The sequence below is a fragment of the Artemia franciscana genome, chromosome 12 (genome assembly GCF_032884065.1).
Source record: "Artemia franciscana chromosome 12, ASM3288406v1, whole genome shotgun sequence".
Lineage (NCBI taxonomy): Eukaryota > Metazoa > Arthropoda > Branchiopoda > Anostraca > Artemiidae > Artemia > Artemia franciscana.
The window spans coordinates 4073702-4317494 of NC_088874.1; the positions used below are offsets into that span (position 1 = coordinate 4073702).

General features: G+C 35.6%; 3 protein-coding genes across 6 annotated transcripts in view; 2 read left to right on the top strand and 1 right to left on the bottom strand.

Annotated features, from left to right (window-relative positions):
- LOC136033593 (neurocalcin homolog) overlaps window positions 1–93753 on the top strand; it is a gene marked incomplete in the record, with an annotated part of 320318 nt that extends 226565 nt beyond the window's left edge. The window contains 3 exon segments of the mRNA XM_065714366.1: window positions 23373–23491; window positions 47829–48017; window positions 87329–93753. Coding sequence (XP_065570438.1) covers window positions 23373–23491; window positions 47829–48017; window positions 87329–87526 — 506 coding nt within the window.
- Window positions 93754–98507: 4754 nt separating this feature from the next.
- On the bottom strand, window positions 98508–241403 carry LOC136033596 (elongator complex protein 4-like). 2 transcript variants are annotated; one of them, XM_065714374.1, is made up of 5 exons: window positions 241287–241403; window positions 115304–115455; window positions 107593–107800; window positions 104768–104985; window positions 98508–98857 (listed from the first exon to the last, which is right to left on the bottom strand). In XM_065714374.1, exons 1-5 carry the CDS (start codon window positions 241363–241365, stop codon window positions 98582–98584), a joined length of 933 nt encoding a protein of 310 aa, XP_065570446.1. In that variant the 5' UTR covers window positions 241366–241403; the 3' UTR covers window positions 98508–98581. The 2 variants fall into 2 exon arrangements, with proteins under 2 accessions (XP_065570446.1, XP_065570445.1); XM_065714373.1 differs by lacking the exon at window positions 241287–241403 and adding an exon at window positions 120804–121206.
- On the top strand, window positions 137154–219223 carry LOC136033597 (carbonic anhydrase-like). 3 transcript variants are annotated; one of them, XM_065714375.1, is made up of 9 exons: window positions 137154–137280; window positions 143701–143786; window positions 159364–159454; window positions 168427–168477; window positions 171081–171245; window positions 190617–190755; window positions 207093–207198; window positions 212562–212792; window positions 218549–219223. In XM_065714375.1, exons 3-9 carry the CDS (start codon window positions 159403–159405, stop codon window positions 218732–218734), a joined length of 930 nt encoding a protein of 309 aa, XP_065570447.1. In that variant the 5' UTR covers window positions 137154–137280; window positions 143701–143786; window positions 159364–159402; the 3' UTR covers window positions 218735–219223. The 3 variants fall into 3 exon arrangements, with proteins under 3 accessions (XP_065570447.1, XP_065570449.1, XP_065570448.1); XM_065714377.1 differs by lacking the exon at window positions 143701–143786 and having other exon boundaries at window positions 137237–137280; XM_065714376.1 differs by lacking the exons at window positions 137154–137280; window positions 143701–143786 and adding an exon at window positions 155310–155365.
- Window positions 241404–243793: the final 2390 nt, after the last annotated feature.

Sequence of the window (243793 nt, forward strand, 5' to 3'; positions counted from 1 at the left end):
AGCCTATGTAACAAAGTTCTGTATTCTCACGTTTTTATTACATATATGAGGGGGTTCACCCCCTCGTCCGTACCTCGCTCTTTACACTAAAGCTTAAATTTTGTCCCAATTCATTAACAACGACCCCTGAATCACAAAAGCCGTAGAATAAATAGTTGAAATTACTAAAAATACTTTAGCGTAAAGAGCGAGGTATTAGGAGGAGGTGAGCCCCTCATATGCGTAATAATTTCTGTTCGTTTAAGTTTTAATGCTGCTCCTTACTTCCAGTTGAAAAAACTTTTCATATCAATTTTTTCATTGTTTTTTTTTAAATAATGCTAGAAAATTCTGCGCTCCCTTCATGGAAATTCTCTTCCCCAATGACAAATTCCTCGATGGAAAGTTCGTCCAACATACCCCCCTCTTCTCAACCCCTCCCCCCAACCAAAAAATTCCCCTGAAAACGTCTGTACACTTCTCAATAACCATTACTATATGTAAGCACTGGTCAAACTTTGTAACTTGTAGCCCCTCCCACGGGGACTGTGGGGGAGTAAGTCATCCCCAAAGACATAGTTATAAGGTTTTTCGACGACGCTGAATAAAATGGCTATCTAAGAATTTTGATCCGTTGACTTTGGGAAAATAATTAGCGAGGGAGGGGGCCAAGGTGCCCTCTAATTTTTTGGTCACTTAAAAAGGGCACTAGAACTTTTCATTTCCGTTAGAATGAACCCTTTTGCAACATTTTAGGACAACTTGGTCGATACGATCATCCCTGGGGGAAAAAAAAAACAACAAATAAACACGCATCCGTGATCTGCCTTCTGGCAAAAAGAAAAACAAAATTCCACATTTTTGTAGATAGGAGCTTGAAACTTCTACAATAGGGTTCTCTGATACGCTGAATCTGATGGTGTGATTTTCGTTACGATTCTTTCGATTTTCGTTACGATTCTGGTGTGATTTTCGTTACGATTCGTTACCACGAACTGTTTGATAACTGATTGCGTTCTTGTTTGAGCATACCGTTTTAAAAACTTCGATAGGCTGACAACTTCATCATTTTACCGATAGTGAAGAAACAAGCACAAACAAGAATGTAAAACAATGAGATAGTTTCGTAATAATTAAGAGAATGTGTTCTATGGTATTTTGATCCTGAAAAGTTAGCGATAGCTTTATAATACCAACTAGATTATATAAGATATTATTCCAAGTTTTCATCCGTCACGATTTCTACGATTGAAAAGGATAAAGTTCAACTGGCTGCAAAGTCAATTTAGCCCCTTCTTTCGATACCATTTTGTTGTTGCTTTTTCAACGCTGAGGAATAGCCTTTGATCATGTGATTGCAATATTCTTGCCAATTTTAATCTGATTATGACATTGCCGATTGTGTTAAAAAGTTAAGACGACGGTGGCATTGCCCTATGAATTAAGCAATCTTAATCAAGCATAACTAAAGGATGATTCGCCTGAGCATTTACGAATTTGAGAAGAGCACGGAGATATAAGCATTAGCTTTTCAATGGGCCCTTAAACAGCTCTGTACGATGTTTCATTAGCCATCAAACGGTTTGTGGTAACGAACTATTCTTGAGGAGCGTCTCGGCTCAATAGTAACCGAAACTCTAAAAAACGAAACCAATATACATATCAAAAGAATTGGCTTATTACGCTGATTTCAAATGTATAAGTTCATTAAGTTTAGTCTTACCCCTTAAAGGCTGCGAGCCTGAGAAAATTTGCCTGATTTTTGAAAAAAGGGGAAAACACCCCCTAAAAGTCACACCATCAGATTTAGCGTTTTGGGAAACCCTACTGTGGTGGTTTCAAGCTCCCATCTGCAAAAATGTGGAATTTTGTATTTTTCGGCAAAAGAAAAATTACGGATGCGTGTTTATTTGCTTGTTTGTTTTATTTCAGGGGTAATTGTTCCGAGACAGTGATTCTAAAATATCTTGAGAAGGCTCATTCGAACGGAAGTTAAAAGTTCTAGTGCCGTTTTAAGTTGCCAAAACGATTGGATTGCAACTAGACCCCCTCCACTGCCCCCTTTTCCCCGAAATCGTCCGATAAAAAATTTCAGATAGCGATTTTGTTCGTCTCAATAGGCTCAATAGATTTGCCTTTGAAAATAACATGACTTCCCCCCACAGCCCCTGAGGAAAGGTTTTTAAGTTATAAAATTTACTCATTGCTTACGCGTTGTATTTGTTATTGAGAAGTATGTATACATTTTTAAGTGGGGGGAGGGGACGAATTTTCTGCAGGGTTTTTTCACGGGGGAACTTTTCATGGGGAGGGAAGTTTCCAGGGGGTGAACTTGTCACGGGAAATTATTCACTGGGGGAATTTGCCAGAAATCCTAAACAAAATTCTTTTTCTATGTCTTGCTTTCTCTTTTCGTCTCAATTTTACGCATGGAGTTGTTAAGAGTAATTGTCCGGGATGAATTTTTACTGGTATTGGATTATCTGGAGCAAGGCTTCTCAAACTATGGGTCGTGACCCCATTTGGGGTCGCGTAGCAAAATTATGGGGTCGCGAGTGATAAAAATACAATTTAATAAAAAATGTTTCTTAACTTGTAAAATTATTGTTATAAAGAAAAATAACAATCATCGTAGATAAATATATCATAAAGTCTTCTGGTTCGGAAAGACTGTTTATACCAGCATTTCTATTCCGATCATTATAATATCTTGTATAAATTTACTATGAATCAGAAGTTGTTATAGAAATTAAAAAAAATGTAGATTTATTTTTGTCAATCTCTTAAAACCGAAATAATCCTGATGAATATTATCAAAAAAATTTCTAAGTGTTATTTCGAAGAAACTATATAAACATTTCGTGTCATTTTCATTTAGCCATTGTATGATTGTGAACCAGGTGCATATTATTCCGAATTAGTCAGTTTAACCCTTTCGCGACCGACGGGACCTTACAGTCCCGACATGTAAAAATCCAATTCAAACCAATCAACCAATTATCAAGGCCAATCCTACTGAAGGAAACTACTGTATATTTGTTCCAATGGCTAAGAAACCTAAGATAACTTTGCTGGTGGCTGGTTAGATGAAGCACAAGGGGCTCCGCAAAATATATGCCGTCTGCAGGACTGTTTCCAGGATTCTGTTCTGGAGGAGGGAGGTGTTACGCAAAAACAAACTTTAGAATACATTAAAAGTTTACTTATATGCATTTTTGTTACATTTTTACGAGTCCAGACAAAAATTGGTGAGGGGGGGTCAACTCCTCCCCTGGATACGGCCTTTGCTGTCTAGTAGTTAATGCATCCGATACGTGTTTGAACTGCAAAATTGTGTTATAAATATTTGTAGAAAAAGGTTTTGTTATTAAATTAGAAATGAAGGCTCGTAAGTGTACCCCTACTTACCTACTACTTACCACTACTTACCTACTTACCCCTACTTACCATGCTTGCTATTTCTTATTTCGTTTTTCTCTACTACGATATTGTATCTAGTTTGCTTGGATACCAACATGGTGCCAAGAGCTGCACTAAATGGCAGATAATTTTTTTTCTTCTAAAATTTCGATTCTAAGCTACTTTCGTATAATCTTTATTCAGATCTTTTAATTATGGACGGTTTCCTGTCTTCCCTATCTCTTCGGGAACACGCTTTTCTTAGAGAAATAATTATTCTTAGGAATTAGGCCTTTATTTATAGGAATTTACAAAATAAATACAAGAAAATGACATAATGGACCTTTTGAATGCCTCCGTTGTCACGGATACACTGATGGGGGAAAATCCAACATTCTAAAGATCCATTGAAAAGCCCAAAATCCATTGAAACATCCAAAGATCCATTCAAATCTATTTTGTTATTTAATTATAATCTATTTAATTATTTAAAAATAATTTAAGAAACTGAACGGTGTAGTTTGAGATTTTGAGATTTTACCAACCACTTGCCGTTAATTGCTTGAAAAGAACTTAGGTTGATCGAAAAGGGTGCACTTTTAAGCTCTTGAACATAGAATTTGATGAGTTGCAATAAGTTTTTCTTCAGATTTTCATCAATATCGATATTATTGAATTTGGTTATCTAAAACTGAATTTTAACGCCTTCAGACTCTGTAATTATAAAGAGTAAAGAATTTTCGAAGTGGTTTCAGGAATCGGTACTAAGATTATGGAAATCAAATAAGAATTTCTAGTGCTGGGCCTTACTGAGAAAGGCCGTAAGTGTTGAATTTTACTGAATAGTATCGATATCTTTAATTTAATTTTGAATACCAATAAACAATCTATCGGACGGCTTTATGCTTCATAACTATAAAAAAAATTTAAGCTTTTTCAAAATGAACAACTACATCAATACAATCACTGCTGGTAAAAAATTAATAATACTAAATAAAAAAGACACGCATCCGTTCTTGGGGAAAATACGAAATTAAAACTTTCTTATTATAGAAGATTCAGATATCAGCTCGTGGGTATTCAGACACGCTGAACTTGACGGTGTATTTTTATCGGGGTTTTTTAAGTTGCTTTCCTTCTTTTTTTATAATCATGTGAACTTTCTTGCGTACTAGCAACTTGGGATATTTAACTTCAAACTCCAAACAAGTACATATTTGGAATCGCCGTAAAAAGCTAATTCTTTGATTCAATTGCTAGATTTTATATTCATTATTTCTAAAGACCACTATTTACTTACCTTTCGTTACCATAAAAAATTAGTTTGTTTCTCCAGCCTAATCATATAGAACAATTTTTTGTGGAAAAACTGGAAAGGGGTCGTTCAGTCGATTCCGTTCAGAACTCTTATTGTTCCCATTAAAGGTCAAAACTTATCGGTAGGCAGTCAACCATGGGTTCGCACAATTTTTTTTTAAGTTTCTATTGTTCCGTGATTTTCCCCCACTCTGCTCTCTTTCCTTTGATTTCCTCGTAATCACTTTATTTCCCCCGACCACCAGGGGCCATGGCCCCCGCTTGCCCTCACCCGCGGCTACCCATGGGCCTCTTTATACAACATTCCTCAGCTTTTCTTTTGGCACCAGATGGATTGGATAGGCGATTTTGGCAACCTATCATCCTTCCAGGCTGTATCCAGGATTTCTTCGGAGGGGTGGGTAACAAAAAACTTCAGAAACGCATCAAAAATTTGTTTATATTCATTTTGCTGCGTTTTTTTTAGTCGGAAAAACATTTCGGGGAGGGATGGGTCAAACCCCCTAACCCCCTGGATACGGCCTTTCATCTTTCATCCGTAAAAAAGTGCTTTCCATTATGTCCTTGAATTGTAAGTTATGCCCTTTTCAGTTACTGTACCCAAAATTACTTATAAATGTTTGCAGTATTATCCTCTTCCAGTAATACTTTCAAAATGCAAACAGACCTGTACGAGCGTAAATAGTGGAAAGTATGTTAGCTATTTCCCTGTTTCCTTTTTATTGTCATTGGTTATTCCGCTTGTTTCATCTCTATTCTTCTGTAAAGTAAATGGCTCATTAGGTTCTTGTGGAAAATCGTTGGTTTCCTAACTGAGTTTTGGAATACCGACCATCAATCAGGTTTTTGACGATTTTAAACGGTAAACTATTTTAAATAATAAAAATATATTCAAACGAAAGATGAGAGTATTAAAAACAGACGTAGGTATTTTTCTGGCTTGTCCCTAGCAATGAAGATTATCCGTATGGGATGGTAACATCTTGATGGGGAAAAGGGGTGACGAATAGTTATACGGCAAACTAATTAGTTAGACGGCAAACTATTTTAAATAATAAATATTTAGTAAAATGGAAGATGGAAATACTAAAAATAGACGTAGGTAATGAGTTTAAACTTTTTACAAAGTCAGCGTTATTGCGTCTACTATAGTTACAAAAGACGAAGCGCATAGTCTTAAAAAAGAAAAAAGAAAAAAAGGCTTAACTGTGGTGATGAAGTCAGTTCCGATAATTCAAAAAGTGTCAATCACGTATCTAGGACTTGTGCTTATTCTTCCAATCAAGTTTCGTCCCGATCTCTCCAGTCTAAACGTTTTCCAAGATTTTCGGTTTCCAAGATTTCTGTTTCCCTGTCCGACCCCCCCCCCCCCCCTCCAATGTCCCCGGATCCAATTGGAATTGAAAATGCAGCATCTGAGACATGAGATTTTTCTATGTATCAAGTTTCATTAAGATCCGATCTCCCGTTCGTAAGTTCTGGGATTGCCCGAACTAGCAAAAAAGGGACCAACAGACCGACGGACAGAAATTGCGATCGCTATATGGACCTTGGCCGATGGAAAAGTGCCATAAAAAAAATAAAGGCATAATTGGGGTAATGAAATTAATTCCGATAATTCAAAAAACATTACTTTACACGACATACAATAAAATTTGGCAGTTTCGTCTGTTATCAACGACCAATTTTTTATCAACGACCGAGACCTCACTGAAAATAAAACTCCCACCTTGGGTCCCGTCCTGTCCAGGGATGGTGCACTTCTCTCTGACGAAGGTTCTTGTCTTGAGCGGTGGAAGGACCACTTTTGTTCGCTCCTCAACAATACTGGTCCGTCTGCGCCTCCTAATGATAGTCCCAGCCAACCTTGCAGTCAAAGACCTGGAACAGATGTTCCTCCAGATGAGCCTTTCAGCCCCTCAGAAATTGGACATGCAGTAAAAAGACTCAAGAATAATAAAGCTGCGGGTATCTGTGGCTTAAACTCATTGCTGCTAAAATATGGAGGTCCTGCAATGCTCCTGTTTCTTCACACCCTGTTCTCTACAATCTGGCAAACAGAGATAATTCCTGAGGATTGGCGGAAGGGTGTCATCATTCCCTTATGGAAGAGAAAAGGCTCGAGAAGTGACTGCTCCAACTACCGGGGAATAACCCTACTGTCAGTCCCTGGCAAACTGTTTTCAATGGTCCTGCTGGATCGATGTCGGAGCATCATTCGAAAAATTCGGCGACCGGAGCAAGCTGGTTTTATGTCGGATCGTTCAACCATCGAGCAGATTTTCACGATTCGACAAATAGTAGAGAAGACCACAGAGTTCCGACAGAAAGCATTTATTGCCTTCGTTGACTTCCGTGCTGCATTTGACTCAGTCGATCGAAAAGCTCTTTGGCGGATCCTAGAGTTGACTGGCCTACCCGAGAAATATTTCAGACTTCTCAAGGCGCTGCACCATGGGACGGAGAGCTGTGTACAAGTAAATGGTCGGCGCAGCCCGTTCTTTCAAATCACGACAGGGGTGCGCCAAGGATGTGCAGTGGCCCCAGACCTCTTCAATGTCATCATAGATTACGTTATGACAAAAACCACTTCACGTCTCAGCTTTGAGCTCAAATTCGGAGATCATACCATCACAGATGTCGATTTTGCCGATGACTTGGCCATTCTGGCGGACTCCATGGAGCAGCTGCAGGAAGCGCTCCGAATTCTGCGAAAAGAGGCTGCCAAAGTAGGACTGCATATAAACTGGAACAAAACTAAAATTATGGCCATAGACCCGTCTACTCCTGCTGTTAACTCTCCAGTTAGCCTGGACAGCACCACTAGCATCGAGGTTGTTAAAGACTTCACCTACCTGGGCTCCGTAATTTCTTCAAATGGCTCACTTCTCCCCGAGCTGCAGGCAAGATTATCTAAAGCGTCTTCTGTCATGGGTAGACTGAATCGTCACCTCTGGCGAAAACCAAATATCAGTCGCACAACGAAACTGCGGATCTTCAACGCTCTAGTCGGTTCTGTGATGCTTTACGGAGCTGAGACATGGCAAGCATCAGCTGCAACCCTCAAGAAAATAGACGTATTTCATGCAAAGAGCCTGAGGAGGATTGAGGGCCTACGATGGTCTGACTTTGTCAGCAATGAAAAGCTTCTGCAGCTCACAAAGCAGTCTTGGTTTTCGACTCAAGCAGCCGAGCGAACCTTACGATGGTTCGGGCATGTGCTTCGAATGCCACCACATCTACCCGCAAAGATGATCTATGACTTCGACCCTATCAAAGTTGGTTGGAAGCGACCTCGAGGCCGACCGAAGAAACGTTGGTCCGACAGCCTGTCCGAGTTCTTGGCGATGGCAAACATCAGACAGGGCGAAGAGCAAATACTCGCCATGGACCGAAGTGGGTGGAGGAGGCAGACGTCACTCTCTACGCCGAGCAGTGCCCGGCAGGAGACTTAAGTAAGTAAGTTCCAGGAACGGAAAAAATCAATACAAAAAAAAGTTTCCAACTACAGTCGATTCTTGCTAACTCGAAATTCATGGGGCCAAGATTTTTCTTTGACTTGCGTATAGTTCGACGTATGCATAGTTCGAGTTACTGAGGTCATTCTACACAAAATTTGACTTGTAAAGGTAACCAGTTATAGAGGTAAGCAGGATGAAAGCCGGAGTTACAGAGGTATAAAATTGTTTAATTAATCCCCACGGCCACTAGAAAGTTAAGAACAACTTTACTAGTGTATTATAAACTTGAAAAATCAAGACTTGACTTTCAAATGTCAATAATAAATTTAGTTTTCTAGGAAATAGACACCTGAACATTAACAGAATCTGATACAAAAATATGTTTGACAAAAATAATGAAGTTTACACATTCCAACCATTCTGTATACCGGGGTCTCGACTAACAGAGGTCCGTTGAAAAAAATTCGAGACACAGAGGTAAACTTTGGCTTGTGGAGGTAAAGTGAATATTAAATGACGACTCATCTACTGAATTGCCAGTTATAGAAGTAATTTTCAGGTTGCTTCGACTTACATACGTAAATATAACCGCAAAATTATTTCGAGACATCGAGGATTTCGAGCTATCGAGGTATCGATAGTCGACTGTACTATGTAAGCGAGAAAGGGAAACAGAACTTGTCTGGAAAACCATGACCTTTTATATTTGTTTACAAACGAATAAGATTTAGGAAAACAGTTGGCTTATGTTGACAGAGTTTATCATTTCATAAAAAAGCTTTGTATGGTGATAAAACATGTTATGGTCATTCAAAAGTCGTTTTCTTACTCGGCATAAATTGTATACGAGAGCAGGACAATCTATCTCAGGTATTGTGTCTTTTATCAACGACCGATTGTTTACGTAGAGATTTTAAGACTTTCAGAATGTGTTCTACAATGAAAGAAAGGCTAAGATGGCTTTGCATGTTTTATGGATGATATATTGCCGAAGATTTTGCTTTTCCCCATCCATCTAGGGCTAGACGAGAAGCAGATGGGAACAAGTCATGAGAAGGGATATAAAAGAAAATGAAAATTCATGGCAGGGGGGTAAAGAATGAAGATTTGAGTAAATTGGGGGGGGGGGGTTGGAGGTGGAGTGTGTGCAGCTGTATTGGCCTCAGGTAGCTTGGTACCGTAACGAGTTGTTAGCAGTAGTTTCGGAATATTTAAAGAATCGACATGAAAAATTCATATATCTAATTAATATATAAGTATTTCCTGTGTATGGATGAGAAACAGAAAAAGAGATTTGATTAATCTCTCTAATTGAATTACTTTAACAAAATGAGCTATGGATCATTTGCCTTTTAATCGACTGTGAACAAATATCTTTTTCTTTTTATGTACAAGAAAGTTTGTATCTGATGTTGGAGATAATAAAGAAATATTTGAAAAATAACGGAATTATGGATGAAGAATGATTGGATGCCAATAACCATGGGTTCAGACATCTATCTATGGCCGTGATTCCCAACCTGGGCTGTAGGCCCCAACAGTGGGGCAGCGCAATATTTTGGTTGGTAATGAGCAGGATCTGCACCTTTTGACTTTTAATTTTGAAAAAAGAATAATTTGAATGACGCCACATTCAAATGCATTTAAGGAGCAAATAGGAACTTGATAATATTGCAATTACATCATGCATTGTATAAAATGTGTTTTATACAGACAATATTTTTCATTAGCATGAAATATGTCAAGAGGATGATTCAAAAAAATACCAAGTTAATGGCTTTTTAAGTTTTCTTCAAGTGAATACATGTAAAATTTCGAATAAAATAGCTTATATATCACGAGGGTGGTGGAAGGGGGGCATCAGGATTTCAGAAGTTCATAGGTGTGGCACGACCCGAAAGCGGTTGGTACCTATAAAAAGTGGGACCTCCTCAAATTGGTGGAAGAGGTCATAAGATAAGATAAGATAAGATAAGATTTATTTGCAAAAGAACTATCACAAGCTCTAAAGAGCCGAATTCGCTTTATATGTCACTAAAAGCTAAGAAAAAAATCAAAATAGTACATTAAGTCAAACACTTAAAATTAAAAGGAATTAAAAAAGTAAAATCATCAAAGATAAACTTAACAATTAAATTACAAAAACATTGCAGTAAAAAGGGGAATTTGGCAATTACATGATCACGAATTATTATTAAGGTGTTTCAGAATAAATGGTATAAAACTTTTGCGAAACCTTTCTGTAACAGCATGAATCGGAGAGTAAGTTGGGATTGCTAAGGAGGCTGACCGGGGGAGTCGGAGTCTAATGGGATTGTGAAAATCAGGGAGTAAGTCCTCAGTGCGGGGATTGGAAATGACTGATTTAGCGAAAAGCAGGCAAATTTTTTCCCTCCTTTCTTTTAAGGTGGTAATGCGCGCAGCTTTAAGGAGGAAGGAGTATGGAATTTTGCCTTCTTTGTAAATGATCCTGAGCGAACGCTTTTGGACCGACTCGATTTTGTCACTAAGTTCATTTGAAAGTTGCGAATGCCAGACCGGACATGCATATTCCAATAACGGTCTGATAAAGGATAAGTAAACACGGAGGGAATGTATCTTAGGACAATTAAATTTGTTTAGTAGCTTAAAAATGGATAGTGAAACATTTGCTTGTTTAACAATGTTGGATACATGTGTTTCCCACTTAAGATCATTAGAAATTGTGACACCAAGAAGCTTAACATGTTTCACTAGCATTTCGCTTGGGATCGGATCGCAAAAAGCAGGAGTAGATTTCAAGAAGTTTATTGTCATTATCTGTGATTTAGTGGGATTTACTGTCATATTTAGATTCTTGGATTCATCCGAACATTGGGTTAGGATTTCAACGGGGTCACTTTTAATATTCCTATGACATACTTCAAGGATCGACAAGTCATCAACATATTTCCATCGTTGGGGGAACTCCTTGCCAATTTCGTTAATCATGACAAGAAATAATAGTGGTCCCAATAAGGTTCCTTGAGGTATTCCACAGTACCTAGGGAGGGGGTTAGAGAAGGTATTTTTGTATTTTACAACTTGTGATCTGTCTGAAAGGAACGATATAACAATATTTACTAAGAGTGGGTCAATTTCAAAGTTATCATGTAGTAAACGAATTAGGATAGTGTGGTCAACTAAGTCAAACGCTTTTTGGAAATCGACTAAAACCAGGTTTAGCCAAACATTTGGTTTCTCTAGTTCACTTAGGATCGTGTGAATCAAGTGTACAAGGTAATGGGTGGTGGAGGTTTTTCTTAAATTACCAAACTGTCGGATGTCAATGAAACTTGACGGGTGTAATGAATGAGGCTTCGGACAAATCAGAGGGTATGAGAAGCATCCGAAGCTGTTTTGGCTTCCGGTGGAGGCTGCAGTGACTTGCTAGTTTGGGTAGTAGATATGCTGCATAGCAAACATTTTGATGAGATCGAAAACCCTGAGATATACGTCTGAGTTGTCGGTTGTTATTAACGACCAGTTTGCAGTCAAAGGGAAGTTTTTATCTGACCTACCAGAGAAGATGAACACAATTCGAAATAGATTTCTCAGACTTCCTACTAAGTCTGAATCGGGTGCAGCAGCGCAACCTTGCCGAACACTATTTTTAATTTGAAAACTTGATGAGATCTGGCAATTTACAATGACAGTGCTTTTGGTCTTATTGTATAATTCTTTGAAGATAATGACAATTTTCTTAGGTACACCAGTAGATTGAAGGATCAGCCACTGCGACTGTCTGTCGACAGTGTCGAAAGCGGATCGAAAATTGACGAAGGAAATATATGCCTTCCTCTTATATTCTAGAGTTTACTCTATCAATTGTCTAATTGTATGGATTTGCTCAGTAATGGACCGACCCTGCATGAACCCAGCTTGGTGTAGGTCAGTAAGAGGATGGAGGTGCTTTATTTCCCGCTTGAGCAGCACCATGGTGAAGAGTTTTCCGGGTACCGATAGCAGAGTTATGCCACGATAGTTATTACATTCTGCTTTGCTTCCTTTCCTCTTGTAGACTGGCACAATTAAGCATGTCTTTCAGTCTGATTGAATCATTTCAGAGTGTCACACAATACAAAATAGGTCACGGACGAATCACCATTTTTCAGGAGTTCTGATGTCTGGCCATATACTCCCGGTGCTTTATTCTTCAGCTTTCGGATCGCAGCTTTAATTTCTTCTGTTGTAAATTCAATGCCATCGGGGGAAGGGGTAACATTTGCTGCAGTAGCAGTAATACGGTCGTCAATTTGGTCGCTTGGCTCTGAGTTTAGTAGCTTGTTGAAGTGGTGTCCCTACTGGCGGAGGCACTGTGATTGATCATACATATTTTTACCACCGGCGTTTCGGAGATACGCTATAGTCTGAGTGTATTAACCTGATTTTATATGTGGCTCCAAAATTCTCTCTTGCTGGCCTCTTGAAGCTCGCGTGCCTTTTTGTTGATAAAGATCTTAAGGTCTTTGAGCAGTATGATTTTACGCTCCTTATTCAACTGCCTATATTCTGTCCTATCCCTCTGAAGGTGGGCTTCCCGTTTTCTCTCAACAATGGTGAGGGACTCGTTGCCGATCCAATCTTTTTTTCTTCCGCTGCTTCATTCCAGCAACGCTAGTTGCAGCTGCAAGAGCATTCTCTATTAAGAGTTTCCTTACACCTTCGCTAGCATCGCAATGCGCAAGGACCGCGAATCTAAAATATATTTTGGCCTATTACTACTCAGTCAAAGGGGAGTCATGCTAAATACGATAGATTTCAATTTTCCGAGATGTCCGGCTGGTTTGTGTAGCTTTTATGCGAAGCCTGATTTTTGCTGCAAAAAGACGATGGTCGGTGTTCCTCAGTTCGGCGTCTTGGTAGGTGCGACAATTCTGCACAGACAACAGCCATCGCTGGTGTATGATGATGTAGTCGAGCATCTTCTTCGTCGATCCAGCACTGCTATACCAGGTATCCCTGGCTATGTTGGGTCTCTGGAACCACGTGTATGCAATGGTAATATTGTGGGCGAGACATCAGTTATGCATTCTCTCTCCATTGTCATTTAGGCTATCCACTGTTACGGTCCACTGCGAAATCCCACATGCCAGACTCATTTAAAATGGACGGTATAGTCATGGGGAGGAACTGACGAGAGCCCGGAACTCAAAAGCGTATAGAAGTTAACCTTATCTTCTTCCTCGGCTTCATTTGTAGGGGCATAACAGGTGACGATGGTTATTTTTCTATGTTTCCTATCGAGCCTTGCTCTCGGGAGTGTTGTTGTTTCTAATACGAAGGACAGGAGGGCCTTGCATGCAGCACTGTTCAGCACTAGGCCAATATCTCCTCGTTTCTGGCTGTTACCAGACCAGAGCAGTGTACGACCTTCACCAATATAGTCCTCACCATTTTCAGATAGACGTGTCTCAGTGATTCCAGCAATTCTAAGTTTATATTTTTTTAACTCTTTGACTAATAGAAGCTTTGAACCGGGTTGGTTCAATGTCGGGTCATTCTAGGTGGCCACATTAATACCACCTTGGACAGCGATGTTCAGAAGTAAGCTTCCTCTGGCGGTCTGGGTCGAGAAGGGGTTCAAGATGATATAGTTGAGGCGGAATTTCTGGTTCCATTCATAGCAATAAAATTTTTAGGATGAAGGCCGCCAATTAAACCGTCCCTAGGAGCATTCAGTACTCCGGTGGCTAGCCATATATCCAGAGGAATGTGTAGATCGTTCTTCATGCGCCAATTTGTTTGAGTAGAACCAGTAAGAATTAAATAAGACAAAAAAAAAGGAATAACGGTCGGCCAAACTATCATAATAAATAAATTGAGACATAACTCACTATTGGCGCATATAAAATTAGGAATACATGACATCAACTAGCGATTTGCTAAGAAATAATAAATAGTAGACATGATGCTTCCTTATCTGTCGATCTGAGTTTAACTAAACGTTAATCTGGGTAATTTTTCTCTGTTGACTGAAAAGTTGTTTCTATTGCATGAAAAAATGGATGTAGTAGGCCACATATTAGAAAAAAAAACGGAATTTTAGAACCAGGTAACATAAGAGATCATTTGTTGTGTAGCTGCATGGCAGCTACACATGAGGTAAGCTGCATGGCCTCAGCCAAAAAAAATGTCTCAAAACCCCTGTTGAATCACTGCAGTCAAATTATATGTTAAGGAGTGAATGTCTTCTGAGACTTGAATGTCATCTTCAAAAGGAAGGTATTGCAGTTGGATTTTGCATAGGTGGGTTACCTGGCGGGATATGTACTGTTATACTGTTCCACCGATCCTATTGTGTCTGGTGTTAGATCTCTCTTGGAATCAGTAAACGCGGACGGCAGAGTGAGACTTGGTAGTTGTCTCGAGAAGAATGATGTGCAGTCGAGGTGGTACCTTGAGAATCTTGTGCGCTAAGCTAATTGCTGCCTTATGGACCAGTCGACATCGGAAGGCCCCACTATATAAGTTATATACACTGTGAGCATTTGAAACAATGCATTATCAAGGTTCGCAAATCTCATAGAACAAAGCTAGAAAATAATTCTCCAATCCAGACCCAGCAGAGTTTTCCATATTGCTATATGAATAATTTTCCAGCATCTGAAACTGTTGAATAGACAAAACTTTCGTCTATTCATATATACGAAACTGTTGAATAGACAAAATAGACAAAACAAAACTGTTGAAATCCAACATTGAATAAACAAATGAATTTGTTTAGCAGTCTAATGCTACTCAAAACTGCTGTAATTTGAAAAACAATTATTTAAGTCACTGTATTTAAGCCGTAACTGACAAAGCGTGTATCTCATTATGTTAGAAAACATAATGTGGTGGGATATATTGATATGTACTGAATGGTTCTAGAAAGATCCCCCCTCACACGTAAAATTAAGCAGCCAATGGGAAGATAAGACAAATAAAAAGAATGAAGAGAAACAGGGATTTTAAAATATTCAACCAGTATTCCAAAATAAAAGTAAAATATTTGCTGTAGAACATCCAATACTATCTATTTTTTTGTTCTTATTTCTTTTAAGTTTTTTCTTTGTTTTTTGGAGGTTCAGTTTTCTTAACAGGGTAAGATAAAAATTAAACAAAAAGTTGGAAACACGAAATTAGGGGCGAATTTGTAGGGGGTACCCTATGACGGAAGTGCTGAGATACAGGCTTGGATTAAGCCCATGGACTCTGTCAGGCACGGGCTTCTTTAGCATATAATACCAATTTATCCCTTGCGATCGACATCATATGCGCTAGGTGTAAATCACTAAGTTTTCCCGTCTGAATTACCTCTTAAAGAGCGTTTTTTTCTTCCTTTTTTTAAAATGATATGCAGTGTAATTTGTGTCAGAACCGTGTAACCTTGCAAGTTTAAAATTGACGTCACTCCTTATCTATCTTCTATATATATAAAAATAAGTTGTTTGCCTGTTGACTGACGTCATGTTTGTGTGTCGACTGACGTCATGTTTGTCGACTGACGAAATTACAGACTGGGACATCGGGACACTAATGACGACCGGGACACTCAAAGAGAAATTACAGACTGGGACACCGGGACACAAATAACGACCGGGACACAGGGAATATAAATGACAACCGGGACACAGGGACACAACTACAACGGGGACGCCAGGGGGCACAGGGGGGATATATAAATGACGACCGGGACACAGGGAATGTTCGATTAGCAATCACCATCAACAAAGCTCAAGGGCAATCATAATAATAATGAGGTATAGATCTGAATACGGATTGTTTTCCCCATGGACAATTATATGTTGCATGTTCAAGAGTCGGTAAACCTGACAATCTATTTATATGCACAGACAATGGGACAGCGAAGAATGTTGTATATTCGCAGGTTTTACAAACATATATATATATCTATCTATATTCACAGGTGGGACACAGGGACACAACTACAATGGCGCGTAACTAATATGGCGCGAAAAAAGCTAAAAAAAGAGAAAAAACTTAAAAAGAAAAAAACTTAAAAAAGGAAAAAAATAAAAAAGGTAAAAAACTAAAAAGAAAAAAACACCGGGACACAAATGACCACCGGAACACAGGGAATATAAATGACGACCGGGACACAGGGACACAACTACAACGAGGACGCCGGGGGGCACAGGGGAATATATAAATGACGACGGGGACACAGGAAATGTTCGATTAGCAATCAACAAAGCTCAAGGGCAATCATTAGAATAATGAGGTATAGATCTGAATACGGATTGTTTTTCCCATGGACAATTATATATTGCATTTTCAAGAGTTGGTAAACCCGACAATCTATTTATATGCACAGACAATGGGACAGCGAAGAATGTTGTATATTCGCAATTTTTACGTAGTTAAAAACATATATATATATATATATATATATATATATATATATATATATATATATATATATATATATATATATATATATATATATATATATACTAGCTGTTGGGGTGGCGCTTCGCGCCACCCCAACACCTAGTTGGTGGGGGCGCTTCGCGCCCCCCCAAGCCCCGCCGCGCGCGTAAGTCGTTACGCGCCATATTAGTTACGCGCCATTGTAGTTGTGTCCCTATGTCCCACCTGTGAATATATATATATATATATATATATATATATATATATATATATATATGTTTTTAACTACGTAAAACTTGCGAATATACAACATTCTTTGCTGTCCCATCGTCTGTGCATATAAATAGATTGTCAGGTTTACCGACTCTTGAACATGCAACGCATAATGGTCCATGGGAAAACAATCCGTATTCAGATCTATACCTCATGATTCTATTGATTGCCCTTGAGCTTTGTCGATGGTGATTGCTAATCGACCATTTCCTTTGTTGCCGTCGTCATTTATATATCCCCCTGTGCCCCCCGGCGTCCCCGTTGTAGTTGTGTCCCTGTGTCCGGGTCGTCATTTATATTCCCTGTGTCCCCGTCGTCATTTGTGTCCCGGTGTCCCAGTCTGTGATTTCTATTTGAGTGTCCCGGGCGTCATTTAGATTCGTCAGGATATTGTAGGGCATCGTAGCATCGATGAGTTTAAGCAATTCTTGTCAAGTGATTGTTTCGCCTATAAAGAATATTATCTCGAGGTAAGAACTGATCACCGACCACAACGATTGCCACTTTGTTGATAGTTGCGTATCAGGAGGCATCAATTCGATTGCTGTTTTTAAGCAGAAGCACTAAATTATTGTTTTTGTGGAAAAGATGATATATATAAATATATATATATATATTTTCTTTTTAGTTTTTTTGTAGTTTTTACCTTTTTTAGTTTTTTTCTTCTTTTGTATTAATGCTAAAGCCAAGGTTCAAACCTGGAGCGTCTCGGACCTAGAACCTGAAACATAACGCTTTACCAACTCAGCTACTTCGGCAAGCCGTCCTGGCCGAGTGGGTTGGTGCGCTGGATTCGGGATCCCTTGTCTGAGAGGACGCGGGTTCGAATCCCAGTGTACCCAATTCTTCAGTTTGGGACGGGGGTCAGTGGCGTGACTCTGTAAGCTTAGCCAGAGTCGACCCAGCTCTAAATGGGTACCTGGAGAAATCTGGGGAAGGTAAACAGGAAGGGTGTGCGAAAGCAAAGGATGGCTGGCCCCCAACCCCCCATTGCACTTCCTGGCTGAAGGGCCAAGAAACGGAGATCAGCACCGCCGGTACGGACTGTAAAGTCTAATGCCTAATCCTTTACCTTTACTTCGGCATGAATACATTCGTTTTGAGCAGCTTCCTCGGGTGTTGCCATTGTAGGTTCTTCAGTCATTTTACAATTAGAAATTTCTCTTTCAACGGTCTTCTTACAATTAAAAATTTGTCTTTGAACGATATTCTTAAATACCTGTGTCCTGGTCGTCATTTATATTGCCTGTGTCCCGGTCGTCATTTGTGTCCCGGTATCCCAGTATGTAATTTCTCCTTGAGTGTCCCGGTCGTTATTTATATTCCCTCTGTCCCGGTCGTCATTTGTGTCCCGGTCTGTAATTTCTCTTTGAGTGTTTTTTCTTTTTAGTATTTTTTAGTTTTTTACATTTTTTCTTTTTTCAGTTTTCTTTTTCTTCTTTATTTTTCAGCTTCACTATGAAATACATATCGCCGAACCTTTGTTTTTTTAACTAAAATCTGGTAGGCATTGATGACCTTATCCAAGTCAAGATCCCAAACCCAATCATGATCGCTATCATTTTCAGTTTTGATATGTTTTGACTCTCGCTGTCCAGGTGGATCTTCATCTAACTGCGCGGTTTTGCGTTCTTTAGCCTCAAGCCTGTTTCCTTGCTGTTCTTTTGATTCCTCGGCACGCTTTCTTTTCTGACTTTCTCTATCAGCAGCAAGTTTTTTGGCATAGACTCTTTGAGCATCTTCATCGGCTTTTGCCATTGTAAGTTCATCAGTCATTTTAAACTTAAACATTAATAGATTTCTACGTGAACATATATGTCTTAAATATCTTTAATGACGTCACGGTCATAGCAAAAATGACGACAACTAACTTCATGACGCCAGTCGACACAGAAACATGACGTCACCTGATCCACAGAAAGACAACTTATTTTTATATATATAGATAGATATAATTCTAAAATTGTCAGTTAATTTTCTATTTTGAAATAAAAACTAAAAATTATTGCTCAGACAACATAAATATTTTTGATATTTACATAATAGCTTTAGTGGTTTTGGACTGAAAACTAAATATGCTAATCAAATTGGGAACTGCAATCTTTTAGGTTGAAAAGGCAGATCCATTGGAATCATGAGAATGCGTGGAATAAGAAAAGCCTCACCCTCAAAAGGCCCTGTCAAGATTGTTGCCTCTATTACGTTATAACAGACATAACACGTCATTTGTGTCCCGGTGTCCCGGTCTGTAGTTTCGTTAGTCGACAAACATGACGTCAGACGACAAACAACTTCATGACGACATACAGCTCAATCCTTATAATGACGTCAGTCGACAAACATGACGTCAGTCGACACACAAACATGACGTCAGTCGACAGACAGACAAACAACTTATTTTTATATATATAGAAGATATATATATATATCTATATATATATATATATATATATATATATAAATAAGTTGTCTGTGTGTGTGTGGGTCTGTCTGTCGGGTGACGTCATGTTTGTGTGTCGACTGACGTCATGTTTTCAACTGACGAAATTACGGACCGGGACATCGGGACACAAATGACGACCGGTACACCGGCACATAGGGAATATAAATGACGACACTCAAAGAGAAAGCGACCGGGACAAAAGGAATGTTCGATTAGCAATCACCATCAACAAAGCACCGGGATACAAATGACGACCGGGACACAGGGAGTATAAATGAAGACCAGGACATAAGTAAAAAAAAACTAAAAAAAACTAAAAAAAGGTAAAAACAACAAAAAACTAAAAACAAAAAAAAACTAAAAACTAATAAAAAAAAACTAAAAAAGCTAAAAAACTGAAAAAACTAAAAAAGAAAAAAAATAAAAAAGGAAAAAAAATGAAAAATAAAGGAGAAAAACAAAACTAAAAAACGAATGTATATACAGACCGGGACACCGGGATACAAATGACGACCGGGACACAGGGAATATAAATGACGACCGGGACACAGGGAATATAAATGACGACCGGGACACAGGGACACAACTACAACGGGGACGCCGGGGGGCACAGGGGGATATAAATGACGACCGGGACACAAGGAATATAAATGACGCCCGGGACACTCAAAGAGAAATCACAGACTGGGACACCGGGACACAAATGACGACCGGGACACAGGGAATATAAATGACGACCGGGACGCAGGGACACAACTACAAAGGGGACACCGGGGGGCACAGGGGGATATATAAATGACGACGGTGACACAGGGAATGGTCGATTAGCAATCACCATCAACAAAGCTCAAGGGCAATCATTAGAATCATGAGGTATAGATCTGTATACGGATTGTTTTCCCATGGACCATTATATGTTGCATGTTCAAGAGTCGGTAAACCTGACAATCTATTTGTATGCACAGAAAATGGGACAGCAAAGAATGTTGTATATTCGCAAGTTTTACGTAGTTAAAATATGGGGGCGAAGCGCCCCCACCAACTAGGTGTTGGGGTGGCGCGAAGCGCCACCCCAACAGCTAGTATATATACATATATATATATATATATATATATATATATATATATATATATATAGATATATATATATATATATATATATATATATATATATATATATATATATATATATATATATATATATATATATATATATATATATATATATATATATATATATATATATATTCACAGGTGGGACACAGGGACAAAACTGCAATGGCGCGTAACTAATATGGAGCTTAACGTCTTACGCGCGCGGAAGGCTTGGGGGGCGCGAAATGCCCCCACCAACTAGGTGTTGGGGTGGCGCGAAGTGCCACCCCAACAGCTAGCTTCAAATAAGGATTGCCTTATTTCGTATAAGGTGCTGTTATACCCCCTCAGAAACCGCTGTTTACGGTCTATTATTATTATTATTTTTTTTTAATAGCAATGCTTTGAGGATGATAATCCTGCCTGAAAAGTTGCAACACTAAAATTTTTCTTGAAGGGGAGGGATCTGAAATGCCAAAGTAATTTTAGAATCGCAAATTCTACACTTTCATAGGATTCTTTCGACAATTTGTTTTGTTAGGGTAAAATCCTCCCCCCCCCGTCTCTTCGCTACTGGTAAGGATATTAGCATAATCTTTTAAGATTCATTAGGAATGTTTCTGCTATGTTTCAGAAGACCAATCACCCACCCATAGCATCCACTTTGGAGGTATCCACTAGCATATACTTAGCCTACCGTTAATTTGTAAGTCAAATATGTCAGCTAATCCAAAAATTAAAAAAAAACAAGTTTTTTTAACTGCAAGTAAGGAGCGACATTAAAACTTAAAAGGAGCATAAATTATTCCGTATATGAAAGGGGTTGTCCCCTCCTCGACGCCTCGCTCTTTACGTTAAAGTTTTTTATTGTTTAAAAAAAGTAGAACTGTGACAAAGAGTCAAACTATCAATCAGGTGAACCCCCCATATGCGTAATAATTTCTGTTCGTTTTAAGTCTTAATGCTGCTCCTTACTTTTAGTTAATAAAAACTTTTTCATATTTATTTTTCATTGTTTTTTTTAATAATACTAGAAAATCCCGCCCCCTTCACGGAATTCTCTTCCCCCATGTTAAATTCCTCCAAGGAAAGAATCTTCGACATAGCTTCCTCCCCTCAACCTCCCCTCCACCCAACAAAAAATCTCCCTGAAAACGTCTGTACACTTCCCAGTAACCATTACTGTATGTAAATATTGGTCAAAGTTTCTAACTTGCACCCCCTCCCTCGGGAACTGTGGAGCAGTGATTCGTCCCCAAAGACATAGTCATTATGTTTTTCGACTATGCTGAACAAAATGGCTATCTCAAAATTTTGATCCGTTCACTTTTGGGAAAAAATGAGTGTGGGAGGGGGCCTAGGTGCTCCATTTTTTGGTCACTTAAAAATGGCACTAGAACTTTTAATTTCCATTTGAATGAGCCCTCTGGCGACATTCTAGGACCACCGGGTCGATACGATCACCCCTGAGAAAAAAAAACAAAAACAGACAAACCAACAAATAAACACGTACCTGTGATCGGTCTTCTGGCAAAAAATACGAAGTTCCATATTTTTGTAGATAGGAGCTGGAAACTTCTACGGTGGGATTCTCTGATACGCTGAATGCGATGGTGTCGTCAAGATTCTATGACTCTTAGGGGTTGTTTTCTTCTATTTTCCAAAATAAGGCGAATTTTCTCAGGCTCGTTTCTTTTGATGGGTAAGACTAAATTTGATAAAACTTATATATTGAAAATCAGCATAAAAATCCTATTCTTTTGATGAATCTATTAGTATCAAAACTCCGTTTTAGACTTTCGTTTACTATTGAGCGTGGTCGCTCCTTACTACAGTTCGTTACCACGAACTGTTTGATATGGATGGATGATATATGGATGCATGGGAGAATTCGTAAGAAAAGCCGTTTCGTAGCTTTCCTTTAAGAGTGCATTGATACGCTAAACTGTTCATACTCAGTAGGAACTAGTTTGAGATTTTGTAATACATTCCAGTTAAAGTTTATATTTTTATCGATTTCGCTTTAGAGTCGAAAAGGTTCGCTTTAGTGTGTTTTTTAGTTACTCTACCCTACACCTGTATCTACGCCTACAAAATAGGAGGACTATAGCTCGGCAAGTTGGCACTTGTAGGAGATTGGGTCGCCAATAAACTTACTGCTCATTTTATATACCTCCCCCTCAAGTATTTTTCTTTCGTAGAATTCAATGTTGAATTATATGAAAGAAACAGTATATGTACATAATTGTACGATTTAGCAGCATTTTTCGAACTTCTGACAGTTAATAGTGATTAGCCGTAAGATATACCGTTAAACCTAGGATTTACCAGTTTATGAGCTTTTGCATTAAGAAATAGGTTGTTAATTGTCATAAAATATTTGTCTTGAAAACTTAAATTTTCAAGTTATTCTAAAAAAAGGAGGTAAGCATAAGGAGGTACAATATTTATAAAAAATGCCAAATTCGAAAAAATTATGAAGCTTCTCTGGGAAATATGAAAATTTTTCTAACTTTGCCTTCAAAACCTTTAAGTCTTATGTTTGTCTTCCTATAGAATTACCAAAATGGTAGATGCCCCCGTTTGGGTTTAGAGCAACATGATCTATAAATCAGAATAAGAAATTTCTGGCCTAATTTTGGCCTAATTCTAGCCTAAATTTGTGGCACTGTTCTGTTGCACCAGGTCTGATGTGATGTGGAGCAACAATTCACGGAAATGCAGGGAGGGGAAGATGTTTTTTTTCAATTTGTCTTAAATGAAGATACAAAAGAAGGTATTATTCAAAATCTTGGGGAGGGCTTTTTTTTGGGGGGGGGGGTATTTTTCTAATGAAAACACTAAAAGTAATTTTTGAAAATACTAGAGGGGAGATGGGGTCAAATACTTTTCCCCTTCACCTAATTTTTGCCCCTGCTACCAAAAGGTATGTTTTGCAATTTTGGCATTTTTCATGTCTGCAATTTTTGTATTCATTTATGTCCTAATTGGTTTGCTGTTTGTAATTTCAGATGCCGAGATCCAGGAATGGTACAAAGGTTTTTTGAAAGACTGTCCAAGTGGTCATTTAAGCGTCGAAGAATTTAAGAAGATTTATGGGAACTTTTTCCCCTATGGAGACGCATCAAAGGTAATTACTGCGCTTAGGAACAATAATAATAAGGGGGCTTTTTATACATATTACAATCGGACAAAGTTTTACATGAGACAAAGAAAAAAAAAAACCCTAAAGATAAAATTAATTAGAAACTTAGCCGTTCTCATAGGATCAGTTTAGTCTCACAGTAAATATCAAACATCTTGTGCTATAGTTTTGTATACTCTAGACCGGAATCAAGAGCACTGCTGTTAAATTTTCGTACGGAGGGGGGGGGGGGGTCAGTACCACCAGGACTTGAATTTTTCAGGATTTTAGTTGGAGTATTTCTGATTTTTTCTCGTTTGATACATTTTCAAATGTGTATTTGTTTCCCAGGAGGAGCCATCGCCCTCTGACCTCTTGCTTTCGGTGCCCGAGACCGGATTGCTAAATTTGTCTGATCTTTTTTTCTCCAAAAGCATCCAACCTACTAAAATATTAATTCAAGCAATGTTTTAATTTATCTATCGCGAGTTTTTGTTACAAAACACACCTTAAAAAGAGAACTCTTAATATAGCTAAAAAATCTTCATGAGGTCGTAGCTATCAAGGGCAATACCTCAGGGGGGGGGGGTACAACTGCCCACTTTGATTCTGATAAATACAGTTTTTGGTATTTTCAAAAAAAATGAAAAGAATGGAAATCCCCCCTCCACCTGGATTTTGGGAAATAAATTTTGTGTATCTTCAAAAAGAAACTGAAAAAATCCATGCCCCTCCCCCTGCATTTTCGTGAATAGTCGCCTTTGTTCAAGTTTTTGAATGATATTTTTATAGCTTATTTTTCAATTCGAGGTTATTTTGGGTTGGATTATTTCTGCATAATTTTATTATGTTGATGTCTGTGTTTGAATAGCTCACCTGACTAATAACTTTTAACCCCTTGACAAATGTTTCTTGGGAAAACAGCAGTATTTCTGTGACAAAATTTGTTTCCAGCCAAGGGTTAAGTTCAATTAATTGAATGATTGCCGTCAATTCTATTTAGGTTAAGTTTCTATCGAGTTGTAGTCACTTCGTAATTAACAATTATTGTAATTAATCACTAATTGCATAAAATTTCAAAAACTGCAGCCCAGGATTAACCTTCATGTGAAGAATTTAAAAAATCCCAAGGATATTGCTGAGTTTAATTTATTTATTATTAATATATTCTTTTATTATTATTATTATTATTATATATTATTTTATTACTTAATATATTTAATATATTATTTAATTTATTTGAAATAATTGAGTTTAATTTAATTTATTTTCTTATCTAGTGAACCCGTCTACAAAAGCATGAGAAGATAGGGCATAAATGGAGGAACTAAGCCAAAACCTGGAAAAAACGAATATTTACACTAATAAAACAACAACAAAAGCAATAAATTGTAGCCCAAAGCTAAGTTTTGGACAGAGCTCGACAAAAATTACCTGTGAAAAATATAGTTCGCGGGGTAAGACGGAAATTGCTTGGCAATTCTTCCTGAAGGCAATTTTTTTGCTTTAATAATTTCAGATGTAATTGAAGGATATGTATTATATTATGAATAGTTTATTGGCCAGAAATAAGCGTTCAACATATACTGATATAAACAGATGAAACAGGGGATTTTCAGCAAATAGCTTATAATATTTTTTTCGTTTATTTGTTAAGAGCTAGGCTACTCGTTTCAAAGATTGAACAAATACCAAACCCATTTCTACCTGAGTCATCAAGTGTTTTTGCCACCTCCCTCCATGTATTTTCTTTTATTTCTAGGTTCTTGTATTCTTTCCAGCGTATATCATAAAATACAGGATATAATCTAATGCTTGCTATTAATTTTCCGACGCCTATTCCCTTTTTTTCAAAAAATATCGCCTCACCATACGTTTTTTTTCAACTTTAATTTGAAGTGTGGTGAGGTGATTTTTTGATTTTGGAAGGTCTTTTTGTGACTTGGCGAAGCATTTTTCGCCAGGTGAAGTAATATTCGTGCTCTGTCAGAACTAAGCTTTATACAACACGATTTGTCAGTGATATTAATAATCCATAAAATGAAAGCAAAATAATCTGGATTAATTAGTTCATTTTGCCTCCCTGTATATTATTTATTTGACTTTATTTTATTTGAAATAGTTATTTATCATTTAAAATTTACGTTACCACCTTTTAAATGGCCACAGCTGGTATGCTAGCTGGGTGGTCAAGGTGAACATTGGATAGCGCCATCTTTTATAGTGAGATTTCTGACATGGATGAGAGTTTTAAACGAAAACTTCTGAAAATAGCTTCTCAAAAATTTCAATTTGTAATTTAGCTTGGCGCTGACCTTTTAGAAGAAGCGAAAACTTGTAAATTATTCTATAGAAAGAATGGGTTAATTCTTTAGTCTATCTGAGTTCTACCCTTTTTGGATGTTAGACTATCTATTGAAATGAATCCTACACAATTCTGAAAAAGTTATACCAGCTTTGCCTCTCACAGAGACCATCTGTCATGGCCTTACTCTATTTAGCCGTGGCTCCCAAGTTTTTATTTACTTCCACTAAGTTGATTGATAAATGCATACAGAACATTTTTGCAGTACCTGCTAAGACAACCTCTGAGGGCTTGTTGAAAGCATATTGGAGTCTTATATTCTACATATTCTAAAAAAATACTATTTTATATTATTCTGCATGGCTATAATACTCAATTCACCCATATACAAGGACCATCCTACTTACATAAAACTCACGAATAAATGCCATTCTTTTCCAAGGAAAGATCTTATCTCTGTGGACATGAAGGTTACGAGATGACTTGCATTTCGTATTGCAATTGCCTTGTTTCTACTATAAGAGGGTTAATAGGAGGAGTGAGTAATTTTTTCAAATTGTGAAAAGGGGAAATCTACTCTCCGCAATTTATGTATAAGCTTCTTAAGTTTAGTATCCTTATGACCACTCCTGGAACAATGAAGACTTTAGACAGATTAAATTCTTCCTCTAGCAATCAGCCGCCCGCCTGATGCAATATCTTTTGACGGCTGATGCAACAAGATCAGAAGTGTTTTTAGGGGGAGAGGAGGGGCATTAGCCCCGGTCGCTGAAATTTTAGGGGCGTGAAATTTCAAATAAATAATGTAGCGGTTATAATCATTTTGTAATTTTTGAAATTTCATTTTTATTAAAATAAAATAGAGAGTGCAGTTGGTAGTAAGTATAATCAAATTGAATCTGATATTTTCATTTTTCTCATATCTTAATTACCATTCCTTGAAAATAAAAGTAAGTAGGCCGAATTTAGCTAATTTTTAATGTTGTTTGAACTAATTGTGTCATACGGTTATGAAAGGGTCTTCGCAAATGTAAGAGTTGTCTATCAAGTATTATTAGATAGATAGAAAAAAAAGATGTAGTATATTATAACGAGTTGTCGGTGTCGGTGGCCAGTAATGAGCGGCCGTTTAGAAAACTTAAATGACATTAACGTACCTCAGATCGAATATCGGCCAAGAGCGACAAATTGATTTAGCCCTAATGAACATAGAACGCAAAAAATTAGAAGCAATCAATTTGGAAAAAATGATCAAAAATTTCACAGAGGCTGAAAATAGAAATGTCAGATTTAAATAAATGAAAAATTTAGTTACGAAATGAAGATTTGGCCTGAAAATTCCTGGAAGACAAGGGGGGGGGCAATCAAAAGCCGCGGGTTCAGGAGAGGTAAAAATTGCCACTGAGCAGGATCGGAGTCATAATTGGACCGGGATATTTTCAAATTATAAAATAGACTTGCATTTTCTTTTTGATGGATCTACCAGACAATTGGGCTTTTCTTTCTTATGTTTATTTTAGGAAGTCCTATCCTATAAATAAAGGAGCTTTGGAATACCACAGATTAATTGATGAATGATGAAAGAAGCAGCGAGAAAAAAAATGACAGGGCATATCACTCTAAAATTTAAATTATTTGGTTCGGCCAAAATTTTGTCAAAGTTTGGTGAATAATTGTAGCTAGTCTCGTGGTTGTCTCCAATTATATACGAAGAGATTACACCTCCTTCTTGAATACAAATCAAGTTTATTGTAGAGTTAACGAAAAAGTATTTTGTAATAAATATAATGAGTCGTGTTAGCTTAAAATGAACATGTATTATCCTGAGCAGAAGGAGGGCTGCTGTCCACTCATGACACTAAAATATCATTTTCGGTTCGCTTGAGATGTCAAATGCAATCACAATTTGGGTGAATATCTGGGTCCTTTTTAATGATAAAGTTAAATATTACTTGTGCTCGAGAAGGAGGGTCGGTTAGAGAGTTCGTCTCGTTCCAGGATATGTTAAGTAACTTTGTGCTAAAACGTACTTTTTAGGCCTCAGATCCCATTCGCCGTAGACATAGCCCTTGGGACTTTTTAGGTGGATATAAGTTTTTCCCATTAATATTTTTAAACTTGATTGGGAAGTTATATTCTTGTTCCGATCAATTTGCGTAGCTCTTATCATGATGAAGTGTCATTTTCTAATTTTCTCAAGGATTGAATTTCGTTTTCTCGAGGCATTTTTTTTTTACTCTCTGACAATCTTTTAATCAAAGAACTCTCATTTTAAAAATCGCGTACGTTATTTGGCTTTTGGCACGCGTGGTGGAAGCATGTGACGCCTGCAACCCGGCATTGTGGAAGTATAATTTCACGTGAGAAACAAATGACGCTTCGAGAAGTACATCTGATGATTTAGGGTGGGCAGCCCCTCACTTTTGATACTTCAGAGATCTAGTTTATCATTCACCATATCAGAGTCTAGGAATTTTATAGATTTGAAGAGCTCTGCAACTTTTTCATACTTCAGGCTCCAATTTCTTTATCGTTGCTTGTACCTTTAAATCCTAAATCAGTCTTGGTCTATATCCATACCCTAGCCTTTTCACCAATCAACATTCTGTTTCCCTTCTCGGTACATACAAAAGGTAGTAGGCCTGAAAAAAACGTAATTTTTTCAGGAAAAGAAAACTAATTTTAAGATCTTTCTGTGTGCCATGAATATACATAATTTAGAAAGAGGGACTGAAATGAAAATGTCTTCATAATTTAGTATAAAATAAGTATAAAATAAGTATAAAATATAGACTAAGCATAAAGCAAGTATAGAGAATTTGTTGCCTTGAAAATAAGGTAAATTTTATTAATAAAAATAGTTAGACAGGATTTCAACTCTATCCAACGTAGAGCAGAGCTCGATGTGTCAGCTTAATGCATAAGTAACGGAAGACAAACACAAAGTAAGACAAATATCTTCTAGAAAAAATAAAGCATACTAAGAGATCAAGCTGCAAAAGAAAAAAGAAGAAGATGAAAGAACAGAAGCCATATGAGTTGAGTATAAATCAAACGGAAATCAAAATTATACCTATTATTCACAAGTCCCCACATCTCGACAAGGTGTAGTCTTTAAAATACAGAGATAATGATATCGCTCTCACGGGCACATGGCGGGAAGAGGCTGCTACTGTCTTCCAGAGCACTTATATCTCATCACCAACTGTCAAAGGAAAAACAAGATTTTTTTCTTTTTTTGCATAATTAGTTTTTCAACATTGTAGCAGAATTCTTTTTAGCCGAAATAGTTGTATAAAATACCTATTATTCACAAGTCCCCACATCTCGAGAAGGGGTGGTCTTTAAAATACATAGATATTGCTATTGCATCAACGGGTACATGGCGGGAAGAGGCTGCTGCTGTCTTCCAGAGCACTTCTATCTCATCACCAACTGTCAAAGGAAAAACAAGATTTTTTTTCTTTTTTTGCATAATTAGTTTTTCAACATTGTAGCAGAATTCTTTTTAGCCGACATAGTTGTATAAAATACGTATTATTCATAAGTCCCCACATCTCGACAAGGGGTGGTCTTTAAAATACATAGATATTGCTATTGCATCAACGGGTACATGGCGGGAAGAGGCTGCTGCTGTCTTCCAGAGCACTTCTATCTCATCACCAACTGTCAAAGGAAAAACAAGATTTTTTTTCTTTTTTTTGCATAATTAGTTTTTCAACATTGTAGCAGAATTCTTTTTAGCCGAAATAGTTGTATAAAATACCTATTATTCATAAGTCCCCACATCTCGACAAGGGGTGGTCTTTAAAATACATAGATATTGCTATTGCATCAACGGGTACATGGCGGGAAGAGGCTGCTGCTGTCTTCCAGAGCACTTCTATCTCATCACCAACTGTCAAAGGAAAAACAAGATTTTTTTTTCTTTTTTTTGCATAATTAGTTTTTCAACATTGTAGCAGAATTCTTTTTAGCCGAAATAGTTGTATAAAATACGCATTATTCATAAGTCCCCACATCTCGACAAGGGGTGGTCTTTAAAATACATAGATATTGCTATTGCATCAACGGGTACATGGCGGGAAGAGGCTGCTGCTGTCTTCCAGAGCACTTCTTTCTCATCAACAACTGTCAAAGGAAAACACAATTTTTTTTTTTTTTGCTTAATTAGTTTTTCAGCATTGTATTAGCCGAAATAATAGCACAACCTCCCACGGATTCAATCTTTGGGTGTTCCTAGAATTGGATTCGGGGCTGAAAATCAAATTTGAATTCTGCTGATATGTTTTTACTACTTTTTATAAAGATACACCTTAAAGTGCTATAGAAAGTATAGAATTGAACTCATTGACGCCCACGGGCACCATTCAAAAGTTTTATGTTATACTAACTCATGTCTCTTGGTGATATTTATTTGGGTTCTTAACTTTGTCACGTTTTTGGATTATTTTTTCTAGGATGAAGTTTTGAATTCAACTCATTTCTTTCCCGAACTTTCTCAATAAGTTTGAAGTACAATAGTTCTAACATACTTCTATAAGCCCGGATGTTTCCACTTTTAAAAAGTTGAAAGCACCTCATCTGAACGGTTTAAGTTTAGATCCATCTTAGGGGGATGCTTTTATTTGACTTTAAGAATTTTTTCCAAATCTTTTTAGAACTGTCAAGATAAAATATAAAAAACACACTTTCTTTCTCTATTTAATTAGTAACGCCTATAACTGCGAGTTATTGTGCTAACGTGGTGCTAACGTTTTGAAGCGGATTCAGTACATTTTTATGTAGCGCCAATAACATATTTTATAACGCCATTAACTGCGAGTTATTGTCCTAACGTGTTGAAGCGGATTCAGTACATTTTTTTCTCACATCTGTTTACTTCCAGGGGTGCCCAGTGAGAGGGAGAGAATTTTTATCCCCGTAGACTCTAGCTCCCCCTACCAATATTTTGATTTTTTTTTTTTTTTTTTTTTTTTTTTTTTTTTTTTTTTTTTTTTTTTTTTTGGCATTTTCACTAGAAAAATCGAGTTTACAACAAAATTGCCCCTGCTGGTTTTTAAAAAAATAGATTTTTTTTTATATCTACATTGAAAAACTGAAAAAAAAAACTACCTCTACGTTTTTGTAAATTGGTGCCTCTGTTTTCTTTAAGGCTATGTACAAGCTCCCTCCCTCTGACATTAATCGTTTTGCGACATTTTTATTCTATTAAAGCAAAATAGTTACAAAAAAAAACAAACTTCTTTCCTATTAAGCAAAGCTCGTAATTGCGAAAACAAAATATTAACCTCATCAGCAACAGGATTTATAAAAGTAAGAAACAAAGATATATTAAATAAAATTAGCCTGTCTGTTGTCTGAATATAGTTATATGTAGAATCTGACTTTCAACCAACAAACCAAAAAGAAAAATTTCAATAATCACAAAACGTCTTAATTCAAGTCATCGTTGGACTTGATGAAAAATCCCCGAAACAATCCTACCAGAGAGGAGTATACATAAACCTGGAAAGAAGGGTATCCCATATACGGAGGTAAACATTACTTAGGGGGAACAATAAAATGGAAGAAAGGATAAAGAATGACATATTTATTGGCTATCGGGATTTAAACCGGTAATAAAATGAACCAAACATACAAGTTATCAGGTTCTTCCGTTTTTGGTTCAAGCAGGCTTTTTTTTCATGTCATTTTTAAAGTGTGAAATTGAGAAGTATGCGGTATATAACAACTCACAGCAACACCAACCCGCCTGAGACCAACACAGCTGGGTACGTACCTCCTCCATGCCAATATGTTCAAATTTTCCTCTTTAGACCCTCCCAAGAAGTTCCAGTTTCTTTTAAATCCTTCCCTGCGATCTGTTTCTGCCCCATTCTGGTACGATCTGCTGTTTGTTTGGCTCTAGGTGGATGGCTGAAAAGAATGTGAATTACAGTCAGTCAAACGGGTACCCAAATCCATTTGTCGACAATTCCTGTTTCCCTCTGTTTTGCTCTGGAAAACAACTAATAAATCCTCCTCATTCTTCCGAGATTCCAACGTTTAAGAAGTTTCAAAATTTATCTAAAAAAGAATATTTTTCTAAATAGAATAAATATTCTCTTTTGACAGTAGTCCCAAAAATTTACATTTTGTTAAGTTAGAACTTACCACTAAATATGAACTTACAATTAAATTACTTTTTCAAGGAATACTTTTTTCTATAAATGCTTCTACTGTAGGCCTACATTATTTCTAATCGTAAAACCGGTCTAATTACTTAACAAAATTCTATCGTTTTCACTAATTAACTGAAAAGAAAAATGAAATCCATAGTCTCGACGTCAGCACAATAAAACGCGTCTGTTAGAGGTACAAACTCTTTCTTTTTTTAGGAACTAAAAAAGTTAAAAACAGATTTTTTTTTTTTTTTTTTTTTTTTTTTTTTTTTTTTTTTTTTTTTTTTTTTTTTTACTATCGACAATATGATTTTAAAAACACCTAGATTTATTGCACAGTAAGTTACAAAAAACATTTTGCTTTATTTACATTGTAGCAATCAATTTACGGTTGTTTTTTTCTTCTAGACATCCAAGTCAAATTTATTTGATGCAACCTGCCTATAAAAAAGATTTTTTTTTTCAAACAATTTTAAGTTTTTCTTAGAAATTCAGAATACACGAAGTTTAACAAATATTAAATTAAAAAATGTCGGCGCGAAACCTTAGTTGATAGGAAAACTGATTGAGGATTTAAATTCAGCCTAAGAAGGTCTATTTGAACCACATATTTTAGCTCTTAAAGGAATTATTCCTCATTAAACATTTTCTGCTTGCGACTTAAAATAACCCTCCTTTGAAGATTCCTGCGTCTGGTTAAATTGTACTTTAAGCACTAAACGGTCTATAATGGGGATGAGGAGCCCTGTTCCCATGAGGATTTCCTCCATTTGTTGTTGCACTTATTACACCGTATAAAAACACCCTCATAAATAGTCAGCCACCCCTCCTATTTTTTGATGTGTTGCTAAACAGCAATCTAACATCGAAGACCACACTGCCTTTCCATGACGGAAATATAACAGTTCAAAATTGGGTTGAAACCGTTTGATAGACAGTGAAACAAATATAAAATTTTAACTGAATATTTCGGGCACATATACAGTCTCCATCATCAGCATTAAAACTTCACTGCTGATGATGGAGACTGTACATGTGTCCGAAATATTCAGTTGAAATTTTATATTTGTTTCTTTGTCTATCAAACGGTTTCATCCCTATTTTGAACTGTTATATCTTCATAAATAGTAATCATAGTTGCCGCAGTAGCTGCAACCTAGTAAAGAGTGAACCACAGTTCATAGTACCCAAAGATTGGAAACGCGCTTTGAAAAAAAAAACTGCCTTGTTAGAAACCTTTAAAACGGGTCGGATCGAAATAAAAAAGTGCATCGTTGGAATCACCATGATCGAAAATCCTTTAGAGGATAATTACAGTCCTCCACCTTGAACACCAAGGAAAGTCACTTTCCTTTTTGATAGGATAGCACTTATGTATCTCCTTCTCTTCCTTTTTTTCTACCAGGGCTAGCGCATGACCAGAGCTCATAGAGAGATGTTTAATGGCTCATTCGAACGAAATTAAATTTGCTAGTGCCCTTTCTAAGTGACCAAAAAGATAGGAGGGCAGCTAGACTCCCTCCCCCCCCCCCCCAAAGTCGTCCTATAACAATTTTGAGATAATAATTTTGTTCAACATAGTTTAATGGTCCAATAATAATGGTTTTGATGACAATATGACCCCGGAGAGGGTTGTACGTGGTATTGGGGGTATCGGTATCACCCGTATTGGTATCGGACGTGGGTATCGCGTATATCGTATCGGGCATATCAGTATCGGGTGTTTTTTCTCAGTCATGGATTTGTGTCTTCTATTATGGAAGCAGCAGTAGTTGCAATCATGGTTACAGCAGTAGCTGCAACCTAGTAAAGAGTAAATCATAGCCCATACTAACCAAAAGTTGAAAAATGCAATTTGAAAAAAAAACCTGCCTAATGAGAAAAAATTGTCTTTTTACATCGATTCAGAAATGGTATTGGTTTATCTTAAAAGTTAAAGTTTATTGAGAAAACAAATTTTAGATGGTTTTGAAAAAGAGCTTGAAACCCTCGAAAATGGCATCAGGTTAAGATCAAGGTTGCACCATCAGAATCAATACGGTTAAAAAAAATCTTGTATGGGGTAATTTAAGTCCCGTCTTGGACAATGAAGAAAATCACTTTTTTGTATGGTTAGCACTGATGTTTCCTGTCTTTCCTTTTTTTTTAACCAGGGCTAGCGAGCTACCAGAACAGCATAAGGAGATACTTAATAACTTATTCGAACGGAAATTAAAATTGCTAGTGCTCTTTTTAAGCGATCAAAAATGCTGGAGGGCAGCTAGTCCCCCTCTTGAAAGGCCCCCTTTTCTTAAAGGGATCCGATGTGAATTATGAGACGGTAATTTTTCCAGCAATGGATTAAACTAGATGGATAGAGTTCGTAGTTCTGTCAGTAGAACTTGAATTAAAACATCTAGGTTCAAGTCCTTAAACGGTTTTTTTTCAAACATGGTTCTGTGCCATCCATATGATTATGGGGATAACTTACGTCAGTTACGGCAGACTACAGTAATTCTTAACCGATGTTGTTTTTCCTACTGCGCCAAAAAATTACGACTAGCTGCCAAAATTTGAGCGATTGTGAGCTTTTTTTGAAGATTTCTTGATGAAAAAAACTTCACTTTTGTTTTACATTTTCTTTGGTATTTCGGAAAAAAAGTCAAGTTATTCGAATTCGTCAGTTCATTGTTTCTTTTGGTTCCCGTAGTCTTCAAAGGAAGGGCATCATATATAGCCAAAAATTTTTTCATTGGGAACTATTCGGACATTTTCTTGGGTGGTATTTTTGTAGGGGGATTTTCCACGGGGAGAGTTTTCCATGAGAAAGACAGCTTCTGGGGGAACTTTCCAGAAGAAAATTTACAAGAAGGGATGGGAACTTCCTAGTATTATTTGAAAACCGTCACAAATAAAAAAAAATCAAATGGAAGTAAGGATCAACATTAAAACTTAGAACGATCAGAAATTATTCTGTATATGAAAGGGGCCTTCCCCCCCACTTAAAAATAAGACAGGTCATGGCATTGTTTGTTCTACATTTAATTGAAATTAAAGACGAACAAAGTTTAATTTAAGAAAAAAAACAAAGTTTTTTTGAGGGAAGTAAAGAGCGAAGTTGAAACTTAAAACGAACAAAACCTATTGCTTCACAGTCTATCTAACATCCATCGATAAGACTAGTGCAAATAAATAAACTGATAATATTTTCCTATGTTTGAATGATTATAAAAAACTACCGCTTTACTGAAAACATACAAAGTCCCGTATAAAAACAAGAATACTGATCTAGGAGTCAAAACTGAGTACATACAGTACATACACAACAATACACTAATCTATAACATTTTTTATAGTCTTTCACCAACTCTGATATCAGTAATTTCCAGCATACAATTAAAATTATCTTCAAACCTAAGTATGAAAATGAATATTATTTTAATAGCCGCAGAGTCATTGACAGGCACACACAAATAATGGATTAATTTATCAGGGAACATTTTGGTCTCAACAGCTATAACACTAATAGTGAGTAATATATATTTTTAAATTGTAAAAAAAAACAACGCTTTAGTGTTATTCGAAATGAAGAACAAATAAATCGTAATTTGAACTCGGGAAATCCGGTTATTTCTCTGTATACAACGAAATATTTCAAGTTGTGATGAAAATTCAAAAGCTAGTCTGTAGTTCAAATACTATCAAGATGGCTTCACTTCGGACTTGTCTACAAATTAATCATGAAATGTCCTTTTCAGAACCAAAATAAAATTCAATCATTAAACTGAGCTCATTAGTCAGGAGTGATACCAAATTACACACACACAGACAACACAAAAGAAAAAAAGAAGAAAAATAAAGCAACAATCCTGAATTGCTTTTTTTCAAAAAGTGTCCTTAATCGATTTGCTTCTACTGTGCCATAACTCCTGAATTGTTTTATGTTTTCAGCAAAGCGCTAGTCTTCTATAATCAAACAGTTCGATATCAATAGCCACATCAAAAGAGTCGCATTTTAATGACGATTTTAAATATATAATTTCAGTCAAGTTTAGTCTTACCCGTCAAAAGTTACGAGCCTGAGAAACTTTGCCTTATTTTAGAAAATAGTGGGGAAACAACCCCTAAAAGTCATAGAATCTTAACGAAAATCACACCATCAGATTCAGCGTATCAGAGAACCCTATTGTAGAAGTTTCTATCTACTTCTACCTATCTACAAAAATGTGAAATTTTGTATTTTTTTTTTTTTTTGCCAGAATGCAGATCACGGATGCGTGTTTATTTGTTTTTTTTTTTTTTTTTTTTTTTCCCAGGGGTGATCGTATCGACCCAATGGTCCTAGAATCTTGCGAGAGGGCTCATTCAAACGGAAATGAAAAGTTCTAGTGCCTATTTTAAGTGACCAAAAAAATTAGATTGGCACCTAGCCCCCCCCCTCGCTAATTATTTTCCCAAAGTCACCAAATCAAAATTCTGAGATAGCCATTTTATTCAACGTAGTCATAAAACCTTATAACTATGTCCTTAGGGACGACTTACTCCCCCACAGTCCCCGTGGGAGGGGCCACAAGTTACAAACTTTGACCTGTGCTTACATATAGTAATGGTTATTTGGAAGTGGACAGACGTTTTCAAGGAGATTTTTACGTTGGGGGTGGGGTTGATAAGAGGGGTATGTGTTGGGGGAACTTTCCTTGGAGGAATTTTTCATGGGGGGACGAAAATTTTCATGAAGGGAGCGCAAGATTATTTAAAAAAACAATGAAAAAATAAATTTGAAAAAGTTTTTTCAACTAAAAGTTAGGAGAAGCATTAAAACTTAAAACGAACAGAAATTATCACACATATGATGGGCTCACCTCCTCCTAATACCCCGCTCTTTACGCTAAAGTTTTTTTTTTAGTAATTTCAACTATTTATTCTACGGCTTTTGTGATTCAGGGGTCATTCTTAAGGAACTGGGACGCAATTTTAGCTTTAGGGTAAAGATCGAGGTACTACGAGGGGGTGAACCCCTTCATATACGTAATAAAAATATGAGAATACAGAAGTTCGTTACGTAAGCTAATTCGTAAGTTACGTATATCTTTTACTAATAAAAACATTCGTAAAAAATTAAAAGTTCTAGTTATCTTTTTGAGTAACCAAAAAATTGGAGGGCAACTAGGCCTCCTCCCCTGCTCCTTTTTTCTCCAAATCATTCGACCAAAACTGTGAGAAAGCCATTTAGCCAAAACAATAAATATGCAAATTTCGTTATAATTATTCATCTGCGGAGAGCCAAAATCAAAACATCCATTGATTCAAAAACGTTCAGAAATTAAATAAATAAAAAAAAGAAAGTTTTTTTGACGGAAAGTAAGGAGCAACATTAAAACTTAAAACGAACAGAAATTACTTCGTATATGAAAGGGGCTGTTTCCTCATCAACGGCCCGCTCTTTACGCTAAAGTTTGACTCTTTCTCTTAACTCTACTTTTTAAAACAGTAAAAAACTTTAGCGTAAAGAGCGGGGCGTTGATGAGGAAACAGCCCCTTTCATATATGAAGTAACGAAGTAATTTCTGTTGGTTTTAAGTTTTAATGTCGCTTCTTACTTTCCGTTAAATTTTTTTTTTTTTTTCATAGGAGCATCGGGAAATATTATCAGTTGGTTTATTTACACTAGTTATATCGATTTATGTTAGATAGACTGTGAAGCAATAATTATTGTTTGTTTTAAGTTACAACTTCGCTTTTTACATCCCTTAAAAAACTTCTTGTTTTTAATTTTTTCGAGACAAAGGACCTCTGAAGTTTTTAAAGGTTTTCTTAATACAGTTTGCTTGGACGATCACAGCTATGATTTTTATGCAAAGGGCACACAATTAAAATTAATCCACTGTTACGATTATCCCAGGCTAATTTTCTCAGATTCTGCAGGTATTCTAGGTAGGACGAAAATTGCCTGAATTTAACGTCTTTGAGATTATATTAAAAAAAGGGGGGGGTCATCCAGTTGGTCCAAATGCGTAGCCATTTGGGGCAGTTGAGGTAGTAACCATAGATAGTGTGTTTAGTTTAAAACTGTAAAAATACTGAGAATTTAAGATTAAACTGGAGGGCTAATATCTGTGAATAAGAAATCATAATCGAAACTTGCAAATTGTCCATTAAGATTTCAAATATGTATGGTACCTACAATATTAGGATATTAGACTGAAATTCTGACAAATAAAACTAAAGGAATAAAATAATAATAAAGACAATACTGGCTGAACATGGCAAAACGAGGAAAGGTATCGAAAGAAAAAAAGAGGGAAATCAAAGCCAGTAAAAAAAGAGAGGATAAACTATATTTTCAATCCGTTGAGTGACTCCTGCTTAACCGGTCACAGTGCAATTAAAAATTGTAAAAATAAAAATAAAAAAAAAACCTAAAGGACAATATTAACGTTTGAACCTAAAGCAAATTCATCCTAAAGAAAGGGCCAATTTTTCTCGTTGGTTTCTGAAGTTCGTCTTTTTTTTATTGTCCTTTGGACTTTTAGCAATATTTTCTTATAGTCTTAATTCTGCTTTAAGGACGGTTGAGTGGAATTCTTGACCCAAACATTTGCATTGTTCTATTTTTTTCATTCGCTGGGATTTTTTTTTCCTCGCTACCATCTCTCGTTCTTACTGAGAGACTGGTCTAAAAAGTTTTTTTTAGTATGGTCCTAAGGGTCCAAAGATTGGTGCTTATACAGCTGGTGCTAAGGTACTAAGGGTCCAATGATTGGTGTTTATTCAGCTTGTACATTTCTTAGGTAGAATTACTTCATAGAAGGTAGGGACGACTGGTCTTGATTGGAAAGCGAAAGATGCTTGAAACCCTTCAGTGCGAAGCTTTACAGGTTTTTACAGTTGTCAAATGAAGTGAAATGAAATGAAAATTACACTAAATGAAGCCCAATTTGTAAGCCAAAATGAAACCAACAAATTTAGCTAGACCCTGTAAGCCGTTCTCAATTTTTTTTTAACTCAAAAGTTCAAAAAAGATTTCTGGAAGAAAAGTTTCATCAACCTTTTTGTGCCGTCCTGTAATATTATGTGAAGATTAGTTACACTCTTTGGCTTTTATACATTGGTATCTGTTTCAAACTTTTTTGGATAACAGTCCTTAAAAAAGCTTTATAGACCTTGTCTGTGCTATTTCTAGAAAATTGTGGAGAAGTTAGACCCCTATTGGGTTGTAAAAATTGATTAGAAATCTTTTGACTTACGCCTAAAAAAAAAAAAAAAAAAATCTTGAAAAATTATGGAATGGCCTTGCCCATTGGCTTATGCAGAAAAGTTTTTCTGAAAATTTGCCAATTATTTCTTAAAAAATTCTCTAAGGGAAGTTACAAAAGCCTCATTTGTGCTCTGCCAATCCCTTCGTCTCACACCGCTTGGGCCCTCGGGAAGGGTAAAGAGTGCTTCACGGGCCCCGCCAAACTGTTGCTAAGGCAGCAACTACCACAGTGTTAGTAATCTAATGTCATTATTTTTCAGATGGCATGACATATTCATGGAAAATTATGGAAAAGTCAGATCCTTATTGAGTTATACACATTGATTTTTAGAAATATTTTGAATTCTGTCTTAAAAAAGAAGAATAAAATCTTGAAAAATATGGAAAGGCCACTTTTGCCCATTGGCTTGTGCACAATAGTTTTTTTTTTAGGAAATTTTTCAATGATGTCTTAAGTAAATTCTCTAAGGGAAGTTTCAAAAGCCTCATTTATGCTCTATTTGCTAATTATGAAAATTGGCCTGTAGACAGTGATCCGGGAATTTATTTTTCGAATTCTGTCTTTCAAAAAAAAAAAACTTCTTAAGCCGAGTTCCTATCCCTTATTCATGCAACATCAACATTATTATATTGTAGAATCTAATTGTTCGTGGTTTTGATGCAATTTATTGTCTCCTTTACTGTTCTCAAGTTTTACAAATTAACATACCTTAGTTTCACAACATTTCTCTTAGCTTAATAAGTGATTCGCCAGTTGCAACAAATTTGTTTTCAAAGTCCTTCGAACTTTCATTTCCAGGGAAATCAACCAATAGAGCTCACATGAAATTAGAAAGTTTAATTGAATAAAAGCAAAGGATCCCTTTGGACTCAAATGCAATTACATTAAAGTCAGTTTAAAAGCTCCCTAGAATGAGTCATAAAAACTTTGCATGAGTGGAAATTGGAGATTTTATTTGTAATTTATGGGTGTTCTTCACTTATAACTAGTAACAAAATATGCTTTCAAATTATAAATTAAAATTTATCTTTTTTTATTACATTTGTTGTATGCTATCAAAGGCTAAATGGGAATGTAAAAACACGGAATGTTTGAAAAATTCATAACATATGAAAATGGGCGGCACCGAAATTACACCTGTATTCTGTCTCTAGGTAAATATACTTCCCAAACATACAAAAGAAAACAACCTGGGTAGTATACCCCTATACAGGTTAAAGAAACGGATGTATATTTTAAAATAAGTAGTGTAGGAATATATAGCTACAAAAATAGTACAATAGGTATGATACAAAAATGTATCAAAAATATGTGTCTCTACTGTCTTTACGTATATATTAAATAAAAATAAAAAAAAATTAACTGGAAGTAAGGAGTGACATTAAAACTTAAAACGAACAGAAATTATTCCGTATATGAAAGGAATAATTTCCTTTAAGGAACTTAAAACGAACAGAAATTATTCCATATATGAAAGGAGCTTTTCCTCCTCAACGCCCCGCTCTTTACGCTAAAGTTTGCCTCTTTCTTTTAACTCTACTTTTTAAAACAGTAAGCAGCGTACATATATAAAGGTAAAGCAACGGAGTTGAAAAGCTTGGAAAGAAGACAGCGGCTGAAGTGTATCTCATTTGTGACAAAAGGTGTCTGCCTATGTTAGTCCGGCTCTGTGTCCAACGTGAGCTCTTTAACGTTATCGCGTAAGCTTTATCAAAGAACCAATTAGAAAACTAAGATAATTAATGTGATCAGCTGGCTTAATCCTACTGTTCTCAAAAGAATATCCGCTGGCGATACTTGCTTCCATTTAAGAAAGCAACTTCAAACTTTGGGCGTTGAACTCGAGGCAGAGCTTTGTATAGGCTACTCAGATTGCAGTGATGTAAAACCTTTCTAATACGCTGGATAGTACGACTCAAATTCAGAATTTTGTATGCGTAGCAGATGAGGGACAAACTAAGACCGGCAATTATGAAAGACAAGGGAGCAGCTGATTGCCTGTCAAGAATTCCATTGTTGAAGAATGAGTCTCAATGTCAACAAAAATATCAGGATTGGGTTTATGGGAGAAGTAGCGTGAAAAACTTTAGGGCCGTCCGATTTAGGTGAAGATTGGATTGCCAGGCTACCTTTAAGATGAAACATTTCCAAAAGAGCTTTGATATAGGAAGGGTTCACGCCACTTTTTTCAGCATGAAGTGACGTAGCAGACTGAATCAGAGAGTCAAAGTTTTTGCGCATATCGTGACCATATCGTACTATATCGTACATATCGTACTAGCACGGGACTTTCACCAACCGCATCAGCGTCAATCTATGCGTTTGCGGTGGCAGACAAAAAGTGGGAATAGGCGTGACGAGGTTGAAATTCTTACTGAGAGGATGGAGCATAGCACTTCACACCCAGGAGGTCAGTGTAAAAGCTTGTAAAACGTAACAGCAATTGTTATGGAATGGAATTATGAGCTTTGAGTTTGCTTTTCTTTGAAATTTGGATAAGATCACTAATTGATAAGAAAGAAGGCACAACTCCTTGGACAGTAATCATCTGCATGAGAAGAGCGATATGACTTACCAATAGCACACTAATAAAAAGAATGTGAAGAGACCTTACTCTGTCAATTTCAAGACTTGCGTGATAATCATTCGGTCTCCTTATTTTATTTTATTTTTGTTACAAAATTTACTGGGAGGGGTTTTTCGGCTCTTAATGAAACTTTGTGGAAAGTAAGGATTAATGTGGCTGTTGTGCCTATTTGACCCGATCCAACTTTAGGACGAAATTAAGTGTCCTATGTTTGCTATTTGATCGCTCGATCTCAACCTCTGTGCCGGTACTTACTTACGTATCCTGCCGGGCGCTGCTCGATGCAGAGAGCGACGTCTGTTTATGTCCATTGCGAGCGTTTACGCTTCGCTCCGTCTGATGTTTGCCGTCGCCAGGAACTCAGACAGGCTATCGGACCATCGTTTTTTTGGTCAGCCACGAGGTTGCTTTCGATCAGCTTTCATAGGGTTGAAGTTAGGGTTGAAGATCGTCTGTGCTTGTAAGTGCAGGGGCATTCGAAATAGGTGTCCAAACCATCCTTTGGGCACCATTCATGTGGTGCTAGTAGAGGTTTCCTAAATTCTTGAAATAATAAATGTTATCACCCTTGATGGATCTGAAAGAAACTTCTTCAGAAGTAAGAGGTAGTGTTCTAGCTATGCCTTTTGGGGTTTCTGGGCTTAGTCTAAGATGGGGGAGGAAAACTCATGTCATCAGAGCGTTAACCAGAAGAGTTTGTTGGATCCAAGTTTCCTTTTCTGTGTCCATGAGAGCTATTTAAATTGTTTGTACCTACACTTTTATTTTCTGTTAGATGTTAATCTTAGATTTTTTAGATTAATTTTAGATTTCCTCTTTTTTATTTTAATTAGTTATGTCTTTTTATTTCTACTTTTAGAGCTCAAGACGCCTGGTTTCAAATTCTTCGTTATTGTAGTCTTTTCTTTCTACCATTGCCCCCCCTTTGTTTTCTTAAGATTTTTCTCCCTTTTGCTAGTTACTGTAGTCTTACTTGACTTAATGCTCCTGCCGAAATGCTTCCGGCATCGAGAGTGATGCTACATGGTGCCTCCATTTGGACCGGTCTCTTGCAAGGATGTGGACATCCTCCTGAATATTTGCCATGACTAAGAAGGCACCTGTCGTGTCCTTCCATTTGGTTGGGGGACGACCTCTTGGGCGTTTCACGCCGTGCAGTACGGGATCAAAATCAAAAATCGTTCGTGCGGGAGTGTCGGAGGGCATGCGAAGGAGATGTCTGTACCAGCGTAGTGTTCGTTGGGCGAGTTGGACTGAGAAGGGCGTTTGAGCATTTAACGCCAGGAGGTTCTCGTTGCTAACAAAATCGTGCCAGCGTAGTCCTTCAATGTGGCGAAGATGTTTTGTTTGGGCTATATTTACGGTGCTAAGCACAGACTGAGTGGCTGGCCAAGTTTCGGCTCCGTAAAGAAGCACGGATCCCACCGAAGCTGGTTTCCTCCAAAGGGCACTTAGTCTTCCCACTACTGCTGAGGCTTTGGCGATTCGGTGCATTAGATCTTTAAGGATTGATCCGTCGAGAAGATAGAGCCAAGGTATGTAAATTCCTCAACAATCTCAGTTGGTTTGTCACCGACCATTAGGACTGGCGGGGGACGCGGCGAGTTACGGGGTTCAACAAAAATCACTTTTGTCTTCTCCCAATTAATCGACAGCCCTATCTTTAAGGCTTCATCAGCAAGGATTTGTAGGTGTTCTGTGAGCTTCGACGGTGAATCGGAGACAAGAGCAAGGTCATCGACATAGTCAGCGTCTGAAAGTACTCTATCACCGTAATGCAACCCAAACTGGAGGCGGTTTATGGTCCGAGTCATAATGTAGTCGATGACACAATTAAATAGTTCTGGGGCAGCAGTACAACCCTGACGGACTCCAGTATTGATTTCAAAAGATGAGCTGCGTCTGCCATTGACTTGCACGCAGCGCTCAGTCCCTTCGTGGAGCCGCTCGAAAAGATTGCGGTACTTCGCTGGTAGTCCCGTTGTTTTCAGTATGAGCCAGAGTGATTGCCGGTCGATAGAATCGAAAGCAGCCTTGAAATCCACAAAGGCAACATGTGCTTTTTGTTGAAATTCTCGAGTCTTTTCTATCAGCTGCCGCATTGTGAATAAAAACAACAATTGGTTGTAGAAAAATTGCATAAACATTCAGCTCTGAAACACATCAGAGTCCTCGCCCTGTTTTCTTAATCCTATCCCTCCTGAAATTTATGCATCCTCGGTTAAATTACTTGGAGTCACAATTTCGTCAAATTTAAAGTGGGATATCCACGTTAAAGATATCATCCATAAAGCTAATGCGTCTATCGCCCTCCTTAAGCTCCTAAATAAATATAGCGTCCCCCCTTCTCACTCCTTAAGGTTGTACACGTCGTTTGTCCGTCTGCATCTTGAATATGCTTGTCCAGTTTGGCACCCTGGCATCTCCCGTGAAGAATCAGACAAAATCGAGTCAATACAAAAAAGAGCCTTGCGAATAATTTTCAAAGAAGGCAAGGTGCCTTACTCTCTGCTCCTAAAAAAAGCTAGTTTGGAAACCCTTGAGCGAAGGAGGTCGTCGTTGTGCCTCCGTTTTTCAAAAAATGCAATAACGAACCCTCGGACGGCAAGTATTTTCCCCAAACGTCACTCACCATCCAGATTACGACAGCCTCGAGCTGTTTCTGAGCCCATCCCAGTTTTGTCCCCCATTCGTTGCGTTACCTCCAGATATAAAAAAACCTTTGTCCCCTTCATCACAGAAAAAATAAATAAAATAGCCAACTAGTTTCGCCTCCCCCCGTTTTTTTTTCTCTCTTTCATGTGAGGTGCTTTAGGTCGTTGTTCGTTTGATTCGTTTGTTCACACCGATTGTTTATATGTTCTCTTTTAAACCTTTTCAACGCTAATTTTATCTCACCCTTTTAGTTTTGTTTTATGACTTACCTTTTCAACTTTCTGACATATTGCCGTTTAATTTTTTCTTTTTTTTGACAAATGAATGGCTTTGCCTTTCTGATTTAGTTGTTTTTGACATTGTTTAACCAGTTTTTTAGCTGTTGTGCTATTTTTATGATGTGTGTTTATTTTTATGGTTTTATGACTCTGGAATGCGAATTCCGGAATGCGTCCCTCGGGGCTTGTGATAGTTATTTTTTGAAATTAAATATCTTATCTAAGAACATTAATCCCTCACATAGTTGAAATTTTAAATTAATACCCCCCCCTTTTTTTTCTCACTCCACTCTTATCTTGTAGTTTGAGTGTTTATTTTGCAATTGCAAACTTTGTAATTCTTGCTAGCTACATTTTTGTTTAAATTTGTTTTCCCTGTTTTAACTTTACGAGTTTTTATCGTTTGACTTTTTATTGATTGCAATTTATGATGTTGTACTGACGCTGAAGTACGAATTCGGCCCTTTTGGGCTTGTGATAGTCGCTTTGTTGAAATAAATATTATCTTATCTCATATTATCTTATCCTACATACTATAAAGCATTGTGGAGTAATGTCTATTTATTTGAAAAGATAATGTTTGGCTATATTATTGGTCTAATCCTAGATTTTTGTTTTCTTTCCCTAATTTCAACTTGTTAAACACGTGTCTCGAACATCTGACGCCAACACTCAATAGATAAGAGTCTTATCTATTTCTTAATTAACTAAATGAGTGGGAATGTTTCTCTTTTTGGAATAATATATTCCCCTACCTCCCCTTCTCAGTCCTGAATTAGTTGTTCACTAAACCGTTATGAGAAATAATACCTTGATGAAATTTTTCTATAAAAAAAAAACTAAAAAGTACTATTGAAAATAATAATGCATTATAAAAACTTTCATGTCCATTCATTTTTGAATCGAAGATAAATCATTTTTTTCATACCGAAAGAACCTACTTTTACAAGCACTAACCGGTTACTTCCGCCATGAGGCCTAACTTGCTGGTGGCCATACAATGCATTAACGGCAGGCTAAAGATACTATGGACAATGCACTAAATTGTAAAAAAAAAAGACAAATGAGGAATAAACACTAGAAAACAAATTTAAAAAGACTGCACTTAAATTTACTTGTTACAAAGTTACTGTGAAGCTACATTATTTCTTTAGCTACATCCTTTTGATTTTTTTTTTTCAGTTTGCTTGACACATATTTGAAATCTTGGTGGCAGCGGTGACGGCATAATAAATGTTAGAAAATGCGTTTGAGCTTTATTAGTTACTTTATTGATTAAACAACTAAGAAGTTCTTCCTCTCTGGAATAGTATATTCTCCTACTCCCTCCCCTAATTACATTAGTTAGTATTTATAAAATATGTACAGAAGGTTTCTTGCTAGAAAAATGTATTATCGGCTTTAAACTTGTGTTAAAGCTTGCAAAACTAGCTATTTAAAAAAAAAAGATAATTGGATGAGATTTTCCTGGAAAATAAATATTGTTTGTAAATAAAAATAAAAGGAAAACAATAAAAATAATGAATTGATGATAATAATATATTAATGAAAAATAATTGTTTGCTATAAAAAAAAAAAAAAAAAAAAAATTGGAAAACCATTCATTTCTGAATCCCACACTCTAAGACATTGTAAGAGGGAAAATAGGTCTATTCGTTAGGGAAGTCAAGTTATAATGTTCCTTTAGTTGCATTCACTGGGTTTATTTTCTCCTTTTTCCGTTTGCTGGACATTTTTATATGTCCATTTTTATTGTAAATTTTTACGCCAATGGTAACGGCAAAGTAAATGTTAGAAAATGTGTTTGAGCTTTATAGTTACTTTATTAATTAAAAAATATGAAATTTTTCTCCCTGGAATAATATCCTACCCCCCTCCCCCAGTCACACTAATTAATTACTCACTGCATGGTAAATGTATTTTTAAAATATGTATAGAAGGTTTCTTGCTAGAAAACTGCGCTATCAGCTTTAAAATCATGTTAATAGCTCGCAAAACTGAATATTTTGGAAAAAAAATTTTATGTTATTATTTTTTTTGAAAAATAAAATAAAATTGGTAATAAATAAAAATAAGTGATAAATAATAAAAATAATGAATGATGATAATATATAAATGAAAAATAACAGTTAACTGTAAAAGCAAAAATTGCAAAACCACTCACCTCTGAATCCCATACTCTAAGCCATTGGAAGAGTGTAGCTTGGTCTTTTTTTAGAAAAGTTGTTTGTAGTTATGTTATTCTTTTACTTACATTCTTTGGGTTTTTTGTCCTTTTTTTCAGTTTGCTGAACATATATTTGAAATTTTGACTCCAACGATGACGACGCAATAAATGTCGGAAAATGTGTTTGAGCTTTATTAGTTACTTCATTGGTTAAATAATTAAGAATTTTTTCCTCTCTGGAATAACATATCCTCCTACGTTCCTCTACCAATCATATTAATTAGTTATTTGGTGTATGGTCAATGTATCTTTAAAATATGCATAGAATGTTTCTTGATATACAATTGTATTACCAGCTTCAAACTCGTGTCAATAGCTTGCAAAACTGACTATTTTGAAAAAAAAATATTTGATGAGATTTTTCTTGGGAAATAAATGTTTGTAATAAACAAAAATAAGTCACAAATAATTAAAAAAAGGAAAAAAATAATAATATGTAAATGAATAATAACAGTAAACGGAAAAAAAAGTGAAACCATTGGTTTTTGAATCCCATGCTCAAAAAAATAAGTAAGTATATTACCCGAAAATTCAATGGAATTACATCGGAGTACGAATGGAAAAAAAAAATCACACTACGAACATAACCATAAGTATACACACACTATGTACATTAACAAAACTACTGACACATGATCATGATAGCTAGCCACGGGTTCATCCTTCCCTCAGAATTTTCCAGGAAATTCTCTACGACCCGGTTAACGCAAACTGTTGGATCGGACACGCCGTAATTACGCATAATATATGAATTCCTCGTCCACGGAGGAAGTCTCAGAAGGAACTTCGCGAATCAAAAAAACAGTAAGGGTGGAGTTAGGTCTATTTGTTTGAAAAATCATTGTGGAAGTATATTAATTTCTTAGGTACACGTGTTTCTTCTTTTCAGTTTGCTGAACACGTGTTTCGAACATTTGACGCCAACGGGGACGGCACAATAGATTTTCGAGAGTTCCTATGTGCTTTATCAGTTACTTCCCGAGGAAAATTAGAAGCAAAATTAAAATGGGCCTTTTCAATGTATGACCTGGATGGAAATGGTTATATATCTAGGCAAGAAATGTTAGAAATTGTTACTGTAAGTCATTATTTGATTTTTGCTTGAATAATTGTAAAACTTCCTCTTCTTTGTACAAGATGAATTCGGATTAGTCAGTCGAAGCATTGAAGTCTTGATAAACTTGAAAAAAAAAAAAAAAAAAAAAACAAGTTTCATAAAGTTTCACAAGTTTCATTATTTTTTTATTTTATTTTTTTAGTGATACATGTTTTATGGATTACGGGGTATATTTAAATTACGCCTCCTCTCCTGGATCTAAGTCTGAGATGTGTGACTGAATGTGAGGTACATCACTAATTGGAATCTCCAGTGTTTTTTGTAGCAAAAAACGATGATCATAGCTATTCAGATATCTCCTCCCAAATTGGTCATGGTTGTTACAAACGCTAACACTGTAATGGCTTTTTATGTTGATAGATTATTTTATGCCTTGATGAAAATGTCAAAATTAGAAAAAAAACCTCAAATAACACCAGAATATAGAATGAAATTCGCAAAGACTCATCAACAATAACAATGAACTACTTTTTAGTTGCTAAGGATAATATTGTTTGATTATGGCTTACAACTAATTTTAATGATCCAAACTCAAGGGCTGCCTACCCTCTGCCGTATTGTGTACATTTCAAAGCGCTGTTTTTTTATACACTTGACATACTTCCGCCACACCCTCTTGATATACCCTATTGCACACTCAGTGCCACACTTAGAACACTTCTGCCACGAGTGGTGCGCTCTCTGGTGTACACGATTTTGGAAGTGGATGACCTATTGATCCAAACACTTGCTCAAAGACGACCCACGTCGCATATGGTCTATCTGAAGAAAAGACAGTGATGTAAATGTAAAGTTACAAACAAAATGGTAAAATCGCTCCGCAAATACGTGATATTAATTTTCTAACAAGGTTTGAATTAAGGTATTAAGGGGGGAAACAAAGGGGATATTTCGCGAAGTGAAAGAAATAACTTTTCTAAATTTGATTTAGTATTTTTATAAGGATTTTCCAAATGATATTATATATAAATGATTTGGCAGAGCAACAGAGGTGCTGTATCGCTAGAGGAAAATGGTTCACTTGGAGGCCGTCAGCTTCAGAGCCGTCGGCATAGGCCGGCATCCAGAGCCGTCGGCATTCGGAGGCCGTCAGCATACATATCATGGTTGATTTCGATATATGAAGACATCACCGCCTCTTGTGTTGCATGGAACAGTATAAAGACGTTTATTAAAGGGGCAAACGTTTTGCGTGCGTCGTAACCTGCTAGCACTATAATTTTACCTGAAGCATTAGCATCGATGAATGCGGTTGCAATAGAATCAAGACGTGAATGAAATCAGAACTGATATTGTTGAACATAGCGCTTCATATTCAGATCATCAAAGAAAAGTAGTTCAAGGAGCTTACAGAAACTTGTAGCTCCCGTTGTGGGGCGGAATGACGAGCACTGGGTGACAGCATTACCAGACTTTTGGTGGTATATTATGCTGCAGTAAAAGCAAAAATGTCCTATAAGCACCATTTGTCAAGCGAAAATAAGGCAAAAGCAGAATTTTCAAAATCATTCGCGTTGAAAAAGGATCCTATTTGATAAATCCAATGCCCGACCAACATCTTAAAAAAGTGCCCAAATCATGCAAATGCGCTCCTTCGGACACCACTACTGGGTGGCAAGCTTGTATTTTTTTTTTTTTTTTTATTTATTTATTCGATTGAGATCTCTAATTTCTTACCTTACCATCAATTTTTCCTTTTAAGTTCCACACATGTAGCGTTTTGTTTTCCCTCCTCCCCCCAAAAAAACTAAATTTCCTGGATAACGCCCTGGTAATACACCTAGTAACTGGTTCTGCGTGCTTCAAATACCCTATGAATCTTTTTCGGTGGTATGGAAGAAAACAGTGCAAGAAACGCAACAAACTTTATGTTATCTGTAGTCTATTATACATTAGCAGTTCTGTGTTTTCTACCTCGCGAAGCTAAGCTGCGTCTAACTTTTTTTTAGGATAAACGAACCTCCTTTCCCGTATTTCAAATGTGTAACATTCCATTGATTCCATTGTTCCTTGAAATTAGAAGTTGGCCCTTACTGCCCATGAAAGAGGATGTGTAGACCCCTAAAAGCCAAGCTATTATGTCCCCAACCCCCAATCAACCCCTAAAGAAAATGAATTACAAAATACATAGATTTTCGTCAAACGCTTGGTTTCTTAGATATTTTTTGCACATACCTTGGAGTAGGCATCCTCCATGTTCCAACATATAAAACTTTTTTTTTTTCTTCGGTTTTATATTTGTTGTTTTTTTTTCAGTCTTTTTATTTTTTTTTCTTCTTCAGTCTAAGCTAATAAATAATACAGTAATCGTAAGAAATAAAAAGGGAATTCTTAAACAAATAGAAGCAGAAATGCGAATTCCTTGGTAAACAAGTAATTCTGTCCTGGAAGAGGAGAGGTAGGTAGGAAGAGGAGGAGGAGGAGGTAGAAAATGAATTTTTAGTTAACTAACTCCAATTTTTCAAAGCTTAGTGATTTAGTGGAGGATTCTTATTTTCATTGTATGTTTCATGTTTTCCCTATAGTTCACACTGTTTTTCCATTCATTTGAGCCCAAGTTCCCCCACAAATAAATCGCAGCATATGTGCCATTTTCGCATTTCCGTTAGAATGAGCCCTCTTGCAACACTCTAGGACCACTTGGTCAATACGACCAGGGGTCACCCTGGGGAAAAAACAAACAAACAAATAAACACGCATTCGTGATCTGTCTTCTGGCAAAAAATACGGAATTCCACATGTTTGTAGATAGGAGCTTGAAATTTTTGCTACAGGGCTCTCTGATACGCTGAATGCTATGGTGTGATTTTCGTTAAGATTATATGACTTTTAGGGGGTGTTTTCCCCTGTTTTCCAAAATAAGGTAAATTTTCTCAGGCTCGTAACTTTTGATGACAAAGACTAAATTTGATGAAACTTATATATTTAAAATCAGCATGAAAATCTGATTCTTTTGATGTATCTTTTAGCATCAAAATTCCGATTTTTAGAGTTTCGTTTACTATTGAGCCGGGTCGCTCCTTACTACAGTTCGTTACCACGAGCTGTTTGAAAGATAGTAAGCCAACACGTACGATCTTATCATTGTTTTCAGGAAATAGACTGAGTTTTCAGGTCTAAATAATTAAAATTTTGAAGAATTGATGGGTGGGGGGTGATAATTTTTTTCAAGCTATACAAGTGAAATAATAAAGACACAGTGCAAAGGCTGCCTAATAAAAAACGTTGAGTTCTTTTCCCTAAGTCCTGTGACAATTACCTGCATTAATTTGAAATGAACGTGTAATAGAGTGGCTAAATTAGCCATTTAGGCGTGGTCTAATATTAGCCCTCCTCGTGGAGTTTGTTTGCTCTCTCTGAAATTAATAGTTAACAGGTCAGTGTAGGCTGAACAATAAGGGAAGGCAATTAGAGTTCCTCAGCTGTTGCAATCTGGAGATTAAATACAGCACTTGTGTGGGGGAATGAAAGAATTATTTATATTGGAACAATTTAAGAAGGGATTCAGGAGAAAATGGTACTAGAAAAGAAATAATGAAATTTGGCTGCGTTTATTGTTCTCTTTATATTTTTATTTAATTTTGTTCTCTATATTTATTGTTCTCTATATTGTTTTCTATAGGGAATGTAGGCAAGTATACAATTCTTGAAGTAAGGTAAAATTATGTGTAGGGATATTGTATGGGGATCATATTTGCTTAAAAAAAAGTCCCCCGTCCCTTGAAATAAACTGAACTCAATTCTAAGTTATAACCTTGGATTTTAATTTCGATATTTTTCAAGATTTTAGTCAATGGGTATTCTTTTTTCCGGTGAGGGGAGAGGTTTCTTAGGTCCTACCAGGAGCCTCGCTTTGATCGCAATTTAAATGGGATTTTTTCTATTTTTATACTTCTGTATGTCATCTTGTTGGGAAGGGGGATTACAAGTGTCCCCTCCTGCTGGCAACCCTGAGTAAAGTTTTACAAAGACGTGGAAGCTCTCCTGATTTTAGATATGTCAGGGAATACTAGTAAGTTAGTACACATGACTGGAGGTGGTGGTACCTAGTTTAAATCCCTCCTAAAATAAGAAAATCAAACGAAGCGTGGTAATTTTTTAGCAAACGATTGCTAATAAAGATTATTTCTGCACCTCTCTCGCCCCACGAAATATATTAAACTTAACTCTAAATTAGAATCCTGGGTTTGTATTTTCGATATCTTTTTGTATTTTAGTTAATGATAACATGAAAACAACCGAAATCAGGGGTTTCAGCTATATTTCCAACGAATTTTCCAAAATTTTATACGAATTCAAGAAATACTTCTGTGAATAAGCCAAGGCCGTATCCGGAAGGGGGGTGTTCGGAGTTTTAAGCCCTCCTCCGCCTTCCCTGAAATGTTTGTCCAACTCGTAAAAACGTAACACAAATGAATATAAATCAATTTTTGATGCGTTTATAAGGTTTTTTTTGTAAACCCCTCCCCCCTGAAAAAACTGTGGATACGGCCCTGGAATAAGCCCTTGATACAGGATAAACCAACAGTTGAAACTAGTTTTTTTCACGTGAAAGTAAAGAGCAAAATTAAATAAAACAATTTAATAATTTAAGAAATTAAAGAAATTCTTTCCTCTTCTTTACAGGTCAATGAGCCTTTGGAGGAATAATAAAATGTAACTTTGTGTGTGTATGTCATGATGAATAAATCTTTTCTTATCTTAAAACTTAAATTGAGCAGAAATCACCCGATCTAATGGTGCTCTTTTGTTTTGGGTGTTATGAATCTGGGATCCGTTATTGTTTATTTAGAAACTAAGGGATATCTGATTGTTTATTTAGACCCTAAAAAATGTATTCCTTTAAGGTTTTCACTTAGAGTGAAAGGATTTTAAAAATGGAAAGTTTTACACATTGTCCTGAAGATTACACAGGAAATTGCACTGCTGAGTGTACCATCAGTGAAAACCGGTTTCATAGCCACAAAGACTATAACGGGTGACAGAATGCATTTCACTTGTATAATTTGGGCTATTTATTTACACATTAGGGGGTGGGGTAAGGTTAGGTTAAACTACTCCCATACCTCCAATGTGCAAATATGTAGCCTAAATTATATTATTGTATGAACTAAAGTATTATACTTTCACTATATTCTGGTATGGTTAATTAGAATTAAGCTAACTTTACATCCCGAGTGTGTTCTGAATAATATAGGAGTACCGATCAGAGATATATTGTCCCCCTTTTTAGACTAAAAATCGAAATTGCTTTACTCTTCTCTGCCCCCATAGTAATTTCGCTATAAGGGGAGTTCAAATTTCGGGAAGTTCCAAGTCGACCCCCCCTCCCCCGCCGTGTGACGAAAAAATACAGACTTTCTAAAACTGTTACATTGGAGAGGATAATTTACGAAGGAAAAGGACCAACTCCCTCAACCCTTTAGTCAAATTCTGTATCCATCCTTGTGTCAGAAACATTTACTCTGCAAAACTCTAAAGGAGTATATTTTTGCTCAATATTTTGCTTTTTACCGACGCAAATAAAAGCTCAATATCGAGCTTAACTGCGCCACTTCCAGGGACACAGCGCCAGTATTTATATTGGGAGGGGGCAAAAATTTTATTCAAGCGTTACCGAAGATGCTACTTGATTAAATTCAAATTATTAAACGATACATAATAAACAATAATCACACATTAAATAAATATAAAATTAAGCACTGGCCATTAAGCTTTTACTGAAATTATCAGCAATGAAATGCTATCAGCAATGGCCTACGGTGAATTTCATATAACATTCATGCCCCACCAATAATGTTGCAGTACCTGTCCCCCCTCCACTTTCCCAACTTCCAATTCTTGAACAGGAAGCTCAATCTCATAGTTGAACGAGGCACCATTCTAAGAGCCTCGTATACCGTGCCATTTCGTTTCACGCAATTTTCGCTCTGTAACATTAAATTTGTTGTGCTAAACTTTTATTATGTGTGATTTATTAAAATATTATTTATTGCTTTATTACATTGATTTGGAGATAGGTTTGCTGTTTTATATTAATTAATAGCATTGAAATAAGCAGGCTACATAAAGCAAACGCAAAAATACAGGATAACTCCTAGTTTTATTACAGATTCTGTAATATTACATTGTGATATGAATCTTATGATTTTTCAAAATTACTCAAATGAACATTACATGTGAGATTAACATACAATGCACCCTTACCAATACTGCAAGTTGATTTAGAAACGCGTGAATACTTTCATTTTCAACTTTTTTGAAAAAAATAGACTTATTATTCTGACTAAACCATTAAGCAACGTGGGTTGGCTCTCACTGATTATAAGTTAATATAAATTTTTGAGTAATTCAACTTTCTCGTCTTTATTTATTTAACAATTCTCCTCAGTTAAATAAAGATTATTACAAATCCTCCGTAATTAAAGTTGTCCAGAAAAATGTATGCTTTTTGTCCCCTTTTAAGTCCATATTGAAAAAATCTGAAGCTTTGTGTTTTCCTTATCTTAATGAGCTCCGTTGTGAATAAACTCTTGACAGGGATAGAAGTTGTCTGCACAAAGCGAGAAGTAGTCCTATCTTAGATAGCAAGCGACCATGAGGAGGAGAAAAGAAAGGGAAGTGTTTTTATGTTAAGTGGTGTTCACACGAGTGTCTAGTTAGATTTGCATATCTAGACACGTGTCTGTCCAGAATCCAAGCAGTTTCCAACTACATGGGCTGCATCCTTGGTTGCAACAAATTTGAACTAAATATCCAGTTTTAAAGTCTAGAATTCTGTTCTTAAATTCTTCCTATCAGGTAGCTTTTTTTGTCATTACATTTGGAATATCTGCTAGAAGGGGGTGGTTAAGTGCACGGCGCTTAAAAAAAATTCCCCTTGTATCAGATGATTGCCTGATAATATCAAGTAATAATATTTGTTTTCATTGACAAAACCGCTTATATAGCTGATATTTTACAATTCAGGCAAAATATATGGAGAATACCAAAAATCAAGGGATTCAACCCCATTTGGATATAACACGGGGAATGCAAGCCTCTATCTCACAAGGCTGGCTTCCCTAGGCATGGAACAAATTTTAGGCGAGAGTAATAATCCACAGTACGCTTGGGAAACAATAATCAGACGCATTTATGAAAAAAAAAACTTTTATTTGCGAGCACCAAGTAAAGGATATCCAAGAATACCCAAAGATACCCGGTATCCTAGGATATCCAACGATAATAATAGGTATCCAAGGATACCCAAGATTCAAGCTTCAAGCTATAACTCGTAGAGAAATGAATTGACTACAAAAAAAGGAAAGGCTTGCTTAATCGCTTTGGTGATTGTACAAGGGTAGCGGTAATTGACTAGGACCTAGAAGTTGGTTGACTTTAGCCCTTTCCCATTCGCAAACCGAATTGTAAAATCGTGTAAATTTTTCGTTCCACTGATGCTCCAGATTAAGAAAACACTGTCCCATTGACTATCAGGATAATGCGTTCACAAACTGGATTGCGAAATCGAAAATTTTGCTCGAAAAGAAGATTGTAGATTTTTCTCTTTCGAGGTTGGGACTTAAAAAAACTAAAATCGACGATCCAGTTTTATAAACTTCTTTTTCTGTTGGTAATTCTCAATATTGCTAAGAATCTGGTTTTTCAGTGGAAAACCTTTTTTTGTGTCAAACCAATTCAAATTTTAGGTCGAGTAATTCAAATTTATCCCTTACCATTTTCTCATCTGTGTTCATCCGGGATCTGTAACGGAATTTGGTATCAATAGATATACCAAAAGAACCAGGTTGTAGCGCTGATTCCAAATATATGAGATTTAAATGAGATCCCCAATTAATTATATGAGATCCCCATAAAAGGCTACGAGCCTGAGAAAATTTGCCCGAGTTTTGAAAAAGGGGAGAAACACATCCTAAAAATCAAAGGATCTTAGTGAAAACCATCATATTCAGCGTGTCTGAGAACCGTACTTTAGAAGTTTCAAGCTCCTATCTGCAAAAATGTGGACTTTTGTATTTTTCTAGAAGAAAGATCACGGATCCTTGTGTATTTAAATTGAAATTTTTTTTTCAGGAATGATCGTATTGAACCAATGGTCTTAGAACACCGATGGAGGGTTCATTTGAACGAAAATTAAAAGTTTTAGTTCCTTCTTTAAGTGGCCAGAAATGTTGGAGGGCAACTACCCCCCCCCCCCTCTCATCTCTGTTTTTCCCAAATTGTTTGATCGAAATTTGGAGATAGCCATTTTGTTTGGGATAGTTGAAAGATCCTAAAACTATTCTTTTGGGGACAACATGACACTGACAGCCCCTGGGAATAGGTCTTTAGGTTATGAATTTTACCCATGGTTTATTTATAGTATTTATTATTGCGAAATATACAGCCATTTTTTGGAGGGGGGGATTTTGTGCTTTGGCCGGGTTTCTATGGGGATATTTTTCCGTGGATGAACTTTCCTGGGCATTTGCCAGAATTCCTAGGCAAAATCCTTTTTATTTATCTTGCTTTCTCTTTGCCAACTCAATTTTGCATGTTGAGATGATTCGGAGGAAATTTTCAGTGTTTTTTGATCTCCAGGAAATATTTCCATGGAAAAAGGGATTTCCAGAGTGATCGGAAAAACGATTAAAGCTTAAAGTTTTTTTTCAAATGAAACTATGCAAAAGATAATTTTTCAGGCTGAATCGTCTGTAATGCAAACGACCATGAGGAGGAGAAAAGAAAGGGGAAGTCTTTTTATGTTAAGTGGTGTTCACACGAGTGTCTAGTTAGATTTGCATATCTAGACACGTGTCTGTCCAGAATCCAAGCAGTTTCCAACTACATGGGCTGCGTCCTTGGTTGCAACAAATTGGAAATAAATATCCAGTTTTAAAGTCTAGAATTCTGTTCTTAAATTCTTCCTATCATGTAGCTTCTTTTGTCATTACATTTGGAATATCTGCTAGAAAGGGGTGGTTAAGTGCACGGCGCTTAAAAAAAATTCCCCTTGTATCAGATGATTGCCTGATAATATCAAGTAATAATATTTGTTTTCATTGACAAAACCGCTTATATAGCTGATATTTTACAATTCAGGCAAAATATATGGAGAATACCAAAAATCAAGGGATTCAACCCCATTTGGATATAACACGGGGAATGCAAGCCTCTATCTCACAAGGCTGGCTTCCCTAGGCATGGAACAAATTTTAGGCGAGAGTAATAATCCACAGTACGCTTGGGAAACAATAATCAGACGCATTTATGAAAAAAAAAAACTTTTATTTGCGAGCACCAAGTAAAGGATATCCAAGAATACCCAAAGATACCCGGTATCCAAGGATATCCAAGGATAATAATAGGTATCCAAGGATACCCAAGATTCAAGCTTCAAGCTATAACTCGTAGAGAAATGAATTGACTACAAAAAAAAGGAAAGGCTTGCTTAATCGCTTTGGTGATTGTACAAGGGTAGCGGTAATTGACTAGGACCTGGAAGTTGGTTGACTTTAGCCCTTTCCCATTCGCAAACCGAATTGTAAAATCGTGTAAATTTTTCGTTCCACTGATGCTCCAGATTAAGAAAACACTGTCCCATTGACTATCAGGATAATGCGTTCACAAACTGGATTGCGAAATCGAAAATTTTGCTCGAAAAGAAGATTGTAGATTTTTCTCTGTCGAGGTTGGGACTTAAAAAACTAAAATCGACGATCCAGTTTTATAAACTTCTTTTTCTGTTGGTAATTCTCAATATTGCTAAGAATCTAGTTTTTCAGTGGAAAACACCATTTTTTGTGTCAAACCAATTCAAATTTTAGGTCGAGTAATTCAAATTTATCCCTTACCATTTTCTCGTCTGTGTTCATCCGGGATCTGTAACGGAATTTGGTATCAATAGATATACCAAAAGAACCAGGTTGTAGCGCTGATTCCAAATATATGAGATTTAAATGAGATCCCCAATTAATTATATGAGATCCCCATAAAAGGCTACGAGCCTGAGAAAATTTGCCCGAGTTTTGAAAAAGGGGAGAAACACATCCTAAAAATCAAAGGATCTTAGTGAAAACCATCATATTCAGCGTGTCTGAGAACCGTACTTTAGAAGTTTCAAGCTCCTATCTGCAAAAATGTGGACTTTTGTATTTTTCTAGAAGAAAGATCACGGATCCTTGTGTATTTAAATTGAAATTTTTTTTTCAGGAATGATTGTATTGAACCAATGGTCTTAGAACACCGAGGGAGGGTTCATTTGAACGAAAATTAAAAGTTTTAGTTCCTTCTTTAAGTGGCCAAAAATGTTGGAGGGCAACTAGCCCCCCTCTCATCTCTGTTTTTCCCAAATTGTTTGATCGAAATTTGGAGATAGCCATTTTGTTTGGGATAGTTGAAAGATCCTAAGACTATTCTTTTGGGGACAACATGACACTGACAGCCCCTGGGAATAGGTCTTTAGGTTATGAATTTTACCCATGGTTTACTTATAGTATTTATTATTGCGAAGTATACAGCCATTTTGGGGGGGGGATTTTGTACTTTGGCCGGGTTTCTATGGGGATATTTTTCCGTGGATGAACTTTCCTGGGTATTTGCCAGAATTCCTAGGCAAAATCCTTTTTATTTATCTTGCTTTCTCTTTGCCAACTCAATTTTGCATGTTGAGATGATTCGGAGGAAATTTTCAGTGTTTTTTGATCTCCAGGAAATATTTCCATGGAAAAAGGGATTTCCAGAGTGATCGGAAAAACGATTAAAGCTTAAAGTTTTTTTTTCAAATGAAACTATGCAAAAGATAATTTTTCAGGCTGAATCGTCTGTAATGGATTTTATAGAGTTGGGGGAGGGAGAGAGAATTTTCAGTTAGTTTGGAATTGTTCAGAAAGAATTTTAAGTGTGTGTATTTTTCGTGGAAGGAACTTTCCACGGAGAAGTTTCCTGTGAAAGGGGAGTTTTTCATAGAGGCCGAGCCAGATTTACCGATATTATTTGAAAAACAACTAGAAATTTAATAAAAAAAACTGTTTTTTCAACCGAAAGTAAGGAACAACATTCAAACTCAAAACTAATAGATGCTATTCCATATATGAAGGGGTTGCCCCTTCCTCAATACCTTGCTATTTACGCTAAAGTTTCACTGTTTATCCCTATTTTTTAAGAAAGACTCCTGAAAAACAATGGCTGTTTAATTAGAATAGGAATCTTTTTGAAAGTGCTGAAAGCTTTAGCGTGAAGAGCAAGGTAGTGAGGAGGAAGTTGATCCTTTCATATAATTTCTGAATAATTTCTTTCGGAATAATTCCGAAAAAAATAATTTCTGTTAGTTTTGAGTTTTAATGCTGCTCCTTACTTTCAGTTAAAAAAAAAAACTTGTTTTTTTGTTTAATAATAATATTATAGCGGAACAAATCGTTTGTCAGCTAAATGAATGACATAATAGAAGCTTCTTGTATTCAAGTTCAAGTTCAAGGTTCTTTTATTATAACCAATATATACAAAATATTAGGTAACTCAAGGCTGAGAGTATAGCTCGAATGCAATTGAGCTACCTTTAAGAAACACTAAATATGCACAAAAATTAAAATAAATACTTCTCTTAGCCAATCTTGGCAGAAATAAATAAAAAACAAATCCCGTCCCGTACGATACCACTTCCATCCTCCGCGCACCATCCTGAGACACAATTAAATTTACAACTTAAAACCAAGTGAGTCATAAGACATCTGGAGGCCTCATGGGTGAACCCCGGAGACCAACCCAATACTTAAAAAAATAATAAACAACCTTAAAAGAAAAAAAAACATTTTTTCATATTATTTAGATTTATAACTTTCAATCAGCACTCTTTTCAACTTCCATCTTATAGCATCTATGCTTACATTCAAATCAGTCTAATTTTTCAATCTTTCCCAATGTAGAGGAATCAAATACCTCAGGCAAAAACGCGACCTCTCTGTAACTACCTTAGGAGTCCGCAGATTATATTTACCACGGGTTTCAACTTGTGAAGATGAAGGAGAAGAAATAAGACCCATCGATGCAAAATATCTGGGGAGCTTTTCTCGTTCAAGCTTAATCTTAAACATAACACTTAAAAATTGGATACTTTGCCGAACAGGAAGAATATTATGAAGTGAAAAAAGGGTCTCTGTTGTGGATTTTAAGGGGAAGTTTGATGGCGATGGCAGAAAAGGTTTAAGGATACGAGCTGCTTTATTTTGGATAATCTGTAAAGGGGTAACATTACTTTTAAAAGTGTTCAAAAAAATAATAGATGCATAATCAAAATGGGATTGTACAAGGGAAAAGTAAAGGGATTTAAGAGCGCAATATGGAAGAAGGTTTTTCAGTCTGCACATTATACTAACTTCACTGGCAGACTTTGCTCTAACCTGATTAATTTGCTCTTTCCATGACAAATTCTCATCAAACATAACTCACAAATATCTTATCGATACAACCCTTTCAATAACAGACTCAGGTTCATTCGCAGAAAGGGAAACTGATTCTATATCTGGAAACTTGTGACCCGTTCTGCTGTAAACAATAAACTTCGTCTTCTTTCTGTTCAGAAGTAGTCTATTATCAGAGAGCCAAGTAGACAATCTATCGTGTGTGGATGTTAAATTGACCACTAGCTCTTCACGAGATTTACCAGAAACGGTTACTGCAGTGTCGTCAGCAAACTGAGTGTCTATAGAAGAAACTCCAGTAGCTGAACACAAATCATTAATGTAAACTAGGAAAAGCAGAGGTCCTAATATGGATCCCTGGGGAACACCAACCTTATCTGACTGCTGTAAAGAATCAGATCTAACATCATTATATATAAGTATCTGCTGCCTTCCATGAAGATACGATTCAAGTAACCTAAGGCAATTACCACGAATACCAGCATTCGAAAGCTTATACAAAAGAATTTGATGAGAAATGGAATCAAAAGCTTTCTGTATGTCTAAAAATATAGTTGCAGGCGTTTCGCCACGGTCAAGACAATCACTAATATGTTGGACAATAATAGCCATAGGATGATCAGTGCAGTGCTCTTTTCTAAATCCAAACTGAAGTTTAGAAATATAATCAAATTTCTCAAAAAAAGAATAAATTCTGTTATAAAGTGCTCGCTCTACAACCTTCGAAAAAGCAGAGAGTATCGATATAGGACGATAATTAGCAGGAAGCCTCGGGTCATCACCTTTATGTAGGGCCACAATTCTTGCTGATTTAAATGTTGAAGGATAGACACCAGCTACAAATATAAGATTAATAATTTGGCATAACACCGGTGATATAACTGGGAATATTTCTTTGACCAAATTAGTCGAAGATCCATCAAGGGCTTCAGATGAACCATTCTTCATTTTAGATATGATGTGTTTTAGTTCAATTTCAGTGACCGGGGAAAGGAACATGCTTTTATCAGAGGGAGGGGGCATGTGATCTTTAAATAAATCATTATTAATATTATTTGGAGAAACATGTGATGCATTAGCTGTTTTCTCACCGATGCTTACAAAATGAGCATTGAGCAAGTTCACTTGATACAGCATGTAATCAAGCACAGGTAAACAGTAAATCTCCGGGTGAGCCAAAACTGGTTAGTTATTTCACTTTGCAATGCGACTTAGATTGAATAAAATCCAGTCAAACCAGTCCAATTAGTTTTATCCTTTTTAGACTAAATGGTCTTCACACGAACTAGCATGAACTAGTCAAAAGAAATGTTCGGTGTTTCTCCCCCCTTATAAGTCCGTATTCAAAAGGTCTGCGAGTGTGCTGTCTTAATGAGTTCCGTTGTGAAGGAGGCCTTGAAATAGAATGAAGTAGCTTTGCTTTGATAGCAAACAATCACAAGAAGGGGAAAGAGAAAGGTTGAAAGGTCTTGAAAACGCTTTTGAGTCACAAAACCAAAGTACTGGTAGGAATGCTGTTTCCTCTTATGCCACGTATGATCACTGGGGAAATACTCGGGTATGATTATCGCTCGCGAAACATTGTTACACACAAAATTAAACTTGAGCGTGGCAGCGGACCTTAATGGGGGCGGCAGCCCCCTTCCATTTAATAGCCAGTAGCCTTAGTAATGAACTGCAAGTATAAATCCCGGCCCTTGGCAATAGAAAGCAAAGCTCTAGAAACTAACAGGAATTGAATAAAAATAAGCCATTTTTAACGTTAGAAAGTCATGTGATATTTTTTTTTAATACTACTTCAAAAATTAAGGGGATTTACATATTCACATTTGGCTTAAACAACAAAATTTTTTGTTCAAGTATTTTGAGAGTCAGTCGGTGAAATAAACATTTGTAATTGTCGTAGTCTTGCACAAAAAGAATGTGGAGCATTACTATCGTGATAACCTCCTTCCCACCTCATATGTAACTTAAATTCTGTCTATTTTGAGTTTTAATGTTGCTTTTTACTTTTAATTGAACCTGTTCTTTTTTATTCTCTCTGAGATAATCTTACCATAGAGAAACAGAGACTTTACTAGAAAACATTGTAACTCAGGAAATTTTTCTTTTGTTCTGGCTTAATATTTCATACAAAAAAGACGAATAGGTGTTTTTTTTATTTGCTTAAACATGGACATAGCAACAACAGATAAATACAACAACGGTGTATATAGCTCTAGAAAATTCATCAATAAAACAAGGCAGTGGAACTAAATCATACTTTGTAACTCAGAAGCATAGGACACAGTGACGTCTTGGGGGGGGGGCAGTTGCCCCCCTCCCCTCCAATAATTTGGAGAAAAAACGATAATTCATTAAGCAATTTTAAAATTGTTGCTCCTTTTAAGCTTCAAACTCGCTCTTAACTTCGAGCAGATAATTTTTTTAATTAATCCCAGCTCGTTTTTAATATAAGAAACGCAAAAAACAGTTGTTCATTGCGCTTCCTCATTAATACTTATTCAAATATACCGTCTTTGAAGTCTTATTATCAAGGAAACAGGTCATCTACTTACACAAGGTTTGGATGACACCAACCTGGGAGAATTTTTGCGCTTGTTGGCAAGGCTAGTAATTGAAATCAGTGATTTCATTCTAGGAATCTCTCCCCTAAAATGGGGATTTTTGAGGGTTTTTTTTTCTGAAGGACTTAAATAAAAAACAATTTTTTCAACTGGAAGTAAGGAGCAACATTAAAGCTTAAAACGAACAGGAATTATTACGTAAATGAGGGGGTTCGCCCACTCGTCAATACCTCGCTCTTTTCGCGAAAGTTCAAATTTTGTTCTAATTCTTAAAGTTTGACCCTGAATCACAAAGGGTTTAATTAGAATAAATAGCTCTTTTGAAAGTAATAAAAAGAATTTTGCTTAAAGAGCGAGGTATTGACGAGGGGGCTGTTCGTTTAAGCTTTAATGCTGCTTCTTATTTTCAGTTGAAAAAACTTGTTTTTTTTATTTGATTTCTGATCGTTTTTTAAATAATGTAGAGAAATCCAGCGCCCCTTCATGGAAAATTCCCTTCCCCATGGAAATATCCTCTCATGATCTTCTCCCCCCACCCCATCAACCCCCCTTAAAGCGTCTGTAAACTTCCCAATAATAAATACTTTATTTAAACAATGGGCAGATTTCACAACTTCCTACCCTCCCCTGAGGACTATGGGGGATAAGCCATCCTCAAAGACATAGTTATTAGATGTTTCGATTATGTCGAACAAAATGGCTGTCTTAAAATTTTGATTGGGTGACTTAGTGGAAAATGAGCGTGGGACGGGGCCTAGTTGCCCTCCAATTTTTGATCACTTAAAAAGGGCACTAGAACTTTTAATTTCTATTTAAATGAGCTCTCTCACAATGTTCTAGTACCACTGGGTTAATACAATCCCCCCTGGGAAGAAAAAAAAGCAAATAAACCCCCATCCGTGATCTTTCTTCTGGCAAAAAATACAAAATTCCTTATTTTTGCAGATAGAAGCTTGAAACATTTACAGTGGGATTTTCTGTTACGCTGAATCTGATTGTTTGACTTTCATTAAGATTCTATGACTTTTAGTGGGTGTTTTCACCTTTTCTCAAAAATAAGTCAAATATTCTCAGACTCGTAACTTTTAATGGGTAAGACTAAACTTGATGAAACTTATATATTTTAAATCAGCATAAAAATCCAATTCTGTTGATGTATCTACTGGTATCAAAATTCCGTCTTTTAGAGTTTTGGTTACTATTGAGCCGGGTCGCTCCTATATACAGTTCGTTACCACGAACTGTTTGATTTCTAGGGTTTTGGCCCAAGAAAATCCTCTTCCCACCCAAATATGAAAATGTGAGCTGTGCATTGTCAGCTGCTTCACTTCAGTGATTTCAATTAGAAATACGTTCTTTGCCCTTCATATCAAACTATTTTACTATTTTAAAAAGTAGAGTTAAGAGAAAGAGTCAAACTTTAGCGTAAAAAGCGGGAGGAAAAGCCCTTTTCATATACAGAGTAATTTCTGTTCGTTTTAAGTTGTAATGCTGCTCCTTACTTTTAGTTCAAAAAAACTTTTTTTTTAAATTTATTTTCATTGAAAAGTCAACCAAATGTCTTGCAATTTTTGAGACGATTTAGAAGAATTCCAATTCCTTTCATGGGGGAGCCACAACTTTAAAGTCGCTAAGCAACATCAGATCAACTTGTCGCATTGAAGCAGTGCGTGCACTGCTGGACAACTTCGAAGAAACTCTTGGAGCTTTGTTAAATTGTTCAATCACAGCTCAGAATTAGCTAATAAATGTGGTTTTAGAGGTCCTGAATTGCCCCGGAAACGTAAAGTTTCCATGAAATTAAATAGAGGTACAATAGTTCCATATGAGACAGTGCAAGAGCTTTTCAAAAATACAGTGGTGTATCCTGTTATTGACTTTCTAACTACAGAAATTGAAAGTAGGCTTGAAGAGAACAGTTTGGACGTTTTGAACAGCTAGCGTAATGACAGTTGTAAACGAAATGAACAAATACAATGTAAGCTTTGTGTGTCAATGCTACAAACTCGATTTTTAACGCTGAATGTCTGAGCTACAGTGTTTTTGCAGAGTTAAGGATATGTAAACCAAAACATTCTAGAAAGAGCATCTATTTCTGCTGAAAAACGCTTGAAATGTGCCTTTCCCCTAATATGTGATCTATTTAAACTGCACTTCACTATTCCTATGAATTTTGCGTCATGTGAAAGATCTTTTCCTGGCCTTCAATGGTTGAAGACCTACTGCCGCAACACCACAGGGCAAGAAGGATTATCTTTACTTGCAATGTTGGGAATCAAAAAAGAAGTAAAAATTGACTTTGATAAAGTGATAAAGGAATGTAATATAGGAAAACATAGACGACTAAAATTTATGTAACAAGTCTGTGTAATATAGAGCCAAAACATTGACTTTTTTATTCGAGTATTAAGTGTGTATTGTAAATTAATTTCATATGTGCATTTGAGTAATTTTAAAAAATCATGATTCATGTCACATTGTAATATTACAGAATTGGTAATAAAACTAGGAGTCATCCTGTATTTTTGCGTTTGCTTTATTTACCCTGCTTATTTCAATGCTATTTATAAATATAAAGCAGCAAACCCACTACCAAATCAGTTTAATAAAAAGTAATAAATACTATTTCAATAAATCACGCGTAATAAAAGTTTAGAAAAACAAATTTAATTCTTACAGAGTGAAAATTCACAGAGAAATTAATTCTTACAGAGAAATTTAATCTTACAGATTAATAATTTAATTTATTTAATTAATTTAATCAATAATTTAATTCTTACAGAGAAATTTAATCTTACAGAGTGAAAATTGCATGAAACTAAATAGCACGGTATACGAGACTGTTAGATGGTGTTAGAATGTTAGATGGTGGAGACTGTTAGAATGGTGTCTCGTTCATCTATAAGATTGAATATCCTGTTCAGGGACTGGAAGTTGGGGAAGTCGAGGGGGGATAGGTACTGCAACATTTGTGGTGAAGCGTGCTGGAAAAAAGCTGAATGTTATAAGAAATTAGCCCATTGCTGATAGCACCTTAGCCCATTGCTGATAGCATTTCATCGCTAATAATTTCAGTAAAAGCTCAATGACCAGTACTCAATTTATATTTATTTCATGTTTTTTTTTATTGTTTATTATGTATTGTGTAATAGTTTGAATTTGATCAAGTAGCGTCTTCGGTAAATGGTAACTTTTCTTCAGTATTGCTTGAATAAAATTCCCCCCCCAATAGAAATACTGGCGCTACGCCCCTGATAAGACAGTTATGCCTCTTTTTCTGTTTGGTCTTACCGATATACTTTACTAGCTATCGTTTTTATCTATCTTATTAGCTATCGTTGATAATTGTCTTCGTATTCTACAAGCGCAGTCCGTTATATTAAGTGAACAAGCTCTGGTGTTTTCTTTGCTTTTATTCCTCTGTATTGTCTGATCCAAGTTACTCCTTCAAATGCTTAATATTCTGGCCATCCCCTCCCCATACTTTCCTCAGTTTTAAAGTACTGTCATGCTTCAGGACTAATGAGGATACAGTCGTAGCATAGCAAAAAGAGTTTCCCTTTTATGATATAAGCTCACATGCATTCTAATATTCATTTAGTCCGTCATCGTTTCAAAAGCTTTTAGCTTGCAAGTCTCGTCTTCTAACTTTTAACATAAGGTTTTGTGTCTAGTTTTCTGTCGAAGAAACGTATTCTGTTTTGTTTTAAGGTATATGTTCCCTCTAAAACGCGTCATGTTGTGAAAAGCCTGCATCTGTATCATGTATCAAAAGATGTTTATATCATTGGATTCATTAGCCTCAAACCTATTCATTAACCAAGTCAGAATTATGATGTTACTTACGCTCTTTCTTGGGGATGGATTTAAACTTGCTTAAAAAATAGGAAAATTGTCATTTTTTCATCTATTTTCGACAAATTTTCAGCTTATTTTTCGAACAAAACCCTGTTCCCTAATATGTAATTTGGCAGATGGATAGAGCTGAATTTCAGCCGTGGAATGTTATTAAATATGTTGTTGTTGATACATTAAAACCTTAGGAAAGCAGAAAAATAAGACACTAAAAACTGCCCAGGGAACATTACTCTTAACTTGTTCCTTTATTTTTTCTCTTTATTCTTTGTATTTTCTGTATTTTTTAATAGGATTTTTAGTCTGATATTTTATTCAAGGCACATATTGCATTTTCTTTTAGCTCTTTCCTTTATTTTCATTTGTTTTTTGATTTTACATCGTATTTTTTTTAATAGGATTTTTAGTATGATCTTCTGTTGAAGATACCTACTTGACTTTTTCTCTTGAAGTTGAGATCGTAATTTCCTGTGGAAAATATTTTCTTCTATTTGGAATGGGCTTTTTCATCAAAGACTACAAAATCATTCCTTTTAGAAATTATTTTCTATTTTGGGAACGATAATATAAAGCAAGTTGAATATCTACAGCGGGTGTTTTTTTTTCTGCTCATATTCAAATTGAGTTAAAAACCAAAAGTTACACCTCCGTACTGTGTATGAGAGGGTTTGGCCGCAAAAAAACGGAAATTTTTTTAAGTTTTTTTCTAGCGGCTGTGTCTCTCAGTCCTAAACTCCTTTTTTGGGATGGTCTAGAAGAAGGGTTTGATTCAAAAATCAAGCCAAGTTAGTGATCTCAGGTTTACGAACCAGTTCTTAGATGATTAAATAAAAAAAAACAAGTTTTTTTAAATGAAAGTAAGGAGCGACATTAAAACTTATAACGAACAGAAATTACTCCGTATGTGAAAGGGGCTTTTCTTCCTCAACGCCTCCCTCTGTACGCTAAAGTTTGACTCTTTCTCTTAGCTCTACTTTTTGAAAAAAGAAGAAACTTTGGCGTAAAGAGCGGGGCGTTGAGGAAGAAAAGCCCCTTTCATATACGGAGTAATTTCTGTTCGTTTTAAGTTTTAATGTCGCTCCTTACTTTCATTTAAAAAAACTTGTTTTTTTATTTAATTTCTGGACGTTTTTTAATTCATGCATGTTTTGATCTTGGCTCTCAGCACATAAATAATTAAAACGAAATTTGCATATTAATTTTCTCTTTGGCTAAATGGCTTTCTCATAGTTTTAATCGGAAGATTTTGAGAAAAAAGGAGAGAGAGAGGAAGCCTAGCTGCTCTCTAATTTTTTGATTACTTAAAAAGGCAACTAGAACTTTTAATTGTTTTACGAACATTTTCATTATAAAAAATATACGTAATTTACGAATTAACTTACGTAACCAACTTCTATATTCGTATATTTTTATTGCGTATATGAGAGAGTTCACCCCTCGTCGATACCTCGCTCTTTACACTAAAGCTTAAATTCTGTCCCAATTCCTTAAGAATGACCCTTGTGTCACAAAGGCCATAGAATAAATAGTTGAAATTACTAAAAATACTTTCGCGTAAAGAGCTAGGTATTACGAGGAGGTAAACCCCTCCTATGCGCAATAATTTCTCCTCGTTTTAAGTTTTAATGCTGCTTCTCACTTTCAGTAGAAAAAACTTCTCATATTTATTTTTTCCTTGTTTTTTTAAATAATGCAAAAAATTCCTGCGCCCACTTCATTGAAAGCCTCTTCCCCATGAGAAGTTTTTCCATGGAAAGATCCTCCCGCGTAACCCCCCTCCCTCATCAACTCTCCCTCCCAAACCAAAAAAATTCCCCCTGAAAACGTCCGTACACTTCCCAGTAACCATTACTATATGTAAACACAGGTCAAAGGTTGTAACTTGCAACCCCTCCTAGGGAGACTGCGGGGTAGTAAATCGTCCCCAATGACATAATTATTAGGGTTTTTGACTATGGTGAATAAAATGGCTATCTCAGAATTTTGATCCGGTGACTTTTGGGGAAAAATGAGCGTGGGAGGGGGCCTAGGTGCTCTCCAATTTTTTGGTCACTTAAAAAGGGCACTAAAACTTTTAATTTCTGTTAGAATGAGCCCTCCCGCAACATTCTAGGACGACTGGGTCGATAGGGTCACCCCTGGAAAAAAAAAATAAAAAAAATAAACACGCATCCGTGATTTGTCTTCTGGCAAAAAATGCGAAATTCCACATTTTTGTAGGTAGGAGCTTGAAACTTCTACAATAAGGTTCTCTGATACGCTGAATCTGATGGTGTGATTTTCGTTAAGATTGTATGACTTTTAGGGGGTGTTTTCCCCTATTTTCTAAAATGAAGCAAATTTTCTGAGTAAGTTTGTCTGAATGTAAACAGTGAGAAAATTGTTAAATTTGGATTACAATGATTCTCTTGGATTGACTGATACAGTGTATCTGTGGATGCTTAAGTGGGCTAGGTTAAACCTACCTTACTAAGATCTGCCCATAAAGTTGGCATTTGTTTGAAGCTATCTATTGAAATAATTAACTCATTTTTTTTTGGCGTTGACATTATTAGATTATTACTAATTTCAGCTATTATAGATGGCGTTCATTTAGACGTTGAACCGTGAACGGGATACCGTGATCGGGATACCTAGTTTGTTACTCGAAGATGTCCAAAGTAAAATCGTCCCTAGAGACGTCTGATCACGAATCGTTGGAGTCTCTTACTGTCATGAATGAAAAAAGTGTTGCAGTGCTGCTGGATATGTTGAAGGACGTAATAGGGTCATTCAAAGTCCCCGGTGGCAAATTTAATGCCTCCCAAATATGCAGCAGAATCCAATATCTTCACCAACGAACAATCGAAGAGAACATTGAACTCCTCCGAATCGAAAATTCCCGTCTGAATGAAGTTGTGAATCTCCAGAAAGAGCTTGAGCGGATAAAATCGCAAAAAAATGGACAGATTTGTGTACCCGCACCCCAGCAGGCGTCTTATGCCCAAGCGATGAAAGTTATATATTTGAAATCAGCATTAAAATGCGATATTTTTGATGTAGCTATTGGTATCGAAATTCCATTTTTTAGAGTTTTGGTTACTACTGAGCCGGGTCGCTCCTTACTACAGTTCGTTACCACGAACTGTTTGATATCGGGTGACTTGTTGGGATCGTGTCCAGCTTCTTTCAAAAGAGTCGCAGAAATTGCGATTTTCTGTGATTTTTTTTTTTTTTTCAACACTACGAAGCTGCTTGAGCAGTAGAATATTTTCGTCAGTATTGTCACATTGAATAGTAACAATAAATAAGCAAAACTATTTAGCTAAATTTAAAAAGAAGGAAAAAAATTTTAGCATTTAAATTATCCATTGCGGACGGTAAAATCTGATCACTAATATCAGGTAAAAACGGGTTTCGGAGCGGGCTGAATTGCAACCTGCCTAAGACCATAGGTAGGCGCGCCTTGTTTACCTCTCATTCCAGGCAATCCAATGGTCCTAAATTCTTGATCAACCTGCCTGAGGCAGGCGTGAGTGCTAAAAGAGAAACAAACAAATATTAGTCCAATAAGAGAGGCACACTTGCTCCTGCCGTTTACCCTTGCCAAATTAACCGAACACTTGGAGGTTCTATCACTATGTTAGCTCTATGACTATCTACCTTAGTTCTACTGCCCTAGGAATGATGCAAGGACGGATAATAGATAGACATATCTATTAACAACTCAACTAACTTCATTTTTAGACAATCTTAATAAGGGGGGGGGAATTAATGCCAGAATCGCATCTCACTCAATTCGACTGTCTTGCTTGGCTTTTTCTACAATTAGCCGTGACTTGATACCCGCAACTATTCCATTTTATTTCAAAAAGTAAACCTGAGTGTGAATGGACCTTTTAAGGTTTCACATAACCAATCACATATCATTTTCACTATCGTTAGAATTTTAAGGGAGGTGAATTCCTTTAGAGGAAGTAGTAATTCTAATTCTAGTCTCAAGCGTCATTCATTGTCGACTTAAAGTCCCATTTACGTGTGTGGTCTCGAAAAGTATCGATAAGATTGACATAGGACAGGAAGCTTAGGTTCTCAACTTGGTTACAGCAATTCAAAAGTGAGTGTGTTGCAGAACTTGGGCAAAGGCTGAAAAATAGGCAAAGGGCCATAACTGGGCAAAGGCTGAAAAATAGGCAAAGGGGCAAAGGCCCATAACTGGGCAAAGGCTGAAAAATAGGCAAAGGGGCAAAGGGTCATAACTGGGCAAAGGCTGAAAAATAGGCAAAGGGGCAAAGGGCCATAACTGGGCAAAGGCTGAAAAATAGGCAAAGGGGCAAAGTGCCATAACTGGGCAAAGGCTGAAAAATAGGCAAAGGGGCAAAGGGTCATAACTGGGCAAAGGCTGAAAAATAGGCAAAGGGGCAAAGGGCCATAACTGAGCAAAGGCTGAAAAATAGGCAAAGGGGCAAAGGGCCATAACTGGGCAAAGGCTGAAAAATAGGCTGAAAATACGTTTTGGGCTCAACGAACAGTTGCTCGTCCAAAGAATTTTTATATATGGTCTTCAATAATGACTCAATTTCAGGATAAAGCTCACTTCCAACGATTTCTGAATGTAACAGGTTAAGACACAATTCAAATTGATAAAAAATAGAACTTCTATCTGTCCACATAGTATACAGGAAAGCAGAATGGGCCAACCGTTTGAGTCTTTTGTAATGGAGAGAATTATAACGATTTCTGGGAATAAAAATGGTACATAACCCCCTTTCGAATACTTAAGCCGAAACGTCCCCATAATTAACGATAAATTTGCCATTGGTCTGCTTTATTTTTTTTGTGTGTGACACAATTCATAGCACCTGGCTTTTTTTATTTTAGAGCCTGATATGCTTCTAATCAATCAATTACCTATCCCCCCCCCTATAGCTGCCTCCGTTTAACTTCCTTTCAAAGGAATCAACAGATGGATTTCAGGGAAAAAAATCCCTCAGGAGATCATTTCAAATAGGGGTGGAGCGTCTTCAAAATCTATTTTTAGAATACTCGGTGCGGGATATCTCCTCTTGTTGGTAATCTGACTGTAAGGTGACCTTTTTACATTGTTGTCTTACAGACGTTTCAAGGGACAAGCGAAACTTGAGCAGCACTTCATTCTTGTTGGTAATTCCTCTTGTTGGTAATCATTCCTCTTGTTGATAATCTGACTGTAACGTGACCTTTTTACATTGTTGTCTTACAGACGTTTCAGGGGACAAGCGAAACTTGAGCAGCACTTCATTCTTGTTGGTAATTCCTCTTGTTGGTAATCATTCCTCTTGTTGGTAATCTGACTGCAACGTGACCTTTTTACATTGTTGTCTTACAGACGTTTCAGGGGACAAGCGAAACTTGAGCAGCACTTCATTCTTCCTCAAAAATAGCTGCTATCGCTGCTCAATGGATTTGTGCAGGGTGAGTCAAAGCTGACCCGAATTCGAACAAGCTTTATGAATTGGCTCGAACGGCTTATTTGTCTTTGTCGTATTGGGTTGTCAAATGACGATAATTCTAAATCTGCAAAAAAAAACTTAATTATATTGTTAAGGGGGCACGATAAAAAGGTCTGGTGTGTTGAATCCAAAGGCGTGACCATTGCACAAAAAATTACATGAGTGCGGAAAAGCTCAAAATGTGTTCCGTTTTGTTTTGTTTTTACTGTTTTTGGTGGCAGCTAGTTTTTTTTCTTTAAAGAAAGTTTCAGGTCTCCAGACAGAAGTTGATTTGCTTTAAAATTGCTTTAGCCCTCCAAATACAGAAAAAAATATGGTAAAACTTTTAATTATAGTGATTTTTCAAGTAAAAAAAATGATATACAGTTTATTTTGAAGAACCAAGAACTTCCAAACGTCTTTTAGAGCACATGAAACAGAAGAAATCGAGTTAGATCAATAGTTAGCTGAATATAAGGCATTGGCTATGTACCAATTTGAAGAAAGTGTCACACAATGCCTTTTGAATAACTACGACCAAGTATCCTACCATCACAGAACAAACATAAATAGTTATATAGACTCATTTTATCTTTTTGCGAAATATCCTCGTAAATTTATACATTTGCGCTTTCGGGTCTCTTTTGTGTACTAAAAGTTTCTAATTTAAAAAAATTAAGAAAATATTAAGCCTCGCCAATCACAAACAAGGACACAAAAGAAAGTTTATGGTACTCAAACAAATTATCTCCAAAGGTTCTTGCCTACTTCACTACCAAGTGTTTTTTTTTTTTTTATCAGCGAGCCATTCCAGTGAGTTGCAGCTAAACTATTCCAGCTAGAAACGACAAAATCGTTGTAGAATGCTTTTTGAACCATGAGAATGCAAACTAGGCTATAAACGTATGACAAATATAAAATGAAGAAAAAACAAAGCAAAAAAAAAATACAGAAATGCAACGTCATGATAACAAGCACGCGAGGGCAAAGGTCCAAGTTGCCAATTGCAAAGAACGGTGAGAGATGATGTCAGACAATATTGCGAGGGCCGAAGTCTCGAGCGGTGGAGGGAGACCAGCAAAACGCCAGTGAAGTTGGCCTTTTGTTTATATAAATGTATAATTTATTATACATGTATACATTTCATGATCTATTTTCGGTACGGATCAAAAATCGGATTTTGCTTTATTTGAAACCGCCTCTTTAAGACATCGGAGTTAACTAAAAATTCCTGCTGCGTGGAAAAATGAAATTTTTAAAACAAAAAAGATTAATGGGCTTGCGATCTTGACTTGGAAACTCCGTCTCAAATACGTTATGACCATTATTTTTTCTTGTGATTGCATTGGAGACAAGAGTGTTTTGCCAAAAAATGTGCATAGGTGTGACTGTTAGAGTTCCGGAGAGATTTACAATTATTACTAACAATTCTTGCTTGTATAGCTTGACGCCGAGACCACGCCTACATCTTTTTTGTTGGAACTAATAGCCAGGACATGCATTTGAACTTCTGGAGATTGGGTCTCTAAAGATATGGTTCTTCAAATGAAGTGAAAAAATTAAGTTCTCTCAAATGAGAACAAAACAAAGTCGTTTGTGTATTGGTTTTCCAGTGCTGGATTCTTTCCCCCTAAGTGATTTGTCCAAGGCGACAATGCAGCATTTATTGATGTTACTCTGTATTCTTGCCTTTGTCTCGTCCTTTCCTTATTCCAGTTTCTTATTGGGCTCATGACTGGGGATTTTATTATTATGGACAAATAAGACAATTTCAGCAAATAAAGACTTGTTTAAGGCTGTGGAGAGTAAGCCAATATATTCGGACATTCCAGCTATATGGCAAATATCAGTAAAGCCAATGAAGACACAAAACCAAAAAAATGACTCACAATCAAATTTCCTCAATAAAAATAAGATTTTAATTAGAAATTTAGTTATTTAAGCACTCCCTTTATTTAAGAACTAAAAGGAAAAGAAAAATGAGTTTTAGATGAATTTCTATGAAGTAAGTACTAGGGGCAAACACAAGAAGAACAATAGGAAAATATTTTCGTAAGACAGTGGAAATCTAATTTGAATAAATATTTCGCCCCTATGCCCAAGGGCCGTCCTCATCAAAACATAAATATATAGAAGAAGAAAAATTTACAGCAGCATACGACCAATAAAATTAAAATGAACATTTTTTTTAAAACAGTCCCAGCATCCTTACTTCAGCGATGTTCAACCGCGACTGAACTTCCAGGACTAAATCTTCGTTTGGTCCTGGTTGAACTTCGCTGAAGTAAGGATGCTGGGACTGTTTAAAAAAAAAATTTCATTTTAGTTTTATTGGTCGTTTGTTGTTTTAAGTATTTCTTCTTCTATATATTTGTGTTTTGCTGAGGACGGAATGATTGAAATAATCATTCAAATTAGAGTTCCACTGTCTTACGAAAAGATTTCCCTATCATTCTTCTTGTTTTAGATGTTAGTGATGGAAAGGCACTGTGGTCTTCATCGCTATTTAAATACAAGGGCCCTTTTACTTTTTTCATTCATGTCTTTTTGATCGTGAGTTATTTTTACTGTTCAGTTTAGTTCTTCTTCTATTGCACTGAGGGTGGTTATTTGCATATAGGCGAAAAAGCTATTGAGCGAAACTTATTGAGCCAAACCTTGTTAAAGTATAGCTTAGTCTTTGAACCAACGGTAGCAATCTTGGCACTCGTCATGCTGATAGTCTTCTCACGCCTAGTGTCACAGCTAGTATGTGATGTTGCTTTTTCTCTTAAATGCAATATTGTCTGTTGCCAATTTCAAAGGGTGATCATAATTGGTTTCTCTCTTCCTTAGCCTATCCCAAATGTAATTATTTTTATCTAGTGCTATTCCAGGCTTGTATTTCCCTTGAGTGCCAATCAAAGAATGTCCTTAATCCTTGTTTGATCGCTGCCTTAAGTACTGTCTTTGGAATCTTGTGGTTTAAGAGGCCTCTGGCAATAAAAGAAGAAATCTCTTAAGTAGAATTCTTTGAATGCAACGAATAAAAGATTTTTTTATCGCCAACTAAAGGAAATCCTTGCCCTTGTATGCCTGAATACTTCAATGAGCATAATTACGTGGACAAATAAGTAGATGTTGGATTATTTAACAACGGTTTGAAATGTTTTCAAGTCGTTCTCTCTAATTTTCCGACTTATGGTCAAGTATTTATTGGTGTTCCATTAGTCTTGAACTAATACTGCTACTACTCATTGCAGCACCAATCTGAATGGGACGGACTAAATTGTTTACGCTCCTCTGCCACTCAACCTCCCCCAAGTTTCGCTCTTTACTCCCTACCTGTGAATTCCAATTGTTTTGTTAATGTTGAACTAATACGGCTACCACTCATTGTATCACCAATCCGGATGAAACCGACTCAATGGCGTACGCTCCTCAGCCAACCAATATCCCCAAAGCTTCAATCTTAACTCCCTTTTTGTTATCTCTTCCCACCCCAGTTGGGGAAGAAAAAGAGTGACCAGGTGGGGAGTATTGGCGCCATTTTGGCGCTTTTATGAGGCGGTTGTGCAGTGGATTTTTCGAATTGTCGTTTTTTTAGGGCGGATATCATTCATTCGACACATTTTCACCAGGAAAATGGAGCTTTCGCCACATTTTCAATTTTAGGCGGTGCAACTTTAGACCAAACACCTGACAACACTGGTATGAATTATTTTCGTTTAGCTCTAGATGGATGGCCAAAAAGCACGATTTTTTTGCCCAAGCTACCTTCGTATTTCTTTGATTATAGCCTTAGAGAATGCAATGGAGCCATATTTTTCGTACACCTTATTGTTTGACTTGGTCCTGAACTAGTGGCCCATCTTTATTCAAATTTCTACTTAGAGGAAGGACTAAGTCCGTACGTTTTGGGAAATTTGTAAACACCGAAATATTTTCTTCGTTTAAAGTCTTTGATCTGTTTGTTTTTTGTTTCTGAGTGGTCCCATTTTTTTAAGCTTTTTCGGATTCAAAACGAGAAAATCTGCAATATCCTTGGAGTGGCTTTGGGAGTCTAGTTGGAACTTATAAATTTGTAAACACCACGGAAGGGAGATCCTTTTGATAAATTTATTATCATCAAAATTTCATTTTCTCCTAGTTCGGTTAATTTGTATACATATGTTGTTCTTTACTTAAAGTTTGTTATCACGAATTGTCTGACAAATCTGCCTGTTTTGGTCGTAAACATTGTTGCCAAGATTTTTATTCGGGAAGAAGCAAATTCATCATTGTGCAATGCTAAATGGTACATTCTTTCAATTTAAAGAAGGCATTGATTTATTAGTTTTTTTGGGGAGTTTTACTTTTCTTGAGAAGACAGATTGTTTTCCTGTTGGTGTATATAATATTCTTCTTCTTATTTGGATTAGTATAAAGACGCTTATGAATATTCTCGTCACCGGAAACAAAATCCGGCTCCTGTGGCGGGTCGCTGCAGGCGTGACCTGACTATGTGTCTTGTCCTACTGAACAGAGATGAATCATCCATCGCCACCGTAAGAAGTTTACAATCTGAACCTGTTTCTCAAATATTGTATCCGTAGAAGAATAATATAAGACTAGAAGACTAGTCTAGTAACAGTTTCTTTTTCGATGTCGCCAAATCTGAATCCATCATTTGGGATTTTAGAAGCTTATTTTTTGTGTAGAAAAAAACATGCATTACATAGTTGATTAATTCCTTTCCTATTGAATGCACGTAGATATTGTAGACAGTATTGATAGGTTCTGGTGAGTTATCACCAATTCATTTTGGTTCTAGAAGCTGTATAATCTTCCTCTTCTTTTATTAAAGGATAAAAGAGATAATAACCGCTGGAAAAAAATGGATAATTAAACGCTTGGGAAGCGCTGATAATTTACTACTTTTTGCTTAGTTACTTGCTTTGAGTACTTTTAATCACCTTTTTTCTTTTGGGATGGAGGGAGAGGTGTCAAAAGGAGATTCTATACAGAAGCAATATATTATTGTTGTCTCCAGTTTTATGGAGATATGGAAGGGTAATCCCTTATGTATTCAGCCTGAGTAATGAAGATAGCATTGGTTCTTAGGCTCAAGCTGTGCAGCAGAATTTTGCTGTAAGTCCTTATTTTGATCGATCTAAGATTGAAGAACCGCGTTTATTTGGCTGATTTGGTTGATCGATATACGCGTCTGACTAAACGTGTTCGTGTTGTTATAAGGATCAAGCTGTACAGCAGAATTTTGAAGTAAGTCCTCATATTGAGCCATCTACGGTTGACTAAGCGCATTTGTTTGGTTGATCGTTTTACCTGTTTGACTAAACGTGTTCGTGTATTTCTAAGGATCAAGCTGTGCAGCAGAATTTCTCTGCAGATTTACGCGTTTGACTAAACGTGTTCGTGTTGTTATAAGGATCAAGCTGTACAGCAGAATTTTGCCGTAAGTCCTCATTTTGAGCCATCTACGGTTGACTAAGCGCATTTGTTTGATTGGTTTGGTTGATCGATCTACCTGTTTGACTAAACGTGGTTGTGTTGTTCTAAGGATCAAGCTGTGCAGCAGAATTTCACTGTAAGTCCTCATTTTGAGCCATCTACGATTGACTAAGCGCATTTGTTTGGTTGGTTCGGTTGATCGATCTACCTGTTTGATTAAACGTGGTTGTGTTGTTCTAAGGATCAAGCTGTGCAGCAGAATTTCACTGTAATTCCTTATTTTGATCGATCTAAGATTGACTAACCGCGTTTATTTGGTGGGTTTGGTTGATCGATATACGCGTTTGACTAAACGTGTTCGTGTTGTTATAAGGATCAAGCTGTACAGCAGAATTTTGCCGTAAGTCCTCATTTTGAGCCATCTACGGTTGACTAAGCGCATTTGTTTGGTTGATCGATTTACCTGTTTGATTAAACGTGGTTGTGTTGTTCTAAGGATCAAGCTGTGCAGCAGAATTTCGCTGTAATTCCTTATTTTGATCGATCTAAGATTGACTAACCGCGTTTATTTGGCTAGTTTGGTTGATCGATATACGCGTTTGACTAGACGTGTTCGTGTTGTTATAAGGATCAAGCTGTACAGCAGAATTTTGCCGTAAGTCCTCATTTTGAGCCATCTACGGTTGACTAAGGACATTTGTTTGGTTGATCGATTTACCTGTTTGATTAAACGTGGTTGTGTTGTTCTAAGGATCAAGCTGTGCAGCAGAATTTCGCTGTAATTCCTTATTTTGATCGATCTAAGATTGACTAACCGCGTTTATTTGGCTGGTTTGGTTGATCGATATACGCGTTTGACTAAACGTGTTCGTGTTGTTATAAGGATCAAGCTGTACAGCAGAATTTTGCCGTAAGTCCTCATTTTGAGCCATCTACGGTTGACTAAGCGCATTTGTTTGGTTGATCGATTTACCTGTTTGATTAAACGTGGTTGTGTTGTTCTAAGGATCAAGCTGTGCAGCAGAATTTCGCTGTAATTCCTTATTTTGATCGATCTAAGATTGACTAACCGCGTTTATTTGGCTGGTTTGATTGATCGATATACGCGTTTGACTAAACGTGTTCGTGTTGTTATAAGGATCAAGCTGTACAGCAGAATTTTGCCGTAAGTCCTCATTTTGAGCCATCTACGGTTGACTAAGCGCATTTGTTTGGTTGATCGATTTACCTGTTTGATTAAACGTGGTTGTGTTGTTCTAAGGATCAAGCTTTGCAGCAGAATTTCGCTGTAATTTCTTATTTTGATCGATCTAAGATTGACTAACCGCGTTTATTTGGCTGGTTTGGTTGATCGATATACGCGTTTGACTAAACGTGTTCGTGTTGTTATAAGGATCAAGCTGTACAGCAGAATTTTGCCGTAAGTCCTCATTTTGAGCCATCTACGGTTGATTAAGCGCATTTGTTTGGTTGATCGATTTACCTGTTTGATTAAACGTGGTTGTGTTGTTCTAAGGATCAAGCTGTGCAGCAGAATTTCGCTGTAATTCCTTATTTTGATCGATCTAAGATTGACTAAACGTGTTCGTGTTGTTATAAGGATCAAGCTGTACAGCCGAATTTTGCCGTAAGTCCTCATTTTGAGCCATCTACGGTTGACTAAGCGCATTTGCTTGATTGGTTTGGTTGATCGATCTACCTGTTTGACTAAACGTGGTTGTGTTGTTCTAAGGATCAAGCTGTGCAGCAGAATTTCACTGTAAGTCCTCATTTTGAGCCATCTACGATTGACTAAGCGCATTTGTTTGGTTGGTTCGGTTGATCGATCTACCTGTTTGATTAAACGTGGTTGTGTTGTTCTAAGGATCAAGCTGTGCAGCAGAATTTCACTGTAATTCCTTATTTTGATCGATCTAAGATTGACTAACCGCTTTTATTTGGCTGGTTTGGTTGATCGATATACGCGTTTGACTAAACGTGTTCGTGTTGTTATAAGGATCAAGCTGTACAGCAGAATTTTGCCGTAAGTCCTCATTTTGAGCCATCTACGGTTGACTAAGTGCATTTGTTTGATTGGTTGATCGATCTACCTGTTTGATTAAACGTGGTTGTGTTGTTCTAAGGATCAAGCTTTGCAGCAGAATTTCACTGTAATTCCTTATTTTGATCGATCTAAGATTGACTAACCGCGTTTATTTGGCGGGTTTGGTTGATCGATATACGCGTTTGACTAAACGTGTTCGTGTTGTTATAAGGATCAAGCTGTACAGCAGAATTTTGCCGTAAGTCCTCATTTTGAGCCATCTACGGTTGACTAAGCGCATTTGTTTGGTTGATCGATTTACCTGTTTGATTAAACGTGGTTGTGTTGTTCTAAGGATCAAGCTGTGCAGCAGAATTTCACTGTAATTCCTTATTTTGATCGATCTAAGATTGACTAACCGCGTTTATTTGGCGGGTTTGGTTGATCGATATACGCGTTTGACTAAACGTGTTCGTGTTGTTATAAGGATCAAGCTGTACAGCAGAATTTTGCCGTAAGTCCTCATTTTGAGCCATCTACGGTTGACTAAGCGCATTTGTTTGGTTGATCGATTTACCTGTTTGATTAAACGTGGTTGTGTCGTTCTAAGGATCAAGCTTTGCAGCAGAATTTCACTGTAATTCCTTATTTTGATCGATCTAAGATTAACTAACCGCGTTTATTTGGCGGGTTTGGTTGATCGATATACGCGTTTGACTAAACGTGCTCGTGTTGTTATAAGGATCAAGCTGTACAGCAGAATTTTGCCGTAAGTCCTCATTTTGAGCCATCTACGGTTGACTAAGCGCATTTGTTTGGTTGATCGATTTACCTGTTTGATTAAACGTGGTTGTGTTGTTCTAAGGATCAAGCTGTGCAGCAGAATTTCGCTGTAATTCCTTATTTTGATCGATCTAAGATTGACTAACCGCGTTTATTTGGCTGGTTTGGTTGATCGATATACGCGTTTGACTAAACGTGTTCGTGTTGTTATAAGGATCAAGCTGTACAGCAGAATTTTGCCGTAAGTCCTCATTTTGAGCCATCTACGGTTGACTAAGCGCATTTGTTTAGTTGATCGATTTACCTGCTTGATTAAACGTGGTTGTGTCGTTCTAAGGATCAAGCTGTGCAGCAGAATTTCGCTGTAATTCCTTATTTTGATCGATCTAAGATTGACTAACCGCGTTTATTTGGCTGGTTTGGTTGATCGATATACGCGTTTGACTAAACGTGGTCGTGTTGTTATAAGGATCAAGCTGTACAGCAGAATTTTGCCGTAAGTCCTCATTTTGAGCCATCTACAGTTGACTAAGCGCATTTGTTTGGTTGTTTGATTTACCTGTTTGATTAAACGTGGTTGTGTTGTTCTAAGGATCAAGCTGTGCAGCAGAATTTCGCTGTAATTCCTTATTTTGATCGATCTAAGATTGACTAACCGCGTTTATTTGGCTGGTTTGGTTGATCGATATACGCGTTTGACTAAACGTGTTCGTGTTGTTATAAGGATCAAGCTGTACAGCAGAATTTTGCCGTAAGTCCTCATTTTGAGCCATCTACGGTTGACTAAGCGCATTTGTTTGGTTGATCGATTTACCTGTTTGATTAAACGTGGTTGTGTTGTTCTAAGGATCAAGCTGTGCAGCAGAATTTCGCTGTAATTCCTTATTTTGATCGATCTAAGATTGACTAAGCGCATTTGTTTGGTTGGTTTGGTTGATCGATCTACCTGTTTGACTAAACGTGGTTGTGTTGTTCTAAGGATCAAGCTGTGCAGCAGAATTTCACTGTACGTCCTCATTTTGAGCCATCTACGATTGACTAAGCGCATTTGTTTGGTTGGTTTGGTTGATCGATCTACCTGTTTGACTAAACGTGGTTGTGTTGTTCTAAGGATCAAGCTGTGCAGCAGAATTTCACTGTAAGTCCTCATTTTGAGCCATCTACGATTGACTAAGCGCATTTGTTTGGTTGGTTTGGTTGATCGATCTACCTGTTTGATTAAACGTGGTTGTGTTGTTCTAAGGATCAAGCTGTGCAGCAGAATTTCGCTGTAAGTCCTCATTTTGAGCAATCTACGATTGACTAAGCGCATTTGTTTGGTTGGTTTGGTTGATCGATTTACCTGTTTGACTAAACGTGGTTGTGTTGTTCTAAGGATCAAGCTGTGCAGCAGAATTTCACTGTAATTCCTTATTTTGATCGATCTAAGATTGACTAAGCACATTTGTTTGGTTGGTTCGGTTGATCGATCTACTTGTTTGACTAAACGTGTTCGTGTTGTTCTGAGGCTCAAGCTCAAGTCCTCGCTTCGATCGATCTACAATTGACTAAGCGTGTTTGTTTGGGATGTCTTGACAGCGATAGGACTATTGAGAAAACTATAAAGCGTAGAAGCGTTGTTAAACGCGTTTTTGCAAACGTTACAGATTTTAGATAAAAATAAACTTGTATTTCTAAATGTTGTAATATCTTGAGAACCCTTTTTTTTGCAATCAGGAAAAATTTAACTTGTTCAAGAATAAAACTAAAGTGTGTGGACCTGCACATACGCACAAGGGGGGGGGCTTTGGACGTACCTCCTTCGAAATCAGAAACTTTCATGACTCTCTTGGCACTTTTTATTCAAATCATCCAATAAAACATGTTATTATTATTACCCCCTCCCTAAAAAAGTCCTCCGAAAACTTTTAATAAAAGTTTCATTTTTTCCTGGTAGCAAGAAAAATTATTTCTTAGTTTTTATTACACTTAGGCGTTCTCTAGTGTTTCAATATTTTATTTCACTGTTTTTAGTCTTTTGAAATTCTTGTAATTGTGCTCCTCTTGTAATCACTCTAATGGTGTTTCTGGATTATTCATGGAGTTGTCTCGTCCGGTCTCTTGAAGATCCTCAGTATAGCAAATCATTTGATAAATCAGGTGCATATAACGTCTTTTGATTTACCTGGTTGCGTGTCTATGATTCCTATATATAATCTAGTTGTACCTGGGTGTTTAAGTCCCTGTTAGGGTAATTTAAAACTTATTTTTTCACAATCTAGGAGAGGTGGGGAGGTCGTCGTTTCAATTTTTTCAATGGAAATTCTAAAAAAAAAATATATTTTTAAATGAAAATACCGCTCCAAAAGATATCTTTCAAAATTTAGGGGGCAAATGCCCTCCTTTTTAGTCCCTAATCGACGCCACTGGTTCTTGTGACAATTCTAATATTATCAACATTTGGACGTACATAACAAAAGAGTGAATCTATTCTCGTTTATTTTATTGAGTTTCGTTGTCTTCTTCCTCTCTCTTTCTTTCTCTGTCTTTTTAATTAGTTCTTTATTGCGTTGCAAAATTAAAAACTCATTATTAAATACGGAGTTCCTTTTTGAAATCAACTATTTGCATATCTTGTCATCAGTTTTCGATGATCACACTAGAAACTCATAATTCGTACTAATGAAGAGGGCCATAGAGTGTGTATAGCTTTTGCGGTCCTGGGAACTGCTAAAAAAAAAGGCCAAAAATCGGCATTTGAGCAACAAAAATATTTTTAACACTAAGATGCTCAGAAATATTCATTTAATCAAACAGTTCGTGGTTTTTTACTGTTTTAAAAAGTAGAGCTAAGAGAAAGAGTCAAACTTTAGAGTAAAGAGCGGGGCGTTGAGGAGGGAACAGCCCATTTCATATACGGAGTAATTTCTGTTCGTTTTAAGTTTTAATGTTGCTCCTTACTTTCAGTTTACAAAACTTGATTTTTTTTTATTTAATAACACATCCAAAATTGGCCGTGAAGAAATATCTCTATTTTCTGGTAAAAGACGGGGGGAAAGGGCGGTCTCGAATTTAAATGTCTGCAATATTTTCTGGATTGAAAGGTCGTTTCCTGTTAATCCAAGTTTGGGATACCGTAGGTGTCATCAGAATTGGAAATTTCCGTCAATTAGTACCCTATTTCCAACCTAAGCGATGTCAGAGGGGAATGAACAATCAGATTCTTAACTTGTGCAGTATTTGGTCAATTGAAAGGTCTTTTTCAATTAGTTCAAGTCGGGGAGAACCGAAAATAAAATCAGAATTGAAAAGTTCCATCACTTAGTACCCCATTTCCAGCCTAGGCGTGGTCTAGCTAAAACTTAAACTAAACTTTTTCGCATGTTGACGAATGGCCTGCGTTGCGAATGCACTGACCTCCTGATTCAATGCCTTCGACCAGGATTGCAATGCGTGGTTGGGAACAAACCATCCAACGCTTCCCGTGTTTTCCTCCCAGATTTCTCCAGGAGCCATTTAGAGCTGGGTTGACTCTGGCTGATCTTACAGAGTTAAACCATTGACCCCTGTTCCAAACCAAATAACCAGCGACACCAGGATTTGAACCCCTGATGAGGTCGGAAGGAGTTCGGCCTCATCAGGGGTTTTAGCATTTTCGTCGAAAAAAAATGAAAAACAACATAATTTCCCCCTTAGGCTTTGAGGAATATATTCCCCCCCCCAACACTATTATTTTGCGAATTGACGCTCCTGATAGTGGTGTTAAATAATCTTGCATAATTACATCGGGGCTAGACAAAGTTAAGCGATAGTGGAAGCAAGGGCATGCTACGCGACAGTATAACATACTGACGCAATTCAGTGTACTATTCATGATGCGCTGAAGAGACTTGCTTGTGCTTAAGGTCTCTTCACCTGATGGTGCACAAGGCATCACCAAAAGTTCTCTAGGCGACCTTTCCTGAGATTTTGACCAAAACTCATTTAAGGAGCGTCAATCTACGAAAGGGCGGGGGGGCACAACTTATTTTTCCAAAACCTTGGGATGGGCAACTTTGTTTTTCTCTATTTTTCTCAAAGAAAATGCCAGTAAAAGTTGTTTTTATGGTAGCTCCAAAAGAATTTTTTTAAACTAGAGGGGGGAATCTAGGAGAAGCAATTTCTCCTCCTCTCCCAATGGGTGCCCATGGCTCCTCCATTGAAATCCTTGCTAACTACGCCTCCTCCTATATTAGTCTACCAAGAGTGATTTGGGATTCTCTTAACTTGCAGAGACTAGTAGATGTCCAACATCATATATTATATGGCTGTTTTTTATTACCCGTCCGCACTGTATACCCCAGGCACCACCATCGCCACTTTCCAATGACCTCGAGGATATAAAAAAAGGGGAATATGTGCTTCAGTTTATGTCAATCTAGGAGTTTGATTTCTTACTTGCTTCGCTTGAACAATAAAGACATAAACCTTTGTAACAGCTTTGAAAGGGTACTCCTTTTGCCTCACCGAGTTACACTTGAATAAGCTAGTTTGTTCGGAAAACTGTATGATTTACTATTAAGGGACGTGCAGAGCGTTGTGGTTCAATCAAGCGTATTCCAGGAAGTATGAAAATGAGTTTTAAAATTCAAAATTCCTAAACTAGGGTATATGGATATGTTAATGTCAAGGTCGTATCCAAAGGGGACTTTTGATTTGACACCCCCCCCCCTATAAAACTTTCATCTGGCTTGTTATAACGTAACAAAAATTCATATAAACAAATTTTTGATGAGTTTTTTTTCCCAAAAAAATCCTCTTCCCCTGAGCAAATATCCGGGGTACACCCTTGGTTACCGTCAATAAACTCTGAGAAAAACGGAAAACTTTCCGGTAGCTTCATAAGGCCGTAGCCAGCAGGGGCGTGGCTGTGACGTTTGAACCACAACCTATGTAAATTAAATTCTAGATGAAATTCACACTTTCCTGATCCTGTAATGGGTAAACCAACATGTTCTCATACCTAACCCCTCCACCAACCCCCGCCTAGAACTAAAATTCCAGTTATTGCACTGTCGCTCCGCCAAAAGTCAATACTTTGCTGAATATTTACTGGGAATCAAATTACATATTTGTATTAATTTTCTTGTTTAATTACTATTAATTTTGAAAGTAAATATCCCTAAGTTTCCTTATAAGCGGTAGCTTATTGTAGGTCAAACTGAAACTTTTGGTTGCCGCACATGAAAGACATATCAATGCGTATCAAATGTATCGCATAAAGGGAATGAATTGATACCGATTATTGAATCTTTGGCTCTGTTCGCCAGCTTTGAAAATATCCAATTAGCCATAAATTGGCTCTTTTTAGGCCTACCTTGTACTACAAAGACAAAGTATGATCTTATTTGTTTTGTTACTTCAAATTTTACTCCATACCTCTTGGTTGACTTCTTCAGAACTTGGAATTTACTAGTTCCATTTTACACGAAGATAATAAGTGGCAGTCTCTTCCTTAGAAAAGTGATCGAATTTTGTAAACCCAATTGTTTTTTGTTTAGATAAAAAAAAAAAAAATATCTTTCGGAAGGAAATCCTATTAGTGAAAGAACTAAAGGGTGAGGACGCATAAATTTGATTGTAAACAAAGCTTTCCATTATTTTTCAAAATGAATGTTTACATCTAACTTAGCTGAAATAGGGATCGCTCTTGTTTTGTTTTCTATTAGATTCAGAAACGTCTTTTTAAGTTTTTCTTCTCTTTTCAATCGGATACATAGTCATTTCAGCTATGATATTAGTTTTTATGGGGTAATATCTTTGTTTTTTTTTTCTTTCATCACGACCAAAGGATTAGGGGGATGAACTTGAAAGGAAAAAAATAGTACCTACTTTGCATTATTTAAAAAAAAATATATATGTATTGATCAACAGCAAGTGAAAAACCATAGATTGAGCTCTTGAATAAAAGGTAGGTATTTTTGGCTTTATTTTAATACTAATTTTTGAAATCGATTTTTTTTGGTCGTTATGATGTTATTTGTTCCATCAACCTGTCCAATTGGCGCTTTTGTGTATCTAAAAATTTGTGACTGGTCCTTGATTGAAAGTTGGTTAGGCAAGTGTTGAATTGGAGTTGATATGATCAACCTCTGGTTGGATTAGGATCGATAACCTGAGATTTATTCATGATCAAATGCACATACAATAGTATGCCATATTAATCCTCCAAAGACTCGATGGCCAATTTAGGCAGAATTGTGTTTGTTTTCTTCAAAGCAACAACTCGACAAGGTAACTTTTGATAAATGCCAAGAACATTTTTGTGGCTTTTGGAAAAAATTCTTTGATATTTACAAATTTTGTTTTTCCAGATTTATTATTTATTACTGACAACCCATCATAGCACCAAATTGTCTGAAGCCTTCACAGCCTCTTTTACTCCTCCTCCTCTCCAACCTGCCGAATGTTTATTTTTATTATAGCCTTAGATTATGTGATCGAAATACATTTCTCGTATAGCTTGTTGTTTCATATACGGTCATTCATATGAGTACCGAAATCTATCCTTAGACAATACTTTTTTTTATCTCAGATTAAGATGCCTAAAATCAGTGTTGCCAGTATATTTTATTTTAATGGAAGCATCATCAGTCATGTACACAAGTCTGATTTTTAAGAGGACGAGAGTTGACATAAGAATCGAGAAAAAATAATATTTATATATCCAATTAGTATTAAATATAATTTTGTATTTATCATACTATTTTAGTATTGATTCAGTGTTTGCTATATTATTTTATAGGCTATATACAAAATGGTGGGTTCAGTGATGAAAATGCCTGATGATGAAGCGACACCAGAGAAACGAACGGACAAGATATTTCGCCAGATGGACAAAAACATGGATGGAAAACTAAGTCTAGAAGAGTTTATAGAAGGGGCGAAAAGTGATCCCTCAATCGTTAGACTCTTACAGTGCGACCCACAATGTGGACAGTGAATTGTACAGTTTTGCATTTTTGTTTACTGCCCTAATTCTATTTCTTCCTTGATTAGCATAATATTTAAAATGATTGTTGCCTCTGTTTTTCAAATTGAGGCCAATTCACACCAAAATTTTTTTTGACACTGAATTCAGCCTTACAAAATCTGATATTTGCGATAAGATTTTGCTGTTAGTGATTAGAACTATTATTTTGCTTATTCCAAAAGTAATAAGATATTACTCTTTGTAATTAATAATTTAATTTTTTAAACAAGCCAATATTGGTAATAAAACAAACCATAGTAAATAGGTTTGACATTGAGAGCTCACGATACCAGGGAGGCGTTTATTCTACTAAAGAAATTCACAGGTTGTTAGAAACGGGAGGGGGGGTAAAAATTTTGAGCCTTCTTGCGCTTAAATCAATATTTGTATTACGCTTGAAGTATTTTTGAAACGATTCAGCAACGATGTCAGCTTTTTTTAACTGGGTGCCGAATAATTGAACCGGGGTTGCAATCATGTTTTTAATTTTGTTTACGTTTTGTCTTTGCGGTAGGAAACAGGGGGAAGTTTCGGAAGGGGAAGAGAGGGACATATCACATTTTTTTCATAAAAATTTAAAAGACCCTGGTCAAATTTATTTTTTGAAGAATTTACTAATTTTAAATTGGTTGAGAAAATCGGCTAGCTTCATTTCTCGATGCAGTCTCTACGGTGAGCGGGTTTGGTTTCAATTGATTCTCAATATTAGCGTCTACTGAATCTCAATGTTGGAAAAATCTTAGTGTGAATGGGCCTTTAGTTGATCGCAATGTCATCTCGAAAATTTTACCGTGCAACTCTCACAGAGAAGTGTCTTTTGGCTCCAGATAAATCTGAAAAACAAACTTAGACGAGTATGCCTTTATATCGGTGTTACCTTAAATAGGAACACGTTTTTCCTAATGAAACTGCACAATTTTAAAATATCTAGAAAAATTACATTTTTCATGTGAGGTAAGCATTTTTTCTAGGCATTAAAACTATAAAACTGAAGGGAATTGTGTAGTTGGGAGGAGGATTCCTCGCGTTTTTCAGAAGGGAGGGTTGACACAAATATTTAGAAAGATTCTTCTGGGGTTACTCTTAAACCATGCAAGGGGCTTAGGCTTAGTTTCCAAACATGATATTTTGATCGAACAATAGGATAGGTGGAACTTAAGGTTTTGTATAACGTAGAATGGGACAAATAAGTGCTACCAGCCATTTTGACGTACTGCTGGTTCGGAGGTGATTGCCCCTTTCATCAAAAGTTCGTCACGTTTTATTTTATTTTTTGGCAAAAAAGAAAAAGAATGTTATCATTATCAGCGTTGCCAATAGTATAACCCATTATGCACAAGTGGCAACCATTTTTGTGTAACACATATTTGGAAATCAGCCAAGTTTTACTTTATGGATATATTTTCAGAGATTTTTCACTTAAACATCCACAATTTTCATGTTAAAGTTAGCCAAAAGGCTCATTTATCAAAAAGAACAATTTACGACTTTTGTGATAAGAATAACTGAAACAACATTGAAACTGTCATTAAATGGAACATTAAAGAAATAAATAAAACAGTTAATAATATATTGCGCAAAATGCTTTGGTTTTCTAGACAGTGTCAAACAATTTTGTATCACTTTTTTTAGCTGTTTTGTCTGACAAAAAGAAACTGCGTGAAGTCTAGAAGCGGATAGAAGTCTAGAAACAGTACTGCAGCTTACTATCTTTCCAAAATTTCGATTTTCGAGTATTTTAAAAAATAATCAAAATTCTTAATTAAAAAAGTGTGGTTACACATTATATTACAAACTTCAGAGCCAATGTTATGTTGTATTTGTTTTTTTGCAACTTCTTTTGTAACGCATGAAGCACAAACACAGAATAGCTGTGACTGAATTAGTCGGTTACTTCTGGAGAAAACTTGGAAATAATTATTAGCAAATAACTTTTTTTTTCTTTTCTTTTTTTTATGGGTGATGGGACAAAACATCATGTATAGAAACTTTTGTCTCCATTTTAGAATTGGTCACAGTCAACCTAGGAATATGACTAATGACAAATTATAGGCGTAAAAAATTCAATATTGATCTATTTTTGAAGTACCAAGGACAGAGAAAATCAAATCTGAATTTTAAAATAGGTTAAGTTTAAATCACAATCAGATATATCATAAAATTTGAAGAACCGGGAATTAAATTTTCAGCGAAAAAGACCTCTATATATAGATTTACAGTTCTGGGTAGTTGTTGGCACCGAATTAAAAAATTAAATAAAAACTCGGGCGAAAAATCAGCCAAAAAATGTTAAAAATTCATGGCATCAAACAGGTTAAGAAGTTGTCGCTTTCCTTTGAAGTTTTTTTTGCCTTTGGGAATCAACAGATTGTTATAATTTCAATTTTTGTGGTCGAAAAGAATTGTAAATTTTAACTACTTAGCGTAACTGAAATTTAACTGTTGTTTTCGCGGCTCAACGTGGCAACACTGACGGAGATGTGTTACTGTCGTAAGAAACTTCATCCAATTGAAATAATAAAATAAAATCGTAGAAAATAACGGTTTTCAGGTATGGATAGGTCAAAAATGAGTCCAGAGGGGGGGGGGGGGCAGAAGATGTTTTGTTGTGATGTTGTTGATATTTTAAAAAAAACAATTCTCCTATCTTTATTTTTTGAAAATTTTGATAATTTGATTCTAAATATTATGCAAGCCTTGATGATGGTGATGAATAATCTAAAGCTGATTCCTTCATTCCTATCAGTGATTCTGTCGTATTGAGCTCAGATAGCCTATCTTTAGCTATAAAAATTCTACAAACTGGTACGTTTTCAACTGCCCTGTTGCAAACAAGTTTGGCGCAACGTCAGCAGCTTAAACCCAAGAAAAAAAATTAACTAATGCTATAAAAAAAAGAATCATGCAATAGATGGCACTGCGAACAACTAAGCATTCCTTAGGTTGCTTATACAATCAAGGTCATATCACTATGTCTTTTTTTCTTTTATCCTTTGCTGTGTACTTTTTTAACTTTTCTTCTTCCCTTTTCTTTCTATGAGCAGAAAAAAAATTCTTACGAGTATTAAATTACTACTAATCACAGAACTCTCTAATTGTGAAATGGGTATGTTGAGGACAAATTTTATTGTCAGTTAAATCAAAAAAATACAAGTAACATTCATAGCAATCGAATCCTTGTCTTACCCCCCCCCCCTTCTCTGAAAAAATAACTTTTCGTGCTTTGGATCCAAAAGGAATGGGATTGTTACACCGCAGAGAAACAGTGCGAGTAGTTGTAAAATCTTGAAAGGCACATACTGTTTCTTCTTTTTACTGGCTTAGATTTAACGCAGGAAAACCAATTGGATGAAACTTAACTTGTCGTTCTTTTTTTTGGGCATAAAAGGTCGCACATGGATAAAGGAGAATTAGTCAAGTATAAAGGCTTCCCTTTCTGACACATGCTTAAAGAATAATATTATTCTGGTCTAATATTCCGGGGAAATAATTTATCTAAAAAATCCTCCCCCCCCCCCGAAAAAATCCTTATTTTTTTAATTTTTTGGCAATTCTTGTCCAAATTATAGTTTTTTTTTATTGTTATTGAGATAATGAAAATAAATCCTCCTCTCGAGTGTTTTTTCATTACTTAAGCTTTTTACAGGCTTTGCTTTCGTTCTTTTTAAGGGCTTAAAATGTTGCAAAGGAATAGGGGAGAACCAGTTAGGTTTGAGAACGCGGGATTATTTGGCTTAAACCCCCCCCCCCCCCTGCAGGTACTTAAGCAGTAATGTGATTGGCTTTCGAAAATACGCCAGACTCAAACTATTGGCAAACGGTTTCTTTTATTGACATGGTTTTTTCAGTGAAAATACCAAAAAGGGTATTTTTCAACGAAAATACAAAAAAAAATTAAAATCTAGAAGAGGGAAAAATTGCTAGGAGAAAATTGATGAGGATTTTTCTGAAAAAAGTAAATGAACTACAGTTCACTCTTTCCGAATTTTAGGTTTTTTATTTGTTCTATTTCAACGTTATTTCATCCGGTATTTTTTTTTATTTTATCTTAGAAATACGATAGATTTATCATTGGGTTAGATTTATTCAGCTTCTCCGTTTGAGTATTTGTATTATATTCCGCGAAAGACCGCTATTATTTATAGCGCCAAAAAGTTCGCTTAGCTTATATTTCAATCACTAACCTCCTCCCACGAAGAAAACAAATCCTCCGTCCGTGCCGGACGCAACCAATGCACTATTTCTGCTTATTCTTAATAGTGAGTTTGGACCGTAAACTACGGTATTTGATTGCAGATGACCGTAGCTCTGACAAGATCAGAACGTGGAAAGTCTGATTCAAATCGGCGCGGCAAAATGTTTGAAAATTAAAAACATTTCCTTTGTCTAAGAAATCTGGATATAGGCTAATCAGCTTACAAATGCAGCCTAGTACATAGCTCTAGGACCACTTGGATAGTTTGCAGTCATTGCCTACATAGACAGATGGTACCATGGAGGGATAAAACGCTTGAATTTGACCGTATTTGAACTATACTTCACTAAAGACCAAGGTCCGACAGCACTCTAAGGTATATCCAGCTCAAGTAAGTTTCGGAGGTTTACCACTAAAAGATCAGGGGAGGCATGATTCAGAAAATCTTTAAATATTACGTATGATGCTTCAGGTGAAAGAAAAAGCTTAAATTAATTATCAGTAAGATAAAAATAGGTAAGGGGGACAAGGAGGAAACAAATCATATTCATAGTTACCGTTCCTCATAACATAATAAGTTTACAAAATTGGCTTATTTTAAGCATTTTCAGCTGAAATTTTTAGCCAATTAAATTTCAGCTAATTTGTTCTCCTGTGTGAAAATTAATACCAGAAAAAAGAACGATTTTTTTTTATTAGTCACAAGGTGTGTTTAAGAAACCCAAGAAAAGGGAATGAATGCCTTATCAACATTAAATTCAATTTTGGCCCTAGTGAGAATTGGTGAACATATTTAAGGATATGTTTCATTTGCATGTCTACTATTGATAAATATTAAGTGTGCTTTCTATTCTAATTTTTTTTTTTTTTGCTACAATAGTTGTCGTTTAAAGGAAAAATATATTATATACATTGTTCCCAGTGTTAAGCTAGATAACTAATGTTAAGCTACATGGACAAAAGTTGTGGTATTTGTTTGTAGAATACCTGGTTAGGGGGAGGGTGGTAGTATTTCCCCTCATCTAGGATTACTCTGACTGGTTCAATCCCATAAAAGCTGTTAAGGTATCCCTAAAAAAAAAACCTTACAATTGGGTGTACACTTTCCTGAAAATTTCGCTATTCCCTTTAAGTCCCCATACCCCCCCTTAATTCCTGTTATTTGCTGTCTGTTTTTGAGGGGTAAATTTTCTACGGGAATGAAAATAAGAGGCTAAGAAGATAGTCAAAACAACTTACGTAAACAAGTATATAAGCGTTTATAATGGACTGTGATGTTAAAAAATTACTCGTGTAAGAGTTGAATATTTTATTCAACTCCATGATATGAGACCTTAGGAAAATAAGGAATTTGCATTTATCGGGGGAGGTCAGTTACTCCTGCGATAGAAAAACTATGAAACTGGAGAGCTTGATATTACTAGCCCTCCTATGGGAGACCTTTCCAAGGTCTAGTATCTAATCCCTATTTGAGTGAATCTCGTGTAACTATTTCCTGAACATTTCGATTGGTCCGTATTATTCGTCCTACCTACTAAACGCTTGTAATAACCGAAGTTATTTATATTAAATTTTGTTAATGAAGTACTACAAAGGCTTGTTAAAAATGTCACCAGTGAAAATGTGTCCTTAATTTTTACAAGTTTTCTTTGATTATGTGTTTTTATTCAATTTGTTTCCCAGCATAGGAAACATGCCAGAAGGAATTTGTTATGGCTTTCATGAATGTTCTTTAACTTCTTCCTGTGTTATTTAAGGCTTTGTCATACGTGTAGTCTAAAGAGCAACCTGTTATATACGCACAAGTGTATTTTCGCCGTCCGTCCCTGTTGTGTGAAACATCCTTCATTCCATTCTAATCATTACCTTCTCCCCCCCCCATGCTGTTTTAAAAGTCAAACTCGAAATAAAAAATTTTTCCTTTTGTTCTTTGGTTTGAGATGGAAAATTCGACTTAGTAATTATGTAATTTACTTTGAAGGATTACACGATTCAGTTTAAATGATTAGTTTTAGTTCGATAGTTCGTTTAACACAATTTAAAGCAACTTTTTAGCAATTAGGTATACGAATCGCTCTAAGTACTATGCCACTCTTATGGCATAGTGGATTGGTCTCTGCTTGGCAATATGAGACCTTTGATCCTAGCTGGCCCAGGGCCAACGCAAGGATCTTTGTTGTCAAGAAGGAGCGTTAACCCATAGACTTTGAGTAATTAGTAGTTTTAATATCAATGATTAGTTCCAGTTCATTTAAGATGTTTTTAAGAACTATCTCGTGGAGATTGGGCTCCATCCAAGCAAAGAAGTCGTAATTACGTGTTGATAAAAAAAAAAAAAAAAAAAAAAAAAAAAAAAAAAAAAAAAAAAAAAAAAAAAAAAAAAATGTCGATATGAAGTTGTGTCAAAAAGAAACTTTTTTTTTTGCTTAGAAAAGCAAAAATAAAGTCTAAAAGCCTTTTTGATGAAAGTATTTAAAAATAATCTTTGAATGGGAGCCGTTTGTGAGGTATTAAGTTCTAGATGTATGATTGTTTCTTGGAAAAAAGGTTAGTGATTCTAGGTAATTTTATTTTGAACTTATTCAAACTGGTTATATACTGGTTATTAAACAAACTGAGTTACCGTCCTCAGTGCAGAATAAAACTGATACAAATGCAAAAAAAAAAAACTTAAAACAAAACACAAAACTAAAATAGGATAACCCTTTTCTGAGTAACGGTGAAAAAATAAGGTTGAGTTACCGTTACTCAGAAAGGGTCATCGTATTTTAATTTTGTGTTTTGTTTTAAGATTTGTTTTTTTTTATATTTGTATCAGTTTTATTCTGCACTGAGGACGGTCAAGCAGAGGTCTTGACCGAAATATTTGTATAATTTAAAAAAAATTTCACTGGCTATTTATTGTCCTCGTTTTGTTCTTTTTTTCGTAATTTTATGTTTTATCATGATTAGCCAGTGTGGTCTCAGAAACTATTTATCAGGAGCTGAGCAAAGTTGTGTCCTATCTCTGTTTATGTGGATTATTTTGATGGACTTCGTCCTAAGGAACACAGCAAAGGCTAAGGGAGAACATGATGTCAAATGGGAAGGAAAACTGTACTGACGCAGGGTGTTTTTCGCAATTGACAAAAAGTTAAGAAGAATAGGAAGATTAGCGTGCGAGATAAGAGTAGAATATTGGAAGTATGGAATATTGGTATATTGGTCAGGTATGGTTCTAAAGTGTGGGCGCTTTGAAATTAAGAGACAGATTTGTTAAATGTTTTCAAAGAAATTGTCTATTGACAATTTTAGGTAGGCTACTCCTTTGACTTGACTGTGTATCAAATATATACAGTACCAAAAATGTGACCTTATCCTGCTTCTGTGGTTGTAATGTAATGAAGTCTAAGATGGCTAGACCACATTTTATGAATGAAGGACGACAGATTGCCAAAGTTTTCGCTTTTTTTGGCTATTAAATAAAAAAACTAGTTTTTTTTATTTAATTTCTGAACGTTTTTGAATTAATGCATATTTGATTTTGGCTCTCCGCACATAAATTCTTAAAATGAAATTTGCATATTAATTCTTTTTTTGGCTAAATGGCTTTCTATTAGTTTTGATCAGACGATTTTGAAAAATAAGGGGTGGGGAAGGAGGCCTAGTTGCCCTCCAATTTTTCGGTTACTTAAAAAGGCAACTAGGACTTTTAATTTTTAACGAACGCTTTTATTAGTAAAAAATATACGTAACTTAAGCTTTAACTTACGTAACAAACTTTTACATTCTTATATTTTTAATATGCATATGAGGGGGTTTGTCCCCTAGTTAATACCTCGCTCTTTACGCTAAATCTTAAGTTTTGTCCCAATTCTTTAAGAATGACCCATGAATCAGAAAGGCCGCAGAATAAATAGTTGAAATTACTAAAAATACTTTAGCACAAAGAGTTAGAGAGAGAGAGAGAGAGAGAGAGAGAGAGAGAGAGAGAGAGAGAGAGAGAGAGAGAGAGAGAGGGGGGGAAGAGAGAGAGATAGAGCGATCGGTATATTTAAAAACAATCGTAGCATAGCTAAATTCAATTTTTTCACAAAAATCATACATTTAAACAAAAATCACACACTACAACTCAGCGTTAAAAACTGATGTGAAGAAAGGCACAAATGAGTTGGCGTATCGATTGGTTCGTACTTTAGGGGGTACAAGTTTATTTTGTAACCGAGTTCGGCTATTGGGAGGGGCTGGTTCGGGTAGTAATGATCGGTGGCTCTTTTTGGCTAGGACGAATTTTCCAAATTGGTGAATGAGGTGTTCAAGCCGGACTTTAAGTGGAAATAAATTTAATTTAGCGAGGGCTTGATCATAGGGTATGCCTCGGTTTCGGAGTGTAATCCTTGTTGCTCTTTTCTGGACGGACTCTATGTCGCGTAATAGGTACGCTGTGCAGATAGCAGATGGACCTCACACCGGGCACGCGTACTCGAGCAACGGGCGAACATAGACCATGTAGGCATGGAGAAGACTTTCAGTATCACACCCAAAACATCTCATTTTGGTAAGTGTCTGAAGGCTTGCATTAGCCTTGTGGACGGTTAAATTAATATGGGCACTGAAACTACAGTCACTAGTGAAAGTTACTCCTAAGATTTTTATTTCGTTCACAATCGGGAAAGGAACTAGAGGCATATCTATATTCCGCTTCAGATGGTTGAAACGAATTATCTTCGACTTGGCTACGTTAATGGTAGATCCTGACTTGAGCATTCGGTCTTTAGCTAATCAAATAACTGGTCTGAAAACAACTTTGTTATGATAGTGTTTTCGACTAGGTAAGCGAGCACTATGGACAGATCATCTACAAACTTGTAACGGTCTTCGTGATGGTTAAGCAGGGAATTAATTACAGCCAGGAAAATTATTCCAGCTAATTTTGTGCCTTGTGGGGCCCCGCAAGAAGTATCTGACCATGATAAATCCGAATCGTTTTCGTGGAGTGCAAAGACTTTTTGTTTTCGGCCAGTTAAGAAGTCAAGTACAAGGCCAAGGGTGCGTCGTTTGGCCCCCATTTCCTGGAGATTCATGCCCGCAGTCCGGTGGCGGATTAGGTCAAAGGCCTTTCGGAAATCCACTGCGCAAATGTCGACAAAACAGCTACCTTTTTCAAGCCATTGGAGGACACAGTCAAACATCCGTACTAGGTAGATTGTAGTACTACACTTGGGGAGTCCACCGTACTGGAATTTTTCAATACGCCCATGAATTTGTTTCAAAAGAAACTTGAGTATAAAGGCCTCAGTTACTTTCGCCAAACAAGGTGTATGTGAGATCGGGCGGGGATCGTCGCATGCACTAGGGGCGCGCTTTTTTGGAATAATTCTAATATAGGCCCTTTTCCACTGTGACGGGAAAAAGCCAGAAGCAAAACACTCGTTAATGATGCTGGACAGTGGCAATGCTATGAAAGCTGCATATTCACGTAGCAGTTTGGCAGGTAATTCACCAGGGTATGAAGATGTATTCGGTTTGATCTTCCGTAATTCCGTGTAAACATCAAACTCACTGACTATTATGTTGTTCTCAGGCTCACATTTTTCAAGTATGGTGGACTTTTCATGAGCGGTATAGTTGGATAGGTAGTACAGATCTTGGTGAAGAATTCACTCACTTCTTCTGCACTGATTAAGGACCCACCATCATTGCTGATCTTTACACTGCTGTCAAAAGCTTGGCCGGCCACTTTTTTCACAGCGTTGTGCCACTTTTTGGGGTCTGAAGTAAGTAATTGGGAGGGCATGGTTTCATGACCATACCGAGCTTTGGCTTTCTATTTATCTCCTCCTAAATATCTCGCTCTTTATGCTAAAGTATTTTTAGAACCCCTCATATGCTTAATAATCTCTGTTGGTTTTAAGTTTTAATGCTACTCCTTACTTTCAATTGAAAAAACCTTTTCAAAACCGCAAAAAATACGAAATTCCACATTTTTGTAGATTGGGGCTTGAAATTTTTGCTACAGGGTTCTCTGGTACGCTGAATGTGATGGTGTGATTTTCGTTAAGATTCTATGAATTTTAGGGGGTGTTTCCCTCTATTTTCCCAAATAAGGCAAATTTTCTCAGGCTCATAACTTTTGATGACAAAGACTAAATTTGATGAAACTTATATATTTAAAATCAGCATGAAAATCCGATTCTTTTGATGTATCTTTTAGCATCAGAACTCCGTTTTTTAGAGTTTCGTTTACTATTGAGCCGGGTAAGTTCGTTACCGCGAACTGTTTGATCTATTTGGGATCAAACGAAGATCAAGCCCTCTCCGAATGGGGTGGGAAGAAATTATAAGAAAGAATTTAAAGGAAATTGAATTTCATGGAAGGGGGCAAAGAGGGAAGCTTCGAATAGAAAGCAGTAGAGAAGGATCCTTCGGGATGCGGAGCCGACATGCTCAGACTTTTATTGAAAATTGTAAAAAATATTTCTTCTTTTTCATAGTTCACTGACTTAATTAGTTTTAATAGGTCTAAGAAGCTATTTTTTTCACCTAAGACCTACCAATAAGGCCGAACCAAATTTCTCCCAAGACCTTGTTGAATGTACAGGCACCCATAACGAGTACTGAAAGCTAGACTCAGAATATTCTTCTGGAAAACAATCAAAAATAAATTAAGGATGACCTTCGGAGGCCAAGTTCAAAGAGTTCACGGTCGATTATATCAAGGTAAAACAATTTTTTTTTTTATCAGGAAGAAGGCTGATGAAAAACTAAATAGTCAAAGAAACACAGAGTTTTTTAATTAATCAGTTAATTGAAAATTCCTGCATCAATTACAAAAAATAACGCAGAATTAATTAAAAATCAACCCTGGATACAGGCTTCCGTTCGTCCACTCTAATTCCTGGGGTTAAATGTACCTTTTCCACAACTAACTGATTTCTTGATATCTTAACTGCCAAATCTTTGGTATCAGGGTAGTTAACATGAAATGCATTCAGTGTATTTGGAAAGTCTAGATGCATCACAGCGCTATAAACTTTCAGCTCTTCATGGACATCTGGATCAATATCTTGGAGTGCCATATAGATATCAGATAAATTGCGAATAGATGACAAAAGCTTGGAATCCAACTTGAAAAAGAGAAAAAAATTGAACACAGAGATAGAAGATAAAGGAATTGAAGAAGAAAAAGAATATTGAAGAGTGTATAGAAAGCTATGATTTCAGTCAAGAGAAATAAATAATATCAAACCTACTGTCAACTTAACAATAACTATGTAATCAGAGGAACAAATTACCCCCTCCCCCGCCCTAGAATTTGAAGAACATCTTTTCATGGTATTTTTTTGTGAAAAAAAAATCAAAAAATAGAACTGCCCCCTTATATTTCGCAATTTTTGTATCTTTATAAAAAACGGCAACATAGTCCTTGACCCCCCCCCCAAGCATTTCCATGAATTGGTGTCCCTGCATCCGAATGTAGAATAATGGCAGATGTGCTACAGTAACATTTAATAAAGAATATTATGAGTATAGTGAATTTATGAGCATTACGAAGCGATACAAAAAACGGAGAAGAATAAATACTTCGACAATTTTTGTTGCAAATAATGCAACATTCTCTATTTAACATTTGAACTATTTAGAAGCCAATTAAAGCTCATAACAAAATTCCTCAAAATATTAAAAAAAAAACATTAGTCCATAAGAAAACTCCATATTTAGTCCTATATAAAAGTCCTATATAGAATATAGAAAAAATATTTAAATGAATGTTTAATAAATTTTTAGAGCACTTAATAGTTTTTTGAACAAATTTTCTCCTAAAGTATCTTAGACAGGGAAAATTTTTCAATAAGTCTTTCGAGTAATTTTTTGCTGAACAATAATAATATAAAGTCCATAAGAAAATAAGAAAAATCAAAGAATACTGATTTTTGACATTGCTATAGATTGTGACAATACCCTATGCAGCACAAACATGTACATACCCGAGAAGGGGGTGTGAGTACTTAGGATCCAGTCCGTTCTCTTAGGATAAATTAAATTTTTGTTTCGAAAAAGGCTTTAGAAGAAAGCTGATTTGCACTTTTTGTCAAACAAACAAGTGTAGAATAAAAAAACTGAATGGCAACAAGCATCATTAATAAAGATAAAATATTATAAATACAAGACAAAAAAACAAAAAAAAAATACAAAATTATGTCTCATTTCAAAAAAAGAAAATTCGCTCATTACTAAACATATCACTCTACAAATTTTCACTCAAAACAAAATTCGGAGGTATGCTACTACTACTACTACTACTAACGGTTCACTGCAGTATCAAGCCGCCTGAGGTAACACAGCTACACACGGTCTTCCTCCATCTCAATCAACTCAACGCCCCCCTCTTCACATCCTCCCAGGAAGTTCTCATTTCACTTAAATCTTTCCTTGCGACTTCCTCCCAACCCAACCGGGGATGACCTGCTTTCCGTTTGACCCTAGACAGTTGGCTGAAAAGGGCAATCTTCTGCAATCTGTCATCCTCGATCTGCAGAGCGTGTCCTAGCCATTTCAACTTTTCTCTCATTATAGCCTTAGAAAGCGGGATTGGACCACACTTTTCGTACAACCTACTCTTTAAGATTTGGTCAGTCAGTCGGAAACCCCAAAACAATCCGTAGCGATTTCTCTGGAAAACATCTAAAAAATAGTACACCCACATACAAAAAACAGTTAAAAATAATAGAAAGCAGTCAAACGATAAAAAGCCAGCAGAATAAAAACGGCGAAAAATATGAAATAAGCGTCGGAAATGGAAAAAATCTGGAGGAGAGAAAATATCGGTCAATAGATTATGTATAAGTAAAAAGGAAAGTTCATCAAACGCTTAAACTAAATAGGGGGTGAAAAACGGAACGAAGTTTATAAAAAGGATGATCTTAATGCGATAAAAGAAGGCTTAACCTTAGGAAAAAGAAGGGCGCAAGATCAACTAATGATAAACTCAGGGACATATGATTCCATACTGTTTCGATATCTTCCACTGCTGTTATATATTGTGGAATAAGTAGGGAAATTGGAGGGATTTAGTGGAAAATGTATGAGCAATGTACATTTTTCTATATATTTCAAAATTTTCGTATAATATACTTCTATTTGCCTTTTTTTATAACTCCTACCCCTTCCACATAAATATAACCCCAAAAGAATTATTCCGCACATGTACCTATGCTTTGAACCACTTTCCGTAACCTCTTCGAACACTGTACATACTTTTCATAGCCTCTTCGTACATTTTAGCTTATAGGTAAAATTATTTCAAAGAAAGTCTTGAACATCGTTGCCAATACTTTTAGATAAATTGTGCCAACTTTTCTGACCAAATTGTAACAAAAAAAATTTTTTGGAACGTCAGTTTCCATGTCACTGACGAAGCTACTGGAATAAATTGATAGATTGAATAAATTGGTAAATTATTTAGTATAGAATCATAAACCTACGATAATCCATTCTAACAATTCAGATTCACACTTTATAACGTATAGTAGCAAAACTTGATGGAAAAACGTTATGCCAAGACCACGCCTACCTCTGGTTCGAAGGGCCGATGGCCACGGCTTCTTGTCAATAGCCGATAACCATGGCCGCTGCTATTGTAGAGTAAAACTGTTATTTACAACAAACTAATGCTTTAGATTTTAGTACAGTATTTCCTGTCATATCTTTATGATATAGTTAGCGGCTTAGTGCAACGCGATGAGCATCCACCACTTTTTATAATTTAGATGTGACGTAATTTCCAAATGATGAGCCTACGATTGTGGCCTCACCCTAAAACGAGTGTGTCCGTATGCTAATGTCCTTAGTGGAAAAGCAAGAAACTTGCTAAAGTCTCAACTGTCTGGTCGTCAGCTCCGTCACGTCAGCCACCCACCATCCCTGTCGTGCTAACGAACGTTCCTTCAAATATTAATGTGCATAACCTGGAGAACCAGCTTCAATTTTTGCAGAAAATTAGCTGCGCAGATAAAGTAAAACACATAGTAAAAAAAAAATGGACTGGTTATTCATTTGATCGATGAAGAGCCGGCCACTGCAGCAATTGCAGCTATCCCCCTCCTCACATTGAAAATGTGTACCAGAGTTACCATAACTGAACGTGCGGGTATTTTCAAGATGGATCCCGATTATGATGTCTTCCAGGGCTTGATAGCAGCGTTGTAAGTGCAACAAGGTATGGAAGTTCTAGAATAGTGCAACTGAACTTTAAAACTAAAGAAGAACTTGATATTGCAATCAAGTTTGGCATCAAGATTGAATATTGCCTATTCCAAGAGATTCTGCCAATTGAAAAGCCTAAGCAGTGCCTAAACTGCCAGGGATTTGGGCATTTCGCAAGGGACTGTAAGGACCATGTTAAATTTAAGCATTAAACCTAATTAACAAAACAGATTCTTCATTTTCTTTAGATAGTTTGGTTATTTTTTAATTATTCATTTTTCTTTTTATTTTCAAAATATTTTCATTCTCTGCCACCAAATGCTTTTCAGGAATTTTTCCTGTAGCTGAAACACGCCAGGGAAGATCATGGGATAGATTAACTTCTTAGTTTAAAGTCTAGTTTAACTTCAGCTTAAAAGTGTTCGGAAAATCTCCCCGCACTAGATATTCTCCCTGGAAAATTTCCTTCACCCCGCGGATAATCCCCTCCTCTCAATAATTCCCCTTCATAAATCGAAAAAGTCCACAAACAAAAAAGAAACATGATAATGCACTGAGTCCATCAATACCAACATCAATTTTTTCAAACGTCGCTTTTCACAATAGAGTGAACGCTGAATAAATTTGTCCTTTGCCCTAAATTTATATAAATTACATTTCAGTCTTTAATTTGGTTGCAAAATTCTTACTAGTAACTGCAGGCTGCTGACGTCATTTGGATGTATGAGTTGCGGTTTGATTTCCAGCAAGGTCAACATTTGATAAATGATGATAAATTTCTTAAATAAATGAATTAACTTTAAATAAATGATACAAAATTTTTCTATTGTTATACTTGTTGTTTATAATGTCTCCTCCTTTAATACTTGGAGCTGTTCTTCGATTTTTTTCTTTGAATCAGAAAAACTATAATAAGAACAAGAAAAATAAGAACTAAAAATATAAAATAAGAATCTACAAATAAGAACTAAAAAAAGATGCTAAAACCCCTGGAATTTCACTTTCATTCTCTATAGCTACACCCTTTTGGATCAGTTTTTTTGGCATATCAGAACTTTTAGAACCAGGTTCTAAAATTGATTTTGTAACACTCCATATTTTCTTACTATTGTTCCCATGAATCTGGAGTTTTTTTTATCCATCTAATGAAAATTTCGTTGGTTCACTTAAATAGTCCTCCCACATTCTCATCTTTTTGTTTATACAGTCAAGAAGACTTTTAGAAGCCCATGGTCGCCGTGGGAAAAACCTCCTGGAGTTGCAGACTACACTATTTCACAGCATTCTTCCATTTTTTCCATAAAAAAGCAGTATCCACGTTATTTTCTTCCTGGAAGTTGGACAAAACTTCCTGGAGTTGTAGACTACACTCTCTTCACAGCATTCTTCCAATTTTTTTCCATAAAAATACAATGAAACAACTGGAAAGCAATATCCACATTATTTTCTTCTTACAATGACGACAAATCTATTTTACCCATTTCCTCTTTAAAAAGTTTTATATTATCATTCAATAAATTCAGAAATTTCAAATTTTGGTTAATCTGGTGACTTAAAATTTCATGTTCTTGAGCTGAATACGATGCCAAAATGGGATAATGGTCAGACATATCTGACACTAAAACAGAAGTCAGGAAACTTGAACAAAAAATATCGTATGAGACGTTTGCGTCACATGTCGAAGAATAGCAATAGACGGATATAATCCGAGTGCAGCCATCATCGAAAGAATTTCAACTGCATCTTTTTTAAACGGAAAACCGAGATCTGTATTAAAATCCCCCATCAAGAACAACTCAATATATTCTAACTCGGGTATCCTCTTAAAATTTCTTTCCAGATGAGCAAAGAATTCCGGGATTGATCCAAACGGAGGGCGGTATATCTCACCAATTTATTTGCTACATTTACTTCACTAAAGAGGTTCAAAAACTCCTTATATATAAGTCATTAGGCTATCATTTCGAAATGAGAACCTCACTTATACCTCGCCCTGGGCAACCCCACTTACAAGCTGAATATTGCTCATAGAAGAGGATAACCTTTAACAGTTTAGTTGAACCATAGAAAAATTGACAAAATAAAGGATTCTGGTATAGCCGAAGCTGCAAATAGTAATGGGATTTAGAATATTCATCACCTTGAAAATCACGAAAATCGTTACTCTAATTATCTCACCATCAAATAGATACGACAGACCTAATCTTTCATTTTCTAGCAGAGCATAAATCTTCACATAAATCTGGAGGTCTACCCGAGTTCACGCCGGCAAGGAAGAGAAACGTGTGAACAAGAAAACAAAAAACCGACTGAACTAATTTTGCAAAACAAAAAGAAAACAGGAAAAAAATAATAATCTCTTGAAAAACCCACAAAGAAAACAGGGTACAGCATCATAGACCGGGGCAAACTTTAACCAATAATTGGGCCAATTAAACACATCAGCAAAAATTCCTTATAATCAGTCAGAAACTCCCACAACTGGATTTCGCGGATCTGAGATTGCTTGCAGTAAATCATAACAAGTGTCGTAGTGCTTTTTCCATGATGTGTTTCGCAGATTGTTAAGTGCGCTAATTGCGAGGGGATTCATCATAACAATAGCTTGAGGGGTGGTGCTTAAGAAGCACCACCCCATTCAAGGGGTCTAAGGAATATTTAATTCATCTGCTCGTGTGTATTTTCTAAGTGATGATGATTTTTACTCTGTCGTGTCGTTATTTTAAATACTTCGCTTTATACTTATATATAAATAAATAATAGAATTATAATTTACAATATTTTATAATTATATAATATAGATTATAATTCAAACTAATAAATAAACTTACTTTTACAACAAACGAAGGTATGGTGACAAGACAGGAAGCACAAGAGACGCGAAGAACATTTTTGAGTAGAACCAAAAATTTCAAAAGATTTTCTTTTCCCCACAAAGACGTTCCGAGTGAAACCATGGCAACACGTAACACGTTTTTTTCCCCAACATCACCTGGTTTGACCTGAAAACATTTTGCCTTGGAGTAAATAGCCTTTAATAGCTCCGTGTCTGAAATAATAAATATACTTATTAACTTAGCTTTATAGATCTATGTTAATTTTTTCTTTTTTGTTCTTGGATTTGTCTTTCTTGTCCAAATTACTAAAGTGGGAGAACAGGTCCTTCCTTTTTCATCGAATAATTGTTTTAAACAAATTATACTCCACAGATTAGCCTATTTTGCTTCTTATTCGAATCTGTTGGCCTCAAAATGATATAATGCGTATTTTACTTCCTAAGATGGCAGCACCCCAAAAATTCATATCGGTCGGGCACCAATATGAATTCTCAACTTCAGGGGTACGAAGATCAGCTAAATACACCTAAGTGAGTGCTAACAACGCTCGACGTGAAAAAGACACCTAACATGATTCGTAAGCAATTTATTTTTCAGTCTAGGAATATTGGCGCTTTTGTGTAAACTTCAATCTTTTTAGCAGACTCTAAGAAAAAAAAAGTTCTTGGAAAATTAATCAGGAAACTTATAATGTTAGTACAAGAAAAACTTTCAAATTCTTAACTCTTTCCATTTTCAAGCTACAGACCGCTGACCAGAACAAAAAGCAGCGTCGCAACTCATTGGCGGATCCAGGATGGCCGCGGGGACTACGCTGGCACACGCATTCCATGCTTTTTTCTGTTTTTCGCTCTTTTTTCAAATTAAATAAAAAAAAACAAGTTTTTTTTAATTGAAAGTAAGGAGCGACATTAAAACTTAAAAGAACAGAAATTACTCAGTATATGAAAGGGGCTGTTCCCTCCTCAATGCCCCACTTTTTACGCTAAAGTTTGACTCTTACTCTCAACTCTACTTTTAAAAACAGTAAAAGCCCCTTTCATATACGGAGTAATTTCTGTTCGTTTTAAGTTTTAATATCGCTCCTTACTCTCTGCTAAAAAGGCTTGTTTTTTTTATTTAATTACTGAACGTTTTTAAATTAATGCATGTTTGATTTTGGCGAAATTTGCGTATTAATTTTTTTTTTTTGCTAAATGGCTTTCTCTAAGTTTTGATCAGACGATTTTGAGAAAAATGGTGGGAGAGGAGGCCAAGTTGCCCTCCAATTTTTCGGTTACTTAAAAAGGCAACTAGAGTTTTTAATTTTTAACGAACGTTTTTATTAGTAAAAAAAAATATAAGTAACTTACAAATTAACTTACGTAAGGAACTTCTATATTCGTATATTTTTATTATGTATATGAGGGGGTTCGCCCCCTCGTTAATACCTCGCTTTTTACACTAAAGCTTTAATTTTTTCCCTATTCTTTAAGATTGACCCCTGAATCACAAAGGCTGTAGAATAAATAGTTGAAATTACTAAAAATACTTTAGCGTAAAGAGCGAGGTATTTAGGAAGAGATGAACCCCTCCATATGCGTAATAATCTCTGTTCGTTTTAAGTTCTAAGTTTGCTGGTCCTTATTTTCATTGGAAAAAACTTTTTCATATTTATTTTTTCATTTTTTTTTTTAATAATGCTAGAAAATCCTGCGCCCCCTTCATGTAATTTCTCTTCTCCCATGACAAATTCCTCCTATGGAAGATCCTCCCACATAGCCCCCTCCCCTCTAACCCCCTCCCAACCAAAAAATCCCCCTGAAAATGTCTGAACACTTCCAAATAACCATTACTGTATGTAAACGCTGGTCAAAGTTTGTAACTTGCAGCACCTCCCCCAGGGACTGTGGGGGAGTAAGTAAGCCCCAAAGACATAGTTATTATGTTTTTTGACTATGCTGAACAAAATGGCTATCTCAAAATTTTGATCCGTTGACTTTGGGAAAAAAAATGAGCGTGGGAGGGGGCCTAGGTGCCCTCCAATTTTTTTGGTCACTTACAAAGGGCACTAGAACTTTTAATTTCTGTTAGAATGAGCCCTATCGTGACATTCTAGGACCACTCGGTCGAAAAACAAACAAATAAACACGCACCCGTCATCGTTCTTCTGGCAAAAAATACTAAGTTCCACATTTTTGTAGATAGGAGCTTGAAAATTCTACAGTAAGGTTTTCTGATACGCTGAATACGATAGTATAGCTTCTACAGTAGGGTTCTCTGATACGCTGAATGCGATGGTGTGAGTTTCGCTAAGATCGTAAGACTTTTAGGGGGTATTTTCCCCTATTCTCCAAAACAGGGCAAATTTTCTCAGGCTCGTAACTTCTGATGAGTAAGAATAAATTTGATGAAACTTATATATTTAAATTCAGCATAAAAGTCCGATTATTTTGATGTATCTATTAGTATAAAAATTCCGTTTTTTAGAGTTTCGTTTACTATTGAGCCGGATCGCTCCTTACTACAGTTCGTTACAACGAACTGTTTGGTAAACTTGTCAATTTGGTAGAATATTGGCACCCGTGTCACATTGACCCCCCCCCCCCTAAGATGTTGCGTCAGATCCGCCTTTGTACCAATTAATTGCTCAGTTGGATATATAATTTCGGTATTTTTATGCAATAAAGTTGGTTTTGCATTAATTTTTTTCTTTTTACAAGAAAGATAAGTTTGGCAATGCTGGTTGGGAGAGCCAGTTCAAAAATAAATTTCATTTACCCTTGATATAGTCATTTTTGGAATTTATACCATCGAACTCTTTCATATAGGTAACTTACATTTATCACCGCCATCATCTTGTTTTGTTTCCCAAATCTCAATGGGTGAAAAACTAGAAAGTTCTTTAGTTTCTTCCATATGCGCATGTCCCTCTGAGACTTTTGGCAGATTCTTATACCTCCAAGCTATTTTAAGTTCATCTTCTTTTTCCTCTACCATTCTTCGAGGCACACCAATGGGTACTGACTTGGAACTCGACGACTGGGTCTAAAAATACACATCAAAAATGAATAAAGTAGTTCAAAAAAATTAATTCTATCAGGACAGTAACATTCAGTGGCACACTAATTAAAATAAAGACATATAAATGACATTGATTCATACAAAATTACAAATTATTATTCTCATAATGACAAATTATATTGCTCATAATGACCTTTTTAAAAAACAACGAATTTTAGTAAAAGTTTGATCGAATATCTTTCTTTCTTTCTTTCTTTCTCTCTCTCCTCTCTCTTTCTCTCTCTCTCTCTCTTTGTTCAACAACTTCCTCAGCTCTTTCCACACTTGTGTCTTAGCCTGATTATCTTAGGCTTGATTTTAAAATCCAGAGTACCACGGATGACCGACTTTCTGTTTAGCCCAAGATAATTGGCTGAATAGGACAATCTTTGACGATATGTAATCCTTCATCTGCAGAACTTGCCCTAGCCATCTCAAGCTTTCTATCATTATAGCCCTATAAAGCAGGATTGAACCACACTTTTCGTACAGCCTACTGTTTGAAATACGGTCAGTCAGTCGGGTATCCAGAACAACCCGTAGGCAATTGCTCTGGAAACACTCTAAGCCTTGGCTATTCTACTTTTAACATCTTCACTGCTCCCACCGTCTTTACTAATAATACTACCAAGGTAAGTGAAGCTGTCCAACAGATCAATATTTTCTTAACATTAGTTTTCAAACCTGTTCTAGCACCCTGAACTCGCAGAACCTCTAAGGGTTCATTCATTTTGCTCACACTTTCAACTAGGATTCTTAAATCATCCGTATAATCTTTCTGTGACATTGCTCTTCCCGTGCTCCTTAAGACAAAATCCCTCAAAATGGTTCATATAAAGGGGGATAAAACACAACCCTGCTTAAATCCTGATTTAATACAAAACCAGCTGTTAACCACATTTCCTACCTTAACCACTGCAGCGTTATTCTCGTACATAGCACTAATCACTTTAATGCATTTGTGTGGTGTACCATACAAGGATAAGACCTTCGCTGAAGCTCATGTATCAACAGAACCGAACGCTTGCTCACAATCTACAAAACTGAAGACCAAAAGTGTTTGATAACTCATGCACTTCTTAATTATTAACCTAAAGGTGAACATTTGGTCGATACATCCTCTACCTTTCCTAAACCCGCACTGTTCTTCTCTTAAAACTTTGTCTACTTCGTCCCTCAGTCTAAAACGTATCATATCAATAAGTAATTTGCTACCTGCAGAGTCCAGACTAATGCCTCGATAATTGACACGCTCACTCATATCACCTTTCTTACACAGTGGTTTAATTATGGTTTTCCTAAAGTCGCTAGGTGCTTCCCCGTTTTTCAAAAATCCTATTCACAATCTTCCTTAGCTTATTTCTTACCTCAGGGCCACCACATCTAAGAAACTCATTTACCACACTATAAGCACCTGGAGACTTCTTATTTTTTAATCATTTTAGAAGCCTACTGTCGATAATTCTTCCTTACAAAAAAAAATCTTCCTTCACATCCAAGGTATAAATTCTTTTAGTTTTCATATGATCTATTACAAGTCCCTTCTCCTCTCTTTACTGTATCAATTTTTTTAATAGTCGGCAAATATATTGATACATATTTATGTCCATATGTGATTGCACTCTAAATCACAAAATAGAAGCTTGAAACTTTTGCAGTACGTTTCTCTGACATGCTGAATCTAACGGTATGATTTTTATTAAGAAGGCTTGACTTCTTAAGGACGTTTCTCCCCTTTTATGAAAATCAAGCTAATTTTTTCTTGTGGCTTTTAATGGGTAACATTGAACTTAATAAATGTTCTATATTTGGAATCAGCATAAGAAGCCAATTATTGTAATGTATCAATTGTTACTAAAATTCCGTTTTTTAGAGTTTTGGTTACTATTGAGCTGATTCACTCCTTGCTCACAGTTTGTTACCAAATCTGTTTGATAAATCATGCCTGCACACAAAGAAATAATCAAAACCAGAATTATAAAAATTATTGAGGAATGTTCAATCTATTAGGGTTCAAACTGTAAGAGAATATAAGAGGATTTTCTTTGGAGGGGCATTATTTCATAGGATCTTCTTGGACCAATTTTAGGATGCATTAGAAAAATGTGAGTATTTGAGACAATAAACCCTTATTTTGATTGAAAATATTTGCAATGACTATTTTTCACCAAAACAAGAAATGAAGGTCATTAAGACAGAGCTGTGAAGATACCAAACTGATTAAGTAACTTTTTAGAATATATGAGATTTAAGCATCAACATGTTAAGTTTTCTTAATAAAAATCTCACAGAAGGTTTTGGCTATCCTATACTAAATCCCTTTTGGACCCCAGTTTGAGTAAACCATTAAAAAAGAAAAAATACAGTTTTCAAACTTTCAATGTAGGCCCAAAACTTATTTCTGTGAACTTTAAGATACTTACAGAAAAAGGTTTTCCTCTAATCTCACTTAATTCTGAGGAGTATTTTTTTATCAAGACTGTAATGTGCGTGCAACAACATGACAGCTCCCATATTATTGCAAAGAATCAACAAGAAAGTTCACAATGAAAAACAATCAGCGTCTACAGATTCATAATTTAATTCATAATTTCACACATTTAAGATTAATTTGAACAAAAATTCAAATTTAGATATGTAAGAAACACCCATAAAAGTTTCAAGCAAATGTCACAGCAAAGTAAAGACATTAGTTATACTGTATAATGTTCTTTTAAGCTACCTCAAGTAGGGTGGTAATTTGGATGGGGGTTGGTCATCCTAAGGTCCACTAATCATAGAATGTAAATTCCAGGCTATCTGCAATCTCAGTGAGTCAGACAGCAACAAAAGATCAGTTATCCGCGGAAATTGCGTCGCAATTTAATCAGCTAAAATCGGAAATCGTAAAACTGAAGTCTGAGATTGAAGAAAAGGACACAATAATCGCTGCGCTTCAATCTACACTAGATGTTCAAATAAAAGCGACTGACTCGACCAACCAGAGACTTTTGGAGCTAGAAGTACGAGATCGGAGGCTGAACCTGATATTACACGGACTAACGAAAGAAAAACATGGCGAAACTCTACAAGCTAATTTCGAAGAAGTCATGAAAAACAACCTTGGTCTCGAAGACAGCCCCAAGATAACAAGGTTATTCCGAATTAAACAAAGGTTCGACAATGTGTCTGTTCGTGCATCGAATTCCACCAAAAAGGCAGCATCGCCTGTTATGTTCTCGTGCCTGAATGAAATGGAGGTTCGAACTGTACTAAAATCTGTTGGGAAACTAAAAGGATCGGGCATGCGGATATGCACTGACCTGCCTCCTGAACTCAACGCGCGAAGAAACCTGTTACTGGCAAAAGCAAAAGAAATACACGAGTCGAAGTCTTTTGCATTCGTTCGACTTAAGCAAAATGGTTCGTCTTTAAAGTTGGAAGTGAGAAATGCTAGCAATGATCAATGGATTGCATACGATGATGTTGCTGTATCTTAAAGGATAACAAAAACTGTTGAATTGAAGTAAACGCACTGAGTTAAACACTGTGATGGGTGTTTCTGTTGAACGTTCTTTGTGCTTTTTTCTAGACTTAGTAGTAGTAGTAGAAATAATCAAGTTCCGTTTCTGTCCTGGTTCTTATTTTTCAGGGTCATCACATGTCTTTCTGTTTGGTACACAGTCTCGTGTAAGTAACCATCCATCCAGATTCAAAGCCCCGGATTCTCTGGTAAGTCATTATATTTAGTAATTTAAATGAGTTGGGAAATACCGCTAAAAAACTACTCCGTCTCCAAAAAAGTCCCCTGGATCTTGCAAAGCATTTTTCAAAGCTGGGAATCCATAGTAAAGATGATCGTGATTTTTTTATTGATAACCTCCCTGAAAATAATTATTTGTTACCGGAAAAAGTCCCTAAATACCGACCTACGCCTGGAAGTTTAAGAATCGCTTCCCTTAACTGTAGGGGATTCTTAAAAAGCCTTGACCAATTGTCGTTGTTCCTTGCTAATCACGGAGTTGATATTTTTGGGGCTTGTGAGACATTCCTTTCTGAGTCGTCTGCCCCCCTCGCTCGTATAGATGGGTATAAACATTTATTTAAGAACAGAGAAACACGGAAACACGGTGGTATTAGTATGTTTGTTAAACATGAACTGGCAACTAAAATTATTACGGATTTTGATAACCTTTATGAAGAAATGCTTTTTGAATTTATCCTTGTGGAAATTGAAACTAAGAGTGAAACTCTGCTTTGCTGTGTGTTATATAGACCGCCTTGTGGGTCACCAGCCAAATTTTTGGAATCTCTCGATAAACTGTTATCTTCCATGCTAAGTCGGTATAAAAAACTACTATTTATGAGGGATTTTAACATCGACCTCCTTGCTCCGTCTAAACTCAAACAAGCTCAAAATAATTCTAGCTTAGCAAATGAATTTATTTCTTCATTCCTTAGTACTGGAATGCTTCCTGCATGCCGTATCCCTACTCGCGTCACAGACACTACCGCGTCTTTAATTGATAACTTATTCACCAACCTGGATCTGAAAACATGTGATGTGATTATTTATGATGATTCTGATCATTTTTTAATCCTTTCAGAAGTTACACTTGATAAGCCAAAAGTAGAACATCCTGAACGGAAAACTCGAAAGCTTGATGCAGAATCGATTGAATCTCTTAGAAACCAATTAAATAATATTAACCGTAGTCCGTGTTTGGATAATCAGGATGTTGATCAAGCAACTAATTATTTTATACAAGAATTTGAAAAGGCTTTTGATCGTGCGTGTCCTGCGAAAACAAGTAAATCAAGACGCCAAGAGCCAAGAAAACCTTGGATCTCTAAAGGGATTGTCCAATCAATTAAAATAAAAAATCAACTTTATAAAATCCGAATAGAGAACCCAAGTGAAGATAACAAGGAAAAATTCAGATTATATATAAACAATTTAACTAAAGTGATCCGTGCAGCAAAAGCGTCACATTATACGAAACTTTTTGCAGAAGCTTCGGGTTCCCCCAAAAAATCTTGGGAGATTATCCATGGAATTATTGGAAAGAAAAAAATGTCTAAATTTCCTGAATCTATAAATCATGGTCCTGAACTGGTGTCTGATAGACCTGGTATAGCAAACGTGTTTAATAAGCATTTTGCCAATGTTGGTGTACGTGCGGTAAAGGAGTCTGTAGCTGCTAATAATTCTGAACAAAGAAATAAGTTTGAAGATTACCTACCTCCATCTTCTTTGTCTTCGCTATTTTTAACGCCGACTTCAAAAGAAGAGCTGATAAACATAGTTAATCTTCTAAAACCTGGTGGAGCTGAAGGGATAGACGGTTCATCTACCCGACTGTTAAAACTAATTATTGCTAATGTAGCTGACCTCCTTGTGCATATTGTGAATATTTGTTTCAGGAGCGGGAAGTTCCCATCATGTTTGAAATCTGCACGTGTTATTGTTCTGCACAAAGGAGGAGACCCTAAAGACCCATCTAATTATAGACCTATTTCAATCCTTTCCGCGTTTGAGAAAGTTATTGAACGGTGCATTTACAAGAGAGTAAATAATTTCCTAGAAAAACACAAATACTTTAGTAAGTCACAGTTCGGTTTTCGGAAAAGCCATTCAACGGAACAAGCTATCCTAGCGGTCACGCAATATATTCATGATGCTCTTGATCGAGGTGAAATTCCAGCATCTATATTTATTGACATAAAAAAGGCATACGATACAATCTGTCATAAGATTTTACGGAGAAAGCTTGAGAATTGCGGTATTCGAGGACCTGCTAATAACCTGATCATGTCATTTCTGTCTGAGAGAAGCCAGTATGTTGATGCTGATACTACGAGATTTGAACTGATCTCTTTGGATGGACAAGTCGGAGTTCCCCAAGGGTCAATCCTTGGCCCCCTTCTATTTTTAATTTATATTAACGATATTGATAATTCTATGAAAGATCTCGGCCTCACGGTTCTATTCGCGGATGACACAGCCCTCAATATTAGTGGTCCTACTGAACTTGTACTACGTTTAAAAATGAAAGAAGGTTTTACATATCTGCTTGAATGGTTCGCAGCGAATAATTTATGTATTAATACATCTAAAACCAAATTCCTGATTTTCTCTCAGATTTCAAAAGCATTGCCAACTTTTAATTCCCTAACAATTGAAAAATGTGATACTACGATCAGCAGAGTCCACCATCTTCGGTATCTAGGAGTGATAGTTGATTCGAATTTAAGTTGGAAGGAGCACATAAATTGCCTGAGGGTAAAGGTTGCAAGGAACGTCGGTATGATCAGGCTTCTTAAACCTTTTCTCCCTTATGATGCCCTGCGGTGTATTTATTTTTCGCTAATTCATTCTTACTTAAATTACTGTCCTCTTGTATATTTGAATACTTTTCGATCGAATATATTACCATTGATAAGGCAGCAGAATAATGCTCTCCAAATTCTTAAGCTTTTTGTACCATCTCCTGATTCTTGCCCTAATAAGTCGTCAACTAAAAGTCTTCCTCTTTTTTTGAATATTTTGCCCCTTGAATCTTTTATTGTTTTTCATTCTATTTTATTTAAGAAAAAACATCATTCAAATTCCCCACCTGAATATTTTTATGAACCTGATCTATTTTCTGGAAATAATTCCGATCACGACCATAACACGCGTAATCCTTGTAAAGCCCGGCAACCCTTGATAATTTCAGAAAGATCAAGATTTTCATTGAGAAACACAATATTGAGGGTTTGGCAAAGTTATCATAATGTAATCAAACTTGAACTTTCTATTAATACGCTGAAAAACAAAATAAAATCAATGCTCATAGAAAATGTTTAATGTAAAATGAAAAAAAAAAAAAATAAAAAAATAAGTAAATAAATAATAAATGTGTGGTTTATAGCGGTAAATCCCAACTTAGTCTGGTGGTTTGAATCTGGAACCTGGATGGATTATGGTTAATTTATGATATTATTTTATGTTGATGTAGTTATAGCATACAGTTTATTTAAGTGTCTGCCATTTGGCCTCGAGCCCTCTCTCTGCCAAATTGGCTTTTTATATTGAAATTATGTAGTAATAAACAGAACTTGAACTTGAACTACACTCTTATATAGTTAAACTATTAGCGAGATGGCTAGTGCACGTTCTACAAATGAAGGATGACATATATCCAAAGTTGTCCTTTTTCCTTAAACTGCCTAGGGCTAAACAAAAGTTGGTCGTCCTCGGTTGGTGTAGGAGGATGCTGTAAGGAAAGAATTAAGGGAAACAAAAACTACCTGGGAGGATGTCAAGAGGGAGGATTTGAATAGATTGGGATGGAGAAGGAGCGTGCGTAGTTGTGTTGACCTCATGCAACTTTATGCTGTGTTGAGTAATTGGTAGTAATATTAGCATTTTTGATCCCTCTCCCCCACCATAAAATTTAAAACTACAATAATGATGATGAACTTCAGATCTAGTTTAAGCAATACCAAGTTGAAACTAATACCTACCTCTTCTAGCATCTCATGATTCAAGGAACAGAATAGATTTTCATGGCCATTTCTCTGTCCTTCAACTAAAAAACGATGAGCAAAATTTCTAGCCAAATATGCTGATGTATCTTCAATTAATATCGCTAGACCTCCAACAGGAATTCCATCAGCTGAAAAAAGTACAGTACCTCAAGAATTGTGAAAATTTCCCCACAAACGCATTAGATTTTATCTGCATTTATGAAGTCGAGTCTGAACTTTTTCATGAAGGAATAACTTGTCAATAGAGGAAACATTAGGAGCCCATATAGGTCTTTCTAAAGCAGAGAGCAATAATACTATTAGAAAAATTGTCATTGTTTGTAAAGAAGAATCTGGTATTTTGTGTAAACATAAAAAATTCCATTGTTTGGGTTCTGGGTGAAAAAGGGGGGGGGGGCAAGTCCCTTTTTGGTTCTGTCTTAATGTTGCCAAAAAAAAGTTTTCTCTCAACTTTTGCTTGGGTCAACTTTTCTTTCATTCTAGGTTTTGAAACATAATCCAAATTAATTAAGTAGGATATTAAGCTATTTTATGAATTTTCATGAAATTTAAGACACATTTTAATAGATTCTTGAAAGCCTTGTAAATCAGACATAGCAAAGGCATGAGGTGAAAGCATTTAACTTGTGCTTAATTTCTGTTTTTAATCTATTTTTTGAAAATTCCAATGTCATTGCAAAAAGGATGTTCAAGTGAATATTAAACTATACAAATTAAACTCTAACAAATATTATATTATAGTTTCCTTCAGAAAATAACTCTAAAATGTTACTCTTTTCCCACATATAAAAACCACCACTGTCATAACTGTGTCCCAGCTCCCCTAATTGGGTCAGATATAGCACCAGGCTGTATAGGCTATTAACTGACCCAACAGGGGGATAGGCTATTAACTGACCCACCACATCCCCAACAGGGGATGTGGTGGGACACAAGTGAAAAGAAAGTGATTATTGTAAAGGATATGAGTGGAGAATAGGATAATAGAAATCTTAAGATAACCCTGTATCTAAATTGGGCTCTTATTAAGGTCAACTAAGCATAGCTCTTACTGCACTCCGGATTTAATTCAAATGTCTGCTCTTTTAAGGAAATATCAGATATGAAAAATAAGTATATACTATCCAATTCTCTATTCAATGCTCTTTCCAGACCCAATCATTGCTACTTTCACTATTGTGAGTTAAGTTTACTCATAGGCAGGGCAAGATTTACAGCTTTGATACTTCTAGGCCCAAGTGTTTTTGCTGCTCCATTTTTATTAGGTTTTTGGGGAAATCCCTAAAAATTGAGGGATAGTGGAAGCACTGAACATATTACAACTGATGAGCCAAAAACAAGGAAAGAGAGAGGTGATACTGAACTCTTAGCTGACATTCTTGGGAGGCATCTGACACCTTATAAGTGGCTACACAACTACTATATAATACTATATAATACGTTATATGCTGAGCTTATACTATAATACTACTATATAATATGTTATACTTATAATACTTATAAGTGGCACAGTAACTGCTGTGTTGTTTCAAAATCACTTTTCTGTGAATATGTAGCTCAGCAGCAGATTGAGAAAAAAATGGCTCAGTAATAATTTATTGTGCCCCCTGGCATTGTGTGCCCCTAGGCTCGGGCCTAGTCAGCCAATTGGTAAATCCAGGCCTCCTCATAGGATAGAAATAAGATAGAGAAAAAGGAAATGTACTATTTGATTCCTAATTCAAAGCCTTCACAATAATCCTTATCTTCACACTGGTGTAAGCAGTGGCAGACAAAGGTTACAGTGGGGCCTAGGCAACATTGTAATTTCATAACCATTGTTCAGCCATTACACATACTTTGTGTTTGGTTAAAACAAACAAAGATAATTTATTAAGAAAAACACTAAAATAGGTATACCAAGATTGATTAGTTATATTGCCTTTTTCCTCTTAATTCTGCAAACTCGTCAATTAGTTTGTCATAATTAATAATTTAATGGTAAACCATACAATTTTTATTGGCCTAATGTGGATCTTAATTTTTTTTTATTCTGGCCATTACTGATAATGATCTTTTGTCGCTTGTATTGATTATTGGAAGAGTTAAATAAATTCTCAGAATTAGATTTAAATTAGGAGATAATCTATAATGGAAATTGTAAATAACTTTCTCCATGTTTCCACCAGTATGAGAAAATATCAGTAGAAATCCCAAAAATCTTTCTTTTATACTACTTGGAAAAATATAGCAAATAATGACAGTCAGCTGATCAACAAGAGACAGATCAGTTGCTTAAAAAATAATTAGAGAGTAAAATTTGACTTCCTTTATTTTGTTCACTATTGTGAGTTGTAAATCATTTGATACAATAGAAATAGATTCTTTGAATATTGTAGATGACAAATAGTTTATAGTACCAGTTCTGTAGTTTGCGCATTTCTTTGTGTGTTCTTGCAAAAATGAATTGAACTCAGACAAATATTCCAAAGTAACCATAAATTACCATTATTTCACTAAAAAATACTTTTTTACCATGAAACACTTAAGAGTATTAAGAAATACTTTAATTTTTGCTGCAACTCATTTAAGCACTTCCTTCCAGTATTTTTATGGCACTTGGTATTAACCAAGTGACATATAGCAATCGCAAATTCTGTCGGTCTGTCTGTCTGTCTGTCGGTCCTGGTTTTGCTACTTTAGGCACTTCCAGGTAAGCTAGGACAAAGAAATTTGGCCGGAAAATTGGGACCAGAAATCTTAAAAAATACTTAAAGCAGAGAGATCAGGATGAAACTGGATGGGAAGAATAAAAACAAGTCTAAGATACCTAACTGACATAACCGGACCGGATCCGCTGTCTATGGTGGAGTTGGGGGGGGGCAATAATTCGGAAAAATGAGGTATTTGTAACTTACAAACAGGTGACCAGATTGTAATTAAATTTGATATTTAGAAGGATCTTGTGCTTTAAAGCTCGTATTTTAAATTCCGACCAGATCCTGTGACATTAGGGGGAGTTGGAGGGGGAATCCGGAATTCTTGGAAAACGTGAAAATTGGGGTATTTTTATCTTACGAATAAGTGACCAGATCTTATTGAAATTTGATATATAGAAGGATATTGTGTCTCAGATGCTCCATTTTTGACTCGAATTGGATCTGGGGACATAGGGGGTTGGAGGAGAGAAACAGAAATCTTGGAAAATGCTTAGACTGGAGAGATCGGGATGAAACTTGAGGGGAAGAATAAGCACAAGTTCTAGATACGTAATTGACATAATTGGAACGGATCTGTTCTCTTTCGAGGAGCTGGGGGGGGAGTGTTAATTTGGAAAATCTAGAAACATTGAGGTATTTTTAACTTAAGAATGGGTGACCGGATCTTAATGAAAGTTGATATTTAGAAGGAATTCATGTCTCAGAGCTCTTATTTCAAATCCCGACCAGAGCAGTCGACATCAGGGGGAGTTGGAGGGGGAAATCGGAAATCTTGGAAAACGCTTCGAGTGGAGGAATCAGGATGAAGCTTGGTGGATAGAATAAGCAAATGTCATAGATACGTAACCGTAGATACATTGACGTAACCGTACTGGATTCGCTCTCTTTGAGGGAGTTGGGGGGAGGGGTTCAGTGCTTTGGCGAGTTTGCTGTTTCTGGAAGTGCTAGGACAATGAAAATTGATAGGCGTGTCAGGGAGATGCACAAATTGACTTGATAAAGTTGTTTTCCCAGATTCAACCATCTGGAGGGCTAAAGGGAGAGGAAAATTAGAAAAAATGAGGTATTTATAACTTACGAGTGGGTGATCGGATCTTAATGAATTTTGATATTTAGAAGGACATCATGACTCAGAGCTCTTATTTTAAATCCCGACTCGCATTAAGCCTCTGATTTTCCTTTTAAATCAATCTTTTGATTCTTAGAATTTTGTTAGAGCTCATACCATATGAGCTCTTGGCTCTTTTTGCCTTGTTACAAGTGCCATATGAGGTCTTAGCTCTTGTTTTTATTTATGATTTATTTTTCTAGTTCAGTGTCAATACATCAGGTAATTTAGATCTTTAAAAAAAAAATTAAGTAAAGTTAATGTTGTCAATGGAGTTTTCATGCTCTGACAACTTCTTACATGCATTTTTCCAATAAGTTATCCTTTTTGTTACTAGTGTTGTTTGCACAGAAAATAATATACATACTTAAGACTACAATAAATTGTTGGTTTAAGTATAAGCCAACCAATCTCTTTTACTGTTTCCCCCACAATTAATTGGTCAGAATATGGGTGCAAGAGTTAATTTTCTTGTGATTGGTTTTTAAGCATTTATTGCATTGAATAGAAGATGATTCCAAGGATTTTTTGTGATTTTTTAGGTAATATTGTACTCTTGCATAGTTTCTGTGAAGAATTCTGGTAAACTATTAAAAAATCTTTTATTTTATCATTACTTTGAGATGATTCTGAATTTAGTGAAATTTGTGAAAACAATGACAATTGTTGTAATTGTTCTCCATCTAAGGTTAAAATTTGTCCAACAATCTTTTCATCTGTTTTGCCCCTCCATCTTGATCTACTTTTTGTTTTCTTTCTTCACTTACATTAAATGTTTATAGGTGCTCAAAGAAAAGAAAGAAGAGAATGAAAAGAAAAGAAAGAATTGTGAAACAAAAGTGCAATTTGTGATATTTCATATTATATAATGTTGATTACTACATTATATTATTTAAACATAATATTATATTACATTTTATCTGTAATATTTATAATTATATTATATTGATTAACAATCTAATAATGTTATAAAAACTTAAATTGGATATTAGGAATTCCAGAAAATATTAACTATGCATTCAAAACAATCTATTTACAATTGAGTCTAGGCACTTAATCCTAAATTGCACAATTTTTACTGAAAACTCACATAAAATACAGTACATTCAGGAGACATTGATTTTAATAACTAAGTTTGACTCACTTTACAAAACTATAATAGATATATTCCAGGGTGAAATCATTTTCACCCAAACAAGTTTTAAGGGACTGTTGGGTATACATTCATAAGGATGAAAGCACTCATTTTAATGCAGACAAAATTTATTGAATTTATTCAGACATTGAGGTCTGAATTTATTGTGCACATCAAATTTTAATGAGAAGAGAAATCACCAGTGCAACAGCACAAACACATAAAAAAAAATACATCAATGGTTAGTTTACATATTTAATATATACTATGCTTTACCCCCACCCCCCTGAGGTGCAAATATATAGCCTAAATTTGTTTCTAAACTATTACAGATTTTTATACCCCATATTTAGGTCATTTTTAAGAGGTCAAAAAGTGCTTAAATCTGAATTTGTGATAGAAGCGATTATTATATTTGTAAAGAGCATAAAAAAAGGCATCAAGTGGTATATTCACTTTATATGAAAGCCAGTAATACTGTTTGCACCAATTTTACCTCCTTATCTAGCCTACAGAAAGACATACACTTATTACCCAAGAAACTGTCAAGTGAATATACACCCGAGCCAATCTTCCAAGATCCATGGCTAAGCTTTCCTTTAATAACAGAATAAGAGCTCCCAGAGGAAACAAGCAATTTTTTGTGAAATGTCATGATATTCAGATCTTTGATAATAATTAACTATCCGGCCTATCTTGCCTCGTGATTTCAGGCTGAAATTAAGCAGCAGCAGGGCCTCAATTCAATGGGTTTGAGTTCCCCTCTGTGATAGACACCTTGGGAACTTACTTCCTCACTTCAATATATTTTAAAGTTTGTAATCTTCTCCAATATCACTATTTCCAGGTTATCATTTAATTTATTTAGTCCTCCAAGGATCGAGAATAAACTGACAGGGTCGTTTCAGGGTGAGGAGAATTTTTAATTTATTTTGCGCTAAACGTCATCTATTGAAAATGACCAAAGCGAATTTTCTCTACAACTTCTGGTGGGTACGATTGCTTCATGTGATTCTCTTCTTGACTAACAATGCATAGAAAAATACAATAAAATGTTCATGGCCTGTAATATCTCAAAGCAGTATTTTGAAAAGAGAAAGCCCTGAATCTAAATTTTGACCTCTGAAAGGTTAAGAAAGAAATATATGCGAGGATATACATATTTCCTAAGGAATTGCTTGAAGCCGTGTTTTCATGTAGTGTTTAACAGCAAGAGCGGAAAATAAATCAACAAATGACACTACAAGAAATAGTTTTCTCTTAAATCCACTGTTTAAATATATTTATCAAATTGTGTTTTCTTAGTTTCAGCATTCTGCTTAGTATTTAGGATGATGGGGCAAGGTTTCGATGACTGCCCCTTGCGCAAGAGTCGCATCAAGTGCAGACCATGAAAGGCACAACTACGAGTCTACTTCTTACTCCCCAGTAATTTTGGTTAGAATTTGATATCTTCTTTTAGTAAATTTACTCATAACATATGACCAGGACACACCTTTATTTCTCATCAAATTTTTATGAGATCTGTAATTCTTTCCTGGTAGAGCTGATAATGAGAGCACTTAACGACCCTCTCCTTACAATGGTGAGAATGAGTATAGACCTCCCGGAACGGAGTATTAAGACGCTTGATAAAGCAAATTGGGTTGAGAGTAAAATAACCTTTCTGTCAGATGACCTGACGACAACAATTTGAAAAATCTTCTCCTTTGCCTATCCTTGCGTTCCCAAAACAGATATTACCTTATTGCCCCTTGTTTTAATTTTGAAAATGATAAGATTCTGTAAGCCCCCTTCCCTCCCCTTGTGATCAAAGGTGGAAATTTTTTTGTCTACTTCTAAGTCCAAGCTTTTTATGCAAATGGCATTTCTGAAAAATATGCCAAAATAAAATAAATCGGAGCCTGGGATCACCCTTCCAGAATTGTTTCTTAAGATTCTAGTGCAAATACAAAATTTAAATTTCAGGTCTGAAGGAAACGACAACACGTTCTACGCAAGTCTGATAGTTTTCTTTCAAACCTGAAACAATCAAGGGTTGCCCGGAGGGTGGTGGTGCACCTCTTACCTTTTGCTTTGTCGTATAAGTTGTTTTTTGTCCCCTACCGTTCAAATACAGTCTGGAGTCGTTTATCATTCTACTGAAATTGCTTTCACAAGTTCTCAGTAAAAATAAAAATGACTAATTTTGGTACTGTCTAGCTTGAGATAGGTTTCATCTAGTTTGACGAGCTTTCATACCTTGAAACTGACAATTCTGGAAGTCCACCTGTTAAAAGTTCCTAAAATTTGCCTCCAGAGATGACATCATCACGACAAAGTTCTGGGTAAATACAAAAAGTTTAATTTTATCATTGTCTAGCTTGAAACAGGTTTCATCAGGTTTGATGAGTTTTTATACCTTAAAATTTATAATTCTGGAAGTCCAGCTGTCAAAAGTTCTAAAAATGTGCCTCCAGAGATGGCACCATCCGTACAGCCCCAGGAGCAGGTTTCCTTAAGTTTGCTAATAATATCTTCAAAATAGAGACTTCATAGACACATTTAACCGGAACGACGAATTTGTCATGCTTGTTGAAAGCAGGGTCGTACACACGTTTCAGAATATAGAATTACAAGCCCTTAGAGCTTCCTCGAGCCTTCTCTAGGGCCGGATTTAAGGCTTTGACGCTTTTAGGCCCAGGTGTTTCTGCCGTTCTGTTTTTGTGCGATTTTTGAGCCAATCCCCAAAAATTTGGGAATTCCGGAAGCACTGAACAGAACGTAACTGATGAGTCTAAAATAATTAAAAAGAGATGTGGTACCGATCTCTCAGCTGCTATTCTTGGTAGACATTTGACAGTTAAGTGGCCACAGAATTCCTGTGTTGTTTTAAGACCAGTTTTCTGCGAATAGGCAGCGTGGCAGTGGAGTGCACCTAGCACTTTGACGATGAATCATATCAGTCCAATTTTGTTAAGAAGAAAATCACTCAGCGATAATTTATTGCGCCCCTAGACCTGGCCTAGTGAGCCTATTGGTTAATACAGACCTGCCCTTCTCCCAAATACATAACTATAGATATACTGCACATAAGTCTTGCATGATCAATCTATACCTAAACATGGTACGTGCATATTTCACATATGCTGCTTGACCATATGTCAGAAAGAAAGAATTAAAGAATTCATTGCTCCGTATGGCCTGTATAACTAGAAAACCTCCATTGGTGTATTTATATATATGTTAATTTTAAGTTTTTAAGTTCGAGAAAGTTCAGCGATTGCAGTAAATACAAGCCGAGTAGTTCAGATTAAAATAAGTTTCATAGCCCCATTAGGTTTCTAAGCAGTGACATGATTCTCGAAGGGACTGGCATGGCAGCGACTTGCCCCTGTAGCAGAAACTTGTTTTCACTCGTGTACAATACTTGTATATTTTTATTCGGTAGCGCGTATTGAGCATGTCAAAATTATTGCAGGTTGTCTGTTGACGTAAAGTCTGACTCGATCACAGGAATAAGCCAAAAGGGAGAAACAAGGTTACGTGGACGTACTGGGGTCTAACTTTAACCCCGAATTGAAAAAAGGGTTTTAAATTTCTAGACATAAGGAAGATGCAATGGAAATTTAAATTACAGGAGCCACCGAGAACCTTTTGAAGTAAGTGCATCAAGGACAGTTAAGAAATCTCGGAGCTCGAGGTAGATACAGAGCTTGAAAGGGTCAAGGAAGATTTGACTGTGAGGCTAGATCTTTTTTCCAGGGTAGGACTTGTTTTGGAGACACAGAAATGGCTCGTTGGAAGGTAAAATTTTGGCGAAAGTCATATGTTTGCATTGTGTTATTTTCTATTTATCTTTTTCCCCTTGCCACATGGTATGTAAGAGGTAGTCATAAAAACTTTGGAGGATCCTACTTTAACTGGAAATTTGTTCTTTTGCTCTTAGGTTCGAAGGTTATTCTAAAGTAGATTCGAAAGCTATTGGAGGGCAACAACCCTCTCTTGTCCCCCTTTTTACTACCCAGTCCCTTTGTAACGCCCCTCAAGACATTTCATCGAAATTTCGAAGTAGCCCTTTTTTCAAAATAGTTGAAAGGTATAATGAACATTACTCAAGGGATGTCACAGCCCCTAAAACCCCTTAGTAAAGGGCCGTTGTAGGTTTTATAATGAAAAAGGGGGAAAGGGGCTTGCTTAATCTTGTCAGGGCCATATATAATACTCCATTATAGAATATAGTTACAATTCATCGGTCCTAATAGCCAAATTATTCAGTATCCTTAAAAAAAATGTAAGTTTTCTTCTCTTTATCTACAAATTGCTTTGTTGTCATTAGAGAAAACCTCTCTTCCATTGAAAACCACCTCAATCTCTAAAACTTATCAACAACCCAATGAACTGCAAGGACTGAAACCATGCAAGTAGTAGTTACTTCGTTTGAAGCAATAAACTTAGCATAATTGAGATAAAATAGATGAAAAACGCCATTAAGAAGAAAGAGCAAACAACCTTCTGAAGAGAATTCTGAACTGTGACTCTATCTTGTGCCTTTTCATGAAAAACGTCGTTTAGAAGGTTAAGATTACAAAATAAAAACTGAAAACATCATTAAGAATACATAAACAAAAGAAAAACCTCATTGACGCAACTGAGATGCTAGAAACTATGAATAAACTTTATGAAAAAATATCTGAGGTTGAAACGAATGGCTTAATTGTCATTGTAGTACTTTGTCAAAAGATTTGGAACATATCCAAAGAGTGATTTCAACAGAAATAATTGTCAGTGTTTTGGACCATCTCGTTTCGACAGCTGGTCTTAAAGTCAAGCCTCTGGGTAGATAATCCAGACTTATCAATGCACCTGATTTCAAGACAACGTTTTAGAATGTTGGGAATTCCTTTCTCAGTCATCTTTTTACAAAGATTCATTATAATACAAAGTAAGTGATTAAAAATTTGTGTGAGTCGACTGGAACCAAAAATTATAATTTTAACTTTCACTCAAAAATTTTTGGCAACATTGTCACTGACATTTTCCCTTCAAGCAGCCAAAAAAAATGAAGATATTAAGTCCACTCTATCCCTGGTCGTTTCAATGAGGACAAACTTGAAAACAAAATTGGGGTTCTAGCCGACTTATGCGAAAAGAGTATAAAGAAAAGAGTGTATGGACTTGGAGATAGGTCCACCCAGAGTGGGGGATATCTGATATTTTTACAACGGGTCTATCCTAGAATAAGGGATTGATACTTGGTTTACAGCTTTTTTCATAATGATTTTTTGATAAACAAAATTCAGACACTTTTTGAATAGGGCTTGGGAAAGAAAAAGTCCTTCTGGCCAATAAACTTTGTTGAAGATAAATTCCAGGCTGAGAAATAACCAGGTTAACATAGTCTAGAAGCTGTAATACATGACCAGACTAGAGTGATGAAAAAATACAATTTCTAAAAATTATTGGGTATAATCCGGCGATATGGAAGCAACACATATTCCGAGGTGTAGAATATGTTGAAACAAATCGTGTTAACAACTTATAAATACTACAGAAATTATCCTATGTTGACACCTTGTAATTTTATATCAATGACATTTTAAAATGCTAGTGAATGTTAAAACTGTTCGTAATTACGTATTTGCGCATTTTGTTTCTTCATTGTTTCCGTTCAAAACCGAAAAGATTATTGTCTATGCACCTATAGGTATTAATATGAAACAATTGTATAATATGATCTAGAAGTCGGTTAAATAAGGGAATTTCACCCCTCCCCCTAGCAAGCTTGATTTGATTCAGCTCTGAAAATAGTTTCGTTTGATTCCTGTTATACTGTGCAGTCGGTTAGAAAAATATTTTCTTTTTAATTTGAAAATTAAACAAAACTTGGCAAACTGCATAGGAATATAAAAGCAGTAGCATTGCTCTTCAACACAATAAAACAGAACAGTGTTGTGTAAACACTGTTACACAACACAAAACAGTGTTTTGTTTATAGCGGCCCGGCTCGAGGATTAGAATTTTTGACAACCCACCTTAAAAATCACCTACGAAATAAATTAAGTTTTTAGATGAAAATCAAGGTATTTGTTTGCTTATACCGTAAATAATACTTTAGAATGAATATGTAAGGATAATATAAGACAAATTTTATTTTAAAAATGTACGCAAAACACTTTGCAACACCTGCTAAGAAAGCCCCAAAGGGTTTGTTGGCAGCAGGTGGCAGTCTTCTCTACTCTACATAGTACTACATACAAGCATATAAACTAAATACATAAACACACACTTACTATTGTTTTGCAAGGAAAAATCTCTTAACTGCAGCCTTAGAGGATGCCAGATGACTCGAATTTCTTATTTCAATCGGAATAATATCCCAAATAGAGGGGGGAAATTTCTAATTAAAAAAGAAGCTCTAGCCGTATTTCTAAATGGGTGTACCAGGTTTGACACCCCTCGTGTATCATGGCTATGGAGACCGCTGTTAATGTAGGTCAAATTTTCGAAAGAAGAGGGAAGAATATTATTGATAAATTTATATGTGAATATACTAACTTGGTAATCTGTTGTTTTTGAAATATCAAAAAGTTGATTTTTATTACGAAGTTCATTAATGTTATGAGTAAACAAAGTCTTATGGGACAAAAGTTTAACGGCTTTATTTTGGTTTTTTCTGTAACAGGACACAAAATTACTAGCCCATAAGGCAACCATAACAAATTTACGGCTAAAAAATAGCAAAATAAAATAATCGAAGAATTTTCTGGGATACTAGGTTATTAACTCGGGAAGCACACCCAGAGATCTGGACAACTTTGAGGCTACAATGAAGCTACAACACAATGATAGATTTTCATCTATCAAGGCGAAGGCGATTAGAAGGGCTACTAGGTTTTTAACTCGGTGAAGCCCACCCAGAGATCTGGACAACTTAAAAGCTATAAAATTTAAATGTGTTTTCCCTGACAGATTTTCATCAAACCTAAAACCCAAATATTTTGTTACCTTTAGTCTTTTCATTTGATTTCCGTTTGTTATTAATTCTAAATTATTTTCAATACTAGATATCCGAGAAAATAAAATGTAATTAGTGTTGGTATAATTTAATGTCAAAAGATTTAAATCTGGCCAATCAATAAACTCGGTCATTGCCTTTATCATTTTTTTCGAAAAGTAGATGAACTGATGGAACAGCTACGAGTAAAAGAGTATCGTCTGCAAAAAGTATCATACCAGCCTCTGACAATTAATACTTAATCCAATCTATAAAAATTAAAAATAAAAGAGGACCTAGTATAGAATCCTGAGCTACTCTGCAAGTTATCGCACTAGCCACAGAAGTAAAACACCCATTCACCACAATTTACTTCCGGTCACTTAAATAAGATTCAAACCAAGAGAAACTCTTTCCAGTCACACTGATTTTTTTCAGCTAATGTAATAACTGTTTATGGTTAATCGTGTCAAAAGCCTTCTTCAAATTCAGGAATAAAGCAGCTGGAATCAGACCCCCTTCAAACGACGTATTTACCCAGTCAACAAGTTTAATAGTTACCATTTCTGTGGACATTTTTTTTTCTAAAACCAAATTGAGTATTTATAAGAATTTTATTATATTCAACGTAATCAGTTAGCCTGGATCCTATCACATTTTCATATATTTTTAAAAAGAAAAGGAGACTAGAAATGGGTGTTTTGTTTGAAGGTTCGTCTTTCTTACCTCCTTTGTGCAATGGTGTTATTTAGCGACCTTAAAAACTTCCGAAAAAATTCCTTTTTCAATAGATTTATTAATCAAATTACATACAACTGGAGAATGGTGTTATAACTGCTTTAACTGATTTAGCAATCTTAGGAGAAATCCCGTCTACACCACTTGAATTTCATTGCATTCTACTGATAATTTCTCTCACTTCATTTATAGTACAAGCATTAAAAACCAACTGATTTTCTACTGGAACTTCCAACTGAACTATTTTTAGGAAGCCGCTTAATTCTTTTCCAAGCATCATCGCATAGTTTCGCTCCCTCACCAAAAAAATATCCACATAAATAATTTGCAACATCCTTTGGGGTAGTCAAATTACCACCTCTGACTGCAATTTATTAATAACTTCTATTTTACCCTTTTGACCCAGGACTGAATTTACCGTTTTTCATGTTTTTTTTTCGTATCTCATTTATGCTTCATAAATAAATTTTGTAAATACAATTTTTCAGTTTTCTGTTTCAATCCGTTTAAAGCATTCCGGTAATTTTTAAACTACTGAAAATCGATGACAGATTATTACAGGTATATTTATACAGTTCATATTTCCGACTTATAGAATTTAAAATACCATGTGTAATCCATGGTTTCTTTAGGAATTTCGTTCTACCCCTTTTAAGTCTTCTAAGAGGACACGTCTCATTCAATATCTTTGTAAACATTGCAACAAAAATATTATCCGCAACCGACGGGTTATCTTCTTCAAAACTGGAGTAAAATCTGCATCACCCATTTCTTTCTCAAGTTTTTAAATTATCTTTTCTTAATTTGCGAAAAAACGTTTTATTTATTCGACCCACCTTATTTATAATCCTCAGAATTCTTTATTTTACTAAGAAGAAGAAGATGGTCGGATCCATCCGTAAGTAAAAAATCAGCATATGAACTTTCAAGCAGCTTTCCATCCACAAACACATTATCGATCAGTGTCGCAGACTTATCAGTTACTCCTGTAGGAATAGTTACCAGAGGGTACTAGAACTATGAAATCATCAAATTAAGAAAATCTAGACGGCTTGTACTTTTAAGATGGTACATATTGAAAACACCCATCAGTTCTTTATATTTATGATCATTATTAAATTTCTCCGTTAAGTTCTCGATCTCCTCAATAAAAACTTCATCATTAAATGACGGTGTCTTATAAACTAAACCAAAAACTACATTTTTATCGGATTTATCTTCTATTCAAACGAAAGAGTCTGAAGTCTTCCTTCCAGCCACAGCAAGAGATCCTCCCTCACCAACGAAACTCCTTCCTTTATCAACAAAGCCAGACCGCCTGGCTCCATAACCTGTCGTTCTTTCCTTTCACTAACATATCCCAAAAACTGAAAATCCCACATAGAAAAATTATCCCTATACGACACAAACGTCTCGCATAGTCCTCTTACTAGCGGTGTTTCTTGCATATCACTTAATATGTTACAGAGTTTAGGTTATGCAGTCATAAGGCCTTGGCAATTCCAAAATGCAAAAATATTATCCTCTTTGACAGATCATTTCTTCAGCGACTGGTTATCCACAAAATTACTAGCTTTGAAAAGTTATCCGTAAAATTATTTAAATTATCATTTGCAATAGGGACGGAAAATAACTGGTCAACCAACAGCCGATTACTTTCTAAATCTGAAAGCCTGCTGTTCATACTACTCATGATAGTACTATAGGACACTCAATAGTGAGAACCCTTTGATATCTCAATAACGAAACAAACAAAAATATTTTGACACTAAATTAACGAAACAAAACAGGCGATCCCAATAAACGAAAGAACTGAGGAATGGACTCAACGTGTCAGTACTGATCACTGATCAGATCATTCAATGGCCTAATTTTCAAGAGGGCTGAACTGGTTTCCGATTTTGCTAGAACATGGCCGCCATCAGTCCACACATTCTTAACTCCCCATTTGTCACGTGCAAGATTCAGCAGTTGCTTGCTTTTTGGCGTTAAATACATGGATATAAATACTTTAAATCGGGCCAGCTTCTTTTTGTTCGTGAACACGCGTTTTGTACAATCAGATAAATAGAAAGTGACAAGAACGGGCTGGAGAACATTCCCCGCTGGACTAACTCGAGTACGTAAGTGTTCAGTTGACTTGATGTCACTAGCCAGCACACGGATCCCCGTCATAGTATTGAATAGCTCTAGATCACTACTGGGCAGTGTTTCTCCACCTATCTGAGACAGTCCATGGATTAGAAGAACGTTCAATCTTCTTTCCTGTTCCAAATCATCGTTGCAGTATTGTAGAATTTCGACGGGATTTTCCGGCACCGCTATTTGAGCTTGAAACCCCTTGAGCACCTTTTTAATATTTGCAAATTTTGAACTGTAACCGAGACTTTTGCATCATAGATCTCGGTGACAACTGTGTTAATTGCTTGTTCACTGATCACGCTTCTCGCCTGAACATTTCTCAATCACCTGATTATGCACATCATGACGAATAATATCTTTCAATTTGGAAATTTCACTCTGCGCATTTACTAGGGTAGACGGGAGTGAAGATGTACTGTTTGTCGAAGCAGCACCAGCGATTCTCATTATTTCTTGATACACATCTGGAAATGTTGTCAGTTCAGTAAAAACACCTTGAACTCCTTTTGTTATTTTCTTTGAAGCTTCGGCGAAATTCTCTTCATGAATCCCTCACTCAGTGGTGCTTTTTGTGTGACCCTTTAGTGCTCAGTGGTGCACTAGATGTGCACTAGTGGTGCACTCAGACCCTCAGTGGTGCTTTTTGTGTGACCCTTTAGTGCTCAGTGGTGCACTAGATGTGCACTAGTGGTGCACTCAGACCCTCAGTGGTGCTTTTTGTGTGACCCTTTAGTGCTCAGTGGTGCACTAGATGTGCACTAGTGGTGCACTCAGACCCTCAGTGGTGCTTTTTGCAAAATATTTGATAAGATTTTCCCTTCTTTGATGCTGATATACCAGCTATTCGAACAGGCTGCAAAGGGTGGCCGTAGAATTTGCCAAACGCAACGTCATTAACACTGTAAGACATCACAAACTTGGTAATGTCTAATTTCCTGACCCTTGATTATATCTAATTCCGTGGCGCAAACCCGTCAAACGGGTTTTTATACAAACATCTACTTACAGCTAGCTATTACACAAGTAATATAGTGCATAAATAATAATCCGATTATTTCCCTTTTTTGAAACTTCTGTAATCCCTGAAAGTCACTGAGTTAATTAACGTTCAAAGTACTGAGTTAATGCAAATAGTTAAAACCGTTTATAGTGATAAAAGACTATAAAGCATCCAAATAATAATCCTTTGTGAAATACTGGCTAAAAAGTAAACACTGGTTTTGATCTTAGCATGTCAAAGGCGGGTGAATTGCATTTATGTATGAAAAACATAATAAACTAAAAAATTAACGGTTGCATTCATTTAAGACTTTAGTAGATGAAGGAAAGTTGTACTAAATTGCATTTATGTATGACCCGTCGTAAATACAATGACAAATGGGGTATAAAATAAATAAATAGAAATAGGAAAAAGATAAGTAAAACAAAATTGAAATTCGTAACAAAACACAAGCACAATAATTAAACAAATAAAAACGCCATGCATTTACTGTTCTAAAATGGAGCACCATGGGTGTTCATTGATCTGTTGATTACCAAACAGTTCGTGGTAACGAACTGTAGTAAGGAACTTCCCGGCTCAATAGTAACCGAAACTCTAAAACTGGAATTTTGATATCAATAGTTATATCAAAAGAATTGCATATTTATGATGATTTTAAATATATAAGTTTTGTCAAGTTTAGTCTTACCCATCAAGAGTTACGAGCCTGAGAAAATTTGCCTCATTTTGGAAAATAGGGGGAAACACCCCCAAAAAGTCATAGAATCTTAACGGAAATCACACCATCAGATTCGATGTATCAGCGAACCCTACTGTAGAAGTTTCAAGCCTCTATCTACAAAAATGTGGAATTTTGTATTTTTTGCCAGAAGACAGATCACAGATGCGTGTTTATTTGTTTTTTTTCCCTGGGGTGATAGTATCGACTCAGTGGTCCTAGAATGTCGAAAGAGGGCTCATTCTAACGGAAATTAAAAGCTTTAGTGTCCTTTTTAAGTGACCGAAAAAATTGGAGGGCATCTAGGCCCCCTACCACGCTTAAAACTTAAAACAAACAGAAATTATTCAGTATATAAAGGGGTTACCCCCTCCTCAACGCCTCGCTCTTTACGCTAAAGTTTTTTATTGTTTTAAAAAGTAGATTTGTGAAAAAGAGTCAAACTTTAGCGTAAAGAGCGAGACATTGAGGAGGGGACAGCACCTTTTATATACGGGATGATTTCTGTTCGTTTTATGTTTTAATGTCGCTCCTTATTTCTAGTTACAAAAAACTTGTTTTTTTTTTAATTTAATATACTTCAGTGATACTGCCGATGGCAGTATTGGGGTTTACAACAAGTGGCCAGGAATCATCTACCCAAGATGAGAGGCCGGGAGAAAGTGCTGCAGACGTCGAAGTATGCCTACCCCACTTGCAAGTTTTGATGAAATTGCGTCACTGTGACATTTCCATACCAGATGGCAATCAAGATAAAAATCAAATTAGCAGAAATGATCAACTTGTTGAACTGGATTACCACATGAAGATACCTGGCCAGACACATCCAACGGTATACCACCTCTACAGTAGTGTTCCACACGTTACTGGAAATGGTACGCAGCTTGCATCATTCAACACGAATTTCAGGGATATCACCGTGAGATAACTTTCAAACCACTTTAAACACTTTCCACGTACACCTAACGACTCTAACCGACTTGGTAGCGTTTGAAAATATACTGTATCGAATGTTTTGCGAATATCTATAAATATAGACACAAGGTGTTTCACGTACCAAGTTAATTGATTCCAAAATACTGGGTTTTTTGGAGACTAAATAAAAAAACAAGTTTTTTTAACGTGGTAAACGAAACTTTGTAGTAAGCTAAGTTTGAGTCTTTCTCTTAACTCTACTTTTTAAAACATTAAAAAACTTTAGCGTAAAGAGCGGGGCGTTGAGTAGGGAAAGACCCTTTCATATACGGAGTAATTTCTGTTCGTTTTAAGTTTTAATGTCGCTCCTTACTTTCAGTTAAAAAAACTTGTTTTATTTTTATTTAATTTCTGGACGTTTTTGAATTAATGCATGTTTTGATATTGGCTCTCCGCAAATGAATAATTAAAACGAAATTTGCATATTAATTTTTTTGGCTAAATGGCTTTCTCATAGTTCTAATCGGAAGATTTTAAGAAAAAGGAGCGAGTGAGCAGGCCTAGTTGCCCTCCAACTTTTTTTTACTTTAAAAAGGCAACTAGAACTTTCAATTTTTTACGAACGTTTTCATTAGCAAAAAATATACGTAACTTACGAATTAACTTACGTAACGAAATTATATATTCGTATGTTTTATTGCGTATATGAGGGGGTTCACCCCTCGTCGATATTTCGTCCTTTACACTAAAACTTATATTTTGTCCCAATTCCTTAAGAATGACCCTTGAATCATAAAGGCCGTAGAATAAATAGTTGAAATTACAAAAAAAAATACTTTAGCCTAAAGAGCGAGGTATTACGAGGAGGTAAACCCCTCATATGCGTAATAATTTCTGTTCATTTTAGGTTTTAATGCTGCTCCTTACTTTCAGTAGAAAAACTTTTCATATTTATTTCTTAATTGTTTTTTTAAATAATACTAGAAAATCCTGCACCCCCTTTATTGAAATTTTCTTCTCCCATGACAAATTCCTCCATGAAAAGATCCTTCCACGTAACCCCCTCCTCAACTCCCCCTCACCCCAAACCAAAAAATCCCCCTGAAAACGTCTATACACTTCCCAGTAACCATTGCTATATATAAACACAGGTCAAAGTTTGTAACTTGCAGCCCCTCCCACGGGGACTGTGGGGGATTAAGTCGTATCCAAAGACATATTTATTAGGTTTTTCGACTATGGTGAATAAAATGGTTATATCAGAATCTGTGTTCTGGCAAAAAATAAGAAATTTTACATTTTTGTAGATAGGAGCTTGAAACTTCTTCAAAAAGGTTCTCAGATACGCTGAATATGATGGTGTGATTTTCGTTAAGATTGTATGACTCTTAGGGGGGTTTCCCCCTATTTTCTAAAATGAGGCAAATTTTCTCAGGTTCGTAACTTTTGATGCGTAAAACTAATATTGATGAAACTTATATATTTAGAATCAGCATTAAAATGCGATTCTTTTGATGTAATTATTGGTATCAAAATTCCATTTTTTTAGAGTTTCGTATACTACAGTTCGTTACCACGAACTATTTGATAACCAGCTTGGCTTCCAAAACGGTGTCGGTTGCCAAGAGGCATACAGATTATAAGAAAATGTGCCAATCGATTTGCAATTAAAAAATCACCTCTTTATATGTTCAGCGTTGATTTATCTAAAGCCATCTACGAAACAAATCATGTGCAACCTTTTCACGCTCTATTGCAGAGTGGTTTAAGCGTGAGTATCGTCAAAACTATAAAATTATGGCATGCAAATTCGACTGTGTCTGCCAAATGGAGAGGTACAGTGTCAGAGCCCGTTAAAGTCAAAAGACGAAGTCACTTGAATTATTGATGAATAAGAGTTGGGAGATGTTGCAGTTTCGTCAAAATCCGGGGGGGGGGCGAAATTGGAGTCAATTTTCCTAAATCAAGTGAAAATGACCGCGAAAACTGAAAAATAATCCATATATTACCATAAGGGCAAAGATATACTAAAGAAAACTGACCTGTTTCTCTGGATACTTAAATTATGCATGATTATCATAGTTTTGACAAGGTTTATGGCAGAAAATAAATTTCAGCTGGGGGGTGAACTGAGGTCTTGGGGTCAAAATTTGGTCTGGGGGGAGCAGTTGCCCCTTGTCTCATAGCAAATGCATTTGCAGGTAATCCACTTTCCTTCAGCTTAGGAGATATTCTTGGATAAAAACAAGCTATGTCTAAATATAATTCCTTTTTATCTGAAAACCTGGTGTTCATAGTTAGGTTCACTTCATCCATCACAACATATTCCGTCACATTATCCATCATTATTTCTTCGCTCAGGTATGTGAAAGCATTCATCTGCAGACTTTGGACTATTTTGGTAATTCGTTTCCTCTTTACTGGAAGCTCTGATTCAATTCTTAGCTTGTCTGCATTGGAATAAGGGTCTTGACTGATTCCCCCCAAGAAATGAAGTAATAAAATAACAAACTTGTTGCATGCTTTATCCGCATTGTCAAATTTGAGGCTTTTTTTTCCACCAAATCATCAAATATAGTATTTTCCTTTTCTGAATCATAACCAAACTTTTTTTTTCTTAACTGGTGGTTCCATTATAGCCTACCAATCAGTTTGAACTAAAGAAAAGATAGTAAAATATTTTTTTTTTAACTAAATCTTTTAGTACATAGGCTATACGATACAGGGTGCACCACAGCTTAGATACCAATACAGTTACGAAAACTCGATTTATTTTTGGGACACAGTGTGCGGTAGCGATGCTAGCGGCTGGAGACAGAAAAACTGGCATTGGTATCTAAGCTGTGGTCTGAATCTAAAAGTCGGAGCAATTCACAGCTGAGATACCAATAGTTCAGAGCTATGGTGTTCCCGCCTATGGTGTTGCAGTACGATCTACGCGTCGGAGCGCGGGCTTGGAGGAGGCACAAAGTTCAGAGCTCTGTACCAAAAGCTTCTCATGGCGATTCTGCCCCACTGAGCGTAAAAGCTTGCTTGCACTGCATTTGTCAAACATAGCATGTGTTCTGGAAACTCTGTGTTATCAGAGAGAGGCGCCGTATTATTTCGCCAAGTCCGTAGTGCACGGCACATAGCCATTGCACCATTTCAGCAGAATAATGAATATTAATCAAGTGGGCCTACTGCCAGATTTCTGAGGAGAAAAATTAGTTGCTGACACAAAGAAAACATGCTAAAACTTATTTTAATGGCACATATAACAAGAAGAAACACAGGGTGCTCTGAGGGTGCCAAATACTATTTTCAATTTTTTTTTCTCCATTTTTTCGTTTTTGTCCTGAGGGTGGCAACTGCCATTTTTTTTGGCGGTGTATCTGCCAGGTGGCAGGTAGAATGGTGGGCTAGCCCGCCCCAAGCTTCTGTGATATATTGAATTCAATTAAGATATTTTTATGGACTTCGATTTTATGTTCTGTTTTTATGAACGTTATAGTGTTGATCCACCACTTTTTTGAAAAAAAAGGCACATTTTTAACACTCATAACTTTTAGCTGATAGCTTTAAATTGAATTAGTATTATATATTCCAAATTAATATAAATTGAGGAATAAATTATATGATTGAAATTGAAATTCAAAATTATAATATTGCAAATTATAAATTGAAGAATATAAAGACTTAATTCTTTTGATGGACAAATTGTTACCAAAAATCTTTTCCTAAAAGTTTTGGGTTACTATTACCACAAGTCGCTTTTTGCTTTTAGTTCATTACCACGGCCTGTTTGATTTCCTTACTACGAGTTATTTGACAAAAATAAGCAATTTATAGGGATTTTCCTGACTTTTCCCACAAAAGTAATTAATATAATAGTTGACGATAAGATAAAGATGTTGTTTTGAAGTAAAGTACTGTTTCTAAGTATTTAAACATTCTTAATAAAAATAAATAAATATTAAACTAAATTATAATCATATAAATACCGCCGTTGTGGTTTTACTGGCGAGGGGGGGGGGAGGAACAACTTTTTAATATTATAAAAAGAAAATATGCACATAATCATTTTTTGCCAAAATTACCAAATTATAATTTACTAATTTTACATAATAATCATATATAAGAAATTCAGGCTGCTATTGCTACCTTTCACTTGAAACATTTATAATCTTTTCACAGTATTTGTTCATAATTTAAAAAAATAACATCCCAACTTATCATCATTACAGAAGATTATGAAGGCTTCCAACGAATTTTTTTTTTTATAATTACCAGGTCAATGCTTATTTTAGGCCATACACGTACGCCCAGGACATAGTGTACATTGTACATGTAGGAATTGGTATTCATTGAGCTAATAGTTACAACAGAGGAGTTGTTCTTGATATAATTTTCAGGCTTTCAAGATGTAGAAACGGTTCTTCTGAGTTAATGAGTATTTTTCTAAGGTTCTCAGGATTAATTTTCTCAGTCTCCGGAAAGTGTAGCTCCAATAAGGATCTTTAAACCGGCAATTTCAAAGGTACATTCAAATTTTCTTTCAATGAAATCAAATATCTGGGTTTTTGTGAATAAAAATTTTTCTAAAATAAAATGACAACGTAGATTTTACCAAATTTGGAGAAAACAGCATTTTTATAATGTTTCACATGTCAAAATTAAAACCACTCTATAGGCTATTAATGATCCCCCTCAAATCTGGCACTTATATATAATTTTTCTTCGGAAGGCGGGGGGGGGGGGGCGGGCTATATTAATACAAAATTGCGAACTAATAAAAGTTCAAATAGAGATCAAATATTTTTCACTGTCTTCTAAAAGTCCTTTTAGAAGACAGTGAAAAATAGATACTAAAAGTTTTGAATATTTCGACCACACATATCAGTGATCAGCACATAAACTTAATTATTACAATTGAAACAAACGGAAACACAGTTGAAACAAACACGGAAACAACAAAAATTGAAACACTCAGCTAGGAGTTTCTATGACGGCTTCGTCATAGAAAGGCAGTGTGGTCTTAAAAAAAATACCTTAATCAGGTTTTATTTAATAATTCGAACAATAAGTGTCAATAAGTAAAAAACAGGATTTCGGGGGGGGGGGGCTCCCTTTTGTATCTCCTTGTCTCGATTACTTGGTAAAATGTGTTGCTGAGCTATGTCTTTCCGTTAAATAACGTTACAAATACATAACATACGTTAAATAAGTAGTTGAATTTTTACCTAGGCCTACATATAGGCCTTCATGAATGCACCCTCTTCATCAGTTTAAATTCACGAAGGAACGAAAAATGGCATCTTTTTAGTTACGATAAGAAGTCTTGAATAGAAGCAAAGGAGTTATAATGAGTTGGAGGAAGAGTTTGCTCTTGGGGACTGACTCCTCTTCTTTGGATATGTTTTACAAGACTAATATGCTAATATAGCGGAATAAAAATTGGAATTCCAATGAGTTGGAAAACAAATTACTATTCTAAAAGTAGAGGTTGCTAATAGGCCCCTATCCGATAAGAGTTGTAAACAAATATATAACGTAACTATAGCCTATACTTTGTACTCGAGGCTAAGAGGTTCAATGAAATTAGTCAGACCAGCCATAAAGATTATGTTTTCTCGTATAGAGAGATGAGATTGCTTGCTCCAATTCACAAAAAGATATCAGTTGAGCAGTTTCACTGTACACGAGGAAATATAATAGAAAAACAAACAAACAAAAAACAACTCTTTCTTCATAAGATGCAAAAAAATGTAGTCAACAGATTTTCAATGCGGTAAATTGCTTTTCCGCCACCCCCTCCCTAACGTTCAAATATATGACTCAAATTATATACATTCAATGCATTTTAACGTAGGTCAATTTTGTTTCTTCTTTATACCCTTAAATTGCCGAAATCAAGAAACGGAGAAATTCATTGAACATACAATTTGGGCAATATATTTGCACTTGGAGGGGTGGGGGGTAAGGGGCAGGGAAAGTGATTCACGCAACGAGAATTTGTTGAATATAATTTTAGGCATATTATTACGCAAGAATTGTTTTTTTTTTAAACATGTTTTCTAACGTTGAGTGGAGCTTCTAAACAGATGCCCGCAAAAATCTTAAGAGGCTATTAGCTTAATGATACTTACATAGATTAAGACTCGAGGGAAGCGGATGCAATTGGTACACGGGTTTATAATGGTGAATGGAATCTTGTGAAAAAGTTGGCGTTTTAATGCTTTGTATGAGCCGTATTATTTGTATGATTACCAATTCTCAAGAGCGAGGCGTTGCTCTCTCAGAAATCATGTGAACCAGGTGGCGCCTACCAAGCGTGGCGGAACTCTGCCAAGCGTTTTGAGGAATGTGCCAATCTTGACAGAGCTGTATGGCGAACGTGGCGTTCCCTGATGAACACTAGGTGGTGAAAAGTCAGCACCAACTTCCCTAAAGGTGCACAATTTAAGAAGAAGAACAGAAGAAATATTACTGTCGCCATGTTCTTTTATAGAAGTAAAATTACTTAAGTCTCCGATTGAAATTTTCCTGTCCTTACCGATAGAGCCGTTCCTAGGGTGGGTGGCACCCGGGTAAAAATTAATTACAATGCCCTCTTTCGACTCAAATATAAGTAAAAAAAAACGAATCATGGTGGAAAACTTGATCAAAGTGGGCTTACCTCCAGACACGGTGCTCCTGCCCCACCAGGATGCCTGGTGAAGCTGACCTGGTTGCCCCAGCCCCCTTTGAACGGATCTGCCTACTGAACAAAATGGGATTTTTGTTATGAGGTTTATATTCACTGCGCAAGTTTTAGTATACTATTTTTCGGCTCTCCTATGGTTTCCATCACTCCATCAGTCCATAGCTGAGGGTTAGTTCTATCGGTCCACCGAATTAAATTTTTGAAAATCGGGATGAATATTTCTTAGATTAAATAAACATTGAAAATTGGCTTGTTATAGCAGATTTTTTTTTTTTTTTTTTTTTTTTTTTTTTTTTTTTTTTTTTTTTAGCGAATTAGGATCATTCTATAAGAAAAAGTCTAAGTAATATAATCTTTTTGGCTCAACAAAGACCACATCCAGAATTTTGTTCAGTGGGATGGAGTATTTTTAAAGGGGGGAGGGTTACGAAAAAACTCCAAGAACCATCAAGAAATTGTTTATATACATTTTTCTCACGTTTTTACGAGTCCGAATTTTTTGTGGGGACACGGAGGGGGTTTAAGCCCCAATATTGCCTGGATATGGTCTTGGTCCCAGTGAATAGATATATCTGAAAATTATGACATTTGCAGGCTTGTCACAAATTCACTTTTTCAGGGCGAACATATAGTAAGTGCGACGGCACTAGACCCTTAAGGTCCAAACTGGCGGTTCTGACCTCCATTTCGTGGCCTTTCAGCCAAGAAGTGCAGTGAGAGGGGCTGGGGGCCAGCCATCCTGTGCTTTCACACACCTCTTCTTCTTATCTTCCCAAAATTTATCCAAGTGCCCATTTAGAGCTGGGTCAACTCTGGCTGAACTTACAGAGTCACGCCACTGATCCCTGTCCCAAACCAAATAGCCGGTCAAGCCAGGATTCGAACCCACGCCCCTAGGACAAAGGATTCCCAACCCAGCGCACCAACCACTAGACGCTACAACGGGGACATATACTAGGAAACATATACTTTAATTTTTATAACTGATAAAATACTACTACTACTACTACTATCCACAACTCACTGCAGCACCAATCCACCTGAGGCCAACACAGCTACGCACGCTTTTCCTCCATCCCAATATATTCAAATCATCTCTTTTTACACCCTCCTTGGAAGTTACCATCTCCCTTAAATCATTCCTTATGACATTCTTCCGCCCCAATCGGGGACGACCTGCTATTCGTTTGTCCGACAAGGGCAATCTTTGGTAGTCTGTCATCCTTCACCGCAGAACGTGCCCTAGCCATCTCAACCTTTCTCTCATTATAGACCTAGAAAGAGGGATTGAACCCTGCTTCTCTTTCAGCCTACTGTTTGAGATATGGTCAGTCAGTCGGGTACTCAAAAACAATCCGTAGGTAATTTCTCTGGCAAACATCTAGCAAATCTTCCTCCGTTTTTCGGAGCGTCCACGCCCCTGAACCATGCTTGACCACTATCATCATTGTAGCCTAAAATAATCCTGATTCCCAGGCTCATCTTCCTGTTAATCTAAACTTTTTTCAACTGTGAAAAATCACCCTGGGTCTTGGCTAATCTTTACTAAGAAGTCGCATTCTTATTTAGTAATAACAATACCTAGGTAAGTGAAGTTGTCCACTTAATCGATCTTCTTCTTACCCAACATCACAATTTCATCTTCACTTATTCCTACCCTCAGCGACTTAGTCCTCTTAATATTAATTTTCAAACCTATTCTTGCACCAGGAACTCGTACAAGTTCTAACAACTCATTAATTTTGCTAACACTTTCATCTAGAATGCTTAAATCATCAGCATATAATCTAAGTCCAAGAAAGTTTTTTCTTCCCATTTGATTCCGTGTTCTCCCATTGCCTTTGCTGTACTGCATAAGACAAAGTCCATCAAAGCAATGGACTGATAAATTAGATATAATTAGATATATATATATATATAAATTATATATTATTGCCTTGATAATTACTGCACTCACTCTTATCACCTTTCTTATACTAAAATTAATGTTTTCCTAAAATCGCTAGGTACTTCCTCTTTTTTCAAAATACTAATTCATAATCTTCCTTGATACTTTGCCATCGCTGTGCAGCATGGGAATACCGCAGAGAACAGTCCCTCATGTCGCACGACGAAAGCTTACCATGGAATCACATTTCAGATCACAAAAAACACCTACACAATAGGATTTAATTAAATAAGTGACATAAATGTGATTCTCCGCTTTGTAGCAATAGCTATTGGGGCTCTGAAAATTGATATCTCAGAGGACTCCGGAAGATACAGTGCCGTCATTGGTTAAAACTTATCATACTCTTTACAACCATCTGTGGGCAGAATAGATTGTCGGCCTTGGTATTATTACATGTTCCGCAGGAGACACTTGACTCCAGAATTTCAAGGAATTTAGTGAATTTCCAGCAGTGACAGAAGCAAGTTTTTCTTTTTGAAGTAGCATATACTTGGAATTATTATTTGAAACTCTAGTTACCTTACCAATTCATCATTTATTTAAGTTTTCATGAGGTTTTAATCAATGATATTTTAGGACGAAGCAATTCCTATTGTTAACGTATTTACGAATATATATAATTTTTGGTTCTAGGTGTTTACCCCCTCCCCAGACAAATACGCTTCAAAAATGTCCCCATGGAAAATAGCCCACCAGAAAATACTCCTCCCCCGTGGAAAATACCCCCTGCGGAAAATACATCCCCGGGAACCCCCCTCCCCCAGAAAGTACATCCTCGTTGAAAGGAAATCCCTTAAATTTACTCTCCACTAAAAATTCTCCCATATAGTCCCTTTCCCTGTAGGAAACTCCCGTAGAAAATGTCCTTGTGTTTTCCAATAACAAATGCTATAAGTAAGCAAAGGACAATTCCTTGTCCTTACCGGATTTTTGGGTGATTTTTCCACGAAGGCTATTTTCTGGAGGGGGTATTTTCCAGGGGACATATTTTGCACAGGAAGGTATCTTCCGCGGAGGTACTTTCCATGGGCAATATTTACCAGCAGGACAGACCCCGGCCATCATAATTGTTCTATCCTCCTTTATTAAATTATATATGTAATTTTGACATTATTGTCTTAATTACATAACCTTGCTTTCTCTTCAGCCCAAAAATAAAGTATAATTTCTTTATTTAGATTGTAGAAGTAACGGTACAGGAGGGGGGGACAGGGGTAAAACTGACATTATCTCTGGATGCTGAAAACCCTAGCTACGCCTTTGCTGAGAGGTCTTGAAACCAGATCACACTTGTGTCCTTCCTTTCGTCTGTTTAGCGAAAGAATTCAGTGCAAAAGATATAAAGGGTGCACTACAGACACTGCAGGTGGCACATCATCTGCCACTTCTAGCTATTTCAACGGATTAAAATCCCTTCAATTTGCAAAAACTAGCACGGCAATCAGTTATGGTGTTTATAAAAATTTTATAAGAAATAAATTAGATAGGAAATCTATAGGAAGATAGGAATCCTCTTCTGGAAATTAGATAGCTTTCGTTTCCCAGCTTTATTTGCAAGGCAGATGTAAGCTTTCCAAAAATGGTAAGCACTAAATTTATCTTTTGTGGTTATATTAAGTGGATTAAGTGAGCACTTAAGGAAAGTGTTGGCTATGTCATGATTGCATATCAACAACATGTTTCCATATGGATTAATATTATTTATGATAAACTGAACTGTAGGACCAGGTAAAGATTTTCCCCATTTCATGGCGATTGACAAATACCAAATGCCTAGCAAATAAAGATGTTTACCAAGGTTTAACATGCAATTGTAAAATTGCAAAAATACAAGCATATTATCAGTTTTTTGTGTGGTACTACGTGATCAATCTTATTTTAAACACTATTATATTTGTTCAATGTGCCTCCCAGGGGTCACCCACTCTCTCAAATCGTGTATACCTACTGGCACGGGCCACACGTAGTGGAACTGTGCTATATGGGGATAAAGAGGTGTAGCGTGGCAGAAGTGTTCCACTCGTACCGCTATAAGATATAAACTAGGTGACATGGAGTTGATGACCCCTCAAAGCCCGTGTAATCTCCAAGTTAAATAATCTTAAATCCTTGTGGATTTTCAAGTCATATTCCTAAATACACACCAAGGGAAAAACAGCTTATGCAAAAATATTATATATAGTCCACAAATTGTAGACTTCAGTTACGTGAACGAAGGCTTGAATCTGAGAGGGCAGGCTGTAAAGGCTACTGCAGAAACCCTAATTCAACTTGCAAAATTATTAATTTTCATTTTTAATTAGTTTGGATATCCAACTTGGGTTGCAGACCGTACACTGACCTCTTTTACAGATCTCTGTGTTCAAGACCTTAGCAGAAAACAATTTAGGTAAGTCTCTTTTGACCCTCTCTTTTTACCAATGGAGTATTTACTTAATTAGCTATTATTAAGGATTTTTCGCCTCCTGTCTGATGACAGAATTTAGCTTTTGCAGATAATCGTAAAACAGACATATTCCCATTAATTTTCTTTAGAAAATCATTTTTCTGGTTTAATTTGAACAGCTCCCCTCCAGCCATTTTTTTTACTGCTACTACAAGCTTGTTGTAGCTGTAAGCCACCCTCCCTTTGTGTAGCATGGATTTCTCGGGATTATTTGAAAAACAGTCAGAAATGAAAAAAAAAGAGCTTTTTAACTGAAAGTAAGGAGCGACATTAACACTTAAAATGAACAAAAACTACTCTGTATATGAGGGAGCTACCTCCATCCCTGAAAAAAAAATAAAAATTTCATTGTAGTGTTACTTCTACAATAAATTTAAATTAAAAACGGGCAAAGATTAATTTTAAAAAACAAAGTTTTTAAGAGGGAAGTAAAGAGTGAAGTTGAAACATAAAACGAACAAAAATTATTGCTTCACAGTCTATCTAACATATATCAATAAAACTAGTCAAATAAACCGAAGTCAATACTCAGAATTTCAGTCAAATACTGAAAACACAAAGCAATATAGGAGTTTTGGTACAGTAAAAACAAACCGATTAAGGACACTTTATAGCATAAGAATAAAGCATTTTATGATTGTTGCTTAATTTTTCTTTTCGTTTAAGATTGTTTATTACTCACTATTGGTATTATAGCTAGTGAGACCACAATGGTTTATTTGTACTAGTTTTATTGATACATGTTAGATAGGCTGTTTTCATGTTTTCAATTTTTGTTCGTTTCATGTTTCAACTTCGCTCTTTACTTCCCTCTTAAAAACTTTGTTTTTTAAATTAACTGTTGTAAGCTATTTGGATTATTGGTAACAAAATGGCTGTCTCACAGTTACGATTGAATGTGTTTTTGGAGAAAAACAAATTTGTGTTTTTTGTGTTTATGTGAATGTCAAGGAAAGAGGGGGATAGTTTCCCTACATCACGTTTGACTCTTAAAAGGGAACTGGAACTATACATTTCCAATCAAATGAGCTTCCTCTAAAGCTCACGCGACCACCTCTTTCATGAAACCTTATATGCCCTCATGCCATAGCTTACAATCCTTACCCCCAAACTTTGGGCGTTGGGTCAACCTCAAAGGCCTTGTTATGTGATCTTTGGACTAATTTTGAACAAATGGCCATCTCAAAATTTACATCGGATACGTTTGAGGAAACTACGACGTGAGAGTGGTAGCTGCCCTCCGGTCACTTTAACTCTTTAAAAGGGCACTAGAATTTCTGACTTCCGATTCAGTGAGCTCTCTCCAGAGTTGATGCAACAACCCTTCCCATTAAAACCCTATATACCCTTGGGGCGTAACTTGCAACACTTGCCCTGAGGGCTATGGGGGTGTCCTCCTCAAAGGCATAATTTCCAGAACCTTTCAACTAAACTGAACAAATGGCTATCTCAAAGTTTTGATTGGATGTGATTGGGGAAATAATGAGCTTGTTGGAGGGCTGGTTGTCCTCCAGTCACTTTTGACTATTATAGAGTGCACTAGCCCTTTCAGTTTTCAATCAAAAAAGCCCTTTTCGAAGTTTCTAAGACAACAAATGGCCATCTCAAAATTTATATCAGGTGTGCTTCGGGAAAATACGACGTGTGTGTGTGTGGGGGGGGAAGATATATACCCACCGATCACTTTGACTCTTAAGAAGGGCACTAGAACAACTGATTACCAATCCAATGAACCCCCTCCGAAGTTTGTACGACCATCCTTTTTATAAAAACCTTCTATGCCCCCTGGGTATAACTTAGAACCATTGCCCTGAGGACTGTGGGAGAGTTGTCACTTGTCATCCTCAAAGACCTAATTCCCGGGTCTTTCAACTACGCTGACCAAAATGGTTATTTCAAAAATTTTATTGATGTGTTTCGTGAAATTATTGGCTTTGGGGTGAGGCTATTTGCCCTCCAATCACTTTCGACTATTAAAAAGAGCTCTAGCCGTCTCAACTTCTAATCGAATGAGCTTTTTTTGAAGTTTCTGTGACAACTCCTGTACGGAGTGCCCTGGAAAAAGACAAATAATAATACATTGTGCCCACATCTTTACTTAGATATTAATCAGGGAGGGCAGGGAATACTTGCCCCTAATGTTGGAAAAAATTCCCCTCCCTTATTTACGTGATTTAACATCACTGCATCATTTGACGCTGAATGGTAACTATTATCCTTGTTAAACTTAGAATTAGAAATCAATGACAAAATATGAGAGCCCATAATGACAGCCCATTCTTAACAGAATATTAAGAATGGGCTGTTCAGCAGCAAAACTAATCAGCCCCCTTAATTCACATGCTTTTAACTCGGCAGTGTAAAGTAAACATAATCTTTACTTAAAGTCAGACTTACAAAAGTTCTGACCTGGCTAAGTAAGGAACCACCGTTGCCAACATTGGTGGAATAATAACATTTTAGCACACATGGCTTACAGCCATGGTAAACCATGGAATATTCGCCAAGGAACATAGGGATTTCTAGTGATAATCTTGTGATTCAAAAACATTTTTTTTTACTGGCTTGAAATTTTACACAAAAACAGAGGAGAAACAATAAGATTTTAAAAGGTGCTGCTATTGAACATTTTGCTTCTGAAACAATATGATTGGCTTGCTAAAATATGCCAAAAGCGAAACTAAAAAAAAATCAAAAGGATATATTTTATCATGATTATAGGAAAATAAAAAAGGAAAATAATTTCATAATAATGTCTTTTGTATTATTATGAATTTTCTCGGAATATTCAAAAAAGATGGAGAGATGCTGACGCTTACGCAGGAATTGTACTCGGGAGGGGAAGGGGGTAAAAAAAAACTTTATTTGATAATTTGTATAATAACAGCTTAGAATTTGGGGATTTCTAGGATTTTGGAGGACCTCTGTCCCTACGTCTGTGACAGAATGTATAATTTTATTTGTTCTTATTTTAAATTCTTTTTGCAACGCATCTGTTCTTGAAATCTTCATTCTGTTATAAATTTTTGGCGCATGGCTAAATATCATATTTCTGCTGGTCCACCAGAAAAGCCATAATTAAAGTTACAACTCTGTTTTTCATATGTAATTATTAGCATAATAAACTTGTGAGTTGCCTTAAAGCATACTTAAATGGGAGATACGACAACCAGATTAAGTTTATAAATTAAAATTACAGATTGGAAAAAGCTGATGTTCAACTGTTCATCTGAATATATTATATACACAAAATTTAGTTAGCTTATTGACAGGCTATGTGGATAGGCTAGTATATATATATATATATATATATATATATATATATATATATATATATATATATATATATATATATATATATATATATATATATATATATATATATATATATATAGATGAAAGCTGTATATTTCAAAGCTGATAAACATAAAGCCATACAAAACCTATAGAATGAAACTTTGCATAGAGACTGATACAAATAAATGCAACTTTATATTTACGGGTTTACTAACTTCTAAAATAAGATTACCTATTGACACTGTTTATTTAGGAGATGTTGGTTTAAGGATCCCTAGTGACAGCTCAACATTACCACTATTAAACGAAATTCCCCCTTAAATTTCGCCAATTCATTGCACCTAACTAGAAACGTCCCAATCCTTCCCCCAAAATACCGAATAGAGGATAGATTCGTAATCTAGATGAAAAATTAAAATCTTTCCAATAAAACGGTAGTAGACAACTGACTCGCACCCAAATCCAAATTCTTATACACTTAACTAGTAATTTTTAACAAATAATTCCCTTTACCAGAACTCTGTTTAGTTCTTGTATAGAAACCTAAACGGGTCGAAGCACTTTTACCAACTCCCCAACGCTGGGTCTCTTGGTCTTCTAGCGTACTTATTAAATCTCCAAGGCCACTTTCCCTAAGGCCTTGGTCAGTATTCTATCAAAAAGTTCGCGGAACTATAAGCAAAAGAATTTTGATAGTGGTTAATACATCAACAGAATTGGCATTTTATTTTGATCTCAAATGTATAAAATTCATTGAGTTTCATGTTACCCATCAAAAGCATCGAAGATTTACTTATATGTATTTTTGTTGCCTTTTTACTGGTCAGAAAAAACTACCAGCTGGTCGGCCGGTAACCCTCCTGGATGTGGCCTTGCTAAAAACCAACTTGCATTGTTTACTAGCCGAACGGAATTAGCCACGGAATATTTTCTTATGAAAAAAAATATTAATAAACAAGAATTTAATCCAGTGAATTAAAAAAAAGATAAGTATAGTGATTATTTCACTCCATCATAGAGATGAAAAAGCGGACAGAGATCAAATTCGCAAAATTTTGCGATGAAGTTCCGCCGTTAAGCCAGAGTTGCACTATTTTGAAATGGAAGAAATTGCAAAAACTACTGAGAATCCTGTGTTTGCAATTTTTTTCCATGTTTGTGAGCTGCATAAATAACAAGTCAAGGACAAATCGGCTTTCAATTTGTCATTCCTTTAAACTTTAAACTGCCGTTTTCCAAATTTTACCACAAAATGACACTGGTTGTAACGAGTTTCAAAACAGTAAAAAGAATATATTGATTCACAAAACATTGGTAAAAATAACCAGCAAGCCGATGAAACTGTCTTTTCTATGTCACTGAAAAATTATCGTATTTTTTCTGTTTTTTTTTTTTATCATTGGTCAAAGTATATTTGTATCTATATTCCGTTAAGAAGACATCATTGTAGTTATTTCTGTTATTGCGAAAAGTATTATTTTTCTTTTCCACCATATCACCACAATTTTGTCTGCATATCTGCTTTTGATTTTTACCACCAATACAATATCACATATATCTGCAAACAAACACATTGAAATGTCATATTCCGTAATTTCACAATTGGGGCCTACCTACTAGAACCGTACTTCTCCCCCCTCCCCGAAAAAAAAAATCCTTGATACTTCCCCAATTTGGGTCCCTAGCTTGTATGGTCAAAATAATATCACCCACAGCTTAGATACCAATACCAATACCTTAGATACCAATACAATACCAATACCAATACGATACCAATACCTCAGCTTTGATACCAATATTGGTATCTAAGCTGTGGTGACAGTTTCCTGTCTCCAGCCGCTAGGATCGCTACCACGCACTGTGTCCCAAAAATAAATCGAGTTTTCATAACCGTATTGGTATCTAAGCTGCGGGCTCGCCATGTAATTGATTTTTAGGCACATCTCTGATTATCTGGGCTAAGAATGTTTGGCCACTCTTAACACCTGCCAAAATATACTTGTTTCAACCAAAGATCTATAAACGTATGTAGACGTAACATTGATAAACTCGTGAGGCTGTGGAAATAGTGAGACGCAGAAGTATGCAGCTCTCATTTGGTTTGCTAGCCATTCTTCAAAACTTTTTAGCACAAGTAATGATACCCTAAAAGATACCCAATAGGGTGGCTGGCGTTTAAAAGGAAAATACCACGGGAAAAATACCCGGAATAAATACCAGTATATGTATATTAAACTGACAGTCCAAAGTTATTTGCTTTTTTTTTAGTAAAGTACAAATTACGTTCTGTTCTTGAAAAGGCGGGGGGATTGTCGTCCCTACTCCTGTTAAATTCTGCTCGGAGTGAGCTCGACTAGGGTATCTATTGAAACTTCTGTTCGTATCGGGTTTAAATCATTTATTAATGGTGATTGGTGGTAGTTTTACACTTGGCAGAAAAGAAATGCTAACTCATAGAATTTGACAACGCTTTCGTCCGTAAAAACTTAAACAATAAGAATTATTTGGTTTCTAAAGCCAACTATCCTTTCAATTGAAGGCTAAACCTTCTCAAACTTTTTGGTACCATATATTTTGAACTGAATTTTGGTGATTTTTTGCCAAAATTTATCTTTTCTTGTTTTTTTCTTCTTTTTTTTTTAATTTGGCACCCGCTACTGCCAAAAATTGCAGAACTTCATACGAAAGTCTTTTCAACAAAAAATGAATGGCGTTTAATTTCTTCTAAATTTTTAAGATACTTATGGTGTATAACTTTCCTTGATTCCTCCTCTTTTTAACTTTCCTTGGCATTTCTCAACGAAACAAAAAAAAAACAAGAGCTAAGAGCTCATATGACACTTGTGACGAGGTCAGAAGAGCCATGAGCCAAGAGCTCATATGGCATGAGCTCTGGCAAAATTCCAAGATTCAATAAATTGATTTAAAAGGATAATAGTGGCTTAATGCCAGTCGGATTTAAATAAGAGCTCTGAGACACGAGGTCCTTCTAAATATCAAAATTCATTAAGATCCGATCGCCCACTCGTACGTTAAAAATATCTCATGTTTCCAGATCTCCCTTCAGTCCCCCCCCCCAGATGGTCGAATCGGGGAAAAAGACTTTATCAAGTTAATTTGTGCAGGTCCCTGACATACCTACCAATTTTCATCGTCCTAGCACGTCCAGAAGCACCGAACTCACGAAAGCACTGCCTCCCCCCCCCCGAACTCCCCCAAAAAGAGCAAGTCCAGTCCGGTTGCGTCAATCACGTATCTACGACGTTTGCTTATTCTACCCACCAAGTTTAATCCCGATCTCTCCTCTCTAAGCATTTTTCAAGATTTCCAGTTTCCCCCTCCAACTCCCCCCAATGTCATCAGATCTGGTCGGGATTTAAAATAAATCTCTGAGACATGAAGTTCTTCTAAATATCAAGTTTCATTAGGATTCAGTCACCCGTTCGTAAGTTAAAAATGCCTCATTTTTTCTAATTTTTCTGAATTACCAAATTAGGCCCCCCTCCCCTTCTCCTCCAAAGAGAGTTGGATCTGCTCCAGTTATGTCAATCACATATCTAGGACTTGTGCTTATTCTTCCCACCAAGTTTCATCCTGATCTCTTCACTCTAAGCGTTTTCCAATATTTCTGGTTCCCCCCTCCAACTCCCCCCAATGATCCTGGATCCAGTCGGGATTTAAAACAAGATAATAAGTTACGAGGTCCTTTTAAATATCAAATTTTCTTAAGATCCGATCACTCCTTCGTAAGTTAAAAATACCTCATTTTTTCTAATTTTTCAGAATTAACTCTCTTCCTCCAACTCCGCCAAACAGAGTGGATCCATTCTGGTTATTTCGATCCATATCTAGGACCTGTTCTTATTTTTCCCACCAAATTTCATCCCGATCCCTCCACTCTAAGCATTTTCCAAGATTTCAGGTCTCCACCTCCAACTCTCCCCACTGTCACCAAATCCGGTGGGGATTTAAAATAAAAGCTCTGAGAGATGGTATTCTTCTAAATGGCAAATCAAACAGTTCGTGGTAACGAACGGTAGTAAGGAGCGACCCGGCTCAATAGTAACCAAAACTCTAAAAAATGGGATTTTGATACCAATAGCTACATTAAAAAGGATCACATTTTAATGCTGATTTTAAATACAGAAGTTTCGTCAAGCTTAGTCTTACCCATCAAAAGTTACAAGCCTGAGAAAATTTGCCTTATTTTAGAAAATAGGGGAAACAACCCCTAAAAGTCATAGAATCTTAACGAAAATCACAACATCAGATTCAGTGTATCAGAGAACCCTATTATAGAAGTTTCATGATCCTATCTACAAAAATGTGGAATTTTGTATTATTTGCCAGAAGGCATATCACGGATGCGTGTTTATTTGTTTTTTGTTGTTTTTTTTTCTAGGGGTGATCGTATCGACCCAGTGGTCCTAGCATCTTACGAGAGGGCTCATTCTAACGGAAATTGAAAGTTCTAGTGCCCTTTTTAAGCGACCAAAAAAATTCAAGGGCACCTAGGCCCCCTCCCACGCTAATTATTTTCCCAAAGTCACCGGATCAAAATTTTGAGATAGGCATTTTATTCGGCGTAGTCGAAAAACCTTATAACTATGTCTTTGGGGACGACTTACTCCCTCATAGTCCCCGTGGGAGGGACTACAAGTTACAAACTGTGACCAGTGCTTACATATAGAAATTGTGATTGAGAAGTGTATAGACGTTTTCAGGGGGATTTTGTGGTTGGGGGAGGGGTTGAGAAGAGGGAGATACGTTGGGGGAACTTTCCATGGAGGAATTTGTCATGGGGGAAGAAAATTTCCATGAAGGTAGCGCAGGATTTTCTAGCATTATTTAAAAAAAAAAAACAATGAAAAATAAATACGAAAAAGTTTTTCAACTTAAAATAAGGAGCAGCATTAAAACTTAAAACGAACAGAAATTATTACGCATATGAGGGGCTCACCTCCTCCTAATATCTCGCTCTTTACGCTAAAGTATTTCTAGTAATTTCAGCTATTTATTCTACAGCTTTTGTGATTCAGGGGTCATTCTTAAGAAATTGGGACAACATTCAAGCTTTAGTGTAAAGAGCGAGGTACTGACGAGGGGGTGAACCCCTTCATATACGTAATAAAAACATGAGAATACAGAAGTTTGTTACGTAAGCCGATTTGTGAGTTACGTATATCTTTTACTAATAATAACATTCGTAAAAAATTAAAAGTTCCAGTTGCCTTTTTAAGTAACCAAAAAATCGGAGGGCAACTAGGCCTCCTACCCCGCTACTTTTTTTTTCTCAAAATCATTCGATCAAATCAATGAGAAAGCCATTTAGCAAAAAAAAAAAAAAAAATGCAAATTTCGTTTTAATTCATCTGAGGAGAGCCAAAATCAAAACATGCATTGATTCAAAAACATTCAGAAATTAAATAAGAAAAAAACAAGTTTTTTTAACTGAAAGTAAGGGGCGACATTAAAACTTAAAACGAACAGAATTCAGTTCGTATATGAAAGGGGCTGCCTCGTCATCAACGTTCCGCTCTTTATGCTAAAGTTTTTACTATTTTAAAAAGTAGAATTAAGAGAAAGAGTCAAACTTTAGCGTAAAGAGTGGGGCGTTGATGAGGAGGCAGCCCCTTTCATATACGAAGTAATTTCTGTTCGTTTTAATTTTTAATGTCACTTCTTACTTTCAGTTAAGAAAACTTGTTTTTTTTTGTTTAATTTCATTAAGATCCGATCACCCGTTCGTAAGTTAAAAATACCTCATTTTTCTAATTTTTCCGAATTAACCGTCCCCCCACTCCTCCCAGATGGTCGAATCGGGGAAACGACTATTTTTAATTTAGTCTGGTCTGGTTCCTAATACGCCCGCCAAATTTCATCGTCCTAGCTTATCTGGAAGTGCCCAAACTAGCAAAACCAGGACAGACCATCAGAATTTGCGATCGCTATATGGTACTTGGTATATACCAAGTGCCATAAAAAGACAATTCAAATAAAATTCTCAAATTTGTGAAAAATCTATTTTTCGAGGGAGGGATTTTCCGAGGGAGGGATTTTCCGCAGGGGGGAGATATTTTCTGCGTTTTTTCCCAAGGGATTATGTTCTGGGGAGTATTTTCAGTGGAGGAGGGGTATTTCCCAGGGGGTATTTTCCGTAGAGAGGGGGTACTTTCCTGGGGGGAGGTAAACGCGTAGAACCACGCAATAGATACCCAAAGAAATTTGAGCATCCCTTAGATTTGCAATATTATTGGCATTAATATATTTTCTTGTAATGCAGCATATAATATTTACCACCTTTTCTTATGAAAAAAAATATTACTAAACAAGAATTTAATCCAGTGAATTAAAAAAAAAGATAAGTATAGTGATTATTTCACTCCATCATAGAGATGAAAAAGCGGACATAGATCAAATTCGCAAAATTTTGCGATAAAGTTCCGCCGTTAAGCTACAGTTGCACTATTTTGAAATGGAGGAAATTGCAGAAACTAGTGAAAATCCTGTGTCTGCAAATTTTTTTTCATGTTTGTGAGCTGCATAAATAACAAGATGTCAAGGACAAATCGGCTTTCAATTTGTCATTCCTTTAAACTTTAAACTGCCTTTTTTCAAATTTTAACACAAAATGACACTGGTTACGAGTTTCAAAACAGAAAATTTGCCTCACAATATTATCATCACAGTTACACAATCACAATCACAGATATTGCCTCACAAAACATTGGTAAAAATAACCAGCAAGCCGATGAAACTGTCTTTTCTATGTCACTGAAAAAATTATCGTATTTTTTCTGTTTTTTTATCATTGGTCAAAGTATATTTGTATCCGTTGAGAAGACATCATAGTATTTCTTTATTTCTGTTATTGCGAAAAGTATCATTCTTTTTAACTGTCCTCACCACAAGTGCTATTGTTTTTTTTCCAGTCCTGAGACCCATTATATTTATATTTAGAACCATCAAACTGGGGGCACCACTTGGGAGGACTGGTAGTGGAGATTGCCATCCTCCTAGATTTCTTGCCATCCCCAACCTTGGATTAAGAAAATTCATTTTTATTATGCGTTAGCCTGTGTGATCTTGGTGCGTGTTAACCCTTTTTGGTATTTTTATTGAAAAACATCAGAAAAAATTGTTTTCCTAGATTAAAAAAAAAACATTTTTGCATCTTTACTGAAAAAAATAAATTCTTGTTCCCCCTAACTTTTCGTGAATTGGCAAACTTGCATTGATTGTCTTTTTGATGTCTGTGAAAATGAATTCTAGTGAAAAATATATATGGGAAATATATATTCTAGACGCTGTACCGCTCCTATAGAATTTTTTTTCAAAATCAACTACAAACCACCACTCCTACAAAACTCTTTACGAAGTTTATTCAATGGAGTAAAGGGGAATTTAAACAAAACAAAAAAAAATTGTTTCACAGTTTATACACCGCATATCAAACAAACTGACTCGTGATATTTTCTTATAATTGCATAATCATGAAAAACTATCGCTCTAATGAAAACACAAACCCACCTCAACAAAACAGGAATAGGAGCAGAAAAGTCCTAAGTAGCCTGCAGAAAATAAAAGATCTATATATAAGGCTCTCAATATTCTTTCAGTGCCCATGAAATCAATGGATTTTAGTCAGGGCCACATCCAGGTTTTTCTGTCGAGAGGGGAAGGGGTTGTAAAATGAATTTTAGGGGGCGTTACTAAAAAAAAATAAAAACGTATTAAAAATGTGTTTATGTTCATTTTTGTTACGTTTTTACGAGTCGGAAAGACATTTCAGGGGGAGGTCAAACTCCCTACTCCCCTGGATACGGCCTTGATTTCAATTTTCAATTTTAATTCTTTGAAAAAAAAACCAGCAAGTTCTGCTTGACTAAAGCGCTAGTTTTTTAGAATTATATAGTTGCGTACGTTAAAACAATGGAATCGTTTACTGGAGAAAATACTATAGCAAAAGCTTGTATAGAGAGCATAAAAATTGGCACACTAAATAAGTTCTTCTCATACTTCAATTAAAAAAAAAATTCTTTATCAATGCAAAGCAACAGAGCTACCGTTTCACCCGTTCATCAAGCTTATCCAGCTATTACAAAAAACATGTGACCAACCGAGCGAAAATTAACATCAGTTACTTAATTCAGATAAACCAGTACTTTTCGCCGTGCCGGGGTTTCTACAATTAGTTTATTATCACCGGATAAAACATACCCAAGGTAATTTATCAGTGTTGTCGAGCATTAACATTTTTATTTAGTTTGGTTTTTGGCAAATTTCACAAAATTTATTCGTTTTGCAGTCAAACCTTCTGGCGCATTCAGATAATTTTCAATGTAGGGTTGCCAACCCAGGGTATTAAAAAACCTGTTTTTCAGAATTTTATTTTTCTAAATGCCCCCTCCTAGACTTTGAAAAATATATTTTATTTGGGGTCTCCAGTAAAAAAAAAAAGAAAGTACAAACTTACGCTAAAGTTTGACTCTTTACCACAATTCTGCTTTTTAAAACAATTAAAAGCTTTAGCATAAAGAGCAAGGGATTGCGGAGGGGACAACCCATTTCATATACGGAGTAATATCTGTTCGTTTTAAGTTTTAATGTCGCTCTTTATTTTCAGTTAGAAAAACTAGTTTTTTTATGTAATGTATACAAAGTAGCTGTCTTCCGGATACGTTAATATGATAAAGGAGAAACTTGTTTCCCCAACTTAGTTGTTTGAATTTGAATTTTCCAAATACAGTACCTGAATAGTTTCAGTTAGTGGCGTCAATTCATGAAAACTTGGGCAGGGGGTAAAAATATTTGTCAATATTTGAAGGAGGTATGATTATCATTTTTCGATGAAAACACCAAAAAAAGATACTTTTCTATGAAGGTACCCCCGAAAATGTGTTTTTCAAAATCTAGGGAGGATAAAGTATATAGAGGACACAGACACCTTACCCAGGCTTAGGTTTATCAATAGGCCCCCTAGGCCCAGACTTAGAGGTGCACAATGCCAGGGGGCGCAATAAATCATCACTGAGTGATTTTTTCTTAACAAAAACTGAACTGGTGCAATCTATAGTCGAAGTGTCAAGTGTACTCCGTGGCCACGCTGTCTATTCACAGAGAAGTGATTTTAAAACAACCCAAGAATTCTGTTGCCACTTATAAACTCTCAGATGTCTCCCAAGAATGGCAGCTGAGAGTTCGGTATTTCCTCTCTCTTTCAATACTTCTGGCTCATCAGTTGTGTTCTGTTCAGTGCTTCCACTATCCCCGACTTTTTGGAGATTTACCCGAAAATATCCTAAAAACGAAAAGGTAAAAACACTTGGGCCTAGAAGCGTCGAAGCTTTAAAACCGGCCTTGGCCCTACCCCTCCCCCCGCCCAATTTACGGCATTAGTTTATTTTTTGACTAGTTGATTATTTTCAAATTCTGGAATAATTCTAAGCTCAGTTCCAGTAGATAGTAAAACTTAGAGTATGGGAGTATTAAATACGCTTATAAGGAGGGAGAATGAATACCCGCTTTTCTCAGTAGGAGCCTACCGAAATGTCTGGTGTCATAAAAAAGGAAATTGAGTCTAATATATTCCTGCTTAGTGAAATCAAAGTAAATTTACAATAACTACCAAAGAGCATTGGTCAGGGGCGGATCTAGAAGAAAATCTTGGCGGGGGGGTGAATCGGACCAAGGACGCCAATATGATTGGAGATGGGTAGCAAATTGTCAAGTTTATTTTAAAAAAGATTAAAAAAGAACGGAATATGGGTGCTAAAAGTGTCTTGGGGGAGGGTCACCCCCTCCGACCCCATGGATATGTTCCTGGCCTAAATTGCTTTTAACTCTTTCATTCATCAATTTCAACCAAATTAGCTATATAGTTAAAATAAATAGATAGATAGATTTATCACACGAAAATCCTATTGGGCCATTCGCTATTTCATTGGTCACAAAACTAAAATTAAGGATTTTTTGAGTGAGGAGGGGGCAGGGTAAGTTCAAAAACTCCTCCTTAACATAAATTAATGTTGCAAGTTGCCTTGTTATACCCACATCATTGACGCCCAAAAACCGTACCCTAAATCGACGGGCTCTTAAGAAACAGAATAAAAAAAAATCTGCCAAAAAAAGAAAACACAATCTGAAGATGAAGATCTAACAAGCAAGTTTAATTATATGATTATTTTTTCCTGAAAACGAGGCTTATCTTATAATTTTGTGACGAAATGACTCGTAAACTGATCGTGCGAGCAGTTTCATGTCTGAATCTCTAACAGATCAAGAGCAAAATCTTGGGCGCGAGGGCCACTCCACCAAGGGCGCTAATGTGGCTCGAGGTGGGCACCAAATTGACAAGTTTATTTTAAAAAAGATTAAAACAAAGAAAAAAGAACGGAATAAGGGTGCCAGAAGCTTCCTGGGGGAGGGTCACCCCTCCGAACCCATGGATCTGTTCCTGACCTAAATTGCTTTTAACTCATTCATTCTTCTAATTTCAACCAAATTAGCTATGCAGTTAAAATGAATGGATAGACAGATTTATTCACACGAAAGCCCTATTGGGCCATTCGCTATTTAATTCGACACACAATTAAAATTAAGGATTTTTTTAGAGTCGAGGGGGTTTATTATTAGTCAAAACTTACCTTTCGATTTCTGGGTATTTTTGGATATTTCACCAAAATATCCGGAAATATCCTTCAATCCCCTTTCACGTTTAGCCATCAGTCTTCGTCTCTTATCCATTCTATGCTCCTGTCCAGATTTTTATTTTTGTCCTTTTTGAAATTTTAGCTACAAGGCTAATTTTCAATCTGTCATTGTGAATAGACAAATAGATATAACTTCCGGTGTTACCGAACGTTTATCGAATGTCTAATGCAAAGAAAAACTGATTCCTCTTCAACATGAATTTCCATGTTCGTAAAATAGGGAAAAGATAGCACCAACCAAAGATTTTTATGCCAATTTTGCAGATATATATTGAACCGGCTGAAGATAAGTAATTTTTGTTCGTTTTAAGTTAAAACTTTGCTCTTTAAGCTCATGGGAAAGCTTTGATTTATGTTGTTAATTGGGTAAACCAGCTAAGAGTAATTGATCAAATTGACAAGTTTACTTAAAAAAAGAATAAAAAAGAAAGGAATGCGAATGAGGGCGCCAGAAAAATCTTGGGAGGCCTGATTTTTAATCCCCCCCTGGCCCCCTGTGGATCTGCCCCTGGCATTGGTAACTTATGAGTATAAAGTGACGCTAGCATCAATAAAAACTACCAGCACAATCTAGTGTCTGGGACACATCGCATTTTTTCAAGCTTTGTAATCATATTTTCTTGCCAGGAACTGGAATCAGACACTTTTCTGCCCTAATTTTACCGACCATATTCATTAAATTAATTATTCTAATTATTGCACTGAAAAAATGCCAACTTCACACAATTTAGATGGCGTTGATAGTTTTTTTTTGTGTCGATACCAGTGCCAGTGTCCAGTCTTATAAGTTACCAATACTCTTAGATATCTACAATTTCCATTATGACTAGTATTGGGGATTTTCTATAATAAATAGGAGTTATTTTTATTGGGGATCCCCCCCTCAAAAGCAAAAAACAAACAAAAGTTTGCAGACAGTGTTCGATGACAATCTAAGGACAATTCCCGAAAATGTAGAAGATGTCAAAACGAATTTTTTAATTTAGGGTTGGGGGCCATGTTTTGTCCTTTTTTTTTCGATGAAAATACAAAAAAAAAGTATTTTTCTACGAAAAGACAAAGAAAATATTTTTTTAAATCTAATGGAGAAAAGAAAAACTTGACACTCCTGCAACAACCTTTGATTTTTTGTTAGAGCCAAATATCTTTTTATCTACTATCACCATTTCAATGAATTTTTGAAGTGCAATAAATATATTACTTTAATTTTAATCTTTTAGTTTCTTGACATATCATTGAGTGTTTATAAAGAGCTTAACTGTATGCGTCATACAAGTTATTGCTAATACTACTTAAGACAGTATTAATTACTGATAAAATATAAAAAGGCTGATAAAACCTGTTAATGCAATTACAGTATAAATACTAGTAAAAACGAAACAATAAGCGTTTAGAAAAGTCTGATAAAAGGTCAAATTTGATAATCAAGCAAAAAAATTTTATTGCATAATTATTGCTCAGTCTCTAGAGTGATTGTGATCCGGTAATACCAAGACGCTTTTTCCTTTTAGGATTTCAAAGTTTTGAATTAGCAATTCGAAACTAGAAAAATGGCTTACTGGGCAGCAGGTTTCATTATGGTTTTCCTCTTTCTTATTAAAGGTAAGTTTTTTCAAGTAATTAGATTTAGTATCTATACATAATGCGTCTTTAGAAATAAATATCAAGTATTTATAGAGACATTCCCACGAATTCCTATTCTTTTCTAGAATAATACCAGGAGACCAAGCTTCGCTCGATGAAAAGAACTATAATCTTTTTGAAATTTAGCTTCATTTTATTTTATATGCTGTAGACAGTAAAACTATTAGGGTGTTGGATGTCTAGGTATTTGTGGAAGGAAAATGTTTTTCCAAGATTAATTAAGGCCCTAAATGAATTTTCTCAAAGTCGTGACCTATTTAAATCGATTTCGTTACGACAGAAAACAAACAATTATATTTTTACGAGCAATCGTATTAAATGAAAGATAATCACCGAGCGAAGCATACTCCTGGTAAGCAAATTATTAATTTAATTTTATGCCACACATTTATTGTAAAGCTATTAAGAATCCAGAAGTTACCTCACGGTTATAAAGTCGTGAAGGAATCTGAATTACTTCACGGGTATCAAGCCAAAATGTTTTCTCTAAAACCTCGGAATCCTCTGATTTTTCAACGAAGAAATTATGGAATTAGAATTATATTAGAAATTAGAATTATAAACTACTTCTACTTATGCCCAAGGTTTTTAACCTGCAGGGGGTCTCTAGTTTCAGTCAGCGGAATGTTTATGAAAATGTTATGGGGGTTAGGAAGGGGAAGCGAATTTTTCCAAAATCGCGACCTACCTAGATCGCCTTTTCCCACCGGAAAATGGTAGTATGCCGATCTTTGTAAAAACGATATTGCCGTTTTCAAGAAAATATTTAGAGATACAGCTATTGATCGTTAACAAGATATATTTGACAACAGTCTATGGGCTCTTTTAGAGGAAACACTATAACAAAATAAAAAGCAATAGCCTGTCATTTGATTTCCTAATCAAAACTATTTCGAAATATAATCGTAGCTACCGTAACAGTGCTCCCCTCCCTTCCAAATGGGGCCAGATATAGTACTAGGCTATTAAAAAAACTTCAACAAAGGAGTATCATAATAAAAATCTCATTTTGTAATGTGCCGAAATAGTATACCTGTCAACGAACAGATCCGTGGTATTTTCAGGGCCGGATTTAAAGCGCAACTGATAAGCCAAAAGTACCCATGAGCCGAAAGTACTCTCAGCAGGCACGTACGCAGGAGGGGAGGCCCAAAGCCTTCGAAACAGTGGATATAAAATAGCACTTTTTTTTATTCAGTGATGCAAAAAGCACGTATATCGGAAAATACAGATTAACTTTAATCTGTAGTATTGTAGCGGATGGGGGGAAGAAGTCAGAAGCCTCAAAAGTACGTTTTAGGCTCAGGTTATGTTCATAGCGATTTAGAACCAGTGATTAATCTATTATATCCCACTGAAAAGGGAAATTTTAGGGTTAACAGTTCAATATGGGTGCTGTGGGGGGTTGTTCTTCTATTGCAAAAACGTAGATTTTAATGAAAAATGATAGTTTCCAAAATTGATCCATTAAAAGTTTTACTTTATCCTGAAAAGGGGGGATAACGGCCCTAATATAAGGGATAATTCTATTTTGCTGTGGAAAGCAAACTCTCTTTACAAAAAAATAACAGTACAATTGCTAATTACTTCAAAGAAGGTAAAAATTTAGACAGAAAATGGGTTAATAATTGGGCAGTGACTTGACCAGGTAATTGCATGCTGTAAAATCCCCCCAAAAAGGCTTCACAAATGTATCTAGATTCTTAATAAGTGTCCTACTTTTGCCAAAAATCCCAAGAAACCATTGGGAAATTAAACATTTCACGAAATTTCTGGGGGGGGCGGGCCCGAAGCCCCCCCCCCCTGCGTACGTGCCATACTCTCAGCTACAATTCCTGGGAGACATCTGACAGTTTATAAGTAGCCACGAATACCTGGTGTTATTTAAAATCACTTTTCTGTGAATAGGCAGCATGGCGGCGGAGTGCATCTGGCAATTTGACGTTAGATCACGTCAGTCGAATTGTGTTTAAATAAAAGAAACATTTATTGCACCTCTAGCATTGTGCGCCCCATTTCCTGGGTCTATTGGTAAATCCTGGACTTGGTATTTTAAGCAATGAAAAATAACAGATAAATTTGCTATTTAGGGCTATATGTGGCACCATTACGGGGGTGGGATTCATTATTACCATAACGGCCATTATGATTGGAAACAGTGTTGAATGGGGGAATCGAATAGTATTTTGTTATTATTGTGTGTCGCTTATAAGAGACTAGACCATAATATTTTTTAAAGTCAACACCCAGCGCATCAATTTACCATAAATTCAACAGGTCAAAAATAAATCTTAAAGTCTTTTAATTCTCTAAATAAAAAATAATCTTAATCTCTTACTCTCAATTCAGCTAAAATACGTTTTTGTATAAACTTATATGATTAATAACCACTGTCATGCCCAGAGGCATGGCGAAAGCCGTTTGATAAGCTGCTCTCAATGGGAAGATCAGTAGGGCAATGTATGTTGAATCACACTTTTATTTTCCTGACATACATTGCCTTGTTCATACTCCCTCTGAGAATAGCTTAAGGTCCATTCTCAATGAGATTTAACTATACCGAGAATTAGCTCCTGCTATTTTGATCAAATCAGGATTTTTCCAAAAATTTTATCAGTCAATCCGAAAAGTATAGGAAAAATCGGATTGGGTTAAATTACCACTAGCTAAATTTTGCTGTTGGCAAAATCTCATGGTTTTAACGGTTCTAGGCGTCTCCCCCCCCTCCGGCTATTACAACCATGGGAAATACCCCCGCGCAGTTTTAAGTCAGAAAACAATTATTTTTCATAATATGTAGAATAACTGTACCTAATATATTTTGCATGCAGACCTGCTATACTTTACCCCCCTCCCAATGTGCAAATCTACAGCCCAAATTTGTTTCATAAGTAACGAAGAAACTAACGAAAAAAAAAACGCTTTGTTCTCGAGTTTTACATAGCGTAAACTTGAGTGAGTGGCGCATAACACACAAGTGCCAAAATTCCTTCCCCTACGGAAAAAAAAACTAAATTCAAATTAAATTCACAAATTTGGAAAACCTTACGGGAGGGTGTTTTCTGGGGGCATTTTCCGCGAGGGGGTATTTTTGTCGGGGGGGGGAAGGTTTTTTCCGGGGGGTGTATTTTCTGTGGGGGGATCCCCACCCCCTAATTGTCGTCACTGATTGAAAAGCAAAAAACTGCTCTACTTCTCATTGCAAATTGATTTTGGAATTCAGTTACAGTAATTTGAAACGAACTTGGCGAAACTTTTTGGAAAACTGATTAAGCCTGTATTCTATGAATCAGAACGCAGCAGAGACTGGTTGAACCTATTTCCCGTCATCTTTTTTGGAAGATTTGAATTGTTTCCAAAATGTGTTAAAACAGCCCTTTTGTCGCTCGTAAAAATGATCGGAAAATAAGTTTTTGAAAACAAATGGCTTTTGCCTTATATCCTAGATGACTAAAGAAAAAACGCACATTTCAGAAATAACTAGCTCGAACCAGTTGCGGGTAAATGACGAAAAAAAAACCAGACGCATCTTTTTTGGGAGCTTTCTTTATGTATCTTAACTTATTAACTTAACTTATGTATCTTTTAACTTTCTTTATGTTACCTAACCTGATGCTTTCACGCTTTGTATTAGCCTGGTCTCTTACTTCAGGAAATTACTTAGTAATATGATACTTTTTAGACTAAGAGATGCTGTCAACAAAGTTTTAAGAGAAGAACAGTGCGGTTTTTGAAAAAGTAGAGGATATGTCGACCAAATTTTCCCTCTTAGGTTAATGCTTGTGATGTGCCTTTGCATTTGATTCTGTTGGTAGACGAGCTTTAGCGAAGGTCTTATCATTGTATAGTATACCAAAAAAATACATTAAAGTGATTAGTGCGAGTGCTTAAATTATTGCCTAAATTTATTATTATTATTGCTTAAAGTGTACGAGAATAACAGTCTGCAGTTAAGATAGGAGATGAGGTTAGCAGCTAGTTTCGTATTAAATCTGAGCAAAGTGAATGAACTTAAGGAGGTTTTGCGAGTTCAGGGTTTTATAATAGGTTTAAAAATCAATGTTAAGAAGACTAAGTCGCTAAGTCTAGAAATAAGTGAAGATGTGACGTTAGGTAACGTAAAGATTGATCAACTTGAAAGCTTCACTTACCTTGGTAGTATTATTAGTAAAGACGGCGGGAGCAGTTAAGATGTTAAAAGTAGAATAGCTAAGGCTCAGGGTGTTTTTTCACAGTTGAAAAAAGTTTGGAAGAATAGGACGATAAGTCCGGGAACCAGGATTAGAATACTGGAGGCAACAGTAATGACAGTGGTCAAATATAGTTCTGAAGCATAGGTGCTTCGAAAAACGGACAAAGATTTGCTAGAATGTTTCCCAGCAAAAATTGCCTACGGATTGTTTTGGGTACTCGGCTGACTGACCGTATTTCAAACATAGGCTGTAGGAAAAGTATGGCTCAATTCCTCATTCTAGGGGTATACTGAGAGAAAGGTATGAGATGGCTGGAGAACGTTTTGCTGATGAAGGATGTCAGATTGCCGAAGATTGTCCTTTTCGGTCAACCGTCTAGGACTAAACGAAAAGTAGGACATCTGCGGTTGGGGTAGGAGGATTTCGTAAAGAAAGGTTTGACAGAAATAGGAACTTCCTGGGAGGGTGTAAAGAGAAGCTTTGAATAGATTAGGATGGAGGCGGAGTTTGCTTAGCTATATTGGCCACAGGAAACTTCCTGGGAGGGTGTAAAGAGAGAAGCTTTGAACAGATTAAGATGGAGGAGGAATTTGCGTAGCTATATTGGCCACAGGCGGCTTGGTGCTACGGGGAGTTGTTAGTAGTAGTGGTATGTATTTCGCTGCTCAATATTGAAATTGTAACTTTTGAGAAGAATATATAACATGGAATCAAAAGTCTCTTTTTAAAGTAACTAAAAGTCTCTTTTTCCGCCTAACCAAAATTATAACCAAAATCCCAGCGTGGTAGCCCACAAAAGTGGCTTACTTGTTATTTATTGGGTTGTTGTTCCGGTCATGCGTGAATGCATCCAAACAGTAGCGATTGTGAGAAAAAAAATCGGTGGCTATAGCTATGGGGAGGCAGGTTGGACGCACGTATTCTAATTAATTTGGACACTGTTAAAATACATTTGCAAATTCTGGAAATAGAAACTGATATTCAATAATAGTAAGTATAATGAGACTATAAATTAAATGCAATATTATGCATGGTTTTATATCGGACAAGTTGATGTTGGAAGAATTTTTGATAATGAGGTAACATCCCTTATAAATGTATCAAGATTTCACCCCCCCCCCCTAGAAAAAATGCGTTAAAAATCAAGCTCAGGTGAAAGAAACCTGTCAATCCCCAACCTATCCTGAATCCACCCCATGTTCGAATAGTATTTCCAAGGAAACTAATAATAAAGGGGAAATCAAAAGCAAATTAGCCATTTATAATTGTTTTAGGTTGTAAACTTCCTTCTCGGAAAATTCTTGGCAAAGGAGGAAATAAGCAATTAAGATATAATCAAATATCTCCGAACTCAACGACGCTTTAATTTTCTGATAAGCTTGGACAGCTAGAGATGTTTTTAAGAGACAGGTCTGGGGAACGAAGACCATGGAACTGAGAGAGAGAGCCCAATTCATCTGTGAGAGAAAATGCACCCACTTTAAAAGCTAAGCTAAACGAAGGGAAATGAAAAATTTTAATTTCCTCTATTTTCATACTAAACAAGCTAATTATCTAAACAAAAGCTTGATTATTTTACCTAAGGGAGTAAAGAGTGAAGCTTTAAATGAAAAGGAAAGGAGCATGCATAGTTGCGTTGGCCTCAGGTGGTTTGATTCTGTTATGCGTTGTTAGTAGTAGTAGAATCTTATCTGGTTTATCACTTTTTTACTTTTAATTTACATTAGACTGAAGATTAAAAAAATTGAAACGTGCCAAAGGAGAACAAGGACAATGATCTCAATTTACGGACATGTAGGGTGGGGGGTGAATGTATTTTTAAAATCTAGGGGAGGGGTGCAATTTTGCTGTTGTTCAAAAGCTCACTGAAAATTCCCTCAGAGCCATTTTCAGGTATAATACAAAAAAGAAATGTTTTTCCAAATCTCGGGGGTTGGGGGATGTAATAAAGGGGTCAAATGCCACTCCAACAGAAACCACCAACAAACATGTTTTTCGTAAGTTTTTCACTAACCGTTTTTTACTTTTACTCTTTTTTAACTGTATTTAAATTTTTAATTTTATATTTTAATTACACCCAAATTAAGTGCGAAACGTAAATTGAAATAATCCTACTTTCAAATATTCTAATAATGTTGGAATTTCTGCAGTGTAAGTGGTAGCAACAGTTTAATTTTATATTTTAATTACACCCAAATTAAGTGCGAAACGTAAATTGAAATAATCCTACTTTCAAATATTCTAATAATGTTGGAATTTCTGCAGTGTCAGTGGTAGCAACAGTTTTTGTTCTTAATCCACTAACATTAAAGTACCAAGAACAGCGAAAGTGAAGTTTGATTGCTTGAATAGGCTTCATGGGACAACACCGATGAAAATATGACACTGCCCTAAAAAAATCCATTATTCCACAGCAAACAAAAGAAAAATCTTAGAAAGTCTTGGTTTATGAATTGAGCTAAGATGGGCCAAAAGAGTAAAAATGCTTTCGATCACATGGCATTAGTAATACAAATGCTGAAAAATACGCGAATTGTTTTGGGTATCGGACTGACTGACCATATCTCAAACAGTAGGCTGCACAAAAAGTGTGGTTCAATCCCACTTTCTAGGGCTATAGGTAAGAAAGGGCGAGATGGCTAGGGCACATTCTGTGGATGAAGAATGAAAGATTGCCGAAGATTGTCCTTTTTGGTCAACCGTCTAAAGCTAAACGAAAAGCAGGACGTCCTCGGCTGGGGCGAGAGTATATTGTAAGGGAAGATTTAAGGGGAACGGGAACTTCCTGCGTGGTGTAAAGAGGAAGGCTTTGAATAGATTGGGATGGAGGATGAAAGTCCGTAGCTGTTTTGGCCTCAGGTGACTTGGTACTGCAGTGAGTTGAAAAATATGTCTATTTAATTTATTATTCTCTTTCAAGTAGAGTTCGACATAATTTGCACTTTTTTGAATCTGTGCATAGTTTACATATTTTTTTACACTAACTTGCAAGCAGCTAATGGAAAACAGGAAAAGTAATTAAAAAGGGACAAGCAATTTGAGACGCATGATGTAGCCTAGTGCAAAAAAAGATCCTTTAATATGTTACGACTGGTTAAATCTTTAAACTACTTGTTAAGTTGCAACTTAACGGCAAAGACAGACGGCATCGCCTCATTTAGACAGAAATGATTTTATGATGCTGTAATTTTGATTTTTTGGTTTTTTAAAGTGAAAGTCGGATTTTTTTTTGTCACCCTGTCTTGTGTCGAATTTTATCTGAGCTTGGCTTTTATATTTATTTTTCATAAAAGGATGACAATTTTTCTCTCTACTCTTTTGGTGTAGTGTTATTTTGTGTTCAGGTACAATTGACCTATGAATTTGACAAATCTTCCCAAATTAGAATTGGAATGTGTTTAATGCTAAATCTTAAATTCTGATCTAGTTCCAGCAGTTAAAATCAACGTTCTAATGGTATCAATGAGAATTTGGATTTCATAATCTTGGAAGAGATGATGTGCATCCAGGCTGTATCCAGGGTTTTGTTTTGGGGGAGCTATTTTATCAGAGAGGTGGGAGGGAACGCATCAAGTTTTTGTTTATATACATTTTGTTACGTTTTTACAAGTTGGAGTTTTTTTGGGGGGTGGGGGAGTGATTCCCGCCACTAGCCTCCCCTGGATGCGGCGTTGCGCACGTGAAAATAAAAATAATCAAAACCAAACCAAAAAAATAGAGGTCAAAGTTCATGGTGATTATGCCTAGTTGTAGAGACTATAGATAACCAAAAAATGACAAAATCAATTGAATAAATCAATCAAAGATTGACTGACGAATCTGAACCACCTAAGCAAGAACTGGCGGTCTTAAATCTTGCTGCTTTGAGACAAAAAAAAAAAAAAAAAAAAAAAAAAAAAAAAAAAAAAAAAAAAAAAAAAAACATGCAGCATCAATATTTTCTCAAATCATAAGTTTCGTCAATATTCCGCCCCGAGCTTGCTGGCTTGAGAAATTACGGATCAAAGCATAGCGTTCTACTCAGCTGAATTCAGCGGATATCTGTTGCATAAATTTGATAAGACTAGAGGTAGCTTTGCCGTCAAACTATGAACATGGACTTAGAATATACAGTTCTTTTTTTTATTATTAATTACTTTTTCAAAGATAAATTATAAAAAAAAGTCCTTTATACAACTACAAATATACAAAAGATGATCTTTGGTTTAATGTCTCCTCCTGTGTCATCCGAGGAAGTTAATTTTCCGTTCAGACAGTTAACTTATAGATAATACATGACAATCATACAAACCACACACCAAATACAACCCATTAATAAGTTGGGAAAAGCTTATTAACGCTGATAGCCTAAAACAATAAATAACGCTGACTGCGCTAATTTTTCTAGAGAGAGGAGGGAATGCTTGAAAGAATAGTGCAACCCATTAATCGGGCGTTAAAATAGCATTTCAATATGGGTAGGTTCTATTTATCTTAACTTTTGCACTGAAACCTAATTCATCGGCTTATTGTTTTTCCATTCAGTTTCTATCCTCTTGGCACCGATTTTAGTCAGCCACCTTAGGAAGGTCTTCTAAAAGTCAAGTTTATTTTTGGCTCTGTTTCATTCTAGCTGCAAAACATGTAAGCTTGATAAAATTATTGATAATTTCTATTGCAAGGTTCATTATGTATAGCTTGCTCTTTTTATTTCTATTTTACTATTTTGTAAACGAAATAAAATTTCTTTCATTTCAGTGACATTTGCGGATGTGCACGGGATCAGTTGGGGCTACACTGGTGACAACGGTGAGTGATTTGCGCAAATACATAGTAATCAAAATGAAATAGAAGACCAATACAGAACAGGGTCAATACCGCTAGAAATAATAGCACATGGCTATTGAACATTTAGAGTGTTTGTCATTAAAGTAGAACTGAAGGGTGGCCCTTTTGAAAAATTCTGTTTACATCACCTGGAAAGTTTAGCTTGGGAAGGCAGTATCTGGAAAATTGTGTGGCCCAAGAAGGTGTGATATAGGGAAATTGTGTCTAACGTAGAACGGAGTGTGTCTTGCGCGGTGGAACAAGTGTTGTTCCGTGGTATACATTCAACAATAAAGAGTAGGTTTCCCCTAAAGTACACCAAGCTATTTAAAGGTTTGGATGTGCAAACCCCTTCTTCATCCACACCACCACCTCGTGGTCGCAGAAACTTCGGAGTGTGCTAATTAGATCAGAAACTGAAAGTTCTATACTTTCGTTTTAAATCAAAACTGATTGGAGACCAACCAACCTTGGGGGTGGTATATTCCGGTGGGGTGGGTATTTTCCGAGGGGGTTCTGCTCGGAGATATTTTCTGGGAGAGGGTATTTTTGTCCAGTGGTGGTATTTCTTGGGCGGGGAGGGTATTTTCTGTGGGGAGTTATTTTTGGGGAAGGGGGATATTTTCCATGTTTGTGGGGGTTTTTTGTGGAGGGGGGAATAAACATTGACCACCGAAAAAACAGGAAACCAACAGCCAAAACGGGAATTTTAAGGTTTATGTCATGGCTGAGACAAGGGATTTTGCGAAAAGCTTGCAGTTGTAACATGTACTAAAGGGACAACACACTTATGTAATTAGATTTATTAGTCTCAGATGCGTCCATTCACCAAGCTATAATTTTGATAATACTTAAAATGTTTTGGAGAAGGATCTAAACTTGTTTAAAAATAGGAAAATTGTCCTTTTTACAACAATTTTCGGCCCATATTTTACGCATTTTCAATACAGAAACAATTACCACAAAATTTCTAAAATTTAATTCAGTAGCTTGATAAAGCTAAATTTTAGCTGTGGAATGAAAGCAAAATTGTCAGGTTTCGTTGATGTATTAAAAAGGTATAAAAGTAGAGAAATAACATACCCAAAATTACGCAGGTAATATAAAGGTTTATTAGAATACCAAGCACATCAAATAATTCGTGGTAACGAGCTGTAAGTAAGGAGTGATGCTGCTCAATAGTAGCCGAAACTCTAAGAAACAGAGTGTTGATAACAATAGTTACATCAAAAGAACCGAATTTCGGTACTTATTTAAAAATGTAAAATTCATCAAATTTAATAGTAGCCTACCCATCAAAAGTTACGAGCCTGAGGAAATTTGCCCAATTTTAGAAAAGGGGGGACACACCCCCAAAATGATCGATCAATCTTAATGAAAATCACTCCATGTGATTCAGGATACCAGAGTACCTTACTGTAGAGGTTTGAAACTCCTATGTAGAAGAAAGTGGAACTTTGCATTTTTTGTCAGAAGAAAAATCACGGATGCGTGTCTTTTTGTTTTTGTTTTTTTTCCGAGGGTAATCATATCGAAACGATGATCGTAGAAGATCGGGAGATGGCTCATTTGATCGAAGACCAATTGTTCTAGTGCCTCTATGAAGGAAGGGGATTCTCCGTGGAGGGGGAGCCGGATTTCTCAGCATTATTTGAAAAAGGATAAAAAATTAAATTGAAAAAACTAGTTTTCCCCCTGAAGTTAAGGAGCAACATTAAACCTTAAAGCGAGAGGAAATTGTTACGTAAATGAGGGGGGCTACCCCCTCGTCAATACCTCAGTCTTTACGCTAAAGTTTTTTAAGTACTTCTAAAAGAGCTATTTATTCTAATTAAACAGCCTTTATGATTCAGGAGTCATTCTTAAAGTATTAGGACAAAATTTGAACTTTAGCGTAAAGAAGAAGGTATTGACGAGGGGGTAATCCCTTTCATGTCAGTAGTAATTTTCTGTTCGTTTTGAGTTTTAGTGTTGCTGCTTACTTTCGGTTGAAAAAACTTGTTTCTTTTATTGAATAGATGTTAGGCGTTATTGGCTATCGTTAAGCCCATGTGCCAGTGAGAAAGATCCTTTAGGCCCGTACCCCCCCCTCGTCTTTCAAAAATTCTTAATCTTAATCGTACATTAATTGCTTATTGTTGCCTTATTCTAAATTGATCCCCTCCTTAGTTCCCCCCTTCGATATTAATCAGTATATACCGGCCTAGCCTAGTTAAGCATACGTGTTATAACCGCGTTTTAAAAGTACTCTGCATTTAGCATTGAATCAGTTACCATTGTCTAATACAGAGTGTAGCTACCATCACAGTCTAAAAAAAACTACACTTTAAAAAAACTACAATCCTTTAACTACAACTTAAAAAGAACTACAACCCTTGTGCGCACTGTTTACATACTATTTACTGCTATTCTTCAAGGTTAGTTGTTCCCAGAGTTTTTTTGGCAGTATATGTTGTATTTATATATTATGTAGTGGCTGTATTAGTAGAATCTAATTTGTGGATTAGAATGTTGTTACCCCACTTATCAGTCTTTTAAACCCTGCTTACCGTTTCGTTTACCTCAAAAATTATGTTTTTTTTCAGGACCGGATCATTGGTCCAGTGTTGATCCCCAATGTGGTGGGTCAGAGCAATCACCTATAGATATTATACCATCGGAAGCAGTGCCAGAAAGGTTTCAGCCAATTTTTTTGGTCAATTACGATGCGAGGCCAAAACGAATAACGATGAAAAATAACGGACATACTGGTGAGTTCACTTTAAATGTAGGTTCTGACAGGAATCGAATTTCACTTCGGCATCCGAATTCGAAGTCCATCCAATGAAATATGTCTTCTGATGAAGAAATTTTTGGCTTGCTTCTGCAACGGATTAAATAAAAAAAAACTAATCTTTATAGCTGAAAGTAAGGAGCAACATTAAAACTTAAAACGAACGGAAATGAGCTAAAGCTTTCAATTGTTTTAAAAAGTAGAATTGTGGCAAAGAGTCAAACTTTAGCGTAAAGAGCGAGGGATTGCGGAGGGGACAACCCATTTCATATACGGAGTAATTTCTATTCGTTTTAAGTTTTAATGTCGCTCCTTACTTTCAGCTAAAAAAATTATTTTTTTTTTTATTTAATTTCTGAACGTTTTAGAATTAATGCATGTTTGGTTTTGGCTCTCCGCACATAAATTATTAAAATGAAATTTGTACATTAATTCTTTTTTGGCTAAATGGCTTTCTCTTAGTTTTGATCAGACAATTTTGAGAAATAAGGGGTGGAGAAGGAGGCCTAGTTGCCCTCCAATTTTTTGGTTACTTAAAAAGGCAACTAGAACTTTTAATTTTTAACGAACGTTTTTATTAGTAAAAAATATACGTAACTTAAGAATTAACTTACGTAACAAACTTTCATAAGCTTATATTTTTATTATGTATACGAGGGGGTTTGTACCCTCGTTAATACCTCGCTCTTTACACTAAATCGTAAGTTTTGTCCCAATTCTTTAAGAATGACCCCTGAATAAGAAAGGCCGTAGAATAAATAGTTGAAATTACTAAAAATACTTTAGCATAAAGAGCGAGGTATTTATCTCCTCCTAAATACCTCACTCTTTATGCTAAAGTATTATTAGAACCCCTCGTATGCGTAATAATCTCTGTTCGTTTTAAGTTTCAATGCTACTCCTTCCTTTCATTTGAAAAAAGTTTTCATGTTTATTTTTCATTGTTTTCATATAGTAATGCTAGAAAATCCTGCGCCCTTTTCATTGAATTTTTCTTCCCCCCATGACAGATTCCTCCAAGGAAAGATCCTCCAAAATAGCCCCCTCTCCTCAGCCCCACCCCCAAACAAAATAAAATCCCCCTGAAAACGTCTGTACACTTCCCAATAACCATTACTATATGTAAACACTTGTCAAAGTTTGTAACTTGCAGCCCCTCCCCCAGGGATTGTGGGGGAGTAAGTCATCCCCAAAGACATAGTTATTATGGTTTTTAACTATGCTGAACAAAATGGCCATCTCAAAATTTTGATCCGTTGACTTTGGGAAAAAAATGAGCGTGGGAGGGGGCCTAGATGCCCTCCATTTTTTGTTCACTTAAAAAGGGCACTAGAACTTTTCATTTCCGTTAGAATGAGCCCTCTTGTGACATTCTAGGACCACTTGGTCGATACGATGTCCCCTGGGGAAAAAAAAAAAAAAATAAACACGCACCCGTGATTTGTCTTCTGGCAAAAAATACGAAATTCCACATTTTTGTAGAAAGGAGCTTGAAACTTCTACAGTAGGTTCTCTGATACGCTGAATCTGATGGTGTCATTTTCGTTAAGATCCTACGACTTTGAGGGGTTGTTTCCGCCTATTTTCATAAATAAGGCAAATTTTCTCAGGCTCGTAACTTTTGATGGGTAAGACTAAACTTGATGAAACTTATATATTTAAAATCAGCATTAAAATGCGATTCTTTTGATGTAGCTATTGATATCAAAAATTCAATTTTTCAATTTTTATTTCAATTTTTTAGAGTTTTGGTTACTATTGAGCCGGGTCGCTCCTTACTACAGTTCGTTACCACGAACTGTTTGATCAAAGAGCTACGAAAACTTGTAAGAGTGAAAACTAGCGCCAGGGCTAGTGTTGAAAAAGATAATTGCCAACCTCATCTAAAGTTTGGTGATATTATTCCTTCGCTTTAACCTATCCTGAACTAGTACATTCTTATCTTTTAAGGTACTTCTAAATGTAGTGAAGGCATAGAAAACATAATCCTGTCATCAGTGAGTCTAGCAGATTAAAGTTATTTAGCCTACTTAGCCTTCCAAGATTTTACCTACCTAATCTGGGCCTACTTTGTGAAAACTGGATTTTGACTTAAATAGCTCCAGAAAAAAACACTTTTTTTCATCACTGAAAGAGAAAGCTCAGATTGAATCCAAAACTATTGTAAATTACTTGCAGTGATTATGCGATATTATTTTAAATTTTTTACATCTTTAATCAATTCACCAGACACTAAACTAGTAGTGACGCTTGCATGTCAATCCCTGTCTTCCCACGTACATTTGCCGAAGATCCAGCTCACATAAGTTCCTTATTCTCTTTACATCGGGCCAGAGTTAGAGAATTCATCTCATAGGCCGGGAAAATTATAAAGCTTCCTGTTGACTCATTCATAAAAGTTTGCCATTCTCACTATTTCTATGTATGCATTTAAAATAACTGTTAAAATCAAATACCTACTTTTTTATTTGTTTAAATTGTCCAGGATTATTGTCAGAGAATTCCGCTTTGAAACATATACAATATTTTATCTTCGCATGACGATGTCCCCTCCCCCTGGAAAAGAAAAAAAAATATAAAAGGATGTTTATCAACAGGGCAAAATGACAAATAATACAACCTATTTCAAGGTAAAAAGTTAAGTCCTGGTAGCATTCCCACCCCTGAAACAATTTATGGTTGCGTTTCTGATCAGTTATATCTTAGCTCCAGGGACGTACACAAGGGGAAGGGGCTCATCCCCCCTCCGAAATCATCAGCTTTTGTGAATTTCCGGGTATTTCTTACTTAAATTGTAGAATTATTTATTTTTATTATTGTTCTTCGTCTCCTAGAAACTTTTTATTATTGCCACCCCCCACCTAAAAATCATACGCTCGTGCCTGCTTAGCTCAAAACTTATCCCAAAAAGTGTACTAATTCTTTGCTAATGGCTATTGTACGGGCTTTGCCGGAAGCTATTGCTTCAGAAGGAATTGAATATTAATGGTATTGCTTCTACGTTTCATAATATTTTAAGCTTCCTTTAAAAACTTTGACTACAAAGCAATTTGATTAGAAAGTCAGTTAATGAAGCATGTTCATGTTTCCACAAAAACATAGTTTAAGATTGTATTGACCCGTAGCGAATGTTCATTTAAGTCATTTTTTGTTACCAAGGACTCTCCGTGTCAGCATTTTTTTTTACCCCTTTTCTAGCATAATACGACCTCATACCCTCGTTAGAATTGAATATATATATTTCTTTTTTGCGGAAATACTACTTTATATAATAGCCTACTACTTTGACACATTTCGTCTGAAATTATACTTTACACTAAATTTCAAGATTTGTCAAATGGTTTTTCAAAATTGGATACCCTAGTAGGGTTTCCATTGCAGAAAGTGATATAGATAACCTGATATGGAAAAAAGTGATATAGAAAAAGTGACAAGTACAGACAGGTAAAGAGAAAACGCTGTGAGGGGGAAGGGATCAGAGTTATTACATATAAAATTTACCGAAAAAAATCAAACAGGGTATTTTGTCTATTAGCGTGGTCTACTAGCATTTTCAAATTTGGTGAAATAAGTTGAATTAGAATACTTTCCCGGACGATTCAAATGTATTTTGTCTTGATAATGTCTACTTTGTTTGACAATGACTTTATTTAACGAATGAACCAAAAGCTGATTTCTCTCCTATTGAGGCTCTGAGAGCAGTCAGCCTACTCTAGGCACTTAACTTTAAGTGCAAATTAAATATAACAATAAACAAGTTATTTTTAACTGCAAGTAAAGACCGAAATTAAAACTTAAAACGAACAGAAACTATTCTGTATATGAAAGGGGTTGTCCCCTCCTCAATACCCCACTCTTTACGCTAAAGTTTGACTCTTTCTCGCAACTCTACTTTTTAAAACAATAAAAAACTTAAGCGTTAAGAGAGAAAATTTTGCGCCCCCTTCATGGAAATTCTCTTCGTGATAAATTCCTCAATGGAAAGATCGTCCCATGTAGCCACCTCTCACCGACCCCCCTCCCCTCCAACGCGAAAAAGTCCCCCTGAAAACGTCTGTACATTTCCCGATAACCATTAATTTACTTAAACAATGGTCAAAATTTGTAACTTGCAGCCCCTCCCCGGGAACTGTGGGGGATTAAGTCGTCCCAAAAGACAGAATTATTAGGTTTTTTGACTATGTTGAACAAAATGGCTATCTCAAAATTTTGATCCGGTGACTTTGGGAAAAAGTGAGCGTGGGAGGTGGCCTAGGTGCCCTCCAGTTTTTGGTCTCTTAAAGAGAGCACTAGAGCTTTCAGTTTCCGTAAGAATGAGCCCTCTCGTGATATTCTAGGACCATTGGATCGATACACTCACTGCTGGGAAAAAAACAACAAAAAACAAATAAATACGGATTCGTGATCTGTTTTCTGGCAAAAATACAAAATTCAACAATTTTGTAGATAGGAGCTTGAAACTTCTGCAGTAGGGTTCTCTAATACGCTGAATCTGATAGTGTGATTTTCGTTCAGATTGTATGACTTTTACAGGGTTTTTCCCCTATTTTCTAAAATAAGGCAAATTTTATCAGGTTCATATCTTTTCATGGGTAAGATTAGACCTGATGAAACTTATATATTTAAAATCAGTATAAAAGTGCAACTGTTTCGATGTAACTATTGGTATCAAAAATCCTTTTTTTTAGAGTTTCGGTTACCACAAACTGTTTGATTCAACTTCATTCAATTGATATAACACCCTATACCGAAATGTTAGTTTTATTTTCACCTCGAATTTTAAAATTTCCAATTTTATCAAAAACTTTTCATTTACATTTAGTTTCTCTTAAACTTATCTTTTCAATGCCACTTTCCTGACTTTATCTACTTAAAAGCTATCTAAAACGAAGGGAACATCTAATATGCTTGAATCCTTAGAATAATAAAATTTTAAATAAATTTATGGCCGTAGATTTTCATTCTCGCCAACATTTTCATTTAAGTAGGACACTTTTATGGGGCAATTTCAGACATGTGTTTCAAAAGAATTGCTCGCAATTCAAAAGAAAATAATAAGGAGCCATACTTCTGACTTCTAAAAGTCGTGTACACCAGGTTGGACATAACATATGTGGCAAAATTGTACCAAACTTGGTTTGAATGGTCCTAACGTACAGAGCTATCAATGGGGTGGGGGTGGGAGGGGAGGAACCCATGGATTCAAGCTCCCTTGGATTTCTTTGGCCCCTTTGATTTTTAGAAAAGAATATTTTAGGCATTTTAATTGATTGGTGTTATTATCAAAAGCGAAAAAAAGGCCTCTCTAGATATCTAAAAATACACTCTCTCCTAATTTTCCTTGAATTGTTGCCACCACTTACGGGGTATAGTGGTAAAAATGTACCACAAACTTATTGGAAAAAGTGACACTCCAGGATATGTACAAGAAGGTAGAGCATATGAACATCAAGGAGGCACACTCGTGCCTCTATAAAGAGGCGACACACGACAATGTTAAGCGATCTTCGGTTCCAGTGGTCGCAGACGGATGGGGAGGGATGCATTTCGTAGCCCGAGCTCCAACTAAGAAACCTGCAAAATTTCATCCCCCTCCAACTTTTTCTTCATGGGGAAAATCTGGCCGAAAGTTTCGACCTGTCAACCCAAGCCCCCCTTTAACGTTGTCCGATCGGGCTGAAATTCACAAGTTAAGGTCCCCTAGGGCCCAGGAGCTTATCCGCGAAATTTCAGCTTGATCCGATAACTCCTTCCCTGTTTTCCAGAAACCACGCATAGCCACTTAAAATTCATTTACTTTCTTTTTCGCCACGCCTACAGGTCACATCCGACATCGGATCTGGGTGTACGAAGACTCATTCGATGCGGAATTCTCCGAGTAAGTGCCCATGAAAGTTTCGTAGGAAAATCTTAACCCCCCGAAAGTTTCGACCCTCCAACCCCCCACCCCTTTTAACGTTGTCCAATCGGGCTGAAATTCACAAGTTAAGGTCCCCTACGACCCAGGAGCTTATCCGCGAAATTTCAGCTTGATCCAATAACTCCTTCCCTGTTTTCCAGAAACCACCCATTAGCTATTTAAATTAACGGATTTCTCTCCATAAGAGCCCATGTTAATTTGAAATTTTTAAAAGCTATTGAGAAGTTATATTAACACACATGCAAGTTATTAGCTCAGTTGGTAGAGCGTGAGACTTTTAATCCTCTGGTCAAGGGTTCAAGTCCCTTACGGGCGATTTTTTTTCACAACATCAAAAAAATTTTGATAACACCTGGACAGCTTATCATTTGAGAGATAACAGAATATTAGCTTCTTATGAGCAAAAGAAACATTTCGGTCATTCTATCTATTTTTTTTTCTATTTTATACAATGATTTAAAAGCGGGGGTGGGTTCCTCTCCTAATTCCTGTACGAGGAGTACAGGAACTATTAAATTACATCCACCATGGATTGTAGAAAAACGTACAGAATTAATATGAAAAAAAATTAAACCTGTACAAAAGAGTCTTTAAAAGCGGGGGGTTTGCCTCTCCTAATAGTCTTCTTATAGTCCTAATAGTCTAATAGTCCCATGTTAATTTTTGAAATTCTTAAAAGTTACGAATATCAACATTCAAGTACATCAAAATAATCAGCTCGGCACGGCGAGAATGACTGCAAGCATCATAAAAATCCAGCTCCATTCCAGAAAAATTTTTGATAACACCTGGACAGCTTATCATTTGAGAGATAACAGAATATTAGCTTCTTATGAGCAAAAGAAACATTTCGGTCATTCTATCTATTTTTTTTCTATTTTATACAATGATTTAAAAGCGGGGGGGGGCGGCAGCCACCCAAGTTCCTCTCCTAATTCCTGTACGAGGAGTACAGGAATTATTAAATTACATCCACCATGGATTGTAGAAAAACGTACAGAAATAATATGAAAAAAACTTCGTTTTCTTAAAGAGTTAAAGAGGCTGCGTCCCAAAGTCGAACCTTAAAACGTACAGGAATTAGAAGAGGCAGTTGGGGGGCTGCCGCCCCCCAAACCCCCAGCTTTTAAAGACTCTTTTGTACAGGTTTTTTGTTTTTTTGCTAACCCCCAGCTCTTGGCTTCGGAAAGGCCCTCTTTTAATTAACAAAAAATTGAAATGAATGAATAATGGAATAACTTCGAAAAATGTTAAACACAAGAGGACAGGAGAACCATTGCGCCGAAACTAGTAATTAGTAACAATGAAGTCCCCCCCAAAAAAAAAAACCTGTACAAAAGAGTCTTTAAAAGCTGGGGGTTTGGGGGGCGGCAGCCCCCCAACTGCCTCTTCTAATTCCTGTACGTTTTAAGGTTCGACTTTGGGACGCAGCCTCTTTAACTCTTTAAGAAAACGAAGTTTTTTTCATATTATTTGGAAAATAGATCCGGCTTGTCTTAAGAGAGAAAACTTTCCCATAACACTTCTCATGTCTGCAAATAATTCTTTTCAAACCAGTTCTGAATAGCTATTGCCAACTTTTTGTTTATTGGGAGTCACCCACTGTGGCAGGTTCAGGGGATGATTTTACGGGCACATACCCCTCCCTATCCCGGTCCGCAGAGGGTTGAAGATTGCGGAAATTACAGAGTTGAGGGCGAAAATACCCATGGGAGAGGCAAATTCTTATCAATACCTTCCAAACATCTAATCTGTATCCGCCCCTGGTCACCTGAAAAGCCTTCAAGCAAAATATTTCCTGGTATTTTATAAGATGAGGTAATACATTTATCTTAAGAAAGGGCAAAAAATGTCCTGAATCTTTTTTTTTATTTTCTTGTGTTTTGTAGATTGAAAGTCCTCTTTTTATCTCATCGCCTGGCTTTTCTCTATGAAATTATGACTACTGTTTCATATTGGTTTTTCAAACAGTTCGTGGTAACGAACTGTAGTAAGGAGCGACCCGGCTCAATAGTAAACGAAACTCGAAAAATCGGAATTTTGATGCTAAAAGACACATCAAAAGAATCGATTTTTTATGCTGATTTTAAATATTTTAGTTTCATCAAATTTAGTCTGCTTCATCAAAAGTTACGAGCCTAATAAAATTTGCTTTATCTTGGAAAATAGGGGGAAACACCCCAAAAAGTCATAGAATCTTAACAAAAATCACACCATCGCATCCAGCGTATCAGAGAACCCCATAGTAAAAATTTCAAGCTCCTATCTACAAAAATGCGGAATTTCATATTTTTTGCCAGAAGACAGATCACGGGTGCGTGTTTATTTGTTGTTGTTTTTTCTTTTACCCAGGGGTCATCTTATCGACCAAGTGGTCCTAGAATGTCGCAAGAGGGCTCGTCTTAAAGGAAATGAAAAGTTCTAGTGCCCTTTTAAGTGACAAAAAATTGGAGGGCACCTAGGCCCCCTCCCACGCTCATTTTTTTGCCAAAGTCAACGGATTAAATTTTTAGATAGCCATTTTGTTCCGCATAGTTGACAGCCATAACAACTATGTCTTTGGCGATGACTCACTCCCCCACAGTCCCTGGGGGAGGGGCTTCAAGTTACAAACTTTGACCAGTGCTTACATACAGTAATGGTTATTGGGAAATGTACAGACGTTTTCAGGGGGATTTTTTGGTTTCGGTGGTTGGGTTGAGGGGAGGGGGCTATGTGGGTTGGGCTTTCCTTGGAGGAATATGTCATGGAGGAAGAGAAATTCAATGGAAAGGGCGCAGGATTTTCTAGCATTACTATAAAAAAACAATGAAAAAATGTTTTTTCCATTGAAAGTAAGGAGTAGCATTAAAACATAAAACGAACAGAGATTATTAAGCATATGAGGGGTTCTAAAAATACTTTAGTTAAAAGAGCGAGATATATAGGAGGAGATCAATGCCTCGCCCTTTATGCTAAAGTATTTTTAGTAATTTCAACTATTTATTCTACAGCCTTTCTGATTCCGGGGTCACTCTTACAGAATTGGGACAAAACTTAAGATTTAGTGTAAAGAGCAAGGTATTAATGAGCGGACAAACCCCCTCATATACATAATAAAAATATAAGAATATAAAAGTTTGTTACGTAAGTTAATTCTTAAGTTACGTATATTTTTTACTAATAAAAACGTTCGTCAAAATTAAAAGTTCTAGTTGCCTTTTTAAGTAACCGAAAGATTGGAGGGCAACTACGCCTCCTTCCCCACCCACCCCTTATTTCTCAAAATCGTCTGATCAAAAGTAAGAAAAAGCCATTTAGCCAAAAAAGAATTGATATGCAAATTTCATTTTAATAATTTATGTGCGGAGAGCCAAAATCAAACATGCATTAATTCAAAAACTTTTAGAAATTAAATAAAAAAACTTGTTTTTTTAACTGAAAGTAAGGAGCGACATTAAAACTTAAAACAAACAGAAATTACCCCGTATATGAAATGGGTTGTCCCCTCCGCAATCCCTCGCTCTTTACGCTGAAGTTTGACTCTTTGCCATAATTCTACTTTTTAATACAATTAAAAACTTTAGTGTATAGAGCGAGGCGTTGAGGAGGGGACAACCCATTTCATATACGGGATAATTTCTGTTCGTTTTGATATCGCTCCTTACTTTCAGTTAAAAAAAAACTAGTTTTTTTATTTAATCAAATTTAGAATCGCACATCAAGAGGAGCTAGATAGAAAGTCAGAACCTTTTAGAAGCTCAGAATTTTTCCAAATGTTAAAAATCATATATAAATACTGACTTCTTTGAACAAAAAATGGTAAATTCAGACCTTTTTCTCTGTTGAATCCCCCCTTCCATTGAAAGATTGTTTCAGCCCTCTGGAAAACAGAACCGACATTTTTTTTCTTTTAATGTGGATCTCAAGCTCTAAGGAATCCTATGCAAGTGTGTGGGCCTAGCAACCCTGGTTCTATTCACGAAACGTGAAAATCAATTGTTCCTCCCCCATTAGATTATGAAAAGTAATTTTTTGTATTTTCACTGAAGAAATTGAAAAAAGCCGAAATGCCCTCCCCCTCTTGATTTTGAAAAAATATGCTTTTTATTTTTATTGAGAAAAAAAGAAGAAAACTCCTTGCCCCCTCATTTTCGTGAGTCGACGTCTGTGTTGTTTAGTGGATTTTGTGTAAAACCCTTTCTGTTAGTACAAGTTCTTATTTTGTGTTCCCAGGTTTTGTATTCCCAAAAAAGAACTGTAGGAATTCAAATATGGTAGCTATTCGCATTTCGTAATTTAAACTATAGAACTTATTTAAAAATTATAATAATAAATTCTTTAAGTTGTTGATTGCTTTAAATTGTCGCAACAAGGAAAATACACGATCGTTATGAAATGAGGAAAATAGTGAAATCATTCAAAATCGAAATAGAAATTCAAATTTCTGAATTCTAAGCACATGTGAGTATGTTGCCCATTGCAAACCATGTATGTTGCCCATTGTAAATACTTTATATAGGTTGATGTAAGTTATCTGAGACAGTAAAGAATATTACCTTCAAGATATTATTTCATTGAATAATCATAAAAAGTATATGCACAGTTAACCAGAAGGTGAAACATAGGCAAACTTCTAGAATATACACTTGACACAAATTTATCGAGACAAAGTTCAAGGGACGGCTAGTAGACCATATACTTGAGAAGGCTGGGAATGGGTTTGTTCCCACGGATGGTGATGGTCGTAAAAGATCCGCAAAGGACAGCCTCTGACATATTAACGAGTAGAACCCCTTAGAAATAAGACCCCTAGAAAGACAGCTGAAGTAACCTTCTCAAGTAAAGTTTACACCATACTAAATTAAAACATTCTCTTCAAGCTAACAGCGAAACCTTTCAAACAGTAGACACATTATAACCCCCCCCCCCAAAAAAAAAAAGGAAAGGAAAAAAAACACACAATTGTCGCTGTCATGCCTAATGGTCTATCTGACATTTCCACAATTTTGAGAAAAATGTCAACAAAATATATTGTTAGGTTATTCACAAAAAAAGGGCCAAGTGGGTAATAAATGTTGGATTTCAGTCTGACCCTCCTCATTTACATAATGCTGTTGATCTTCTCTCTGAGAACAGCTTACCAAGCAGATTTTTGGCAATTATCTCAGAAGTTTGAAAGCGTCAGATACAATCTTTATTGATGACCGAGTAGTCTGAAAAATCAATGTGCAAAAATAGAAGACCAACTATAGAGTAAATATAGAGTATGTTCCTGCTTAAAATAGCTAATTGTATTCAACTGGGCCATCTCCAAGATTTTTTTTCAGGGAGGGGGGTACAAGTGAATTTTTTTCAGGAGGGAGCTTACAACAACAACTCAAAAACAAATAAAATACCTGTTTACATCCACTTTTGTTACGTTTTAACAAGTCAGACAAATATTTCGGAGGGGGTGTTGAACCCCCTAACCCCCCTCTAGATACAGCCTTGTTAGTTAATAAGAAAAAAATTTTTCGTTCCAGGTGAGAGTGAACTAACAGCTGGAATGATAAAAAATTAACCTCGAATCAAAATCTGTATTAAATTTCTTGTAAATTTCTGGCTATCAATAAAACTTTTAATACAACTTTTCAATTTTCTGAAAAACTTAAGCAAGCTCTGTATATATATATATATATATATATATATATATATATATATATATATATATATATATATATATATATATATATATATATATATATATATATATATAAACACACAGGTTGGACATAGGGAGACAACTACAATGGCGCGTAACGACTTACGCGCGCGGGGGGGCTTGGGGTGGCGCGAAGCGCCACCCCAACAGCTAGTATATATATATATATATATATATATATATATATATATATATATATATATATATATATATATATATATATATATATATATATATATATATATATATATATATATATATATATATATATATATATATGTATATATATATATATATATATATATATATATATATATATATATGTATATATATATATATATATATATATATATATATATATATATATATATATGTACACATATATCCATAGTTCGAGTTTGATTGCCTATAGTATTAGACGGAACTTATTATTGCTTAAAAATTAAAAATAAAGCATGGAAAAAAGGGTAGAAAAAAGTTCGCAACAGTAGATCCTTTTTACTAAGCAATCTTCAGGCTCAAAAACAAGTTTGGCAAGCTAGTCATTATATTTTCTTTTTCTTGGCACCTTTGTATTGATTTATTTCTAAAAAGAGTATCGATTTTTTTTCTTTAGACGCAAACCGTTGCGTTTTCACTAGATGTTTGGCAACGAACTTCGACCGGAAATATTACAGAACTCCTAATTTGCGAAAATATTTTTTTCTCTATTGGAATATGCACATTCCTATTATTGCCAAGTTAGAAGATGATTTCACATGAGACAGGATAACCTGTCCAGTCAAAATCATACCAAAGCCTAACTACATTCAGAGGTGGATCCAATTTGCACTAATTACAGAGATGGAGGCTCGAATTCATTTGGAATTCCAAATGTTATTGGTCCCCTCTTACCCTCCCCCCCAAAAAATTCTGAATCTGCTCCTCATCACATTTTTCGAAAAAAAAGTCATTATGCGTTCCCCTTTGTTATAGGCCGTGTAAACCTAACCTCAATATTTGCAAATAGCAATATTTGTAATAGCAATATTTGTAAACATATATTGTATGGATGAGTAGGGTTAAGGCCTCATTCAAGTGCTGATCTATATTAATCACTAATATAGGAAAACAGTTTTCCTTTTCTCCTGCTGTCCCCCTTTTTTTCTTTTTTTTTTAATGTGTTTGTGCTGTTGCATTGGTGATTTCTCTTTTCATTATAAAAAACTTCAATATCTGTGCGAATTAATTGATTAGCTAATCTAATAATAAAAAATGCATTTATTACCAATTAAATGAAAAAAAAAAACAAACTGAAGTTAAAGGGCGATCCACTTTTGGTAATCGCGTTCACAAGGTGGGGTATTCTACGCCTGGCGCGAAGGAGGGCACTGAACTGGAAGTGTGTGACAGGCGATGGGACAAGTGACGCTTCGAGATTTACATCAGATAGATAATAGTGTCCAACCCCTGAAAAGAAAAGAGGATCAAGCATATGATGTCATATGAAACACCTTTCCGCTATACGAGAGGTTCACCGTGCATCGCGAATGCATGTAACGCGTGGTGTGAGGAAGCACGGTGTGACTGGAAGTGGACCACGCTTGATGGGACAAGCTCGGCTCCATGGTGTGCACCAGATGGTAAAGATTGGACGAGTTCGAATAAATTGGTTTGCCAATTGAATAAGAAAAAATGATTTTATTATCCGTTAAAAAAAACGAATTGAAGAAAAAGACAAAAATAGTGAAACAAAATGAAAAGGCAACACAGGAAACGAAATACTGTCTTTCTTTGTATTTGTAATTAGTTCAGTGAAATACTGGTATGGTGAAAAATACCCTGACTGTAAAACGTGTCATTCTGGAAACGAACTTCTTCAATGTTGGTAGCCTAATATGCAGCAATGAGTGAAAAGGAATATTTTTTTTTTTTTTTTTTTTTTTTTTTTTTTTTTTTTTTTTTTTACTGAGATATGTACATTAAAAATAAAAAGGATTTACAATACGAAAAAACCATAAATGACTTAAAGCCCAAAGTCTTCGTTCGATTTAGTATTATAATGTCGATGAAAAATCTACATCATGTCAACATTTTGTTCTGCAACGTTTTATTTTTGTCGACTGAGAATAAAAATTTAAACACTTCTTGTATGCTAGTTACAATAAAGTATTGAATACAAAATTAAACAAACATGAAATTTCATTCAGTAGATTAACTGATTCTGATGTTCCTTGCCAGTCGTGATCCCAAACAAACCATCATTTTTTTTATAGGAAATATCATCTATTCATCTTGAATTCGTCGCTTAAATGTATAATCATGATTGCAGCGGTAGCTGCAACCTAGTAAAGAGCGACGCGAACAACAGCCCATAGTAACACAAAGTTAAAAATCACGTATAGAAAAAAACTGCTTAGTGAAAAAAATTTGTCATTTTACAAATTTAGTGAAAAACATTAAAACTTAAAACGAACAGAAATTACTCCGTATATGAAATGGGTTGTCCCCTCCGCAGTCCCACGCTCTTTACGCTAAAGTTTGACTCTTTGCCACAATTCTACTTTTTAAAACAACTAAAACTTTAGCGTAAAGAGCGTGGGACTGCGGAGGGGACAACCCATTTCATATACGGAGTAATTTCTGTTCGTTTTAAGTTTTAATGTCGCTCCTTACTTTCAGTTAAAAAACTAGTTTTTTTTATTTAATTTCTGAACGTTTTTGAATTAATGCATGTTTGATTTTGGCTCTCCGCACATAAATTATTGAAATGAAATTAGTATATTAATTTTTTTTTGGCTAAATGGCTTTCTCTTAGTTTTGATCAGACGATTTTGAGAAATAAGGGGTGGGGAAGGAGGCCTAACTGCCCTCCAATTTTTCGGTTACTTAAAAAGGCTACTATAACTTTTAATATTCAATGAACGTTTTTATTAGTAAAAAATATACGTAACTTAAGAATTAACTTACGTAACAAACTTTTATATTCTTATATTTTTATTATGTGTACGAGGGGGTTTGTACCCTCGTTAATACCTCGCTCTTTACACTAAATCGTAAGTTTTGTTCCAATTCTTTAAGAATGACCCCTGAATCAAATAGGCCGTTGAATAAATAGTTGAAATCACTAAAAATATTTTAGCATAAAGAGCGAGGTATTTATCTCCTCCTAAATACCTCGCTCTTTATGCAAAAGTATTTTTAGAGCCCTTCATATGCGTAATAATCTCTGTTTGTTTTAAATTTCAATGCTATGCCTTACTTTCATTTGAAAAAACGTTTTCATGTTTATTTTTTCATTGTTTTTTTTATAGTAATGCTAGAAAATCCTGCGCCCTTTTCATTGAATTTTTTTCAACCATGGCATATTTCTCCAAGGAAAGATCCTCCCACATAGCCCCCTCCCTCAACCCTACCCCCAAAACCAAAAAAATCCCCCTGAAAACGTCTGTACACTTCCCAATAACCATTATTATATGTAAACACTGGTTGAAGTTTGTAACTTGCAACCCCTCCCCCAGGGACTGTGGGGGAGTAAGTCATCCCCAAAAACATAGTTATTAAGATTTTCGACTATGCCAAACAAAATGGCTATCTCAAAATTTTGATCCGTTGACTTTGGGAAAAAAATGAGCGTGGGAGGGGGCCTCGATGCCCTCCATTTTTTTTGGTCACTTAAAAAGGGCACTAGAACTTTTCATTTCCGTTAGAATGAGCCCTCTTGCGACATTCTAGGACCACTTGGTCGATACGATGACCCCTGGGAAAAAAAAACAAAAAAACAAAAAAACAAACAAATAAACACGCACCCGTGATTTGTCTTCTGGCAAAAAATGCAAAATTCCACATTTTTGTAGATAGGAGCTTGAAACTTCTACAGTAGGGTTCTCTGATACGCTGAATCTGATGGTGTCATTTTCGTTAAGATCCTACGACTTTTAGGGGGTGTTTCCCCCTATTTTCCTAAATAAGGCAAATTTTCTCAGGCTCGTAACTTTTGATGGCTAAGACTAAACTTGATGAAACTTATATATTTAAAATCAGCATTAAAATGCGATTCTTTTGATGTAGCTATTTATATCAAAATTCAATTTTTTAGAGTTTTGGTTACTATTGAGCCGGATCGCTCCTTACTACAGTTCGTTACCACGAACTGTTTGATTTGAAAAACGATCAGAAATCCAATCAAAAAAGAAAATTCAACTGAAAGTAAGGAGCTACTTTGAAACTTAAAACAAACAGATATTCCATATATAAGGGGGCTGCCCCACCCAAATCATTGCAATGTTGCTTCTACATTAAATCTAAATTAAGAACAGGCAAAGATTAATTTTAAAAAGCTAAGTTTTTTTTGAGTGAAGTAAATAGCATAGTTGAAACTTAACACGACCAAAAATTATTGCTTCACAGTCTCACTTGTTGTCAGGCTACGCACTCACTTTTAACTAATCAATCGACATTTTGTTTTTTATGCTTGGTTTTTGTGTTTTCAGTAAAGCGCTAGTTTTCCATAATCCTAAAGCATCACATTGCTTGTTTTGTTTTGTTATTTATATTAATAAACCCATCTTTCTCTCTCTCATCATTTTTTTAATCTTGAGATTTACAGATGTAAAGTTAATATCTCGATATGTCTGTTGATTACAAAAATAAAAATTTTAAACTCGACTCAGATTTAGCGTTAAGTAAGAGATTTGTCCTGTAAAAATTTTGGTTTATAAACAACTAATTATGGAAATATGATTGGATGGCATGCATCGAAATAGGCATAAAAATCTTCAGTCGTATATATAGCAGTTTAGACAATTTAATGGACAAATATATGCAACTATATTTTGTGACTGGTTGGTATTGAGAAGGTGAGAAATTCTGCAGTAATATTGCAGTTGCATTCCGTTTCCGTGTTTAACTCAAGTTGTGGAATTTCCACTTTATCAACATTTTATTAGTAAATGTTTGTAAAAAAAAATCGATGCCAATCCACTGACTCAAGCTGAGAATTCAGACACCAGCTAGATAAAAAAAAAATAAACACATAATTATTTGCCTTCTTTTATAAACAATTTTTCGAAAATCTATTCTTCTTAAATGATTACTCTTACCTTTGAAGGAATATTTCCGCTCATATACTTAGTTTTAACTATATACTTATACGAATCTTCATTGAAGTTCTAAAGAGTGGCCTTTATTTTAGTGTTTTAGGATGAACAGAGGAGTTGATAAGTCATATAATGCAGAGCTTTAATTAGATGAAAATATGCTGTAAAATGGCAAATATTTGCTCACCAAAATCCAAAACTTAAATTAATCATTTTTACACTTCTCACAAATTTACTTTCTATTACACAAATCCCTTAAAAAACACCAATGTTGTAAAAACCTCCCCGCCTCGCAAAAAAAGCAAGCCCAAAAAACCAAATCAGACAGTCAAAAAAAGTAATGATATCTATTTGTTCGCCTCAGTGCCATAGCAAGACTCGAAAACAAATTTTTGACAATAAAAAGAAGTAAATATTTTGCTTTTCAGCCCCGTTGTGACAGCACAATCCTGAAGTATCATTTCGACAGCCTAAAGAAGTGAGGATTTTTAATTTCTCTTCCTTGCTATTACGAAATGAAGATTTTCGCCTCCCACCTGGCTTTTGTGGTAATACGGACAGGTTCCCTTGATAAACCTAAATTCAATTAGATAATTTTTGATGGTATGTGTCTTAAGTAAAATATAACAGAGACCGCAAAAAGTAACTGAAACCTTGTTTCAAACTTGTTTGCAAGAAGAAACAGTCTTAATAATTAAAAGCCTATTAAAAACCCAACTAATAAAAACAAATAACAAAAAAACTTTCATCCCAAACCAAAGCAAGCGGTCCCAACCAAAATTCCACCACTACATTAGGGGGGGAAGGCGTCCGCCCCCTAGATCCACCAATGGCTCAAAGTTATCCAGAATGTTTTTTTGGTGGCGGGTATGAAAAACTATAAACCACATCAAAAATTTGTATAAGTGTATTTTGTTATGTTTTTACAAGTCGGACAAAAATTTCAGGCGGGGGGGGGGTTAAACCCAAGCCCCCCTGGATCCCTGTGGCTGAGCTATAACAATAAAAACAAAAATGTAAACACATGAATCACGGTAATATCTGTCCGTAGATAAATTTTAACCCTCCCCTCCCACTAAAAATTGTCTCCCGAGAAAATTTTCTTTAATCCTGGTACGTTGCATCAATATTTTTTTTTTTTCACGGATTGAAAAGTAAACATGCCAATGAATAAAACTTTCTACCAAAAAAAATTAGACTGCATGAAATTAGACATTTTAAAATACAGATAATAGTTGTGAAGTGTTCACCTTAAACCTTTGGACTATTGCAAAAATATGTAGCATAGTTGACATTTTTATTCACAGTAAATAAAAAAACTGACATTTTAAACAAAGAGAATTGCACAATACAAAGATTTATAATTCGTTTCATAAATATGCACTATTTAGGAAATCTGAATTAAATTTAGATCTCTTCAAATGCAAGGTATGATATTCAAATATTACTAATAAGCCCTTTATATCATTGACAAATTGTGTAACAACACTGGCAATCTAATCTGTTTTCGATATATTTACAATAAAAAATAATAAAAAGGAGATAATCTTTATGTAAGTCTATTTGAAAAGATAAATTTTGCTACAGATAAGTAGGGAGGCTAGGGGTTAAACGCTGACTGGGGGCTAGTGATGCTGGCTGAAAGTTATAAGATGAAGTCTACTATTACCTCCAAATATACTCTTTAAAGGTCCGCTGAAGAATCATGAGTATTGAGAGGTACACCATTCCTATACCTATGAAGCTGGGAGGGAGAGGCTTAGCACCAGGAGTTTGTTTTAAGCACTAAGCGTGGAGACAACCACGTCTATATATATATATATATATATATATATATATATATATATATATATATATATATATATATATATATATATATATATATATATATATATATATATGTATAAGAAGTTTGGTTGTTTAGTTGGCTTAGAACCTATAACCCTGCAATTACACTTACTGAAATTCGTTTAGAGTCATGTATCCAACAATTCAGTAATTTAGAGCCCTTGATGAAAGAGATGGAGGCATGAATGTGGCAAAAATTTAAAATTTAGCCTCATATTTGTAGTTAGTGACTTAAAATACCTTCAGATACCAACTGAAGTTAAACACAATGTTTGGAATAATAATCACCCCATCTTGATTGAGCTCCCTGAACAGTTATGAATCAAAAGAGGCTGAGCAATTCCAAGTTTTAGAAGTCGTAGGAGGTTTGGGTCTCAGAGCTCAGGTGCAGACTAAGACCCCTGCTTAATCATCATTTCAATAGAGCATAACATGTCTGCTTTTCAACTGCAACTTTTTTTTTATCAAGCCTATTTCTTAAGAGAGTTTACTTGCTTAGTGGATCGTTTTACCCAGGGGCTGTGCGTATCATATTGCCCCTAGACCTAGAGGCGTATTTTTTGCACCTATAAAATATTCTAATTAAAATAGGACTTCAGGTGCAAAATAGAGACTGAAATTGATGTCATCACATCGGTTTTGTCATCAAAATTGAAAGCCATATCTCAGAATTGGTGTCAAGTCAGCCCAACTCCAACGTTCTTTGATCATCCATTCCGTATGATAGGCTGGTGAAAAACATTAGTGTTTGCAAAGTCAATATTACTGCGTTTACTACAATAGCATCAGACAAATTCATCAATGATTTTTTTTTTTCAGCTGTTTTGTCTATGGACATCGATAGGACACCTTACATAGCTGATGGAGGATTGATTGGAAAATACAATTTTGCTCAGATGCACTTCCATTGGGGTGCAAACAATTCAGTAGGCTCTGAACATACTCTTGGGGGATCAAGGTAGATTGATTTTGGTGCTTATGTAAGCTAAGGTATTGACTGACACAAAGCAGAACATTCAACTGAAATAGAAGACGAAATAATTTAATGATTTAAACAGACAATATAAATGGTCTTTGTTATTATTTTTTTCAAAAATTTCAAATGCTTTATTTTGCAGTTTTCTTTTAGATCCAATAATGTCAGTAGTGAGGGCATAATTTCTTTAACCGGGCAGATAGATGGAATACTGTTGGAACTAGTAGCCCCTCAAGACGTTATTAGGCGCACCTGGGTCTTATGCAATACTATAGCGCACCTATAACGGTATGTTAAACCTGTATGTTACATGATAGAGAGTGTTTTTTGTGATTACTTAAAAACCCATGAAAGCCAGGGGAAAACCTACAGAGGACTCCCCGCCAAATCTTGGTTTCTTTGTTTATGACATAATAGGGAATGACTAATGTGTTACGTAATAGTTTCTTTGATTATTTAAAAACCCTCGAGGGCCAGGGAAAACCTTCAGGGCCCGCCAATCAAGACACAAACGTAGGTATTACGTAACAGTTTTATTTGATTGTTTTAGAAACCTACGAGAGCCAGGGGAAAAACCTTCAGAGGCCCGCCCAATCATATTTTCTTTTGTCATTATGTTTAAAAACCTACGAGGGCCAGGGAAAACCTTAAGGGCCCACTATTGGTATACCTTCAAGATGCCAGGCCCTAGTGAGCAATTTCAACGGGGTCCTAGCAACGAAAAGGGCTGTAAGCTACACAATTAGGGTCGTAAAAGATCAAATTGATTGGATTTGATCATCAGCCGCCGTAGTTCAGTTACTAGCGCGTTAGACTTTGAATCAGAATGGCAAGGGTTCAGTTCCTTAATCAGGCATTTTATTTTCAGTCGTGGCTTTGTGCCTTATATACAATTATTTTGGGCTAATTCACTATTTCTGTGAATCTCTTTGTGAATAGTGAAATGTTTCATACACTATTTTTGGAGCAAATTACGCCCCCAACCCCAGCCCCCTGCCAATTAGGGGCTGGAGGAGTGTAGACACATGGTTCTGGAACCACTCGAAGTTGTAGCTTCAAAGAAGGATCACTTTTTGTTATATTTATTTATTCATATTATTCACTTTTTTACTATTTATAAACAAAAAAACTATTTGTAATGTATATAGAGAAAATGTAGGACCAAAAACTTCTTTTACATTTTTTTCTGTGATATTTTTCTACTTGTCAGGTTACTTTCGAACTTTCTCTTGTTTATTGCTATTCCACACCTATATGTCTAAAGTTTTTTGGCGTTTATCAGGAGGGGGGGGGTGATGTTTCGGGAAATAAGTTAGACATACCAATATTTTGCTTAAGTTTTGAAAACCTTAAACATTTTTTGAAAAATAGTTACTCTTTACTAACTGTCGAGGTGATCCCACCTTAAAAATTCATTTACACTATTTTGTGTAGCAGGTATTTCTCGCCATTATTTGAAAAACGATCAAAAATTAAATATAAAAAAGCTTTTTCAGCTTAAAGTAAGTAGCCAATAGTGAGGGTCCCAGGTAGAAATATAAAGTTTTTTATTAGAAAATTTTTACGCCCAGGTCGATAGAAATAGCGATAGATGGTATCCTAGCCTAAGTAAATTTGGTGAAGGAAAAAAACCAGTAATGGCTACAGACTGTTGAAATTTTGTAGGTATAACAATCTAGTTATAACCAATACAGTATTTGTTCATAAAGTGGCTCATAGGTTAACCTGGTATTCACGTGATAGTATAGCAGCAAACCTTATATGTTACTTTATTGTAAATACAATATACTTCAAAACAATATACTACGGTATATTGGAGTGCTACTTTTGATATAAAACTAAAGATCAGCATCTAATAGTGTCTAGGGTTAATCTAAAGCTGAAATTTCGGAAGGGCAACTACCTCCTAGGAAGTAATAATGTTGGTAGACTCCAGGATGAAAATCTGAGAGAAAATTTCCAGGAACAGTTGAATACTAAACTGGAGAGTTTAAAATTTGGGAATAAACTGGAGAAGATGGATGGAACAATTTTAGGAAAAACAATTTGTGAAATTACTGATGGTGTCATGGGGAAGAAAGTTTTGAGTGCAGCTAGGAATATTAGTGAAAAAGCTTTATTTTTTATAGAAAGGAGAAGGGGCTTGTACAAGAATTATCTGAGTTATATATCATATGAAAACAAAAGGAATGTAAAGAAAGTGGAGGAAGGATTAAAGCATGAAGTAAGGAGGTGTGAAGTGCAAGCCATGAATAAAGTTGCCAAGGATTTGGGAGATGCAGTGAGACGGAATAATAGTAAAATATTGTACTGGCATGTTAATAAATTAAGAGGGAGTTGTCAATCTGAACTTGTCCCATTTAAAGATAGGAACGGGGCCACAATTAGTGATAAGTTTAGAGTTAAAGAGAGATGGGCAGAATATTCTAAAATTGTGCTAAACCGAGATAGAATTGCAGGAAAAGATCTAGAGGAAAATAAAACAGTTTGTTATAGGCTACCTTGGACATGCAAGAAGATCTGTTTTGTGAGGAAGAATTAGCGACAGTACTAAAGGATTAAAAATAATAAGGCTCCAGGTACTGATAATTTGGTAAATGAGTTTCTTAAATATGGTAGCTCTGAGGCTAGAAAAAAGTTACTGAAGATTATGACTATGATTTTTGAAAAAGGGGAAGTACCTAGCGATTTTAAGAGAATCTTAATTAAACCACTGTGTAAGAAAGGTGATAAGAGTGAGTGTGGTAATTATTCAGGCATTAGGTTGATCTTTGTAGATATCAAATTACTTAGTAAAATGATGCTCTTTAGTCTGAGATATGCTGTAGACAAAGTTATAAGAGAAGAACAGTGTGGTTTTTGAAAAGGTAGAGGGATGTGTCAACCAAATTTTTATTCTTAGGTTAATAATTGAAAAGTACCTGAGTTATCAAACACCTTTCTTTACGTCTTCAGTTTCATAGATTAGGAGCAAGCGTTGAATTATGTTGATGGAAGACCTTTAGCGACGATCTTATCCTGGTATGGAATTAATTTTTAAAACAATTTTTAGGAGGGATGTAAAGAGGGCAGTTGAAAGAAATTATCAAGAGCAGTTTTAATGAATTTAAATTGAAATTAAATGAAATTATAATGAAATTAAATGAATGTATGCCAAGCAATAAGCTATTCGAATAGTGATTCAACTCTGCTTTACACAGAGAGGATGATAGATTGCCAAAAAGCAGGCTTTTGGGCAATCAGATGGCACCAATCAAAACACATGTTGTCCTCAAATGAGGTTGGAGAACGTAGAACAAACAACATAAAGGAAGTAGGAACTTAATGAAAATGAAGCAATCTCTTAACTGGTTTAGACAAGGAGAAGAGTGCACATTGTGCAGCTATGTTGGCTTCAATTGGCTTCGAGTTGTAATAGTTTACTATCACAATGGTACCTGCGGTTTCAAAGTAGGGCTATGGAACTTAGGGTATTGGTAGATAATTTTTTCAAAAGAAATTGATTATATTGCAATAAAAAAATTATCGATTGGCCTTCATAGTTGAATAGTTGATGCAAGCCACCGAATTCGTTGAGGGCTTTAAGATCAGTTTTCATAGATAGCAGATTTTGCTAGAGAAAATGGAAATTATTTGTCCATTTCATAGGACTTTGTGGGGATGACTAAAACTATTAGTCACAAAAATCAAAACCCATCGTAAAAAATGATATTCTTCGAAGTCACTAATTTAGTTAGTCAAGTTATTCCTGCTGAACTATTTTTCCGTGAACGACTTAGTCTGAATCTGGGAATACTTCTTTTTTCAACTTGACGAGATTTTTCAGCTATTCAGCTATTATAGTCTTGTTTTCTACGATAAAGAGCCACTGAAAATCCACTAGAAATTGATCCGTGCATAAATTTTACAAAATATGTGTTAGAAGAACCTGATGAACGAAGAATGATCTCGAATTAGATACAAGAATGTTAAATCGACCTAAGGTAGAGTTTTTGCTATTTTCAGCAGAAAGTAAGTAATCATACGCTTTGACAGCCCTATGACTAGTAAAATTATTTATCGATAATTCAGTCCGTAGACAATTCGTTCACCTACGTGCTCAGTTCAATTTCGAAAATGGGCTACGTTTGCTATTTTTCTGTTTAGTTCCTTTAATAAAAATAATTTGCAGGAGAGTTATTATTTAGAAAGTTCGAGAATAATCCAGTGGTTGTCTACTTCAACAATTGCGTGCACCAGAGGGCGTGTGTCACGTGTGGCGGAAGTGTGCCAAGTACAGAACGACGTGATCAGTGCGAATCATGAAGAGGGAGGGCGTGGCGGAATTTTGCTACACTTAACGGAGTAAGTGGAGCTCCGGTATTTACACCAAGTATTGCAGAGTGACTTACCCCTTGGGAGAAATACAGCTTGCGCAGGAACTACTTAGTTAAAAAAAAAAAAAAAATCTTGGCCAATCACATTAAATCTGATGTTTAGAGTATGACTGAGACTTGCGCAAAGAACCTGAAAAACAAGGCCCAATGCATAGAACAAGAAAATCAGCCAGGAAGTACCTGTCATATTTATTAATTTTACATTGAAAATCTAACACATTGTTAATCATACCAATTGGACCGATTATTGCGCAATATGTTTGCGCAAGATCACAGATGTACATGTTCTGCCTGTATAGCAACAACTGTTGTTGATGAGCGTGCAGAAACACTTGGAAAAGGGTTTGGTCAAGATTTCTTCTCTATTGGGCTTTTCTGCATCTGAATTACTTTAGTTCAACAAATTACAGTTGTTTAAAATAAGAAATCTACCTAAATATGCACATAATTACCTCTATATAGGCAACCCTAAAAATGTTCAACCGTAGGGGGGGGGGGCGTCAAATCTGAAAAAAAACTGTTCAAAGTTTAAAGGGGGATTCCAATTTTTTGCTTACGGCTCCATAATTTTACTAAGTATTGGAAATTTTGCACATTGAATATTTTGGGTTTTCTAGGGAGGGGATAAGTAGTTAGTCTCTCCTCATAGACATCTGTTTATATTTGTCTTTCGGTTCTTTGAATATATCGCAAAAGTTCTCCCTAGCCTTAAACTTCACGTAATCAATTTTGAACAATGCATAAATCTAAAACGTTTTAGGAATGATATAAAAAAATGAATCCTAGGGAATATGTCAATTGTTTTAACCTTTGAAGCATAAAGTGGATGTTTTAAATTCTTTGCATTGAGGCACGAACGGAGGAACTGTTTTTTTTTTTTTTTTTCTTTTTTTGAGGTGCTTGATGAAAAAAAGAAACAAATTTATTTGTTGATATGAATAAAATGTAACCAGTAGAATTTCAAGGGGGATGAGTAATCAGGCCCCCTCCCCCTGCTATATTTTGAAAATACACCATGCTAGGGAGGTTTCATTAGGAAATACTTTTTTAGTATTTTCGATAAAAAACTTGAACTTGGTCTTCTTACATTAAGTTTCAAACATATTCTAGCCCCCTGAAGTCGTAAAACCTCTAAAGATCATTCATTTTCCTGACATTTTCATCTAGGAATGTTAAATCATCAGCATAATCAAGTCCAGGAAACTTTCTTCCCCATTCGATTCTGTCTTCTCTCATTGCCTTTCCTATGTTCTTTAAGACAATGTATGTCAAAATGATCCATATGAATAAAATTGAACACAACCCTGTTTAAGTTCTGATTTAATACGAAACCAGATACTAACCTCACTTCCAACCGGAGCCAATTTTACTCGAACTAAATATCGATATCGACAAGCCCGTGAAGTCTGATTTCCTGGATTTATCTTAAATTTTTAGAACATTTGAACATCTGTAGAACATCTATTCATCTGTTTAACATCAATGAATTCTTGAATTACTCAGTCCCTGGAGTGAGAACTGCAAACTATGCAAGTTGCCATTGTTTACATGTAGGTGTTATTTCAGAAAAGTGAGATAAGTTTGGTTCTGGGTTTTCGATTACCTCGAAAATTATGGAGATCATTTTCAGCGACAAGAATAACTCATTTTGTTGGGAATATGAGGGGGCGGAGGGGCTTGGAAACGGGCCAAATAGTATTTGGTCTTGAATAGTTGTACATTGAGTGAGCTCCTACGGAATTGGTGCTCCTACACCAAGATTCTCAGAGTCTCCTAAGAGTTCACTCTGGAAACAACACACGTACCCGAGTAATCCAAAAGACACTGGGCACCTGAGTTTTCCAACTATCTAAAATGTCTTAGGAATGGATTAAGAAATCAAGTTGGTATTTAAAGGGAGTATTGGAGAAGTATAGAGTCAAGTTGACACTAAATTTTGACTTGAGGTGGAGAGTGGAGGTAAATTAAAAAGGCACTGTTTGTATCTAGTTCCTCGAAACACCATGTCTGAAATATTTTGTGAATGCCTTGGAGGATGGAGTTCCATTTGCTGTTGAACAAAGGATGAGGGAGTTGTGGGACAAGAAAAGTTGTAATTTAGTGGGGGGAAAGGCTAAACAATTTTTTTTTAATCCAAATAAAAGTAATGTTTTTGGACAATAAGTTCCTTGGTGAATTTATGCATTAGTGCTTAGAATTTATTCTTATGGGTTTTAGCATAATTAAGTAGCGAAATATCAGGCTCTATATGCTGCGAGGTGTCAAAATGGCGTATCCACAGTATATCAGAAGTACCTTAGTAAGGGTATTAAGTTGAACCTTTCATAGAATGCTGAGGGGGAGGATGGACTAAATCCAAAGATTATATGTGCATCCAGGTTATCCAAATGGCATATCTACCATATCTCAGGAGCAGCTAAGGGTATTGAGTTAGAACTATCAGGGAAAGCTGAGGAGGATGATGAGCTACATCAAAAGGCTTGTTGCATCCAGGCTACGAAAATGACGTATACGGAATATCTGATGAACCACTTAGGGTACTAATTTGAAACTTTCAGGGGATGTTGAGGTGAATACCAAAATAAATTAAAAAGACAATGTGTGCATCCTGGTTTTCAGAATGGTGTATATACAACATTTCAGGAACGGCGAAGTGTACTCAGTTGAATATTTTAGTAACGTTTGAATGCCCCTTTGAGCTTTAGAAGACTTGAGGGGCGTTAACCCAACCCCTATTTGTGGTAATTACTTATCATTTTAAGTTTTACTTGATTGTTCGTTGGTATTTCTGTTCAGTTTTAGATTCATTTATGCATTTATGGTAATTACTGGTCAGTTTAAGTTTGAAATATTGTGTGACTTTATTTTTGCTCGTCTTTGGCTTGATATAGCGCCCTAATTCTCTTTGAAAAACTTCATTTTTGAACGTTTTTTACTTTATTTCATAAAGTAGCGATATTTCTAGCGAAATGAAATGGATTTAGTTTCCATCAAATGCTCATAAGCCTATTGGAGGCTAGCCCTTTTGAAAATTAAATTAAAAAAAACAAGTTTTTTTAACTGAAAGTAAGAAGCGACATTAAAACTTAAAACAGACAGATATTACCCCGTATATGAAATGGGCTGTTCCCTCTTCAACGTCCTGCTCTTTACGCTACACTTTTTACTGTTTTAAAAAATAGAGTTAAGAGAAAGAGTCAAAGGGCGTTGAAGAGGGAACAGTCCCTTCTATATACGGGGTAATTTCTGTCCGTTTTAAGTTTTAATGTCGCTGCTTACTTTCAATTAAAAAAAATTGGTTTCTTTATTTTATTTCTGAACGTTTTTTAGTTAATCCATGTTTTGATTTCGGCTCTCCGCAGATGAATAATTAAAGCGAATTTGTATATTTATTTATTTGGCTAAATGGCTTTCCCATAGTTTTGATCGAATGATTTTGAGAAAACAGGAGGGGAGGAAGCCTAGTTGCCCTCCAATTTTTTGATTACTTAAAAAGGCAACTAGAACTTTTAGTTTTTTACGAACGTTTTCATTAGTAAAAGATATATGTAACTTACGAATTAGCTTACGTAACAAACTTCTATGTTCGTATGTTTTTATTACGTATATGAGAGGATTCGCCCACTCGTCAATACCACGCTCTTTAGAATAAAGCTAAAATTTTGTCCCCTGAATCACAAAGGCCGTAGAATAAATAGTTGAAATTACAAAAAATACTTTAGCGTAAACAGTGAGGTATTAGGAGGAGGCGAACCCCTTATATGCGTAATATTTTCTGTTTATTTTAGTTTTAATGCTACTCCTTGCTTTCAATCGAAAAAACTTTTTCATGTTTATTTTTTCATTGTCTTTTTAAATAATGATAGAAAATGCTGCGCCCCCTTCATGGAAATCTTCGTATCAAATTTCTCCATGGAAAGTTTCCCCCACTTAACCCCCCCCCTTCTCAAACCCTCATCCCAACCAAAAATCCCCCTGGAAACGTCTGTGCACTTCCCTATAACCATTACTATGTGCAAACACTGGCCAAAGTTTGAAACTTGCAGCCCCTCCCACGGGGACTGTGGAGGAGTAAGTCGTCCCCAAAGACATAGTTATATGGTTTTTCGACTATAGTGAATAAAATGGCTATCGTGGAATTTCGATCCGACGACTTTGGGAAAAAATGAACGTGGGAGGGGGCCTAGGTGCCCTCTAATTTTTTTGATCACTTAAAAAGGGCACTATAACTTTTCATTTCCTCTCGCAGCCCTCTCGCAAAATTATAGGTCCACTGGGTCGATACGATCACCCCTGGAAAAAAAAACAAACAAACAAAAAAATACAATTTTCGCTACTGGGTTCTCTGATACGCTGGATCTGATGATGTGATTTTTGTTAAGGTTCTATGACTTTTAGGGGGTGTTTTCCCCTATTTTCTAAAACGAGGCAACTTTTCTCAGGCTGGTAACTTTTGATGGGTAACTATTAGTATCAAAATTCCGTTTTTAGAGTTTTGGTTACTATTGAACCGAGTCGCTCCTTACTACAGTTCGTTACCACTAACTGTTTGAAAACATCAAAGATTTTTTTTATTCATTTGAATCTCTGTGTAATATCACAGCAAACGTATTGGAAACACTGGAAAATTAAATATGAATCTCATTCAGGAAAACATCAATCAATTAGACAGTAATTATTCAGAAGGTACAGACATATACTTGGATAAACATTTAGAGAAATGCTTTCCAGTGTTATCTCTTTTCTGTAATAGAAGGAATTCCACTTGGTGATGTAAGCCGTTAAAAAAGAGCAAAGATTTACACTCATTGCAACAAGTATTATCACATTATCCTTGTTAGCAAAGCATAAATTTTTTAAAAAAAATAAAAAATAATTTTTAAAATTAAAAAAAAATATTTTTTTACTAGTTTTTATTTAAATTTTCTTATCTAATTTTTCAAAAATTAAAAAAATTTAAAAACATAAATTTTAAGCGATGAGTGTATTTTAAATTCTGAGAGGAAGGCTGGGGGATATAGACACTAATAAGCTAATTATACCCCACATTTCTGTCATATTACGAAATTGAATAAGCTCAAAATTTAGATTTTCAGCGACTTTTGGTTGAAATTTCTAAATCAAATAGTTCGTGGTAACAAACTGCAGTAAGGAGCGACCCGGCTCAATAGTAACCAAAACTCTAAAAAATGGAATTTTGATACCAGTAGTTACATCAAAAGAATTGCATTTTAATGCTGATTTTAAATATATAAGTTTCATCAAGATTAGTCTTACCCATCAAAAGTTACGAGCCTGAGAAAATTTGCCTCACTTTAGAAAATAGGGGGAAACACCCCTTAAAAGTCATACAATCTTACCATCACACCATCTAAAAATCTTACCTAAAAATCACACCATCAGATTCAGCGTATCAGAGAACCTTGTTGTAGAAGTTTCAAGCTCCTATCTACAAAAATGTGGAATTTCGCATTTTTTGCCAGTAGACAGATCACGGATGCGTATTTATTTGTTTTTGTTGTTGTTTTTTTCTTTTCCCAGGGGTGATCGTATCGACTCAGTGGTCCTGGAATGTCGCGAGAGGGCTCATTCTAAGGGAAATTAAAAGTTCTATTGCCCTTCTTAAGCGACCAAAAAAATTAGAGGGCACCTAGGCCCCCTCCCACACTCATTTTTCCCCAAAGTCACCGGATCAAAAATCTAACGTATCCATATTATTCAATATAGTCGAAAAACCTAATAACTATTTCTTTGGGTACGAGTTACTCCCTTACAGTTCCCTGTGGGGGGGGGGCTGCAAGTTACAAACTTTGACCTGTGTTTGCATATAGTAATGGTTATTGCGAAGTGTATAGACTTTTTCAGTTTTTTTTTCTGTTTGAGAGGGGGAGCTGATGGGGGGGATTACGTAGGAGGATTTTTCCATGGAGGAATTTTTCATGGGGGAACAGAATTTCAATGAAGGGGGCGCAGGACTCTCTAGCTTTACTAAACAAAAATAATGAAAAAATAAATGCGAAAAGATTTTTTGACTGAAAGTAAGGAGCATCATTAACACTTAAAACGAAGACAAATTATTACTCATACGAGGGGTTCACCTCCTCGTAATACCTCGCTCTTTACGCTAAAGTATGTTTAGAAATTTCAACTATTTATTCTATGGTCTTTGTGACTTAGGGGTCATTCTTAAGGAATCGGGACAAAATTTAATCTTTAGTGTAAAGAGCAAGGTATTGACGAGGAAGTGAACCGCTTCATATACGTAATAAAAACATACGAATATAGAAGCTCGCTACGTAAGTCAATTCGTAAGTTACGTATATTTTTTACTAATGAAAACGTTCGTAAAAAAAATTAAAAGTTTTAGTTGCCTTTTTAAGTAATCAAAAAGTTGGAGGGCAACTAGGCCTCCTCCCTCGCTCCTTTTTTTTAAATCTTCCGATTAAAACTATGAGAAAGCCATTTAGCCCAAAAAATTAATATGCGCATTTAGTTTTAATTATTTATGTGCGGAGAGCCAAGATCAAAACATGCATTAATTCAAAAACGTCCAGAAATTAAATACAAAATAAAAAAGTTTTTTGACTGAAAGTTAGAACCTTGAAACTCTGAACCAACAGAAAGTACTCCTTATATGAAAGGGGTTTTTCCTCTTCAACGCCCCGCTCTTTACGCTAAAGCTTTTTACTGTTTTAAAAAGTAGAGTTAAGAGAAAGAGTCAAACTTTAACGTAAAGAGCGAGGCGTTGAGGAGGAAAAGCCCGTTTTTTATTTCATTCAACTAGAGACGGCACAATCGATTTTGTAAATAATACAAAAATACGAACAAAATATGGATGAACTTAATGAAGTATATTTAAAAGATAACTAGTGCAAAAAAAATGGATATAAAAGCACATGAAAAAAAGTGGCAAAACAAGTAAATTAGATAATTATAACTATTTCAAAAGGAAACATAAAAAAGTAAGTTTTCAAACAATAACACTCTTAAAGTAATATGTCATAAAATAATTCTTTACTAAAACAAAAAATAATAATATGTTCCTTCAAGAGAAACTAAAATAGACTATTTCTTTTTAAAGCCTACTTATCTTTTATTTTCTGAAACCCAATCCACGTAATACCCAAAACATAAAACCCAACAAATCTGTGTTCTTATTTCTAAACTGCAGTATATACAAGCTGAAATTACGCTATTTCATCTCGAAACAAAACACCCACTTTTGGTTTTCCGTATATATGGTAATGAGGAAAATTTTGACACTTGTCCATCACCAATTATTCACAAATAAACACTTTACTAATAGTTGTGAAATCACGTCATTGCGTTGCTTTTTTCAGACCTCTTATATCCTCTTTTCTAACTAACAGATGGATCTGAAATAAGGTGTACAGATATCAAAATTGTTTTCCATGTGTCTCAGAAACCACCAAAAGCTTTTATTTTTACGATCATGTACTTGGAGGCGCTGCTTAATGAAAGTGTGCTATGTATGGTGGCAGGAAACTGTTCGAAGATCAACAACAGGTGACAGAGAGCTGGAAACTTGTCAATCACAGTAAAAATAAACTGTTTAAAATTTTTCACATTTTTCCTCCATTTTGTGAAACTTATTTTGAGCAGCAACACACTTCTTAATACCTGACTTGACGAAATAAGGTTATTTTGCGGGCATAGTCAAACAGTTGAACTTACAAGAAATGAACTATAGAAGAACAAAATGTCTTAGGTTTTCCACAATTTGGCCATTCTAAACCAAAACACATTCGACGCAAATATTTCCTAAGATTGTTTTTGCTTTTTGTCGGATGAGTAGATCAGTAGGTTTTGTCGAAAGAGTTTACACCTTCTCGAAGTCTATTCTTCCCCAAAAATCACTAAACATTCAATCTTAAGGTAACAATGCAACTATTACTATTTTTACTTTTTTGAAAAAAATGAAGACTTAATTTAAAAAAAAAATCGACAAGTTTTTGGGGAAGAATAGAGTTTACTCCCTTTTGGAGAGCTCCAAAAAGTATAGCACCTACAAACCATAGTTTAAAATAATGCGCAAGTTGTATATTTACAAAAGGCAAAGATTTTGAACTTACCCTCCCTCCCTCTCTTTATATTTTCCTATCGTTTTCTGCCATAAAGGGAAAATATTAGCAGAATGATTCGATCAGGATTGAACTGCGCATATTATGTTAATAAAAATATTCATTGCAAAAATTCTCAGATATATCATCAATCTAATGTTAATTAAATTATTAGTCAGAGCTCCAACAGTGGCGCCATTTGGGGGGGGGGGGGCAGGGTGGGGGCCATGGCCCCCCCTGATTTCTGGAGGGGCCCAATTTCAACCACGTAATTCTTTGTTTATTCGTCCTTGTTCTACTTTTTTCTCTTTTTTTTACCGTATTTCTACTGTGAATTATTACTAAAAAGCAAATTCAAGATACTCGACGATTATTGCATTTCAAGAAAGTATCCTGTTTTTGCCGTTCTCCCTAATTAATTTATGGTCACCCTTTTGGCAGGGGTTTGTAAAGTCCTTTCTGGGCTCGGAGTACTTCTGTGACATTGAAGTCTCTCCAGTGATTAATGAATCCCGTCAGTCGGCACATTTATGTGTAGGCTAACATCTGAAAAAGAGGGTATCCAGACCAGGGTGTCATTCCAGTTTTGTATTTAGTTTCTCGTTACCCTTCATCAAATAAAGAACCGTGAAACAGTGTTGAGTTGTGTTCAAGTTCAAATCGGATTATTGAAACATGAGTTCATCCGGTACGAGTGGTGCAAAAAAAAAAGGAAAATAAAAGCCCAAAGGAAAGAAGAAGAAATAAAGATGCAACGACGATTGGCTTCGTTTTTCAAACCGACTGTAAGTAAATCTACCACATGTTAAATTTTGTTTCGTCGACCAATCTCACTGAACGAAACAGAACAAGAGCTACGAGCTCATATGACACTTGTTACGAGTGTTTTTCTATTTAATTTCTGATCATTTTTTAAATAAAGCCAGGAAATCTGGCTTCACCTCCACGGAGAAATCCCCCTTGGCAAACATCCTCTGAACAATACAATCCTGGTTAAAATTTACTGGGACAATTACCCTTAACACTTCCAAGCGTGAAATTGAGCCAGTAAATAGAAAGCAAGATATATAAAGAAATTTTGTATAGGAATTCTGGAAAATTTTTCCAGTACACAATTTCCCCTGAAAAGTTCATCCCCTAGAAAATTCATTTTCCATGGAAAATTCTCCCCGAGCTAAGTCCCCCAGCCAAAAAAATCGTCCTCCCCTTCCCACCCTAGAAATGTATGCATGCTTCCGAATAAGAAATACTATATGTAAACAATGGTCACATTTTTTAACTTGAAGACCTTTTCCCAAGAGCTCTGGGTTTCATGTTATCTCCAAAGTCATTATTATTAGGCCTTTCAACGATGTTGAACAAAATAGCTATCTCAGATTTTTGGTCAGGGGAATTTGGGGAAAAATGGCATGGGAGGGGGCCTAGTTGCCCTCCAATTTTTTTGGTAACTTAAAAAGGGCACTAGAACTTTGAATTTCCGTTAGAATAAGCCCTCTCCCGATGTCTTGGCCCACTGGTTCGATATGATCACCCCTGGACAAAAAAAAAAATAAATAAACACGCATCCGTGATCTTTCTTCTAATATGAAGTACAAAATTCCACATTTTTGCAGATAGGAGCTTGGAGCCTCTACAATAGGGTTCTCTTAATACGCTGAACCTGATGGTATGATTTTATTATGATTATGAGTTCTAAGGGTGTTTCAGCCATTTTTTGAAAATCAGGCACATTTCTCAGGCTTGTAACCTTTGAAGGGTAAGACTAAACTTAACAAAATGTATTGAAAATCAGCATAAAAGTTTAGTTCTTTTGACATATCTATTGGTATAAAATTCCGTTTTTTAGAGTTTCGGTTACTATTGAGCCAGGTCGCTTCTTACTTACAGCTCGTTACCAAGAACTGTTTATAAGATAATGCTCAGACAAATCTTGTTGAGTTTCTTCTTTTGAAGAGGAAAGATAGAACAAAAAGCGACAAAGATAAGAAATTTCAAACCTAATAAGTTTTCGTCCGCATGAATTACTATGGCTAGCTTCAGTTTACCTTGCTTCAAAAAGTGTTTAATCACCCGACAGCAGTACTCGTGCATCATATTTTGTGTTTATTGATTCTAGGTTAAAATATAGAATCAAGGGAATGATAGCTTTGCAAGGTAATCCTACATAAACAAAAAATAAATAAAGAAGTGTATCACAGAAACCTATAAAACCTATAAAAACCTACAAAACATAAAATTGAATAGCACATTGGACTTAATTGAATGAAATAAAAAAGACATGTTTTTTCAACTGAATGTAAGAAGAAACATTGAAGCTCAAAACGGATAGCAATTTTTAAGTATATGAAGGGGTTCACCCCCTTGTCAATACTCGCTCTTTACGCTGTTCAAATTTGGTTCCAATTCTTTAAGAATGACTCCTGAATCTCAAAGGCCGTTTGATTAGAATAAATATCTCTTTTGAAAGTACTAAAAAAAAAACTTTAGCGTAAAGAGCGAGGTATTGACGAAAGGGTGAACCTTCTCATATGTAATAATTTCTTTTCGTTTTAAGTTTCAATCCTGCTCCTTACTTTGAGTTGAAGAAACTTTTTTTTCATTTAATTTCTTATTCTTTTTTTAATAATGCTTGGAAATCCAGTGCCCCCTTGATCGAAAATTCAGCTCCCCTATGAAAAGTTTCTCCATGGAAAGATCCTCCTACATAACCTCCTCTGCTCGAGCTGCCCCCCCACCAGAAAAAACTGAAAACGTCTGTATACTTCGCAATTACCTATACTATTTATAAAAAAGGGCAAAGTCCACAAATTGAACACCTTCCCCCAGAGACTTTGGACAATTAAGACATCTTTAAAGACATATTTATTAGATTTTTCAAATATATTAAACAAAATGGCTGTTAAACAAAATGTAAATATATTTAAACAAAATGGCAAAATGCGGAGAGAGTTCTACGAGGTTTTGGACAGAGTGTTAAATGAGTTTGAAGAGCGTTTTTCTGTCCAGCTGCCAGTGCTAGAAGCCACACGTTGCCTTAACCCCAAATCCAAAGATTTTATGGACTCAGATTTACTTCTTGTGATCACGACATACTTCGATCAGGCGGGAATCGATACTATGCAGCTGAAGTGTCAAGCTTTAATAGCTCGTGCATTTGTGTCGAAGCTTCCACAGAAACCGGCAAACGCTTTAGATGTCTTCGAACGCCTCGGAGGATTGAAAGAAGCTTATTCTGAGCTTCTTAAGGTCGTCAGGGTAGTCCTCACACTCCCGCTCACAACGTGCTCAAATGAACGTTTTTTCTCTGTGTTGACGTTTGTGAAGGACTACCTCCGGACAACGATGGAAAACGAGCGACTTTCGCATTTGCTGCTTATATTCTCTGAGAAAGCTGCAGTGAAGGAGCTCAATTTTGAGAAGCTTGTCGACGACTTCGCAAAAATGAAGCAAAGGAGATATCCATTGCTGAAGTAACTGTACGTAAGTTTCTGATTTATACAGTAAATGTTCTATTTTGGTACTGTTTTTGGTCCCTAAATAAGCTGCAAAATGCGAACCCCAAAGGTAGTACGGTACCTAAAGGCATGTTCGAAAATTTTAAAATTTTTAAGGCTGGATGGGGGCCCAAAATCGATTTTTGGCCCCCCCCTAAGGTTTTCTGAAATGGCGCCACTGAGCTCCAAGGATTGATAAACAATTGTTTTTAGCTTTCTATCCTTCAAGTTATCTTTTATTTATCTTTCAACTTTCTTACCCTTTAATTTACTAATTATGGATTCCTAGACAGTACTGTTTGGAGAAACTATTATCGAGCCATTTTTCCCTTAAGGCCTGCGAAAATCATGTTGTTTTTTCATTCTAGCTACGCCGCAGAATTGCACTTGGTGCACTGGAACAGAAAATATCGAAATCTGGATGAAGCCCTGGGAAATAAGGATGGTTTAACTGTTCTCGGAATTTTTATTGAGGTAAATATCTACACTGAATTTGCTCAATCTGTCAATTTGTTAGATATCCAGCTACCCATATAAAAAGATTGGGGTAGAGCCATATCCAGGATTTTTTTGGGGGGAGAGGAGTCTTACATAAATGTTTTTTTCAGGGGAGTACCAAAAAGTTTAAAAAGCGCATAAAAAATTATGTTCATTTTTGTTAAAGCTTTACAAGTTGGACAAACGTTTTTTGGGGGGAGGGGAGGAGAGTCCCAAACCCCTGCACCCTGGATACAGCCTTGGATAAGGGCTATCTTATGCATAGAGTTAAGCCAGAATTTACTTTTTTGGGGTGAGGAATTAAAGGCATTTAACGGATGGTTATGAAATTTCAGATTTTTTATCTTGAGATTTTTTTGTTTTGTTTTGTTTTGTTTTAGGTGGGACGGAAAAAAGTTGAAAGCATACTCTGTAGTTGCATTCCTTCACGTATGTGACATCCGTCAGGTTTACATTTGCGTCAATGAGATTTTCCTGTATTTGATATATACAGAAGCAGAAAATATCTGTACCTATCTGTGTAATATAGTGGCTTAATTATTGAGAAATTTTTTATGGATAGTTAATCCATATGCCTTGCACTTATCAGATCCCATAAATATCTCCTACATTAATTAAATTACCTACATCAAGTACAACCATAGGATCAGAAGACATAACATTTTGATAGTTTATAAAGTTATTCATTGATTACAGATAGTCATCTTGAAAAATCAATTAATCAAGGAGACCAAATAAATATTATCATTAATATTCCGTAAAGCCTCGAATCACAAAACGCATCGAAAATTAATTTTGTATTTTTTGTGAGAAGCAAGATGACAGGTGCGTGTTATTTTCTAGGGTGACTGTATCGAACCAATGATCCTAGAAGCCCGACATCTCTTTTTAAGTGTTGAAAAAAAAATTAGAGGGTGAAGCTTAATAGTCGAATTATTAAATCTTTACTTAGCTCTTCACTGAAAGAAACTTATATTTTATGCACTGTGTTCTTATTTGTCATAAAATCAACAACAACATAACCAAAAATAAAAATAATATCAAAAGCAGTGTTTCCACTTCTTTCTTCGAACAATTTTTTTTATTTTTGGTTAATTTTTAATTCGGTAAGCGGAGACTTACACTACATATGCAGTTCCTTTTTTTAGTAGTTGCAGGCAAAAAATTTAAAAAAACAAAAGAAGCGAAAACAAACAAAAACAAAAAGAAGGTGAAAAATCAGTTAATAAATGTACGAGACCATACTGTTTAAGAAGGGGTAGCTGTCTTTGGGAATCAATAAGTCGTGAATGTTTGAATTTTTACCGACAAAAAAAAAAGTATTTTCCAAGTATAAATAGTTAGTCTGCCTCTTCTGTTTTCACGGTACAACGTGGCAGCATTGATGAAAATTTGATTTTGATCTACGCCAATGATCTTGCAACAACCAAAAGAAAAATCCTAGAAAATAGTAGTTTCCAAGTATGAATAAACCAAAGATACCCGTCACATACACATCGTAAGATACCCATTGCTTTATACAGGGGTATAATTTTCAATAGGGCGGGGGAGGGGGGGGGCAAATGCCCCCTCTAGACCTAAGTATGCCCCCACAGACCTCAGTTTCCTCTTCCCAGCTGAAATTTAGTTTCTGCACAAAATCTTGTCAAAACTAAGATAAGCCTGCATAATTCAAATATCCAGAGGAAGAGGTCTGTTTTCTTTTGTATATCTTTGCATTTACGGTAATATATGGATCATTCTTTGGATTTCACTGTTATTTTGACTTGATTTGGGAAAGTTAGCTCCAAATCCCCCCCCCCATGATTTTGACTAAATTACGCAACTGGTTTTATACCACTAGGGTGATATGAAAGTTTTTTTCTTTGATAGTTTTGGTACCTGTTCTCTGCTTCAGTGTTGGTTCAAGCTTGTAATTACCAGTCGCTTATACATTTCTTTGATTCATTTATATTTCCAAGAACTGTTGACCCATGACTCTGGCAGTTCAGAAGAATATTAGATATGTTATATTAAACGGATAGGATACAAAAATATTAGATTTATTAGACAAAAATATTAGATTATTAGAAATATTAGAAGCAAAATGCTGTTAAACACAAAAAAAAATCTTCAGAAGTTATGTTTAAATTCCTTGACTCTGGCTGTTCATAAAAACAGAAAAAATGGACTTCATAAAGGATTCAACATAAAATGAACCAAAAATAAACGGATAGGCTGCGCAAATATTAGATATACAGAAGCAAAATGCTGTTAAACGCAAAAACAAATCTGAAGAAGTTATGTTTAAATTCTGTGACTCTGGCTGTTCATAAAAATAAAAAAAAAATGGACTTCATAAGAGATTCAACATAAATATACCGAAAAATAAACGGATATGATACACAAATATTAGAAAAACAGAAGTAAAATGCTGTTAAACGCAAAAAAAAAATCTTCAGAAGTTACGTTTAAATTATGTGACTGACTGTTCATAAAAATAGAAAAAAAGGACTTCATAAGAGATTCAACATAAAATCAACCAAAAATAAACGGATAGGATACATAAATATTATATATACAGAATAAAATGCTGTTAAATACAAAAAAAAATCTTTAGAAGTTATGTTTAAATTCTGTAGTTCACCGTTCTAAATCGTTTACTACCTTTGATAGCCTAACTGAGGTATAGCTTCAAGTAAAAGTACTGCACTGGTAGTCAAGTTTTATGATATCTGAACTATACCAAATTTCTATATATATATATATATATATATATATATATATATATATATATATATATATATATATATATATATATATATATATATATATATATATATATATATATATATATATATATATATATATATATATATATATATATATATATATATATATATATATATATATATATATATATATATATATATATATATATATATATACTTATAAACGTTAGTCGTGCCCAAACAGCCATTATGTATCTTTTTTTGTTCCCCGTTGAAACTATTTTTTTTTTCCAGCCTGCTCACAAGCTACAACTCGAGTTCTTCTGATTATTATGTTTCTTTTTATAAGAAACCAAAAGTGTAAAATAGAATTGTTTTTACTAAAAAAAAATTATCGTGCCTGTGAGTGATGGTAAATAAAATAAAGAGACAAAATAAAGACTAAATAAAGAAAAAAAAAATAAATAAAACGAAATGTCATGTTTTGAGTTTGGATACCACAAAACCGTGTCAGTCGTATTACTGAATCAAAAGAGAAGTATTGTTGAATTGTTTACTCCTCGAAAAGATTGAATGTTTGGTTAAATATCTAGATTTCGGAAGGGCCTTTGAATGGTTCTCTAAGATTGGAATTATCGATTCTCTCCATTGTTGTAGCTAGTAATTAACACTAGGGCTAGGGTCAGGCAAGGACAGCCGGCCAGCTGATGGAAAGTCACACTATGGTCTCATTTCTTAGCGATCTAACTTATGATTTATTAGTTTTTTGGGAAAGTTGACAAACTTCGAAAGTTATCAAGCACTTTAATGATAGGTGCATAAGTGACACCTCGTCATAATGATGTTATTCCCTACCCTTACACAAAGTGTAATTAAAGCGTAACTCATATTTAAAATTCACAAGAAAACACATTAAGGTTTCTTTGGCTATCAATAAAACAGTTTAGATTGCATATAATCAAAATTTGGAACAAATTTCTTTTCTAAACTAAGAAAAAATTGCACACCTCACCACTGTTATCAAAATTTGTCCGCAGTGTTTTAAGAATTATTAGAAAGCTCATTAACCTTAAATTTGGTTAGATAACTAACGCTTTTAATATATAATTTTAATATAGTAATTCCAAGTATGAAAAGGGGTCAATACTTCATTTTATCTCTAAGATATCGTTATACAAATGAAAGATTGCTCAAACAGCTTTTAGTGGTAGTACACACCATGTCTTACCGACAATTCCTTGCTGGTCCTGTAGCCATAGTACAAAATACACTAAGTCCAGGTAAAAAAAAAAATCTTAACTCAATTTAAACAAAGAAATGAATGTAAAGATGACAAACGGGTCTATAGCCAGTAAATGGAAACGAGGAGAACAAAATATCAAATGAATATTTCACCTGTGTACAACAAGGTGCCTACAGCGTAGAAAAAAAAACAAACAGAAAATAAAACTAGAAGAGAAATATGAAACTAAAATAGTCTAACATAAATATACAATATATAATTACTCACAAATACCATCGGCAGCTACCTTCATGAAAACGAAAAAGTAACTGGATTAAAAATTTTAAATAACAAACAAAAGGGATTATATTATTGCGACATAATTTTACGAAAAGCCTTTGATGCTGACAGTCGTTTAGGCTGTTTGTTTATTCAGTTTGGCCGTTTTGGTTGTTTGGCCGTTATTCAGTTAGGCCGTTTATTCAGTTTGTTAGGTTTATTATTAAGTTTGCTAGGTTGTCTAAAGGCGGACATTTTTCAATACTTAATTTTTGAACATGGGTTAAATTTTTAAAACAATATCTTTAGATCTTTTACTCCATCAACTTTTTGCTAAACTGGAATTGGCATGATATTTGTTTACCTTTTGTTAAATTGCATCATTTAAAATCTAAAATTAACCCATAAGCAAATACCGAATTCAATAAATTACTGTGCTAACTATTACAAGAGTATAATTGAAACTTAACTTAGCTGTGAATCCTTATACTTTCTGCTTTCTTAATAATATTTACAATAATAAGATTACTCCTATCCCTGTTTACATCTGCGGTACAGAAATAAGGCTGTCAGGATGTAGACAGTAATAAATTAATCATAAAGTACAAAATAATTTTTATTGTGTAATCATTGCCTCAATTTATACGATGATAAACATTCCTTTATCAGGTAGGTATTGGGTACCTACTTTCTATGATTTACCAAATGCTGAAAATTGACAACACACCTAATTTTATTGAAATTTTGATTGAAATTTTTGAAATTTTGAAATATTGAAAATTTGCTTTTAAAACTGTTGTAGTGCTTAAAGCTTTTAAGCTTTATGTGTAGTATAATCTTTTAACAAGATTATAAGTATAATAGTATAAGTGTAAGTATAAGTATAATCGTAGTATAAGTATAATCTTTTAACAAGAAATGGAATCAAATCTTCATACAAGAAAAAATAAATTACTTTTTTTTTTACTTGCAATTCTTCTACCATGGACAAAAGGTTTTCCAGGGTGTACATATCCCACCTGTGCCCCTCCCTTACCACGGCCATGATTCTACCCCCTGTTTAAGCATTTATATCATAGTAATATATATTGAAGGGATTGTATTAAAATATATCATATTCTGTTAAGGCGACTGAAAAAGATAACGAGAATATGGAACCATTTCTTCGACTTCTTGAAGATGTCAAAGACGCAGGGGCCAATGTTACTGGAATGGGGCTTGACTTTGCTCTGAAGGATGTTTTACCTGAAGATTTGTCCAAATTTTACCGATACCATGGATCCCTCACTACTCCTAGTTGTAATGAAGTTGTATTTTGGACAATGTTTGACACACCAGTTACTGCTTCTGACAGACAGGTGAGACTTCGCATTTTATTGCATTGATTTTGTTTCACAGTCTTTTTTTTTTGTTTTTGTTTTTTTAACTTCAAAGTCTTATATACCGAAGAGCCATAAATAAAATAATTTCTATAAGCTTCAGTTTAACTTTTGACTTCAGACAATAACATAACAAGCTGACACTTTGTTCAATTCAACTTACTTATTCAATAAAAACACAAGTTTTTTCAACTGAAAGTAAGGAGCAAGATTAAAACCTAAAAAGAACAGAAATTATTACGCATGTGAAGGGGCTCCCTCAACAACTCGCTCTTTATGCTAAGGTTTGAATTTCGTCCCAATTCTTTAAGAACAACTCCTGAAACACAAGGTTTGTCTAGTTAGAACAATAGGAAGCTTTTTCTTTTAAACTACTAAAAACTTCTACGTAAAGAGCAAGGTGTTGAGGAGAAACAAGCCCCTCATATACGTAATCATTTCTTTTCGTTTTAAGTTTTAATATTGTTCCTTACTTTCAGTTGAAAAACTTTTTTTGTTTAATTTATTATCTTTTTCAAACAATGCTGGCAAATCTGGATAACCCTCCTTGAGATGTATCCCCCCTCCTCACGAAGACTCCTCCGTAGAAATTTCATTCAACGTAAAGTGCCTCCCCCCGTCAATTCCCTCTAGAGAGCTCAATCCTGGCTGAAGACCCCCCCCATAAAATTTTTTGTGCACGATTCAGCTTGAAAATTCTTCTTAGCATACTTTCGTACGAAAAAGACTTTAATTCTAATCAGTTTCTCGGTCACTCCAAAAATGCCCCCTTCCGTGGAAATATTCTTTATTCCGTGAAATATTCCGTGGAAATAGCCCCCGGATAATTCCCCAGAACATCACCACATCCAAAGAGAATTGAGTTGCCAAAGAGAATGTAAGACAAAAAGAATATCGTGTAGAATTCTGTCAAATACCCTGGGCGTAAAAATTCCGCTGGAAATTTACCGCCCCAAGGAATAATAACTTCTTTTTTTGTCTGAGACTATAATATTTATTGCTATGAAATCCCATTATCTTTCATGTTTTTAAAGATTACATTATTTCACAATATCAGTACTGGTACTGATAGTAATAGAATCACCAAGAAAGAACAATTTTTCATTGTAAATATTTGTTTTCTTGTTCTTCTTAGTTTCGATCAAAGATAATTTTATCTCAGCCTTATTACTGCTTAATAGCAAAGTAATCAAAGAGGATATTTAAATGCCTCGTAAACGTTACTTTTCTTCTTCTTGGATTTAAATTAAAGGATTGACTGAATTGGATTAAATTAAGGATTAATTTAGTTTAATTAATTTGATTTAATTGGATTAAATTAAGGATTAATTTAATTTAAATATTCCTTTTAACTTATCCCTGGAAAAAGCATAGTCAGAAAGAACATGTCGTGTAGATACATTTTTTCATCTTCTTCTTCTTGGTGCTGATGAAATATTATTTCATTCTAATGCATCATTGCAAATAACAAAGTACTCGTCAAACATGTATATATACTTGAAAAAGATTTTTTCTTTATTATTGGCTTCACTTTAAGTTGGCAAGACACGGGAAGACTGCATTAGCGCATGTCAATTTAAATTAATATTGTTAAACTACAAAACTTTATGAAAATAGTGTCAATACCTCCGTTTTTGTTGTCAGTAAAAAGAAACAATAGATAAAACACTAAGCAATTTCCAAGACAGTGAAATTTGTTCACTGTTTGAGCGTTTTAAACAGTTTCATTTAAGACAGTGAAATATGCTTTTATTTGTCTAAGCGCTTTGATGAGGACGGCTCTTTGATATAGAGCCGAAATATTCATTTAAGATTTTAACAAATTTCACTGTCTTAAATTCGCAAAACTAATAAATTCCCTATTGTTTTACCAGTTGTTTGTTTTTATGATGGAAAGGGTGGGTGGTCATGGTAATTACTTGTTTTCAAGAAAACTCACTTTTGTAGTTGAGAAACTAATTTAAGTTATCCAAAAGACAACTTCAAGCTATTTAGAATTTGAGGGATAGAACTTTCAGAAGCTAATCTCACCTTGTCGGACTCCTTTCAGTTTGTGGAAATATACAGTTTATGAAAGTTTTCAAAAAAATTCACTTTTATAGTTGAGAGACTAATTTAAGTGCTCCGAAAGACAACTTCAAGCTATTTAGAATCTTCAAATTCTAAATAGCTTGTTTATTAGAACCTTCAAAATAGAACTTTCGGAAGCTACTCTTACCGAATCGGACTCCTTTCAGTCTATGAAAGTTTGCAGTTTATGAAAGTTTTCAAGAAAATTCACTTTTATAGTTGAGAGGCTAACTGCTCTGAAAGACAACTTCAACATTTAAGTGCTCTGAAAGACAACTTCAAGCTATTTAGAATTTTCAAATGCTAAATAGCTTGTTTATTAGAACCTTCAGGATAGAACTTACGGAAGCTAATTTCACCAAGTCGGACTCCTTTAAGTTTATGAAAGTTTTCAAAAAAATTCACTTTTGTAGTTGAGAGATTAATTTAAGTGCTCCGAAAGACAACTTCAAGCTATTTAGAATCTTCAAATTCTAAATAGCTTGTTTATTAAAACCTTCAAAATAGAACTTTCGGAAGCTACTCTTACCGAATCGGACTCCTTCCAGTCTATGAAAATTTTCAGTTTATGAAAGTTTTCAAGAAAATTCACTTTTATAGTTGAGAGGCTAAGTGCTCTGAAAGACAACTTCAACGTTTAAGTGCTCTGAAAGACAACTTCAAGCTATTTAGAATTTTCAAATGCTAAATAGCTTGTTTATTAGAACCTTCTGGATAAAACTTTCGGAAGCTAATTTCACCAAGTCGGACTCCTTTCAGTTTATGAAAGTTTTCAAGAAAATTCACTTTTATAGTTGAGAGGCTAACTGCTCTGAAAGACAACTTCAACATTTAAGTGCTCTGAAAGACAACTTCAAGCTATTTAGAATTTTCAAATGCTAAATAGCTTGTTTATTAGAACCTTCAGGATAGAACTTACGGAAGCTAATTTCACCGAGTCGGACTCCTTTAAGTTTATGAAAGTTTTCAAAAAAATTCACTTTTATAGTTGAGAGACTAATTTAAGTGCTCCGAAAGACAACTTCAAGCTATTTAGAATCTTCAAATTCTAAATAGCTTGTTTATTAGAACCTTCAAAATAGAACTTTCGGAAGCTACTCTTACCGAATCGGACTCCTTTCAGTCTATGAAAATTTTCAGTTTATGAAAGTTTTCAAGAAAATTCACTTTTATAGTTGAGAGGCTAAGTGCTCTGAAAGACAACTTCAACGTTTAAGTGCTCTGAAAGACAACTTCAAGCTATTTAGAATTTTCAAATGCTAAATAGCTTGTTTATTAGAACCTTCAGGATAAAACTTTCGGAAGCTAATTTCACCAAGTCGGACTCCTTTCAGTTTATGAAAGTTTTCAAGAAAATTCACTTTTATAGTTGAGACATTAATTAAAGTGCTCCAAAAGACAACTTCAAGCTATTTAGGATTCGAAGGATAGAACTTTCGGAAGCTAATCTCACCAAGTCAGACTCCTTTCAGCTTATGAAAATTTTCAGTTTATGGAAGTTTTCAAGAAAATTCACTTTCATAGTTGAGAGACTAATTAAGTGCTTCGAAAGACAACTTTAGGCTATTTAGGATTTTCAAATTCTAAATAGCTTGTTTATTAGAAATTCCAGGATACAATTTTCGGAAGCTAATCTGACCAAGTCGGACTCCTTTCAGTCTCTGAAAATTTTCAGTTTATGAAAGTTTTCAAGAAAATTCACTTTTATAGTTGATAGACTAATTTAAGTGCTCCAAAAGACAACTTCAAGCTATTTGGAATTTGAGGGATAGAACTTTCGGAAGCTAATCCCACCAAGTCGGACTCCTTTCAGCTTATGAAAATTTTCAGTTTATGGAAGTGTTCAAGAAAATTCACTTTTATAGTTGAGAGACTAATTTAAGTGCTTCGAAAGACAACTTCAAGCTATTTAGGATTTTCAAATTCTAAATAGCTTGTTTATTAGAAACTTCAGGATAGAACTTTCAGAAGCTAATCTCACCGAGTCCGACTTCTTTCAGTTTATGAATTATCTTCGGGTGAAACGTTGGGATTTGAGTTGGTGAGACCGATATAAGACTACATTAACACAAGTGAAACAACAGTAAATCTATAACCTAGCACAAATTTTAACAATAACATTAATAGTGTCGTTCTTGGTCTTCAGAAACATTGTTGCCATAGTTAAAATAAAACAATAGTTAGTCTTCTAATAGACAAAATCTAGCTATATCCTTTACCTTTACAGATATTTCAGGGCAGGGTTGCCAACTGGCGACTTCTAAAAAGAGTGCAAATCAAGGCCAAAAAAGAGTGATTTTTGCTCAAAAAGAGTGGAAGTCAAACAAATTTGCGCATTCCCTTTTCTGAATCCGTTCTGAGGTGAAAAGAGCGCACTTAACACCAATAGGGGGCAAGTTGGCAACCCTGTTCCCTTGGTTAAATGCACTTTTGACGAATATGCCAACTACTGACATGAAAGCGAATGAAAACTAGCACCCAAAAAGAGTGAATTTCAGTCTTCCATATTCCCTCTGAGGTAAAAAAGAGTGTATTCCACAAGAATAGTGTACAGGTTGGAAACCGTGTTATAGAATATAGAATAGAATATAAATTTATTGGCTAAAATAGCACACAAGATAGCATAAGCACGTCAGAACAATTACAATTACAATGATAAAATAAATGTTAAGGGATAAATATAGTTACAAAGTTAAATCAATTATTAAAATGCGAAACAAAATAGGGAACGAAAGAGTTTTTGTACCTCATTGTCAACATTTGGGGACACAAGTCAAGTTGAGTATTTGGAGCTCTACGAGCATTAAGTCTTGTACTGGGAAGGATTGGGGGGTTTTCTTTGAAGGGGGGAAGAAGAGGTCAATGATAGTCAGAACTAAGGCACTTGTGCCCAAAGTTCATGGTAAGGAAGTGACGTCATGATTCCAATGTAGTGAGTTCAAGTCTAGCCAAACCTTCATCATAAGTAGTATTATATGGGGGAACTTTCAGAAGCCAGTCTCACCATGTCTACTCTCATCAATTTTTTTTTTGGTTTAACGTAAAGTCACTTGATTAACATCAGCTTTGAAGATTCTGAAGAACCTTCAACTGGAATAAGAATTAAGGCAAAAAAATGATAAACACACAACAATATTTTTAGAAGCTGCTAATCCCAAGCTCTTTTAAGACACTGTCAGGATTATGTTTCATATTCAAGGGGCTGATAATTGGTTTAAAGTTTATAAAGGGGGCTTAAACCTTTAAACCATTTGATCGGTTGACATGGTTGGAGTGAAATGAGAAGGATACCACGTGGCAACTAATTATGAAACCAAATTGTGACTCAGAATTTATAAATTGTTTTTTTTTTGTTTATGGTATTGCGGTGCCAAGTCAGGGTGGTTTCCTATAGCCCTCTCCTTCTCTAGCTTGTTTCATTCTTCGTTTTTATATATTTCTTGCTAGTTCTTCGATTTTTGACTTTGATGTTTGATAAAATTTATTTGATAATATATATACTTTGCTTCCAGCCTAGATCTGTTAAGATACTTCCATTTATTTATTTTTATCCGTTAAAAATGATTGATTCCTGTATAACTAGCCTTTGAACGGTTTATAAGAGAGTTCGATAATAGACTGAATGGTTCATTTTATTGGTACATAACTTCTTTGTTTCTTTGCAGCTGAAGGAATTCAGACAGCTCTTGGCTGAAGATGGATCAGCTCTAGTGGATAATTTCAGACCTCCGCAGAATTTAGGAACTCGAACCGTCTATGTTCGCGCAGGAGCTGCCTTCACAACCAGTTCTGTCCTGACCGTTACAGCTGCGCTCATCATTCAGAAACTGTCCCAATCTTCAGTGCTGTGATTTGCATAAAAATTTATATTTGATTATTTGAAATTTGCACAAATTTTTTTAAAAACCTTGCATGACGGCGACTTGATGCTCCTCTATTTAGGTATTTTAAACTGTCTTTCTATAGTGACTGGGCAAACTTGGTCTTGAGGCCATTGCTTTAATGTGATTTTATTCATCCATAATTGACCACAAGAAAACCGATTTTAGAATACTGAGATCTGTTAAAACCGGTTTTTTAAAGGTGGATATCATAATGTACAAACCTTGTGTCTTTGTCTCAAAGCTCTTTTGGCTTAATAGCGTATATTTTTAGTAATATTGCCAGCTGGTTATGCATGAGTGGCTGAAATAGAATTAATCCTACGAGTAGTATTCACGAATTCAAGAATAGTGCCATATTGTGATTGCCTTAAGTAATTGTTTTGTGTTGAATTATATGAATTTATCTTTACGATTTGATGAAAATAATAATATACTTTCATTCATCTAAAGTGAAAATTACTCTAGCTTCCTTAGTAGAATTAGTTATACCGAATTTGCTTACTTCTTTATGCCAATTTTCTTGCAAGAATTTTCCGCCATTTTTTTTGACATAGTCAAAGAATGATTGAAAAAAAATTCAGAGGATAATGAGCCAAGCCGAGAACTCCAGGGGAAAAATAAAGAGACCAGGTGGTAAAATTTATATTTCCAAAAGGCTACCTGATTATTAAAATGGACAGAGTTGGATGAGGCTAATTCTTAGATATGGCTTTAAATAGATTAGGTTGGAGGAGGAGCGTGCGTAGCTGTGTTGGCCTCAGGCGGCTTGGTGCTGCAGTGAGTTATTAGTAGTAGTAGTATTAGTAGTAGTATATATATATATATATATATATATATATATATATATATATATATATATATATATATATATATATATATATATATATATATATATATATGGTACCAGCCCGTGTCTTTGCTCTTCATTTTCATTTTGAAAAGTTTTTTGATTTTTATTACTTCAGAAAATTTAGCAATGGCCATGTGTTGTCACAACTGGATGGTCCAGGTTGTCGATTTTCACATCTTATGACGCTTGATAGTTCAGGTGTTTGTTCCAAAGAATCATCATTTATTGTAACTGAAACTGCAAATTTTCGTTTTTTTGGCCTTCCAACAGAAATTACATTATATAAACAATAGATGCGTTGGAAACTCAATAAACTCTAGTCTGATGTTACATATTGTGTCATAAGAAATGCTTATATTATTCACTAGCATAGTAAATGCCGTTATTTGAAAAAAACAAAATTAAAGTTCTTAACGAGTTTGCTCAGACTTCTGACCTATCTAGATTTTTTTTTTTATGGGAGAATATCCAAAGAAACCAATTTTTCCGAAAAAAAATATGGAGCCGTTTTTGAAAAAAAAAATAAATACACACATACACAATTATAACTCACTTATAAAGATATTATATATGTATATATATATATATATATATATATATATATATATATATATATATATATATATATATATATATATATATATATATATATATATATATATATATCCTATTACCATTCCTTTCCAATAGGTCCACTTTCAAATCTAGACTTTCTTATAGTTTAAGGTTTTGTCAAGTAAATATTTCTAAATAACGTTAATCTTCATTATTTTTGTAAAGAATTGCAATATTTTGAAGTACTTTAAATGCTAACATTACAGAGAAAAAAAGATAATACTCGGAGGGCTATTTAAAATTAGAATTTTTGACTGTTGTTAATAACGGCTTGTTGCGGCATGCACTTTAAACTAGTAGAGGACGAAGCTCAGCCTATAATAACCAAAAATTTCAAAACAAGTTTAGAAGAAAACTGTCAAGTGAGGAAGAATCGCCACTTGAAGCTCTTTTATGAATGGTAACTATGATTTTGATTAATCTTAATGGTAAAACTTTACTGCAAGAACAAATTTCTGGGAATTTCAATTTGACACCATTAGCCGTTCCTGAGATATACCTTTTTGACAACCAAGATGCACATAGTGTCTTTTTATTAAGTTCTCAATACACCTTAACATTCTCTTAAGAATTCCAACCTAAATAATAATAACTGTTCCAGAGATATTGCACACATCATTTTTAAAAGATATGCATACACATACATACACACACACACATACACGCATACGCACAGCCACATACAACCAAAAGCACACACATACAGGTTCTGATATCTACAGAGAATTCCATTTGTTGTTGTTTTATTTCCCTTTCAATTGTTAGTTGCATTAGTTCTTGCATTTCACATTTCCTTCTTACAATAGTTTTTATATACATAGCATTGTGAATCTCACGAATGTTAGAAAAATTCACTACATGACACTTTTCAATCTTTCAGATAAGGGCCAAGGATCGTTTGTAAGAACCCATATATATATATATATATATATATATATATATATATATATATATATATATATATATATATATATATATATATATATATATATATCATGAAAAGAGAAATCACCAATGCTACAGCACAAACACAAAAAAAAAAAAAAAAAAAAAAAAAAAAAAAAAAAAAAAAAAAAAGGAGACAGAAGGAGAAAAGGAAGACTGTTTTCCTAAATTAGTGATTAATATAGACCAGCACTTGAATGAGGCCTTAACCCTACTCATCCATACAATCACATAGGTCAAACAGCATAGCCACACACAATCAACCATAAAGAATAATCCATGGACAGGCAGTCATGTCGTCAATAAGTATAAGTCGTCATTTACCAAACCATAGAAAAAATAATATAGACAAATAATTCAGAGGCAACACCCAACATAAGGGCTCATCAGGAGAATACACTGGCCTATATAGGTTTCGCCACTCTAAATTCTCTACCCAGCACAGTGTTGTGGCTACCACAGAATATCCATGGCATCCCCGCGTCAGGTATCACCCCCAAAATACATGTCTATGAAAAAAAACAGCAAATGTAAAACAACCAAGTAAAACCAAAACAAGCTTATCCTGTTAATATATCCCTCCCTTTAGCAACAATAGGTAAACTAAATATTATAAATTTTACCAAATCACAAATATTAACACATTGCAAAAAACCTGAATGAACTAAACAATTATATAATTCATCTTTACCATGTGGCTAATTTTTTAAAAATTCCGCTCAAATAGAAACACAATTCAAAATAAATGGCGCTGTGACAACATTTCTCGAACCTCCGAAATTAGTCAAAAATTTCTTTAAGTATTTCTAGATAATTCTTTTGATATTTATTTAAAAGTTCGTTATAATGAAAACTAAATTTTTTAAATTGCCAAGTTAATTTATTTGCAGAAAAACCTCTTGATATCAATTTTTGGCTTAAGATTTTACATCTATTTTTAAAATCAATATAATTACTACAAATCCTTGCATAACGAAGTAACTGTGAGAAAAACGCTGAATATGTGATATTTGAGTGTATATTACTTTCAGGGAATGGGAAACTAATCACTTCAAAATCAAAATCATCCGTTTTATTATACATTTTAAAACTTAATTTATTATTATCACAAATATTAATATTTAAATCTAAGAAATGATCTTCATGACCAGCGCCATGACTAGGCTCAAGAATAAGCTCTGATGGATATATATTTTTAGAAATATCAATGAAATCCTTACAATTTAAGACCAAAATATCATCTAAATATCTTTTATTATTTGACAAAGCATGTTTTAAATTAATTGGATTATTCTTATCCATCATATATTTATATTCTAGTTGACTTAAAAACAAGTCAGCTATAAATGGGCTGGCATTCCCCCCCATGGGAATTCCCATAATTTGCTTGTACAAATCACCCCCAAATCTTATATAAGTATTGTATAAAACAAATTCCAATAACTCAAAAATCATATCCAAGCTGTAACATCTCAAGTTAACTGTAGTATTAAAGCAGTTTGTCCATATGGCTTTTTTATTATAACTGTCTATTTTTAAGAACCTTTTACTAGATAAGAGGAAAGATTTCTTTATAACAGTTTTTAAATTATCTAACACTAAATTGAGTGATAAATTAGTATACATTGTCGCAAAATCGAAAGACTCAATTCTTTTAGCTGAAACCATTGTTAAAGAATCTATCACCTGCAGTGAATTATTAACACTCCAATATGGATTAAAATTCGAAAATTTTTTAATACCAGAACAATAGGTTTTAAGTTTATTTACAATTTCCTTTAAAATTAAAGAGAGGTCAGTAGCAGCAATGCGGGTTGGACATTTAGCTGCTCCAGCAATAAACCGTGGTTTAGGGGGATTCTTATGAAATTTTACAGTCCAATATAGGAAAGGGAACTTTTTATCATTGTCATTTATTTTAATATTAAAATTTTTAAAAAGTATTTCTTCAGTCTTTTCAATTAAATTCTCATCCTCTATATTTACCTTTTCATAAACATTAGTTGTGCCTAACTCCCTTTTTAAGATATCACAATACAGCTTCTGACAAATTATGGCAAAATTATTATTAGCTTTATCCACTGGCACAATTACAAATTCATTCTTTAGATTAGCAATTGCTTGTTTAATCTTCGCATTATAAAATAATGATTTAGTGTTACTATTTTTTAAGTTAGAATATATTTTATTTCTTACTCTACTAATAATTAAATTCTTCCAACTTTGAAAACTCTCTTTATTTTTATTCTCTTTCTTACACCACTTATCAATAAATAAATCAAAATCATTTTCCAAGCCATCAAGAACACTCGATGGTTTCAGATGATGAGAAAGACGGAAATTTGCCCCTTTATTCATTATAATTTGAAGATCATCTTGCTTTATTATTGACAAGTCCCCTGTTATAACATGTTTGTAAGTAGGATTTACAAATGGGCCAAGTTGCTTACAATTACAAACCGGTTTCCAATTTATATCGCTATCTAGTTTTTTTAGTATTAAATTATAATTAAAAATAATTTGCCCAATAGTTTTTGAAAATTTATAAGTTAAAACTGGACTATCATTATAATTTAAATTACTAGGAAGGGCCTGTTTCACATGCCGCTGATTTAAAATTTCTGGTAAATTAATATCTTCAATCTGCTTACAAGTAAAATTAATAGGTAAATATAATCTGTTATCCTTATTACTAATCTTATCAAACTTTTTCTTTTTTGAAATAAATTTCGTTTTAGATAGAATGCAAATTGTATCACATATTACTTTAAAATTATAATCAAGAGCTGTATTATTCTTCACAATCCAGAAAAGTTTGATTAAATTCCTCTTGGATAAATTATTTAGACACTTTATTACAGAAATCATACCCCTAGATTCAAGTAGCTGGCATAGATCTATAGAAAGCATATGTACATCTAATTCATTTTTTCTATTATTTTTCCTATGTCCTCTCGATCGTTTTTTACGTTTGGTAGGACAAGTAAAAGAAGGATGGTCCATAAAACCATCAATACATTTAACAACAACATGAGACATGTCACCATATTTTGCTACACGATCATTTAACCCAAAAGGATAAGCTGTACCAAGAGTATGGATCCAGAAATCCTCCTGTTTACGTAGTCTATTATTCTTCTCTTCTTTATTTAAATTTTCTAATTCTAAATTTTCTAAAATTGTGACAGTTATATCTGATATGGAACATTTACCATTACTACAATGTTGAACTAGATAGTTATTAGTTTTTTCATTATTAACTGTTGTCTTGTGTCCAGAAAATCTTTTATATATATTATTAGTTGTTTCCCCCACATATTGTAGGCAGCATTTATTACATTCTAATAGGTAAATTACATTGGTTGTTCTACAATTAACATTACCACGTAACTTGCATGCAAAATTTTTATTATACAATGTACTTTTAACAGAAGTCCGTGGGACAAAATGATCTTGGCAAAGAAAACAACGACTTTTACACTTACTAACTTTCAAAAAATCGTTCCGAATTCCGAGGCTAATATTTGTGTTTTGTTGCATAAAAAGTTATTGAAAATAAATCCAAAACAAACCAACATCCAAATCAAAATCCAACAATCAAAGTCCAGAAAACATGCCGAGGTCAATAGGTCAATAAATACATAAGCAAAAAGATGAAAGAACATGAAATTTGCATAAGTGCCATCTCACCAATAATTAACAATATCAGGTTAAAAACCTGGACCAGGGTAAAGGTCTGTCGGGGAGAAAACTAAAAAAATTTTCTCCACCAGCACTGGATCCAACCTGGAATAATATCATGAAAAGAGAAATCACCAATGCTACAGCACAAACACAAAAAAAAAAAAAAAAAAAAAAAAAAAAAAAAAAAAAAAAAAAAAAGGAGACAGAAGGAGAAAAGGAAGACTGTTTTCCTAAATTAGTGATTAATATAGACCAGCACTTGAATGAGGCCTTAACCCTACTCATCCATACAATCACATAGGTCAAACAGCATAGCCACACACAATCAACCATAAAGAATAATCCATGGACAGGCAGTCATGTCGTCAATAAGTATAAGTCGTCATTTACCAAACCATAGAAAAAATAATATAGACAAATAATTCAGAGGCAACACCCAACATAAGGGCTCATCAGGAGAATACACTGGCCTATATAGGGTTTCGCCACTCTAATATATATATATATATATATATATATATATATATATATATATATATATATATATATATATATATATATATATATATATATCAGGAGAACTAAACTATAGCGATAACATGTTTTAGTTTTGTCACAACTGATGGCATGGAACTAGTCAATTAATTGATGTCAATCCCACCTAAAATTATTGAAAACCACCATTCTTTTGAACAGATGTCATCAAAACATTTTCTACTTTCATTTTTCTGTCTGAATTTAGAATTTCTGTGCAGACAAAGAAAACAATTGACCATTTTTGTTTCTTCAAGACGCAACAAAAGGATTTTTTCCACCATCCAAACAAGAACTGTTATGTATAAATTTTCCCCAAAATTATGCCATACAAAACTGTTACATAGCATGGTTCGATAATATGATCTCTCTGACAAATCGAGTTATTGTTGGTGAAAATTGTTCGACAATTCCAAGTCCAATATTCAGAAACTTGGTAACTTAGCAAAGTAGGATGACAAACTTCAATGCTTATATAATTGATAGACAGTTAAGGACTGTTAAGGACAGTTAATGTTCTTAATATTTTTTTCCTCTCTTGAAGTCCTTCTGACTCCCCAAACAATCCCTGAAATTTTCAATTTTATTTCCAAGCTTGTGATATAAAATTTTTTTGTTCAATTGTTACATTTCCGCGAATTGGCAGCAAACATTTTTTTTTGTTAAAAAGCACTTCTGTTTCTGCTGTTCTAAAAAAAAAACTGTTTGTTAACAATTGAACAACGGGAAATCTCTAAAATGTCAACTTGATCAACATTTTACAAATCAAACAACCGGTGAGTCAACTGATAATAAAGTAAAACAGCAAAATGCTTCTCGTACGAGAAGATAATCTTCTGGTACGTTAACTGCGGTTATGTCTGAGTTGAGCACTAGATTGTCACTCTATTTATCACTATTTCTGGTGACTTTTCTTCTTACCTAGTAATTCAATTTTGGCTAGTGATTTTGGAACAAATATAGTGACTTTTTTAATTGTATTAGTGATTTCTTAGAATTCCACGAAAATTCAATGAAAAAACACGTGAACGCTGGATTTAGAATAAGATTAATGCTGTTTTTCCAGTTCAAGGAGACAGTCTGCAAGCATAAACGCAAGGAGTCTACAAGCTTTGCTTTTGTTTTCATTTGCTGTACTTTTTCCTCCAATGCCTACTATGTCTACTTTCTTCCAACGTTTACTAGCTCTTGTAGTTGCGTCAGACAACAAGATTATTTAAACAGGTATTATCAATTTCTGATCAATTTCTTTACTTTAAACTACCAGATCCAAGCCAGCTTAGTATTGACCGTATTTCAAGAGGTTTCATGTAGTGTCAGTGGAGAGTGCCCCCTTACAATATTTATTTTTTGAGTTATTAAAATCATGATGAAAATCACCGTAGTTTTACTGGCTCATTACTTGGATTCTGTAAATAAAAAGAATAAAGTTAGTACAATCGTAAGATGAGTGCGTGAAGATGAAAATACTGACATGAAAAGCAAAGAAATCTCAAACTACAAAAATCTTGTTCTCAATCTATAAATGCAGCAATTTTACTAACTTCATGTTTAGACTAGTGAGCATGATGAATTTGGGAACCAAAAAGACGAGATTAGTGAAAAATGAATGGCAATACTGATAGAGTATCTGCTGCTATTTTAAAGAATATTTAGCAATTACAACAGTTTAGGCTACCAAAAATTTTATTCATAAAGATTTTAGCAAAATGCCAGGGATTATTGATTTCTTTGACTATTTATTGATTTGATAGATAGATAGATAATTTTTTACTCACAACAATTACATAAACAGATATGACAAACCAGTGCACATGCCTGGTGGCATACTTTAGCACTGACAATATTATAATATTAGCAGTGACTACAAAAATAAAAACTAGCGTTGACAATGTCACATACTTTAGTACTTACAATGTTACACTACGAATACAAAAACTAAGAGGTCATAAAAAAAGGGTGGAGCACTAACTAAATAATTCAATAAGAACAAATTAATTACAGAAAATCAAAAGGTCAAGTTTGTGGACCAATTTGTTATGACAAAGTGCTACAAAATTATTTAAAGACACAATGCTTATGTTTTACTTTTTATTTCTTTGCATACGATGTCTTTTTTGTGTTTGTCTGAATTCCCCCTAACCAAAAACTCTTTCCCCAAAATAAATTCATGCTCATACAGTGCAAATTTGCTCTAAAAACTCAGTGTCGAAATTGGAAGAATTTCATATCCAAACTCTTGAGTTCAGTTTACGTAGCAATTTAAAATAATCCTGAATGTCGGAGAGGAACCGCAATATATTGCAGAACTGGACTGAGATCTGAAACTGTGAGTTACTCTTATATTTATTGTGATAGAAGTCGGGTCGAGTATGTCTGTTTGAAAATCAACGTTGGATCTGAATTATTGTTTGACTGTCGTAACATACCAAAAAGCTGGGAGGCATTTAAGACAGTAGTCTTAGCTCCAGAAAACAAACATAACCGGGTATACTAGTCGTCCCTGACAAAAACACTCCCCTTCCTACCCAAAGACGTCATAAGGGCGAGAAGGAATTAGAAAAGAGCATGGAACAAATACATAAAGTGCAGAAATGATAACAACTATGACACGCTCAAGAAATGCAAAAACAGGCTAAGAAATTTGACTTGGGTGACCGTAGAAAACCATGAGGAGGTAATTGCAGCCAACACAAAACAGAATTCAAAGGGGTTCTGGTGACATGTATCAGCAGCTAATCTCTCTAGACGTGATATCCCGGACCTCATGAAAGAACATGACACGAAGACTTCAGAGGCTAAAGAAAAAGCGGATTTGCTCAACTCCAGCTTTGGTACAAATTTCTCCACTCAGCCCATAGCAAACCCTCCACCCACTTTACCAGAGCAACCAATCTGAGAACCAATGTACATATCAACTATAAGCATAGAGAATGTCTCGAATATGCTTAAAAGACTGGATGTAAATAAAGCAGCCAGATAACCTACAGCCCAGACTACTGATAGAAGCATCTGAGCAAATTTCTGAGCCAGTAACAGTGACGTTTGGGATGTCACTCATTTTCAGAGTGCTCCCAAGTGACTGGAATTAAGCCAACCTTAATCCCATCTTCAAGAAAAGGAGAAAGGAGCAAGCCAGTAATTATCGAATATGCTTAGAAGACTGGATGTAAATAAAGCAGCCAGATAACCTACAGCCCAGACTACTGAAAGAAGCATCTGAGCAAATTTCTGAGCCAGTAAAAGGGACGTTTGGGATACCACTCATTTTCAAAGTGCTCCCAAGTGACTGGAATCAAGCCAACCTTAATCCCACCTTCAAGAAAAGGAGAAAGGAGCAAGCCAGTAATTATCGTCCCATATGTCTTACTTCTGTTGTATGCAAGGTCATTGGGAGCATCTTAGATCACGCCTGGTCCCACACCTTTAAAGGAATCCGCCACTTTCAAAAAGTCAGCATGGTTTCCATAAAGGTCGCTCAATGGACACAAACCTCATTAAATCATATGACTTTGTGACCAGGCTCTTGGACGATGTTATGTTGCTTGATCAAGCAAAAGGCTTTGATAAAGTACAGCGTCTCCTAGAAATAGAAGCATACAAGGTGCATGAGGATAAATTTGCCTGGATTGAAGTCATTTTTACTGGAAGAGCTCAGAGGGTAGTAGTTTATGACACCACCTTTAAAACTATATACTCTGATGAATTTCCTGTCATTAGTGGAGTCACATGGGGCATAATCTTGGGGCCCCTGTTGCTTAGCATTTATATTAACAACTTTACAACACACTTGAAAAACCCAAAGACACTATATGTTGGCAATGGCAAGCTCTTAAGACTGGCCCAAATTAGCCCCAACCACTCAATAATGCAAGACGATTTAGAAAAACTATTTAGATGGTCATCTCATTGAGTTTTGCAGTTCAACTAGTCGAAATGCAAATTCCTGTATCTTGGACACAACAACCCTAGACTACCTTACCACGTTGGAGATTAGCTACTTGAAGCTGTAAGTGAGAAGAAGGACCTGGGGGCAATTGTCGATGAAGAACTCAAGTTCCACAGCCAAATACAAGCTCAATTTGCTAAAGCAAACCAAGCCTAGGGCAATTGAACAACATTTAAAATCAGGACCCGTGTATGGTCAAAAAGCTGAACATAGCTATTGCATGTCCACCCATGGAATTTGGAATTACCCTAGCGTCTCCTCATTGTAAAATGGATGTTACAGCACATGAGAGTGTCCAAAAGCAAGCAATGAAGCTCATACAAGCTTTGCAAGACAAGCCATATAAGGAATACCTTGTGACCCTCAAACTCCCCACCCTAATCTATCAAAGGAAGTGAGGAGACGAAATCACTACTCGCAAACTGCTAGAAAATGACCTCTTAAGTCAAGTTTTCTCCTCATCCCTCACAAGTATAACAAGAGGTCACACAAAGAAGCTGCAAGTCTCCCGTTGCTATTGACCTGAGTGTCGGCAATTCTTCTCTGTACACGCCATTCTTCACTGGAACATCTTCTCCGAAACCACCATCCAGTTTGAAACCATAGATGTGTTAAAAAAAGGAGTTCATCAGGATGGGAACAATACAGAGTGTAGGCTAACCGGGGATGCCAAACCACCAGCAAAATGTTCCACAGGAGGCTCATCAGCATCCAAACTCGCTGGACATGCGATTTAAGGCAATTTAAGGTATGTATTGCTTGTTTTTTTTTTGTAAAATAACTCTTATTTCCTTAAGAATCATGCTTTGAACTTTTTTTGAATATATAGAAATAAAAAAATACACAGTGTTCCTAACGCTTTCGTGAAGAAACCAGTCAAATTTTACATTTAATGATTTGTCGCTCATTTAATATTTTATAAAGGTTTTGCTTTTGAACTAGCGGCGATCGGGCAATGCTGAATCTACCCCCGTGTTCTTTTACTTGTCCCATTGCATTTCCACTTATCCCGGTTTAACCCTAAAAGATAGTACCAAATATTTATCGGGCCACGTGTCATTCGAAACGCTACGGATAACTGCGAAAATAACAACATTTGTCACATAAATAAATATATTGCATTGTTTGAAATTGTGAAGTTCTAACAAGGAAGAGGCTGCAGCTTTGGTCCTGTTTCTGATTGTATGGGCAAATACGCCTTCAGCAATTACTTCAGAGCTGGGTTGGGTAGCCTAATACTATTCTTGTGGCCAGAAGTTTAATTGTAAGATTACACATTATGGTTTTCATTTGTCTTTTTGAGTCATTCCATTGAAGATATTCTGGATATTTTTCATTGTAATAAATTGTCTTAATGCTCTGCTGAAATAGGAAAAGGTAAAATTTTAGTTAATTGACTTCTCGCTATCTCAGAAAGGGTTTAGGTTAGGAAAATGAAACTTTCGGGGATGGGTCTACAGGCTAAAGTACGTCCTGGGAAGGTATTTTAAAGTACCCACCTCCAGTTGTTCTCCCTCTAGAGGGCCCTGAAGTTTGCCTACATGACAGGTCTATACCTATTGAAATTTTGACAAAACAACATTTTACCTTAATTTTCAGTTACTAGTTGCTTTTTCTCTGCCTTTAGTTCTGAAAATGCAATTCTTGTTATTTGAGTAGAATTTTGAGCCATATCAATGTTTTTTTTTTCAAATTTAGCAAATGTATTTGCATATCTTTAAAACCTTATAAAATGGGATTGAGCAAAGTTATGAAGCCAAAAACAATTTTGTTGTACTTCAATTAAGCAGAAGATCTATTTTGCTAGGTTACACTTTTACAACACATATTTTTAAAGGTAATCAAAGGTCAGGGCCCTCTAGAGGGAGAAGGAGTGAAGGTAGGTACTTCAAAATACCTTCCTGGGACATACTTTAGCCTGTAGACCCATCCCTAAAGTTTCATTTTCCTAACCTATACCCTTACCAAGATAGCAAGAAGTCAATTAACTAGAATTTTACCAAAAGGAAAAATATTTCAATTGCATAGGATAGGCAAATTTCAGTAGGCTCATCAATTACAAGTCTTAAAATAGCCAGGGAAGTGTTTATTCCACTAACAAATCACCAACTTCTTTGAACTCCAATTATACATCCCTGTTTTTGGCCCCCTTTAGCCTGTACCCAGTTCATGATTGCCATTTAGCCTAAATTTCATTTTGTCTGTTACTCATTTCTTGTCAATATTACTGAGGGGTTATAGTTAAGCACTAGAGAAGTCATTGTTAAATAACATATGCTTATGTATACATAGCTTGTTACTGCTTATTTTTCTTTGGGTATATAATATTTGATGTGGTTTAAGGCAAGAGAAGGACCTGTAGGCCCACAGAAGAAAACCTGTTAAAAAAGGTAATTCTTTATCATTTACATAATAATAATTATAAATGACATATTCTACATGCAGCCCTGCTCTACTTTAGCCACAACCCTCCTAATATAGAAATCTATAGGTGAAATCACATATTTCCTATTGATTCTGCCAATCTATCCCTCAAACCTAGTACTTGTTAATTGAAGCAACTATGGCAAAACAAGTAACAGGTGGCAGAATACATTGAAAATATATAATTTAGGATAAATATTTGCAAATTAGGCAGGTTGGGGGTAAATTTTTTGTTGTTCATATTTTTGAATTACAAATAAAGTGAATATACAACTTGATGCCTTTTTGTAAGTTCCTTACAAATATAATAATTGCTTCTATTGCACATTCAAATTTAAGCACTTTTCGACCTAACCAAGCAAATTCTGGCCCTGGAAAACATAGTACATTATTTTGTCAAAAATGATCAAAAACACATACTTTAATTGAAAATTTTGGTAAAACTCTAGTTTAGTGACTTCTTGGAAAAAGGTTAGGTTAGGAAAATGAAACTTTCAAAGATGGGCCTGTCCCAGGAAGGCATTTTAAAGTACCTACCTCCACTCCCTCTCCCTCTAGAGGGTCCTGACCTCTGATGACATTTTAAAATGTGTGTGTTATGAAAGTGAAACCTTGTAAAATAGATCTTCTGCTGGAGTTAAGTGCAACAAAATTGTTTTCAGCTTCAAAACTTTGCTCAATCCCAGTTTATAAGGTTTTAAATGTATACAAATACATTTCCTAAATTCTGAAAAAAAAAAACAAATTGATCTGGCTCAGAATTCTACTCGAATAACATGAATTCCAGAACTGAAGGCAGAGAAAAAGCAACTGGTAACTGAAAATTAAGGTAAAATGTTGTTTTATCAAAATCTCAATAGGTATAGATAGACCTGTCATGTAGGTGAATTTCAAGGCCCTGTAGAGGGAGAAGGAATGGAGGTTGGTACCTTAAAATACCTTCCCAGGACATACTTTAGCTGGTAGACCCATCCCCGAAATTTCATTTTCCTGACCTAACCCCTTTCCAAGATAGCAAGAAGTCACTAAACTGGAATTTCACCAAAAATTTGGTGTCAAGAAAGAAGAAAACAGCATAATATCGTAAAATTTGTTAATCCAGCTTTATTATGGAAAATCAGTGATTGTGGATTATATAACATTTAGAAAATGGATTAATAATAAAACAGTATGTTGAGACCAATGTTTTAAGCTTTTTTTTTAAACCCAAAAACTAGAAATATATTGGTTATTTTCAGGAGCCCAAAAAGTGCTGAAATTTGAACTTGCAATTGTAACAATTATTATATTTGGAAAGAATATAAAAAAAAGGTATCAAGTGGTATATTCACTTTATTTGTAAGCCAAAAATATGATCAACAAAAATTGATCAATTATTAGTGAAGAGCTGCATAATTTCCCCCTGGGTATGTTGGCTAAGTGGAAGGTCACTTATACCTGATGCTATCCTCACTGTTTTTACTTGGTTGGAAAAAATCCAAAGAAAGTTCCCATTGAAAAGGAAAAAGCCCAAAAAGTGAGATTGAATTAGTCAAAGCTTGGAGGATTCCTCCTTCAATCTGTTTAAAGAAATCAGATTCATGATTGAAGCTTTGTTCATTTCAATCTTAAGGGTGACCTACATTTGTGACACTTCATTAAATGGTTGTAAAGGGATGCTTCTATTTATTTATTTGTCTTGTTTGTTTACCATATGATTGTTTTTCTAACCTTTAAATTGGTTTACATTTCTTACAAATTGATTAGTCATACCACAGTTCCATTTGCAAGTTTTTACCTACTTTGTAGCCCCTGGTCTCAAAATTGCATATAAATTTATCAAGCTAGGAAACATAGAACTCCTGTCTGTTTAAAGAAAACGGATAGACATAAGTAGGTTTTATTACACTAAAGTCCTAGGGTTATGGTAGTTAAAACAAAACAATGAAGATTAACTTGAAAATACTTGACATTACATAAGTATTACAGTCACAAAGAAAAACCATTCACAAAATTCTAGTTTTGTACTCAGTTGTCAACCTGAGCAATTGCACTAAATTTTCAAACCTTGCAAAACATTTACCAGTCATCTCTCATGACCCACACTCTTGTCTATACATCACCAATTCATTGAAAAGGAAGTACCCATTACTGGCATTTCTTCCTTTGTACTTATATCTAATGAATTTAAAAGAAAGCTCCTATGGCTAAGTCAGTAGGCCAGTAAAGGACCAGATGGTCCTTTAGCCAGGAAGTGCAATAGGAAGCATCAGCCATTCAATGCTTTTACATGCCCTTCCTGCTTACTGTCCCCAGATTTCTCTAGGTAACCTTTTAAAGTTGGGCCAATTCTGGCTGAGCTTACAGATTCACATCACTGACCCCTGTCCCAAACCAAATAAACTGGTAATGCCAGGAATTAGACCTTTGGACAAAGGATTTTCAACTTAGAGTGCTAGCCACTTGGGAAGAAACAAAAATCTAACCAGAGAATAACAATTATTTGAATGGTTGCTGATATTTTCACTACTGTCCCCTACTGCCCCATGCTTTTGCATGCCTTTCCTGCTTACTATCCCCACATTTTTTAGGTTGTAACATACTCCTGCTTGTTATGTTGTGCTTATGCTTTAGCTTATGTTTTGCTACGCTATGCTTGTGTTTATATTATGCTTTACTTTGCAGATTGTTGTAACCTGGGTTTCTAATATACTGCTTAAATATTGACGAGACAGAAATTTCTACATGGTGTCAGAAAAATGGAATCCACTGTACCATACCCTGAACTCAATTGGGAAGCAGACAACCTCAAGGAAGCTTGGAATAGATTCAAGAACCAAAGATACGTGAAAAACTACTGCAGATGGGACCAACACTAACTCTACCCCAAGCAATCACTACTGCTCAAGCCCACACAGAAACCCAGGCACAACTAAAGTCAATGTCAACAGCAGCGACATCCAACCACGAAATACAAATCAAGCAGGAAATCGACTTTGTCCAGCATAACAAACAATCCAAAGGACCTGCCAGACCCAACATGGCGAGAAGACAAGATTGCTATTTGTGTGGTGGGGATTATTCACCCATGCACAAATGTCCCGCAAAAGGGAAAATTTGCAGCAAGTGCAACAAAATGAACCACTTTGCAAAAGTATGCAGAAGTGGAAAGAAATCTATCAACGCAATCGAGTCAAACAAAGCAGACCCAAATGATGTAAGGTGCAGTGATGATGAACTCTTTATTCACGAGGTGTCGATAGAAAATGCAGATGACCAACCCTACTCAGTCCTGCGCATCAACCAACAAATCAGAGTCAGATTCAAGGTAGATACTGGGGCTCAAGCCAACATCCTCCCAAAATCTCTACTGAACAACATCAAGCCTAGCCCACAGATCCACCCTACCCGCCAAATCCTTACCAGTTTCTGCGGACAAAAGATCCCAGTACTTGGTACTTGCCAGCTCTTTTGCTCCCACACCAATGGTAACAGTGAGCTGCTTACCTTTTTCATAGTAGAAGAAGCACCCACACCAATCTTGGGGTTCGTTGCTAGTCGTAAGTTGCAGCTGATAAAATGCATCTTTACTCTCAACGAGTCATCAGACGACCTGTGCACTGAATTTGCAGATCTCTTTGATGGAATTGGGAAATTGAGAGGTGAATGCAAGATTGTTCTGAAAGAAGGAGCACAACCAACAGTCCAACCAACGAAACCCATCCCTGTTGCAGTCCTACCAAGGTTCAAGGAAGAACTAGAGCGTATGGAACGCCTAGGTGTCATCAAAAAGGTCACTCACCCTACAGACTGGGTTAATTCTGTTGTGATTGTCGAGAAACCAGACAAGTCACTTCGGATCTGTATTGACCCGCATGACCTGAATAAAGCTATAAAAAGGCCACACCATCCTATGCCAACCTTTGATGAGGCTATTCAAAAGCATGAAGGAGCAAAATTCTTCACAAAACTTTATGCAAGGCATGGGTACTGGTCTATAGTTCTTGATGAAAAATCATCAGAGCTCACAACATTTGCAACACCATTCGGGAGATTTAAATTCAGGAGGATGCCCTTTGGCCTGATTTCCGCTCAAGATGAATTCCAGAGGCGAATGGAAGAAGCGTTTGAGGGGGTACCCGGATTCTCAGTTATAGTTGATGATATCATAGTTTCAGGAAAATCCGAAACTGAACACGATGTGAACACACAAGCTGCACTCACCAGAGCCAGAGAACGGACCGTAAAATTGAATAAAGCAAAATGCATACTCAAGTCCAAATCAATACCTTACTTTGGTCATGTGATCTCTAAGGATGGCATACATCCTGATCCGAACAAAGTTAACGCACTGAAGGAAATGCCCCGACCACGCAACCGCGAGGAACTTCAGACACTATTAGGGATGCTAAACTACCTGTCCTGTTACATCCCAAATTTATCATCCCAGAATGAACCACTACGAACTCTATCAAAGCAGCAGAAGTTCGTATGGGAAGAAGTACATGACAACGCGTTCGATACCATCAAAAAATCAATATGTAGCACCATACCCCCTTTTAATCCCTCAGTTGGTAACCTAGAGCTACAAGTTGATGCTTCCAAATCAGGCCTTGGAGCAGTCCTTATTCGGAACGAGAACATCATTTCGTTTTCCTCCCACTCATTGAATACAACAGAGCAGAAATACTCTCAGATTGAAAAGGAACTTTACGCCATCGTTTTTGGAATTCGTCACTTCCATCAGTACCTGTATGGCCATAGTTTTGTTGTAGTCACTGACCACAAACCACTTGAAACGCTTATTAATCGATCAATGCAAAATTCATCGCCTCGCCTCCAAAGAATGTTGCTCCTGATTCAGCCATATGATCTTACAGTCATTTTCCGGCCTGGTAAAGAGATCCCAGTCCCAGACACACTGTCCCGCCTATACCTTCAAAGCCAAGATGAAAGTCTACAAAAAGAAATTGAATCATATGTCCACTCTTTCATGAGCAACACTCCCATCAGTCCTGCAAGGCTATTGCAATTGAAGAAAGAAACACTCTTAGACCCTATCCTAGCATGTCTTGCGGACACAATCAAATCAGGATGGCCATCAACAAAAGCTCAAACACCTTCCCTCATCGCACAATACTTCAGTTCCAAACATGAACTCACTGTGATTGATAGAATCATTTTAAAAGGAGATCGCTTAGTAATCCCCAAAATCCTCTGCCCTGATATCTTGCACAGCATGCATGCTTCCCATCTCGGTATTGAAAAAACGAAGCAAAGGGCTAGAACAATCGTTTATTGGCCAGGGATGACTGAAAGTATCGAAGAATATATCAAATGTTGCCCAGCATGCCAAGCATACCAAAGGAACAACCAGAAAGAATCTCCGAGGCCTCATGGTATACCTAACCACCCATGGGAACATGTTGGAATAGACATGTTCTATCTGGAAGGAAGTCATTTCCTCGTTACGGTGGACTATTACAGTCGATTTTCGAAATTGATCGAATAAGGACAGCTGCCTCATCCCATCAAGTCATATCCCGTCTAAAAGACTATTTTGCAAGGCACGGGATCCCTCGCATCATTACTTCAGACAATAGTCCACATTTAAACTCCCTTATATTTCAAGACTTTACCAACAGGTGGTCCATTGAGCAGAGAACGTCGAGTCCCTATCATGCCCAGTCAAATGGATTGGCAGAGAAAGCCGTTGGGATAAAAAAAAAACATGATAAAGAAGATTCGATTTTGCAGAAGCGAAATGAGCAATGCCCTTTTTGAGTACAGAAATACCCCAGTAGATGGAATGGCGTCTCCTGCCCAGCTATTAATGAGTAGGAACTTGCGATCAACAATACCCTGTACCCTTGAGTATCTCTCTCCCAAAATAGTTCCCAAATGTGGATTTGTTGAAAGTCGCCTGGAGTGCCAACTAAGGCAGCAAAAGTACTACAATCGTCACTCAAAGGACCTTCAAGAACTGAAACAAGGGCAATCTGTGGAAGCACAGATCCACGGAAAATCTTGGGAACCAGCTGTCGTGTTGCACAAACACGAACTGCCAAGATCGTACTTCGTACAAACTCAAGATATGAAAGCATATCGTCGAAACCGAAAATACCCCCAGATGACACAGATCTAGAACAATATCAGCATACCAACTCAAATGGGTTACCGCAGTTGAATTCCACATCATCTCCAAACGCGTTCTCTACTACGTCAAAAAGCCCACCCCCAACTTTCCTTATTCAAGCCCCAGGGTCAAGCCCAAAAGTCAGTAGCCACATTCAGGACGAAGTACCGCCACCGCCATGACACGTCTTGGGAGAATAATCAAACCTCCAAAAAGGCTTAATTTATAAGTTGTCGTTGTTGTTGTTTTTTTTTGTTTCTTTTTGTTTTTATTTCCTTTCTTTTCCCTTTTTGGAGAAGAAAGGGTGGATACACGTAGATGGAAGATTTTGGTTAAGTTTTGTTGTCATGTTAAAGTGTCCAGAAGAAAGGAGATGTAACATCCTCCTGCTTGTTATGTTGTGCTTATGCTTCAGCTTGTTTTGCTATGCTACGCTTGTGTTTATATTATGCTTTAATTTGCAGATTGTTGTAACCTGGGTTTCTAATATACTGCTTAAATATTGACGAGACGGAAATTTCTACAGGTAGCCTTTTAAAGTTGGGCCAATTCTGGCTGAGCTTACAGATTCACATCACTGAGCCCTGCCCCAAACCAAACAAACTGGTAATACCAGGAATTAAACCTTTGCCCTTTGGACAAAGGATTCTCAACTTAGAGTGCAAGCCACTTAGGAAGAAACACAAATGTGACCAGAGAAGAACAATTATTTGTTCAATGGTTGCTGCTATTTTCAATACTAGGTAACCTTTTAAAGTTGGGCCAATTCTGGCTGAGCTTACAGATTAACATCACTGACCCCTGTCCCAAACCAAATAAACTGGTAATTCTAGGAATTAAAACTTTGCACTTTGGACAAAGGATTCTCAACTTAGAGTGCAAGCCACTTAGTAAGAAGCACAAATGTGACCAGAGAAGAACAATTATTTGAATGGTTGCTCCTATTTTCACTATTGTCCCATAAACAAAATGCATTTTATTCAGACAATTTAATTTTAAGACAGGCATCAACAAAACTCCATCAGGGATTGTCTTTACTTAAGATACAATCAGCAATATGAATACTTATTTTTGTGATATTCTAGTCTTGAAATAATAAAACAAGAAAAAATAATATTTTCTATTTGTTTTCCACCAGCTCATTTGAGCAAAATCATTTGTGACAGCAACATGCCCATGCTTGGCTGAGAATATCTCTAACATGCTTTAAACAGAAGTATTTTTAAAAACAATTATACTGGGCAAGAGGCCCAGGTTCGAATCCTGGCTGGTGCACCATTTTTTACCTTGCACCTTATGATGGTGTATTGGATAGGGACAAGCTCTATAATTCTAGGGTCTGACGTTCGATCCCATCTGTCGTAAGGAATGTGTTTACCAACAGAAAAGTGTATGCTAGAGAAATACAGTTTTCATATCTGAGTTTTTTACCTTGTAACAGCCCAGTGGAAGCAACCTCGCCTGGAAATCATCGGGTCTGAAGTTCAATCCCAGCTGTTGCAGGGAATTACAAAAGTATTAAAATGGGTCTATTAATTTTTTAAGCCAGTGTAGCACAGCAGTATGTGCATCCGACTTAGTCAGGAGGTCGTAGGTTCGAATCCTGCCACAGGCAATTTTTCAAATATTTTTGTCCTGTGGTGGCACAGTGGATTTGACCTTAGCTTGGTAATACGGGACCCAGAGATCGAATCACGCTGCAGGAATGCACTGCAGGGCCGACGCAGGGACCTTAGTAGTCAAGAAGTGTTGTCAATTCTTAAATAATAATAATAAGAAGAAGAAGAATATTAACATAAGTCTCTAAACTTGGCACTTTTTAAGAAATTTTTTCAGCAAAGCAAATGGAAAACTTTAATGGTGTCCTATGTCATCTCTAAAAAAAAAAAAAAAAAAAAAAAAAAAAAAAAAAAAAAATTAAAATGAATAAAAAAAAAATGTATTTTGATATAAGATGCCTCAAAGACATTTAGTTAAATCTATGAAATGAAGGGCCAGACATTCCTTTACAATTTATACAACATGTAAAAAGAACAACAATTCAAATTTCTTCCACAAAAGAAAAAACTTGATTTAAAAAAATAAATATATTTTTAACAGAAAGCAAGTGACATCAATGAAATAAAACAAAGCAAAAATCCATGGAGAATAAATAATATCAGCCATATATTTAACCTATAAGGAGGTTGTATTAAAATATTTTCCTTTAACGAGAGCAAGATTTGTTCTCAGGGACATAGGTGTCAGCATCTGGAATGACCTTCCAGAATTGGTCAGAGCAGCAGTAAGTCTGGCATCATTCAAGAGAATGGTTAAATTCCATTTTTTAAAAAGGAGAGAAGTGTGATAAGAGGAAAGAGTATTTATTTATTTAGTATTTAATATTAATTATTTTGTTCTTTTACCCCCCCCCAAGGATTTTTTTCTTCAAAATCATTTGAGGAAATGATTTAGAAGATCATGGTGGTTAGAATTGCTGCCACAGTCAGGACTCTTCTGTCTTAAGAGTGGCTGTTAATGTTAAATTCTTTGTTTAATTTAATTGTTTTGGATGAAAATAAAAAATGTCTATGTCTATGTCTAAATTTAGAAAAACTCAGTGTTATGGCTTAAAGTTCTGCTCAATTAACAGGAATTGCCTTTTCTGAACTAAGGCCAGAGAGAAAGAAACTGATAACCAAAAATTAAGGTAAAATGTTGTTTTGTCAAAGTCTCAATAGACATAGACAAATCATGTAGGCAAATTTCGAAACCCTCTAGAGGGAGAAGGAGTGGAGGTAGGTACTTAAAAATACCTTCCTAGGACATACTTTAGCCTTTAGACACATTCCTGAAAGTTTGTTTTCCTAATCCAACCTCTTTGCAAGATAGCCAAAAGGAATAAAAATTTACCCCTGCTTTCCCTTAAAAATCCTGTTTAAACAGCAATCTCAACAAATACAGACTAGTTCCCATTAAAGAAAGAACAAACCAATATGGTAATTCTTTTGTCCTGGTTTTCATCAAAATGTATAATACAAGTTAATATTTGTAGTTTGATTTATATTTACAAGTGTAGTTTGATTTTGTATATATTATAAAGAAACTCAAATCAGCAATAGCTGTCAAGTTTTTTCTATTAAACCTGTCTACTACTACTACTACTACTACATATAACATAGACATTGGCCTAATCATTCTATTTTTTTTAGTTAAAAATCATAGGGTGGTTTAGAAACTAGAACTGGTTGCTATGGTAATATTTGAATAACTCACCAATGGTACAGATGCCGTCCTAAGAACCAACCTTTCTAACAACCAAAAAACTTTTCTTCTGATTTCTTATTAAGCTTAGCCTTTGCAAGATGGGCCTAGAACACCAAAAACCCTGTAAATCCTAAAGAATATGAATAAGTTTACTTACAGTTCACTGAAGAGCTAAGATTATTTCCACTATTTACAGTATTTACATCCTTGTCTTTTGATTTCGCATGTTTATCCATTTAAAAAAATATTCAACATTGACGTCACTTATCCTCTTATTCGGGGTTAGCAAGTAATCCGACTATTCTCTGAGTTGCGTTCGAATCACATTCCAAGTTGACTGAAACCAGCATTCTGACGTTTTATTTGTGATTCTGAGTTAACTTTTAGCGTTCGATTTGTAAAAGTTGACTGAAAGTTAATGAAAAGTTGACTTTTAACAACTTTTACATTTTGTACGTTCGTCTCAAGTTAACTCGGAAAGAGGGCAAAAGTTTCAATTATAGGTAATCATGGAGTATGTGTTCAGATGGATCCAGGATGAAGGCACCACTTTTGTGTACCAGTGTGGTGAGTTATTGAGCCAGATTTTTTGTTGTTGGGTAGGTTGCACTAAAATAGACTTAGAAACTATTTTATTATCCTTGTTAAAACTGGCTTTTTTCTTGTGTGGATGGGTGGGTTTTATCTTTTACTGGGTGGGGGGATAGGTAGATAATAAAATGGTTAAGAAAAAATTTATAAAGTTATTGCAATATTAGTTAAAGTTACTGCAAAGCTACTTGAGCAATTATTTCAGAGCTGGGTATCCTAATACAATTTGTGTGGCCAGAAGTTTAATTGTTAGATTGCAAATTGTGATTTTCATTTGTCTTCTTTTAGTCATTCCATTCAAGATGCCTTGGATATTTTTTTTTTTTTTATTGTGATGGATTGTCTTAATGCTCTGGAAAGGTAAAATATTTCAATTGCATAGGATAGGTAAATTCCAGTAGGCTAATCAATTTAAAGTCCTAAATTAGCAAGGGAAGCGTTTAGTTGACTAAAAAATCACTTATATACAGTAATTTTTTTTAAAATCACTGTATAATTGGAGTTCTTTGAACTCCAATTATACAGCCCTGTTTTTGGCCCCCTTTAGCCTGTATCCAGTTCCTGATTGCCATTTAGTCCAAATTGATTTTTTTCTGTTACTCATTTCTTGTCAATATTGTTAAGGGGTCATACTTAAGCACTAGAGAAGTATGCAGCTCTGCTTTACTTTAGCACCAACCCTCCTAATATGGAAATCTAAGGCTGAAATTGCATATTTCCTATTGATTCTGCCAATCTATACCTCAACCATAGTACCTGATAATTGAAGCAACTGTGGCAAAACAAGAACTGGAAAAATAAGTAGGCTAAAAGGTGACAAAATACATTTAAAATTTAAAATTTGGGCTATATATTAGCAAATTAGGCAGGTCGGGAGTAAATTTTTTGTTTTTTTCATATTTTGACTTAAAAATAAAGTGAATATACTACTTGATGCCTTTTTGTATGTTCTTTACAGATATAATTGATATAATTGCTTATGTATATATATATATATATATATAATATAATAATATAATATAAGATATATAATTGATATAATATACAGATATAATTGCTTATGGGTGTGTTCCAGCTGATGGTTTTTCAGTAACTGCAGTTACTGCATGGTAACTGCCCATTTTTGACTGCAGTAGAGCCAGTGGGAACAGCACAGTAACCTGACTAGCAGTATCATCATTTTCAAATTAAATACACGTGTTCAAATTTAAGGGACAGTTTAATGCTTATTAGTATAATTTTTTTTAATTCCTGCTGTTTCAGAGCATTTAGAGAGGTTCTAAGCCAACCATGGGCATTTGGCTGTCACAAATGATTTTGCTCAAATGAGTTGGTGAAAAATAAATAGAAAATATAAATTTTCTCTTTTTTTTATTATTTCAAGACTAGAATATCACAAAGCTGAGCATTCACATAGCTTGATTGTATTTTAAGCAAATACAATCCCTGATGGAGTTTTGTTGATACCTGTCTTAAATTGATTTGTCTAAATAAAATGGGCCTATAGCATTTATAGGACAGTAGTGGGACAACTATAGCAATTTTTTTCAAATAATTATTGTTCTCTGGTCAAATTTGTGTTCCTTGCTAAGTGGTAGGCGCTTTGGGTTGGAACGCTTTGTCCAAGGTGTATAGGTTTAATTCCTGGCATTGCCAGTTTATTTGGTTTTGGATAGGGGTTGGTGATATGACTAACCTCAGCTAGAATTGGCCCAACTTTAAATGAGTACAGATGGAAATCTAGGGACAGTAAGGAGGAAGGGTATGCAAGAGAATAGGCTGGCTGGTCCTTAGCTTCCTATTGCACTACCTGGCTAAAGGACCACCAGGTCCTTTACTGGCCTACTGACTTAGCCATGGAAACTTCCTTTCAAACCCATTAAATATAAGTAGAAATGAAGAATACCAGTGTGATGGTCCTTCCATTTCCCTGAAATGTGGATGTATGGACAAATTTGTGGGTCATGAGAGATAGCTTGTGAATGTAATGGGGGTGAATGTTCTGCAAGATTTAAAAATTTATGACAGTTGCTCAGGTTGGCAACTGAACACAGAAGTATAATTTTGTTATTT

Bases quoted from the DNA above. Each gene is read 5' to 3' on its own strand.
- LOC136033597 (XM_065714375.1), top strand. From the start codon at position 159,403: ATGGCTTACTGGGCAGCAGGTTTCATTATGGTTTTCCTCTTTCTTATT. The intron at 171,246-190,616 runs GTGAGTTCACTT...TTTTTTTTTCAG, and splicing joins GAAAAATAACGGACATACTG to CTGTTTTGTCTATGGACATC. The intron at 190,756-207,092 runs GTAGATTGATTT...TTTTCATTCTAG, and splicing joins CATACTCTTGGGGGATCAAG to CTACGCCGCAGAATTGCACT.
- LOC136033596 (XM_065714373.1), bottom strand. From the start codon at position 120,924: ATGACATTTCACAAAAAATTGCTTGTTTCCTCTGGGAGCTCTTATTCT. The intron at 107,801-115,303 runs GTAGGTATTAGT...GTGTATTTTTAG, and splicing joins ATCATGAGATGCTAGAAGAG to ACCCAGTCGTCGAGTTCCAA. The intron at 104,986-107,592 runs GTAAGTTACCTA...TTATTATTTCAG, and splicing joins AGATGATGGCGGTGATAAAT to ACACGGAGCTATTAAAGGCT.